Consider the following 288,358-nt stretch of genomic DNA (forward strand, 5'->3'; position numbering starts at 1 on the left):
CCAAAAAACATTTTCCCTTCAGCTGGGGGTTCCCAAATACCAAATTATTTGAGTCTTCCCCAAAGCTGAAACCACTGTAAAGCACCAGCCCTGCAACAGGTGCAATCATGACTATTTAGCTGCCACATTATGGAAATTAGTTCCATGTCACAAATGACCAATTAGGTATTATGATACAAATAAAGGTAATACTTTTAAGAGGCACAATACAATCTGTGGAAAAGTTTTTTTTATAGAAAGAAATGCAAATAAACTCCCTATTAAATAATACTACTTAAAAATGGGTTGTAATTTGTGTTCTTTTCTGGTGTCAGGAAAGATTCAAACTGCTACATGCTGTTAGTTGTGTTAAATGGCCACAATTAAAGTTTGTAAGTTTGTCTGATGTAGACAACTATACATAACAAACAGTACACTCAGGACATAGAGGTGCATAGGATAATTCCAGCATGACAATTAAATAGAACTTAACTTGGTTGTATATCAAGGTAAACATTAGATTGCCTCTAATGAAATCAGAGAACTACTATTTAGACTAAAATGACATCTAAAATACTTTAATTTTGAACTGGATAAATTAATATATTAATATCAATACATTAATAATTAATTATGGCACTATTATATAAAAATGAATGTAAATATAATCTCAGTATTTACTCATTAAAATACTAGATTTTACTTCTTAACTTGTTATTTCTTAACTAGAAATATATAAACAACATATTTGCGCCTCTCTAAGGCTATTACTACTCTCTGAGAAGCTTATTTAGTTTTCAGGAGAAAGGTCATTTGCTTTATGAATTAAAACAAAAATTTTACAAAATATTTCTTTTTTATTATTGGTATTCGTATGGATGACCTATAGTTAATTTATTGTTTTGGGTCTGGTTTGCTGCAGTTTTTCTAGATCCTTGAGATGCACTGAAAGCTCATTTATTTGGTGCCTTTCCAATTTCTTAATGTAGGCACCTACTGCTATAAACTTTCCTCTTAACACTGCTTTTGCCCTGTCCCATAAGTTTTGATATGTTGTGTTGTTATCCTCATTTACTTCCAGACAGTTTTTGATTTCTCTTTTGATTTCTTCTATGACCCAGTGTTCATTCAAGAGCATGTTGTTCAGTCTCCATGTGTTTGCATATGCTCTAGGGATTCCTGAGTTGCTAATTTCTAGCTTCATTCCACTGTGGTCTGAGAAGTTGCATCATATGATTCTAATTCTTATGAATTTATTGAGACTTGCTTTATGGCCTAGTATGTGGTCAATCCTAGAGTAGGTTCCATGTACTGCTGAGAAGAATGTAAATTCTTTAAGTGTAGGATGAAAAGTTCTGTAGATATCTGTTAGATCTGTTTGGGCTATAGTGTCTATTAAATCTGCTGTTTCCTTGCTGATCTTCTATCTGGTTGATCTGTCTATTTCTGAAAGTGGAGTATTGAAGTCCCCCAATACTACTGTATCAGAGTCTAAGTCTCCCTTTAAGGCCCTTAACATATCTTTTAAATAAACTGGTGCCCTATAACTAGGTGCATATACATTGATAATAGTTACATCTTCCTGTTGAATTGATCCCTTAATCATTATATAGTGCCCCTCTTTGTCTCTCTTAACAGTTTTTGTGTTAAAGTTTATTTTGTCTGATATTAAGATGGCTACGCCAGCTCTTTTTTGGTTTCCGTTGGCATGGAATATCTTTTTCCAACCTTTCACTTTCAGTCTTCATGCATCTTTGTTGGAAAGATGTGTTTCTTGTAAGCAGCAAATAGATGGGTTTTGTTCCTTAAGCCATCTAGGCAGTCTGTGTCTTTTAACTGGAGAGGTGAGGCCATTAACATTCAATGTGACTATTGATAAGTACTAACTTTGCCCTGCCATGTTCCCAAAGATATTTCTAATATATGCTTTGAACGTTCCATGTTCTTTTACTGGGAGGTTTTCTTCCTTTACCTTCTTTCATAGTGATGGCCGTGTTTCCGTGTGCAACACATCTTAAGCATCTTTTGCAGGACTGGACGAGTGGCGAAAAATTCTTTCAATTTCTGTTTGCTATGAAAGGTCTTTATTTCACCTTCATTCACAAAGGAGAGCTTTGCAGGATATAATATTCTGGGCTGGCAGTTTTTCTCTCTTAGTACCTGGGCTATGTCTCGCCATTCCCTCCTAGCCTGTAGGGCTTCTGATGAGAAGTCTGCTGTGAGTCTAATTGGAGATCCTCTGAGAGTAATCTGATGTTTCTCTGCACTTTTTAGAATCTTTTCTTTATGTTTCACTGTGGTGAGTTTGATTACAACGTGTCGTGGTGAGGATCTCTTTTGCTCATGTTTATTGGGGGTTCTATGAGCTTCCTGTACTTGGATGTCTCTGTCCTTCTCCCAACCCAGGAAGTTTTCTGCTAGTATCTCGCTAAAAGGCCTTCTAATCCTTTCTCTCTCTCCATGCCTTCAGGAATTCCTAGAACCCAAATGTTGGTTATTTAATAGTATCCTGTAGATTCCCAACAATATTTTTTAGATTTCTAATTTCCTCTTCTTTTCTTTGGTTTGACTGTATACTTTCCTGTGCTCTGTCTTCTAAGTCCTATATTAGGGGCCAGCATTGAGGTGCAGGGGGTTAAGCTGCTGCCTAAGCAACTCTTATCAGGTGCCAATTTCAGTCCTGGCTGCTCTACTTTGGATTCAGCTCCCTATTAATGTGAGTGGGAGAGCAGTAGAAAATTGACCATGTGCTTTGGCCCCTGCCACCCATGTGGGAGACCCTGATGTAGTTTTGGTCTCCTGGCTTCAGCTTAGCCCAGCCAGGAGCATTATGATCATTTGGGGAGTGAATCAGCAGATGGATAATCTCTATGTTTCTCTCACACTCTCTGTCTTTTTGATTTTCAAATAGATAAATAAGTCTTTTTAACAAGATGATCATTAATTTATTTTGGTCCTTTCACTTGAATTCAAACAAGCCTAAAATGTGCTTGGTGTTTGAAATAAAGAGAAACGTAAGACACAATTAAGTGATCTGAATTTCAAGAATTCATATCTAACTCTAGGTTTGTTTGTTGTCTGATGTCAGAGAATAAAATCTTAGTACAGCAAAGTCAAAGAACCCATAAATAAGAAGGATTGAACAGTTTTTGGGAATTAAATAGAGTCAGAGTCAAATCCCAAACCTAAAACTCTGAATTTTCATTTTCACATTGATTAGATATGGAATATTTCATATATACCCAATTACATACAACACATAAGTAAGTGAAAAAATTCATGTGAAAATACAATTAAAAGATAAATTTAGATGCCAAGATGGATGAACAGGGAAAAGATGTGCTAGTTTTGACTAGGGGAAGATTGCAGGAAAAAGTGGAGGAAGTGTATTCTCAGGGGAGAGCTGGAGAAAAGTTTGTAGTGGAAATTCTATAGAAAAAATATGGACAATGTGGAGAAGCACGGAACGAGTGTGCCCACAGTTGTGAGATGGGCACCTCACACAACTACTTCAGCCAGGGGCTAGAGGAGACATCAGCTTCTGAGAGTGAGGTGAAAGCAGAATGCAGCAGCCCATGTCACTGGTGATGCTGCCTGAGGGAGAACCTTGTGGACCACACTGACTTTGAGTCCAGCCTGGAGCCCCAGCAGGAGGCTGGGTACCCACATAATCCAGGAAAAGAAAAGCATATTTCTTCTTCCTCATCCCTATACAAGGGTGCCCAGCAACTGGCGGGGATAAGGGGTCATCCTGACACCAGTAGAGGCTGTGGTAACTCTTATGTGCCCAACCAGGAGATTTTACTAGAGGGAATAATCCATGTTTCCCATTGACTTTGAGTCTGGCTGGGAGGGTTGACAGAGGACTGGGCACCCACTTAGAACTCTGAGGTGTTCCCATCCTCTCAACCTATCACAGGCTCTGGGGCTCAAATTGCCAAGGCAGAGCATCTACAGGCAAATGGTTCTAGGAACATCTCTACCTTCTCTGTGGACAGGGCAGGCTGGGTAGGCTCAGGGGGTTGAGAGGGGATACTCTGCACCCTGTGACTGTAGGAAAATTGCGTTCTATGACTATGGGAATTCTAGGACTGCACAGCAGGGCATGGAGTATAGCTGGGTATCTGGGCAATCAATGTATCAGGTGTCAGAAGCTCAGAGCTCCTGATTGCCTGGGGTGGACACAGGGTTCTAGGATCACACTGAGAACTGCACAGATCCTTTGTGTAGTTCATGTGACAGGGCAGGTGACTGTTGTACCCACTGTGGTCTAACCACAGGCACTAATCACTTTGGAAGAGAGGAGGTGAGGTAGTGATTACACCAACAGGCATGATACACCCTACCCCTGCCCCACTCACAATAGAAGAGGTCTACCATGCCCAACTTGGGTATCACTCTGGATTCTCCCCCAACCCTTGAGCAGTGACTAGAGCTCCCTGGCCTCATGCAGAACATGCCTCTGGGTATTCACTGAAGAAGAAGACACTACACTAAGCCGTAGAGGCATAATTCAAAGATAAAACTTGCCAGTGGAAAAAACCAACAAGTATATCCACAAATGCCTAAAATTAACTCAGAAATATAGGAAACAACAATAAGTAAGAAAGCATGGCTCCCCAAAGGAACACAACAATACTTCAATATTAGAACGCAAAGATTAAGAGATTGTTGAAGTGCTTGAAAAGGAATTCAAAAGAATGATCACAGGTTTACTAAGAAGCAACGAGAAGCAAATTCATGAGTTAAAGAAATCCATAGATTACATGGATGAAAAATTTTCCTGTAATATAGAGATTCTGAAGAGAAATCAAACTGAAATATTAGAAATGAATATTCAATATGTTAAAAAAAATATGGCTTTGGATCGGCGCAGTGTGCCAGCCATGGCAGCCATTTGGGGGGTGAACCAACAGAAAGAAGACCTTTCTCTCTGTCTCTCTCTCATTGTCTAACTCTGCCTGTCAAACTCCACAGCTGACTGCAATAGCCAGAGCTGGGCTGGTCTGAAGCCAGGAGCCAGGAGCCAGGAACTGTGTCCTGGTGTCCCACATGGTTGGAAGAGTCCTAAAGCACTTTAGCCATCTTCCACTGCCTTCTCAGGCACATTAGCAGGGGAAGAATGTGAAGCACAGCAGCTGGGACTTGAACTAGCACTCTGATATGGCATGCAGGGGTCAAAGATGGTTGCTCAACCCTCCATGCCACAATTGCCACTGTGTGTAATTTTTTTGTAATGCATTTTCCATTAACTTATTGAATAGTGTGTGAGAGAGTGAGCCAGAGAGAGATTTCATACAGTGTTGCACCAATTAAATGAGAAAACTTACTTTAAAGCATCTAGTATGGGTCCCAGCACGCTTATAGTAAGACATGTATGTACAAACCTATCATACGACATGCCATTTTAAAATATAAATGCAATATGTATAATGGTATAGAGGGGTGCAAGTAGAAAAGTATCAAGCAAAAGATTTGCTGGGGGTTAGTCCTAGGAATATTTTGGTTGTAATTTACACATATATGGAGAACAACCAATAGAGGTAGTGATTGTTATTAGAACATTTAATCTAAGCATCTCATTCATGGGTAATAACACTGAGACACCAAAAGAAATGTGCAAAGCTAATGAGCAAGTTAGTTAGGAATATAACTCAGAATGCTTTAACTGGGAGAAATAGGTTTTACTCAGAACTAAGTGCTTCAAGAAAGTGTGCTAATACATTTTTAACAATAGTCTAAGCATTCAAAACTTTTAATCTGTTAATATCTCTTTTATTAAAATAACAATAAGCCATACTTTGCTCTACTTCCTTTTGAAGCCCTCCATAATGTCAATATTCTATCTCAGTGTCAGCAATTCTTTTGTTCATTTTTCACTAGAAATTGGTTAAAAAAAAAAAGCTAAATTCTACAGCCAAATGTATCTATTTCAGTATATCTTCAATTGCCTTTGAATTTACCTTTCCTTTTGCCTTTTGTTTCTCTGCTTTGCTCTTCTGCTACTCTTTCCCTGCTTTTGAAGAATGCAAGGCAATGACTTACCTTCTCTCTTCCCCTTGCCTCATGGCTATTTTCAGAACTGATGTTATCACATTGGTAGAACTGCCAATCTTTGACTTTCATAGCACCTAAGGGAAACAGACAAGGTATGGAGATTACTTGGAAGCCTGGTTCTGCAAGTGGAAGAGACATTTGGAAAGGCACTGAAGTAGTCAGGACCCCTAGGACTCACTAAAGTGATCAATCCATCAGTTATTTTGTTATTCACTGATCTCTGAAACAGGCTTCTGTGGAAAGTGCTTAGATTGCAGTCAGTTGAATTAGGTTCCAAACCAGGTTCCACCACTTACGAACTTTGGGCCTTTAAGTTACTTAACCTATCTAAACCTAAATATATTCATCTGTAAAATGGAGCTTAAATCTATTTACCAGGACTATGATTGTGGTAATGGGTAACTGAAATAATGAACATCGAACACCTCACTCACAGCAGGTTCTTGGCAAAATTCTTGTGATCCTGATTTTGACTCAACGGTCAGTTGCTGATTCCTATGTTCTTTTTTCTTTTTTATTCATTTAATAATAGATATTTATGATGAATATAATTTGGGCTGAAAAAGTTATTTTAGACAAATGGTTTAGTACACGGAAAGGGAATTATTTTAAATCCTTTCACATAACTTGTCATTTTGAAAAATATGCAGTTATGTATAATGGTATATAAAAGTACTAGTAACTTAACTGTTAAGTTAGAGATCTGCTCTGGGTTAGTCTCAGGAATGTTTTGGTTGTATTGTATATGCTAAGTTTTTGGTTAGTGAATTTATAAAGAGAATGCACAGAACTTAAGAGTAAAACTGGATATATTTTGGCAAATAGATACAGCGCTGTAACCACAACCAGTCAAGATGATTACCCCACAGAATTCCCTAGAGAACCTTCCCAACCAAGCCTCTCCCCACAGGTAACCACCAATTGCCATTCACTAGCTTTGCCTGACTTTAAATTTCACATGAGACTAAGCAGTATTTATTCCTTTGCATTTGGCTCCTTTTAATAACTGTAATGTTATCAATGTGTATAGCACTTTGTTTTTAAATTGCTGAATTATTCCATCCTGTGACTATGTCACAACTATTTTTGTGTGTACCCTCTATAAGCACTTATTTTGATTTGTTGTTTAGCCTTAAAAATAACATTTGATTAATAAGAATATATCTCAATTATAAATATATTAAGATTCAAGAACAGGCATTTAACATAGTGGTTAATATAGACCATGTTCCATATCAGAATGCCTGGGTTCAATTCCCAGCTCTGGCTCCTGAATTCGGCTTCCTACTAATGCAGACCCTGGAAGGCTCAAGTGAATGGGTTCCTGTTGCTCCAGTAGGGTACCTGGATTAAATTTCTGGCTCCTGGCTTTGGCCCAGTCCTGGCCTCGGCCATTGAGAGGATTTGGAGAGTGCACCAGCAGATGGAAGCCATCTCACTTACTCTGCCTCTCAAAAAAAAAAAAAAAAAAAAAAAGAAAGAAAGAAAGAATTCATGCATACATTTTAGACTCAACAAAAAAGTTACATCTTATACTTTACACTGTTTAATTATTTTTAAGTTTTAACACAAACTCAAAGTGGTCACCCAGAAGAGCAGAAATGAATAGCTTAAATTCTATTTCATTGACTTTAAAATCATTGTACTATCATTTAACTTGAGTCTTATTTAAACATAGGAATATGTAATATTACATGGGTGGGAGATATGAAATACTCCTGAAGAAAGTTCCAACAATCCTAAATCAAAGGCTGGTGAACTTTTCCAGTAAAGGACCAGAAAATAAATACTGTAGAATATGCAAGTATTGTGGTCTCTTTTGCAGTCACTCAGTTCATGTTGCTGCAGTGTGAAAGCAAACACAGACAATATATAAACAAGTAGTCATGACTGTGTTATAACAAAACTTTATGAACAGTGAAATTTGAATTTCATGTAAAATTTCCTTGTGTCAGTTTTGAGTTTTTTCAGCTATTTTAAAACATAAAAACTATCCTGAGTGCCTGAGTTCTACAAAAACATGCAGCAGGTAGATCTGGCCAGAGGACTGGTTTGCTGACACAGGACCTGGGCAAAGTTTTACTTTTTGGTAATGTTTCCTGATGTCTGTTTTGTTTTGTAGGATGGGCTTATTTCTCATTCACCATTACATTGCTGGTACAGTTATTTGGCTATAGATTTCTTTACAGTGGTGTTCTGTTTGTTAGGCTCTCAATTTTCTTTTTTGCCCTTAGAGGGAACAGGCTGTTGCATAAATCCCCAGGGTAAAAGGCAGCTTGAGGGTTACATTGATTATATTTGGTTTTGTTTTCCTCTCTGAATTTTAAAAATTTGTCAGGTCAGTTCTGCATTTTGTCTAGCATCTGTGGCCATCTTCAGTTGAGGATTGGGCAGAATATTTTGTCATGCTGTTAGAAACAGAGATCCCCTAATCACAGCGATTTATCTTCCCACTACTTAAAAGCTTTGTGTTGCTCTACCTTCTTTCCTTACCTTACAATTTTTCAAAGTTTTGGAGGTTAAAGTTCTAGAGAGAGTTTTTGATTCCTTCTTAGGAGTTATTCCTTACCTTGGGCTTCTTGCTTCCATAGCCTTGGCAGCTCATGATAAGAGCCTAGGGTGATTACTGATGCCATAAACAAGAGTGTCAATTTGTTAAGTCAACAACAGGGGTCACTGTGCACTTACTCCTCATGTAGGATCTTTGTCCTTAGTGTGCTGTACATTGAGATTTAATGCTATAACGAGTACTCAAACAGTATTTTTCACTTTATGTTTCTGTGTGGGCACAAACTGTTGAAATCTTTACTTAATGTATGCTAAACTGATCTTCTGTATATAAAGAGAAACGAAAATGAATCTTGATGTGAATGGAAGGGGAGAGGAAGTGGGAAAGGGGAGGGTTGCGGGTGGGAGGGACGTTATGGGGGGGGAAGCCATTGTAATCCATAAGCTGTACTTTGGAAATTTATATTCATTAAATAAAAGTTTAAAAAAATATTGCTAAAATGGATGCAATTGGCTACTTAAGATACTTATAAATGTAGGTAGAAGCTTTTATGATTTACTATTTAATTATAATCAAGAGTTAGATTGATTTATCTACTAACTATAAATGATGGATTTAAAATTTATTAAAACAATAAGGAATACCACATAAGAGGAAGTAACTTTTTTTTTTACTTTTTATTTTTTAAAATTTATTTGTTAGGCAGAGAGAAGGAAAGATCTCTTACTCACTGGTTCACTCTCCAAACATTTGCAACAGCCCAGGCTGGGGCAAGCAAAAGCGAGGAACCTAGAACTCAATCCAAGTTCCCTAAGTGAGTTGCGCATCCAAGTAAGTAAGCCATCATTTGCTATCTCACAGGGTCTGCTTTAGTGAAGCTGGAATCAGAAGCAGAGCTTGGACTTGAACGCAGGCACTTCAATAATAGAGTATTAACTTCTATGCCAAATGCCCATGTAGGAAATAACATTTCCAATGAATGAAGATTTGTCTACTGAATCTAATTTGTTCGATGTAGGCAAGATTTCACATGGCATCAGATTTGTACAACTCATTCAAGTTTAGTTCCGTTTATGTGTTTATTGTTAAAAAAAAGATTTATTTATTTTAAAGGCAAAGAGGGAGACACAGAAAGAGTAAGAGAGATCTTCTATCTGCTGGTTCACTCTCCAAATGCCTGCAATACCCAGGGCTGAGTAACACTGAAGCTGGGAGCCAGAACTCCATCAAGGTCTTCTACATGGGTGGCAGGGACCCAGCTACTCTGGCCATTGTTCACTGTCTTCCCAGGAGCATAAGCAGGAAGCTGGATGGGAAGTGAAGTAACCATGATTAAAACAAGCACTCAGATAGGGGATGCTTATGTTCTAGAGAGCAGCTTAACCATTTGCTACAATGTCAACCCCTGTATGTCTATTCTGTTCACACTAGCACAATTCCTGAAACAGTCTAAATGTAGTGTAATCTAATTTGTTAGTATTTCTTGATCCAAATATATTTTCTTGTATGCAAAAGCCTAACAGACTTGCTCAAATGGAAACTGATGCTGTCATCTCAATTTGTACAATTCAGACTTGTAATCTGTACATGAACTCCATGTTCTTTAGTCCTTTCTTGGTGATCACATGACTAAAGTAGACAAATGAATAAACATTCTGGACTATCAAGATAATTTATGTCTTGCACACCTTAGTTTTGGCAGGCTTTATTTTAGATGGTGTAAAGCTGTTACATAATAAAGAATGTGCCTGGCTTTTGTCCCTAGTTCCTGGGAGGTAGCCTCTAAATCCTTGGAATTTCCTCATGGTTGGTGTGTCTTTGTTTATGGTGGGCTAAAGAAAGTTTAAACCAATCCAATGACTGAGGATTCGGAAGGGACATGCTAGAAAGATCAACATGGAAAGTGGGTGAAGACTTTGAGCCAAGTGATATAGGCCTGACCTCCAAAGAGAGGATGGTGTATGGAGATTGAATTCAATGGCATGGTCAACGATTTAGTCAATCATGCATATGTGATAAAAACTCTGAACATCCCTGTTCAGGTGGATATTTCTGGTTAGCAAGTGTTACATAATAGTGTGTTGGGAAAGTGATTATGTTCTGATTCTATAGGAAAAGGATGTGGAAATGTCACATTAGGGGTCCTCCCAGATCCCACCAGATGTGTCTCTTCTTTTGGCTGGTTCTGATTTGTATAATAAAAATTTTTTTGCTATAATAAAACTGTAATCATAAATATACTGCTTTCTTGAGCTTTTAGGTATTGAAATAGGATATTGTGAAGAAACCCCACCAAGAATTTTTTAAAGAGTTATTTTATTTATTTGAAAGAGTTACAGAGAGGTAGAGATGGAGAGAGAGAGGTCTTCCATCCGCAGGTTCACTCTGCAAATGACTGCGATGGCTGGAGCTGAGCCATTCCAAAGCCAGGGGTCAGGAGCTTCTTCTAGGTCTCCCATGTGGGTGCAGGGGCCCAAGTACTTGAGCCACCTTCTGCTGCTTTCCCAGGTGTGTTAGCAGGGAGCTGGATCAGAAGTGGAGCAGACAGGACTCGAACTGGCACCTGTATGAGATGCTGGTGCTGCAGGTCGGGGCTTTAACCCGCCACGCCACAACGTCACCACTCCCTGACCATGTGTAACCAGCTTATCAGATATAAGAGTTAGTTTTGAGCTAAAGTGTCTAAAGTGAGTCCAATCTTGTGGAGCACAACATCCTTAACCTATCAAGTTTTAATTCAACTTTGGGAAGTAACCAGAACAGAATTACAAAGGCTTTACTGTATTTATTGTCACTTGTATCCTGTGCTACTTTTTCGTATCTTTGAGTTCATATAAGACTTGTGACCTTTTTAAAAGCAGATATTTTGCATTCCATAATGGAAAAGAAAACACTGCTATTGCAGATAGTAAATATTATTTCTGAAGTAAAAAAAGTATCAGACATATTTTTCATCTAACAAATTTTATTAGGCATATCCCACGGTACATTCTAGCTGTCAGGACACAAAGATAAAATATATGATTACTGCCATCAGGGAACTTATGGTCTAGAAAAGACACACCATTAAAGCAGAATCCATTAGTGCCACAAAACAAACATGTCAGAGGAAGGCTGGCAATGCCAGGAGAGTATATAAGGAAGAAAAGCAGAGGCTTGGAAGTAGGGACATCAAGATCAAAATATGAGAGGTAAGCAGGCAATAAGCCAGGAAAAAAGGGAAAGAGGGTAGCTTGGAAAGTACAGTGCTGGCTGGCGCCGTGGCTCAATAGGCTAATCCACCGCCTGCGACGCCGGCACACCGGGTTCTAGTCCCGGTCGGGGCGCCGGATTCTGTGCCGGTTGCTCCTCTTCCAGGCCAGCTCTCTGCTATGGCCCGGGAGTGCAGTGGAGGATGGCCCAAGTGCTTGGGCCCTGCACCCCATGGGAGACCAGGAGGAAGCACCTGGCTCCTGGCTTCGGATCAACGCGATGCACCAGCCACAGCACACCGGCACAGCGGCCATTGGAAGGTGAACCAACAGCAAAGGAAGACCTTTCTCTCTCTCTGTCTCTCTCTCTCTCTCTCTCTCTCTCACTGTCCACTCTGCCTGTAAAAAAAAAAAAAAAAAAGAAGAAGAAAGAAAAAAAAGAAATAAGAAAAAGAAAGTACAGTGCTTTCTGGAGAGGCAGGGATTATGGAAGGAGGAAACCACGGAGGCAAGATCATACAATGAATTACATACACCAAGTCATGCCATTTATCCTGAAGGTAATTCAAACATTTTAGGAACAGTGATGAATAGAGCAAACATTAGATAGGACTGGAATTAATCTTAGGAAGTGATGAGGCAGTTCTGGAGGAAAACAAGGTGCCAGAATCAGGAAAAAAAGGAATTAGAAGCAAGAAATACTAAGAAGGTAAAACTGGATTGCATTTCATTGAATTTGAGAGGGCGAGGACTAGAGAGGCATTGCTGGTATAGACGGTGCTTCTCTTCACTAAAGAGAAATAAGGAAGAAAATTACACACAGTGGGAAAGGAGAGTTCACTTTTGTACATCTGAGGAGCATCCAAGGACAGCAGACATGCTGTTGAACACACAGCTCAGGAAAGAAATCCCAAGTAACAGTATAAATATGAAAGTATTAACTTCAAAAGTAATTTGGAGGTATGGGAGTGAATAAGATCATTACATGGGAATTTGTAGAGTGAAGAAAGAGTAAGACCAGAAAAGAATGATGGCAATAGCATATTTGAGGCATAGACTGAATTAGAGAAGACAAATTCAAAGGAATTGCCATCAGACATATCACAGAAGGATTAATCAACAGAGGTAAGGGCTGAAGAGAGGACCCAGTAGCAGAATGTCCCATTTTAATAACATATAGAGCATTAGAAACTATGGCAAAAATCATTTCATTGTAGTAGGATGGAAATCAACTAAAATAAATGAAGAAAATAGCAGAAATGAAGAATTTGAGATCATCTCAATATTTTTTCCAAGTTGTGTGTGAAAGAAGAAGAGTTTGGGAAGATAACTGGAAGTGGTGGTGATTAGAGGAAGGTCATTGTGAATGTTTTTAAGAGGGGAGCATTCAAATATGTTGCAGGGAAGTCAGTGGTGAGGGAGTGGTTGAAATGATGGAAGAAGATAATAGATAAAAGAATGTCTCTGTGAAAGCAGAAGAAATTCAGAGAAGAAATTTTAACAAGGCATTGAGGGATCTATGTAGAATTTGAGGAAGAGTTTGGCAAGAGTTTGGCCTCAAAGTTAAGGTGCTGCTTGGGGAACCCATATCTGAAATCAGAGTGCCTGTGTTTGAATCTCCTTTGTTCCCTATTCCAGCTTCCTGCTAACATAGACCCTGAGAAGCAGCAAGCAATGACTCTGGCATAAAGTTAAGAGACTGTGGTTGAGTTCCTGGCTGCTGGTTATGACTTGGCCCAGCCCTGGCTATTCTAGATACTTGGGAAATGAATCAATAAATGGGAGATCTTTGTCTGTCTTTGCCTTTCAAACAAATAGAATTCAAAACAAAGCAAAACAATGGTGGAGGAGTGCAATACAAAGAAAACAAGTTCCTACTTACAGGGATAGGACAATGAAAATCTGATTGAGTGAGAATCTTTGAGAATGATACAACATAAGTAGATTTATGCAGATTCTTTACAGAAGAATATCATGCATTAATAACAGGACCAAAAATAATAAGTATTTCCATTTTATGTTTCCTTTTCTGTTAATTGCTTTTCATTTTAAGTCAATTAATTTTTAATTTATTTATTAAGTAAAGCTCCTATTTGTTGGTTCACCTCTCAACTGCCCACAACAGCCAGGGTTGAAGCCAGAGCCAGGTCTCCTACATGGGTGGCAGGGATCCAACAACTTGAGTCATCACTGCTGCCTCCAAGGATCTGCATTAGTGGGAAGCAGAAGTCATGAGCCAGAGCCAGAAGACTAATCTGGGTATTCTGATGTGGGACAAGGGCATGTTAACCAGCATCTAGTTAACTAGGCTAAATGCCCACTCCTCTATCAACTATTAAAATGTGCATGTAGACTGCTGTGGTGGTTTACTTGCAACATTTTAAATTAGTGATCAGGATTCATTTTTCCTTGAGTTTCATAGACAGCCCATAAGAAATTATTAAATTAATCCTATAATTGAAAATTTACATTATCACTTTGATATTTTTCATGAAAAAAAAAAAGCGACTCTGAAATGACTGTGTTAAGTAGCTGGCTAGAATCCTCTCAAGGTGAGTCACTTGTTCGCGCACAACTGATTCAAACTCCTGCCTCTGCAGACTTCAGATTACCACATGTGAGTGATGGCAACTCAAGGTTGCTTGCAACCTACGAGGTCAAATCCAGAGTACCAAGGGTCTACTCTAGTTCATTCATTCAAAAGAAATATTGTTACTATATCCCAGGTATTGCATCAGTCACAAAAATGAGAACACTGATTCTGCCTCCCAGGACAAACTGCAATGGTGAACCTGCAAATCATTCCTGCAAGAGGATATGTGGGACTAGCTATGAGAATAGGAATGGGGACATAGAAAAGGCACCGATTTATTTTCAAGGTTGCAATAAATGGCTTCTTGAACAAAGAACATTTATGCTGACTCCTGAAGATAAACAGGAATCTACCTTATAAATGGTTGTGGGAAGTCTCTGGAGCACAATGCAGCACATGCAAAATGGTGACTTCTGGAGAGCAAGTTTGTCATGGCTGTGGCAAGAGGTAAATAACACGAGAATGGAAAGCTGATTAGAAATATAAGGCAAAAATCTAAATAAGGGCCTGCATGTTATTCTATGATTTCAATTTTTATATGTTATTAGAGAAGGACTGAAAATTTAAGGAAGATTACATAATAAAATTTCATTTTTTTAGAGAAAACACTAATAGACTGTAACAGATGAGCTGGGGCTATACCTGAGTATATGAGAAATGGGGACACTAGATAGGGGGCTACTCTGTAGTGTAGGTTTGAAATAACAAAGGCTAGAACTGAAGCTTGAGTGGTGGGCATGAACTATACTGGAAAGATTCAAGAGCTATTTAGGAGACAGAACTTATAAAATATTGCAACTAATTGGGGTTAAGACAACTCTCAGCTTGACTAAAGAGTCTCTGATTTGGGTAACTAGACTTACCTTTGTGTGACTGCCTAAAAGTGGAGAATCACAGGTGAGGGATCAAGCATTGTATTAATGCACTGTAGTTCCAGATAACACACTAAGTTGAAACAAACTTTTTGAACAGGGCCCTGTAATAGCTAGAATCCTCTAATATTATTAACAAAATGGTAGTTATTCAATAGTACTAGAAAAGAATAGATGAGACCTAATTTAAAAACATCAAAACTTAAATATAGGGGTGGGTGTTTGGGCTAATGGCTACGGCATCAGTGGGAACAGCCACATCCTGTATCAGAGTGCCTGGGTTTGAGTCAAGCTCCACTCCCATTTTCAGCTTCGTGATAATCTACTGTAGAAGGTAGCAGATGGCTCAAGTATCTGGGTCACTGCCACATACCTGGGAGACCCAGATTGAATCCCTGGCTCCTGGCATCAACCTGGTTCAGTTGTGGCTGCTGTGGGCATTTGGGGAGTGACCTAGTAGACAAGAGATCTCTTTCTCTGTCTGTCTATCTCTCTATCTCTCTGTCTCTCTCTGCCTTTCAAATAATAAATAATAAAAGCAAACATTTAAAATAGAGAATACAATGAAGGGATGAGACTAGAAGAACAGAGAGATGGTTAAATATATCCACACATTCTAGTCTCCTATAGTCCCCTGGGAATAGCAACTGGCTGAGGATATAAACAAAGCTTTTTTTTTTTAAAGATTTATTTATTTGAAAGTCAGAGTAAAAGAGAGAGGGAGACAGGCACGTGCATGCACACGCATGCACACACACACACACACACACATGCACACAGATCTTCCATCTGCTTAGTCACTCCCTGGATGGCCCCAGCGGCCAGAACTGAGCCAAACACTTGGGCCATCTGCCACTGCTTCCCCCAGGCCTTTAAGATTTATTATTTATTTATTTATTTGAAAGGCAGTGTTATTGAGAGGCAGATGCAGAGAGAGAGAGAGAGACAGACAGACAGACAGACAGATTTCCATCCGCTAGGCAGAGTTATTGAGAGTCAGATGCAGAGAGAGAGAGAGAGAGAGAGAGAAACTTCCATCCACTGGCTCACTCCACAAATGTCCACAACGGCCAGAGTTGGGCTGATCTGAAGCCAGGAACCTGGAGCTTCTTGCAGTTCTCCCACATGGGTGCAGGGGTCCAAGCACTTGGGCCATCCTCTGCCTGCTATCCCAAGCACAATAGCAGGGAGCTGGATTGGAAGTGGAACAGCCAGGACTTGAACCCACATCCATATGGGATGCTGACATCACAGGCAGTGCATTTACACCAGCCCCTAACACAAAGCATTTAACAAACAGAAAGAATATTTCCCTGCATCTGAGTAATTATATCCACTTACCCCTTGGGATTTTATGTTCATCAAGTAACCTTTAAATTGGTACCTGAAAGAAGGGATGCCCCAGTTAGGAATACACAGAAGCAGAAAATCATACTATTATCCTACTGCTAAACAGCTAGTATTCTAAGTATACTGAAAAGTCAGTTAACATGTTGATAAGAATGAAGGTTATCCTTCAAAGCTTCCCCAACTGCAACAGGTTGGACACAGCAGACAACATCCCACCAACACAGTCCTTCCACACCACGACATAAATAAACTTTGCTTATCTAGTGCCCAGTCTTCTAAACCATATCAGGTATCCAGAAAGATCTTCCATGTGTTCCATATTTATGTTATTTATTTGAAAGTCAGAGTTACAGAGAGGCAGAGACAGAGAAAGAGGTCTTCCATCCACTGGTTCACTCCCCAGATGGCCGCAGTGGTCAAAACTGCGCCAATCCAAAGCCAGGAGCCAGGAGCTTCCTCCGGGTCCCCCACGCAGGTTCAGGGGCCCAAGGGCTTGGGCCATCTTTTACTGCTTTCCCAGGTCGTAGCAGAGAACTGGATTCGAAGTGGAGCAGTCAGGACTCAAACTGGTGCCCATATGGGATGCTGGCCCTGCAGGCAGCTGCTTTACCTGCTACACCACAGCACTGGCCCCCTTATGTATTATAAACAGAATAGAATTAGTTAGTGACTTGTGCTTCTCTTTTTCCTTGAGAGTTCAGAGCATACAGCCCTATGCATGACAGATACTCAGTATTTATTGGATTGAACAAAGCAAAATTAAGGCCAAATTGGTATTATACTGTTTGAAATTAGACATGGAAAGAATTAAGCTAAATCTTTGTATGTGATGAATACTTATGTATTTCTAAGAATATGCAAAAACTGTGATATTACACAAATAAGTAACTCTAGCCCTCAGGCTTTTTGGGAGAAAAGTGTAAAACTACTCCAAATGATTTGTAGAAATGAGCAATAACTGCAAGCTGTCTGGCGTGTAACAAATCTTCCCAGGCAGACGAATCAATTAATTCACAGGCTTTTATTGGGGTTCTGCTCCCGGGCAAGGTTCCCCGGTCCCAACAGAGCAACAGAGCGGGGGATCCACATGGAAGGAAGGCCTATACTTCCGGGGAACAAAAGTCCTTGTCAAGGTCCCCGCGCGTGCCTAAAGGTCAACCAGTGAGGGTCAGACCCGCCTCAACCTTTAACCCCCATGCCCTGAATCTATAAAAGGAGCCCTCCCAATCTCTGACGCGCGACTTCCCTGGCCCCCGCTCTGTTGCTCTGTTGGGACCGGGGAACCTTGCCCGGGAGCAGAACCCCACTAAAAGCCTGTGAATTAATTGATTCGTCTGCCTGGGAAGATTTGTTACGTGCCGGACACCTTGCAATAACTTCTCTAACTGCCTATTCATTTCTGTGTGATGCTGATCATAAGAGGGAAGAAAAATCAGACCACTTATTCTTGACATGTCACCATTATATAGAATTTATGTTTATACTCATCAAATGTTGTAACAGCTTAAAAAGACTAAAAGAAAGTTTTAAAAAGATCTATTTGTTTATGGGTTTAGATATCATGAATGTAGAGTACTGTTACTTTGGATCTGAAATTACTATATTATTTTTATTTTCTTAGCATTTCTCATAAACTTCTAAAAGTGAAGCAGGTTTCAGTTTGGATGACTTCTAGGTTTTAATGAATCTCTTCCCTTCCCTTCCTTTCCCTTCCCTCACCCATTTAATTATGCTCATGACCATCCACATTTATGTCTATAATCAACACATCTCAAACTATTTTGCCATAGAGTATATTCCAGACTGATTATTACCACATGTACAGATCATTGCAACACTCTTAGTTTATTAGCTTATTTTACTTGTTAAGGAGCACTTCAACAAGACAATCTAAATATTCATTTAACATCTATTAGAGCAGAGCACTGACAAAAAAATAACTGGCAATATCAACTGAATATTAAAGGAAATCAAAATAAGAAGGAAGGACAGAAATGGCAACTTAGGTGAGATGGTAAAACACCATGGATAATGGGCTTCTGAACCAAAATTCATTTTTTTAAAAAATCTATTTTTTTATTTATTTGAAAGGCTGAGAGAAAGAGAGAGAGAAAAATAGAAATAGATATTGACGGAGAGAAGGAATTCTCTCATTTTCTGATTCACTCTAAAAGTTGCAGAGCCAGGCTGAAGCCAGGAGCCAGATACTCCTCCAAGATCTCCCATGTGGGTGGCAGGGACCCAAATACTTAAGCCATCACTTGCCAGCTCCCAGGATGCACATTAGCAAGAACCTAGACTTGGGAGCACTCAGGCACTCCAATATGGACTGTGAGTGTCCCAAGATCTGTCTTAATCATTATGCCAAACACTCACCCCTCAACTAGAATTTAAATAATAAAATTACAATAGAATAGAGCTGGCGCCACAGCTCAATAGGCTAATCCTCCGCCTTGCGGCACCGGCACACTAGGTTCTAGTCCCGGTCAGGGCGCCGGATCCTGTCCCGGTTGCCCCTCTTCCTGGCCAGCTCTCTGCTATGGCCCGGGAGTACAGTGGAGGATGGCCCAAGTGCTTGGGCCCTGCACCCACATGGGAGACCAGGAGAAGCACCTGGCTCTCGGCTTCGGATCAGCATGATGCGCCGGCTGCAGCGCGCTGGCCGCGGCGGCCATTGGAGGGTGAACCAATGGCAAAAGGAAGACCTTTCTCTCTGTCTCTCTCTCTCTCACTGTCCACTCTGCAAGTCCAAAAAAAAAAAAAAAATTACAATAGAATAAAGTAGGGAAGGAGTATTTTATGTTTAGCCAGTAACACTGAGAGATGGGTGGCAATGAAAGCAAATTAACCAGAAGCAAGATACAAAGCAGATGAGATCACCACAATTAAAGAAACTGAAGACTGTAAACACGGGGCAAGGATCTTAGCAGTGCTGTTCAATGGAGACCACCAAACAGGAGCACAGCATGTGATCACCAGTATTTCAGGAGACAGATAACAAGTTGGGTCACCACACACAACTTAGTAGACTATACGTAGTTTTACATGAACGACACCTCATGAAGTTGTATGAACTACATGTTCAAAAGTGCTCAATGACCCTGCCAGTTTCAGAGAGGCCAGTGTTTACCTCTGTGGGGGTATGGCTTGGCAAAAGGAAACTCACTGATGAGGAAATGGGATAAGGTGAAAAGCTCAAGTGTTTCAGAAGACTGAAATCATTTGTAAAGTTTAATGTCATGAAATAACAAGGCAGAGACACAGATCCTGGTACAAAGCAAACAACTCTACCACTGAGAAGACAGATCACAGGAAAAGTGAGTAAAGTCTGAGTGATCCAAATACCAAGATTAGTGTGATCCTGAGTGATTTATAAATAAGATTTATTTTAAAAAAAAATTATTTATTTTGAAAGGCAGAGTTACAGAGAGAAAGAGAGGAAGAGACAGAGAAAGACCTCTTCCATCTGCTGGTTCACTGCCCGAATAGCTGTCAGGGCCGGGCCAGGCCAAAGCCAGAAGCCAGGAACTTCAGCTGGGTCTCCTACGTGGGTGGCAGGGGCCTAAGTTCTTGGACCATCTCTGCTCTTTCCCAGGAGCATTAGCAGGCAGCTGGATTGAAAGTGGAGCAGCCAGAACATTAACCAGTGCCCACATGAGAAGCCAGAGTAGCAGGTGGTGGCTTAACCTGGTACACCACAATGCTGACTCTCTACATAAGATCTTACATGTTCTCTGCTTAACAGGGTTGACGCCAGAGTCTCACATCACCACACCCCCAAGCAATCTACTGATGGGGTTTAATTGGTAATCATTGGATCACTTAATAAAATGTTTAAACTTCAAAAAATAAAAAGCATATTTTCTGAGTACCAAATGTCCTAACTGCAAATTCATTTTTCTTTTGGGGTATGTGTGGGGGAAGGGATATGGCCCAAAAGTGTGATTTTAGCTACAGCATATCCACTGACTAGAGAACATGTTTGGTAGAGATACTAGCTAATGTTGTGTACCACACTGCAGGCTCTGCGATATATACTTCACTTAAATTATCACATTTAATCATCACAAAAATGCTAAATGTAGTACATATTGAGAATGACAGCTAACATTTATTGAATGCTTACTGCTATGGTTTGGATGTGACTAATCACTGAAGGATTTATGTGCTGAAAGTTTGTTTCTCCATGTGGTACTCTTGTGGGGGTGGAAACTTCAAGGGTTGAAGCTTAGTAGGAACTGGTTAGGACACTGAGGTGTTGTTCTCAGAAGGGATTAAGGTAGCTCTTGTTGGGCCTCAGTTCTGATGAGACATTGCTTATATAACAATGATATGATAACTGATTCCTCCCTGGCTTCCTGTCTTGTCATGTAATTTCTCCCTCCTACGCATGTCCGCACCAATTGCAGAAGTACAATCATGCCAATTGCAGAAGGAGTGAAAAGGTACCTTTTTCAATGAATCAAAGCAAAGGAGTGAAAAGGTACATGATGCCATGCACCTCGCTGTGACCCAGCAGGGCAGCCTCAGAAGTAAGCACATGCTGGTGTCATAATCTTGAACCCACAGAACTGTGAGCTGAATAAGCCTCTTCACTACATGTTACTCAGCCTTAGATATTTTGTTATAGTAATAAAACATGGACTAATAACATTAAGGACAAGACACAGTGCAAAGCACTTGATATATAGTATTACCTTAATCTTTATGACAGTCCTATGAGACATGACTTCTTACTACCCAAGGGTTCAGGGACTTTCTCTCCTAAGGTCACATTCAAGTCTTATAGTCTAACCCCAAAGCCCATCAAAACCCAGGCACTTAACTACTGCTTTTCACTCCTTCTGCAATTGGCATGCATGAGCTGAAAAATATTTTTGATATGACTGATGGAATTTCATCCAGTATTATTTAATGAATTAAGAAGAGCAGCAATACCTGGAAGCAAAGATATAATTAAAAAAAATTCTATACAAGTCTTATTCCCTATAATAGGCATTATTTTTAAAAATTTTAATGGACTGATAGTATCAGGTATGAAAAATTGCTGAAAAAAAACTATGCAATTTTTACAATAGAAAATACTACTGTAAAACAAACAAATCCCAAATAAAATACAGTAAAATGGAAGTAAATATGTTAGGGTGAACCATATTCTCTGTCTGCCTATGGTTTAGAAATACAAACCAAATGTACTTCAAGAAAATTAAGTTTGTGGAAATTCTGCAACTTAATATAGACAAGTGTTTAGTTTAATTTTGGTTGAAAAAGCTTCTAGATTTATACCTAAAAAAAAAAAAATGACTCTTTGTAAGTCTTGTAAGAGACCATATTACTAAATCTGAGGAATAACTCATGATCTAGAGAGGTTATTAACATACAAATTTAATAATACCTTCCATGATCTATGGGTTCTTAATTTATATTCCATGTTAATTTTGAGATTTAAAGAATTACTGTATTGCTTACTATTTCATGTCCAAATTTATTATAGGAGGGAAAGTAGGAAAGGTAGAGGAGGACAAACAGATTTATTTTGGAGAGAAACATGAATCAAAGCAAAGGCCAGTAAGTACAAAGAGCCCACCTTGGCTGAGTCCTGGTCCAGTGGTTCTCACCATTCTGACCTACTTCTTCCACAGAAGAAAGTGACTGAATTCTATCATGTGACTTAAGAAATCACCCAACTAAAATCTTTCAATTCACTGATAGCAAAAATGGCCCAAATTCACATAGTTACTGGCAGCATAGCCAGAATGGGAAGAGGGCTTCCTGATCATAAGTAGTCTCTCAGGGAACAATTATGTTCATGAGGCAGACATATTCATTGGTGCACAAATTACTAAGACTTTTATAAAGAGAATATCTAATTTGTAAATGGATTGATTCATTTATAAGCACCAATTCTTCATTTTAATAACATTGTAGTGGCAGAAATAAATACTTTTGCTTTCAAAAACAAATATACTTAAACGAATTTCAATTAATACTAACTTTAACAGCTTTCATTCAATATGTAAAGTGATGGTTTAATTTATATTAAAAATAAGAAAATTAAAGACTAACTCAAGAAAAATAAATTATATGAGATGATTAACATTAATAATCAGGCAAATAAAAACCAAAATGAGATCATTATATGCCCACTAAAATTAAAAAGACTCACAATATCAAGTATTGGCAAGAATACAGAGTAACAGGAACTCACATCCATTACTTTGAAAAACTGTTACTAAAGTAAAACATATTATCTGATAACTCAATAATTCAACCTTGTATTTATATAACCCAACAGAAATGAGTATCCATATTCAACAAAAGTCAAGCACAACAATGTTCATAACAGGTTTACTCATAGTAGCCAAAAATATAAGCAACTTAAATGTCCATTGAAAATAAAATAAAAAGGATATAATTGTTATTTTTATCCCTTGTTTAGACTCCTACAGACCTGTGATCTTCCCACTTTTACTTGTTGAAAATTATGATTAGTGGTGAATTAAGCCTGTGAATACAGATTGGATTAAAATTATGGCTTTGCAAAAACTGATGAAGATAAGAGAGGGTGGGAGGAGAACTGGGGAGAGCAGGGAGTGAGAGAAGTGTGGTTGTTTTCTTGTACCTGTACCTACAGAATGTAAAATCTGTTCTCTTTATAGTGGTAAAATTTAAAAAAAAAAAACAGAAAATAAGATAAAGTGTGGTACCTTCATAAAATACTATACTATTTAGTAAGGAAAAAGAATAAACTGCTACACAAAACAACATGAATCAATTTCACCAAATTAAGTTTGAGCCAAAGAAGCCAGACATGAAAGAGTACCTATATGAGTACCTATAAACCTATATGTGCAGAAAAAGACAAAATATTATGGTGCTAGAAGTTACATAATGGTCATCTTGGGGAGGGGGAGTGATTTATCGGGAGAGGCAAAAGGTAGCCTTTTAGGATGTTGGAAATGTTCCATATCTTGATCTGGGTGATGGGTATAATTTATACACATACATGTAAATTTCTCAAATTGTACACTTAAGATCTGGTGGTCTTTGCTGTATTTAAGCTAACCTTACCTCCAAGGCTCTCTTCTGCTCAGCTTTATTTCTGTCAGATTCATCCATATTGTTTCATGCAGCAGTTCATTCTTTTTCATTGTTGTAGAGTGTTGTATTATATGAACGTGCCACAGTTATCCTTGAATGTCTAAAACAAATTTTAAAAAGAATTAATTTTATCTGTAGATCCCAAATGAACATTTTCTCTGCTCACTAGATTTTATTTACTAAAATACTAAGAAGCAAAATCTATTTGCATACTTGTCTTGCTCATTTTTAACGAACTGCTAGGCTGCATTTCTTAGATGCCAAAAAAGTCTACAGCACTGAAGTCAATGATAGACAGTAGTTTTTCTCAGGAAGAGCACCGCAGAGTATCAAAATATCTACTTAAAATTATTTTCCTTTATCAATAAAATAACTAGAGGACTGGTCTACAGTCATTGAGCCATGTAAACATGTTTTGTGAATGAAGAATTTTGTGAATGAAGAAAAGTGGCAGCAGGTAGGGGAATGAGGCTAACTCTCATAATCTGATGGAAATGAAGACAGCTATAAAATTAACTTCAGACTCTTCATGTATATCTGCCAACACTCTGGAGTCTTTAGTAACTGCCTGGCACCCTGCTGAGCCCTTTTCACTGTGGAGGATGGTACTATCATCTCTATCTCAAAGAGACAACTGCGGGTGAGAAAAGGAAAACACTACTGAATAGAAAAGCTTGGATTAAGAACCAAAATCCAAATTCTCAACCATTATGCAAACAACCTTCTGCCCATTTCTTACCTTCAAGGAATTTATAATTTATTACCTTTGGAAGATGTATATTCATTCATTCAACATACATTTATTGAGCAAGTATGCCAAGCACTGTTTGAGGTGTATGTTTCACACTAGTAAACAACATGGACAAAAACAATATTGCATTTATGGTGTTTATATACTACTAGGACATGCACAATAAAAATAAAAAAGCCAGTTACAGCCTTCTGTTAGAATGTGAAGAGTGCTGTGGTGGGAAATGAACAGAAAAGTGATTGGAAATACCAGCTGCAGCTTTACACATAGCATAAGTCTCGTTGGGGAAAAGAATTTTGGGCAAAGTCTTCAAGGAAGTACAGGCAGAGCCACAAAGATTTTTCTGAAAGGGTTGAGGGTAGGGAGAAAGACTGTGGATGATGAGGTCAGAGAATCTCGGGAGTGGAGTAATGAATGAGTGGGTACTGCAAGGGGGGCATTTATGGTTAACACAGAGCCTGGCAGGCCACTTTTCAGAACTTTGGTTATTGAGGGATAAAGAAAGCACTCCCCCATCCCACCAAATCCTGGCTAATTTAGATGTGGTTACCTAAATAAAACTTAAAGGGACACCATGTAGTTTTATATGCACAGAAAAGGCAAGATTGTATATCCCTGATAAGTACCTTTAAGCAACTTACTTTGGAGGAAGAACTGCCAAGTATAAGAATGGGTTAGAAACAAGTAACAGATTATACATATACATGGACACACAAACACACATACTCAGAAGTACATAAGGGAACATCCTGGGGAATTACTTTGCAAAAAACATAGGGCTCCAGGTGACTTCCTTCCACAAACTTACTCTTGTAATCTATTAGGTTAGGCTTAATGACAACAACAAAAATTTTTATTTTTTACAAAAAATAACTCCAGATTTTTAAAAATCATGTATGCATTTCCACTACTGTATAATGTAAGATGTGAAATGAGTAAATAAGAGCAATGAATATGGAAAAAGTGACTTTTTCCAAAGTACATTTTTTTTCTTTAGGAAATATAGTTCCTTTTGCTAAAGCAATGCTATCTTTAATTATCACTTCTTTGTGAATTGTTAGAAAATAATGACTATCAATCAATTCAGGGTCTCTAAATTCTATGAATATTAATAAAGATTTCCTTTAACAAAGGCAATCTCTGGGAACATTAGGTTAAAAGGCCAGCCTCACAGTAGAGATAATATTCTCTATTCATAATAAGGTCAGATGGAGTTTAGTTAGTCCCTCGATGTCTTCTCTTCAACAACTAGCTCAAATAGGAAAACTGAAGTATAACTTCTTTTACTCGTAAAGTAATTACAATTAGTCCCTAAAGCAAAGCACTCCCTCAACTATGTTGTTACCACTTCAAAATAAAAGTAGCACATGATGCGTTTATAACAAAATGGAAAATGCATTAGCACTGACTTGTGTGACCACCTGCATCTCTCTCTGATCTTTGATTACTGCCTCAAAGTGTGAGAAACAAAGAAGCACTTTTGATAGGCCACTGAAAATGAGTTATTGTCAAATGTTATAAAAACATCTTCCAGAAAATTCATAAACATCCACCCTCAGGAATGATTTGGGATTGTTCTACCTGAAGGCAATAATAAAAAGTAGAAAACCACTCAGGCCTCCTTTATCCTTGTTATTCTTTAAAAATAGCTTCTCTATCACTCCCTCCCTGCACCTGGCCATCATTATTCTTTCTAACCATCCTTTTCCTCTATTACAGGTTTCAAACTTGCTATGTCATTATAAGCAAACACACATTCTAATTGCTTTCATTATCTTAAAATAATGCTGCAATGTTTGTTAAAAACTAACCAGAAAATGTTTTAAAGTAAAAATTTCAAAGCCCCGCATATGTTAAGTGAAGAAATAACCGAATCAGCTCTATACTTAGGTACATTTGTTAATCTGCTAACTGGGGAAACAGATTATCTTTCAAGCAAAATACAGTCAGATGAGTGTGAAGTGATGTTTACAACTTTCTTGGAAATGCATCAAAAGATGAGCTGATAACTGGGTATATGGATAAATGTGTAATAAAACACATACAGCAAATTGTTAAGTTTAGAACCTAGAAAGGAGGTGGCTAAATGGATGCTTACGGTAAAATTATTTCAACTTTCCTATACTTTAAAATTTTCCTAATAAACTGTTAAAATAGCTATAATGCTTTATTTATCTACCTCTAGCAAAGTCCAAAGAATTCAAACTTCTATTATGGAATGAAGGCAGATGAAGTTCATATGTTTATTAAGAATTCAACAGCGAAAATAAGTTCTGATTTTGAAGAAAAGTGAAATTTCTTCTGTATCTAAAAACACAATGTTTCAATTCCTTGCCTACATACTTATTAGTTCATTTTCAAAATAGATTTATTGTCTGAAGGGAGATTAAGCACACTTTCCCTTGGATTACTTAATTATATCTGGCCTTCTGTATTCATGAATTCTGTGCTGATGGAGTCAACCAAGTGCAGATGCAAAATTTTAGTGAAAAAAAATTCCAGAAAATTCCAAAAAGTAAAATCTGAATTTTCCAAGTACCAAATACTACACTGAATCCATGCAAATGAAATATGTGTAGCAGGTATCATAAGTAATCTAGAGATGATTTAAAGTATACCAGAGGATGTGCATAGGTTATGTACCAGTACGGGCACTATGCCATTTTACATAAGGGACTTGAACATCTGTGGATTTTGTTACCTGAGGAGTGTCCTAGAACCAATCACCCCCAGGCAATGAGGGATGACTATAATTCTTTTTGGCAACATCTTTTCTCTCTGAACCTACTTGAAATTATTAAAAGTAAATCTGAAAACAAAAACATGTAAGTATGAAAAGCACATTGGAAAACTTATTTACCTACTCAAGAGTGTGTATACGAAGTATATGTGGTAGGCATCACAAACCCTTCAACAAAAATGACTCTCTAAAGTGGCACAAGCAAAGCATGTTTATGTTTGATATTCTATAGAAAGGAAAAAAAATACTTCACAAGTCAAAGAATTTACTCAACTACTACTGGATATGCAACATTTACAAACGAGATTCGCTGAGTACCTACCATGTGTCAAGCAAGGAGCTAAGCATCAGGGATCAGAGTACAAATAAGCCATAGTCTCAAATAACTTCATGATGTGGATGGTTTGGGGTAAAGAAATGCAAATGGACAGTTACAAAAACATGTTAAGTTGATTTTTAAGTATATGCACAGAGTATTACTGTGATAAAGAAGCAGCATCTGATTTAGTCTAGGAGGTTGAGGATCTCTGGGAAAGCTTTCTGACGTTAATCTTTTTTTTTTTTTTTTTTGACAGGCAGAGTGGACAGTGAGAGAGAGAGACAGAGAGAAAGGTCTTCCTTTTGCTGTTGGTTCACCCTCCAATGGCCACCGCGGCCAGTGCGCGCTGCGGCCGGCACACCATGCTGATCCGATGGCAGGAGCCAGGTACTTATCCTGGTCTCCCATGGGGTGCAGGGCCCAAGCACTTGGGCCATCCTCCACTGTACTCCCTGGCCACAGCAGAGAGCTGGCCAGGAAGAGGGGCAACCGGGACAGAATCCGGCGCCCCGACCGGGACTAGAACCCAGTGTGCTGGCGCCGCAAGGTGGAGGATTAGCCTAGTGAGCCGTGGCGCTGGCTTTTTTTTTTTTTTTTTTTTTCTGATGTTAATCTTAAAAGATGGGCACTTGGGGCCGGCATTGGGCTGTGGCTAGCAGCATCCCATATGGGCGCTGGTTCTAGTCCTGGCCGCACCTCTTCTGATCTGGCTCTCTGCTGTGGTCTGGAAAAGCAGTAGAAGATGGCCCAAGTCCTTGGTCCCCTGCACCTACATGGGAGATCCGTAAGACGCTCCTGGCTCCTGGCTTTGGATAGGCGCAGCTCCGGCTGTTGTGGCCATCTGGGGAGTAAGCCAGCAATGGAAGACCTCTCTCTCTGCCTCTACCTCTCTCTGTGACTCTGTCTTTCAAATGAAAGACAAACCTATTTTTTTTTTTTTAAAAAAAAAAAGGTGGCCACAGGTGATACCAGGTTGGAGAGATTGGGGGACAATATTAATATTCCAGGCTGAGGTGACGGCAGAGGCACAGAATGCTAAGCAGCTCAGTAGTTTGGGGGAGAAAGCTCAAGGGATAGAGTGGACAGTGAGGTGGCTAAGGAGGTCAGCCATGGTCATATCAAGGATGATGTGGGATTTATTTAGGAGTCTGGACTTCCTCTTGTCCTCAACTGGATTTTCAGACTGGGGGCTAACACTGGGGCCCACACTGTGGCACAATGGGTTAAGCAGCCACTTGAAATGTCAGCATCCCATATGGGCACTAGTTTGAGTCCTAGCTGCTCAACTCCTGATCTAGCTCCCTGGTAAGGCACCTAGGAAAGCAGCAGAGGATGGCCCAAGTGCTTGGGCCTCTGGCCCCATGTAGGAGACCCAGATGGAGCTCTGGGCTTCTGGCTTTGACCTGGCCTAGTTCTAACCATCACAACCATTTGAGGAGTGAACCAGTAGGTAGAAGATCTCTTTCTCCTTGTCTCTCCCTAATTCTGCCTGTCAAAAAATAATCTTAAAAGATAGAAAGAGAGGTGGGAGAGAGAGACAGAGAGAAACCCTTACATATCGTGTCTTGGCTAGAACTCCCTGACCCTTCAGAGCTGGAAGAAATGTGAGGGAAATATGACACGACAGGATTAGGACCTGAACTAAGACACTGATAATCTGGGTATGGGGGTGACTCCCAAGTGTTTGCCTTGGGTGAACTATACAAGCCACACCCCTAACCCAAAGTAGCTAATACAGAAAAAAAATAAAAAGCCAAGTAAAAAATATGATGATGGATTCAGCCTTGGATGTGTCAAACTTGATATGACTCTGGGTTATCTAGGTGATTTCCAGCTGCACATAAACATACAAGACTGAGGGGAAGAGGTCTGAATGGGAAGTGCAAATTTGGGGCAGCAAAATATCAGAGCTATCTGGAATTACGCGAGTGGACAGCCAATTTTTCTTGGGTTTTGTTTTCATTTTGATCATTTCAACAGGTGGCAGAGATAGTTCATTGTGGTTTAAATTTTTTATCCCTTAATGTTAAATCATACCTAGCATCTTTTTAAATGCTTAGTTGCTATTTGTGCATCTTCATTGGTGAAAATTTATTTAAATGCTTTGCCCATTTTTTAAAAAAAGTGCTGTTCTATTATTATTGCATTTTAAGTATTCAGCTATGCATTTCAAGTACTTTCTCTTAGTGTTATGCTTCATAGGGTCTTTCGAAGAGCTTAAATTTTTATTATCTTGAAATCTAATTTATTAATTTTTTTTCTACTGTGTGCTTCCAGTAACTTACTTCAGAAATATTTACCTGAATAAGGCCACAAACGGGTTTCTGCCAGTATAGTTTTAGGTTTTCTATTTATGTCTATGATCCACTTTGAGATGTGTTGTGCTTGAAGTTCTGTTTTGTTTTTTGCACACATGCTGTGAAGCATAGAAAGTATAATATCAGACAGAAGCAGGCAAGGAGAACGTACAGAATGAGAAGTGAAAAGGGTGGGCGAAACCAGAGAAAAAGAAAAATGTCAAAGCTTAATCAAGCAGTTTTGCAAGCGCTGAAGCCTTGTCAGAGGAACACCAGGCAAGTTCTGAATCGTCACCTCTGTGTACTCACAAGTAGTGGAAATGATCAACTCGGATGAGGTCACCAGTGACCTTAGGGCCATTTCGTGAAACAAACCTTCACGATATGGGAACTACAATCGAACCACTCACTTTAAAAACAACTGCCCCCGAAGAGACAACTTGGGGCGACGGGTGAAATCCCTGAGCGCTCTTAAAGGTCACTTATCTAGCGTTCGCACTGACGGTATGGGATTCTCGATACACCACTGAGGTGGATCCTTGGGGGCATTCCGGCCCTAGGTCTTGGGGAGAAACCCAAGCAGTCACCGTCCCGCTGGGAAATCAGAACCGCATTCACTGCCGGGTCAGCCAATCCGACGCCTCCGTCCAAATGAGAAGGCGAGGATTAAAATCTGTGCTCTAGGGAAAACCCGGGGCAAATCAGGGAAATCTCTTCTACAGCCCAGCCGCTTTCGTGTGTCTGCTAGAGCGCAGGCTCCCGGCACGGGGTCCCCACTCACCGTCCCCGACGCAAAGCAATACTGCACTTACCCAGGACCAGAACAGGGATGTTCAAGCCACTGGCTAGAGGAGTGGGAGCACATCCGGCCCTTTCCCAGAGGCCGTGCTGGGGGACCAACCGCTCTCATCCCCTCCCCAGCAGCCGGCGGGGCATTGGTAGCCGAGCCGGGCTGCGGAACACCCGCCCAGAGCCCCGCTCGCTCGGCCGTCCTCCAACTGGTCGTAAAGTGTGGTAAAGGCGCCGGCGCTTTGCGGCACCGTAGGTGAGGCCGGCGGCGTGGGTCTTCTCTCTACGGATCTGTGGCTTCGGCGGCTGCTGGTGCGAAGCGGCTGCAGTTAAAGCTTTGGGAAGACAGGGAACCGGCGAAGGTTGTTTCAGCGGGTATTTGGCTGCTCGTAGGGTTGTTTACAACACTTGTTCCAAACCGCTCTCGTGACCTGCCACTTCTCTTGTGCCCCTTTGGTTTCCATCCCTCGGTATAGCTGACGTTGTTTTTCTTGTTCACTTCATCTTACAGTTTTGGAGTTCGAAATGCTTTACCTGATCGGCTTGGGGCTGGGAGATGCCAAGGACATTACAGTCAAAGGCCTGGAAGTTGTAAGACGCTGCAGCCGAGTGTATCTGGAAGGCTACACCTCAGTCCTGACTGTAGGGAAGGAAGCCCTGGTAGGTGATCAAGGTTCCCCAGCTTTCTGGGGAGAAAGCTAGCTAAGCACACGTTAAGCCAAACAAAATGTTCCGATCTGCTTGCTTAGACCCTTCGAAACACACTCCCCTTGCATTAAGGATCTGAGGAGTAGGAGAAGGGCAGCCATACACCCAAACTAGTGACTTGGAAAATTAAAGGGTGGTCTTTGTTCTGCTTTACAAGTCTAATTACGTGGCTTCCTCGAGTGAATGGGAAAGGAAAGTTATTTTACACTCCTGGGGATAGTTATCACAATCCCTTATTTCATGAGATGGCCAAGAAATCCTTTCTGAGTTGAGAGCTAATGAGGTGCGGACACAGCCTTAATGAGTTGGTTATGTATTCAGAACCCAAGCTGAAAGCTTTGCCCTTTGAAGTATTTCCCTGGGGAATGATGATTGCCTCCATCATATCCAGAGAGATCTTACTGTTAAATAGACCTCTTCCAATATGGCTTATATTCACACATGTATACACTGAGTGAGCCTGGGACTGAGTAACCAGAGGGTTTGTTAGTGTGTTGTACATTTGACTGGCCTCATTAAGGGCTCAGTAAATTTGGGAAGAAGGATCAAGTTCGGGTTCATTGTCGAACACCAGGTAGAATGTAGATTAAGATGAAAAGATTAGTGGACATATTACAGAAGGAGAGAGCAGATTTTTAAAATTGTCTTTATGGTGTGTTCCAAATGAAATAGAGACCTAGAGAATTTCAGGTCTCTGTCCTCTCATATTTACAGCCCAAAGAATTCTGAAGGTCTTAGTTTAAAATATTGAAGACAGAATTAAGGACTCCTGCTTGAAGTGGCCACGCGAGTAAATAAAAATGTATCTAACAGCTAGGTTTGATTTGTTGGCTCCCATTTTTGCCACTCTTAGGATAGAACCAAAATATCTAACCTTAAGATGATGGAAATATGCCTTCCTAATCAGGGGTTAGAGAAAACTAGAATTTCCTTTTTTAAAAAGCTGTCTAAGAGAACAGAGACAACACATCAGCAGTTATATATAGAAAGGTGTCTACACATGGCATAAAGGGAAGTTTGGACCTAGTTTGTCTTGCCTTGCTACATGTTAATGTGACCTTAGACCCTGGACAAATGCTTCAACTTTAGTGTTATTACTTTGTAGTTGTCAACACATTTCCAAACAGCTCTGAACTTAAGTTTCTTTTGTTAAATGGACTTAAGCCACTGGACAATTACATAGGGTTTTAATAAGATAATATACAAGGATACCTCAAAAAGTTTGTGGAAAATGGAATTAATAGATGTTTATTTTGGTTTTATAACTTAAAAAAATCTATGCATGAATTTTTCATAGCGTGCATTTTCTATGAAATTTTTGAAGACACCTCAAATACAAGGATTTAAAATTTTTATTTTTTGGGGCCAGCACCGTGGCTCACTTGGTTAATCCTCCGCCTGTGACACCTGCATCCCATATGGGCACTGGGTCCTAGTCCTGGTTGCTCCTATTCCAGTCCAGCTCTCTGCTGTGGCCCGGGAGGGCAGTGGAGGATGGCCCAAGTGCTTGGGCCCTGCACCCCATGGGAGACCAGGATAAGTACTTGGCTCCTGCTATCGGATCAGTGCGGTGCACTGGCCGCGGCGGCCATTGAAGGGTGAACCATCGGCAAAAGGAAGACCTTTCTCTCTGTCTCTCTCTCTCACTGTCCTCTCTGCCTGTCAAAAAAAAAAAAAAAAAAAAAAAAAAAACCAAGGATTTAAAATTATTTTTATTTTTTGGGGCCAGCACCGTGGCTCACTTGGTTAATCCTCCGCCTGTGACACCTGCATCCCATATGGGCATCAGATTCTGTCCCGGTTGCTCCTCTTCCAGGTCAGCTCTCTGCTGTGGCCCGGGAGGGCAGTGGAGGATGGCCCAAGTGCTTGGGCCCTGCACCCGATTGGGAGACCAGGAGGAAGCACCCGGTTCCTGGCTTCGGATCAGCGCAGCACCATCCATGGCAGCCATTTGGGGGGGTGAACCAATGGAAGGAAGACCTTTCTCCCTCCCTCTCTCTCTCTCTCTCTCACTCTCACTCTCTAACTCTACCTGTCAAAAAAAAATTATTTTTGGTTTTTCATTTTATTTGAAAAGCAGAGAGAGAAGAAAGGAAAGGATTTACTGTTATTTTTGTTTTCTGTTGGTCTTGTAGTTCTTTTAGAAATTTTGTTTTGTTTTGTTTTTTCATTTTATTTGAAAGGTAGAGGGAGAGAAGAGATGAGAAGAGATCTAACATCCTCTGATGCATTTCCCAAATACCCACCTCAACCAGTGCTGGGCCAGGCCAAAGTTAAGAGCTCGAAGTTCCATCCAGGTCTCCCATGTAGGTGGCAGGGACCCAGGTACTTAATCCATCATCTGCAGCCTCGCAGTGTTTGAATTAGCCCAAAGCTGGATCAGAAACAGCATGGTCAGGACTAGGCACTCCAATATGGGGACATCTCAATTTGTAACCTAACTGCTGAGCCAAATGCCAGATTCTGATTTCCATGAACCTTTTGATGTGCTCAACTATAGGAGAATGCTTTGTAAATTTTAAATGCTAGCTAAATTTAACTTTAGTTGCTGTGATATTCAAAAGTTGATTTTCCCCACAAAAAACATACTGTAGCTCTGTTACTGCAGAGTCAAGATCTGAGGAAGCACCCAACCTCACTTATAGCTAAGGTCTATGTCCTTTGTTAAGATGCTAGAGTATCTGTTCCTCCAGAATAATAAGTACTAACATTTATAGGACATTTACTATGTACTATTTTTTCAAAGATTTATTTATTTATTTGAAAGAGTTACAGAGAGAGAGAGAGAGAGAGAGAGAGAGAGAGAGAGAGAGGTCTTCCATCTGCTGGTTCACTCCCCAATTGGCTGTTACGGCCGGAGTTGCGCGAATCCGAAGACAGGAGCCAGGAGCTTCTTCTGGGTCTCCCACATGGGTGCAGGGGCCCAAGAAGTTGGGCCATCATCCACTGCTGTCCCAGGCCATAGCAGAGAGTTGGATCGGAAGTAGAGCAGCCAGGACTAGAACCGACGCCCATATGGGATGCTGGCACTGCAGGCAGCAGTTTTACCTGCTACACCACAGCGCCGGCCCCTACTATGTACCAGTTTTTAAGTGCTATTGAAATGCTTGTGAAAGAGAAGATCACTTTAGGCTCTGGAGGACAGGAAATATTATAGACTGGATTGAATTTGAACCATGTTTTTATTTTTTTGAAAGGCAGAGTTGGGGGAGGGGGGATAAAGATATCTTCCATCAGCTGATTCACTCCTAAAGTGTCTGAAACAACTGGGACTGGACCAGGCTGAACCCATGAGTCTGGCGCTGCATCTGAGTCAACAGCTGTGACTGCAGCTGCCACTCATATGGAATGCTGGCATCGTGGGCAAAGGCTGACCATTAGTGTTTACAGGCCCTATCCTCTTATGTGTTTCTAAATACTATTTGAGCCTCTACTATGCTGTTTTATTTTTTGACTAGGTTATCCATTAAATAGTTTGAAATTCAAAAGTTCCAAAAGGTATTAAAATCAAAAGTTTTCCACCTTAATTTCCCTGCCTGGAAACAGTCCAAGAAGTATTAGCTAATACTAATTTGCTGTATAGTCTTCCAGAAATACCTGAAAATAGTTTTACATTTTAAAATTACTTGAAATATATAAGAACTACCAACTTCAAGAATAAATTTTGAATTTTTTCTTCATTTTCATGAATGGAGAAGATTAAGGCTAAGATTGTATTAAACGTGGCTAAGCAGCCTTTGGATAATGTATAAAGTAAATGTAAAATTGTCTGTTAAATGCTACTACTTTTTTTTTTTTTTCTGCTTTGATTTTCCTTCCCTTATCCCTAACTTTGCTGGATGCTACTATAGTACATAAAGTGATAGTTAACTCCTAATTAGATCAGGTTTGCTCCTTGAGGGCAGAAGCCATTTAAGTCTCTTTCTCCACCAGAAATAGAGTTCAGCATGGAAGATGTGCCCAAGATATTTTATGAGTGAGTGAGTGGGCAAATACAAGGAATTAGGTAAATTAGGAAATAATGTAACACTAGTCACTTGTTGCTTTTACTATCTCTTTCCTTTTTAAATGTTATTTTTTCAAAATGATCATCCATTTGATTTTATTAAGGTATTTGTGCATATGTGTAAACATCCTATTTTATCAGCTACACATTTAGATGGTCCTTAGGTTAAGTGATAAATTTAATAAGGAATAATAAATGATAGAAATCTTAAGAGTGGGGATTTTTGTTAAATCACTTGTAAATTTTGGGATGGGGTTGTCATTAGCATTAAATTACTATAATGTGACTTCTTGTTCTTTCAGAAATGTTAGAAATTGGGACAGGTATTTGGTACAGGGGTTAAATTGTTGCTTGAGACCTCTGAGTCCCAGCTATTCTGCTTCTGAGCCAGCTTCCTGCCAGTGTGTATCCTGGGAAGCAGCAGAAGATGGCTCAAGTACATGGATCCCTGCCACCTACATGGGAGACCCAGATTAAATCCTGGGCTTGCTTTGGCCTGGCCCAGTCCAGCCCCGACTGTTGCTGGTATTTGGGGAATGAAACAGTGAATGGAAGACTTCTCTCTGCCAGTCTCTCTCTGTCTCTCTTCTTTCAAATAAAATGAAAATAAGTAAATTAATTAATTTAAAATTAGAAATCAGAAAAGGCCATTCTCTTTAGTTCCTTTAATCATGAATGTTTTCTTAGGTATGTGAATATAAATTTTCTGGGTTGCTAAAATCAAAGTAAAACATTAAATTAAAATTAAGAAAAAAGTACACACTAAAAGTGAAAATAAAGAGCATTCTTCATGTATGAAAATGTCATTGGGGACTTGTGGCACATATCTCAGAGGTCATATAAAAAAGGAAAGGATCTGAGGCTGGCATCGTGGCCTAGCCTAGTAGGCTAAGCTTCCACCTGCAATACCAGCATCCCACCAGTCCTCCAGTTCAAGACTTGGCTGCTCCACTTCTGAACCAACTCCTTGCTAATGTGCCTGGGATAGCAATGGAAGATGGCCCAAATCCTTGGGTCCCTACACCCACATGGGAGACCTGGCAGAAGCTTCAGGCTTCTGGCTTTGGCCTAGCCTCGTCCTGGCTATTTTGGCCATTTGCGGAGTGAATCAGCGCTAGACTTCTGTCTCTCTCTCACTAACTAGACCCCTTCCCCATTTTCTCTGTAACTCTGCCTTTCAAATAAATAAAAAATAAATCTTAAAAAGAGAACATGAAAATTTTTTCACATTTTGGGAACAAATTCTAGTTAAGTATTAGGAAACAAATTATTAAAGTTAATCATTTGTTCATTTACTCAGTTGTTTGACAATTATTATTGAGATCCAGATACTCTTCCATTATAGCAATCCTTTGAATTTTTAAGGTTATCAGTATGTATGCATCACTGTAATTTATCTGCATCCATTTTTACTGCATTTGAATTATATATTACTCCACAGGAAATCAGTTATACAACTCATGATCTTGCATAATGGCCTGTAACTACTGCTGTGTGACCACTAGCTCACTTTCTCCTGGGTTTGTTCTATAGAGTGAAACTTCACAGGATTGATTCACAAAGCAGTTTGTACAGAAATTTCTTATATATTTAGAATTCAGTTTTTTCCTCCTGCAACACTGCTTTTTTAACAAGAATTAGGGAATAGAGTTTTAAATTAATCTTTCCTGCAATTATATAGGAATATTTACTTGTTCTGTAAACCCCTAATTCTTCATTTTTTATTATTTCTTGTTGATGGGGACTTTTCTTTTAGCCATGATATCATAGATTTTTCCACAGAAAAACCTAAATTACCTTGTATGTTTTTAATCATTGTTTAATGTATTTATTTTGTATTATCATGTTTCTGAAGTAGGGCTTATGCATACATATTCTCTGTTCACCCTACAGTGGTCTTCTAGGACCAAATTTAGGAATAAATTTAAAATGCAAAAAGCCTCAGATGTTAAGAGGTCTGCTTCCTCTTGGGATATTAAGATAGCCCCAAAGACAGAGTATAATTGCAACATGATATAGAGTGCTAGCTCATTGATGGGTTGTATTGAATGATCTGTGTTTGGATGGCTGCCAAGACTCACACCCGTACCAGACAAAGATTATTTTGTGTATGTGTGTTGAAATGGTTACCTGCTATCTCTAATTTTTATATTTGACTTAAACCTGTAGGAAGAATTTTATGAAAGAAAATTGATTGTTGCTGATAGAGAAGCAGTAGAACAAGAAGCTGATAATATTTTAAAGGATGCTGATATCAGTGATGTTGCATTCCTTGTGGTTGGTGATCCATTTGGGTAAGTTATGTGAAGTTTTTAACTTTTTTTATCAGAATTATTCTATTATATTTAAAATTTTTACCTGTCTGTTGCTAGTAAGAGAACCTATTTACCTGAGTAAGCTCAATCTACAATTTTATAGTTTAAAATTTCATTGCCTCTGAAATTAATGAAGAAAATCTGGTTCGTAAAGATACCATCATAGTACCACTTTGTTATCAGGTGTCAACTCTGAAGTCTGTATCAGTTGTGTCTTCTGTTTTCTGGAAAGTCATCAAATGCCTTAACTAAGATGTCATTATTAAATAGTTTATTACATTATCAAAGTCATGGCTGCCATTTGCTTCATGTAATTGTGAGCATCTTTGGTTTCCTTTATCGTGGGCTATTTTTTCCTTTTTAAAATTGTTTAAGAGTTGGCAGTATTGCATCTTCCTTACTTGTCTTGAATTTATTGTTTATCATGCCTCTGATTTCAATTTCTGATATCCATTGGGAGCTCTGTTCTTTCTCGTTACCAAGAAGATGGGCTTCCACTTGTGTAGTCAAGCATCATCAATCTCTAATGTCAAGCCAGACAGAAGAGTTCTTTGTCTACAGCTGGTGACCCAAGATTTATGTCACAGATTTAAGAAACATAAGGACAATTAAATCACTATGCACCCATCACCACGGATGTTTTTCAAGAGAATGGAGTTACATGTGAATGTGTTTGTCAAAAAGGAAAATAATTTATATCAATATGAGATCCCAGACATTATGTATCATTACTATACTTGATTGCAAATGACATTGGATAATCGCACACTGTAAAACACTTAAATAGTTTGTTTTAGCATATGAAATAGTTTTCTATAAACATACAATTTATTTGAAATTAGGAGTATTTGTTATTTTTTAAAGCCATATGATAGTAAAACCAAATGAGGATAATAAAAAATCTTAAAAGAAAATAAGAAAATGCCTTGTAAATCATAAGATTTTATTTTTTTCTTCAAAATACAAAGTTACAGAGAGAGGGAGAGACAGAAAGAGAGGTCTTCCATCCACTGTTTCACTCCCCAAATGGCCACAACAGCCAGGGTAGAGCCAGGTCAGAGCTAGGAACTTCATCCAGGTTTCCTACATGGATGTCAGGGGCCCAAGCTCTTGGGCCATCTTATGCTGTTTTTCTGGGCCATTAACAGGAGCTGGATCGGAAGTGGAACAGCTGGGACATGAACCAATGCCAATATGGAATTCCAGTATTGCACGCTGCAGCTTTACCCATTGTGCCACAACACTGGCCCCTAAATCATAGGATTTTCATATCATATTAACTCCTACATTAAAACCATTTTCTTTTTTTTTGTTTGTTTGTTTTTAAAGATTTATTTTTTATTTATTTTAAAGTCAGAGTTTCAGGGAGAGGAGGAAAGAGAGAGAGGTCTTCTATCCACTGGTTCACACCCCCAAATGGCTATAATGGCAGGGGCTGGGCCAGGCCAAAGCCAGGAGCCTGAAGCTTTTTCCAGGCTTCCCACATAGATGCAGAGGCCCAAATACTGAGTCATGTTCCGCTTCTTTCCCTGGTGCATTATCAGGGAGCTGGATAGGAAGTGGAGCAGCCAGGTCTCCCACTAGAGCACATAAGGGATTCTGGTGTCACAGACATCAGCTTAACCACTATGTCACAATGCTGGCCTGTCTCCATTTTAAAAAGTGTATTTTATATCTGCTGAATCTCAAAAATTGAGGGCTTGTATTTTGTATTATTTCATTTTATATTTTATTTTTCTAATAGTTTTTATTATGTTTTATATGAATTATTCCATAATTTAGAACATTAAAAAATTGGCCTTTCACCATAGATCGTTAGAGAAGCACTGCTGTTGACTTTTGTTTTACAAGTCTTATATATCCTTTCATTCCCTTCTACTGTGGCTGCCATTATTCTACCTAATCTAACTTCATACACCCTACTCCTTTTGCTGTCTGTGTACAAACTCAACTCTTTACCCATAATTTGTTCTAATTCATATTTGTAAAACCATAATTTGTAAACCTCACCTGTGCTTTCAATGACTAATAGCCTGGGCAAAGGAGCGGAAGATGGCCTAACTGTTTGCCCCTGCCACCCTCGTGGGAAATCAGGGAGTGAACAAGTAGATGGAGTGTTCTCTCTCTTTGTAACTCAGACTTTCAAATAAATAAACAAAATCTCTCTCTCTCTCTCCTTTTTTTTTTTAAGATAAGCTTATCTTGATAGAAACAGTTTTTAAATTATGAATAGTTTAATCATAATATATATTTTCCATGAACTTTTTGAGGACTCTTCCTATGTAGCCATAGAAGTCAAGAAGAAACTAATTCAAAGAGGAAAAAGTGGCCCATTTTGGTTGACTGAATGAGGAGATAGAAAAATATGTGAAGCTTTAAAGGCACAACTCATAGTTCGGAGGTGGTGGCTTTATGGAGAGTTTGCTATTTGAAATGCTGCCTCTGCAGAGGGTTCAACAGGTGAGACCGTAGGGTGGACCAGGGGAAGGATAGAAGTTAGAAGATAGAATTCCATGTAAATGAAAAGTCTGAGGTGAAAAGAAAGTGCCTTAATGTAGTAATCGCCTGTTCCGATTGTGTTTTGCAGTATTCTTTCCCTGTTACTGATTATGCCTAATCAGACTGTTTTTCCCAGGTTCTAATTAGTAAAATATAGACTTATTCGTACTCAACTCAGATTCTCTCTCTTTTATTTTTGTTTATGCAAGTGTAAGTGCTTTTTCTTTTTCATATATAAAGTCTCGTGGCAGTCAATTTGTGTTTCTCCGAGACTAGTCATATAAAATCATATTTACTGGACTGCAGTTATTTTCAAGATGGAGGAGTTAGTAAAGAGATGATGAGGCATATATAATTTTAATCGCATCTTGAAGAATTAGAATTTAAGTACATTAAAATAAAAGAAAGGATTGACACATTGGATGTAACAAGGCACTGAAATTCTTCAAGTGTCAAAAAATTACCTTTCTTAATTTTAAGCCACATTCTAATTATTTGAATAAAACATATAAAGAAGGGAAGATAATTCAGGATGCCAAATTTTAAATTATTTTATTTGAAGTATCTTGAAAATTGTGGTAAACTACATACAACATGAAATTTACCATTTTAACCATTTTTGATGTATAATTTAGTGACATTGCATGTGTTCACCTTGATGTACAGCTATCCTTGCTATCCATGTCCAACAATTTTAAGCCCTTTCAGAAGATAGGTAGGAGCTGTAAGTTCTCAGTTTTGCCATGTAATCCAGGTTATTGAAAGAAAATGTAGAAATTAGTCGTATTAAGTAAATGACTAAAGGAAAAAAGCTTACATGAATAAATTTGGCTTAATCATTTGAGAGATAGTAATCTCTAGCATTCTATCCCTAAACCTTCCAGTAAGGAGTTGGTGGATAGAGGTCTTCATTACACAAGCGCTTTCCAATGAAGGGTCTATTTTATTCTGTTTATATGTTATAGCTCTGCTTGGTAATTGTGAGTATATAGTAAATTAACACATAATTTTTATCCTTACTTTCTGTGCCTTTTCCTTGATAGTGCACACATGAAAAATGTACCTTTATTCACTTGTCTCCTTTGCATCCTAATGTAGGCCATTTGATCATTCCTATTCAAGTACTGCATTTGAAGAGTGCAGTAACAGTCCAAGAAATGTCAGCATTATCATTAGCTCTTTTCTCCATCATAAATAAAGCTGCTCTGTACGAATTAATGGATATGATCCCTTTCCCCTCCCACTTTTCCATCTTAGCACTCTTGAATTATTTCCTTATGATAAATTCTCTAATGTAGGTTTTTAGGGTAAAAGTATCAAATGGTATAGACATGGACATTTTCTAGCACCTAAAACTACTGGCAAATTATTTTTTAAAAAAGATAGTACCAATTTATAGTGCTTCCAATTTTCTATGAAAATATCTTTTTCACTTTATTATTGCAAACTTTAGTAAGTTTACAGATCACCAGTCACACCTATGACAGATATGGTAGTACTATATCTGAAACTGATGTTATTATAAAATAAAATTTAAAACAAACATACTAAAGTGTGAACATTGAAACTGATCACCTTTATTTACTGATTCCATTAATCAAGACATTTTTGGATCTGCTCTTTTGAAAATGCCTTTGGAACAATTCCAAGTAACAAGTACTTTATTAAGAGAAGTTTTATGTTTTGTTTTACTGTTTCTGGGCGTGTGTCTCAATCTAGTTTTGGATCCATTTGAATTGCAACACATGCCTCCAAAATGCTAAATTTGTGTGTATATGTCTGTGTGATTCTGGTCATTTTAAGTTAACTTGTGATGAAGACAATTTTAAATCAGTTTTTCTTCTCATGCATTTAAATGACTCACCAAGTAACTAATTTAGTTTTCCTTATTCTTAATGCTCAGTAGTGACATTCTGTTGAAGAGGATATTAAAAATATTCTTTTGTTTATCTCTTGAAGAACTTTAACGCTCAGTTTTCACAATACAATCAAGTTTACATTTAGTTTTCTAATTTATGTCAAAATATGCTAGTTTATGAAAAAAAAAAAGTACATTCTTCAGCTTTTTTCCACCTTCTTTTGCCTATCTTTGAAATGGAGTATTGGGTATTTTTAATGTAAGTATGTTATATATGTACACTTTAATTGCATATTTTAGAAATAAACAAAATCCATGCTATTTTGCTAACTCATAATGTATTTATAAAATGAAAAGCTCTCTACAAAATACACTTTTCACTGGGAAAATAAATAAAACAGACAAATGGATCTACGCAAAGCAAACATGAACTTTGGCAGATTTCAGGGTAGGATATTCCACAACAAGCTTATTTGCCCTTTTCCCCCCCACAGCTGCTTAGCTTCCAAAAAAATATTCTTTAAAACTGGCATTCATACTGCTTTTGAAAAGCTTACTCTCAATCAAATTAATGATTATTTTTCATCCTAATTTTTATTTTTATCTGTGTGGTTAAAAACAGACTTCCCTGGTGGGTATCTGTTAATCTGTATTTGACTGTCTCATGGGGTAAAAGCTCTTGATCTTCCTACTTGGTATGCATTGACCAGTTTGACAGGTTCTGTTTGTTGTAAGGAGTTTCTCAAACATGCTAATGTTGCTTTCCCCAGTAGGGCCTGGAATTTTTATCAAGAGGGAAAAAGGCCCTTAGTAATGCAGTTCCAAATTGATAATGGGGTTATATTTCACAATATTTATATTTATATATGTTTTCTCTATACCCCACTTACCTAGAGTGATGAGATTTATATCATAAAAGGAAAGGCAACAGGCAGAATATGCATACACACACATATATACATGCCAGCTAACTATACAGAGTAACCAGACTGAAAACATTTATAAATAAAATGACTGCTAGACAGAAGTAAGTAAATCCAAGTATGATTCTATAGATAGAATGCTTATATAAAGAATGGAAGACTGACAGGCAATAAAATGTTCTGTTGATTCTGCCTTTTGGTTCAAGATACACAGCAGGAATAAATTGGGTCTATTTGTGCTGTAATTTACTAACTATAGAGCACAGAGCAGTATTTTAGGAATGTAAAGGGGCCCTGAGACCAAAGAGTTTAAGAATTGCTGCTCAGGAGTAAAGTTGCTGAGGTTATATTTCACAGATGTCTTTTGCAAGTATTACCAGGCAAAGAATAGGTAAATGTCCCCTTTCTCAGTAGCTGCTGTAAGAGTGTTGTTGCAGTTCAGCAGTGTGAAAGGCATGTGTAGGTTTATACTCTTTTGCTAAAAAGCCTAGATAAAAGCTTTATGCAGGTGCCTGGCAGAGTTGGAGGACTCAAACATGCAGATGTTGCGTTCTCCAACAACTCAGGAAATATTAGCTTTACTGTTTTAAAAAGCCCACATCATTTATTTTTTCTCACTACAGGGCTACCACACATAGCGATCTTGTTCTGAGAGCAGCTAAGCTGGGAATCCCTTATCGAGTTATTCACAATGCTTCCATAATGAATGCTGTTGGCTGCTGTGGTTTACAGGTAAAGCTGCAAAGTAAATTTTATAATCTAGTGGAATTAAGCAAAATGTTTAGTTTTCTTAGAAATTTTCAGTAAATTTTATTGTATGCCATGAATTATAAAACACACTGTTTGATACTGTACCACTTAGTATGTGCTAAAAATTTTAATGCTAAATTTTTTATATTGTTTTCTTTTATAACTTAGATGTTTTTCCTTTCTTTATTGGAATAGACCATTTAAATAAACTGAGAATGATTTTTATATCTAACTTGTACATTCATAATAAGGAAAATATAAGCTAATTAAATTGTTTAAGTATTTTTAAAAGCTTTTTATAGTCTTCTCAATGAATTAGCATTGTCAAGTTCTGTGCATTCCACACGGTATTGTTTTCTGTGCCATCTAAAATATTGGGATGCTGTAGGTCTTAAAGAGTAATAGTATTAGATTTTTATGCCAGCTTTATAATTATTGATGTATAAAGCAGGTGGTTTTTCACTCCAACTATCTTGATTCTCAGTGGTTAAAACAATGCAATATAACTGTTTCCAAGATTTTCTTCCAAGCTGTTGACATTTGTTTTCCAAATTTGGTGTTTGTATCCTTACATTCAGACATGCATAGTCCATGACAGCTATGACTGCTGCATGAGCAAGAGTGGCTTTAAAACTTCCTTGTGGGGGCCAGCGCCCTGGTGCACTAGATTAATCCTTCGCCTGCGGTGCTGGCATCCCATATAGGCGCTGGTTCTAGTCCCAGTTGCTCCTCTTCCAGTCCAGCTCTCTGCTGTGGCCTGGGAAAGCAATAGAAGATGGCCCAATTCCTTGGGCCCCTGCACCTGCTTGGGAGACCGGGAGGAAGCACCTGGCTCCTGGCTTCAAATCAGCACAGCTCCGGCTCTTGTGGCCACTTGGGGACTGACCCAATGGAAGGATGATCTCTCTGTCTCTCTCACACTGTCTGTAACTCTGCCTGTCAAATAAATAAATCGAGTCTTTTAAAACAAACAAAAAATTCCTTGTGATTGTTAAGACACATTCCTACTTCAGATAGATGAGGGTACTTCAACAAGTTTGTGGAAAAGGATATGAAAAGTTAATTTTGGTGCAAGACTTTTGAAATCTGTGCAAACTTTTTATATAATATACATGTTTATGAACTTTTTGATGGCCACTTGTATTATAATAGGAAAATAATGTGCATTGTAAGATCGGTGAAGTAAGTTTTTTCCCAGCATGTCTTCCTGAAGTGAATCATTCAAAAATGGATATTTACAAAATACATCAGTGTCAGGTCCAGTGCTGTGTATATAGTTGTAGTGGAGAGGAGTCTCTACTTTCCATATTACCTAGCAAGAATAACTCAGGTTAGTTGACTGAGCCAGCCATTTATCTCAATATAGTGTCTTTGGTTGTAAAGACCCAGAGAATAAGTATAAATGTTTCATCTTTCAGTTTTCATCTCTTGCTCTTAGTCATCATATTTCAGTGGGCACTGGGGCAGACATTGTGGCACAGCAGGTTAAGCTGCAGCTTGGGATGCCCACATCCCTTTTGGGAGTGGCTGTTAAAGTCCAAGCTTCTCTGTGCTTCCGACTCACCTTCCTGCTTATGTGCCTGGGAAGCAGCAGATGATTACCCAAGTACTTGTGTTCCTGTCACCCATGTGGGAGACCTGGAGGGAGTTCCGAGCTCTTGGCTGTGGCCTGGCCTAGCCCTGACCATTGTAGGCATTTGGGGAATGAACCAGCAGATCAAAGGTAAGTCCTTTGAACATTTCTGTGTTGGAGTAGGTTGAATGCTGTTCATAGAAAAATAAAATGTTAGTGCTACAAAGAATGCTAGGTATGGAGAAAATGATGCCAAGCAGTGTTCCCAAGTTCATTCAGGTGGGCAGTAGCAAAGATGTGATAAACATTCTTATTTTTTTTTTCTTAAAGATTTATTTATTTATTTGAAAGGCAGAGTTACAGAGAGGCAGAGGCAGAGGCAGAGAGAGGTCTTCCATCTGCTGATTGACTGCTTAGATGGCCACAACGGCTGGAGCTACACCAATCCGAAGCCAGGAGCCAGGAGCTTCCTCTGGGTCTCCCACGTGGGAGCAGGAGCCCAAGGACTTGGGCCATCTTCTACTGCTTTCCCAGGCATAGCAGAGAGCTGGATTGGAAGTGGAGCAGCTAGGACTCAAACTGGCGCCAATAAGGGATGCTGACGCTGCAGGTCTGTGCCACAGCGCTGGTGCCGGTAAACATTCTTGATTTTGTGGCAAGCATTTAGCCTAGTGGTTAAATCTGCATCCCTTATTGGAGTACTTGGGTTTGTTGCCTGGTTCTGTCTACCTACAGCTTCCTACTAGAATAGACCCGGGGAGGTAGTGGTGAAGGCTTAGATGGTTTCGATTCCTGCAACTCATGTGAGAAACACTGATTGAGTTCTCAGCTCCAGCTTCTGTCTGCCCAGTCCCCATTGTTGGGGTCATCAGAGAGTGAGCCAGTGCATGGAGGAGCTCGTTCTTATTCTAATTTTTTCTCTTTCTCTGTCTTGTAAATAAATATATATTAAAAAGCAAAAGCAGCCTGTTAATTCTCTACTCAGTATTTTTCCTTATAGACTGCTATCTTTTAAGAATTGATCATTACTTGAAGAAAGGAAACAAAGAAGGGAGTATATTATGTAACAGATAAAGATGTGTAAATCAAAGCTAATGGAACAATTTTAATTCACATCGGTTTTAATTATATATCTGATGAGGAAAGTTAGCTAGCCATTTGTCCTATCATATTTGCTCTAAATTACATTAACTATTAACATTTAAAAAATTTTAAGCATAAGCATTAAAAAAAAATCCAATAAATTATGTTATCCAGACTGGCTTGAAGTAAAAATTGGTGACCCTGTCTGCCTTCTGATCCTCCTCACTGATAGGGAGGTAATTGTTCTCATGTTTAAAATGGGTGAAGGTATTTGGGAAGAGATTTACTGTGAGATTGACAGTCTTCACATAAGCTATTAAGGTCATACCCAATTTTAATATTCAAGACTACTTCTAAAAGTTCATTGATAATATAATATATAATATAATATATAATAATATAATACACAATAATATAATATACTAGTAAATTTATTTAAATATATTAAAATTTACTATATATGAATGAAATGGTCATTTTTCCATTCAATTATTATTTATAGCTGTTGTCTATATTCCCACTAAACTAAAGTCTTCTTTTTACTGGTTAAATGACTTATTCGGTGAAGTATTAAGCCTTTTTACTGTAACGTCATTCTTTTTTTTTTTTTTTTTAAACATGAGGCAAACTCATTCTTTTTTTTTTTTTGATGTTTTTAATTAATTAATTAATTTGACAGGTAGCGTTAGAGACAGTGAGAGAGAGAGACAGAGGGAAAGGTCTTCCTTCCATTAGTTCATCCCCCAAATGGCCGCTACGGCTGATGTGCTGCGCTGATCCAAAGCAAGGAGCCAGGTGCTTCTTTCTGGTCTTCCATGCAGGTGCAGGAGCCCAAGTACTTGGGCCTTCCTCCACTGCCCTCCCGGGCCACAGCAGAGAGCTAGACTGGAAGAGGAGCAACAGGGACTAGAACCAGCACCCATATGGGATGCTGGTGCCGCAAACAGAGGATTAACCTAGTGTGCCACTGTGCCAGCCCCCTGTAACATCATTCTAAAATATGTTATCTCAAAAACTAACAGGGGCTGGTGCTGTGGCACAGCAGGTTAAAGCCCTGGCCTGAAGTGCTGGCATCCCATATGGGCCCCAGTTCAAGTCCCAGCTGCTTCTCTCCTGATCCAGCTCTCTGCTATGGCCTGGGAAAGCAGTAGAAGATGACCCATGTCTTTGGGCCCTTGCACCCATGTGGGAGATCTGGAAGAAGCTACTGGCTTCTGATCAGTGCAGCTCTGGCCATTGCAGCCATCTGGGGAGTGAACCAGGAGATGGAAGACCTCTCTCTCTGTCTCTACCTCTCTCTGTAACTCTCTTTCAAATAAGTAAAATAAATCTTAAAATATAAAAGAAAGAAAAAATAACAAAGGGAAAAAGAAAGAGGGTGAGAGGTAGAGAAGTGGAGGGAGGAAGAGAATATTATTATGTTCTTAGAATTGTATCTATAAATCACATTGAATCCATTAAAAACTAATTAAAATTACAGTTTGTTAAAAATAAATAAAATAAAATTATTTTTTAGTTCAGCAAAAAAATAAATAAATAAAATAATTCATGGATCTCTTAAGTTGGGAGTGGTTACCAGAGGCTGGGGGATGCAGGAGAGGAAGGACTGGGAAAAGGTTGATTAATGGGTACTGCTAAATTATACTTAGATAGGAATAAGAAGTTCTGGTGTTCTTTTGTATAGTAGGATATCTATAGATAATGATAATGTACCCCCCCCCTTTTTTTAAAATAAAGCTAGAAGAAAGGATTGAATGTTTTCACCATAAAGAAATAATACATGTTTGAGGAGACAGATAAATTTATCCTGATTGGCAGAGACCATGGTAGTGGAATAGGGAGGGAGTTTATTACTCTAGCCTAGGAATGATAGTTAAAAAAACATGGAGAAAGTGCAGTCTCAGGGAAGAGATAGGGAGAAAACAGCAGAGCAAACTCTGTGCAAGTTAGAAGCACATTGTGTACCTACATGGAGGCTGTGGACGTGTACAACGTGTGTGGATGTGTGTACAACTCCAGACCCCAGCCTCAGCATCAGCTTTGGAGAATGAGATGAGACCACACTGCAGCAGCCAAAGCCACTGGCGAAAGGCTGTGTGAAGAGGCTTGTGTGAGTCCAGCTTGGAGCCTTATGGAGGACAGTATACCTGCCAACCTAGAGGGAAAAAAAGGGAGGCATGTTTCTCTCTCCCTGACCACCCAGCACCAGTGTCCTGTAACTAGCCGAGATGGGGTGGGCACCATTTAGATATATGTGACAGCTATTCCAGCTTATATCCATGCTCCCAGCAACCAGCCCAGAAGAGACACTTGAGTCTGGCTGGGAGAACTGACAGGAGGCTAGGTGCTTATGACAGTGGGAATCTTGTGTGCTGGGACTGTGAAAACACTGTGGTTGCATGTGATGGTGCAGGGTGTGGCTGGGTCTCTGGGCAGTCACTGTGGGTGGCTCCACACACTCAGGGCTCCCTGACTCCCTGGTGAGGGTCATGGATGTGGGATCCGTGCTCACACCGAGAACTGGATGGATCCTTTGTGTGGTTCTTATGGCAGCATAGATGAATATTGTACCCCCTGGGGTTAGTACCCAGGCATTGGTCTTCTTGGAGGAGAGGAGGCGAACATGAGACTATGCCAACAGAGCAGATTAAACCTCTCTTCTTATTAAAAAAATAAAAATGAAAAGAAAAAACAGATTTACCATGCCCAATCTGGGTATCACCTTGGGCCTCCCCTCATCCTGGAGCACTGAGAGCTCCCTGACCAAACCCAGCACACGTCCCAGGGTATTCACTTGAAGCAGACACTCCATGCATCCACAGAGGCATAGTCCAAAGATAAAAGTCATCACAGGGTGAAAAAAAAGTATCTCCACAAATGTCTAAAAATAAAATCAGCAGTTCAAGAAACAAGAATAAGGAAGACAACATGAAGCCCCCAAAAGAACACAGCAACACTTCAATACTATAATGTGAAAATGAAGAGATTGAAGAAATGCTGGAAACAGAATTCAAAACAACTGATTAGGATTACTTACAAGTAATCAGAAGCAAAATCATGAATTGAAGAAATCCATACATGACATCAATGAAATTTTTCCTCACAAAATTGAGATTTTAAAGAGAAATCAGAATGAAATATTAGAAATGAAGGATTCAGTTGAACAAATAAAAAATGCAATGGAAAGCCTTAAGAATAGACTCAGTAAAACAGAAGAAATTATATCCGAGTTAGAAAAACAATCTCTGGAAATTTCACAGAACAAAAAAAATTTAAAAAAGAAACTAGAAAACTATAAACAGTGTCAGAGATTTATGGGATACTATCAAATGACCCAGCATATGAGTCTTAGAAGTTCCTGAAGGCATGGAAAGAGAACCTGGATTAGAAGGCCTTTTTAGTGACATAATTGCAGGAATTTCTCCTAATTTGGAGAAAGAAAGGGACGTCCAAAAACAGAAAGCACATAGAACTCCTAATAGACATAACCAAAAATATCTTCACCGCAACTCATTGTAGTCAAACTCTCCATGGTAAAACATAAAGAAAAGATTCTAAAACGTGCTCAAGAAAAATGCCAGATTACTTTCAGAGGATTTCCAAATAGACTCACAGTTGACTTCTCATCAGAAACTCAACAGGCTAGGAGAGAATGTTGAGATATATTCCAAGACTTAAGAGAAAAAAAACTGTCAGCCCAGATTACTCTACCCTGCAAAGCTCTCATTTATGAAAGAAGGCAAAATAAAGACCTTCCATAACAAACAGAAATTTAAAGAATTTGTCACCACTTGTCCAGCCTTACAAAAGATTCATAAAGATGTGCTACACACAGAAACATGGCCATCACTGAAAGAAGGTGAAGGCAGAGAATCTCCCAATAAAAGTACAAAGGAAATCTATAGTAAACAATAGGAATATTTATGAAAAAATAGCAGGGCCAAGTCATTATTTATCAATAGTCACCTTAAATATAAATGGCCTTGGGGCCAGCGCCATGGTGCAGTAGGTTAATCCTCCACCTGCAGCGCTGGTATCCCATATGGGTACTGGTTCTAGTCCTGGCTGCTCCTCTTCCAATCCAGCTCTCTGCTATGGCCTGGGAAAGCAGTGGAAGATGGCCCTAGTCCTTGGGCCTCTGTGTCCACATGGGAATCCGGGAAGAAGCACCTGGTTCCTGGCTTCGGATCGGTGCAGCTCCGGCAGTTCCAGCCATTTGGGGAGTGAATCAATGGAGGGAAGACCTTTCTGTATCTCCCTCTCACTGTCTACATCTCTACCTCTCAATAAATAAATAAAAAAAAAAAAAAAAAAACTTAAAAAATATAAATGGCCTCAACTCTCCAGGTAAAAGATGCTGGCTGAATGGATTGAAAAACAAGACCCATTTATTTGCTGCCCACAAGAAACACATCTCACCAACAAAGATAACATGCAGACTGAAAGTGAAAGGATGGAAAAAGATATTCCATGTTAACAGAAACCAAAAAAAGAGCTGCCGTAGCCATCCGAATATCAGACAAAATAGACTTCAACACAAAAACTGTTAAAAGAGCCAAAGAAGGGCACTATGCAATGATTAAAGGATCAATTCAATGGAAAGATGTGACTATAATAAATGTATACATACCTCATTACAGGGCATCTGGCTATTTAAAAGAAATGTTAATGGAAAAAAAGAAGACAGAAACAACCTTATAATAGTACTGGGGGACTTCAGTACCCCACTTTCAGCAATGGATAGATCAACCAGACAGGAAATCAGCAAGGAAACAACAGTTAATTGACACTAGAGTCCAGATGGACCTGATATCTACAGCATTTTTTGTTCTACAGTTGTGGAATACACATTTTTCTCATCAGTGCATGGAACTTTCTCTAGGATAGACCACAAACTAGGCCATAAAGCAAGTCTCAGCAAATTCAAAAAAATCAAAATTGTGCCATGCATCTTCTCTGACCACAATAGCATGAAGCTGGAAATTAATAACTCAAGAATCTCTAGAACATGTGGAGACACATGGAGGCTGAACAACATGCTCTTGAATGAACAGTGGGTCATAGAAGAAATCAAAAGAAATAAAACTATTGGGGAGCAGTTATTTTCTCATCCTATTTATTGAATACTTAGTATAGAATTAATCTTCTGTGTATAATTAAAGTAGATCTTAGTAAAGAATAATTGAAAATAATTCTTAGTGAAAAATAAGAATGGGAATAGGAGAGGGAGGAGGAAGAAGAATGGGAGAGCAGGTGGTAGGGTGGGTAGGATGGGAAGAATCACTGTTACTAAAGTTGTATTTTTGAAATGCATGAGATTTCATACCTTAAATAAAAGGTTTCTGGGAAAAAATAAACAAAAAAATTATCCTGATTGGACTTTACACAAAGCATATATATATAGAAACATCACTTACTCTCTCTATATGTGCATATATATAAGTGATATACATAAATAATATTATATATAATATATATACAAATTTAGGAACATAGTAGATAAATGTTTTTTAAAAATTATCATTGGCTGGTATATGGAAATTTGAATTCCTGCCAGGCAGGATTGGAATAGCAGAAATTCATTAAGAAGTGGCTATTATAGTTGTTTAGAGGAGAGATGTTGATGTCTTGGACTGCATGGAGGGGGTGGGGTATAAGAGAAATTCAAAGAAGTGAACCTGAAGTCACTTTCTGTTAAGAGAGTTGGAATTTAAGGAGATTTAAAGAGGCATTTCTGCCATACTGATAGGAAACAAGATGAGCCCTCTCCCATCTGCACTACCGCAGTTACTATGGTCCTTTCCCAAAAGCCTTGTCTATGGAGCTAGAACTTTTTAATACCATTATGCAGTTGGCTTCTGATGTTTTCCTTGGTTGTCTTGTCATTGCCAAAGCAGTTGGCTTCTGTCACTAATAGCCTTGTCCAGACTTCTTGTGCTTTCAAGACCATGGTTAATTATGAAATTGATGATGTGGGTAGAGCATGATTAAGTTTGTCTTTTTCCTAGACTCTTTTTTTTTTTTTTTTTTTTTTTTTTGACAGGCAGAGTTAGAGAGAGAGAGAGAGAAAGATCTTCCTTCCGTTGGTTCACCCCCCAAATGGCCACTACAGCCGGCGCGCTGCGCCGATCCAAAGCCAGGAGCCAGGTGTTTCCTCCTGGTCTCCCATGTGGGTGCAGGGCCCAGGGACCTGGGCCATCCTCCACTGCACTCCCAGGCCACAGCAGAGAGCTGGCCTGGAAGAGGAGCAACCAGGACAGAATCCAGCACTCCAACCGGGACTAGAACCCTGGGTGCTGGTGCCGCAGGTGAAGGATTAGCCAAGTGAGCCGCGGTGCCGGCCTCTCCTAGACTCTTTATGGTATGAATGTTGCCCTGAAGTCTCTCTTAGTCTCTTTCTCAATGTCAGGGAAACCATTGTTACATAAAATGCATGTGCTGATAAAAATAATGAAACAACCTCAAGATGGATATTCTGTGTCAAAGAGAAAACTAGTCGCTCTGAGTTATATGGTTTTGTGCTGCATATTTTGAGTTCTGCTAGCCTGGATTCCTCTCACCCCTCAGATTTAAATGATTTGCTTGAGGAAACACATATGTGTAAAATACATGTGGTACTTAATAGAAGTATTTGCAAGTTACGTCTTTGAGTTTTTCCATCTACACGATAGATTTCTTAACAGATTTTTAAACTTAAAAATGACAGAAGGTTTTTATTTGTAATGCAGAATATCAAAAACCTTCAGCCTAATTATAAAGTGAAGTTTAACCAAGCTTCTGAAAGGAGACAAATTGGTGGCACCAAGCTGAGTCAGCAGACTACTAAAATCATTCAGATATATGGTTCTGAAAGCTCAAGCTAAGTTGACAGGGAAAGAAATGAGGCAGTTTCATCAACTGTTCAGCTGGAATTGACAGGAATTGGCACTTGGTCAGATGTAGAGATACTTAGAGGCAAACAAGTCAGGTATGTTAGCTATTTCTAGAGAACTGCTTCATGCCATTCTAAATATTGCCCAAGACTTCCCATCTCTGGCGATTTGTTCATACCATTGCATTCTTTTGCCACACTGCACTTCTCTACTGTAAATCTTATGTGTCCTTAAGATCTAGCTTTTATCCTCTTTTAAGAAGCCACAGATGGCCGGCGCCGCGGCTCACTAGGCTAATCCTCAGCCTGCGGTACCAGCATCCTGGGTTCTAGTCCCGGTCGGGGCACTGGATTCTGTCCGGTTGTTCCAGTCCAGCTCTCTGCTGTGGCCCGGGAGTGCAGTGGAAGATGGTCCACGTTCTTCGGCCCTGCACCCACATGGAGACCAGGAGAAGCACCTGGCTCCTGGCTTTGGATCGGCGCAATGCGCCAGCCGCAACACGCCGGCCCTAGTGGCTGCTTGCGGGGTGAACCAACGGAAAAAGGAAGACCTTTCTCTCTGTCTCTCTCTCACTGTCTAACTCTGCCTATCCAAAAAAAAAAAAAAAAAAAAAAAAAAGAAGCCACAGAGGCTATGAGTCTGAATCTCATATTTGTTAATTATTACCACTCCCTAGGCTGATTTGTCTTTCTTTTACATCTTCTCACTTAGGTGAACAGTGGCCTATATATAATGGATGGATTTGAGTTGAATACTTTTTTTATTTTTTGTTTTTGTTGTCAATAATTAGATGAAATGTAATTTAATAACAAATTAGTAAATTGCTTTTTCTACAAATTATATCTAGGTTAAAATTAGTCAGCTTACTGACTACTCTGTCTCTGCCTTCCCAATAAATAAAAATATGTTAATTAAATTTTAAAAGCCCAGGAGGGAGGGGGGTATCACAAGCATTTGGCACAGAAGTTAAGATTACTTAAGAAGCCCACATTCCATATCAGAGTGCCTGAGTTTAACTGCCAGCTCCATTTCCAATTCCAGCATCCTGCTAATGCATACTCTGCTAGGCAGCAGGTGATGGCTCCAGTACTTGGATCCCTGCTACCCTCTTGAGAGACCTGGATTGAATTCTGGGTTCCTGGCTGCAGCCTGGTCTACCTCAGCCACTGCACACATTTAGGAAGTGATTGAAGGAAAAGTTGCTTACTGTTGAAAGACAGCTTAGTAATTAGGCTTCTGCAACTTCAAGTCTTTTCACTATGATTTTGACAGTTCCTTTTTATGCTTTTCTGGTAAGTCCTTGGATGGTGAAACAGAAAGTACTGATCCTTCTGTTCTTTGACGTAGTAACATCCAAATGGTGAAACAGCTTGCATAATGTCCCTAGATTCATTGAAGAAGTTTGCACTACACCACAGGAGTGGTTACGGTTTATAAATCAGTGTCCTGGAAAGCACTGCTTGTATGGGGTTTTCCTTAATCCTCCCAAATTAGACAATTCAAAGACACTTTTACACAGAATGCTTCAGTTGTTGCCTGTATGTGACTAGCATCTCAGTTCTTTTAAAGTTCCTCATTTTCTTTTTAAATGAAGAACTTAGTTATTTCTATAACTCTTTCCATGACTTTTAATATTTAAAGTATTTAAAAATAAGTGTATGTATAAATTTTTTTAATGTAATTGTTATTCCATGAAGTTTTTTTCATGGAATAATACCAATGTTAAATTTTTTTTCCATGTACTTATTTGAAAGGCAGAGAGCAACAGATCACCTGTAAACGATTCTTTCAATGACCACAAAAGCAGAGATTAGACCTGCCAACGCCGGGAGCCTGGAACTCTGTCCAGGTCTCCAACATGGGTGGCAGGGACACAAGTTTGAGCCATCACCTGCTGCCTTCCAGGATGCTCAGTAGCAGGAAGCTGCTTCAAAAGCAAAGCCAGAACTCGAACCCACAGCCTCTGCTATGGGATGTGGGCACCCTAAGCAGTGACTTAAATACTGCCCCAAATGCCTGCAACCTAATACTTGAAAATTTGATCAGAAACAGCAATTATATATTTTAGAATGTAAATAGTTGAACTTTTCAGAATTAAATAATGTGGTTTTGCAAATATTTAGTAACATTTTTGAGCACACTATAATAAGGAAAACAGTTAAATTATAGTAAGTCCTAGTATTTTAGAACATCTACATATCATTATTACAAACATTATCTTTATTGCATCATCAAATTCCTGACATTTACTGAATCTTCAACATGTGCAAGGCTTTAGTAGACACTGCATACTTTGTTATCGTTCAACCCTCAAGCATTATTAGGTTATAGTTTCTGTACTCATTTTGCAAGAGTGTTCCTCTTTTGGGTCAGGAAAGCTATTTGACTTGATCACTCAGCTAGCAAGAACCAATGCCATGACTCCAGAGCCTAAGCCTGCCCTGCAGACTGTGTACCCTATGAAATCCTGAGCTCTGTTCTACCAGTACCCTTAAACCAACATAATACCTGGCACACAGTTCATGTGAATGTTTGTTGGGTAAACTTGCCTCTCAAGAATAGTAACAATAATAGAATTTCTCAACAGGGCCGGGGCCATACCTGGGAGATTGGCACAGGATGATGTATTCCTGGAATACCACCTTGGAACTCAAAATACATTTTTTCACAGAGAAATCTTATTACATGTGGCAGGAAGATTCATGACAATGAATACTTGAAGTTACATGAGAACTTGTGTTCTTAAAGTGTGTGTGTGTGTGTGTGTGTGTGTATGATTTATTTATTTATTGTTTGAAATGCAGAGTTACAGAGGGGCAGAGGTAGAGAGAGAGAGAGAGAGGTCTTTCATCTGTTGGTTCACTCCCCAAATGGCTGCAACAGCTGGATCTGAGCCAATCCAAAGCCAAGAGCCAGGAGCTTCCTCCAGGTCTCCCATGCAGATTCAGGGGCCCAAGGACTTGGGGCATCCTCTACTGCTTTCCCAGGCCCTAACAGAGAGCTGGATCGGTAGTGAAGCAGCCAGGACTTGAACTGGCGCTCCTATGGGATGAGCAAGGAATGTTGAGCTTTTCTAGGGGATGAGGGACAAAGACCCTTAGTATCCCACCTTCTAAGTTTCCCTCCCATCTGTCCTTCATTTCTTGCAACAGCCTGTGGTCTGAGAGCCTTCAGCTACTGGAAACAGAGAATGACCAATCTCTGCTCCAGATAAGTTTCTTATTTTCAAATGAAGAACATAAGATTTAGAAAGCTACATGAAATCACAATTTGTGGCAGAAGGCTAGATGTGATTTTCTGTGCCTAATGTTTATAGTTCTTTGATAACTTCTCTCAAGCACTGTTTAAATATTAAATCTTTATATAAAACTTTAGTATTGTATTTTATCATGCGTTAAGTCTGAAATAAATATCCTTTACACAGTGCCTACCTAAGAATTAGTATTAGCATACTGCTTCACCATTTGAGTAACTTTTCCATGCTATCTGAGGCTCACAGTGCTAGGGATGGGATGAATAGTATTTCATTTTATTTTATCATTATTACTACTTTAAGATATCTGAGAATACTTCAAAAAGTTCATGGAAAATGGACTTTAAAATGTTTTTTGTTATGCAAAAATTTTTGAAATTAATGCATAATTAATTTGTAATGCACATTTTCATGAACTTTTTGAAGTAATTATTTGAGAGAGAGAGTGCCCATCTGCTGGTTTACTCCCTAAATTCCCTTAACAGCTAGGACTAGGCCAAGCCAGGAGCAAGGAATTCAGTCCTGGTCTCCCATGTCTGTGGGAAGGACCCAACTACTTATCATGTGCTGCCTCCAGGGTTTGCATTAGCTGGAAGCTGGAGTCAGGAGCCCCTGGAGCCAGGTGTCAGAGCTGGATAGCAAACCCAAGTACTCTGATGTGGAGATGTGAGTGTCTTTAAGTGCTATGCTAAATGCATGCCCCATGACCTTTTTTTTTCTTTCTTTTTTTTTTTTTTTAAGATTAATTTATTTATTTGAAAGGCAGAGCTACAGAGAGGGAGAAAGAGAGAGAGGTCTTCTCCCCAAATGGCTTTACTCCCCAACAGCCAGGTCTGGGCTGATCCAAAGCCAGGAGCCAGGAGCCAGGAGCCTCCTCCAGGTCTCCCACATGGGTACAGGGGCCCAAGGACTTGGACCATCTTTTACTGCGTTCCCAGGTCACAGCAGAGAGCTGGACAGGAAGTGGAGCAGCCAGGACTTGCACTGGAGCTTATGTGGAACCCCAGCACTGCAGGCAGTGGTGGCTTTACCTGCTATGCCACAGTGCTAGCTAGCCCCATGAACTTTTTGAAGACACTTGTATGCTTGCATTTAATTTTTTTGGGGGGGAGCACCAAAATAAGCATTTTAAAATTCCATTTTTCCTATGAACTTTTAAAGATATCCTTCTAGGTTTAGACTAATGTCTCACAGCTAACAAGTTGCAGGGTCAGTATTCAAAACTAAATTTCCTCAGGATAAGATTTGGATTCAGGGGCTGACGTTGTGGCATAACGGGTAAACTGCCACCTGCAACACCAGCATCCCATATGGGTACCAGTTTGTGTGCTGGCTGCTCCACTTCTGATCCAGGTCCCTGCTAATGGCCTGGGAAAAGCTGCAGAAGATGATTCAAGTATTTGGGCCCCTGCCACCCACATTGGAGATCTGGAAGAAACTCCTGGCTCCTAGCATCAGCCTGGCCCCTGACCCCTGTGGCCCTCTAGGAGGTGGACCAGCAAATGGAAGATCTCTATCTGTCTCTCTCTCTCTCTCTTCCTCTAACTCTACATCTCAAATCAATCAATATTTTTTTTAAATGATTTGTAATCAGACTCAATTGGACTGGTGCAGCCAGCCTGCATCAGAAAGCAGACTTCACCGTTGTAGTCATGGCGAAATGGGGTAAGCCACTGAAGGGAGAAGGAAGATGTTAGGGGAAAGGCCTTCATCATTGAAGGTTGTAGTGAAGGAACAAATAGAATCTTGGGTATGTAAAGGGAGTGCAGGTTTTGAGCAATGACTGCAGTGAGTATACAATGGTGAATTTTATTGAAATGAGAGGGTAGAAAGGAGCATTCCCTCAGACTTAGGTTCAAGTATCTCTTTTTTTTTTATTAACAATTAGCTGTGTGACCTTGGGTAATCAATTGATCTTGGCAGTCTATAAAAAGTGAATAATAATATTAGCCTTGTGAAAACTGCTCTTACTGCTTTGATGTCTGAGGTATTTTTTTCCCTTATGGGTTCTGTGTGTTTCGATGTTTGTAGTGGCTACATAGCTGAATTACGGATTGGCTGCACATGTTCCTATCTTGAAGGCATAAAGTATGCTAGAAGCTTCCTGAGGAAAGATGCCTCAGAAGGACACCAGCTCTTTGAACCAATGTTTATTCCCTTTTCTTTCTGACAGATTAGACTCCTGAGCCATCTCCAGTCTGGTTCTCATTTTTTATTTGGTTATAAAGGGATTAAATTCTCTTCTTGTTTATGAACTAGTAGTTAGTGAATTGTTCCATCACTAATTCATGTTTTTTTTTTTTTTTTTAGTTGTATAATTTTGGAGAGACAGTGTCTATTGTTTTTTGGACAGATACCTGGAGACCCGAAAGCTTCTTTGACAAAGTAAAGAAGAACAGAGAAAATGGCATGCACACGTTATGCTTACTAGGTAAGGGTTTTGGAGTTTCCTTAGAGTTGCAATGTGAAGTTGTCATATGGTTCATATTTTGATTTTGTGTTAAGTTGAAAACTGTAACTAACTAAAAGTAATGTGCATGCTACACTGTATGCCAGACTCCCAGGGAGACAGGCATCTTCTACAATACCACATGGCTACTCCTGCATGTACATTTCATGTTACTCTCCCTTATATGACCTGATAGATCTTCTCCAACTTTCCTACTTGACATTTGTCCATCAGGTTCCTTTTTTTTTAGTGTATTCCAGTTCAACAGACTTATATTGAGCAAAAGTCTTCTCAAGCACCATGCCACATTTTCCTAGGGTTGTTCTTTGCATACTACAGTATTAATGCTATCAGAATCACAAAATGATTGATCTAGAAAACCTCAAAATTATCTTACTGAGACCTGTTTTACAGATGAAGTTGAGGGCCAGAATATTGAATCATTTCCCTAAAGTCCTCCAGCTGATTATTGGTGGCAAACTGGTAGAATCTACAAAGTCTGCTGTTTCCAGCTCTTTACATTGCACTATCCTGCCCACATCCTTTTTCTTTGTGGAAACAACTGAGATTGCTATTGTTGTGGGCAAGGCTAATGATACTGAGCTTTAGACAAGAATGGACTTTGCTTTCAAGCAGTCTCTGAAATTGAACTGGTTCACGTTCATTAGTAGGCACCTATTCTATTAGCATATGTTGTAAAAAGAAATACTGGTTTCAAAGCTTTAATCTCTGATGAACAGAGTATAGCTAACTAACATTTTTGATGACTTTGATATATTATTTACAGTTGGTATCCGAAGACATAATCCCGGTACTCATACTAATTATCTGGAGAATATTATAAACATGCCATTATCTTTGCCTTCACATTTATTAAATGGGAATAATCTCCCCGTCCTCCCAGAGCTGTTTAGAGCCAGGCCTCTAAAATTTGTGATGAAAGTCCAGGATACCTTTGTTTGTTGTTAAAAAAAAATTGTTCTATAATTTTCAATCTTTTGTATGTCAGATTACTGAAAAGTTCATAAATACTTGTACTCACTCATGTGATTACTCCATCATTTACTGGTTACAAAAACTCACATACTGACATCAGTCCTGGGCTCATGTTTCAAATTGTACTAATTTGATGATACACAATGTGAAGTCACTGAGCAGAATGCCTACCCCTAGGGAAAGAGCCAAGGATGAACCCATGATGTTGACCTCTGTGATAATACAGATACTCAAAACATTAGGAAAAGTTTCTATCTGTCAAAAACTTTCAAGTTATTTGCATAATATAGCCAGTTCTCAGCTGTTCAATAGTATATAATTTTGTACATCAATTTTGTAAGACAATCAGTATGTCTTAATAAAAGAAGTTCATAACTCACTTTTACCAATGGTTGGCATTTGTAGGAGTGCTGAACATCTGGTCTGCAGTCCATGTAAGGTCTGCGGAATCACTTGGTCTGGCCCTCCCAAGGCAACTGCAAGTGGGACTTGGAATTCTGTAAATCTATAGCAGGCTGATTTTTAAGTTAATAATTTTGTGTGGTCCACAAATGATGTTATACATAGCCAATTGGCCCTTGGCAGAAAAAAGCCTCCCCACCCCATAGAAATTGGAAATTAATATTCAGTGCCCATGAATCCATTCTGGCTTTCTGCTTGTTTTGTAAAGGTGGTTTACTGGAACACACCCACACACATTCATTTATGTATTTTAATCTGTGGCTACTTTGGAGCTACAATGATAGCAATGAGTGTTTGTGACAGAGGCCTTATGTCCCTCAACCTAAATTTTTGCTTTTAAAGAATTTGCCATGTCCTGATCTAGAGTGAAATTTTATCTAATCTCATGTACTGTGCCCTGCGCCCCCCAGTAACGCTATTTCCCATTACATTATTTTCCTTCATAGTCATATAACCCATCTGAATTATCTTACCAACTTGATTTATTTCTTCCGTACTTCATAAGAGCTAGAACTTTGTCTTGTTTATTGCTGTCTTCCTAATGTCTAGAAATCTGGCACAGTGTAGCTGTTCAATAAATATTTATGGACATTAATTGGTTGGAAGTTTTTTGTCAGACTTGGTTATTACCCCAGAAATCTTTAACTCTTGCTAGTTCATTTAATTCTAGCCAGAGTACATTCCATTTGTCCTATAAATCCCAGACCTAGATCAGGCCATAAATGCTTCTCTAACATTTTCTTTTTTGGGTTATGCCTATCTATATTGCACATATCATTAGCTGGTACAATATATTTTCCTGTTCTATTTTTTTGCCAGTGTGATTTAGTGTTTCATTAATAATAATTAATTAGCTTTATAGTTTTGTCCTTGGATTTTCCATGTGAAAAGAGAAAAGGGTCTTAACTTTTTTTAGTTTTTACTAACCAGAACACCTGAAAGCACTTCATTAATTGGTATGGACTGTACCATCAGATATACTCATCTTGTTAGCCAAGGCTTATGTCTATTGAAGCCCAGAAACAGAAGGTCAACACAGAACGGTCGGTGAAGCTATTACACAAGTATGTGTAACTGAGGGATGAAATATGGTGAATTATTGGAGCTCAGATACTAGAGTGTATGTGTGTTTTACAAGAAGATTGAGAGTTTAAAAATAGAGGAAGACTCTAAGAGGCAGGCTACCTGATAACCTTTCCATACATCCACTAACAATGGAAGGAAGGAAAGCAATCCCCATTTATTTTTTGGAAAACTTTAGGAACACAGGTAAAAAAATTATTTTTAAGTATTTATTGAGTGCTTAATCTGTACTCAACATGGAGTTAGATTCTTTTGGAATACTGAATTTTAGCCATGGATCCTTTCCTCAGAGTTTTGTAATCTAATTTGGAACCAATGTATTAATGCACATGAAAGTTTAAAGAACAATTAAGTTCTGTTGTATAGAGAGACAGGAAGGGCAAACCAGAACTTTGGCTCTTGAGTTTTCTTTCTAAGAGCTGTCTCTTTTCTTAGCTTTCCTGGGAAAAGACAAACAAGGTTAAACAATGTATCTTCCTTGCTCCTTAAACAAAAGCAGGAACAGGGTGTGAAATGTAGGATGTCATGATTCCAAATCCTCAAACCATGGATCTCATCATTTAATCATATTACATTCTCTTCACTTAAATTAGTATGGGTTTAGGTTCTCTTAAATTAGTATGCTTGTTACATTCCAAACCTTGTATTGATTACTGAGAATAAACCATGGTAGAGGACCACAAAAAATATAAAACTTACTTAGAAAGACAAGAGCAATTATCTGATGTAATCTGAGGTTAATAAAAGCATTAGTTGTATAGATATTTCTAATAACAATGAACATTTAGAAACCCAAGGTAAATGAATAATAAATGTGTTAAATTTTTTAAAATCTCATAAACATCATTTAAAAGAAATGTAAATCCTTACACCATTAAATGTAAATTATATTGAAGGTCAGATTTACAGTAACAAATATTCATTTTTTCATATAAGTACCAGACAAGTAGAAATATAAAATACTGGTATTTCAAACTTGAAAAGTACTTTTGGTGCTCATTCCAAGAACATTTAAAAAAGTATATATGAGGCCGGCGCCGTGGCTCAATAGGCTAATCCTCCACCTTGCGGCGCCGGCACACCGGGTTCTAGTCCCGGTTGGGGCGCCGGATTCTGTCCCGGTTGCCCCTCTTCCAGGCCAGCTCTCTGCTATGGCCAGGGAGTGCAGTGGAGGATGGCCCAGGTGCTTGGGCCCTGCACCCCATGGGAGACCAGGAAAAGCACCTGGCTCCTGGCTCCTGCCAGGATCAGCGCGGTGCGCCGGCTGCAGCGGCGGCCATTGGAGGGTGAACCAACGGCAAAAGGAAGACCTTTCTCTCTGTCTCTCTCTCACTGTCCACTCTGCCTGTCAAAAAAAAAAAAAAAAAAAAAAAAAAAGTATATATGAGATTAATCTCTGCTATATTTTCTAAGCAATCTTTTTAGTATACTTTAAAAGAAAAATGTTTTATAAACACTTAGGAAAGCTACAGAAGTCTATCAAATACTCTTCAGTTCTCAGTTGCACTATATTTATTTTTGCAAAAACAAACTTTGGCTGAACCATTTGTTTTTGGCATGTAAAACAGGAAGCAGCTGTTGCTGTTGCTGTTGCTGTTGTGTACGGAGTTCCTGTGAGGATGTAGAGAGATACTGCTTTTTACCTTTTACCAAGTAGTTCCACTGACCATCAGTGATTTAAAAGTATGAGGAATCGCCTATTTCGTGAGGCTTGGTCTGTCAGGCTTGATGACCGACGAGATGATGTCTGGTCAGGTCCCTTTATTACTCAAGTGCTGGCACAGTGTCCGACACACGGTTGCTGCTCTGAAGCCCTACTCAAGCTATGAAATGTTTCCCCATTTATAAGAAAGCAAGTTTCTTTTCAAAATATGGTAATAGGCTTTTTTCTATTTGTGCTACATCCATTGAAGCTTTCATTTCGGTGCTTGAAAAATTGGTAAGAACAGGAATGTAACAAGACTTTTCAGTTGGGTTTCTGCAGTTACCAGCTAGTTGAACTGAAAACAAAGATTATGATTAGCTGTTAGATAGTATATGTGCCAATACTTAATTCTTTCCTTTGTCTTCTTTCCCAACAGGAAATTAGATCCCTGCAGGATGGTAGCAGGGCCAAGCTCATGTTTGTTTCCTAACCAGTAACCTTTACACAACCACAAGTTTTCACTCTTCTATGTATTTCCTTATGAAAGTGGCAAGACACAACTGTGAAGAAAGAGAGCTTTGGGAGACGTAGGAAGAAAGTTGCCCCCAATTTTAGATAACTCTTATACATAGAATTGTGTATAATAAAGTTCTTAATTAAATTAAAAGAACAAATTTTCACTTCCTTTCAGACATCAAAGTAAAGGAACAGTCTTTGGAAAATCTAATCAAGTAAGTTCTCATTCTGAGAATGCTTCCATCTACTTTAATTCCTTAAGTAATTCAATACATTCTGCTTGAATGACCTGAGTTACAGAGATTGTTGAAAATCAGCTTTCATTAAAAGTTAAACATCAAATACTTTTATTATTATGAAGTGATACCTAGCGTGATAGAGTGGAAATAACAGTAGATTTCATAGACTCAGTGCTGAGAATAGTGGTGGGTATCTGGTAGGCAATTAGTAAATATTTTTGGAATGAATTAGTACATGGGAGCAGAAGATGAATATGATCCTGAGTCTGTCTCTAGTTGCTTGTTCATGGGCAAGTCACTTCTATTTCTGAACCTTATTTTCCTCATATATTAATGGTAGTACTAATCATTTTTGCTTATGGAGGCAGTAGTTAATATAATAGCCACTCTCCACATGTGGCTAATGAGCACTTGAAATGTGGCTAATGTGACTGAGGAGTTGAATTTTTATTTAATTTTAATTAGTTTAAGAATGATACTCCATTTAAATTGGAAAAATTTTAAGTTTGAATTAATTTCAGTTGGTAAATCTATTTTTATGCCATAAATTTTAAGAAATTTAAATATATATCAAGTAATTCCAAAAAAAATTTAACATCTAAATTAAGATGTGTGTGGGCTTGCGTTGTGGTGTCATGGGTCGCGCTGCCATTTGTGACACCAGCATCCCATATGGGCACCAGTTCAATTCCAGGCTGCTCCACTTCTATTCCAGCTCCCAGCTAACACACCTGGGAAAACAAAGAAGGATGGCCCAAGTTCTTGGGTCCCCACATACATAGGAGAGACCCAGAAGAATCTCCTGCCTCCTGCCTTTGGATTGGCCCACCTCTGGCCATTGCGGCTATTTGGGGAGTGAAACAGCAAATGGAAGATCTGTCTTTCTCTCTCTCTCTCTGTAAATCTGCCTTTCAAATAAATAAATATATCTTTGGATAAGTAAGTTAATTAAATGTGCTATAAGTGCATATCAGACTTAAATATATTTTGTTTATATTGATAATGTGTCATTAACATCAAATGTGCCATTTTTTACTTTTGCTAATGTGGCCACTAGAAAATTTTAAGTTTAAAAAATTTTAACTGTTATTTTTGTGATTTGTATTATATTATTTTGGATAGCACAGACTGAGAATTGTTTTGACAGTAAAATAATCTAGATGAATTGTTTTATAAGCTACAGGAGCTGTCTTTATTATTATGCTTACTGAGCAAAGCTGCTAGGCTTTTGAGGCATACAGAAGTAACCATTCAGGGAGATTTCAGAGTTTTACTGCTTTAGTTTAGTTTTCTTAGAGCAAGAAGCGAAAAGAGTAAAAATAGGCTAACCTTGGTAATAAAGAGAACACTAAAGAATTTCATTTAGTAAGAGTATAGAAGTTGCCATTTATTTAGAATTATTTTTGCCTAAGGCATCACTTTGAATAAAGATAACTTTGACTTTAGACATCTGTATTTGTTAGAATTTTATATCTGCCATCATTTCAGTAACATCAGAGGACATGTGAAGTAGCATGATTAAAAAGCTTAGGAAATTTAAACAAAACCATCACTGTACCCATGCTTTAGTGTATATTTAAAGTAGGCATCATGAGGAAACTTCAAACAGAATATAGACTGTGGTGCTTCAGCATACCTGGGGGAGTAATTGCTTTAATAATGTATTATGTAATTTCATGGCTAGGACAGATTGCATCTAGTATTATCATTACAGGGGAAGGAAGATCTATCAACCTCCTCGGTATATGAGTGTCAACCAGGCAGCCCAGCAGCTTTTGGAGATTGTGCAAAATCAAAGAATACGAGGGGAAGAACCAGGTATTCAAGAGTTCTCATGTTATTCCTCCACTGCTGCATTTAGAAATGTATGTGATTTAACATCTGACACATATGATTTACACCTCTGGAGCAAGACTCAGTGTGCAATGTACCGTTTCTTGTCTTATTTCCCTCTAACTTTAACTTAAATCTCACAGGCTTTAACTTGTACCAAAAGAAAAATATTAGAATTCTTTATAGTAAAATTAACACCATTCCAGAAAGTGAGGCTTTTTCACAAATTAAATATGAATCAGATTTGATGTACATATGTTAATGTATAGATATTTTGGCAAAATACAAAATCAAATTTAAGCTGTAATTAATGATACCTATTCTGCAAAAATATGTTTATTCTACTGTTTCTCATTCTCAACATTGAGATAGGAATAGTTTTCTTTAGAGTAAAAACAAAATTTATATTTCTAATATATAGACAGAGTATATGGTACATGATAAAATGTTTATTGGCAGTAAGTCTTGAGAGATTCCTAAATGAATCTGTTATTCTGTTATCAGGTGCTGACTGCCTGTCCTGTGAGAGAAAAGATATGTTAAGAGATTCTTGAGTGACCATTGTGTGTTTTCTTTATATTAGTAGGCCATTTTACATTCATAAAGCAAATTGGCTGCAATGATGTTGTACATCCATAACTTTGTACAGAGATTTTGCCCACCTGCTTGTCTTTGTCTGAACCACTTGCCCCAGTTTGATATTGTTCAAGCAGAACAACTTTCCCAACTACATAACAGAACCATTAAAGGGCCAGCCTTTCATTTATACCACTAAATTGAATAGTACTAAAGTATCATTCTTAGTATAACTAAGCTTGGTTATTTTGAACTTAAAAGCACTAGAAATATCTTACTATTCACTACCTGTTAGGTGCTCTGTGGTTTAACACTCTCACATCCAGTGTCTTAGCCCTTACAACCACCATTTAAGAGAAAGAATACTGAGCTAAAAAATGAGAGAAATTGCTGGCGCCACGGCTCACTAGGCTAATCCTCCGCCTTGCGGCACCGGCACACCGGGTTCTAGTCCTGGTCGGGGCACCGGATTCTGTCCCGGTTGCCCCTCTTCCAGGCCAGCTCTCTGCTGTGGCCCGGGAGTGCAGTGGAGGATGGCCCAAGTGCTTGGGCCCTGCACCCCACGGGAGACCAGGAGAAGCACCTGGCTCCTGCCATCGGATGCGCTGGCTGCAGCGTGGCAGCCATTGGAGGGTGAACCAACGGCAAAGGATCTTTCTCTCTGTCTCTCTCTCACTGTCCACTCTGTCAAAAAAAAAAAAAAAAAGAGAGAGAGAAATTGAAGTTTGTTGAGTATCTAATTAGGTGGCCAAGCAGAAACTGAAGCTATGTATTTACTTTGTATCCCATGGTTTTTCTAGAGTATCTTGGTGAATATGAACATATCTCAAGTTAGTTTCTTAAAAACATAAATAAAAAAACAACACAGTCTCTTCAATCTGTTTAAAAACAAATGTTATGCAGTGGTAAAGAGTATGGATGCAGCTACTTGTTTATCAGACCTAACAATTTGAACTCATATATGCCTCTGGAATTCTGAAAGGGTATAGTTGGGAAATACTTCATTACGTATTGGGTAGTGCAAATGATTCAAAAAAGTCTTGGAAAACTCAATGGATAATTGGTCCATAATGAGTACTTAAAGAAATTTAAGATAATTGTGGGTTCTTTAAATATGCTTGTGATACTAATGCCAATTTGAATGTTGGACAAGATGATGCATTTGCCGAACTGAATGGTAGTATCTTTTTTTTTTTCCTTCATAGCAATCACTGAGGAGACACTGTGTGTCGGCTTAGCCAGGGTTGGAGCAGAGGACCAGAAAATTGCAGCAGGCACTTTACAGCAAATGTGTACTGTGGACTTGGGAGAACCATTGCATTCCCTGATCATCACAGGAGGCAGCCTGCATCCGCTGGAGGTGGAGATGCTAAGTCTGTTTTCCATTCCAGAAAATAGCTCAGAATCTCAAAGCATCGATGGAGTCTGAATATAGACATATCCTATTGTCTGATATTAATTTTAGTCATCTATGGATGTATATATATATTTGTATAACAAATTAAACAAGTCTTTGGGCTTATGTACTGCATATAAAACAAGTGACCACAAAGAAAGAGCTTGACTCAACCATGTTTGTTTTCCTCCAGTGAGGTTTTTCCTGTAATATTGTCTGTCATTGCGGCTCTTTTGGCAGCTCTCCAGACTGTACACACATGGAGCAGACCAAGCTGGACTTTTCAGTAGGCGTCCATAGACAGAATCATTGAAAAATGGTTTTAATTGATGAAACCAACTTATACAAAGTGGTTGTTACAGAGTATGACGGAGAGGTAACTGGAATGTGAGTCACTTGAATCCCAGCTTTAAAGTGAAGAAATGCCAGGAATGGCAAGAAAAGCAGATAAAGTACTGGTAACACATCACATATTGTTTTTATAATTTTCCTTTTTCTTAAAAGACAGCAGTCCTGACTAGGACAAGTTGTGTGACAACAGCTGGTATCATGACCCATAAACAGAGTGGGTAAGACTAAATCTCTGCCCAGCAGTCCTACATATTTAAAGCTCAGCTGAGCACGTGCCACAAAATAACATTCTTCTAAATTGGCTGTCTTGGTTAGCTGACATCCTAATTATGTGGCTCATATTGTGCTATATTTTGAAGGTTAGGTAATTGTTTACTTATAAATGTTCAGCCAGCCATGTACAGTTGCTTTTTGGCATTAAATAGCATCTTTCATACCCAAGCAGATAAATGGAAAACTTGCTGATTATAAAATAAAATTTTAAACAACTTAAGTTTGAAGGCAACAATGGATTAGCTAAGATTCATCATATCATGTAATTCAGTTAATATGCCATTATATATTGTGTATAGTCTCAATCTAATTCTATTTATTTATTTGAAAGGCAGAGTGTCAGGGCCGGCAACGTGGCTCATTTGGTTAATCCTCCTCCTGCGGCACTAGCATCCCATATGGGCGCCGGTTCTAATCCCGGCTGCCCCTCTTTGAATCCAGCTCTCTGCTATGGCCTGGGAAAGCAGTAGAATATGGTCCAAGTCCTTGGGCCCCTGCACCCGCATGGGAGACCAGGAAGAAGCACCTGGATCCTGGCTTCGGATCGGTGCAGCCCCGGCCGTTGCGGCCATCTGGGGAGTGAACCAATGGAAGGAAGACCTTTCTCTCTGTCTCTGCCTCTCACTGTCTGTAACTCTACCTCTCAAATAAATAAATAAAATCTTTAAAAAAAAAAAAAAAAGAAAAGAAAAGAAAGGCAGAGTGTCAGAGAGAGTAGGAGAGACAGATATCTTCCATCTGCTGGTTCACTCCCAAGTATCCTCGTCTCCTGCATGGGTGGCAGGTGCCCAATACCTGGGCCACCTTCTGATACTTCTTCGGGATCATTAGCAGGAAGCTGGATCAGAAGCAGAGTAGCCAGGACTTGACCCAGCACTCCAGTATGGATATGGGCATCTTGACTCACTGCATAACAAAGCTAGACCCTTACTAATTTTCAGTAATACTCTACTTATTATCTCTCTTGACCAGAGTTTTATACTTTTTGTCAGTTCAAAATAGAAATAGCTTTGATGAATGCCAGTTAATCCAACTCTATGTATTTCTGTGACTTAATCAGTTTATCAGACCTCTTTGCTTAGTAAATTTGTTGGCTGTTAAACAACGATTTTTCTTCTACATAGGATTATCAGTTAGCTAGGGATGATTTTGACTGTTTCTGGACACTCTTTATGGTTCTGTTGGTCTGTGTATCCTTCTTCCCCACACTATCTTCACTATTTTAGTTTTAGAGATTTATTTATTTACTTGAAAGGCAGAGTTACAGAGAGGCGGGGAGAGAGTGAGAGAAAGAGATCTTCTATCCCAAATGGCTGCAAAGGCCAGAGCTGGGCCGATCCAAAGCTAAGAGCCATGAGCTTCTTCCGGGTCTCCCACGTGGGTGCAGGGGCCAAAGGACTTGGGCCATCTTCCACTGCTTTCCCAGGCCATGGCAGAGAGCTGGATTGGAAGTGGAGCAGCCAGGACTTGTACTGGTGCTTTATGGTATATCTTAAAAACAGATAGGATGATGCCTCTAACTTAATTCATTTTTCAAAGTTGTTGGAGCTATTCTAGTTTCTGTGCCTTTCATATAAATTTTGCAATGAGCTTGTTACCTGCAAAAGAGCTTGAGACTTTGATTGGAATGGTTTGATGTGGTATGAATATTTTGGATTTCATCTATTTGGGGATTAATCAGCATTTAGAATCTGGGTTTATGTCATTAAACGTTGGGAAGTTTGCAGCTATTATTTTCTCGAATTTTTTTTTTGTTTTTTGGGGTTTTTTGTTTTATTTTTACTTACTTGAATGTCAGTGAGACAGAACTCTCATCTGCTGGTTTGCTTTGCATATAGCTGGGTAGGCTAGGAGAGGGTAATACAATCCAGGTCTCCTACAAGGGTGGCAGGTACCAAATGACTTGAGACATCACTGCTGCCTTCCAGGGTCTGCTTTTGTGGGAAGCTAGAGTCAGGAGTCAGCAAATTTGGGCACTCCAGTGTGGCACTAGGCCAAACACCCACTTGTTCCTCAAATATTTTTTAGGCATGGGATACTTTATTCTCTTTTGGAACTGTGATAATATTAATGTATGACTTTTTTCCCCCCACACATTTTGAGCTCTAATCATTGTTCCTTTAAATCTATTTTTTCTGTTACTGAGGGTGCAAAATTTCTATTGATGTAGTTTAAACTTCACTGACTCATTCCCCTTTTTCTCCATTTTGCTAGTGAGTCTGTTCTATATGTTTTTAAAATTTTGCTAACTATTCCAAGATTTACAATAGGTTCATTTTATATATTCTATTTCCTATTTTAACATTTGTTGCTGTATTATTTGTTATTGCTGTTCAAACATTTCTGTAATAGCAGCCATAAGATCTTTGTTGGATAATTCTAACATTGATGTCATCTTTACTTTGACATCTGTTGACTGTTTTTCTTCAGCAAGTTAGAAATTTTTGTGGTATTCTGTCAAGTAATTTTGGATTGTAGCCTTGACATTTTGAATTTTATGTTACAGAATTCTGGGTCATGTGGTAGGTAATTCAGTGCAGAACGTTAGGCTAAATTCACAATATTCACAATATGATTATATGTCTGCCTTTTGTGGGCTCTGGTTCCAACATCAGTTTAGTTTTCAAAGACTGCATGCAGCTCTCTTTGAATGAGTCTCAGGTTTGTGCCACTCAGTCTGCGTTTTAGGAGGTCCTTTCTTGGATAATTTGGCTCTTGAGGTTGTTTGCTGTGCTAAGGAGAATCACTTCCAGGTATTAGTGATTTGTGGGTGCTCCTTGGGGTTCATAAACAACTTTGAGAATACCCTAGGATCCTACCCTCCATGATTTCTATACTACTTCCTAGTTCCATAGGTCTGCCTTTCAGTCCTTTGACTAGAAACTTGGGATTCCAGTTACTCTATTCTCCATTTTATACCTTTATGATTGGGCTTACGTCCTGATCCATGTGAAGGACTGACAAAGAAAAGAAAAAGTATCAGGGTTTTTGCTCTACCCCTTTGAAACCATGACTCTCCCAAACAGAAAAGCCATCCTGTATCAAAGTTGTAGTTCCTGTGGTTCCCAGAGCTGCTGGCCACACTACAGGATTGTATGAGCAAAGTCTTTTTGCTCCAAATAGTCTAACTACAAATGTAATAACTTTGCCTTCTTTTTTTTTTTTTTTTTTTTTTTTTGACAGGCAGAGTTAGACAGTGAGAGAGAGACAGAGAGAAAAGTCTTCCTTTTTCCGTTGGTTCACCCCCAAAATGGCCGCCACGGCCTGGCGTGCTTGTGCCGATCCGAAGCCAGGAGCCAGGTACTTCTCCTGGTCTCCCATGCGGGTGCAGGGCCCAAGCACGTGGGCCATCCTCCACTGCCATCCCAGGCCACAGCAGAGAGCTGGACTGGAAGAGGAGCAACCGGAACAGAATCCGGCGCCCCAACCGGGACTAGAACCCAGGGTGCCGGTGCTGCAGGCGGAGGATTAGCCAAGTGAGCTGGGGCACTGGCATGTTTTTTGTTTTTGTTTTTGTTTTTTTTTTTTTGATATCGAAAATGTGTTTACTGGGACTGTTTCCCACTGTGCTTTTAGTGCTTTAGTACTTCAAGGTGTTTTTAGTGCTGCTTCCTTCTGAAGGAAGATCCCTCTGTATTTTCCTCCTAAAGGCTGGCAGAGGACAATGGAGCAGGCCACACATGAAAATACCATTTGTACAAGGCTAAAAAACATGGTGATTTTGTAACATCCTGGGTATTTCACATCCAAGAAGCAGGAACTGGGGCTTTGCACCAGGTGCTGCTTCTTGTGTTTTCTCTTCTGGAGAGGGATGAAGGAGATTCTTTGTGAGAAACATGTTCGCACAGACCAGTGCCATGGCTCACTTGGTTAATCCTCCACCTGCAGTGCTGGCATCCCATATAGGCACCGGGTTCTAGTCCTGGTTGTCCTTCTTCCAGTCCAGCTCTCTGCTATGGCCTGGGAAGGCAGTGGAGGATGGCCCAAGTACTTGGGCCCCTGCACCCGCATGGGAAACCAGGAGGAAGCACCTGGCTTCAGATCGGCGCAGTGCTGGCTGTAGTGGCCATTTGGGGAGTCAATCGATGGAAGGACGACCTTTTTCTCTGTCTGTCTCTCTCTCACTGTCTATAACTCTACCTGTCAAATAAATAAAAAAAGAAAAAGAAGGGTGCTGGATTGGAAGTGGACCTGAATCGGAATTCTAATATGGAATGCTGGCATTCCAAGTTGCTGCTTATCCTGCTGTGCCATAACACTGGTCCCAGTTTGCCCACTTTGCCTTCTTCTTCTTCTTCTTTTTTTTTTTTTTTTTAAGATTTATCTATTTATTTGAAAGGCAGAGTTATAAAGATGCAGAGGCAGAAAGAGAGAGAGAGAGAGATCTTCCATCCGCTGGTTCACTCCCCAAATGGTTGCAAAGACCAGCACTGGGCCAATTTAAAGCCAGTAGCCTCGAGCTTCTTCTGATCTCCCTCGAGGGTGCAGGGGTCCAAGCACCTGGGCCTCCCTCTGCTGCTTTTCCAGGTCATAGCAGAGAGCTGGATCAGATGTGGAGCAGCCAGGACTTGAACCAGTGGGATGCCGGCACTTCAAGTGGTGGCTTTACCTGCTATGCTAGAGCACTGGTCCTGACTTTGCCTTCTTGTAAAAGCTGTTGAAACTAGTAGGACCTGTGTACAAATTATTTCTCAAGGAGTAGTATGATGCACATACAGGACATGTAACCCTTGTAAAGTTGAGTATCATGATCTAACTTACTGCCTGGGGTTGAAGACAGTCATGGCTTTATATAAATCTTAAAATGATTATGTTTTCAAAATTTCAATCCAAAATTGCTGTGAAACCATATCTGTGCATATATGTGACTCTGAGTTTCCTCTTTAATTATAAAATGTCTTTATAAAACACTGCTTTGTGCCTATATTCAGGAAATGCCTTTTCAAATGTTTTTGTTTTTATATTGTTTTGTTTTTAATCCTTTAGATCTAGCAAAAGGTGTCTTAGATTACCAGCACAAAGTTATCAGGATGCCAGAACAAGGCAAATGTTTTCTAAAAATTTTCTAAAATTCATGCAGAACTATTTATCACAGACGAGATAAACTTCCTATTAAAAATAATAATTCAGGGACCTGCATTATGGCGTAGCAAGTAAAGCCGCCACCTGTGATGCCGGCATCCTATATGGGTGCCAGTTCACGTCCGGCTGCTTCACTTCTAGCTCCCTGCTCATGCACCTGGGAAAAGCAGCAGAAAATGGCCCAAGTGATTGGGCCGCTGCACCCACATGGGAGACCTGGAAGAAGTTCCTGGTTCCTGGCTCCTGGCTAAAGATTGGCGCAGCTCCAGATGTTGGGGCCATTTGGAGTGAACCATGGAAGATCTCTCTTCTCCCTCTGTCTGCAACTCTTGACTTTCAAAGAAGTAAATAATTTAAAAAAAAAAAACATAATTCATATTTTCAAAATAAATGATTGCTTACACTGTGTCAGACTCTACACATTTGAACATTATCTTCGTATTATCATTAGTGCTCCTTTTGGTTATAGGAATTTAGAAGACAAAGCTGAATTGTACATTTAAATGTTAGAAATCTATGTGCTAAGTCTAAATTTCATATATTTTTTAAGCCCATCAGTAGAACTGAATGATCTGACAGCATGTGAATGAATCAGACTCTTACTAAAAGGACTTTTTCTTTTTTCAAGAATGAGAAATAGTGAATTGCTGTCACTCTGTGTACATCTATGGAACCTGTTTGCTGCCTCCCTGTGTTTGCCGTTTCTCCTGTTTAGGCTAATGAAAAGTCTGCTTATTGCCATGGCATAGATTGAATTAGGAAGAAAAAGAAAGCATTGTTGAGTTTCCATCATTGTTCTGAGGAATTTATACTTGTTAAGCATCAGGGAGCCACTCATCCCTATCTAGAGGTCTAAAGTGGAAACTTGGAAGCTTATTTACTATCACTGTCACCCAGGCTGCCACCAGAGGGCCAAGGTAAAGGAAGCAAAAAACTCTATAGATTCAAGAATGATTGGTCGCTTATGCCTGTGTGTCCACAAGAGAGACTGCCCTTGGTACTGATAGGCCACGGCAAACACAGGCCAGAGGTTGACTCTAGACAACACAGGAAAGGCAGGGAGTCCTTGGCAGGTGTTCTTGATCTAGCAAGTCAAAGTTCAGTGTGCAGAAGGGCCAGCACAAGGTAATCAGGAAGCCAGGACAACGCAAATATTTTCAAAGATCTGGGCAAAAGTCAGATTCAGCAAAAATCCCTTTAACTCTCTGCCAAAACCAGTATTGTTTTTTGGGTGTTGGGGAGCTGAGGAGGGATACGAGGCTGAAATGGAGATTGCTAGAGATGAGCATAGGACAGATGGGAAGCTAGACAGTTCCCAAAAGTAATTCTCCAGCAGTCACCAGTGAAATCCTGGAATGCGGAATTGCAAACATAAAAGGTGAAGTTAAATGGTTTCAAAGGGAAAGATAGGGAATTCAGAAAATGGAGGTAGCAGAGGCAATGCTTAGGTTTTTAAAAATTCTGTAAGGAATTCTGACAGAAATAGGTAGTTAAGAAATTTGAATGGGGAAGATAAATTTAGTTCCTGTTAACTCTGAGATGCTGGTAGTTTAGCCATGGAAGTGACCAAAGGTAAGCCACCAAGCGTCTTTAAAACAACTTACAGAAAATGGGCAAGCATGAAGCTGTGGTATTAGGAGCTATGGGAGAGGAAAGGAAGAAGCATTTGTTGACTAGATGAGGCACTTGACAGCAGACACGCTGAGGACAGAGTCCTTTTAGTGGCAGAGATGCACAGTAAAGAAGGAGCTGCTTTGGTAAGAAACCTTTGGAAGGTGGGATGAGTGGAGTCTGCAGTTTTGTGAAAAGAAGTTATTTTTCAACAATTAAACTTTTTTTTTTTTTATTTTCACTTTATTTGAAAGGCAGAGAGACAGAACTTCCATTCACTGGCTCACTCCCTAAATAGGACAGCAAGGGCTGGGACAGGCTGAAGCCTGGAGCCTGTAATTCCATCCAGGTCTCCCAAGTGGGTAGTAGGAATACAAGTACTTGAGCCATCATCTGCTGCCTCCCAGAGTGTGCATTAGCAGGAAGCTGGATCAGAAGTAGACAAGTTGGGACTCAACTCAGACACAGATAAAGGATGCAAATGTCCCAAACAGTGATTTAACCACTATGCCAAATGCCCTCCCCGAAATAAGTTATTTTAAAGAGGAATTGCTTCTGACTGAGTAGAAGGAAAATGGAGGTTCATGTCAGATACTTTTGGTCTTCATTTCTTATGAGGTCATCCATAGAGAGTGAGGTGAGAAGACAGCAATTTGGGTTAACAGAAATGTCTGGAAGTAAATATTTTGAGACATGTTCATGAGGAAAATTATAAATAAGAGCCACAATGGGACTCTTCACAATGTGAAGACATTCCAGCCTCCTAATTTAGTTTTTGTTCTAATGAGTTCTGCTGTTTTTTATCTCTGAAAATTATTCTTTCCCTTTCATTCCTTAAGTCTTCTAGAATCTATTCTGATAGTGGGTCAGTTCAGTTTTCTTTTCAGTCCATCAAACTGATAGACACAATTCAGGTAAAGATTTTTAAACAAATTTTATTGAAAGAATTTTGACACAATTTTTGATTCTTTTAAAATACATCTGAAGTTAAACAAAATGTGGATGTGTTCAAGTAGAAAACGTGAAATATACATTATATAGATTTCTTGTATTGCACTTAGGCAAATCATAATTGCTTGCTTTAGCATATGTAAACCAAATTACAACACAGACTTTGAAATCTGACATTCCAATCTAGCCTTGTATTCAAACATTTTTAGAAATGTTTTGATGCCACAATCTTCACCAGAGAAATCAAACCCAAATACAGTCATGGCCATGCGTTTAAAAACCATTAAAGTCAGGGAGGTAAAGTGTTTTAGGAGTGTTCAGAATATAATAAGGGATTTGGCAATTTATCATTCACAGTATTTCTAATATATATATATATAAGACCCATTTTGTTCACTTATCCACTCACAAAAGTTGGGGGAAAATACCACTTGGGAAAATGTATCTCTGAGTTTGTGGCTAACAGGGAAAACAATGGAATTGTATGGCAGACTATTGACAGGATGTATCTAGCTCAGGATAGAATCTGCACTGTAACAGGGAAAACAATGGAATTGTATGGCAGACTATTGACAGGATGTATCTAGCTCAGGATAGAATCTGCACTGAGATGAACTGATGTACATTATATGATGCATCAGATTCAAATTTAAAATTTAAAACATCTATTTTTTACTGGTAAAAGGTGGGAACTCTAGAGTGAAAGCAACAATGCAAATAAAAATAATTGAAAAAATATAAAGCTGCTAAAATTTATAGAAGGGAAAAGGAAAAAAGTAAACATTGTAGGAATATTTGAATCACTTAATGAACTCATGTTTTACTGTTTTTATAGAAGCACCTTCAAAAAATTACCTCTGAAGGAAATCTGATGACAACACATTAGAGACAAATGAAATAGAAGACCTCTACAGGATAAGTAGTGGAAATATTGCAGTTTTACAAAAGAACCAAGTAGACAGTGTGGTTCCTGGTTTGGCTACACAAATATAAAAATTCAAGTGGCCCAGGTTCTACCGTCCCTGTTCTGCCAAATTCCTATCCAGCACTATGCAAAATGCATAACATCTCTGAACTTCACTGTTTGTGTAGTAAAAACAGTTAGCAGCTCACAGGGCTACTGGGAAAAAAGAACAGCCAAAGTGAATATAAACTGATATGCTTGTGCAAAAAACGCCAAATAGTTGCTGAGATGTCCTCAGCTACAGGTTTCACCTGTCCCTAACCCTTAACTTTTATATCTACTACTGTCTATAATATTTATTCACTAGCTAACCAAGCACTTACTGAGTATGTAACTGTAAATCTATGCTAACTGTGGGGATAATGAGATGTACAAGACAAAGATCATTTAGAAACTTTCCACACCATGACCAAAATTACAAATATTAAATTTTCAAAGCTGTGGCAGGAGTTCAAAGTTAAACATTAATTTTAAGCATCAGTTATACTATCTGAAACACATTTCTTCCTTTTGAAAAGGTATGTATGAAATGTGATGTTCAAAGCCTACTCATCCCTCTCCTGCAGTGCAAAACTCTTGGGAAAAAACAGGTCCCTAATAAACTGAGGTAAGGTCTCTTGTGAGAGTTGTTTTTCTGCTCATACTGGCACAGAGGGCCTTAGCCTCTGTGTCACTTCCTTAAGCAGCTTACTCTGAGTGCCAATAAAAGGCCTGATTTTTTTTTCTAGTGGTCTTAATAAAAGTACTTAACATAGTTCTGAAGTATTTTTTTATCCAGCAGTTTTAGACCAATGCCAAAGTTAGGAATAAGCACAACAGAACACTGAAAGAAGGATTCAGTCTAAACAATGTAGAGTAAGTGTTCCCAATATCAGTTCTGTCAAAAATCAGTGTTCACTGGATTTTTAGGTGTCTATTTAGATGTGTTACAGTTTCTTGAATTTTAAAAACATACATAAAAAATAGTTGTCAGAGAAAGTACTGGCACTTCCCCAGGCAAGTCATGTATATTCTCTCAAAACAGCTTCATCATCTATAAAATGGGGATATTATGAGAATTAGAAGCGAGAACGTATATTTGACAGTGCTTGGTCAGTCATAATTAAATAATGCAAGATTATTTCTTTATAGAAATGTGGAAAATAAATGAAATAACATGAGAAAGGCCCTACTAAATGTCTGGCACATAAGTATGAATAAAGGTGATTCCATATCCTTGTTTTCTGTATAATTTGCAGATTAGGAAGTGGTTAAATATAAAATAAAGATACTTTTGTCAAAAAAGATTCCTATCCTTTGACTTTTAAGAAGTATACTCCTCTGCTCCTTTTCTGTAAATACTCTTTAATACAGAATTTTTCATTGCATTTGAGTCTGTCTTGATTCTATGATAGAGATCTGAGTCAGTAAGCCTTTGGGGATCATGTATTGAAATAAGCTCTGAATGTTTTACACAGAATAAATTTCCTGTTTTTATTTTTTTAAATCATCATCTTGTGCATTAAAATAACTTTTTTCAAAGATGATGACTTCTGTAAAATGGAAAAAAAATGTTTAACTTTTCCTAAGACCAGGCTTTAATGATAAATTGGAAGTAGTAGGTTAGCATTTGGAATTCTGATAAGACTTTAGAATTTTACCCCACTGACAAGATTTGTTCTGTACAATATTTAATGCACAATTCTGCATGACTATCAGAGTTTTTAAAATACAAAAAGCTGACAATTGAATAAAAAGCAAAGTGGCAAGACTGAAATGATATGACCCCTGAATTAGCCAGTTTTAAAAAAAAATACAAAGTTAATATAAACAAAATTTAAAAACTAAGCAACTCTTGAATTGGATTTAGCCTCCAGCATTTAACAAAAAGGTTCACTTACAAATTAGAGGTATCCATTGAGTAGATGTCATCTTTTTTTAAAAGGATAGGTTTCACATGAGTGAAAAAGTAAAAAGTAGAAAAATTAATCAGAGTGAAGAATACTATGGAAATAATATTCTAAGCCTCATAATTATATACTAAAAAATGACAAACACTATTTATAAAGTGCCTTAATGTATCAAAAGTGGAGGTCAGATATCCCTTTTTGCAAATGGCATTTAATCACATAATCTCTAGAAAGGCAGATTTTACACTAAGGGACAGTACAATATAGCACTCTCGACTTGGAGTCAGAAGGTCTGAATTCTAGTGTTGGCTTTGCCACTAATTATCTCTATGATCTTGAATAAATGACAGATCTCTGTGCTTCACTTTTCTCATCTGAAAAATCAGAGGTAGAACTAGATCGCTTCTAACAACAGTCCTTGCTTAGATGTAAAATTCTACTTAAATTCCAACATTATATAACAGGATACTACCAAATGAATAGTATTTGTAAAAACTGATTATTGTATGGTGGATAAAAACATTACAGAACTCTTATCAGCTGCATTTTGAGTTAATGATTTGGCTGCTTTACAAAGGTACACAAAAGTCACAGTACTTTGGTTACAGATAAATAAATATGTGTAGGCTTTGAAGAATGCTGAAACCTTCTAGATACAAGGGATATCATGATGCCAATGACATATGTTACCCCCCTTTCCTTATACCTCCACTGCAGAAAAATGGTATGATGAAAGCATGATGAACAATGCCCTACAGGTAAAATAGATACTGTCCTTTACAAAAATGAGCAGGTAATCAGCAAAATGAGACAGTTATGCATATATTAAGCCCTTCATCTTGAATTTTTTGGGCTGCACATATAGGCATTTAATTAAAGCATAAATGTTCATGTGAACCTATGAAATTATCATAACTTGGCAACCTCTTGGAACAAGTGCAAATTGGTTTCATATGAGTTTAACATGCTATATACTCTATGCCTTATCAGAAAAAAATACTCATGCATTGCTCTATTAAGAGCACAAATAGAGTGGGTATATTCATTTTGACAAAAACTCAGAATGAAAGGCTCAGTTAAAGGGAGAATTAGATCTTCAGATGATATACTGGTAAAAATTACAGACCAGTACAGTTATCTCCCTACATGAAATATCAATACTGTTATACATGTAATTAGCTTTAAAGGCACATATCCAAAATTGCTGCCTTCATTTAGGTCTATCATTTTCTAGAATATGCCAAACCCAAGGAAATTCTTGTTTTTTGGACTTTGTTGGTGGCATTGCAAACTTCCAGAAAAAGCAGTACCTTTATCAGGACATTTCTTTTAGTGTTTTTCATCCTAAAAGATTTCAACAATTGTTTCAGTCAGATATACCCTACTGTAGGAATTCCTACTTCTAGAACTGCCAGGCAGTAAGCAAACATGTTTTGAAAACTACTACTTTATCTGTAAAAAGATTTTTGACCAAAAGACAGTTCTTGGCAATCTGCAGCAGTTTAGAAAAGCATGAAGAAAATGGTCCAATTTTACTATTCAGTCATATGCTGTGGGCCACAACAGGGGAAAGAATAACTTCAAGAGTGACAAAATCAGCTGTGATTCCTGCCACTGCAATAAAAAAGTGCTTATTATTGATTTATACTATTAACAATCATTTCCACCCTGCAGTGTTTTTTTCCCCCAACAATTTCAATTTTTTTTAAAGTTAAAAGGGAATATACATTGTGATAAAAAGAAGTACAATGGAAAAATGTTTATCCAGATCAATATTTCTTCATAAAAACACAGAATACTTAAATAGAGTGTTCAAGCACTTGTCATCTCAAATTGTATTTTTATTTCTCAAATACACAAGAACCTAGAAAATAAACTTATTTATTATTGACTTCTAAGATACCTATGTTAGGAAGAGTTTTCTACATCACCACATTGGCTCCGTACCTTTAAGAGTTTAAACTCAATCAAATGCTGCTATAGGATTCCTGAAAGCAATTGTATTTGTGCAAAGCTTAAACAGGAAAGCAAGTCATGTAACTTGGCATCTGAAGAATGAAAAAGCAAAAGAACACTATCACAGCTATTTCTTCCTTTAGTGTACATTGCTTTTTCTTTTCATGAATAAAATACATAAAAATGGCAAGGAGAGATATAGGAAAGTTTGTCATACACACAGTAGTTTTTACAGAAATTTGGAATTTAGCAGCTGCTTTGCGTCAAAACAACTTTCTGTATAACAGATGTATTTGCAAAGTTTTGCAAACATAGTCCACAAAGCAATTTAATATGATAATTGAGTTGGTTTAAAAAGCAAAATAAAACCTTTTATTTTTTGATGAGATAAAACAAAAAGGAAACTTTTCATATATCTAAGCCTATGTTGGAAGTACACAAAAGATAATCTGTATACATTGCTAACAAGAGTCTTACTTTGTAAAGATTACAGAATGTCCATTAAAAAAAAAGATACGTGACCTTTGATGGTACAATTATATGCTGGCAAACATTTTGTGATACAAAGGCACTTTGAAAACCCAATATGGTTTGGTTCATAAGTTTGCGAGGAACAAACAATTTTACAAACATATGATTATACTGAAGAACGTCAACAACTGTGACATTACATACAAAACATTTCTTTTTTTTCTTTTGTTTTTTTTTTTCTACTAACACTGGTTTTGTGGGAATGAAAGCAGTGGTTTCCAGCAGCTTCAGTAAAGACATTCCAGATGATTGGAGGCCCACAATCTGAATTTCTTACTGACTGGGGTGAGGGAATGGGGATGAAGATATTCAACATGAAACAAAACAGCAGAAAAATTTAAAAAAAAAGGGAAAGCAAGGAAGGAATTAAAAAAAAAAAAGAAAGAAAAAAACCACTGACACAAAAACCAACACTCTGGAACAAAAGCAGAAATCAAAATGGTTTACAATGGGAGGGCACAAAAGACAAGACCAAAAGTCCGGGAAATATCCTCTTACTTGTCATCCCTTAGCTGTGAACTCCCTGTAGAACATGAACAGCTGATACTACCTGGTCTACTTGGTGCTGGGGAGCTGTAGTGATGCTTTCTCTATTTTAAGAAGCTGGGTACAATGTTTTAAATTGTACAGTACCAGAAAAATTTGGTCCAAAAGAAAAGTGTAAAATAATTTCATTCATTACATGGCTGCAAAGTCAATCTGTACATAAAGCTGTCTCACTCCAACCTGAAAAGTTAAAAAAGAAAAAAAAATTAGAAAATCAAACAAACCAGTAACAGACTACATCTTACAGACGAGTGGGGGAAAATACCTGTATTAAATTTATTTTTAATTTAAAAATTTTAATTTTCATTTTATTTGAAAGAAACATATTCCATCTACTGGTTCACTCCCCAAATGCCCACAAGAGCCAAAGTCAATCTGGGTCTCTGATGCAGATTGCAAGTACTGACTCCTAGGATGCACATTTGTAGGAAGCTGGATAACAAATGGAGAAAAGCAAGGACTAGAACAGGCACTTTGATATGGGCTGCGGGTACATCCCAAGTGTAGACTTAACCACTGTGCCAAATGCCTGCCCCAAAACTCTCTTAAAAAAAGGTTTATTTATTTGAAAAAGCAATGGGAGTGGAAGGGTGGGAAAAGATAAAAGAGACAGAAAGAGAGAATATTAATCTTCTATACTCTCCAAAAGTCCACAACAGTCATGTAGTCATGTCTGAGCCAGGCTGAAAGCAGGAGCCAGAAACTCCATCCTGGTCTCCCAAATGGGTGGCAAGGGCCCAAGAACTTGGGCCATGTTCCTGTCTTCTCAGGTGCACTAGCAGGAGCTGAACTGAAAGAAGAGTAGCCAGAATTCAACCAGCACTGGGTTATGGGACAGCAATGTCATAAACCATGGCTTAATCTGCTGTATCACAATGCTAGCTCCCAAATTCACTTAAATATATATATTTTATTTGAAAGCCAGAGTTGCAGAGACAGGGAGGCAGAGACAGAAAGAGCTTCCATCCACTGATTCACACCCCAAATGGCCACAATGGCTGGAGCTGTGCCAATCTGAAGCCAGGAGCCAGGAGTTTCTTCCAAATCTCCTATGTGGGTGCAAGGACCCAGTAGTTGGGCCATCTTCCTACTGCTTTCCCAGGCACATTAGCATGGAGCTGGATCAGAAGTGTAGCAGCTGGGACTCAAACTGGTGCCCATATGGGATGCTGGTGATGCAGGCAGCAGCTTTACCCATTACACCACAATGCCGGCCCTCAAACTCACTTTTTAAAAAAAAGAACCAACAGTTCTTCTTTCTGCCTCAGGTAAATAATTCCTTTTTAAAATCATAAATCACTAGAAAATTATTTCATAAATAAATATATTTATAAATTACAGAAGACAGTCTTAATTTATCACTACAAAAAAATGTTATGCTACTGGTCACTTCTAAGTGACATTTAGAAAAGTGGGGTGACCCATCTACCATTATTATAGAGGATACCCTAGTTTTTGAATGGTTGGGTACTAATTAACAATATAAATCAATTCCATCTAAATCCTCCCATGATAAATGATAAATGATTAGCAAATACTCCAAGAAGTGTAATCATGTATTGGTTACTTAATTATTTTACACTCTAATTCCTGTCTTCAATTTTGAATATAAACACGTTCCACAGGAATACTGCTCTCTAAATTGTCCCCATCTCTTCTATATTATCAGTTTGCCCCTCTCAAAATGGATCATTTCTATTAGCATGCAAACACACAAAGATTTTTTCTATCTGAAAAAAATCTTGGCCCTACATTCCCTTTTGGTTATAGTCCCAATCTCTTCTTTACAGAAAACGTCCTCAAAAGTGTTATCTACATTTTCTGTCTCAATGCATATTTTCTTTTCTTTTGAGCTTGTTTCCAACCTTCTGCTTCCCACCAATTTCCCCAAACCATCAGTCACCTCTCCAAGTTGCTTATACCAGTACTTAATTTTCAATCTGCACCTTACTGCTTAACCTCTTAGCAAGAATGTGGATGATTACTTCCTCCTACTAAATATCTTGTCACCTCTTAGCTTTCAGAGACTATTCAATGATTGTGCTTTTATCTCACAGCTCAATCTGACATATCCAAAGGCCCATCCTCCTGTCTTTTCCTACACTTGTTACCTAAATGACCTCATTTAGTATCATCCATATGCTTATACTTCAAATTTCTATTTCTAGGCTGGAATATACCACATACTTTACATTTCTGCTTAGATATCTGCAACCAAACTGAATTCCATCCCTCCCTCTCCAAACTGTTTATCCTATAGTCTTCTTCAACTCAATTCCATCCTTAATATTGATCCAGTTAAAGACCTTTTCTCCTGTCACCCCAGTATTCAGTCCATTTTCAAAACCTGTTGGTCTTATCTCCAAATCCAGAATCTGACCACTTCACATCATCTCTACTGTTCTCAGCCAGTCCTAGCCACTATCACTTCCTGTCTATAGATTTTCTTTTTTTTTTTTTTTTTATAATAGCTTGATCTGCCTTGTCATACCCCTGCTTTGCCTTCCACTGGTCTATTCCTAAAACAGCAATCAGACTGACATCACTTTCTCCTTCAAACCCTGTAACAGTTTTTCTTCCTTAGTCCTTACAAGCTCAGATTGCTTACAGTGGTTAACACAGACACAGCATGGTCTGGCCCCTCAATACCTTTCCCTTGGTTCACTCTGCCACACTGGCCCTTCTGCCTGAAGATGTTCATCAAGATATCCACATGACATACCACTCCCTCTGTTGTCACAATCTATTCAGACAACAGTGAGGCCTTACCCTGAGCACTCTGTAAAATGCATTCAACTCTTCCAACCAATTCCAGACAGTTCTGTTCTCTAGGAATTCAATAGTGAACAAAACAGATAAACCAAAAATCCTATCTCACCACCACCACCCCCAACTCTAGCCCCCTTTCTCTGCCTTTCAAATAAAACAAGTAAATAATTGCCCAAAAAATCCACAAAAACCAAAAAACATGCCCTCACATAGTTTATACTGCTGAAGGCTATGTGGAAGGGGAGATGATAAATAAGTAATTACAGCATGTCAGATTTTAAAATCCAAGAATAGTTTTTCATAATACCAATTTTTCATGAACTTTTTGGAGACCTTTATGTATGCATGGAAACTTTTCTGCACCAAAGCAAACTTGCATTTAATTTCATTTCTATGAACTTTTTGCCATTTTGTTGTTATATACTCTAAGACAAAAAAGCTTGGTTCAAGAGCAGGTATACACCTCCACATTCCCAATCTCCCTAGTCTGCTCTCCCTGCCCTTTCTTTCCTTATGATAGAAAACTTACTCACTAAGTTTATAATTTATCTCCCACTATAACATTCTCTCTGCAAGATAAAGGATTTTGACTGTTTTTTTTTTTCACTGCCGACTATCAGAACCACAAGTAGTAAGCAGCACACAATAAATGATCAGTGAGTATTTGTTGGATGAGCTGAAATTCTACTAATTTCCTTCTTTCAATCAAAAATGACTTTTGTAATTAAAGGAAATTCATAATAAGCCCTTCCTTGGCTGCACTTTAGAATAAAAGGTAAACTGTACTATTTAATAGGAAGGAGAAAGCTGGACTGGATGTTAAAAAATCTGTAACACTACTTTCTTATATATTTATGGACTCCTCAGAACACTGTTTTCTAGTTTGGCTTTATTCTGGCATTCAGGTAGGAGGGCTCTGCACTTAGGAATGTTGACAGGAGCTGATTGAGTGGAATGAAAAGCTGGAGAGATCTTAGAAGCTTGCCATCAGAGAGAACAAAGTGTATAGTCAGCTTTTTGCCCCACTTGGAATAACAAAAACAAAAGCCCTCCTGTACTAGGTTAAGGCTATCTTTTATCAAATTTGCAGAGACTACTACATTTAATAGTACCCTCCCCTTCCTTAAGTGGCTTGTGGCTGAAAAAGGAGATAACTTTGTATGGTCTTCAAGAGCAAATTAAAACCCAATCTCAGTTTTTCTCATTTTCAAAGTCTTGATTTATACCAACTCTATGTATCTCACAGAATTGCTATTCATTCATCCAATATTTAACAAATAGATCCTGGAGGATCATATGTGAATGTATGAGAAAAGATTTTAAATGCTATAAAAACTATCACAAATTATGACTGATTACAATTGTATGATTTGATTTACTGAATCCAGATGACCCCTGAAATAACTGTGCTGAGGAACTCTCTTGCAGAATTCTTATATATCTAACCTTAAGAGAAAATAAAACTATTGTCCAAATAGGCAGTTTTAATGCTTCTCTCAACACAACTGTTAATGAAAGTAAAATGGGTAAAATAAATTAGGCTCCTTTTTATTGTCTGCCATTTTCCCTACCCCTGGTCTTAAAAAAGGGAAGATGATAATAAGAAATGAAGTAGCCCAAGGCAATAAAAAAGAAAGAAGAAAAACAAAGAGGCTAGGTAAATTATCTTTGCATAATCATGAGTTAATTACTCAAGCTGATATCCTTCCCCTGAGGGACTACAGCTTTCCACAAAAGCTCATCTAACAGTGAAAAAAAAAAAAATATTTTGCTTCATCCATGTGTCCCAATAGCACCAACTTCCAGTTTTCCAGCTTTTCCATTTCCTTCTTTCAATTTCCTTCAAAGTAGAGAGAAACATGGACTTTTCAAAGAATTCTAGGATGAATGCCAAGGAGGTTTTCTGCAGTTGACTCATGCCCCAGTGACATGGCACCTACTCCTGCACAGCATAGTAATGCTCAACTCCTTTAAGCATTCTACCACGAGAATAAAACCTCACTGGGTGTCCTGAGAATCATGTGCAAACCACTCAGTCAACACTTTTTTAAACAAGAAAGACAGCTAGCTATTTTGAATACTTACATGTTCCTAAGAAAAGAAATGTTAACCTGATGACACAAGCTTAGACTTTTTTCCACAAATACTCAATGTTGTGGAAAAGAGAACAGATCAAAGTTAGAAAAATAAATACCAATAGAAAATTACTGATGTGTTTGTACTCTTTACCAATCAGAAACTACAGAAAATTTCTACATTTTTTTTAAAAAAGATTTATTTTATTTATTTATTTGAAAAAGTTTTATATATATATATATATATAGAGAGAGAGAGAGAGAGAGAGAAAGTCTTCCATCTCCTGGTTCACTCCCCAAAGGGCTACAACAATCAGAGCTGAGCGGATCTGAAGGGAGGAGCAAGGAGCTTCTCCCCGTGGATGCAGGGGCCCAAGGGCTTGGTTCATCCTCTGCTGCTTTCCCAGGCACATCAGCAAGGAGCTGGATTGGAAGTGGAACAGCTGGGGCTCAAACCGGCACCCATGTGAGATGCCGGTGCTACAGCCTGGGACTTCAACCCACTGAGCCACATCGCTGGCCCTTCTACATTACTTTTCGAATGAAAATACAAGTGTAATATTAACCATTATCTCTTTTAAAGTTAAGTCATCTTACTCATCAATTTGCAGCCTGAATCATAGCAAATCAAGGAATGAATGTGACTACATTTCAAGTTGAGAGTAACTTAGGTCCGAGTTTCTTTTGTCTTGTGAGGACCAACTGACTTGTTAAGTATATATCCCAGAGCCTAGCACATGGTGGGCTCTCCATAAATGCTAGCAGCTTCAGCTATTATTATTTCCATCAACATCAACCTACAAATGAACACTTAAACCATACAGATTAATTAAAAATAGCAAACCGAGGGGGTGTGTTTGCTGTCACATCCTCTGGCTATTTACTCCAACCTCCTCAGGAAGATGGGTTCTGGTGGACTTCAAGTATATACATGAATAAAGATAATGGAAAGATGGATAAAGAAAAATTAAAGAGTGGGTAAGCCAAACCAACATCTAAATAAGTTAAAGCACCCTACAAAGAAGAAAAAAATGGAAACAGTGGGGAAATGTGATTCAGCTGTAAAAGGGTAGATACTCTCTCCTACTCTCTGCCTTCACCCTTGAGCAGGGTTGGATTACAAGTCTTCCCTCAGAGACAGGAAGGGATTATGAACCCAGGAGAGTACTGGAGGTGGAAGGGCTCTGAAACTTGGAGCACTCCCATTTGGGTGTGTGAGGTTTTTGAGTTCCTTCCTGAGTACCAATATTAACTTCTATTTTAAGGCCAGAGGATAGGACACAAAGAGTTGAAGCAGGAAGCCGGGGACTTAGCACCTGAGAAGGCATACCACAGTTGTAATGCGTGTTATCCTTGACAGTCTTTTATGCTGTGTGGAACTGAGGAGGATAATCAACTTCAAGCATATTGTAGATTTTTCTTTTACTACATTCTAGATTTTTTCTTCAAACATATTCTAGAATTTCTCTTTTATGTGTTTTCTTCTAACAATATTATGTCAAACAGGAATATGAAAAATTTTACAGACAGTAATAATTTTAAAGTATGTTACAAGAATGAATTAATGGATATTGGCTAATTTACAACAAAACTAAAATGCTAAACAGCTTTTCTAATCCAATATCACACTTCCTTTTGTTACTCATATAGTACACACAAAAGAGAAACTTCATTTCATCAATTCCTAAATAATTCAGTTTCTTAAAAATTAGGACAAAGAGGGGCAGTCATTGTGGTGCAGTAAGTTAAGCCAGTGCTTGGATCAATGGTATCCCACTGAGCACCTAGGATCCAGTCCCACCTCCACTTCTGATCTGGGTCTCTGCTAAGATACACCCTGGGATGCAGTATATTCTGGCTCAAGTACTTAGGTTTTTCCATGTGGGAGACTTGGATGGAGTTCCCAGTTTCATTCTGGCTTCAGCTTTGCCTGGTCCAGCCCTGGATGTTGTAGATATTTGATAACTAAACCAGCATAGATGGAAGATCTCTGTCTTTCTCTGTGTCACTCTGCCTTTCAAAGAAATAACAGTAAATAAACATTTTAAAAAATTACAGCAAGAAGAGGATTTTTCTGGGCCAGCAGAAAACTTCATAATTTGAAAACTGGACTATCATGTAACTATTAATCCCGAGGGAATCAAGTACAACAGTGAGTTCTAGTAATTCACTTATATTAATCTATATTCATACATGGCAAGCCATTTTATTTAGCAGTTAGAGATTATCTGATAATTTGACAAAATGAGATGAAAAAGGACAATGCTTAATACACAGTTCTAAAATAGTCACAAATCTAGTTTCATAAGCAAATTAGAAAATTATAATAAACTTTTGATGATGTTGGTCTTTTCAATTTATTCTTATATAAATTTTAACAAATAGATTTTAAAGAAAAACTATGAGTTAAATTCTAATTTAAGGTGAGTTGTAAAAATGATACCTAAAAATGTAATAAACTGCGCCAGCGCCGCAGCTCACTAGGCTAATCCTCCGCCTTGTGGCGCCGGCACACCAGGCTCTAGTCCCGGTCGGGGCACCGGATTCTGTCCCGGTTGTCCCTCTTCCAGTCCAGCTCTCTGCTGTGGCCCGGGAGTGCAGTGGAGGATGGCCCAAGTGCTTGGGCCCTGCACCCTGTGGGAGACCAGGAGAAGCACCTGGCTCCTGCCTTCGGATCAGCGCGGTGCGCCGGCCACAGCGCGCCGGCCGCAGCAGCCATTGGAGGGTGAACCAACGGCAAAGGAAGACCTTTCTCTCTGTCTCTCTCTCTCTCACTGTCCACTCTGCCTGTCAAAAAAATAAAAAAATAAAAAATAAAAAAATAAAATTGGCATTACCTCAGCTGATAAAAAAAACTTAAAAATATTCTTCAGGACTTAGAATATTCAAACTTCAACTGCAGTTTGTAAAACCAAAGAAACAGTTGAACAAACTCTCAAATTCAGCCACTTTATAATACAAAATTTCAAAAGTTACCAAAAGACCCTTCTTCAACCTACTTCAGTTATAGGCAGGCACTGTGCACAGATACATGCACTGAAAATCTTGCATGCTTCATCATGGAAGTCAAAATGTCACAGACTTATAGCATCTGTTAAGAAAGAGACCTAGTTGTTATCCTAATTACATAAATTATTTTATTAATATATTTCCAAAGGAATCTATCCATATATTTTTCTTTTTTAGAGGAGACTATATAATTTACTGTTAACATCCTGAATTTAACTTAACTACATTTTATGTTCCATTGCCCATGTGTGAAGATATGATGTCATTATGGAAGACAATATGGAGATTCCTCTGAAATTGGAAAACAGATCTATGATGTGACCCATCCATCCCACGCCAGGGAATCTACTCAAAGGAAATGAAATCAACGTATGAAAGTTATCTGTATCCCCATGTTTACTACAGCTCAATTCATAATAGCTAAGATATGGAATCAACTCCAAGGTCCATCAACTGATGAATCAATAAAGAAAACATGGTTGGGGCCGGCGCTGTGGCATAGCCAGTAAAGCTGCTGCATGCAGTGCCAACATCCCATATGGATGCCGGTTTGAGTCCTGGTTGTTCCACTTCTGATCCAGATCTCTGCTATGGCCTGGGAAACTAGTAGAGGATGGCCCCTGCAACCATGTGGGAGACCTGGAAGATGCTCCTGGCTCCTGGTTTCAGATCCGCTCAGCTCCAGCTGTTGTGGCCATGTTGGGAGTGTACTAAGTGTACTAGTGGATGGAAGACCTCACTCTCTCTGCCTCTGCCTCTCTGTAACTCTGCCTTTCAAATAAATAAATCTTTTAAAAAAGAAAACATGTTATATATACAAGATGGAACACTAATCAGCTGCAAAAAAAAAAAAAGAAAAAGAAAAGAAAAGAAATTGGAGGGCCAGCACTGTGGTGTAGAAAGCTAAGCCTCTACCTGCAGTGCTGGCATTCCATTTGGGCACAGGTTCCAATCCCAGGTGCTTCATTTCCCATCCATCTCCCTGCTAATGTGTCTGGGAAAGTAGAAGACAGCCCAAGTCCGTGAGCCCTTGCACCCATGTCGGAGAACTGAGAGAAGCTCCTGGCTTTGGTCTGGCCTAGCCCTGGCTGTTGTGGCCATTTGGGGAGTGAACCAACAGATGGAAGATCTCTCTTTGTCTCTCCTTCTCTCTTGTGTGTCTGTGCCTTTGAAATAAATAAATAAATCTTAAAAAAAAAAAAAAAAAGAATGAAATCCTTTTGCAACTGGCAACCACTGTTTAATGAAAAAAGCCAGTCCCAAAAAGACAAGTATCAGATGATTTTCCTGATTTGTGGCAATATAGAGGAGAAAAAAAATAATGTATATGAGCAAAATTGACATTTTGAGATTTGATTTACAGCCCTTGTCTATACTCTTGAGGAACAGTGGTTTTTGTACTTACAACTTGTTGAATTCCTTATTTAGTAGAGGGTTAAACTTGTGATTATAAAATAAACTGAAAGCATGTCATTGTAAAAATTAAAAGAAAAAATGCGAAAGGAAGGAGGTGGGGGGGGGGGGGTTGGGAAATATCACTATGCTCCTAAATCTGTATACATGAAATACATGAAGTTTGTTCACCTTATATAAATAAAAAACCTGGCCCAGGGGTACCCCAGACCTGAAGTGAGGGAAGGGAAGCCCTGCTCCCAGCAGGTAAACCACGGGGAGGCGCAGATGCACAGCTGACATCTGAAGGGCCAGCCTCTCACCTGTGCTTGTAGGACACCGTCAGTGGTTGGGGACTTTCTCTCCCCAGGTTTAGCCCAGAACAGCCAATATTCTCCAGAGGATACAGAGTCAGAGGGAGGGGAGGGGCTGTTCCCCGAGCACACCCTGCTCCACACTTAGCTCCATGGACAAAAGCTGGGTTGAAGATTTTTGTGGGCCAAGGGACCAGCATGGCCTCTGAGCCCAGGAGGGCCACAGACAGGGGCTCACAGGGGCCCGCCCCATCCACCTGCCAGCGGCCCCATCAGTTCCTGTGTTGGGGGCTGCTGCTGACTCCACTGCCCCCTTCCAGACCCTGCCCTCTGCAGGCTCTGTCTGCCCTGTTCAGCCGCTGCCTCCTGGGTTCTGGGGATCCATGGTGTGCTCCATGGGAGTGGAGCTCAGTCCCAAAGTGTGGCTGGCTAGGCCCTAGCCGTGTGTCCTGCGGCCCCTCTGCAGCCACATCACTTGTGGAGGGGGCTTAGGCCCACAGAGAAGAGGGATATCCCCAGATGGAGGTGAGGGCAGCAGGGCTGCTGCTGGCTGGGGCGGGAGCAAGGGGGTTGAGGGTCTAAAGGTGAGAAGGTGCAGGGCTGACCCCGTTCTGTGCCACAGGATCCTCACATGAGTTAGGGAACCAGTTCACAGAACTGTCGCTAGGAAAGGAGGGATACTGAGCCCTGTGGTGTCCACACTCACTGTTGGGAGCACCAGGGCCTGGAGTTTGTGCCATGGCCCCCATTGTGGAGGACGCTGGGAGCAGAGCCTGCATTGGCACCTAGGGGTCCCTCCTGTGCCACCCAGAAGCTGCTCCAGTTGGAGGCTCCCCAAGAAAGTCACATCCCACCCCCAGGTAGAAATCTCCACATGGCCATGTCTATGTGTCTAGGACTTTATAACCTCAGTGCTCCCTAGTCTCAGGACCCCTGCTGGCCGCCTACCAAGCTCTTCCTTGGCCTCATCTGCCTGGCTATGTCCACTCACAACCGGATCACTAAGCAGGACCACAGAGGGCTACACCTGGGCCTGGATCTGGACCTGGGAGCCGGCAGCTGCCCAGAGGGCTCTCTATGTCCACTTGGGCCTGGGACCACTGGTCCCTCTAATGTGTATGGGGCCTGAGGCTTGCTCACCACCTTCTCTTCCCAGTGGGCTGGCCCCATCCTGCTCTTGGAGTGGGAAGGGCACCTCCCTTCAGGACCAGTTGTGTCCGTGGCAGTGGTGGGAAGGGCTCAAGAAGACACCCAAGGAGGTTTCGGGGAATTCCTGCGCAGGGGACAGGGGCTCTGAGTAACTGAATCCTCCCAAACCTGCTGGGGTCCCAAGCTCTCCCACGCTTGATGACGTTGCCCTTCTGTGCTCTGCCTCTTGTGGCTGGAACCTCCTTCCCTCCACAGCTGCTGTGACTACCACTGGCCCTACCGGTCTGGAGCTGTAAATCCTGGGCCTCTCTTGCCCTCCTCAGGGCCCTCTCCCACCAGAGGCCTTGGACTGGGAGCCCATGTGTATGCACGTGTACCCAGGTATCTCCCCTCCGGCCTGTCTGTATAGGCACATCACAGCTTCTCCACCCTGGGCCAGGTTTCAGGTTCTGCACTAAGGAGGTCTGTCAGATATGCAGAAACAGCAATGAAGCTGGACAGCATGAACATGTCCCATTAAACTCTTAATAAAGGAAATCACCCATACCCCTTAAACTGCAGCGGCCTAGAATCTTTATGAAGCATGTTAGGATGTAACCCAATTGAAAACTGCAGTATCAGCACATCTTATCACAATTTGAAATTATATCATCATCCTCTTTTCTTATTAAAAAGATGAAACCTTAAAAAAGTTCAAAAAATTTTCAAACAAAAAAAAGAAAGGGAGGGGAGGGAGGGAGGAGGGAGGGAAGGGAGGTAGGAGGAAGGGAGGAAGGGAGAGAGAGAGAGAAAGAAGTGTTAGTAAAATGGTGCCGTATTATCTGGGGTGCCATCTCAAGCCCCATATGCTATCATAGGTTCTGGCCCATCACCATCTTGTACAATAAGCTTTGATCCTAAGCCCAGCCTAGCTTACTAGAAGTCAGGTGTCCAAATGGCCCAAACACAGGGGCCAGCTCCACCCCCACCCTAACATGATTCACTGCTCCCACTTCTTCACCTTTGAAAAGCTATGTTAAGACCTATTCTAGTATAGGCTGCTATTCTCTTGTGCATGGGGAGGCAGCAGGTCGGGTTTCCCCTATCCGATAATAAACCTTCTCCCTTACTCCAGTGCTTGGTGTGTTTTGTGGTGGCCTTTCAGATGCCTTTTCAGACCAGGATCTCCTGTCAAAATTGCTCTCCTCTCAGGGATGTGAGCTGCTTCAGGATCCTGGACTTCTACAACCACAAAACTCACCCCTGGACCTCCTTCTTCGCCACCAAATGTTCTGCGATCTCCATCCACACAGTGGCCCTCCAAAATTCTGATATAAAAGCAGGGAACAGGGAATTCTCTCAAAGTGACCTTTACCACGGGTTGTGGTTCCACTCTACTTCGTCTCAAAGTCCTGATACCAGGCACCACAACCTCCTATAGGCTTTATGCCTCCCAGGGGCATTATGCCTTTCCACAGGCTTTGTGTCTTTTACAGGCTTTGGGCCTTGGGTAACAGTGGGTGCAGGTGATGACCTGACCTTCTGCTCTGCCCCTTACTTTCCTCATCAGACTGCTGCCATGATACTGGGGATGCCGGCTATCCGCCAGTCTGATCCCACTGGTCACTATGGGAACTTTCACATCCTGTGTTCCATCCGATTCTCCTCTTGGTTGTCTTCTAAATAATTTAGTTCCTCTCAAATTGGTCCCAGATCTCAAGCACGCATTGCCTCATCTTTCTTTGTAATCAGGCATGGCCCATGTATGATCTTGACAACCAATCCAAATGGCCGCTTAACAGCATGTTTGACCCCGACATTATTCAAGATCTTTACCACTTCTGTGAACATTCAGGAAAGTGGAAGGAAACTCCTTCTATCTAAGCCATCTCCTATCTCCATTCTAAACCTTCTCTTTATACCTCATGTTCTCCAACTTAGGTTTCCCCCACTCAACAATAAACCTTCTCCTTTACCTTGGTGTTTGGTGTGTTTCGTGGTGACCTTTCAAGAGACAGCAGAGGGGAGGAAAGAAGGGAGAGAGAGTGATGGGGGTGGGGGGCAGGCAAACATGCACAATGTGATAGGTATCATAGGACAAAGTAATTCTGCCCAGAAAAATGTTAAAGGTTCTACAGAGAAAACAACCATGGAACTGGACCTTTAAATTAGAGTAGGATTTTTGTCCTACGTAGAAAAGTGCAATGTTTGATGGGTTTGGAGTATAAAGGACATGGCAACGAAAGACTTGAGAAATTAACTGGGTCATGTCAGAAAGTTTGGACTTTATCTTGGTGACCACATCAAGTTTTAATTTTTCAACTTTTTATTTTTAAAATATTTAAAGCCAAAGGATAATACAATACCAATGTACTCATCACCTATATTCAATTATCATTAACATTTTGCCACATTTGCTTTATTCCTCCACATATTTATCTGTAATTTTTCTTTTTGCCAAAATATTTGAAAATTAGTTAGACATTCTTATTCTTTAGCATTAAATCCCTTGGGATATTAATTCATAAGAATAAGAACATTCTTCTATAATCACAATGCCATATCGCATCTAAGAAATTAACACTTACATAATTATATCCAAATTTTTTTAATTACTCATTAATTTTGTGGCTTTTTTTCTCCCAATTCAAGATCCAAACAAGGATCATATATTACATTTAATTATCAAGTTTCCTTACATTTAGAATTATCCTCCACCTATTTTTTCCTTACATGACATAGACATATTTTAAGAATCTAGGCTAACAGTCTTATAGAAGTTGTCAGGTTGTTTGCTCATGATTAGGTTCAAGCTAAACATATTTGCTAGGAACAACACACAAATTACATCCTAAACTTCCTATGGCATCTCAGAATGTCAGTTTTCAATCACAGGTTTTTAAAGCATAGAAACAGATTCTCCATTAGATCTATGTGTTAGATAATTCTGGCAGCAGTATCAATGTCTAGGTTTTTCTTTACCAAATGTTTCTGGAAAACTAGACCAATAAAAGAATTTGTGTATTTTCTTTAGATGCTATTGACATGATTTTGTTTTTCCAATATATACATAATACCATAACAATCACCTTGATTATCAGTCATACAACCCATTAACTCAGAGCCACACAAGCAGTTAACTGTTATAAAATCTGGTTGCAGACCCTACACTGACTAATTGATGATTCTAAATAAACTCAGGTTGAGTAGTCCTAACCTGAAAATCCAAAATTCGTAACACTTTAGAATTTGGATTTTTCAGATTACAAATGCTCAAGTTGTAAAGTCTACGGAAATTTGCCAGAATTTTAAAAAATTCTTAAGTTCTGGTCCTAAATATCCTTTCACTTAAAAGATATTCAACCTATATCAAGAAAAACTCAACAGCATATTAAATTATTAACATTCACAGATAATAACTATGACTTTGATAACAAAAAACTTAATAGTCTGCTTTTAGCTAATGTCCCAACAAAGTAGTATTCTTATTTCAAATGCTATTTTAGAATTCTTGGTTTCAAGGGCTGGTACTATGGCAAAGAAGGCCAAGTCTCTGCTTGTAGTGCCAGCATCCCATATGGGAGCCAGTTTGAATCTTGGCTGCTCTATTTTCCATCCAGCTCCCTGCTAATGTGCCTGGGAAAGCAGTGGAGGATGGCCCAAGAGCTTAGGCCGCTAAACCCGTGTGGGAGACCAGGAAGAAGCTCCTGACTCCTGGCTTCAGCCTGGCTCAGTCCTGGCCACTGTGGCCATTTGGGGAATGAACCAACAGATGAAAGATCTTTCTCTCTCTCTCATCTTCTCTCTCTGTTATCTCTGCCTTTCAAATAAATAAATAAATCTTTAAAAAAAATTCTTGGTTTCAAACAGCATCTAACATGTCTTATGGGAATGAGCAATAAAAGGGAATCCACTCTTTCTTGAAGGAAATCAAATCAGCACAACAAGGAGCAAATTGGAAATATCTTCCTTAAGAATATGAATTAAAATGAAAATCTCTCAAATTTTATTCTGTGTTAAAAAAAGTAGTTTTATGCTTACTTCATAGTTCAGTAGCACATGTACTTAATATTCTAAATAGCAGACACTTTGAAAACTAGTAGATATAATGAAATTTAAGACACTTAAAAAAAGTTAGCAATAAAGCCATACCTGAGTGAAAATGTTATGTGTTTGGCTTAAAATCCACCTGGCATCAGCATCAGGTGCTACTACTAATTTCAAGGTCCCAACATAGACATCAGAACATAAAGTCCAGAAGTGCTGTTCTTGTAAACTGTAAACGCCTTGTAACTGCTGCACCTGAAAAACAAATGGCAGATATTAACATCATGCTCTAGTTAAGTGCCCCTCAACACTGAAATTATTATACAATTTATCAGTAAATATGGACTCTACCAATTTCTTTGACAATAACTTACAGGGACCTGCATTTCTTATGCTTCCTCCTCCTTTTATATCCCTTTTCATCAGCTTCCTCACCTCCTTGGCATTCTTTCAAAAGCAAAGCACACTGTTCTCTCAGAATTCTTGGCTATTGTCCTCAGCCTGGAGTATTGTTCCTCCTCAGATTTCTACAGGATCCACTTTGTTTGGGTCTTTACTGAAGTCATCTTAGTAAGCCCTTCTCTTGCTACCCTATCTGAAATTACAATGCTTTCATTTCTGCATTGCCTGCTTAGTTTTATTTTTTGGCTTAAAACATATATAGTTTTAGATAACTGATATACAGTTTCTTGACTCTCTCCTGCAGAACTTAAGCTCAGTAAAGTCAGGAACTTTGTTTTGTATCTTCGGCAATTGAGACAGTCTGGCCCAAGTAAGTGCTCAGTAAATAATATATTAAATGTATAAAAATACAGTTTTGAAAATCTAGACAACATAGATACATTTAACGAAATTCAGAAAATGTTCTAAGAAAAAAGTGAAAGTGAAAGTGAAAGAACCACTAAAAATTGAAGTGACAAAAAAAGCTGTTTTTCAGAAAACCCTCAGCCCTAGGGAGCAAACTGTCAAGGAACAGACAACCTCTGTCTTAGTTTTTGGAGAAAACAGAAAAGAGCTGCTATTTTATATTGGTAAGAAAGAACTTTGACCTCCAAATTGAATAAAGTTAAGAAATCACAAACCAATTATCTTATGAATTAAAATTACATGCAATAGTGCATTAAAAAAAAGGAACAGATCATGTCTGAGGTTCAGTTTATCTCAAAATGGAAAGAAAGGTTTAACATCAGAAAGTCTGTTAATGTTATTCTTCAATTTATAAAGAAGAAAAATCACAAATCATTTTAAAAGAGGTATTAAAATTATTTAATAAAGCTCAACATCTATTTGTTACTAGATAAAAATGATTAGAAGGAAGCTTCCTTAATAAAGGCCATCACCCTGCAGTTTATTGTGAAAAAAAAAATAACATACATACATACATAGATACATATATATACATATATAGATAGATAGAGAGAGAGAGAGAAATAGAGACATGTATTTAATAAACTGTCCCTTTCTCCTGCACCATTACAGTAACTGGTTCTACCTTAAAATCATAACCACGAAGCTTGAATGGGCAACACTTTGCTTTCAATAACTCAAAAGACCTTTCTATATTTTTTCTTTTTTCCCACTAGCCTTCTAATCTCTCTGCATGATTACACAGCCTTATGAATTGAGAGAAAACAGAAATACATAGAAAATCCCTTACTGTTTCACCAAATCTACCAGTTAACTGTTAGATATGTCAGCACTTTGTGTCTTCCCTCAAGGGATATAGTATCCCTGCTCCTATCTACAATTAATCCATCCATTTTGCTTTGGGCTTTATTCTTCTTTCACCTTCTCAAGAACTTCATTCCTTAATAATCTCTTTTACTACTATATCAACAAATTCTTTCTCTATGTTGGATTGTTCCTATCAGTAATCACATGCTGTTGAACTGTGCTGTGCAATACAAAAATCACTGGATACATGTATTTATTTAAACGAATGAAAACTAGGGCAGGCTTTGTGGTGCAGTGGGTTAAGCAACATTTGGGATGCCTGCTTCCCATACAGGACCACCAGTTAGAGTCCTCCCTCCTCCACTTCCAATCCAGCTTTCTGCTAATGCATCTGAGATGACAGCAGATGGTGGCCTAAGCGCTTGGGTTCCTGCCTCCATGTGGGAGACCCAAATGAAGTTCCTGGCTCCTGGCTTTAGCATGCCTTAGCCCTGGCTAAGCCCTGGCTGTTGCAGAGATTTGGGGAGTGAACCAGTGGGTAGAAAAATCTTTCTCTTTTTCTCTATCTTTCCCTCTCTGTCATTCTACCTTTCAAATATAAGGATAACTTAAAAAAAAGGGGGGGGTGAAAACTAAAGCAAGTTTAAAAAAAATCCAGGGTTTGCCTATTCAATAGTGCAGATTTTAGTATATTTACATGCATTATCTTGGGAATGTTCAATGTGATAAAACTGTTCTAAAATATCCTATTTTAAAAGCAAATACTCTCAAAATTTCATCCAAATCCAAGCTATCAACTCATTTTTCTGCTACCTTTAACAATAATATTATTGAAAGGAGTTATTAGTAGCCACTATCTCTACTTCCCCAATTTATTTTCTCCTTTATCTACTCAAATCATGATCTTCCCGCCATTTGCCACTGAAACAGCTCTTATTAAGGACAGTAATGATGTTCATGATGCCAGTCAACAATCATTTGTTTGCTCTTACCTTACTTGACCTACACAGAATTATTCAGCACAGTTGATCAATTTCTACTTCAATTCTGTAACACTACCATCTTTTAGTTTCCAGCTCCCTTACTAATCACTCCCCTTCTTGATTTTCCCAACCATGATCCAAGTCTAGAGCTAAGAGAATAAAACTATAATCTCTCCTCTTACAGTCTTAATGTTTTATTTTATTTTTTTTTTACAGGCAGAGTGGATAGTGAGAGAGAGAGACAGAGAGAAAGGTCTTCCTTTTGCCGTTGGTTCACCCTCCAATGGCCGCCGCGGCTGGCGTGCTGCGGCCTGCACACCGCGCTGATCCGAAGGCAGGAGCCAGGTGCTTCTCCTGGTCTCCCATGGGGTGCAGAGCCCAAGCACTTGGGCCATCCTCCAGTGCACTCCCGGGCCACAGCAGAGAGCTGGCCTGGAAGAGGGGCAACCGGGACAGAATCCGGCGCCCCGACTGGGAATAGAACCCGGTGTGCCGGCGCCGCTAAGTGGAGGATTAGCCTATTGAGCCGCGGCGCTGGCCAGTCTTAATGTTTTAGATGTTACTCCTATGTCCTTTAATTTCCAGATCTTCATATCCAGCTATTTAACAAACATGTCCCCTAGAAATACAATAGGCATTTAAATTTTAACATATCAAAATAAAATTCAATTGGGGGTGCCATTTTCCATCCTCAAACCTCTACCACCCCAGCCTCAATCTACCTAGTATCTACCAAGTTGTGAGTCAATACATCTTTTTCTCTGTTAATATAATTCACCTCCACAACCATCCCAAATGTACTTTTTTTTTAAAGGGTCTGTTCCTGAACACGTGCTCGCTCGCTCTCTCTCTCTCTCTCTCTCTCTCTTTTTTTTTTTTTTTTTTTGACAGGCAGAGTGGACAGTGAGAGAGGGAGAGACAGAGAGAAAGGTATTCCTTTTTGCCGTTGGTTCACCCTTCAATGGCCGCTGCGGCCGGCGCGCTACGGCTGGCGCATCGTGCTGATCAGAAGCCAGGAGCCAGGTGCTTCTCCTGGTCCCATGCAGGTGCAGGGCCCAAGCACTAGGGCCATCCTCCACTGCACTCCCAGACCAGAGCTTGCCTGGAAGAGGGGCAACCGGGACAGAACCCGGTGCCCCGACCGGGACTAGAACCTGGTGTGCCGGCACCGCAAGGCAGAGGATTAGCCTAGTGAGCCGGGGCACCGGCCCCAAATGTACTTTTTAAAAAAGACTTATTTATTAATTTATTTGAATGGCAGAGTTACAGAGAGGCAGAGGCAGAGAGAGAAGTTTTCCATCCACTGGTTCACTCCCCCAAATGGCTGCAACAGCTGGAGCTGTGCCGATCCAAAGCCAGGAACCAGGAGCTACTTCCAGGTCTCCCACATGCGTGCAGGGGCCTAGGCACTTGGGCCATTTTCCACTGCTTTCCCAGCCCATAGCAGAGATCTGGATTGGAAATGGAGCAGCTGGGACTCGAACCAGAGCCTATACGGGTTGCCGAAACTGCAGAAGATGGATTTATCTAAGCCACAGCACTGGCTCCCCCAAAATGTACTTTTATCTCCTTCACACAATGATAGTCTAAGCCACTTTTTTTAATTTAAATGATAAAAGCCTCATGACTAGCTTTCTCAGTATTTATTTTCCCTAGAATTTGTTCTCTATATAACAAGCAGGATAATCTTTTAAAAATATAAGATTTATGATACTTTCAGTACCCTAAAATTCTCAATGTTTCCCACTGAAGTAGAGTTAAATCTCAGCTTCTTATAAGGTATACCCCTACAGGATCTGGTTACTGTCATTCTCCCCAACATTTTAAGTCACTCCTCCTTTTATTTATCATTACATTTTAGCCATAATGGCCTTTTTTCCTGTTCTTCAAACCCATTAAATTAGCTCCAGCCATAGCATTTTGTATTAGCATTTTCTATTGTCTGGAACATTCTTCTCCAGGATTTTTATATGGCTAAATGCTTCCTGTCATCAAGGTTTTAATTTCCTTGACTATGACTCCTTCAGTGAATCTAATGTAGCCATCTACAAGGCTACTGCATCACACTATTTTATTTCTATAATGGTAACTATCACTAATGTGTTCTTGCTTATCAATTTAATGTTTAGTGTCTGTGTTTTCCCACTAAATTGTAAGCTCAGTGAGAACTTGTTAGCCGGCGCCGTGGCTCAATAGGCTAATCCTCCACCTTGCGGCGCCGGCAAACCGGGTTCTAGTCCCGGTTGGGGCGCCGGATTCTGTCCCGGTTGCCCCTCTTCCAGGCCAGCTCTCTGCTATGGCCAGGGAGTGCAGTGGAGGATGGCCCAGGTGCTTGGGCCCTGCACCCCATGGGAGACCAGGAAAAGCACCTGGCTCCTGGCTCCTGCCAGGATCAGCGCGGTGTGCCGGCTGCAGCGGCGGCCATTGGAGGGTGAACCAGCGGCAAAGGAAGACCTTTCTCTCTCTGTCTCTCTCTCTCACTGTCCACTCTGCCTGTCAAAAAAAAAAAAAAAAAAAAAAAAAAAGAACTTGTTTACCACTATGTCCCTAGTGTCTTAGAAGAATATGTGGTACAATATGTGGTACAAAGTAGCAAATCAAAAACCATATTTTGGAGGTTTCAATTAACCTAGAGTTTAAGATGACTGATTGGGATGTTCCTGTCAGTGACACTGACAAGTGTCTAAGTTTGATACCCGCTTTGGCTCCTGACTCTGGCATCCTACTAATGTAGACACTGCGAGGCGGTGGTGATGGCTCAAGTCATTGGGTTCTTGCCATTCATATGGGAGAAGTGGATTGAGTCCCTAGCTTCTGGTTTCAATCTTGGCCCAGCCCTGGCTCTTGTGGGCATTGGGGGAGTGAACCAACAGATGGGAGTGCTCTCTCTCTTGGACTCTCAAATAAATATTTAAAAAGTGTATACTGAATAAATATCATCTGCTCTTCACCTTGTGTCTTTTAAAAGAATTGTCCAATTTAGGCTGGCGCCGCGGTTCAATAGGCTAATCCTCCGCCTTGCGGCGCCAGCACACCAGGTTCTAGTCCCGGTAGGGGTGCCGGATTCTGTCCCGGTTGCCCCTCTTCCAGGCCAGCTCTCTGCTGTGGCCCGGGAGTGCACTGGAGGATGGCCCAAGTGTTTGGGCCCTGCACCCCATGGGAGACCAGGATAAGCACCTGGCTCCTGCCATCGGATCAGCGCGGTGCCCTGGCCGCAGCGCACCGGCGGTGGCAGCCATTGGAGGGTGAACCAACGGCAAAAAGGAAGACCTTTCTCTCTGTCTCTCTCTCTCTCTCACTGTCCACTCTGCCTGTAAAAAAAAAAAAAAAAAAAAATTGCTCAATTTCTAGAAGAGAAAAATTTCTATCACATTTTCTTTGATAAAGCTCAATATTTTCAGATGATTTTATTCTGGTTTGCATAAATGACATTTATTGTCAACATTCAATCTTGAATGAAATACTAAGTTACACATGGATTGCACCCATATTTATGAAAACTGAAAACCTTAAACAGTTTGGAAACAACGTAAAATTCAATGGTTTGGAAGCTTTGAAACTCACCCTCTGATAGCACTGAGGCAGAGTATTTTCCAACAAAGGAGGAGTTCTCTGCATTAATACTCCAACAGATTCTTTTAAGAGAGGAATGACACTAAAAGAAGAAAACAAATTTGTTTATTATTACAATTCCATCTTTGAAGAAAGTAAAAATATACTTCCCTATTATAGAATGTCAGATTTATCAGAATAATAGAAGGAAAAAGAATCCACTATGGTCAGTGTTCCAAATTTTTCACATTATCACTTCTATCAATGTAGAAGAAACTAAACATAAAACTGAAAAATACTGGATCAATTAAAATCTAAATACAGCAAGTATTTAACTGTTATTCAAAATATTACTCCATGTGGTCAGAGTCTTCCAAGATAAATAACCTATCAGGTCAACTAGAAAATAAATATTATTAGATATTTACATGCATTTATCTTACTAGTACAGCTAAAGGAAACAAAAAAAATACTAGTATATCAGTTCAATATCTTTCAAAATTTTTTATTTATCAGTTATATTTCACCATTTAAAAAACATAGGGGTGGGAATTCAGCCAAGTAGTTAGGATACCCATATCCGAAGTTATACTGCCTCAGCTTTGCTCCCTCCTCTGCTCGAGCCCAGCTTCCTGCTGATGCACAGCCCAAGAGGCATTAGGGTCCTTGCTACCCATCTCAGAGACCTGGACCTAATTTCTGGCTCCCAGCTTTGGCTTGGCCAAAATCTCCACCCTTGTGGGCATTCAGGGAGTGAGTCGGCAGATGGGGGCTGTGTGCGTGTGTATGTACCTCTCAAATGAATAAATACAATACACACACACACATTCACACTCATACTCTCACACAGATACATACCTGGCTACAACCACAGAGGTAGTAAACTCAGTGTCCCTAAGGATGCAACCCCAAAGTCTGCATCTGTGATATAGCTAGTCCTCAACCAGTTTTTGCAACTACTGCTTTAAGATACTTGGATGATTAAATGTATATAAAACAATTAATGGTCTAATGAGAGTGACTCCAATGTAATGACTTTCTGAGAGAGATCTGCACTTGCATATTTATGGCAGCACTATTCACAATGGCCAAGAAACAGATACAACTTATGTGTTTATTAACTGAAGAATGGATAAAGAAAATGTGGTACAGAAACATAATGAAATACTATTCAGGCCAGCGCCGCAGTTCAACAGGCTAATCCTCTGCCTGTGGCGCCGGCACCCCGGGGTTCTAGTCCCAGTCGGGGCGCCGGATTCTGTCCCAGTTGCCCCTCTTCCAGGCCAGCTCTCTGCTATGGTCCGGGAGTGCAGTGGAGGATGGCCCAAGTCCTTGGGCCCTGCACCTGCACGGGAGACCAGGAAAAGCACCTGGCTCCTGGCTTCAGATCAGCGCACTGCGCCGGTCGCGGTGGCCATTGGAGGGTGAACCAACGGCAAAAAGGAAGACCTTTCTCTCAGTCTCTCTCTCACTATCCACTGTCAAAACAAAACAAAAAAACACTATTCAGCCATTATAAAGGATCAAATCTTGTGGCCAGTGCTGTGGCATAGTAGGTTAAGCATCTGCCTGCAGTGCCGGCATCCCATATAGGACGATGGTTTGTGTCTCGGCTGTTCCTCTTCCAATCCAGCTCTCTTTGCCAATGGCCTGGGAAGGCAGTAGAAGATGGCTTGGACCCCTGCACCCACTTGGATGTCCCAGAAAAATCTCCTGGCTCCTGGCTTCGGATCATCCAGCTGCGGCACTTGCAGCCAATTGTTGAATGAACCAGCGAATGAAAGATCTCTCTCTCTGTCTCTCCCTCTTCTGTAACTCTGTCTCTTGGATAAATAAATAAATTTTTAAAAAATAAAAAAAGAATCAAATATTTCATACGCAACAGCATGGATGGAACTTGAGGTCACGCAAAATAAAAAAAGCCAAGCACAGAAAGGCAAGTATTGTATGATCTGATCTCACTCATGTGGAATCTAAAAATGTTGATCTCATAGCAGGTGAGATCAGAATGGTGATTACCAGAGGCTGCAGACAATAGCACGGAAGGAAGGATGTGGAAAGCTTATTTAAGAGATACTAAGTTACAGTTAAATAGGAGTAAGATCTGTTAAGTTGTACTGCGCAGTAGTGTAACAACAGATAATTATAATGATAACAGGCTATATATTTTTCTTGAAAAAGAAGCTAGAAGACTCTCAAGGTTTTCACCATAAAGAAATGATAAATGTTGGTATGATGTACCTTTTACAATATATATAAACATATACCAAAATATCACATGGCACCCCATAAATATGAACCCTTTTTAATGTGTCAATTAAAAATTTAAATATTAGGGAAAAAATAAAGATTAAAATGCTTTCCAGGTAATCCCAATAAGTCAGAGTGGTGACTGTTCTTGCAGTAGACTGAGAGGTCAGATATAGCCAGTTCTCACTGTTTAAGCTTACGGAATCTCAAAATTCCCAAAGTAAAACTTTTCCTGATAATGGACACAGGAGGCAGAGATAAAGGAACATATGCCTTTCAAGGAAGGTCTCATAGAAAAAGAAGCTGAAGTGTACCCTAGTGGTATTTGTGACAGATGGAAAGGAATGAAATGAATCAAATGAAGACTTACAGGAAAAGAGACATGCTTATCTTGCTCAATATTATATTCCCAAGGAGGCCCATGATAATTGCTGAGTGAATAAAGGATATATATATATATATATATATATATATATACAGATATTAGGTGCTATGAATCTGGATTAAAGAAAAGGACACAGGAAAGAAATTAGGAAACTGTTCCTGATTTCCTTTAAGTGTACAGTGATAAGTATTTGGATAAGCAGGACAACAATAGAAACAGAGACAAATAGGAAAAGCAAACAAACAGAAATAACTGGTTACTGGTTTATAAATCAAAAAGACAGGGACACTGATGTTAAGGACAAAACTAGATTAGTGAAAGCATGCAGGGGATGGCAGTAATAATGATAAAAAGCTCAATGTGAACAGGAGTTTCAATCATATTCAAGTAAAAACTTCTTTAATCAATGATTTAAGAACCAAGAATAATTAATCAGATGTCATTCTTAATTTCTTCTTCTCCCTTCTGTTTCTTTTTTTTTTTTTTTTAAGATTTATTTATTTGCTTGAAAGTCAGAGTTACATAGAGAGAGAAGGAGAGGGGGGGGGAGAGAGAGAGAGAGAGAGAGAGAGGTCTTCCATCAGATGATTCATTCCCCAATTGGCTGCAATGGCCAGAGCTTGCCAATCAAAAGCCAAGAGCCAGGAGCTTCCTCTGGGTCTTCCCACAGGGGTGCAGGGGCCCAAGGACTTGGGCCATCTTCTACTGCTTTCTCAGCCCATAGCAGAGAGCTGGATGGGAAGTGAAGCCGCCAGGACTAGAACCAGCACCCATATGGGATGCCGACACTGCAGGCGGCAGCTTTACCCTCTACGGCACAGCACCGGCCCCTCTTCTCCCTTCTAACCCTCAAGCTTAAATCAAGTTCACATGATTTCACATCCTAAGTATTTTTCCACCCACATCATCCTTTCCCCTTCATTCTACTATGCATGTCTACAACAATCCCCATTATCTTTCACTTGGATTATTATAACAGCCCCCTAAGTGGTTCCTTGCCCTCTAATCTTATTTCCTCATATCTACTTGATAGGCAGCTTCAAAGATGGCTCCCAATGACTTTTGCCCTTAGTATTCATGTAATCTTGTGTAATCTCCCCTTGAGTGTGCATCTGCATAGGGAGACAGGACTTAGTGACTCACTGCTAATGAAATGAGTATAGTAAAAGTGATCACTTGCAAGAATAGCTTAAAAGACCCTACCTTACATCTTTTTACTCTCTCTTGCTCTCGTTTGCTCCCTCATTGCTGCCATGTTCCGAGTTGTCCTATAGAGAGTCCTGTGCAACAACCAAGGGGTACCTTTAAAAGGAAACTAGACCCTCAGTCCCATAGTTAAAAGGAACCAGCAACCACTAGAGTGAGATTAGAAGGGGATTCTACTCCCAAGTAAGTCTTGGAAACAATGACTGAAGTCTGGGATCCTGACTGCTACATTCCATGAGCCAGAAAGCTCAAGAAGCCATGCCCATATTTCTGGACTATAGAAACTATAAAATAATAATGTGCAGTATTTCAACTACTAGGTCTTTGTGTAATATGTCATATATCAACAGATAACTAACACAATCATTCTTTACAGAACTATTGGATTAATATATCATATGAAATAAATATCTGACCCTATCCCTTCCCCACTAAAATATGTGTCAAAAGCTCCGGGTTGCCTTTGGGGTTAAGGGCAAGCCCTTCAACATGGTATATTTTTGGTTCTGAGCCCCTCTGGCTATACCTCCTAATCAATCCTTGCTTCGTATTTTAAGCATTCCAAATATAAATACACTTAGGCTTTATCTTATGTTGTTTCTTACTTATTAACTATGTTTTATGCTGTAACTTTTGCCTAGAATATTCCTCAAATGACATCAGCCTGGCTTAAATTCCTTCTTTAAAACTCAAGTGTCATCCTTTTAGGGTATATTTCCTGATCCCAAACTGTCCTCCAAATTGTCTGACATGTCCTCTCTATGCTCCTAAAGAAAATCTGATACTTACAGCACTATTACATTGTCTGTGCATGATAACTACCAGCTTGTATTTCACCTCCCTCTGAACTGAATGTGGTTTAAGGTGGGCAATGTGTTTTGTGTTCATAGCATCTCAGAGAGTATTTAGCAAGTAAATATTTATAGAACAGAATTTATAGCTGAATCCATTAAACATAATTAATTTTTAAGTTTAAAAAGCATACTTAAGGTCAGGGTCAATACTAAATCTTGCAGAATGTATACAGTTATTAACAGTTAAGAAAAATTAACAGTGAAAGCAATAAAGGCATACTAAGTGAAGTATCAGGAAAAAAGAATGCTTTTTCAGCAGCAGTTGCTGCCACAATGAAGAAAATACAAACAGAAAAAGGCCATTAGATTAAACGATAAAAATACTGTTTGAGACCTACTATTGTGCAATTTCAGGAGGAATAAAAGCCACGTTGGGGGAAGTTAAAGGAAAAATAGGTGGAAAACAATTGTACAGTTAAAGAGCTTGACATGGAGGAAGACTGTATTAATTCACCTCAACTGAAAGGAGGTATCTTTCTATCTCTTGTACCGTTATTAAATAAATGAAGATTCCTGGGTTTACAAAAAAGTCAAAGGGAAACATGACAGACCAATACAGTACAATTCAACTGTTACAACATATTCTTTTCTTCTTTCTCCATCCTTTTACTTAGGAAAAAGAGTGAGTCTTACATTTTCACATGCCAATTTAAACATTTTTGTTTTCCTATTTCCTTTAATGTACTTTAGAGGCACAAAAATTGGTTCTTTTTGAATTACTGTTTGAAAATTTTAAAAATTATTTTTTTCTAACTATGGATATCCTAGTTTCAAATGTTTTAATACTTCTTTTCCAATCTTTATCCCAAGGAACTGCTAATAATGTCTAACTATCTGAGGTGAAGATCATGACACTGAGGTACTAATTCTGCTAATACTGCGGTGCTAATAGCATTGCACAAACTGAATAATCTTCCAGAATACAAGTTTTTTTCATCTAAAAAAGGAGGGAATGGATTAAATGAGTATTTTCTTCCACCTTCAATATATTTTTAATTCAGTAAGAAAAAGTCTTCAAATTACAAACTACTAGAGAGGAAATATATTTGCAAATTAAAGAATATAGAAATTGTTATTAGATACTAGAAAAGGAAGTAATGTCACCAAATGATATAAGATTTACTCCATTAATTAGGTAAGCCTGCAAATTCAAAAAAATAAAAAAGCAATCAAAACAAAGTAGTTATCAAATACCTACTGTATACTTAGTATCAGATTTTTTAGAACCAGATAGGATCTTACTCTGTAGGATCTTACTCTGTTGTTGTGAAAATGGAGACCAAGAGCCCCAAAGTAACTTGTCTGAGGACATCATTAGTGAGCAGGTAAAACCAGAACCAGAATAACTGCCTTTAAGCCCAGTTTTGAAAAGCTTAAGCTGGGTCTGGAGCTGTGACACAGCAGGTTAAAGCCCCAGCCTGCAGTGCCGGCATCCCATATGGGTGCCAGTTCAAGTCCCAGCTGCTCCTCTTCTGATCCAGCTCTCTGCCATGGCTTCGGATCAGCTCAGCTTTGGCCACTGCGGACATATGGGGAGTGAATGGAAGACCTTGTTATCTCTCTCTGGGTCTACTTCTCTCTGTAACTTCCCTGTCTTTCAAAATAAATAAAATAATTCTTTAAAAAAAAAAAAAGCTTAAGCTGACATTTACTATATGCCTATCACGTGCCACACGCATGTTAGACACTGAAAATAAAAGTGCAAATAATATACTATACCTAGCTTCAAAGTAATTTATAACTATTTTAAAGATTTATTTATTTATTTGAAAGACCAATTTACAGAACGACAGAGAGGAAGAAAGAGATTTTTCATCCACCGAATCACCCTTGAATAGCCACAATAGCCAAGGCTGGGTTGGGCCAGGCAGAAGTCAGGAGCTTGGAATTCCATCCAGGTCTGCCACATGGATGGCAGGGACTCAAAGCACTTGGGCCATCTTCTGCTACTTTCCCAGGTGCATTCTGGGTCAGAAGTGGAACAGCTGGGACTTGAATCATTGCTATTAGGGGATTCCAGTGTCACAGACAGAAGCTTAACCCATTGCATCATAATGCTGACCCAACAACTCTTTTTAAAAAAAAGCCTATTGAGGGCCAGCAGATTAAGCTGCCACATGTGACATTAGCATCCCACATGGTAGTGTGGGTTTGACTTCCAGTTGGCTTTGCTTCCAATCCAGCTTCCTGCTAATGAACCTGGGAAGGCAGCAGAAGATGGCCCAAGTGTTTGGGTTCTTGCCATGCACATAGGAGACCAGGATGGAGTTTCTGGCTCCTTGCTGGGGCCTGTCCCAGACCTAGCTGCTGTGGTCATTTGAGGGAATGAACCAGGAACCAGTAGATAAAAAACAAATCTCTCTCTCTCTCTCTCTCTCTCTCTCCCTCCACCTTCTTTCTCTCCTCCCCTCACCCCTTCCTCCCTCCTCCCTTTCTATCTGTCACTCTGATTTTCAAATAAATAAGCAAATAAATAAGTAAATATTTTTGAAAAGCCTATAGAAGTGGTAATGGAATTTAAGCAACACACACTTATTTAGCACCCACCATTCACTAGGCATATATGAATGCAAAACAACTACTATCCATTTTCATTTTCTATGAACTTCAAGTAAACGGTTTTCTTATGTATTAACAACTTATTTTCAAATATGCCTATAAAAATAAAGAAAAATGAAGCAATAGGACTAAACTGTAACATAAGGTATACAACAATGAATAAGTTACTTAGCAAAGCTGTGAAATATCTTTCTGTAACCAACTTTTGAAATATTGTTTTAGAACACTTAGGTTTAATCTATAACAAATCCTAACATCAGATTCGAAATATTAAGGACAGTCCTTTAGACAGTCCAGCAGTTTCTTAATAAGTCTCCAGAACAACCATCTAAGACTTATCTAAATCTTTTATATATATATATATATATATATATATTCCATGTGTGTTGCCTCCCAAAGTCTGCTACTCCCTGCCACCATCTTCATAAAAAAGAATCTAGTATTTCCCTTTTTTCCCCTAAAATTCATTTTCAGTGAGGCCCTTAGTTTCAGGATTCTACATATGGTACAGAAGTTCTATAATCATCGATATACCTTATTAGAATTAAGAGAATTTAGAAATCACTCATTTCAATTCAAGAACCACATAATATAAAGTTGTCAATATTCTAGTAATTTTGCAGTAATTTCTGAACACATTAGAAGTAGGCAATACCTATTACACCTTAATGATGTTGACTGGTTGGCTCATGCTACATATGTACAGTCTTGTTTTTAAGTGACCAGATAAAATGTCTAATGGTCCCTCTGGCAAATTTAACTAGGACTTTAACAACTTTGAACTTTCACCTCTCTGGGAACATAATCTAAAACTTTATTATTTTTTTCTAATATGGAAGAGTCTTCAGTCCATGTTATGCTGACACCTTTCACTGTAACTAAAACATTTAATCAAAAAATGAACATTTTAGTAAATTAATGCTAGAAGTAAACATGTATTTTAAAACTATAATAAGGGACCAGCGTTGTGGTGTAGTGGGTTAAGGTGCTGCCTGTGAGATATCTAAGATGGCCCAAGGGTTGGGCCCCTACCACCCATGTGGGAGACCGGAATTCACCTCCTGGTTCCTGGATTTAGCCTGTTCCAGCCCTGGCCACTGTGGCCAAATGGGATGTGAACTAGTGGGTGGGAGATTCTCTCTCTCTTTTTCCTGATCTCTCTGTAACTCTGTGTTTCAAATAAACAAACATATAATATTTTTAGTATGAAATTTAGAATTGCCTTCTTTGGTGGAATTTTAATAAAATGTTTACATCCAACAGTAGCAAGCTCTTAACCAAAGTACATGGATATGAAGCCGGCGCCGTGGCTCAATAGGCTAATCCTCCACCTTGCGGCGCCGGCACACCGGGTTCTAGTCCCGGTTGGGGCGCCGGATTCTGTCCCGGTTGCCCCTCTTCCAGGCCAGCTCTCTGCTATGGCCAGGGAGTGCAGTGGAGGATGGCCCAGGTGCTTGGGCCCTGCACCCCATGGGAGACCAGGAAAAGCACCTGGCTCCTGGCTCCTGCCAGGATCAGCGCGGTGCGCCGGCTGCAGCGGCGGCCATTGGAGGGTGAACCAACGGCAAAGGAAGACCTTTCTCTCTCTGTCTCTCTCTCTCACTGTCCACTCTGCCTGTCAAAAAAAAAAAAAAAAAAAAAGAAAAAAAAAAAAAAACAAAGTACATGGATATGCCACAGCAATTTTCTCCAATCGCAGTTTTCAAATAATGTTTCAGCTACAGATGCTCCAACTAGGTCATGAAACTGTAGTGGGAGGAAAAGGTGATTGCTAAATCATACGGTGCCATGCAATTGAGAACCAACGTCAATTTCTACGATTATTTCAAAAACCATAAAAATGTAAAAGAAACCCTAGTTTTTGCCTTTTAAAATTGGGTTTAGCTTAGGAGTCTGTGTTCATGTTTTTCTGATTAACTGTAGTAATGGGGAATCATAAAAGGGATTCTAGCATGGATCTATCTAGCCATAATGAGAGGATATGTAGAAAAAGACAAGCATAGCAAATTCCTGACTGAGCTAAGACTTAGAGCTGCATCCAAACCCAAAAAGTAAGCATTTGCAAACAATTAGAGGTTCACTTCTGGTTGACTAACCCAATTCTAGTTTTCACAATGAAACACTATTTTCCTATGATATATAAAAAGGGATGAGTCATTAGGTATCAGTTTACCAGTAAAACAGGGTAATGATTTTATTCTTCAAAAGCACAAAACAAATCAAATTTATAATCATATAATCATAAACATAAAATTAATTTGGAAGTTTTAGCCTTAAGTCTAACATTAAATGAGCAATAGTTGGTTACTACTCTTTACTGCCAGTGACTTTGCAAATGAAAATATATTAAAATCATACATAAGAAGCAGCTTTTAGTGAAACAGCCTCACCATTTCCACAGTAAATAAAATTATCCGGCAGTAATTATAAAGAAAATAAACAAAAGGGTCTACCTTATGAAAAGTTTTGACAAACAATCAGGCCAGAGACAATCATGTTTAGCAATAAATATTTCAGAGTTAAAACTTCTGCTTAAATCTGGGAATAAGCATCAGTAATAAAAATTAAAACACAACTACTGATTGAACTTTGTGAACTGGCCTATAGGCTAAGTCATGCTTCATAAAATCAGTAGTTCTGATAATCTAAAAACATACAGAAAGAAAACTACTTTTTACAATAACATAAATTTGAAGAAATGGTATGTGTCACATCTTCACACAAATCTATTAATTCACAGTAAAGGATAATTATCTATGAATCCCAAATTCATAAGCCTAATACAGAACAAATAAAATTATACTACCTGAGATTGCAGTTTATAACTTTACTGAGTTTCTGAGACCTATGGTTTAAATCACTGCATGTTTCAGAGGGCATACTTTACTCAGAGATGAGGATAATAAGATACCCTGAGACGTCCCATGAACTTGAAGCAAAAATCATGAAAAGGTCACCCTTTTCCTTAAGCTTCTGGAACTTAGTTATAACACTTAATGCATCTGGTCTCTGGACTGAAGACATCAGTATATAAAGTCAAATTAGCAAATAATTTGTAAAATCTTTGTTTAGATGGCACTTAATAGTTTCTAAGATGCTTTCCTAAAATTTTTAAAATTTAATCTTCATAACAGCCTAAGTATCCATAAGAAAATACTAGAATTACAGACTGTCAGATGAAGGCAAGACTACAAGAGATCATTTAGAGAAACTCCTTTATTTTGCATATAAGAAAACTGACTCAGGGGTTCAGATAACTTTTACTTTATTGCACAGGGATAAGAGGCCCAGTTGGGTGTGACAATGTAGAACTAAAGCTCCCTGCATACCTGCAGTATCCCATCACATTACAGTCCAGGTCATGACTTATTCATGTTATTCCCAGAGCCCAGCACAGTGCTTGGAACACAATAAGCACTTAACACATATCTGTTGAATGTATTATTTATTTAATAATGTTACTGGAAGAATGTTGGAATGTAGAATAGCTCTCATTTGACATGACTTTCAACCCCTCACAGTAATAGTTAAATAGTAAAACAGTCACTTCCAAAAAAGATAATAATAAACAGAAAGCAAAGTATAGTATCCTCTATTCAAACATATGAGAAAGAATTATACTTGGGAAGGAACAATCAGCATCCTGAATTTCTGTTGTACAATTTGTCAGCTTAATTAAAGTTTTTTTCTTCATTTTCATGAAGTTGAAATCAGTAATTGAAATCAAAAAAGTTCTTAAAATGGGAAAGGACTGGAATCACTGAGGTAAGAGGGAAAAAAACTCCACAAAATACACACAGCCTTGAGAGGTTAGGCAGGAATGACTTCATGTTACTTATAGTAAATATGGTAACACTTGGGTTGAAAAGATTATGAGAAATGGAGGAGCCTTCTTATTGTATCTGTATCTGTCACTGGCTGAAAGCAGTGGCAGTACTAGGGTAGGCACAGGAAGGAGATGAAGCTCTGTTACTAATCTGCATTTAAAAAGTACAGTAGTGGCCAAACAGGATTTTGTTCAGAAAAACAACAGAAATATTTATTAAGACTTTCAAAACTATATTAATTATCATTTAGGTAGCCTCAAACACCATAAACTTTAGCCCAGAACAAAAAATCCTCAAAGTCAGTAAAAAAAAAAAAGGAAGAAAAAAGTAAGTAAAGTTAGCAACTATAGTGCTAACTAATCTCTAGTTCCAAAAAACTATTAGAAATCTGAGCTAAACTACGTTTATCTAGTTTAAATGTCTGCTGCCTATGGGAAGGAAGGCAAGAGGGGCCGGCAGGCAATGTTCAAGACTTTCTACATGTAACCCATTTAAATCACACACTACAAATTACCATAGGTATTATTATTCCTACTTTAAAGTTGAAAAATTGAGGCATAAAGAGTTTAAGTGACTTGTTGTCCAAGGTCACACAGTAAAAGCAGCTCTTAAACACAGGCAGTTGGCTCCACTGGGAATGCTCTTCACCAGTCTGCCTCACTGCCTCCAATGAAGTCATGAAAATGGCTTTGCTGGTTATCCCCAAGCATTTTTGCCTACAGGAAAGTCCTAACGTTAGGAGATACGATCAGTCCTAATCTTTCAAAGTGTTACAGTAAGCTTGACCACAAAAAGAAATGAAAAGGCTCAGAAAACTATGAATAGCAAAAATGACCCAAGAGGACCTTGGAAAGAGGCAGTGATGGCTTACAATGTGCAAGTTTTCTGCCATCTGAGAGCTGACTGGTATGTTCAAAACATGACCAGAAATAAATCCCTGACACCTAATTTCCATTCTGGGCCTATACTTAGTGCTGACTTTCAAAGTCACATGTTTGTTAGGCGCAAACCCAACATAAGATAAAAAGCAACAGAAAAGAATCCTTATTTGTTTACCCAAAAAGAGTTTTTAAAAGCATTTCTGTGAAAACGTATGTATTTTTTATTGAGTATCCCAAGGTTGATTTCTAAGTGCCACATAACTTGGATGTTGATTTCATTAAAATATTTAGTTGCTGAGGTACAGATATGGCTGTTCAAGCGAAATGCAGAGTAATTTAAGTGTAGGTAGGCTCTATCCTTGTGCAGAGTTTGAAATTAATTACACATAAATAAGACAATGAGTATTAAAATTGAAGAATGAAAAGATTACTTTTTTCTTTTTGCAGCAAGTAAATTGTTAAAATCTTAATAATCTTTAAAGGTTTTTTGATTTTTTTTTCCAAAAGCTATTCCAAAGTCCAAAGTATATTAAAACTATATATATTTAAAGTCTCATTTCTGATTCCCTCCCCTTTCTCAGCCTGAAGGTAAATATATTTATGATACTTGCTTTTGGTTTATCCTTTTAAGTGATTCTTTTCAAAATTAAATGAAGACATCTAGATTATATGCATATTCCTTTGCCTTCTATAAAAAGTAGCAGTGCTTTTATAGAACTCGTGCCATGTGCCTATTTATTGTGTGTCACATATCAGGGGCTATTTTGTTTTAATGCTATATCTTTGAAAATCACATTAATATATAGAGATTATTCTCCCTTCTTAGGGTTGCACAGATTTAGCTTACTGATTGGCATCTGTGTTCTTCTCAATCCTATTACAAAGCCACAAAGAATGACCTTATAAATATATTCTCTTTCTGACAATTTATCTTTGGGGATATACTTCTGAAGTAAAACTGCTTAATCAAAAGGGTAAATCTTTACTTAATTTTGCTAGATATTGCCAAATTTCTTTCCATAGGACAATACCACTCTCATTTCTGTCAGCAAGGTATTAGAGTGTCTATTTCACCATAGCGTTGTCAAAACATTATGTAAACTTCTGAACATTTATCCACCTATTAGGTGAGAATTTTAACTAACAACTTCTTTTTATGAGTGGGGTAGAAGTATAGTGTTCACAGACATTTGTATTTTCATCTATGAACTAAATAAATGTACTTCTGTTCATTTTTCTCTCAGGACGTTGGCCTTAAAATAAATTTTTGCTTTTAGGAGCTCTGCTTTAGGAAGGTTAACCTTTTGTGATATAAGGGGCAAATATGTATTATAGTTTATAATGCATTTGACCTTTCCCATGTTGCCATTTTTCTGTGCCAATGCTGTTTTTTTTTTTTTTTTTCAGATAGCTTAGCTCATCAATCTTTTATTTTACTGACATAATCCAGGTTTTGAGCCATAGTTAGTCCCTAAAATTCTCATATTGTAAAGTACTTTAGCCATGCTTTCTTCTGGTACTGCATGGCTTCATGCTTTACTCTTAGAGCTCTAAACAACAGGGAATTTTTCCAAGTGGGTAGTATAAGCCACAGTCCCAAATTTATCTTTCTCCAAATGGCTATCTAGTTACTAGAAGGGCCATCTTTTCCCCACTGACTTCAGATGCTGCCTTTATCTTTACTGAATTTCTATATGCACATAATTCTGGACTTCAGCATCTGCTCCATTTGTTTGCTTTTTCAGGTCTCTCACAATTTTAACAATAAAGGATTTGTCTTTTATATCTTCTCTTTCAAGGTTTTCTTAGCTATTCCTCCTGCTTGTTTTTCCTTTTAATGTCAGTTTTACTATCTCTTCACTAGAAAAAAAAATGCCATTTTATTAGGACAGTGTAAGTTTATACATAATATGAGCTGACATGTTTATGATGATTCTTCAAAAACACCATTGTTGGGGGAAAAAGGATTATTAAAGTCTAGTTTTGTGTGTGTTAGAACACTTAAATTTGTCACCTAAATTTTTTTTTAAAGATTTATTTTTATTTATTTGAAAGACAAAGTTACAGAGAGAGTTAGAGACAGAGAGAGAGGTCTTCCATCTGCTGGTTCACTCCCGAGATGGCTGCAACGGCCAGAGTTGCACCGATCTGAAGCCAGGAGCCAGGAGCTTCTTGAGGTCTCCCACGTGTCACATCAGTTTTATGACTTTACATTGTTTAGTCAGTGCTACTGAACAGGTATCTTCTCTTTAATTGTATTGTTCAACTAGATTTTTCTGATATGTAAATGGAACTGTATAACTAATTTATTAAATTATTTACTTGTCATAGTTTTACCTAAGTTCTCATGGGTTTTTCAGATGTCTAATGATATTTCTAAGGAAACCCTCTTTGAATTTTTAAACCTCAAATACTTTCTCTTGTCTGATTTACAGGCCAATAATTACTAAAATCAGAAGCAACAGAGAGAATCACTGCCTAGATCCTGATTTTGGTGGACACGCTCTATTGTTACCCCCTATGAAGAAAGATGTGGCAGCTTTAACGCTGCGGTACATCATGCTAGGTATCCACTGTTTTCCTATTTTACTGAGTTGGCTTTTTAAATCAGATATAGGTACTGGATATTTTTCAAATGACTCTTTAGCATCTGTGACAATAATAACATGATTTTTCTTCCTTTAGTATACTGTGATGAATAATACCCATGAACTTTGTAATACTGCATCACCTTTGTACTTTTGGAATAGACATTATGTATTGTTTTGAAGACATTTTATTATTTATTTATTTGAAAGGCAGAGTGACATAGAGATGTTCCATATTTTGGTTCACTCCCCAAATCCCTGCCATTCCTGGGGCTTAGAAAGGCCCAAGTCAGGGTCTAGAACTCCATTTGGGTCTCACATGTGGATGGCAGAGAACCAAATATGCAGGCAATTATTCTCTGCCTTCCCAGGTGTATTAATAAAAGATCAGAAGCAGAACTCTGGGACTTGAACCAGAATTCCAATATAAAATGGGGGCAGGCCAAGAGGCAGCTTAATATACTGTGCCATAACACCTGCACCAAGACACTTTTTTAAAATAGTAAAATGTATTTCCTTATGTATCATTGGATAATATATAACTCTAGCAAACTGAAAGTCAAAACATTCACATTTCAAATACAGGTAGCCTGTGCTCCAGTTTTCTCAACTACTCATTCACCCATCCAACTACCTTTCCATTCTACAATGACAAACATCAACTTTTTCCAGGCACTAGGTTAGGTATTCAGAATATAGAAGAGAAATATAGGGTATGGCTAACATACAAAAAATTATCTTAGTCACCTTCATATACAATGACCTCTACGAGTAGGGAGCAGATCTTGTGACTTGCTTCTATCCAATAAAACACTGTTAAGGGAATTTATAGATGTAATTAATGCCACAAATTGGCTGAGATCAACCAATCCAACCAACAATAAATCAATGTAATCAATCAGGGTAGCTCTGACTTGATCAAATATAAATCTTCAAAGGGAAAACACACGCTTTCCTACTGACCTTAAAGAAATAAGACACTGCGGGGCCTTGTGCTGTGGCACAGTGGGTTGATCCTCTGCCTGCAGTCCCGGCATCCCATTTATGCGCCGGTTCTAGTCCCGGCTTCTCCTCTTCCAATCCAGCTCTTTGCTATGGACTGGGAAAGCAGTAGTAGATGGCCCAAGCGCTTGGGCCCCTGCACCCGAGTGGGAGACCAGCTCCCAGCTTCAAATCAGCGTGGGAGATCAGCTCCTAGTTTCAGATTGGCTCAGCTCTGGCTGTTGAAGCCATCTGGGGAGTAAAGCAGTGGATGGAAGACTTTTCTCTCTGCCTGTCCCTCTCTATATCTGTAACTCTACCTCTCAAAGAGAGGACGAGAGGAAGAGAAGAAGGAAGGAAGGAAGGAAATAAAACACTACAAGTTATATAACCAAAAGGAAATGAACTTTACCAACAGCTGTGTAAGCTTGCAAGATGGCCCAAGTCTCTGATGGGACCATAGTTCCAACCAACATCTTGGTTTCAACATTGTGAAATATTGAGCAGAAGAGCCAGCAAGTGGTAATGGGAATATGGAAATAAAAATGAGTATTGTTCTCAGCTGGTAAAACTGTGGCGCTCTGTTTTCCAACAGAAAACTAATACATTTGGTAATTCTTCTCCAGTTGACAAGAAAACATTTAAACAAATAAGCTTATGTGCAGGTTCTATAACAAAAATGCTTATAGTACTAAATTAAAACACAGCAAATTCCATGTAGTAGTATTCAAACAGGCTTCACAAAGGAAATATTAAAAGAAGTGTTCAAAAGTGGGCAATGAAATTCATTCTAGACATAGACAAATCTATCTTAACCTTATACAGAGACAGAGGGTAGAATGATGGTTGCCAGGAGCTGAAGGGCAGAGACAGGAGCCATTCTCCACTGTTCCCCTCCCATCTCATAACTACCCTTTAGCCACACGACACAAGAAAAACATATATTTTACCCATTCAAAATATTACTATAGTAAACTGTGCCAGGGTCTAGAAATCTTTTGGATAGCAAGTAAAGAAAAGAAGAAAACCTAATTTGAAATACTGATATCTAATAAGCTTTTATTAAAAGCATCATAAAATTGAGTGATATAGTTCTGTGCCTTCCCTGTCTTACATAATTCCTGTTTAGGGCAAAGAGGAGTATTAGAGACAAGCTGTCCTGACCCACACTGGGATATTCTGGCTTTAGAAATATTATGGGATGGGTGGAATGATGATAGTTTTATTAATAATTTCTCTATTCCCCTACAGTTTCCCCAATACTAACTAATAAAGAGACTGTAAAATAAAACCATTAATTTCTATACTTGACCTTAGTCAAAAGGCCGAGAAGCGATAAAACCATTAACTTCTTAAAACAGATAAGTTTGGAGGATTTGTTTAAAAAGTAAATAGCTTGAAAAATTTCAGCAAAGTTGGCTTTTAAAACCTCAGAAGTATTATAGCTCACTGAGATAGCTACAAAGCATATTTTATAGCAATATTAGCCAATGTATAGGTAAGGGCAAAACCAAATTAGTTACCAAATCTACAACCGCAACTTTATCAACTCTATTCAGACACTACTTGAGAAAATTCATAAAATTGCAGATGACATATTTTACCAAATAGTGGCAAAAAACTGCGAAAGACAAAATATACCCGACATACTGATGAATCCAGAGATATCTCCAATCATTTATGATATAATAATAATAAAGTAAATTATTTACATCAGCTATTATAGAAACAACAAAAAAATAGCATTATTGATACAGCTTTGTCATGCAAAAACTTGCCTATTAATATTCAAAGAAGACATTTTCAAAACTTAGGATTTTATTCTAGAATATGGTAAACAAAAGGAAGTTACAGTGACCTGGCATACAAATAGCCGTACAGTTCATGCCTATCCTTCAAGACTTATTTTAATTTGAAACCACTGTTTTATTGAAAAACTAAAACTAAAGTTTGGCATTTGGGGCAGTGGCTAAGATATCACTTGGGATGCCTTCATTCCATATCAGAGTGCCATAGTTTGAGGCTCAGTTCTGCTTCCAATTCTAACTTCCTGCTAATGCATACCCTGGGAGGCAAAATACAATAGCCCAACTGAGTGGGTCCCTGTCACTCTAGAGGGAGACCCAGACCTAACTTGAATTCCAGATTGGCCTCCTTTTGGCCTAGCTCCAGCTGTTGTATCTGAACCAATGGATAGATCTCTCCCTCTCTCTGCCTTTCAAACACATAAAAATAAAATAAAAAATTTAACAACTGGAGGACACTATGTTGAGTGAAATAAGCAGTACCCAGAAAGACAGGTACCACATATTCTTCCTTATTTGTGGGAGCTAAAATATAAAAAGAAAAAAGAAAGAAATGTCTGTATGTATCAGTACTGCTGCAAATAGTTTTGTAAACTTTGTATTACACTTTTGCCAAAACAGTGGCTAAGATTATTATATGACTATAGTTTTAATGATATGTGATTACTTAAAAATTTACTATATATGAGTGAAATGGTCATTTTCTAAATCAATTATTGTTTATAGCACTTGTCTATATTTCCACTAACCTAGGGTCTTTTTGCTTTTTACTTGCTAAACTTCTTATTTGGTGAGATATTAAGCCTTTTTACTGTAATGTAAATTTAAATTATATTATCTCAAAAACCAAAAAATAAAAAAGATAGGAAGGGAGAAGGAAGGAGGGTGGGAGAGCAGGAAGGTGGAAGAGAATATCATTATGTTCTCAGAATTTTATCTACAAAAATCATGTTGAATCTATTAAATTAAAAAATTTTTTAAAATATAGTAAATTGTTGTGAGCTCTAAAAAACTTTAACAAAATACAAAAAACAACTAGTTTTGTTTACAAAAGCTTAAACAAACTCATATAAAATGGTATTAAAATGCACACCTTTAAAGAGGGTTTTGTAGGGGCTGGCACTGTAGCCCAGTAGGCTAAGCATCCGCCTGCTGTGCCAGCATCCCATATGGGTGCTGGTTCCTATCTTGGCTGCTCCTCTTCCAATACAGCTCTCTGCTTATGGCCTGGGAAAGCAGTGGAAGATGGCTCAAGTGCTTAGGCTCCTGTACTCTCATGGGAGAACAAGAAGACGCTCTTGGCTCCTGGCTTTGGATTGCTCCAACTGTTGTGGCCATTTGGGGAAGTTAATGAGCGGATGGAGGACCTCTCTGTCTCTCCCTCTCTCTGTCTGTAACTCTACCTCTTAAATAAATAAATAAATAAATAATGTTTAAAAAAAAAAAAACAAAGGGAGGAGGGAGGCTTTGTGAAGAACCTGGATTTTGTTGCATTCAAAAGGAAAATGGTGGTCATCAGGAAGAGAACCCATTCACTCAGCAGGAAAATTAAGATTTTCTTTGCATAAAGTAGTTTTCTGACAGTCAATTTGACTGACCAGGATGACAACTATCTTTAATAATTAGATAATCTAAAGGATACTTCCATGAATCAAATGAGCTAAACTTACAGTATAAAGATTTTGATCAAAAAATTTTAAAGCACAAATAGTTTAAAATATGAGCTACAAATAGAAAATCTCAGCATTAGATGCTACTATAAGCATGAATTTGCAATTGAACAGCATCCTACAATGAGCATATACTTACATTCTGTAGTCAGTAACAGATTTTTATTTTCTTTTAGCATTGATTAATTTCTCCTTAGCAAGGTTGGGAAGGTCAATAAATTAACACCAGATAAAAATGTTAAATAAAAATTAGCTACATAAGCATTCATATAGTAAGTATAATCTATAAATATCCTACTGAATGAGTACTGCTTATTAGGTCCTGATAAATTCCTAATTCTACATCCTTAAAATAGACTACATTTTGTGTTTTCCTATATTCTATTATTAGCCTTAGGTGAACATGTTACAGATATCATATGTAAAACAGTCTATGAAGAGGTACTTAGGGGCTGGTGCCGTGGCCTAGCTGGTAAAGCTGACACCTACAGCACTGGCACCTCACATAGGCACTGGTTCAGGTCCTGGCTGCTACACTTCTGATCCAGCTGTCTGCTATGGCCTGGGAAAGCAGTGGAAGGTAATCCAAGTGCTTGGGTCCTGTACCCATGTGAGAGACCCAGAAAAAGCTCCTGGCTTCAGACCTGTCCAGCTCCAGTCACTGCAGCGATTTGAGGAGTGAAACAGCAGATGGAAGATCTTTCTCTGTTTCTCCCTCCCTCCATTTGTTAACTCTACCTCTCAAATAAATAAATCTTAAAAAAATAAAAAGGTACTTAATCATACAATCATGAAAATTAGAAGAGAACCCAATAAACCACACATCAGGGAACAGAGAGTACAGAAGGTTGAGTGTCACAGAGCCAGAACTATAACCAAGCCAACTGATTCCCAATCTAGCTCACCAGAATTCTACATTGTACACAAAGTACAATGATGCAAAGCTGAATGAGATTCATGCACAGAGATTCATGTACAGAGACCCACTACTATATAGAGAGCTTTAAGAAAATGGCAATTTGATCTATAAACAAATAGTTTAGAATAGAAGAAAAAGCTGTATGGAAGAATCAGCACTAGAGCTGAGCCTTAAAGAACTGTCAGGTCTGCAATGGAAAACATGAAGAAGGCCATGCTAAATAAGAATACTGTGGGCAAAGCGAGTATAGGGCACATCCATCAAAAATAAGTGAAAAAGCTAAAATAAAGGGAGACAGGTCATATGGGAACTACTATGGGAAATAGGGCCAAATGATAGATTAGGAACAGATAAGGGCACACTGATCAAAACAGATTCACTATGTAAGTACCAGTAAGGCATCAATAGTTTCTAGAACATGGGGCCTTGGATAAAGCTATCATTTATACTTTTACTGTGCCTTGCTTATTTTTACAGTCTAGCTTGGTATTCTTTTTATTTGTGTACAGGTCTAGTTCTCATCCTACTTGATGAGACTCTTGCATTACACTTCTGTGGATTCACTGCATCACACTCCCAGTAAGTTTACTTAATTCAGAAGTGAACCTACACAAAACAAGTAATTCCACACTACAACATGGTAAAGTCTGTAAATGAGAAGAGAAAAAGAAAAAAATAATTTTGATTTTTAATCAAAAAAACTGCACATGATACCACTGTCAAACTTTAAATTACTACTAAAGTATAATGCTAGTTATATTACACCATTAATTTATTATTTACTTTCTTTGTAAAAGAAATAAAAGTTGCAAATGAAAAAACAGCCATATTAAGTAGTTATTTATTGGACTAACAATTCTAAAATTTCCATGGAAAAAGGAATAATATTGTGATTTTTTTCCCTTCATTTTAGCTTTTATTCTTCAAAAAAGTCATTGATGATTACACAGTATTTCATTAGGAAAGCTACAATTTAAACATAACAAAAACCAAAAATGGTAGAGTTGGACTTAAATTAGAAATAGCACACTCTGCTTCTGATCCATAAATTTTACTTTTAACAAAAAAAGCAAATATAAATTAATGACTTTTTTTTTGAAGGCAGAGTTAGACAGTGAGAGAGACAGAGAGAAAGGTCTTCCTTCCATTGGTTCACCCCTACTACAGTCGCGCGCTGCGCCGATCCGAAGCCAGAAGCCAGGTGCTTCTCCCTGGTCTCCTATGCGGGTGCAGGGCCCAAGCACTTGGGCCATCCTCCACCGCCTTTCCGGGCCACAGCAGAGAGCTGGACTGCAAGAGGAGCAACCGGGACAGAACCTGGCGCCCCAACTGGGAATAGAACCCAGGGTGCCGGCGCCGCAGGCGGAGAATTAGCCAAGTGAGCCGCGGCACTGGCCCAAAGATTATTTTAATCATGGTTATCTATTTCACTGTAAGAATCCAAAACTATTTAAAGTCTCAGACTATACTTCAGTTTCTTTATTCAAATGCGTAAGTAGCATTTCTAACTTGACATTTTATGGAGCTTTTTGCTTTAGGATAAAAGGGGAAAAATTACATTGTTCTTGTTCAAAAGGAGATACATGATTTTAGCAATGGATTCCTGAACAACTTAGATAGGAAGATGGTATCTTAGAGGACTTCGTTTTGCATCTAAATAACCACTTCAGATTTGTGATTAGAGTAGCCCCTCAGTTATGAATCAACACTTTATATGAAGTTAAAGGGACTTCTAATCTACCCATGGATGTGTTTTAAGGTATTTTCAAGTTAACTGTTTGAAAACTATCATTTCTTATAGGAAACAATGCAAAAAGTAGTTAGGTTCTATAGTGGATGAGAATGTAATAGCATTACACTCTCATTTAAGTATGGTAATTGTACTAGTAGTGTTTTTTTAAAAGAAAAAAAAAATCAGTGAGTCTCAAATGACACCCACTTCCATTGGCCAGCAGGTAATCCCACCCTTAAAATAGGCAATTCCTAAAACTAGCTGCTGCAATCCTTTAAAACCACTGACAATTAAGGCATACTTATGAATTCTCTGTGTGTGTTTGTGTGTGTGATAATAACAGAGGAGAGGAAATGAATGGGTGTTTTGCTTAAGTAAGGGATTTTAAGATACATTTATGGGTGTTTTATGGGTGGTTGTTAAGAAGTGAATTAATGCCTGTAACTGTATCTCCAAAATCTAAGAAAGTGTAAGGGAGAAAGCAGGTGGTTCAATAAAAATCACTGAGGTGAGAAGTTAATAAAACCAGTGGAGAAAGTCTAGTCAGTATCTGCAAATGCTCTCACTACTATGGTTTACATATGATTTTAAAAATGCAACTGCTCTTCAATAATGTTTCACTATGCTCAGATTTATAATAATGGATATACATGTAAGGAACAAGTTACAATCTTGGCTATTTACCTTTATCTTAGTCCCCAAAACTATAGTTCATAAATTATAACCACTTGAAAGGCAAACCACAAAGGAAATTGTTAGGGAACACCCAAAAACATTTTTGAAAAAAAAAAAAAAATCTCTCTAAGTTCCCATATATGACTACCTGAAGATACAGTAAAGCTTCCTACATGGTAAAAAAGCAAAGCATACATTTTACTTAATAGAGTCCACAAATAATTACCTTGTTAACCATGAAATCAACAAGATTTATAAAAATCAGTAACTGGTTCAAATACTGTATTCATAAATAATGAAGATCACTTATGATTTAGAATTTCATGTTTATAATTTTTCATTACTTCCTGTTCTATCTCATATCTCTATTCATGACCATTACTTGTCATTTCTAAAGCATATACCTTAGGTTGCAACTAGAAATGGCTTGTTTTGGTCTTTAATATAGAAATGCTGAAAAATTCTTTTTGCCTAACAAGGACTATTGCCAAAGAAGCTTTTCTTTATATTTAAAAATGAGTATATAAAAAAGTACAGAATAGTAACTGGTGAAAAGTAATTAAAAGAAAATTCAGCAAGGCTTCGAAAATGTCACATTTCCATATCCTGTTTGTACCTTTTCTTTTTCTTTTTCTTGACAGGCAGCGTGGACAGTGAGAGAGAGAGACAGAAAGAAAGGTCTTCCTTTTGCTGTTGGTTCACCCTCCAATGGCCACTGCGGCCGGCGCACTGCGGCCGGAGCACCACGCTGATCCGAAGGCAGGAGCCAGGTGCTTCTCTTGGTCTCCCATGGGATGCAGGGCCCAAGCACTTGGGCCATCCTCCACTGCACTCCCTGGCCACAGCAGAGAGCTGGCCTGGAAGAGGGGCAACCAGGACAGAATCCGGCGCCCGGACCGGGACTAGAACCCGGTGTGCCGGTGCCGCAAGGTGGAGGATTAGCCTATTGAGCCGCGTTGCGGGCCGGTACCTTTTATTTTCTATCAAGCACAGGTACTCCTTTTAAGTGAATTTAGAAAAAAAAAATGGCATCCCTTTTAAGTTGTAGTGAGATTCAACACTACAGGTAATTACTCAGATTTCAGCATTGTAAGTTACAGATTGACTTTCAATTCAAATTCACCTTACCAATGGGGGAGGTGGGGCAAAACTAATCTGAAATCTCTTAGAAGACGTATATTTTCTGAAAGTAACAAATTACACTCTCGTTGTTACACTCAACCTCCCTACTATTCACTGGGAAACAAAATTTATCACAGTTCAACCCAGTTTTACTCAGAAATTTATTATCACCCTTTTCCTGTCTTGGAAAATGTTGAGAGAACAACTATCTTTTTCTATGAAATCACTTTCACTGTGAAAGTGCAAATGGAACACTGAGCAGCCTAGAAGTGACAGACATACATTTCCAAGGTACATGTTCTGTTGAGCAATATTAGAATCAGAGAATATATAAAGAATGCCATTATTTCTCTTGCTGTTGGTGAACTGGTAATGGACACATGAATTAAGAGTGGGAAAATTACTTGTTCATACTCTATTTTGTGAAGTCTTAAAGAATTTGCATCTAGTTCCTAAAATCAGTTTTGGCTGATGGGAAAAACTTAACCAACCTGAAAAAATCTCAGAGTGATTTCCTTGTAAATATTTTATTATGTGAACGTTAAAGTAAATTAAGTTTGCTTTCTTAATAGGAAAATAAACTGTACTGGAATTTTTTTGTATTTTGGAGCTACTGTTTTATTTAAATGTCACTACATTTAGAAAACTTATGTTTGCTAAAGAATAAGTCAGAAATGTAGGTTTATCTGACAGTAATTAGAAAGAAGTATAATTTAAAACTCATTCCAGATACACACACACACACATATACACATGCATATGCACATTAAATTTTTCTCTCTTATGGGTAAAAAGAAATACATGTTATACATATTGACTTTTTACAAGAATGAACCATTCTTAAGTTTTGCTGTGTACCTTTCAGTTTTTATAGCTGAATTATTCTTTTGCTACCTAAAAAATGATCTCCAAACTTTATGAAAATAATGGCCATATTATTATCTTTCATCTGGAACCTGTGAATACTGACACCCACCACTCTTAACAATCAATACATAGAGCCTTTCTCTCTGTCTCTCTCTCTCTCACTGTCCACTCTGCCTGTCAAAAATAAAAAAAAATAAATAAAAATAAAAAAAAAAGACCGGGCCGGCGCCGCGGCTCACTAGGCTAATCCTCCGCCTTGCAGTGCCAGCACACTGGGTTCTATTCCCAGTCGGGGCACCGGATTCTGTCCCGGTTGCCCCTCTTCCAGGCCAGCTCTCTGCTGTGGCCAGGGAGTGCAGTGGAGGATGGCCCAGGTGCTTGGGCCCTGCACCCCATGGGAGACCAGGATAAGTACCTGGCTCCTGCCATCAGATCAGCGCGGTGCGCCGGCCACAGCGCGCCGGCCGCAGCAGCCATTGGAGGGTGAACCAACGGCAAAAGGAAGACCTTTCTCTCTGTCTCTCTCTCTCACTGTCCACTCTGCCTGTCAAAAATAAAAAAAAAAATAAAAAATAAATAAATAAATAAAGGCTGGCGCTGTGGCTCAATAGGCTAATCCTCCACCTTGTGGCGCCAGCACACCGGGTTCTAGTCCCAGTTGGGGCGCCAGATTCTGTCCCGGTTGCCCCTCTTCCAGGCCAGCTCTCTGCTGTGGCCAGGGAGTGCAGTAGAGGATGGCCCAAGTGCTTGGGCCCTGCACCCCGTGGGAGACCAGGAGAAGCACCTGGCTCCTGGCTTCGGATCAGCGCACTGCGCCAGCCACAGCGCGCCAGCCGCGGCAGCCATTGGAGGGTGAACCAACGGCAAAAGGAAGACCTTTCTCTCTGTCTCTCTCTCACTGTCCACTCTGCCTGTCAAAAATAAATGAATAAATAAATAAAATAAAAATAAAACAATCAATACATAGAGAAGCTAAATTTATATGTATAGATTCCTAAATTGATTGTAAAGAAATACTGTTAACAGTTATTTTTTCTGCATTTTATCAGGTTTCTTTGTCAATAAAATTTTTTTAAAAACTACCCTTAAATATACAGTTCTCATGAAATCCTGTGTTTTTTCAAAATTAATATAAAAGAGAACAGGTTTCATGTATTTCATAGGCACAGTTCTAACAAGGTAACCATTCGTCCTCTCTTCCTCTCTCTCTCCCTCCTTCCTTTCTTTTTCTTTAATTTTTGCAAAAAACATGATTTCAATCTACTCTATAATCACAGACTTCATGTACCATAATATTTAACAAGTAATAAGCAGAAAGACCACAGTTTCATAGGAGTATAACAAGGACTAAAAACAATCAAATCACAAGATGTCCATTCATTCCCATACATTTTTGTATTCTATATTAACTACCACATATCAGAGAAAACATATGTTATTTATCTTTTTGGAACTGGCATATTCCACCAAGCATAATGGTTTCTACTTGTATCCATTTTGTTCCAAAAGAAAGGATTTCATTCTTTTTTATGGCTGAATAGTTTTCCATACTGTATCACATTTACTTTACCTAGCTGATGAACACAACAACGTTAGCATGTTCATGTTCTACCTAAAAACTGGCTGTCCCTCAAGGGGACCATCTTCCCAAGTACACTGTTAAGGAGTCTACTGTCTTAGTATTTCCATGTACTGCTGTGGTTTGTGGTATGACAGGTATCCTTGCTTATCACTACTACATCTAGATTACTGTTCTCACTACCTGCTGGGCAAACAGTTAGCTATCAGACTATTCCAGGGTTACAATTCTTGATGGTATTATCAGTCACCGGAGAGTTTAGCAACGAGCTTATGACCTTTCCAACCCCAGCCTTTTCATTACTCTTGATTTAAGTATCCATGTAGACCATTTATACAACTTGCCCTCCACATGATGATCGTATCTTCTGCCCCTATAATTATACCTTAGACTTTAACATCTCAACTCAGGTCATCTAACAACCCTTCCTATTTCTGGATCACTTTTCTTGATTACTTCCACTCTAATACTTCTTCCCACACAGAACTTCTTTTCCCTGACCCTATTATCTTTTTAAGGTATATATCAGTACCTTTAAATCTAAACTCTCAATCAGCATAATCCCTGCATTGCCTCTTTCTGTCAGTTCTCACCTGACATACCCCCAAACCTATTAAATCCAATTCTCTGTCAATTCCATACTTTTTACCAAGTAGCTGAACAAAACTGTAGAAAAACATGCAATTGTGTGGTTGTTTTCACTTTAAATTCATGACCACAAACCTCAAAGTGGGCTCCTGGTGCTGCCAAGCAATCACAATGCTCCTCTTTACAGCAAAAGGCTTTGAAACGGAGCTGACTGCAGTTGCTATCTTCATTTCCTCCCCTCCCTTTCTCTCTTGAAACTACTCTGATCAGATTTTCCTTCTCAGTATCTGAGTGTCTGGGCTACATTACCAATTAACAGTCCCAGAAGCACTTCACAGGGGTGATTATTCCTCTCTGAAATACCTTCTTTACATGGCTTCTATAAACATTGTGTGCTCTAGTCTCTCCTCCCAGCTCACTGGCCGCTACACTTTACTCTTCTTTGCTGCATTTGCCTCCTGTTCCTCACTTTCCACCAGTGCTCAGATCTCAGACCTCTTCTCTTTCTATTTATGAATACTTATTGTCTTGGCAAACTCATCCAACAGGATGGCTTTAAATACAGCAAGTTATATCTTCTACTCCAATCTGTCTCCAGAACTCACAAACCTACATACACCCCTCTGTCTTGCTCACTGACCTCCAGCTATATTGTCCTTTTCTTGCTTTTTCTCAAACATGTCAAACATGCCCCTGCCTCAGTATGTTTATACTTGAAACATCATCTACCAGGAATGCTCTTTTTCTGGCCTTCATTTTCACCACTGAGATGTCGGCTCAAATATCGCCATATGTAGACGACTCTCCAAGCCCTTCTACATTAGCAATCTTCTTGCTTTCCTTTTATGGCACTGGTCACCAACTGACATCACATTACATACTTGCATATTCGTCTACCTTTAAATGACTGTTTCCCCTATTGAAATGTAATCCCCAGGGGCCAGCACTGGAACACAGCTGGCAAAGTCTGCCTATAGCTCTAGCATCCCATATGGACACCGGTTCCAGTCCCAGCTGCTCCACTTCTGATCCAGCTCCCTGATAATGTGCCTGGAAGATAGCCCAAGTCCTTGTGCCCCTGCCACCCACATGGGAGACCCAGATGAAGCTCCTGCCTCCTGGCTTCCAGTTGGCCAGCCTTGGCTGTTGCGGCAATCTGGGGAGTGAACCAGTGGATGGAAGATCTCTGTCTCCCCCTCTCTCTGTAGCTCTAATTTGCAAGTAAAAATAAATAAATCTGAAATGTAATCTCCGAGGGTTGAGCATTCGTCTATTCTGTTTACTGCTTGCCAGAGAGTGGGCACTAGAGCATTTGTTAAATGACTAAGATACCTTGAAGTTTTCTATTTTCTCAAGGGATGGGATTATGAGAGCATTTCAGTAGATCAGTTACACATTTCAATTATATTAGAATTTTTGACAATCACTTTGGTTATCAGAGAAAAAGAAAAAAGAGCAAATAATAAAAAATTTAGTTTAACAGTAGTGAAAGGAAATACAATTAGCCTGAAACTATATATTTATACAAACTACTGAAAAAACTTTGAAGCTGATTGTCAGCTGGTGTGGCTTCTTGAAGATTTATTTGAAAGGGATCCCAAAGCTAAATCAGTTTCAGGAGGAAGGGTTATCATCTGAAGGATATTCTCCAAGCGAAGGGAAGAGATGAGAACACTCCATGTCTTTAAATCTTGCAATCCTTTATGTTCAGCTGACTACCTCCAAGAATACCATATCTGTATAGTCTATTTGAGATCTCCATATACAAGAGTCCCCCCAGTAGAAGAATGAAACTGTGGATAGTACCAAACCATATATATATATATATATGTGTGTGTGTGTGTGTATATATATGTGTGTATATATATATATATAATTTTTGCTCATTCTTACCTATGTATGACAAAGTTTAATTTATAAATTATGTACAGAGTTAACAACAATAATGAATAATAAAATAGAACTACTATAAGAAAATAATAAAATCGCCAGCATCATTACTCTTATGCTTTGGAGCCAATTATTAAATAAAATAAGGGTTACTTGAACTCAAGCACTGCAATACCATGACACGTGATCTGATAACTGAGACAGCTATTAAGTGACAAATGGTCAGGTAACATACACTGATGGATATGGATACACTGATCAAAGGGACAATTCTCATTCTGCTGGGATGGAGTGGGAAAACACAAAATCTCATGATGCTACTCAGAACAGCATACAATTTAAAACTTACAAATTATTTATTTCTGAAATTTTTCATATTATGTTTTTTGGACCGAGGTTGACAGAAGTACCTAAAATCATGGAATGCAAAAGCGTGCATAAGAGTAGTACTACTGTAAATGTTTAATCAGAGAGCTTAAACTTACAACTAAAACAGAACTTTTGCAGTCATTGTCTAAAATAAAAAAAATTACTCTTTATCTTCTCTATTTCTGTAATAACACCTTTCTTTCATTCATTCAGTTGCCCAGGTAAAAACTCTAGAAATTAACCTTGAGTCTCATCTTTCATTCAACCTTGACTCATATCCACAAGTGTATCTTGTTAGTTTTGTCCCTGTAGCATTTTCTAACTTTATCTGCATCTTTTCCATTTCTAAGATTAGTATTTCAGACAAAGCCTCCATGGCCACACACCTGGTCCACAGTAATAGCTCTCTAGCTGACCTGTCTGTACTTGTGCCCCCTTACAATCCATTATCCACACAGCAGCCAAAGTGACTTTTAAAAGCAAAAATAATATTTTATTATTCCTTAATGATTTCTCCTTTTCCTTGGAAAAAAATTCAAACTCCTTATCCTAGGTAATTTCCCCAGCCTATTTCTCTAATTTTATCACAAACCATTTTCTTCTTATACTCTGTATGGCAGTGGTTCTGCCATACTGACTTCCTTTGAGGTCCAAAGTTGTTTGCACCCCAGGGCTTTTATAACAGCTGGTCCCTAGACTAGAATGTTCTTCCTCTGACAAGCTCTCTTAGGACATTCAAACTTCAGCTTAAACGTCCCCTCTTCAAAAGACTTCTCTTATTACTCAATTTAAAGAAGGAACTCAGTCCTTGTATAACATTATCTTTGTACAATACAAATAATTCCTTGATATTTGAATGGTTCATTTATTGTTTTGTTGTTTCTTTCACCTATAATGAAAACAGCTGGAATCTTTGTACTACCTGGTAGGAGGATCTACTCAATAAATATCTGCTGAAGATGATTTGTGCTGTATTATATTTCAGTAAAAATCTTTCTGCATGTGTTTATTTTTACTTGTAGAATAATAGAATGAGAACAGAATTAAGTAAGAATTCATGTTAGGGATTAGAGATGGTAATGCTCTGAGGCTGAAGAAACAGGAATTTCTTTTGATTTAAATTCAACATATACCAACATTTTTGCCAGGCAGAGTCAGGGGCTGACTTCAAAACAATGGAAAAAGAGTCACAGACCTTGAAAGAAGACAATAAAATAGGCTACTTCAATACAGTAAGTTTTTTTTTTTTTTTGACAGGCAGAGTGGACGGTGAGAGAGAGAGAGACAGAGAGAAAGGTCTTCCTTTGCCGTTGGTTCACCCTCCTATGGCCGCCGCGGCCGGCGCGCTGCGGCCGGCGCACCGCGCTGATCCGATGGCAGGAGCCAGGAGCCAGGTGCTTTTCCTGGTCTCCCATGGGGTGCAGGGCCCAAGCACCTGGGCCATCCTCCACTGCACTCCCTGGCCACAGCAGAGAGCTGGCCGGGAAGAGGGGCAACCGGGACAGAATCCGGCGCCCGGACCGGGACTAGAACCCGGTGTGCCGGCGCTGCTAGGCGGAGGATTAGCCTAGTGAGCCGCGGCGCCGGGCTAATACAGTAAGTAAATACCATGAAAGCGTACTGCAATAGCTGTCACCAGTATATACTAAACCTAGCCTGGAAAGTAAAGAAACAGAAAATGCTTCTTGAAGACATCCATTTAAATTGAATCTGATCTGAAGCATGAGTAGTCATGAGACGTGTGTGTGTGTATGTGTGTGTCTGTCTGTCTTTGGGGGTAGGAAAAGGAGGAAGGCAAAAAGGCACAGTATAAGAGTTTTTTTGGATAGAAGAAATATGAGCAAATTCAGAATCCAGAGCTTGTAGCATGCAACTGAAAATAAGGTAACTGGCTCTCTCAGTTAGCATGAACAGAGAAGTACTGAGAGACTGAATGGTAAACAGGGACAATGTCCTGAAGCCCTAAGGACTTCAGACTCTCCTACAGGAAAGAAAGTCACTGAAAAAATTTAAAGCAAGATAATTTTTATATGTAACACAATTCTTATTAAAGAAAGAGTTTCAAGAGGTAGAAAGAGGTCAAGCTGGAGATTGTTAACAGTTTTCCAAGCAAGATATAAGTGAGATATATGGAAATGAGGAAAAGTGGATACAAAGATAATACTGTTAAGAAGTAACAAAGAAATTACAGTTCATAGTAACATAGCATATAGTATATAGTTTATCAACAAACAGAAGAAGCTCCAAGCCTGCAATTATAAAGTGATGTCAAAGAATGGCAAATGATGATAACCCTGTTTGGATCACTTACATTGTATACATGTGTTGAAAAGGCACACTATAGCCCCTAACAGGTACACTTGATGTTTAGACCACTTGTTTAGCAGGATTGCTTCCTTGTACATAATTTAAGTAGCACATCTTATTTTATTCAAGAATTTTAAAATAGCCACTTATGATTAATCTTAACATTGCAATTTCATTGTAATCTACTAAATTTATTCTGGTCAACAATGTACTATAAAAGTTAACATAGTCTAGCCTCAAGTATGTCTTTGGTATCATTACAAAAGTTTTATTGACAATAAAATCATATGGAAAAATAAAAACAGTCTAATTAGAACGTATAAATGTAATTAAGGTCTTTGAAGTCTGTAAAATAAAGGAACATATTCTTTTATTATTCTGATAAAAATTAAACCAATAATAAAATTGCCTCAGGAAAAAAGAACTTGAGAAACTAAAAACAGCAAACATTTATTGAAATTTTATATAACTATACACAAATACCTTTTCATGTTTATGGTTGCTATGGCTAGCAACAGAATGACAAACAGCTAAGAAGCAGATACTCTTTCAAGAATATTGTGATTTACATTTATTTTCAAATTTATTTCAGTAAAGATTTTTTTAAGACTTCTGATATGATAACGTGACTGTATAATTAAAAAGAGTTCTAGCAGAGAAAACATTGATTTTTCTTTGCATCTGAAAGTGTAATATACGGCTGTCAAAGGAATGATATTCTAACTATAATTAATACATTATATTATACTTGCAACATTTTACACTAGGGATACAGTGGTAGGTTTAAGAAAAGTATTATTGATTTGAATTATGACCAAAAAGCTTAAATGCCAGGCACCAAAAAGAATCATCAAACTGTAGACAAAAAAAAAATAAAGAGCGAACACAGAAACAATATGAAGATGACAAAATCTGCATAGGAATTTCTTAAAGACTAAGGAAAACCAATATAATAATTTGTATTTCATAGCTATAATTTAAGTAACACATCTAGCACCTAAATCTCCTTTTAACACTAAAAAGTAACAGAATAACACTTACCTTACAACTATAAGCAAAGCTATAAGGATTGAACAGATAGGATCTGCTATCATCAGACCAAAATTTTGCATCATGATGGCAGAGGCAATTACACCGATACTCCCAAGTGTATCTGCTAGAATGTGTAAAAATACACCTAGAAATACAGCATAATAAAAATCAAAATATTTCCTCATTAATTTAAAATACAAATATTTCTTGAAGCCATAATTTACATATATATAAAAAAGCAAAATATCAATTTGAACAATCAGTTACTATGCATATTCACTTTAATAACTAGGTAACAGTACAGTGTATATATAAATTGTGACTTGAAATAATCTTTATTTTTCAAATCAATGGAGGGTAAAAGATCTAGTAAATTATATTTGTTTTTAATGATATAATAGAAGAATGAGAGAAAATATTGTTTGTGAATATCTGTTTCTGACTAAAAGAGTTGAAAATTTAATTTGTTAGGGAAAGGAAACTGCATTAGGCTAAAAAAAAATTGGCCAAGAAAACATTTAACTACAAAAAATGTACACAGAGAGCCCTCTGCTGGTTATGAAAATTATTACCATTTGAGACTAGAATTTCATATAAACTACTTATCTAGATATATTTGTTATTTATCCTAAAGGTATTGTTACCTAAATTAGTTATATTCTATGCTTAATCTTAATGCAAGAAAAGGTAGCAATCTGAGTATTTTTAAATTAATATAAAATATATGTTGAACTTTCATTTATTAAAATAGAAAAATGCATGGGAAGTCATTAAAAATGTCAAGTTTCATATATAATGTTTCTAAAAAGACTTGAATGAGACAAAAAATTAGTCAACATTTATATCTTTAATAGATAAAATTTAAACTTTAACAATGACTTATTAAAACAGAACATTCTTCAACACCATCAACTACAATATTTGGAAACAACTGATGAATGAAAAGCATGTACCTACTTTAGAAAATACTTCATTTTTCCTTTTTTATTATTTACTGAGTAATAATAGGTAAACTATAATTATCTTTAGGTGTAGGAACATAGATTTACTTAAAGTAAAAAATTCTTTTAATAATTTTAAAGTTGACCATTAATATGTCCAACAGAATCTTAACATGTACCAGGAAATTATATTTCAATAAACTGCTACTGTGGAATTTTATAACTAGTTTTATACCAAATATAACTCATATCCAACTATCTACATATACTTTTTCATTTGTATAGCATTCTGACTCATAATCATTCTTCAAAAAGCTAAGGGGTCAATTAAAAAGAGAATTTTGTCAGAGAATACTTACAAAAAAATTCTAACCTATGTTATTTCAAATAGCAAGAATTAAATAGATTAATGCGTTTTGATCACTTGAACTTAAAAATTACACTGGAAAACAATCCATAGCAAAAGTTATTAGAGGATCTTCAGTTACAAACTCTTGTGTGCAATACATACTTTTAACACATTATTTTTTAAATACATTTTTAAAAATGTTTCTGAAAGGTAGATGAGATTGATTGACTACCCCATGGTCCATTTCCCAAATGCCCGTAACAGCCAAGGCTAGCTCAGGGGGAAGCCAGAAGCCTAGAACTACATCCAGGTCTCTCATGTGAGTGGCAGGGACTCAAGTACTTCAGCCATCAACTGCTGCCTCGCCAGGTGTGCATTAGCAGGAAGCTGGAGAAGCATCTTCTCAGAAGCAGAGAAGATGGTACTCAGTCAAGGCACTCTGATATGGAACTCAGGCATCCCAAGCAGCATCCTACCTGTTGCACCAAATGCCCAGGCCAAATTTTTATATTCTTTTATAAGTATTTTAAATGAGTCAGAAATTAAAATAGCTCTAAACACTAAAAAGAAAATAAAAAAGAAAAAGCTATTTGCTCTTGATTTTCCTTGGATTGGAAAGTACCTACCAGCCTCTTAATTGTTAAGCAGAACACCAGCTTTAAAGGCAAGTGTCATTAACTAAGCCTTTCTCACTTTCTAGTATCTGTTTATGAAAAAAAATCACTAAAGAAAAGAAATATAAACTGTTTAACTTACTACATAAACTTCATTCCTTAGAAGACTTTATATGATACTGACAAACAAATTCTTCCAAAAATTACTAAGTCAAGGACCACAGTCAAAATGCAGCAAATAATCTAAAAATTAGATTAACTCAAGGTTTTTCATATGTATCTGTGTGATTGTTTTACAGCCAAGTTTTAATGCCAGGCAGTTTTCTCTACTCTTCTACTATCAATTGAGATGCTTCAGTCACAATATATTGATAGATTTTTGGAAAATACAGAATCTTAAAATTTTTTTTAATTTTTTTATAAAAGACATTTTTTTTCCAAAGAGTTACAGAGAGAAGAAGGGAAAAAGGGTGAGAGAGAGAGATCTATCTGTTAGTTCAGCCCCAGGTTGCTGCAAAGAACATTTGCAATGACTAGTGCAGGGCCAGGCCAAAGCCAGGAGCAGGAGCTTCATCCGCCGTCTCCCATGTGGGTGGCAGGGACCCAAACACTTGAGCCGTTCTCCACTGCTTTTCCCAGACTATTATCAGGGAACTGTATCAGAATTGTAGTAGTTGGAACATGAACCATTGCCTATATGGGATGTCAGCACTGAAGGCAGTGATTTAACCTGCTATGCCATAATGCCGGCCCCAAGAATTTTCAGATTTTTAAAAAATTCATTTTTATTTATTTGAAAGGAAGGGAGACAAAGAAAGAGAAGCAGACACTGGTTCAATCCCAAATGCCTACAACAATTGGTGCTGGGCCAGGCAGAAGCAAGGAGCCCAGAACTTAGCTTAGTCTCCCATGTGAGTGCCAGGGTCCCATGTAATTGAGCCAACACTTGTTGCTCAGTTGCATCAGCAGAAAGCCAGAGCTGGAAGAACAGCCAGGATTTAAACGCAGATATTTTAATACAGGATGTGGGTATTCCAAATAGTGTTTTAATCACTGTTTTAATCACCCTAGAGTTTATTGTCATAAAAGCTTTTATAAAAATAATTATGAAGGCAGATCTTTCTTTCCTCCAACATATGATGATTCTCAAAACTAAAAATTAGCAAGGCTAATTTATAACACTTAATATATATGGATCAAATATGCATGAAAACAAGCTATTTAAGCAAATGCTGTTTTAAAACAATTCTAAATATTTTATATTGGAACATTAGTGACTGAAAGATATATTTAAGCCTGATAAAAATAAATTTTTCAGAATTGAGGACCACATTCACAGTGAAAATATAAAAAGTTTCATAAAGAAATAGTGGACAAACAGGTGCAATGGAAATTAGATCAGAGGCTACTGAAAAAGTCAGATTGAAATCAAATTTAATAAACATAGTGAGACAGGGAGCTTGGATTGAAGAAACCTTGACAACAAAGTCTAAGTAGAAACTCAGAACCAATGATTGGTTCATATTTCAAAAAAAAGAAAACTACAGTTTATAGACAAGACTGATTTTCTCTGACTTGTATAACTTTTAATATATCATGATCTGGAGCTTCTGTTCAGGTATCATCAGTTGACACCTACAAATATGATGAAGGTCTCATTCTGCATTACATGTTTAGCTCTGAGCTCTCTTACAGCATAACAATATTCGAGTAAATTATGCAGTAATTCCATGAAAACAAACGTACTATTTTACGCACACAGACCTGTGTTTATAGTACATTTACCTACAGTTAAGTAAGATAGTTTCTGAGTATTTTTTTAATTAAACCTAAGAAAGTGGCAAAAGAATATCTGCTAGTATACCTCATAACATATATAAAATAATCACCAAGAAGTCTGTTTAAACATAAATATTAAGTCATGTATTTTTTTTAAAGGAAAACATCAGAGAACTCAAAGCTATGAAACTACTTTTATAAAACTGAGAAACATACAAATTGCTTGTCATACCTTGCAAAATCTGTCTGCTGGGTCCTGGCGCTTCTTTTAAAGAGGGACCATCTGTAGAGAATTAAGTTAAATTATTTTAAAACATATCTTCAATTCTGACTCAAATTTTTCAATTCAAAGTCCTTTTCATTCAAACGTATCATTAAGGATGAATGAATATATAGCCACATCACACCTAAAAAATATTTTTAAAAATTTAATAAAGTAATTAAGTATAGGTAAATCCAGCAGAGGCAGTTTTAAAATATATCAATGGTACAGAGTATTTTGGAAATTGTATCAAAGAGTTAAAAGCACAGGAAATTAACAACACTGTCAATATCTTCAATATGCCTAAAATATCCTCTGCAGTCTTACAATTGAAAAATTCAGATAAAATCAAAGCTATAAGAGGTCCAAGAAATGAAACCAGGACAGAATTTAGGATACCCTAAGACAAACATCTGCTTTTCAATATATTTTATATGTGTCAAGCATTTCATACAGAAGAAATAAGATTCTTTATAAAATTTTAACCTTATGGTAAAAAAGATGAAAACATTGATATAATTTCTACTTAAATACTTTGATGATTACAGGTCAGCTTTAACATAAAAGCAGAATATAGGTAAACAAGGTAAAAGAAGAGCAACACTTGTATTAAAAGATTATCAGGAAGACTGACAAGCTTTCTGATCACCACTAAATGAGTACCAGCCTGTACTCACTGGTTCTTGACCCACAGCAGCAAGAGCCCATGTATGCTTATCACTCACTACTGCTTTGACAGAGTACCAACACAATGATCTGCAATAAGGCGACAGCAAAACACAAAAGCATAAGGCTACACAACCCTATTTTCTGACTACATATGGCGATGTAGGAAGGAAAAAGAAGCTACCCAGAATGCTTTGCTGATACTCAAAAGTGGCACTGTTTTAAAAATGAAACTACTGATCAAGGCATCAGACGGCCCTTTCTAGTAATAGGTCTAGATAAAGACATTTAAAAAAAAAGATATATTAATTTGAAAGGTGGTTATATAGAGAGAAAGAGACAAAGAGACAGAGACACACAAATGGAGAGAGTGATCTTCCATTCGTTTGTTCACTCCCCAAATAGCTACATTTAGCCTCGTCAGACCAAAGCTAGGAGCCTAGAACTTCATCTGTGTCTCCCATGTAGGTGGCAGAGACCCAGGTACTTGGGCCATCTTCCACTGCTTTCCCAGGTGCATTTGCAGGGAACTTGATTGTAAATGGAGCAGCCAGCACTCGAACTGGTGCCCATATAGGATGCCAGTGTCACAGGCAGCGGCTTAACCTACTGTATCACAATGCCTTCCCCAAAACATTTTCAAAATCACTATTTTAAAGAGTAGATTCTGCTATGCTAATGAAATAGTTAAAAAATACAAAAGGTCTTCAAAAGGTTCGTGGAAAATGTACATTATGAAAAAGCTATGCATGGATTTCAATTTTTTTAACCAAAATAAACTTATCTCTTAATCTCATTCTTCCACAAACTTTTTTAAGTACTTGTGTGCAACTTCCATCAAAATGAAATCTAGAACCCCTCCCAGATAACCAGTATGTTATCACTAGTTGCTTAGCAAACCCATTTCTTTTTCCTGTTGGGTACGCAACTAGGCTCCATTTCCTATGCTCCCTTGAGTTAGATGGTGCTCTAACACTGAGTTGCAGACAAAGAAATTTGACATGCAAACCATTGCCAGGCTCCTAAGAACATCTAACATAATCACCTATGTATTTTCTCTCCAGTTTGAGGCAAAGAATCCACTAGAACCTTCCACCAGTTAGGAATTCCATAAATGGAAGGAGTCTGGATCCCCAAACTGCTATGAGTAAGTCCTCACTTTCCCTATCCTAACAACCTAAAGGCGATTTATTGCTTATGTTACTGAAACTTAAGTGTTTTTTTTTTTTTAAATATAGCTTGCTACACTCACAGTGTAGGACTTCAGTAAATATGAAGCTCACAATATTTTCTTGTGATAGTAGAATGTCTCTTAGAAGCAAAATGAAATCATATTCCTTTTACCTTTGTACCCATACCTGGCTTACACAATATTTAGGGCAGAATGACAGATAAGAACACAAATTTTTAAAGTCAGATTCTTTGTGCTCAAATCCTAGATTTTCTATTTACTAGTACTTATGACCTCTTTGCGTGCTTCAGTTCTTTATTTAGAAAATGGGGACAACAGCTGTATCTACCACATCAGAATAAATATTTAGAGTATTTAAAAACTTAATGTATGAGAAGCACTTAGAACATGCCTGGCACATGAATGAAAATTTAAAACTCCAAGCAATAGCCAATACTCCTGTTGACAATAATGGTAACTGGAATACAAGATGAGTTTACTGTACGTATTGTATGACTCTGAACAAATGTATTTGATGAAATTTTTAAACATTTGTCTCTAGTCTACCAAAATAAGTACTGTATTAAAACCTAAAACATGCCTTTTCTAGCAATGTTTTTTCTTTTTTTTTTTTTTAGGTCTTCCTTCCATTGGTTCACCCCTCAAATGGCCGCCATGGCCGGCACGCTGCGCCGATCCGAAGCCAGGAGCCAGGTGCTTCTCCTGGTCTCCCACCCGGGTGCAGGGCCCAAGGACCTGGGCCATCCTCCACTGCACTCCCGGGCCACAGCAGAGAGCTGGACTGGAAGAGGAGAAACTGGGACAGGATCCGGTGCCCCGGCCAGGACTAGAACCTGGGATGCCAGAACCGCAGGTGGAAGATTAGCCTAGTGAGCCGCGGCGCCGGCCTTTTCTAACAATTTTTAAAAATTACATCTTGTATACCTCCTCACCAAGTAATCCTAATCTCATTTTCTAATCTAAAATGCTCCAAAATCTGGTTTAGGGATGTTCAGGAAGTAAAGGCTATGCAAATATTCTAAAAATTTGAAAAAATTCAAAATCTGAAACATTTCGGACAAACAATATGCAACTTACGTTATTTGGCTTTATGGGGTTTGGAGGTGGAAGAGAAATTAAACCTGGAGAAGGATTTTTCAGCATTTAATAAGATTTAAAAACAAATATAAATAGCACTTAAACATTCATGAACCCAGTGTTTAATAAGTTGTTCCTATATGCTAGGTCTGTGCTAGACTCTGTTAATGGATAGTTGCTCCTTTTCGTTTCAATTTTGTCTATGTTGAATCTCATAAACAGTCAGTTGAAATTCTAGGATAATTACAGGATCACATGATTATGCCATGTTATACATCATGCAAAGTAATCACTGATTACAGTGGGTAAAAGAGTGGTTCAGAGTTTAAGGCAAGGATAAAGGAAGTGCTGGAGCTGAGAAGAATAAATGCACGGGACTCTATTTGTAGATTCACAAAAATTCAAGCTTTTCTAAAACAGATCTGCCTGAGAATTCCTCAAGGCCATGCAACTTCTTGCTGATCTACTCTTCTCCTTCTTGACCAAATATACCTACATTTCACCTAAATGGAATCTAACTGCAGTGCACTGCTCATTGTATTAAAAAAAAATTCTACAGCAACAGACAAGGAGTCACTAGAAAATGTTGGTGGCAATGTAAGGGAAAAAAGGCTTTAATAATGGATTAACAAGTCCATTTATAAGCCATGTGGTTCCCAATTCTTTGCTTTGATTAAAATGTAGGGATTAGCTAATAGAACACAGAATTAATAAATTAACAAAAATTTTTGATTCTAGATCATTGTAGATTTTGGAACTTATTTATAAAAGTGTTTAAAAAATTGAAACTGTTATAGTATTGCTCTATTTAAGTTTTCTTAGCATTGTAAAGATGAAAAATGGGAACTGAATTGATATAAAATCCTGCTTTATGACATTTAATTATTTCTCTATAAAAAAACAGAAAAAAGAGCTCCAGTTATCTAATTAAGATACATATTTCAAATATGAGACAACATGGAAATGGAATTGAAAGCTAAGTACATTCTGATGCAAAAAGTTTTTGAAATCCATCCACAAAGTGAATTTTCACAACGTTGAAGATTTCATATGCATGGATTTCAAAATTTTTATTCCAAGGTAAATGTATCTTTTAATTCCAAGAATGATGAAGTTTCATTCTAAAATGTAACCTAAAATGTGTCAGAAATTACATTCTTTGCAATTGTTAGACCAAAATTTAAAAGAAATGATCTTGTAAATGTGTGAAGGATATACAGTTTTTCAAAATTATTTTGGGATGCTTAAAGCAAAGTAATTGGAAAACTAAGGTTTCAAAGCATTTTTGTAATCATTACAAAAATAAGGCAAATTTTAGAATAACCCAGGCAACAAATGCAAAAATAGACCAGTGGGATAACATCCAAACAAAAAGCTTCTGCACAGTAAAGGACATAAACAAAAGAAAAAGACAACTGATGGAATGGCACAACATATTTGTAAACTACATATCTGATAAAGAATTAATGTCTAAAATATATACACAACTCATATATCTCAGGAGCAGAAAAATAAATAACCCAACTGAAAAATGAATGGAAATCTTTCCAAAGAGGACTCCAAATGGCCAACAGGGATATGAAAAGGACAAGCTATGACATCTCACACCTGTTAATAAGTGTCGGTGAGAATGTGGAGAAAAGGGAACATCTGTACACTCTTGGTGGGAATGTAAATTAGTGTAGCCAGTATATACAACACAATGGAACTTCCTAAAAAAGTTAAAAATAAACCACTGTATGACAGCAAACCCACTCTGGAAATTTATGCAAAGAAACTCAAATTAGGATCTCAAAGAGCCATCTGTACTTCCATGTTCACTACAGCATTATTCACCATAGTCAAGACATGGAAGCAATCTAAAGTTCCATCAAAAATCAATGCATAAAGAAAATGTGGTGTGCACAAAATGCACAAATATATAATGGAATATTATTCAGCCTTAAAAGAGAAGGAAATTCTGCTACTTGAAAAAAGCATGGATTAACTTGGAGAACATTATGCTAAGCCAGATAAGAATGACAAACATTACATGATACCACTTACATGAGGAATTTAAAATAGTCAAATTTATAAGGAGTAGAATGGTGGTTGCCAGAGACAGGAGGGAGATACAAAGGGGAAAGTATTAGTAAAAATACAAAGTTTCAGTTACATCCTTTGTACCTTTCTAGATAAATCCTGTAGATCTTCACTTCATAGTGCCTACAGTTAATACCATTTGTGTGTGTGTGTGTGTGTGTGTATATATATATATTTTTTTTTTTTGACAGGCAGAGTTAGACAGTGAGAGAGAGAGACAGAGAGAAAGGTCTTCCTTCCGTTGGTTCACCCCCAAAATGGCCACTATAGCTGGCGCTACGCCGATCCGAAGCCAGGAACAAGGTGCTTTCTCCTGGTCTCCCATGTGGGTGCGTGGGTGCAGGGCCCAAGCACTTGGGCCATCCTCCACTGCCTTCCTGGGCCACAGCAGAAAGCTGGACTGGAAAAGGAGAAACCGGGACAGGATCCGGTGCCCCAACCGGGACTAGAACCCAGGGGGCTGGCGCCGCAGGCGGAGTATTAGCTTAGTGAACCACGGCGCTAGCCAATGCCATTTATATATTTAATAATTTGCCAAATGGATAGGTTTTATATTAAGTTTTATAGTCTAAACAGGTAAATAAGAATAAGTAAAGTACAAGAGAAAATTTTTGATAGTGATAGGTATGTCTATGATGTAAATAAATTGAGGTGACAGTTTTACTGGTACATTTATCTCCAAATACATCAAGTTGTATACAATAAATATGTATATCTTTTTGTGTATTAATTATATTTCATTAAGGTAGTTAACAAATTTAAAGACTAAAAAATTAAGAGCTTAGAATTTTCAGTTCCCATGGTTCCCATCATATTTTCAAATCTAAATCTTCAGGAGTCTATGCACCAAGTACAAATAATATTTAAGCACAGTCTATTTAAAGATTAATCAAGAGAATCCAAGACGGCAGAATAAGGAGGGTACTTACTGGTCCAGTCTAACGGGAAGACAGTTAAAAAAAAAAAAAGGTGGAGAGAGTGCAATCTCAGGGAAGAGTTAGGAGGATAAACTTCAGTGGAAACTCCATGCAAGTTAAAGGGACACGATGGATCTAAATGGATGGTGTGGACACGCAGCATGAATATGAACACAACACAATACCCCAACAGTCAAGAATCTCAGCACCAGCTTTGGAGAGTGAGGTGAGACCAGACTTCAGCATCCCAAGCCACTGGTAATAAAGCTGTGGGGAAGGCCAATTGTGAGTCAGACCTGGAGCCCTGTGGGGAGGGTATACCTGCTAACCTAGAAGGAAGAACGGGGTATATTTCTCTCTCTCCTACCACCCAACAACAGCATTCAGTAACTAGCTGGAGACGGCGGATGCTATTTTGGATATACGTAACATCTGCACCCGCTTGTCTGAGCTCTCGGCAACCAGCCAAGAGGAGATTCCTGAGTCTGTTGGGAGAAATGACAGGGGGTTGGGTGCCCATGTAGGACTGTGAGGTGCCCCCAGCCTCCCAGCACATCACAGGCTCTGGGGCTTAGGCTGCCTGGGCAAAGTACCCAAACACATCTGGCTCTCAGAGTGTCTCTGCCTCTCTGGACGGGACAGATTGGCAGGGAAGAGTGGATCCTCCATGCCCCGTGACTGTGGGGGCCTTGTGTGCTGGAACTGTGGAAACACTGTGGCTGCATGGGAGAACACAGGATGTGGCTGAGTTTCTGGACAGTCTCTATGGGCGGCTCCACATACTAGGGGTTCCCTGATTGCCTGGGGAGGGTCATTGCTGTAAGATTTGTGCTCACACCGAGGACTGCAGAGATCCTTCATGTGGTTCCTGTGGCAGTGCGGATGAATATTGCACCCACTGGGGCTAGCAACTGGGCATAGGTGGCCTTGGAGGAGAGGGGGTGAGCATGAGACTGCACCAACAAAGCTGATCAAATCCTTTCTGATTAAAAAAGGAGATTTACCATGCTCAACTAGGGTGTCAGCTTAGACACTTCCTTCATCCTGTAGCACTGAATAAAGCACCCTGGCCACACTCAGCACATGCCTCTGAGTATTCAGTGAAAGAAAAGACATTCCACTAAGCCTCAGAGGCACATTACAAAGATAAAAGCAATCAGAGGGAAAAAAAAAAAAAACCAACAGGTATCTCAACAAACACCTAAAAATAAACACAGAAATTCAAGAAACAAGAATAAGGAAGAAAACATGACATCCCCAAAGGAACACAACAACCCTTCAAAACCAGAATGTGATGATGAAGAGATTGATGAGATGCCAGAAAAGGAATTAATTGAAATTTTAAAGAGAAATCAAAATAAAATATTAGAAATAAGGAATTCAATAGATCAAATAAAAAATGCGGTGGAAAGCCTTAACAACAAACTTGGTGAGGCAGAAGAAAGAATATCCAAGTTAGAAGACAAATCTCTGAAAATTTAACAGACCAAAAAAAATTAGAAATTAGAAAAATAAAAACATTGTTGGAGATTTATGAGATACTATGAAACAACCCAACATAAAGGTCTTAGGAGACATAGACTCCAATATGATAGTAATGAGTGACTTCAATACCCCACTTCCAGTAACAGACAAATCAACTAGACAGAAAATCAGCAAGGAAACAACAGAGTTAATTTGCACTATAGACCAAATGGACGCAAAGGATATCTACAGAACTTTTCAACCTACAGTTTCAGAACACACATTCTTTTCACCAGTGCATTGAACTTTCTTTAGGACTGACCATATGCTAGGCCATAAAGCAAGTCTCAACAAATTCAATAAAATCAAAATCATACCATGCATCTTCTCTGACCACAACAGAATGAAGCTGGAAATCAATAACTCAAGAATTTAACCAAGGACATCAAAGATCTCGGCAATGAAAATTATAAAGCATTAAAGAAAGAAATAGAAGATGACACAAAAAAAAGGGATAAATCCTCCATGTCCATGGATTGAAAGCATCAATATCATCAAAATGTCCATACAACTGAAAGCAACGTACAGATCCAATGCAATCCCAATTAAAATACCAAGGACATTCTTCTTAGATATTAAAAAATGCTGAAATTCATACGGAAACACAGGAGACCCTGAATAGCTAAAGCAATCTTATATAACAAAAACAAACCCAGAGGCATCAATATACAAGATTTCTTTTTTTTTTTTTTTTTTTTAGATTTATTTATTTAGTTGAGAGGCAGAGTGATAGAGAAGCACAGGCAGAGAGAGAAAGGTCCTCCATCTGCTGGTTCACTCCCCAGATGGCCACGATGGCCAGAGCTGCGCTGATTCAAAGCCAGGAGCCTCTTCTAGGTTTTCCATGCAGGCGCAGGGGCCCAAGGATGTGGGCTGTCTTCCACTGCTTTCCCAGGCCATAGCAGAGAGCTGGATCAGAAGTGGAGCAGCTGGGACTCGAACCGGCACCCATATGGGATGCTGGAACTGCAGGCGGTGGCTTCACCCGCTATACCACAGCACCGGCCCCAGTATACAAGATTTCAAGACATACTACAGGGCAGTTTTAATCAAAACAGCCTGGTACTGTCATAAAAAAAAAAAAAATGGGTGGACCAATGGAACCAAGTAGAAACCTCAGAAATCAATCCACGCATCTACAACCAACTTATCTTTGACAAAGGATCTAAAATTAAGCCCTGGAGCAAGGACTGTCTCTTCAACAAATGGTGCTGGGAAAACTGGACCTCAGCATGCAGAAGTATGAAGCAAGACCCCCTACATTACACCTTATATAAAAATCAACTCAAAATGGATTAAAGACATAAATCTACAACCTGATGCAATCAAATTATTAAAGAACATTGAGAAAACCCTGGAAGACATTGGCACAGGCAAAGACTACTTGGAAAAGACCCCAGAGCATGGGCAATTAAAGACAAAATTGACAAATGGGATTATATCAAATTGAGAAGCTTCTGCACTGTGAAAGAAATACTCAGCAAAGTGAAGAGGCAACCAACAGAATGGGAGAAAATATCTGTAAACCTTGCAACTGATAAAGGATTAATATCCAGAATCCATAAAAAGCTTAAGAATTTCAACAACAAAGAAACAATCTGGTTAAGAAATGGGCAAAGGACTTGAACAGACATTTTTCAAAAAAGGAAATCCAAATGGCCAACAGACACATGAAAAAATGCTCAGGATCTCTAGCCATCAGGGAAATGCAAACCAAAACCATAATGAGGTTTCACCTCACCCTAGTTAGAAAGGCTTTCATGAAGAAATCAACAAACAACAAATGGCTAGCAAGCATGTAGGAAAAAAGGTACCCTAATCCACTGTTGGTGGGAATTATAAACTGGTACAGCCACTGGGGAAGACAGTATGAAGATACCTCAGAAATCTGAATATAGACCTACCATAGGACCCAACCATCCCATTCCTGGGAATTTACCCAAACCAAAAGAAATAAACATATTAAAAAGTTATCCATGTCCCCATGTTTATTACAGCTTAATGTGCAAGAACTAAGATGTGGAATCCACCCAGATGTCTGTCAACTGAAGAATGGATAAAGAAATTATGGGATATGTAAACCATAGAGAACTACACAGCAGTTAAAGAAAAAAGAAATCCGGTCATTTGCAACAAAGTGGATACAACTAGAAACCATTTTTACTTAGTGAAATAAGTCAGTCTCCAAAAGACAAATGTCCTATGTTCTCCCTTATCTGTGGTAACTAATAGAGTATCCAAAACATAATCTATGGAAGTGAAATTGATACTTTGAGATATGATAACTTTGGACAGCCCTTGTCTCTACTACTGAAGAACAGGTTTTTTATTTTTATTTTTTTGTAATACCATTTGTTGAACACTTTACTTTGTGTAGGGTTAGTCTTTTGTGTATAAAGTTACTTGAAAATAGATCTTAATATAAAGAAGAACGGGAATAGGAGAGGGAGGAAGACAGAGGGTGGGAATGTGAGTGGGAGAGAGGATAGGGTGGGAAGAATCACTATTCCTAAATTTATATTTATGAAATGTTTGAAGTCTGTAAATAAATATACCTTAAATAAAAGGTTTCTAGGTTAAAAAAAGATTAATTAAACTTATCGCCTATGAATCTAAACCCTGATATTTATGAGTAAACTGTTTAAACTATAATTTAAAATAAAATATTAAGTTGATATATAAGTTATAACTTAGTATATAAATGCTGTAAAAGTTAAAAGGCTAAAAAGAAATATTAGATAATAAACATCAAGAATTAAAAAAAATGTAATAGATTGAAAATCCCTATGGTATTTTTATAAGTTTATATAACACAATAGGCTTCATCATACTTAAAAAAATTATTTTCATTTGCTGAATTGCAATTGTTACTCATTCACTGACATTCATTTAAAATAGTGAAATTTTATTACAATGTTTACTGAAAAGAGTTAATTTCATGATATACTAAAAATGAACTAGGCCTAGAAACCATTTAGACTGATTACTTAGAAAATTTATGACAATACACTTTTAATAGACTACTTCAACTAGGAAAAGTAACCTACACAATTTCTATGTATTTGGAAGGTTATCAAACTGAAAATCTTTAGGCTATACTCACCATGAGAATGAAAATGTCCATGTCCATGAGCATGATCATGGCTATGTGCAGCACCAGGTTTCACTTCGTGACTATGGCAGTGATCTCCATGGCTATGTGCCGAGTCTAGAGCACCATTAAAGAGGGAATGACTGTGTCCATGGCCTAAAAAAGAGTGTTAGAACAGAAAAATACATTACATAGTTACAATAATGCTGAAACTACTAAAAAGAATCTTCTCTAAAGCCTGATTCAATTCAATGAACATTTACTTGTTAGAAGTGTTATAGATTAATTTAAATAATCCCGAGTTCCTACTATAAACTACAGGACAAAAGTGAATGCATAAAAAGAGGTGACAGACTTTCCTGGAAATGAAAATAAGTACTGACTAGAAGGACACAGAAATATTTGAAGATAGTTATTTGTATATTCAAGAAATATTTATTTGGGTTATACTATGTTAAAGACACTGGGACACAACAGTAAAAACACAGACATACTAACAGAGATTACAGAAAATATTTGCAAATGGTCACAATGAGACAAAGACAGAGAAGCTGCTGCCTTTAGTAAGAAGGTTTTGAAACATTATATTAAAACTTTCAAGCCATCAAGAAATATCTTAATGAGTCTATTGAAAAGCACACAAAAACAATGAATGTTACCCAATTTATAAGTATCACTCATGTTTGCAAAAATTTTAATTACCAGCACAAATTCAGCATTACATTTTAAGAAAAAATGCATGACTATGGGATGGTGGAAGGGATTACCTCAGTGAACCACCACTTCTCGAAAACAACAAAATTATGAAAATATACCATAAACCAACAATATTAATTCCCAGAATACTGGCAATTAATCACAACCACAAAACACACTAGAAATCATTTATCCATAAGAAACTACTGAACTATGGTAAGACAGCAAGATCTTTGACCTTTAAATTTAAAACTATTCCCATGCTACCTTCCTTCCTGGCACCTGAGCAAAGTAGCCAAAAGTCAGGCAGGATTACAGATAAGGAAATAGTGGATGTCTTTTGGTGCTTTCTTAAAAGCATCACTTTCTTCACAATCAATATTTTGTCCAAACTTTCAGTTTCCTGGGAAAATTTATTTTAACAATGTGGATCTTAAGAGACTAGCTCAGCTTGAGGAGGACAAAGTTTGGGAACAGGACATCACTAAAAACAATGGCTAATTCCTAGTAGTAAGTCAGATGCAGAAGGCTGGGATTTCTATTGTGGCAAAGAAGAGCCTGATGGAGAATTAAAAAGAAATGCCTAAGCAGACAACCCTAGGCAACTTTGAAAACCAACATATTCCTGGGGATCTAAAAGGTTATACACACACTGTATACATGTGGAAGAAAGACTTGACAAGGAAGAATTCATCATTCATCTCTCATTGACCTTGAAACCCTTCAGAAGCAGGAAGTGAAAGCAAAGGATGTCTTTTTTACACTGCCTAAAATTTAAGTCGTGCTTTCTCACAAAGATGCCGCAGGCAAAAGTAGAAGATATATAAACAAGGCATTTAAGGAAATATGCTAATCACTGGCTGACCACCAAATTATACTAGCTCAGATGTGATTCTCTAGGAAGCAAGGTAAAAATAAGAACAAAAACTTAAAATTTACAACAAACAGAAAACTCAATGATCACAAATTAAATCTACTTAATTAGCCTAGAAGGAAAATAACACAACAACAATAAAAACACACACCATGAATAACAAACCTTGGCAGTAAGATACAATGTCATAGCAGAATAGTTACAGAGGCCCGCACTGTGGTGCAGCACGTAAAGCCCTGGCCTGAAGCACCAGCATCCCATATGGGCACCAGTTTTAGTCATGGCTGTTCCTCTTCTGATCCAGCTCTCTACTATGGCCTGGAAAACAGTAGAAGATGGCCCAAGTCCTTGGGCCCCTGCACAAACATGGGAGACCTAGAAGAAGCTCCTGGCTCCTAGCTTTGGATCAGCACAATTCCAGCCATTATGGCTAACTGGGGAGTGAACCAGAAGATGGAAGACCTCTCGCTCTCCGCCTCTTCTCTCTCTCTGTGTAACTCTGACTTTCAAATAAAGAAATAAATCTTAAAATAAAAAAAAAAAAGCTTTATATAGAGACCTCAAGATCAAATCGATGGAAGTCAAATACATAGAAAAAATCTTGAAGTTCTACAAGACAAAAACACCTTATGTACATAGGAAACACAACAAAACTACTAAGTGACTTCTCAAAAGGAACTATGGCTGTCAAAAGACATTAAGATGATATCAAATTGTTAGGGGGAAAAACTAAACCAAAAATTCTATATTCAACTAAAATCTCCTTTAAAATAAGGGAGAAATTAAGACATTTCCAGATGAAAAGTTGTCCCTCAAAAACATTAGCAAGTCCTTCAGGGTGAAATGAAAGGATACTAATCAGTAACTCAAATCCACAAGAAGAAAGAACATTAGTAAAGGAACATAAGTAATATGAAAGATTAATTACACATTTTTTAAAAAAGATTTATTTATTTACTTGAAAGGCAGAGTTACAAAGAGGCACAGGTAGAGCTCACTCACAAATGGCCACAAAGGTTGGAGATAGGCCGATCTGAAGCCAGAAGCCAGCAGCTTCTTCCAGGTCTCCCACATGGGTACAGGGGCCCAGGCACTTGGGCCATCTTCCACTGCTTTCCCAGGCCATAGCAGAGAGCTGGATCAGAAGTGGAGCAGCCAGGACTCAAACCAGCACCCATATGGGATGCCAGCAATGCAGGAGGCAGCTTTACCTGCTATGCTATAGAGCCAGCCCTAAGAGTACGCACATTTTCAACACTATTATTTTCTTATGTGGTTTAAAAGACAGTTGCATAAATAAATATTTTTTTGTTTTTTTTAAAACTTTTATTTAATTAATATAAATTTCAAAAGTACAACCTTTGAATTATAGCAGTTTTCCCCCTATAATCTCACTCCCACCCACAAACCATCCCATCTCCTACTCCCTCTCCCATCCCATTCTGCATTAAGATTCATTTTTAATTATTTTTATATACAGATCAACTTAGCATATACTAAGTAAAGATTTCAGCAGTTTGCACCTACACAGAAACACAAAATATAAAGTACTGTTTGAATACTAGTTTCACCGTTAATTCGCATAGTACAACACATTAAGGACAGAGATCCTACAGGGGGAGTAAGTGCACAGTGACTCCTGTTGTTGATTTAACAACTGACACTCTTATTTATGACGTCAATAATCACCCAAGGCTCTTGCCATGAGCTGCCAAGGCTATGGAAGCCTCTTGAGTTCACAAACTCTGACCTTATTTAGACAAGGCCATAATCAAAGTGGAAGTTCTCTCCTCCCTTCAGAGAAAGGTACCTTCTTCTTTGATGGCCTATTCTTTCCACTGGGATCTCACTCGCAGAGATCTTTTATTTAGGTCATTTTTTGCCACAGTGTCTTGGCTTTCCATGCCTGAGAAACACTCATGGGCTTTTTAGCCATCTGAATGCCTTAAGGGCTTATTCTGAGGCCAGAGTGCTGTTTAGGGCATCTGCCATTGTATGAGACTGCTTTGTATCCCACTTCCCATGTCGGATAGTTGTTTCCTTTTTAATTATATCAATTAATAAATAAATATTATAAAACTGTTGATGGGAGTTATGGTTTGGATATGGTTTAAGCGTGCACCCAAGGGTCAATGGTTTGAAACAAGTATTAAACTGAACTGAATGTGGTATTTGGAGATGTGGCCTTTGAGAGATAATTAGAATTAGGTATGGTCATCAGGGTGGAGCCCTTAAGAGTTAATTAGGAGTAGCTTTGTAAGATTAGGAGGACAGGCCAAGAGACATCCCTGCCTTGAGTAATGTGATATCCTGAGCCACCTTGGGATTACGTTAGTAAGAAGGCCATTGTCAGGTATAACCCCATGGACCTCCAGAACCATGAGCCAAAATAAAAATCTGCTTTATAAAGCAGCCTGCCTTGGATATTTTGTTCTAGTAATAAAATGTGGACAGATACAATGGGCTTGTATAAACATGTATTTTGACAGTGGTACAAGGGAGGGGGCAACAGAGGTTTGGGGTAGTTTTTGTGTAATACTGAATTAAGTTACTACTGACCTAAACTAGATTGTCTTAAGTTTAGATGCTACTTGTAAACCCTAGAGCAGCTGTTAAGATAATAAGGTATATAATTGTGATAACAAAACTGGTTATTTATACTTAGGAGAAAAAAAATTAAGCCCTAATTCATCTCATCCAAAATAAATTATGTAGATGAAGAACCAAAGGTAGGTGGAAAAAAATCATCAAACCAAAATTTCTAAAGTATTAAATATAAGAGATTATATTTATGACCCTGGGATGGGAAACTATTTAAATAAAGCAGAAAACATAACAAGAAAAAGTGTAAGACAAAAACTAAACTATATCAAAATCAAGAATTCCTACATAAAGTTTAATGATAGAAACACTAGAAAAAGATGTCTGCAACACACAAAACAAAGGATCAAAGTAGAAAATATTAAAAATGAATATAAGTATATTAAAAATAACAGAAAAGCAAGCAAAAATATACACAGGAGAGGAAAAGTCTGAATGACCTAAAAACATGAGAAAGATGTTCAACTTATTGGAAAATAAATAAAATCAGACACTATTTAACAGTTTTATTCACACAATATTATGCACTTATGTAAGCAGGAGGAAATTTGTGCTTGCATTTATTCCTGGGAGTAAATATGAAGGACAGTTATTCAGGAAGAAAATGTTCAAATGTTTATTGAAACTAAAAATGTATATATACTATGTTCCAACAATTCTATCTACACCCTAGCATACTACAAAGAATTTTCCGTGTCGATGGAAATGTTCTCCATATGTACTGTCCAAAGCAGCAGTGTCATGTGACAACACTTGATGTGTCAATAGTGTGAATAAGGAACTAAATTTCTATATTGTACTTCAATTGACTACAATTCAAATTGAAATAAGACACATGTGACTAACAAGTGCTATATAAGACAACACAGCTCTGAAAACACTTTTGCACATGTTCACAAAGAAAGGCTTCATATAGATTAGTGAAAAAAACGTAAACAATTTAAAATCTATCCACAGAACACTGGTTAAATACACCAGGATTACCCACATCATAGAGCTTTATACGGCTGTTAACTAAACAAGGTAGATGATGTATACCAAATGGAAGGATTCAAAAAGCAATTATGCAATAAATTTCATATGCACACACAAATACAATTTTTAGGAAACAGATTAGTTTTGTGATTTTTCTGACACCTGTTTTATATAAATAATATCACACTACACACATGAGCTATAGGAAATCTGAGGGAATCCACACTGAACTGAGAAGACAATGAAATGGAGAAGAAGAATGGTTCAGGAAGACATTATATAGAGTTTAACTTTAAAATTATTAAATTTTCTTAAGTAAATAATTGACAGAAACTTAGTAGGAAATGAAGAAACAAAAGGTCCTAACCATCATACCAGATCCATGAGAATGTCCATGACCTCCATGCTTGAAAACAAATATTCCTATTAGGTTCACCACAAAGCCAAGAATTGAAACAAGTAGCAGTCTCTCATGGTGTACATCTGGAGGTGCTAATGCTCTCTAGAAAATACACAGTACAAACAAATAACATTGACATAACTTTTAATTGATCAATTGATAAAAATATAGTATTAAAAATGTCAAATAACTTTCAGAATTGAAAGTACTCAAAAAATATCTGTCAAATAGTTTATAGAAATAAAACCAGGCCTCACATTCTGCAAAAGAAGCAATTGTATATTTTTAAATAAATATTTTAAAGTCTGAATATTTGGCCTCAAACCTAATCCTCTTCATTATCTTAAAATACCTCCAGTTTTAAGTTCATTAATATGTACATTTTCTTGCTTTTTAAAAAAAATACCAAATATTAGAGATTCATTGGGAAAACTTTCAGGTTCTATTTTCTTTAAGAACATTCCGAATTGACCTAAATATCCGTTTAGTACCTTTATTTTTCATAGTGTCAACGCTTTATACATAGCTTGTAAAGTATGGACATTTCTTTCAATTTCAAAAAATTTCCCTTAATTTTAATAATTTCAACTGTTTTTAAACTCCTCCTGTATACAGATAATATCTTGTCTGATTCAAAACTGTTCTCATATATAATGATCATTTAAAACTGTTCAATTACATGCCTTTTTAGGTAATAAACATTTTTATTACAGAACTATCATTAAAAAATTCTAATCATTATCTACTATACCTCAACTCCTTCTGAGAAAATGAAAAAAGCAGTGAAGATCAAAAATAGGCCATTGACAAAGCCAGCCAGAACTTCAGCTCTAACATACCTAAAAAAGAGCAAAAAACTGAATTATTAAATTATTTCTTAAAAATCAAATGATAAATTTATGTGTGTTCAATGATTCTAAACCATATTTGATTATAAGTGGACAGCAAAGACCAAGTATTTATTATATAGCATATTTTATATTATATTATAGAAATGAGTAAATAAATTCCATTATTTTGAATTAATGTTTAATAGCAGAATGCCACAAAGCACACAGATTTCTACAAGCCAATCAAAATACCTTCTTAAAGTAAGTAGGTTTAGAAAGACCTTTCACAAAAAGGCAAATCTCAAGTTGCCAGTGGATATGGTAAAATAAGACCAGAGAAGCAAAGAAGAAAGGATTCAAAATAAAACATAGGAAAAAAAGGTATGAAAAAAAGTTTTCAAAATTTATTAATTCCCCCTTTTCTAAGAAAAGCTTTCTGCTTTGTACCTTTCAGATTTCAAAGCTCTGGAAAATGGAGCTTTGATTTAAGGGAGAACCAAATTATTTCTGAATTATCTCAGAGACAACTTGAGATTTATATTTTTAACAATCTTTCTATAAGATTAATAAATTTATCATAAACTTTCAATTACCTACTTTTAGAGCCAATTCTAGCTTCATGTAATTCTAATTAAACTATTTAAAAAATACCTGTCTTTTTCTCCATGGACTTCTGAAGCTTTCTGCTTCCTACCTGTATGAAGCATTGGGGAAACATTTTATTTTTCTATAATGTATATTTGGCTTAGTTAAAGTCATTAGAGACAACTTTAACTGTATGTTCAAAATAATTCAAACGATGCCAAAAGCAGTTAATCACTCTGGTCCTGAAACAATATAAGGGAACATCAAAACTACTGCATTTTCTAAGCTTCGTATGTTAACTTCCAGACAACATGGTTTTCAGTGTAAAAATACTTTTAAAGAGAACAAAACTCTTTAAATGGAATCTATCCAGTTATCCTGAAGTTTGTCCTATCAAATACATGCTAACATGGCATGTACTTTGATACTCAACAATAACACATATTTCTACTTTCTAACATATATAAATAATATATTATTTGTCAAAGATTAACTTTTTTTCTAGAGAAAATTCATTTAATTTAAATAATTTGTAACTAGCTATTTTAAATAATTTGTACCCAGTCTTCAATAACCTATACTTAGAAGTCTGTGTTTATTTTTATTTACCCATTTTTGAAGATAGTTTATTTATTTGAAAGGCAGAGTGCCAGAAAAAGGAGACAGAGATCTTCCTTGTCAGTGGCAGGGGCCCAAGCATTTGAGCCATCTTCTGTTGCTTTCCAAGCAGCATTAATAGGGAGCTGGATCACAAGCAAAGTAGCCAAGCCTTGAATTGGTGCTCGGATATAGTATGCCAGCATTGCAAGCAGAAGCTTAAAACATTATGCTATAATGCTTTCCTCTAAGCTTAGGAATTTATGTAATAAATCAGCAGAGTTACTATCTTAAAAAATAGAAAGCATTTCCTTTTAATCTACCCTTCTAGTTCTATAGTTAATATTTGATTGAAAGTGTTTTGTCCTTGAGTTCCACTAGATTTCAAGATTCCACTAGATTTCAAGATTGCAAGAATGTCTTCATGGCCCATGTCCTTGTACCTTTGCCACCCATGAAGACCACAGCAGAGTTCCTGGCTCCTGGCTAAAGTCTGACCTAGAGCTGTTTGTTGTGGCCATCTGGGGAAAGAACTAAAGGACAGAAGAAATCCCTCCCAACACCCTCTCACCCCATCTCTGTCTCTCCCTTTCTCTATCATTCTGTCTTTCAAATAAATAAATAAGTAAAGCTTATTTTTTTTTTAAGAATGTTTTTCAGGTATGTTCTTGTTCTTAATTTCTAGCCTACTGGGTATGCTCCATAAATTTTTATAAATTGTTGGACTCAAGTAATCCAGTAGTTTTAATATATTTTCACAATGTAGTTATAAGTTTAAATTGAAAAACTTGTGGAAACTAGACACTCTTGCCTTTACAAAACACTGTTTACTTGAAAAGAGTGAGTCTTGGAATTAGAACATGCAATTCATGAAGGTGTTGTTGCTGAATTAAGTATGATGCTGTTAGCAGACTTCAGACAGAGCAAAAAATGATGCTAAGATATACCGACATCTAAATAAGCATGTATGTATACATCAACCCCCTACATGGTAACTGGATAGATAATACTTTCATGCTGGCTCTTCCATTTCAAAAAAAAAGTATGACATAACACAAAGATGATTTTTATATAAAGAAATACTGAAAAGTCCTTACTTATTCCAATTTCCCTGCTAGTACTTCTTCTGACAGTCAGTCTTTTATTATGATCATCTTGAATTGGGAGTTTACAGAGCTTAGCCTATCCAGTTTCATGTTGATGTACTGACAACAGCACTTTACTACTACTGCTACTTATAACTACAACAACTATTCATAGTTTCAGATATTTACTAGCTTTTTATACCTTAACTCTTTCCCAAAAGGAAAAAAAAAGAAAAGTGGCAAAATAAAAGATTGTTGAATAAGACATTCTAATTAGATTTCTGAACATACTTGAATTGCTAATTTTCCAATTAGATTATAACTTTAGATATAATCTTTAACTGATTTGAAATAGATTTAATGATGTTTTAGTAACTATATTCCAAGATTATTTGATAGTCACCAAAATAGTATTATCACAGAAAATTTTCTTATTTGAGCTATCAAGCTGTTTGAATTTATAGATATACAGAAGCTCTTGCTCTATACTATAAAAAAAAGCATAATTAGCATTTTTGCCTTACATAAGTAAAATTAGCAAGTTCTCCTCAGAACTTCATTATCTCTCTTTTAGCAGTTGTCACAATATATAGCTACAATGGTTCTTTTTACAAAACTGTTTCCCAATGAGATCACAAGTTTTTCCAAGGCATGAGCCATATCTTATTCATCTTTGTATCATTAGAACCAGCAGAATATTCAACTCACATTGGATCTTCAATGACTATCTGTAAAGAATATAAGCCAGTAAAAGAGTGTGTGTGCTCACTAAAGAACAAACCAAAACTGGAAAGAAAGAGGAAACAATGAAGGAAAGCAAAAGAACAAGGGACATGAGAGAGAATAAGACGATGTGTGTGATCAAAAGGATACAACAGGATAACTGCACAGGAAAGGAGAAGGAGAATCAGTGAAAGAAGGAAAGAGGCTGGAGAAGAGAGAGCAAAAAGAAATGAGACAGTTAAAAAGGACCTGAAAGATACAGGGTAAGAGATGCAGTGAAAGAGCAGAAGGAAAGAAAGAATTAGAGAAAAAGTGTTAGGGGGTGGGAGGTTGGTAAAGTGAGGGAGAGATCACAAGCATAGACCAAAGTAATTAGAACGAAAGAATAAGCGAATAAAGCAGGAAGTTTAGGAAAGGTTGAGAGAGAGGAGGAGTATGAGGATAGTAACAAAGTGAGAGATGAATAGAAAATAAGACAGATGAAGCGACAACATATGAAAGAGCACCCACAAGAGAAAGGGATAACCGGGGAAAAGTATAGAGGAAAAGAAGTAACAAGTGAACAGGAAGGAGAGGAAACCAGGAAAAAGAAGGGAGAGGGGAGAGGATATTATTCCTGAGCTCTGTTTATACATGCTACAATGCAAAATAGTCTTTGGGCTCAAAAGAGGAAAGAGGCAGCATAATTGAAATAGTGGAAAACCCATTATTTCCATCAATCAGAGGTGGCAAAAAGCAAACTCTGCTTAGTCCCTTAGTATAAAAATACTTTCCAAATATTTGATTAATTGTTCAAATCAGCTAGTCTAAGGGAAGGAGTATTTGATATAAAGAAGAGCTGAATTGGATGAGTAATTTAAAATCGTATTATATAAAATCATAAATAAATACTAAAGTTTTCCTTCAAGAAGAAAAATATGGTAATTTTTATATAATGAAATTTTTGCTCTCATGAAAAAAAAAAACACACAAGGTAAAGAATTGAGAAATGTCCCTATATGGGAACAATTTCACCAAATGTTTTTTGTAAAATCAAGATGCCCACAAATTAGGCAAAAAGCAGTAGGTGCAACTAAAAGCACACACTATGCAGCCCCATTTAAACTGTTCAAGAGCCAAACAACCCCATGAAGTTACGAAGGTGGTTATCCTTGGGGAGGTGAGTGGGAAGGAACTAGAAGAGGCATGAGAGAAGTTTCAGAGTTTGAATTATACAAGCATATTCAATTTTTAAAACTTTGGTAAGCTTATTATTTGTGTTATTTTTGTGTATATCTTATACTTCAATAAAAAGATTTTTTTGAAGTCTTACCCATAAGAGAAAGCATCATTATCTCTCCATTTCGAAATAACCGAAGCTGCCAATCCAGCTAAAATGGCAGTGCTATCGAAAAACATGTGAAAAGAGTCGGAAATCAAGCCTAAGCTGGAAAAGAACAAACACATTGGCACATTATAATTAAACCTAAATAGGAATCCTTGTCTAAAATTCTAACATTCAGCCTCTGTTCATCAAGAATTATCCTTCTAGGTACCTTTCTCTGAAGGGAGGAGAGAACTTCCACTTTGACCATGGCCTTGTCTAAAAATTATCAGAGTCAGTGAACTCAGGGGGCTTCCATAGCCTTGGCAGCTCATGACAAGAGCCTAGGGTGATTACTTACACCATAAACAAGAGTGTCAATTTGTTAAGTCAACAACAGGAGTCACTGTGCACTTACTCCTCATGTAGGATCTCTGCCTTTAGCGTGCTGTACATTGAGATTTAATGCTATAACTAGTCCTCAAACAGTATTTTTCACTTTATGTTTCTGTGTGGGAGCAAACTGTTGAAATCTTTACTTAATGTATGCTAAACTGATCTTCTGTATATAAAGAGAAACGAAAATGAATCTTGATGTGAATGGAAGGGGAGAGGGAGTGGGAAAGGGGGGGGGGTTGCGGGTGGGAGGGACGTTATGGGGGGGGAAGCCATTGTAATCCATAAGCTGTACTTTGGAAATGTATATTCATTAAATAAAAGTTAAAAAAAAAGAATTATCCTTCTAGAAACAACATTTAGATATGACAAATAGAAAGATATCAAGGATAATTTTTAAGCTTTTAGAAAGGAAACCCTTGAACACTTGTAAAAAACCATCTGCTACGGGCAAAGGGTAGGCATCTGCCCAAGCTCTGCTCAATAGCAGAAGTTAGCTACCACTAAAAAAAGGTCAGAAAAAACTGCTTTTTGCTACTGGTGGCAAGGCTGAAACCTGCTTGGTCCCAGGCTCTTTTTTTTTTTTTTTTTTAAAGATTTATTTATTTGAAAGAGATACGGAGAAATAAGGTGAAACAGAGAGAGATTGATCTTCCATCCGCTGGTTCACTCCCCAAAGGGCCTCAATGGCCATTCCAGGAGCTTCTTCAGGGTCTCCCACATGAGTGGCAGGGTCCCAAGGACTTGGACCATCCTCTGCCGCTTTCCCTGGCACATTAGCAAGGGGCTGGATTAGAAACAAAGCAGCAGAGACTCGAATCTATTCGAAATGGCTCCCTATGGGATGCTAAAACTGTAGGCGGAAGCTTACCCTTCTACGGCACAACACACTGCAGACCCTGGGCTCAGGTTCTTGCACTGATACAAAACCAAAGTCTGCTATTGTTAGGTGTCCAGCTCATCCCTAGATACCAGATTGGGTGTTGAGTGAGGGTGGGAACAGGGAACAAGAAGGGGAAGAGCGAAAGGTTCGAGAACATCAAGAATACCGACCCTGACATTCAGGCATACCTAAGCCTGCCTATAACAGGAGAAATCTACAGTCTTTCTCTTAGCAGCCTTGAATAAGGTAAATGACAACAATCTACTGCTGAGAGTACAAAAAGGCAGATGATGATGGCCCAAGTACTAGGGTCCCTGCCACCCTTGTGGGAAACCCAGATGGAGTTCCTGGCTCCTGGCTTCAGTCTGGCCCAGGCCTCGCCGTTGCCACCATTTGGGGAATGAATTGTTGGATGGAAGATCTCTCTCTTCTGTTTCTACCTTTCTGTCACTCTGCCTTCCAAATAAATTCTTAGAGAATGAGAGAGAGAGAGAGAGATCCTCATGGGGTACAGGTGTGTTGGATATGCTGAAAGCTAGGAATGGAGCTAGAAGGCCTAAAAAAAACCCCTCCAGCACTCCAAATCCCACACCAGGCACAAGGAAGTAGGGAACACTAGAAAAATCTGAAGTCTATAGCTTGTTGAAAATTAATTAGCAACAACAAGACACAAGAGCACAAAACACAGCTCAAACCTAACTACTAACCAAATTGGTTGAAAACTCCTACACTAAGAAATAGACCAAAATATATATATATTCATTTCTGGACATACACATCATTTAACCTCCATCTCTATTATTCTGTTAAACATAATAGCTAACACTCAATAAATATTTATAAGACATAAGAAGATGGGAAACAGAAGAAGGCTCACTGTCAAGAGCTAAAGCAATCAACAGAATCAGAACCAGAAATAGTCCAAATACTAGAACCACCAGATAGGGACAAACAAGCAAAATAGAACACAGCATCCCAAACCTGTCAAAGAATATCAGACTAAATACGTGTATTTGGGGCCTCAAGAGTGGAGAAAAAAATTAAAGAGTAAAAAAAGTTCTCAAAAGTAAAATGTTGAGAATTTTCTAAAATTCATGAAAGAAAACCAACCACAGATCCCAAAAGCATAATTAATCCCAAGCAAGGTGAAAAAAAAAAAAAAAAAAAAAAACCACAGAAACAGAAACAGAAACATCTTGGAAAATCAAAAGTAAAAACACAAGAATTAGATAGAAAAGAACAAAGATATAAGTTATAGAGTATTTTTCATCAGAACCTATTAAAGCCAGAATGCAAGAACATCTCTGAAGTAGTGAAAGAAAAAAATAAAACGCTATCAACTTAAAATTCTATGTCCTACAAAATATCTCTCAAAGGCTTGGCCCAGCCCTGGCTATCTGTTTTTGATGTTGTTTTGGGGGGATGGAGGGAAGACTGGCAGGTAAGGACATACTCTCTCTCTCCATGTCAGCCTCTCAAATAAATTTTTAAAAATTTCAAGTGAAAATAGAATAAAGACTCCTTCAGATAACCAAGGCCGAGAGGATTAACTGCCACAGACCTGAGTTAAATAATAAAAAAGTTCTTCAAATAAGTGTAATACCATATGGAAGCTCAGGTAGTAAAAACAAATGAAGAGTACTGGAAATGATAAATATGTGGGTAAATATACAATATTTCTTACTTTTAATGCTTTTTAAAGATAACAGGATAAGAAAGCTGTAAAAAAATCAATAAACTAAAAATTGGTTCTTTGAATAGATCAACAAAATGGGTAACTTTTAGCAAAACAAACCAAACAAAGACTCAAATTACTAAAATTTAAGAATTAAAGTGGGACTATTATCCCTGACTTTACAGAAATAAAGAGATTACAAGGAAATGTTATTAAGTGTATGCCAATAAATTAGGTAATTTAGGCAAAGTAAACCAATACCTAGAAACAATCTAGCAAACTGCCCTAAAAAATAGCTGAACAGACCTGTAACAATGAAGAGGATTGAATTAGTTAAGTTTAAAACTTCCAAAAAAGAAAAAGCAGTGCTGTTTTCACTAGTAAATTCTATCAAAAAGCTAAAAAACTAAACACCAATCTTTTTCAAACTATTCCAGAAAATAGAAGATGAGGGAATATTTTCCAAGGACAAGACTAGTATTACCTTGATACCAAAACCAAAGACATCACAAGAAAATAAACTCCAGGCCAATACTTTTTATAAATATACATACAAAAATCCTCAGCAAATGGAATGCAGCATTACTGAAAAGCAGGATATATTGTAGCCAAATAGATCTTAACCAAGACAATATAATCTTCCTTATCAGTGGAATAAAAGACAAAAACCAAATAATCATGTTGAAAGATGATGAAAAACATTTGACAAACTCCAATATTCTTTCATGGTAAAGACACTCAACAACTCAGAACAGAAGGAATGTCAACCTGGCAAGCGGAGCCCACAAAAAACCCAGATAACATCACTATCATTAACATGAAAGAATGAAATGTCTTCCCCTAAAATCAGGTATAAGGATGCCCTTCCCATTTCTCCTATTGAATATTTTACTGGAGGGTGTAGCCAGGGCAATTAATCAGGAGCAGAAATAAAAGACACCCAAATTGGTAGGGGAAAAAGAACCATATCTATTTGTGAATAACATGATATGGTACAGAGTCCTTGATTTACAATGAGGTCAACCTCCTCTAAAATCCATTACACAATGAAAATATCATGTTGAAAATACATTTAATATTGTAATCTCCCAAACATAATAGCTTAGCTTAGCCTACCTTAAGCATATTCAGAACACTTATGTTAGCCCACAGTTGAGCAAAATCACCTAACAAAAAGTCTATTATTCTGTAAGAAAGTATAGAATATCTAAAATTTAAAGTACTATTTCAACTGAGTATGTATTGCTTTCCTACCATTTCAAAGCTGAAAAACTTAAGGTTGAACCATCGTAAGTCAGAAATTGTCTGTGGAAAATCTTAAGTAATCTACCAAAAAACTATTAGAAGTAGTAAACAAATTTAGTAAGTTTACAGATACAAAATCAACATACCAAAATGAATTTACTCCTACACAGTATCAAAAGGATACTATCAGGCCAGCGCCACAGCCCACTAGGCTAATCCTCCGCTATGGCGCCGGCACCCTGGGGTTCTAGTCCCGGTAGGGGCGCCAGATTCTGTCCCAGTTGCCCCTCTTCCAGTCCAGCTCTCTGCTGTGGCCCGGGAGGGCAGTGGAGGATGGCCCAGATCCTTGGGCCCTGCACCCGCATGGGAGACCAGGAGGAAGCACCTGGCTCCTGGCTTTGGATCGGCACAAGCACGCCAGGCCATGGCAGCCATTTGGGGGGTGAACCAACGGAAAAAGGAAGACTTTTCTCTCTGTCTCTCTCTCACTGTTAACTCTGCCTGTCCAAAAAAAAAAAAAAAAAATAGGATACTATCTACTATCAAGAAAATCAAAAGTAGTGCAGAGAATTAAGAGAAAATATTTGCCAATGCTACATCTGGCCAGTGACCTGTATCTTAATATATGAAGAAGTTTTAAAACTCAAGAAAAGAAAAAAAATATCAAAAATGGACATGGGGGTCGGCACTGTAGCATAGCGGGTAAAGCCACCAACTGCAGTGCAGGCATCCCTTATGGGTGCTGGTTCGAGATCTGGCTGCTCCACTTCTGATCCACCTCTCTGCTGTTGCCTGGGAAAGCAGTAGAAGATAGCCCAGGTCCTTGGGTCCCTGCACCCATATGGGAGATCTGGAAGAATCTCCCAATTGGGGAGTGAACCAGCAGATGGAAAACCTTTCTCTCTCTGCCTCTACTTCTCTCTCTGTTTAACTCTGACTTTCAAATAAATAAATAAATCTTTAAGAAAAAAACAGACATAAGATTTGAGTTGACACTTCACAAAGAAGACATATAAATGGACAATAAGTACATGGAAAGATATTCAACATCATTACAGGGAAATGTAAATGAAAACCATGATAAACAATTTCACACCTCCTAGGAAGGCTATAAAAAATAGATAGCAAGTGTTGGTGAATACAGACAACTTAACCTTCACACAGTGCTGGAATGTTAATAACAGAATTAAATGGAACATTAATTCATATGCAACATGGATGAACTTCAAAAACATTACGCTAAGTGAAAGATATCAAAGGATTACAAACTGTCCAAATTATACAGAATATCCACAATAGGCAAATTCCTAGACAGATATCAAAATCAAACAAAGCTATCATAAGAAAATAAAAGAAAATCTTGATAGAGGACTAATATAGTAAAATGCTGGTAAAATTTGCTTTGAGAAAACCATCGTTATATTCTGGTAAAACAATATAGCTGTATTGACTTTATAGAATTTTATAACTAAATTTCAAAGTCAATTTCAGGAGGTGGGCAGTAAGATGCTACTTGGGACACCTGCATCTGGTATTGCAGTGCCTTGATTCAAATCTCAACTGCACTCCCAATTCTAGCCTCCTGTTAATGTGCATACAGCAATGATGGCTCAAGTATTCGGGTCTCTGATTTCCATGTGGGAGATCTGGATTGTGTTCCTGGCTTTTGGCAGGACCGAACCCAATCCGAAGCCATGAGCTTCTTCTGGGTCTCCCACATGCGTGCAAGGGCCCAAACACTTGGGCCATCTTCGGCTTTCCCAGGACATAGCACAGAGCTGGATTGGAAGAGGAACAACCAGGACACAAACTGGCGCCCGTTTGGGATGCCCGCACTGCAGGCGGAGGTGTAGTCTACTGCACTACAGCACCGGCTCCTACTCCTAGTTTTTTGCTCACCTATCATATATTAAAATACGTAACACTCATAAGGAATTTCAATGTTATTACTCACCTTCAATATAAGTATATGTTTTTAGTATGAATGATGGAATAATATGCTATAAATTTCCTTTAAATATAGTGTAGAGAATATTTAAGGTTATGCGATTTACATATCAAATGTAACTCTGCTAAGTCACGATAAAGAAAAATTAGTAGTTAAAATCAGCATACTTGTTTTAGAGTTCTCTTTTAGCACTACTAGTTTCTCTAAAATGTATCTCTAAACTTTTTAAGAACAACCACATTCTAAAGATATTTTAGTAAGAAAAATTTCTTGAGATGTAAAGGAAAAACCTGAACATTGAAGCAAAACAGAATAGATGTGAACAGAACATATGGCAAAAGAATCTTTTAAAAAGGATTTTATTTAAAGTCTACTGGAGGGGCCGACGCCATGGCTCACTTGGTTAATCCTCTGCCTGCGGCACCGACATCCCATATGGGCACCGGGTTCTAGTTCTGGTTGCTCCTCTTCCAGTCCAGCTCTCTGCTGTGGCCCGGGAAGGCAGTGGAGGATGGCCCAAGTGCTTGGCCCTGCACCCGTATTGGAGACCAGGAGGAAGCACCTGGCTCCTGGCTTCAGATCAGCACAGCTCCAGCCATAGCGGCAATTTGGGGGGTGAACCAACAGAAGAAAGACCTTTCTGTCTGTCTCTCTCACTGTCTAACTCTGTCATATAAGTAAAGTAAAATAAAGTCTACTGGAAGCAAAAACAAAGAGGAGGAAAAATACCTATAAAAAGGCAGACCTAATAGAAAAATCAACCCAAACACTATGTATAGGTCTTACTTGGATTCTGATCTGTAAAATCAAATGTAACAATAACTTATGAGACAATGAGGAACATTTGAAAACTCATTTGACATTTGATATTAATGAATCATTAATTTTCACAGGTGATAATACATTAAGAAGGGGGCTCTGATAGTTTAGGTAATCAAATTGAAGTAGTTATGGAAGAAAGTATATCTTGTATGTGTTTTAGAACAAGCCAGTGGTAAAATAGAGATAACAGATGGAATGAAATAGGTCACATATTAATGAATATTAAAGTTGGGAGATGGGTACATGAGGTTCATTAAGCTCTACTTTTATATATGTTTAAAACTTCCCATTATAAATTATTTTTAAAGAAATCAACTGGTCTACTGGTAATGAAACTAAGAGAATATTTATTAAACATCAATTCAAAATTGAAGATAAGGGATTACTGTAATTCATAAACCCCTTACAGCTGCTTTTCATGAAGTGGAAAGGGGAAAAAGAACACTAACTATCAGCTTACTAGAAATTAGAAAGCCCTTAAAATCCAACATGAGCAAAATCAAAATAAATTGCAGTCAAATAATCCAAAACTGTACTACATTCCAGTATATAATCTCTTACTTTAAAAAAAATTCCAAAATAGAACACTTACCTTCTAAGTTTTCAAGATCAAAAATAAAACTATAAGAAAGCAAAAGGTATCACCATAATGTGGGAAATAATGCAGACTTTTGGGAGAAAAAAATACTATCATTTATAAAAAATTTAATAGAAGAATGTTATTAGTGGAAGCATTTTTCTTTACCAAAGGATTACTTTACAAACATCTGCTATGATGTTTCCTAAAGACACCAAACTATATAAATGTCTGGCATAGACTGAAACATTTCTTGAACAAACATTTGCTTTGTTCATACAATTACATTTAGAGTTACCTGAGTTATTTCTACATCTAATTGAAAAGTGAGTACAACAGCTTTGGTTCAAAATACAACTGAAATTAAAAATTTTAACAGGCCATGAGATAAAAAATAAAGAACATAGTAACAAACAAAGTATATTGAGATACTAGAAAAAAATCATAGTGTGATGGAAAATAAAAACACGGATGACAGGTGTTACAGGTTCTGCTGCTACTTTGGGAAGTAAAAAGCCATGGGACTGAAATTTCTGCCTATAAAGGCATTAGATCAGTTTATCTCTTTCTGCAGGCTACTTACTCAGCCTATAATATCTACATATTCCCTTTCTTCCTTAGGAAAGAATCCTTGACTTTCAACAGAGTGCATTACATGGCTGCCTGGAATAAAGCACACTTGCAACTAGGTACAACCATGCACAACTGTTACGTGGAAGTATTGTGTGTGGGCAGCACTGATCAAAGACAATGAGCACACCCTCTGCCTCTTCTTCCCTGCACTCAGGACATTCTGCACATCCAGGCATGGCTGAAACTTAACACCCAGTTTTGAAGTAAAGTTTATAGTGTTTATAGAACAATTATTTTGGATTTTTTATAGCTTGAAAACAAACTTAATCCCAGATGGTACAAAACAATATTTTTATATTATACTCCCATTACCTTGAGAATAAACAGTAATTCAACAATAAGTAACTGAAAGAAAAAACAGAAGGAAAATCACTCTAGAAAGAAAAACTACATATATAATATTCCTAACATTTTCCTTCTGACTTCTGAGAATGCGAGAAAGGAGTTTAATGTTATTTTGGTTTTTCCTGACAGAGGTAGCTGGCACATTCATTATAGGCCATTTAATTTCAGATTAATTTCAAGCATTCATTATTTCCTAAGTCTTTCATTCAGCAAATATGTATTAATCATCTACTATGTGTTGTGTACTAAGGTGTCTGAATAAGACAGAAAAGACCCCAATTTAATAAAGCTACATTCTAGTAGTAAAATAAAAGGTACTGGATATTTAATGGGGAAACATTCACAGAGGTTAGCTATTCTTCTACCAAAGATAACTTCTCAGCATCAAAAATATAAACTTATAAATGTTCTTTCTTTAAAATGAGGGCTTGCACAAGAACCAGAATAATTTAATATTTATTGCAGCTAAATCAATGTTTCTATGTACCTTTATTTGTTTTAACCCTTTATGGGAAAAATTTCCATTTCACATACTCAGCAACTGGAATCTTATTTTTAGAGTGAAGTTGAACACAGAAATTACCATGACAATCCAAACGTGTTTTGGTGAGAAATTTATTTAAGGAACTCTAAAGCTAATTGAATTTATAGGAACAGAGATAATGCAGTCATAAATAGAAATTATTGATCAGTCAACAAAAGGAAATAAAAATTGGGGAATCTAAAAAACATAGAAAGGCTGATCATAAAAAGAATGGAGTATTTTCTAAATCTGCCCGAACACTCATGGGAGACTAGATAGTCTTCACATCCATTGATAAAAATAGATATTGGTGATTAAGATGTTATAAATGGATATTAAAGTTAATATACCTGAGCATGAGAAGATAAAAACTTATTAAATGATCTAGGTTTAACAGACGCTATGGTTAGAATTCAAATCTAGAGGACATAACACGATGAAAAAGTAAATTGGAAGAGTACAGGAAAAAAAGAGTACTTAAGTCATTTACATTTTCATTATGCACTGATACATATATACAAAATGACTTGGAAAAGAGCCCTTCCAGTAATTTCCTCAATAGACCTCTACAGATCAAAAGAGTTACTATGTATCTGACCTTTGGTGAAAGATGTTGTTTAGGCACTTAAAATAGGAATCACTTGAACAAGTTATTTCAGGTGGTGATTTACACAATGGAAGGCCACAGTAAAATATAATATATTGCAATATAGAAAAAAACTGTAACAAAATGTACATATATGAACCATGATACAATCTTGATACAATTTAGCACATATACTAAATTAATAGCATAATTTACCAAGGATATGTAAAATGTTACAAATGCCAAGTACTTACTACAAGGAATGATTATTCAAATAGAAGTTAAGACTATTGTGCTTGTAACACCTATAGTACACTGAAGGATGTTAATATTATGGGATTAAAAAAGTTGTCATTATGGGGTATCCTTCACATATACAAGTGATCTTTAAAAAGTTCATGGAGACGCATACTATGAGAAAACTATGCATAGATTTCAAAATATTTTTCACACCAAAACAAATTTATCTTTTAATGCCAAGTTTTCATTAATTTTTTTCAAGTACTCTCAAATACATGATTCTCAGAGAATTCAAAATGGTTATTACATACAATAAGATTTCATTGTATCAGTATCTTTTATACCCAAGTGTTGCCTAAGTCAGTAACTTTTATAATCTGGGACTACAGAATATTTTTGGTAAAATTCAGTTGATGACAGAATTGAAAAGAATGTCACTTTTTCACATGAAAACATACATGTCACAAAACATGGTGATATTATCTAATATCACTGCTCAATCTCAAAGATCAAGGACAATTTTCTGTGTAAGTGGACCTTAAAGGATAGAGGCCCAGTATACTTAATTAATATGAACTAAAGTATAGAAGGCACAGGTTCATAATCAAGGGTCCAAGATCTATTTTAGGGAATCCAAGAATACCCTGAAGCTCTAAATAAAATTCAGACCTAGACATGAAATGATCTGGTAACTGAACAATTTCAGGAGACCTTAAGTGACTCAATAGTAAGTACCTGAATAACAGAAACTTCATTTCTACAGTCACACTGGATTTTCATTCTTCCCAAAGCAGTTTCAAGAAAAAAACCCCGAATGTTGACACCAAAAACTAACAAGAGCTGTACACTTTTAGAAAGCTCTATGGGATTATCTGCCACAATCAAGAATAGAGGAAAATCGTGAGACACTTTCAGCATTTGAGAGAGAAGAGAATGACTCAAATTCCTCTGGATATCCCTTTATAAACTGCTCCCTCATCCCAAAACTTAACAAATGAAGTACAGCAGAACATCTCACTTACTCCCCCTCAGAATCTCAAGGGTGTAATCCAAATGCCACTCCCCCCAAGAGAGAGGCAAGGAACAGGTTTCCGCCAATTACAGGAAGGCGGACAGAGCTAAGGTGTACAAAGTTGGAGACTTTGGCCCAAATGAGGGGTGACTCCGCGCTCTGATTTGGGAGGACAAGTGTGGGGATGGGGGGAGGCGGCTGCACGTGAAAGGCCCGGGACCTTAAGAAAAATGCCCGTCCTAGATTGGAGTGAGTACCAGGGAGCTCTCAGCAGCAGAGGTGGCGGCAAAGGTACGACCTGAACCTCCTGGTGAGGAGCTACGTGGCACTAAGCAAACAGGCTTTGGTCTCTCCCACCCCCAGCTTCCGCCCCAATCTTTTTCCCTTTTGGTTACCAGTTGCTCCAGATGCCGTAGAGGAGTTCCACAAAAGCGAAAGAGAGGTTCAGGCACAGGAAGAAAAACAGGTTCCGGGACGTCTTGTCCGACAGGATAGACCTAGATGTGACACAGTGGGGAAGAGAGAGGAGAGTCAAGGGGGTGCCGGATCCCCTAAACGGGGTCCCTCTTTCAAGACTTCTCCCCAAACCACCCCCCGCCCCAGGTCCACATGTTCCTTGCTTCACTGTGGGCAAGGAGTTGACAGGTAGTCCTTGATGCTCCCTCTCCCCTCCCAGGGCCATCCGTAGGGTCTGGGCCTTCTCCCCGACACCCGCAAAGACAGCACCCCGCACCTAAACCAGCTGGAGATCTTGCCGAACAGATTGAACTTGGGTGGTTTGTATTCATCGTCTTTGATGGACAGGGGCAACATCTTCTTTGCCTGGCGAAAGGCCAGGTCCAGTCCCCTCTGAAAGTGGCTCCGGGGGCGTGATGATGGCAGTGACAGTAGTGACGCCTCAGACTGGAATCCCCAAGCGCTCGTCGGCGACCGCGCGCCGCGGCGAGACACAGACACAGACACACACACCCAGGAACTCGCAGACTTCCGGCCCGGGCCGCGCAACGGGTCCTGGGACGGGAAAAGGAGGCGGAGCCGTGGGTGGGGCCTTGCGGCGGGGGCGGGGCTCGCGGCAGGGTGCTCTGTGCGGAGGCTGTTGGAGAGCGCAGGCTGCCAAGTATGAGGCGGTCTGAGAGGCTGACCTGCGCAGGAGTTCCGCCACCCGGACTCAAGAGGAAAATCCTGAGGTGGCCAACTTCAGGCTGGGATGCCGGGAGTCGGAGCGCCCGCTCAGGCCTCCTCACACTGCTCCCGGAAGCGCGGCCGCTGCGCGCCTGCCCTTCCGCCGTTAACCCTCTGTGGGCATGTAGGTCCTGGGGCGGCGGTGGCAGCTGCCGAGGCGGCCGGCGCCCCCGTGTTCTCGTGCAGCCAAGCCGTAGGAAGCCTGAGGGAGGGTTTTGCTTGGTGAATTCGGGGGGCACCCAAATCCTGGTAATCCACCCCACCCCGCCCTGAGAGCAGCGCCCGCAGGAGGCGGCCACGCGCGCCCTTGGCAAGCCAGACTGCTGAAGGGATTTAAATGAAGCCATTTAAAGCTAGGCCCTGGGACCCTGGGTTTGGATTACGGTTTGGCTGATGTTCTGCTTCCCCCACAACCCCCATCCGCCGACACTAGAATTCATCCTCATCTCTTTTGCCTCCCGGGTCTCGCCCGAGCTACAGCTGTTGCTGTCACTCCAGTCAGACCCTCAGGGTTGATTTCGGGGTCCTACAGCTGACTCGGGGGTGTGAGGCTAGGGAGTGCGGGCCGCTGGGCGGGCACTCGAGCGCCCGAGAAACACCCCTCCCTTGGGGCGCCTTCTCCCGGGGATGGGTTTGGGTCAGGTGGCCCGTCACGTGGAGGATTTAAACTTGATACCTTGCGGGGGCGGGGATTGGAGGACGGCAGGACCGGCTTTCCGAGGTGGGCTGGAAACTACAAAACCGAGCTTCTTGGGAATGCCTTTTGGGCGAACAGGAAGTGGAGCGTCACCGAAAGGGAGGGGTGGCAGCTCGGGGACTGTCCCCTGCTCCGGGCGCTCAGTTTGCGGGCGGCGCTTTTTCCAGGTTATCAGTCCAGAGAATGAGGCAGGGTGGATGAAGGCTGCTTGGTTTAGGAAAAAAAAAAAAAAAATGAGCCAGCGAGACGCCCCTTCCGTTTCATGATCACCAAGCTGCTAGCAAATAAATCGGCTGGCCTCACTGCAATCTTCTGCACTGAAGGTAAGGAGACAGGAAAATGCAATCGTGTTACAATTTTTCTTTTTTGCAATGAGGGGATAGGCATGTTTTGCTCTTGTTCTTGGAACTTTTGTGTCATATGAGGACAGTAATTCAGTGGTTTTATTTTTGAAAATATGTATGCACTTATGGCACAGTTTTTAAAAATGCACATTAATTAAAACAAGTGTAAATCCAGCAAGGCTCTTGAAATTAAGTTCTGAAAGAGTATTTTGTTTTTGCCTTTCTCAGTGTATGAGATTTCATTGTTTTAATTTAAACCTAGAAATATTTTCAATTAGTAGCATTTACTTTTTTTCCAAAAGCTTTTATGTTAGCGATACAATGTTACTCTACTGCACTACTGGGGAAACCTAATTTGGAGCAAACTAGGTAATTTAAAGAGTAACATTTCCATGGCAATTGTTTTCTTATCAAAGCTGCTTTATTTCAATATGATGTAACTTGGTGGGGGGGGGTGATGTAGAAATCATCAAATTTCAGCAACCGATTTCCAGCATTCTCTTATCAAGGTCGACTGCAATTTGAACCTGTATTTTGTATTCTGCCTTAGAATATAAGTTCTGTATTTTATGCTATATTGCTACAAATCAATAATTGCTCAACTGGAGAAACCTACATTACCCCTCTTCAAATAAGTTTTGAAATGTTAGAAAATTTGATGTTGAATTTCAGATATATCAGTTTCCAGAGACTCCCAAATTCCCTCCTTCTCCATCTCCCTCCTCCCCAAAGATATATGCTAGGTATTCCTGGGAGGACTTTGTCCTTTCAAAAAGTGACAGTGCTACTTAACTTCTCATCTTTTGGTCTTGGACATCATAATGACCAAATTTAATTCTGAAGGTGTTTTATTGGGGGTATAAAGTGTAGATGGACACTGTTTAAATCAGAAAAAGTACTATAAGTGGAAAATATTCCATTTTGTTTCACTTCTTTCCTCATCTTGAAACGTACATCCAAAGTATGTTAACCTGTTCCCATATTAAAGTTCATTTCATTCATTCATTCAGCAGTCATCCAATAAGCATCTACAGTGTGTCTGACTGTGAACTGAGACTAGGGGTACAAAGCCAAATAAGTCAAAGTTCTTTCCCTGGGTGAATTTTATGCAGAGGAGAAACTGATGTGAAGAGATGACTGTTAACAGTCAAATCAGAATTTTAGAACTGTCTTTTTGTCTAAAAAAGATTTATTTATTTATTTGAGAGACAGAATTACAGATAGAGAGAGGGAGAGAGAGGTCTTCCATCTGCTGGTTCACTCCCCATATGACCACAATGGCCAGAGGTGGGCTGATCCAAAACCAGGAGCCAGGAGCTTGTTCTGGGTCTGCCATGTGGGTTCAGGGGCCCAAGCACTTGGGCCATCTTCCACTACTTTCCCAGGCCATAGAAGAGAGCTGAACCAGCTCACATATGGGTTGCTGGCCCCACAGGCAAAGGCTTAACCTGCTACACCACAGTGCCGCTCCCAGTTGTGTTTAAGATGTATACAAGAGATGCCCTAGGAGCAGTGACAAGGGAGATCTATAATTTAATGAGTCTTTCTTCGAATACTAAGCCATTGCTCTTGCCCCTTCAATAAGTTGCATTGTGGAATAACATGATTTGGAAAAATTAAAAGTGATGATTAAGCTGTATTCAGCTAGCCAATATCTTGCAAGTCTCCAATCAGATACAATATGCTGGTAGTTTCCAATCAGAATTCTTAATTCCATTATGTTATAAGATTAGATAGAGCTTTAGGATTGTAAAATAGATATAATAATGAACATTTTTAAACTAAGAAATTTATTTCTAAATTTAATTTTAAAATATTTGTTTATGTCATTACCTACCAGTTAGTTGCATTAAATTAACTATGCATCCTCTTTGGGGAGAAAAAAGCTTCCCAGACATGTGATTGAAGACCTTGAGAAGTTAAAACAGAGAATGAATAGGCAGAAGCTCATCTCCAGCAATGGTTCCAGCTGGTTTCTGACAATAGTCAATAAGGAATAGGAATGATGCAATCTGTCATTTTTCATCATTAACCCTGGCATTTATGTGCAAGTCTATTTTAGACTCCATGGTTTTTAGGTGTTTTGAGTTGAATGCCCCATGGGCCATTGGTGAAAAAAGAATTTATAATAGTCAGACAGACTACAAATACGTATAATTCCAACAATTTTGCAAATGCAAATTGCTAACATGTTCAGAGGTTGTGTTCTATGACTATGGTTTCAAATACGTGACCGTTGGATAGTTGAGATACAGTGCTTTTATTCTGCTTCTGGACCTCAGAAAGCAAAAATGCAGCAGTGTTAGCAGGAAGTAACAGGAAACCATTATCTTCCTCATTGCCAAAATGTAATTTGTAGAACACAAAATAGCAAATTCTTATTTCTAAAAATAAGTCAAAGCCTATTAAAAGCATTGAAATTCTTTTTAAATTTCTTGCTGATTGCCAAAAACATTATAGAAAATTCTTTGCTTTCCCTTAATAGTGCAAAGGCCTGTTCGTATCAATCTTTGAAGCCATAAGGAATTTTAAAAACAAAAAACTGCTAACACAATGAGGTAAGTAAAAGTATTTTTTTTGCTTTTTACAAAAAAAGTGGTAATATACATATAACATAAAACTTATCATCTTCATTATTTTTAATTGTGTATTTCAGAACTGTTAAGTAGTTTCATGTTTTGTATAGCCCATCTCCAAAACTTTATCTTGTGAAACTAACATATGTATTCATTAAACAGTTGTCCATTTCTCCACACCTCTATTCCCTGACAAACCATTCTACTATGTGTCTATGAATCTGAGTATCCTGGGTACCTCATATAGGAGGAATCATACAATATTTGTCTTTTTTGTGACTGGCTTACTTAACATAGCATAACGTCCACAGGGTCTATCTGTCATATAATGTGTCATAAAGACTGAGTAATGTTTGATTTTGTGTGTGTGTGTATGTGAGTGTTTGTGATTTTCTGAATGGATATCCATTCATCCATCAGTAGATATTTGAACTGTTTCTGCCTTTTAATTATGACAAGTAATGCTGCAGTGAACATGGGTGAAGTACCAGTGTTTTTATCTGAGAAAAGCGATTTCCTATAGAAGTGTTTTTGTTACCTTGAAAATTAAGTTCTTACTTGAGCCACAGACACAGTTAGAAAATAATATAGGCTTTTTACAGGACTGATCCATCACAGTATTATAAAATGAAGTCAATATCTGTAAGTTTGAAACTTTTTGTAGACTAGAACAAAGCTGAAAAATAGAGAATATGCAGAAGATGCAGACATTGACAGGTGGCTCAAGTGAGAGTTGGAAATTTGGTTGTGACCCACCACTCTTTCTGTGACTCAGGAAATTCACTTCATTTTCTAAATCTTAACTGTCCCATCCACAAATTGGGTGCATGTATCTTTATTTCTTTTGTAAGGATTTGAAATGGTACCAATTTGAGATGTTGTGTGACATGAAGGGACAAGAGCTCTGACAACTTTCATTATTACTGCTAATCTTTGTGAGGTCAGGAACTGAGTCTTCCCAGTCATTACCATCCCTAGTGCCTGACAGTGCTTGCACACGTAGCACTTATAAATACTTGTAGATTGATGGACCACCACAAATATTATGATGTCCCCCTATAGCTTGCCTCTTAGGTTTGAAATATAAAAATATTTGTAAGTCAAAACCCATATGTATAAAATCTGTTTCTCTTAGAAAAGTGATTTTAGAATGTGAGTTTATTGTTGAAAACCAGAATTGAGTAAAAAGGATGAGGTTCCATAGAATATTCCAAGGATCTGTTGACTAGCTATCTTGCCTTTCTCCATTTTCATGTGACTAAACCAAATGGAGGTTCAAATGAAAAGCTCCAATATCCTGGAATGGTAAAAGTCATATATTTGCAAATATACTTGTTTTGTTTTTGACCCATTTCTGAAACTAATTTTGCATGGCACTGTACTGAGCTAAAAATGCCTTTCTATTTCTAGCTTTCTTCTTAGGATCCATTGACTCCTTGAATCCTTACAAGTCATTGATGTTGTTCTTAGGATGTTGTTTCTTACTCCTGTTGTGATACAGATCATTGGATTGATCATGTCCAAACATCATCATCATCCTGTCATCATCAATAGCTACAATTAATCGACAGCTCCAGGAGAGAGGTGCAGTGCTAGAAAGAACTTTCATCTACAATAATTCACACTCTGCTTTGAAACTAGAAATTCTTATTGTTTGCCTCAGTTACAAATGGCTGTAGTGAAGGAGACAGATGATGAGGGGAAAGGCTATACATTATGTTTGTATGTTTTTTCCCTTAAATCAATAATAATAAAACAACCTAGTTAATTGATAATAGCTGCCTGAAATTGTGCTGAAAAGGAATATGATCCTTTATTTAGTAAATGGGAGAGGAAAAATAGAAAATGCCTAGACTGTTGGACAGCATTTGTTGTGGATGAAGGAGTGAAATTCGATAAGAAAATAGACACAAGTACTTAGTGTCTGATAGCCCTATTTTACATGCTACCCTTGTTCTTTCTAATTTGATTTACCTGTAAAGAAATGACTCATTTAACCTGGCTGCCAGCAGGAGAACTTGCTATTTAATGTAATCAGTGAAGAAATGTATTTCTCACAGCTTTCAGTGAGAAATGACCTGTTGCAAGTGGCATCCATTTATCTATTCAGATGTGATATGACAGTACATTAAGCCATTTCTTAGTATGTTTTAGCATTTCTGTTTCAAAACTGTTTCTCATAAATATTTCAAAACTGTTTCTCATAAATATAATAAGGGCAGGAGTAGGCCTTCACAATGACAGGGTTTAAATTTGCTATCAGTGATCATGTATGTATGCAGCCAGTGATACTTTCAAGTGCAAATATGGGCTGAACATTTGTCCCAGCATTTAAGACACCACGTATGTTACCTACATCTCCTATCAGAGCACCTGAGTTCAAGGTGTAACTCTACTCTTGATTCCAGCCTCCTGCTAATATACCCCCTGGGAAGCAGCAGGTGATGGATCCTCAAGTAGTTAGGTCCTTGCTGCCCATATAGGAAACCTAGATTGAGTTCCTGGCTCCTAATTATTTGGGGAATACAGCAGCAGATAAGGTATCTTTCACAGTTTGTGTGTCTCTACTTCTCAAATTAAATAAACAAGAAAGAGAAAAAGGATCACTTTAACATTGATAACCTGTCCATAATGTAGTTAGTCCAGATTGTAGTTATCTAAATAATCTGTTTGTATACTCATATCTTTGGTCATAAACACAGTGAGATCACAAGATGCTTTTATTATTATGATAAATCTATTCCTGTCTTTCCTACTATACCTATTATACCTATTATTAACACAAAATAAATCATTTTATATATTTTTAACACAAAATAAATAATTTTTAAATATTTGTACTTGAAATAGGAAAAATATAATGGGAGTTTAGAACATTGTAAGAATTTTGTAAGGAAAAAAAGTGAGAGAAGAAACCATTGGTAGAAGATGAAAACAGCAGTATGGCATTTCTAAAATAACAGGGATAGGGTGCTATCTGCGCTGTGGCACAGAGGGTAAAGCTGCCGCCTGCAGTGCCGGCATCCCATATGGGCACCGGTTCTGGTCCCAGCTGCTCCACTTCCAATCCAGCTCTCTGCTGTAACCTGGGAAATCAGTAGAAGATGGCCCAAGTCCTCTGGCCCCTGCATCCACATGGGAGACCCAGAAGAAGCTCCTGGCTCCTGGCTTCCAATCAGCACAGCTCCGACTGCTGCAGCTGTCTGGGGAGTGAAACAACAGATGGAAGACTTCTGTCTCTCTCTCTGCCTTTCCTTCTCACTCTATGTAACTCTGACTTTCAAATAAATAAATCTTTAATAAAATAACAGGGATAAGAACAAATTTCCTGAAAAATGGGTAAAATAAACTTCCCAAATTTCTAAATAGCCCTGGGTAAGCCTTGTGAAGCAAGTGACCTTTCATGTACTATTTCTGCCATTCTATATTATACAGTGAAATGAATTCTAGTTTGTGCTGCTTAAAATTTTAAAGGAAGAGGCTATTGTGGACCCTTTTGAACTTTGTGTTTGAACTTAGTTTTCTTTTCTTATCCTCAAGTCTGTAGTTTTTGTTCCTTGTTGAATTCAAAAATAGAAAATTTTCATAGGTAAACAGACTTTGTTTAAGTCACAGATACGGCCTGCTGGATTAAGAAGTGTAATTTCTGGTTATTGTTACTTCTTAAAACCCCTCAGGGAAATTCACAAGGATGATATTTTTAACAAATAATGAAATTCCCCCAGTGAAAATCAATTCATTCACCAGTATATGCTTAGAAATAATGATCTTCAAAGATATCTTAATGCAGCATGTCTTTGAAAAGATGTGAAAAAAAAAGTCAGAGGTCTGAGACATCTTTTATTTATCAAGTAGCTTGGCCCCAGGACTGAAAGTAGAAAGGTCACCTGTGTGGTCTGGTCTTGCGGTCACGTTTCATGACCTGCTCTCCTGGTTACCAGATGGAAGATAGCCCAGGTCTTTCATGTAGGGAAAAGTTTCTTTGGTGCTGTGTAATCTTAATTGGGCCTTAATTTGCATTTAATTTGAGTTTATTCTATTAAAATTTCAAGCATCCATTGTGAAGTTTACATCAATTTAAACATAGATTGCCTTGCTCCATTCAGCTACAAAGAATTGAACACTTACTAAAAAATTGGACTAGACACTGTTGTGAATTATAAAGATTGACAGAGACTGCCCCCAAGATATATGCACACTAAAAAAGGAGCTAGAAGCACATTTGTTAGTTGTGATACCTGGAAACAAGATCTAGTTGCACTGTGTTCAGGGTTTGCAGGAGCCCTGAGGGTGGAGAACGTTGAGGGAATCATTCACAGACAAAGTGTTATTTGGAAGAGTCTTGAGGGGTGGGCAGAGGGCACAGAATTTCTCAGATAAAGGTAGGGGGTGCTTTGGAAATGAACAGATAAGCTTATGCCAATACTTGGAGTCATGGCCCAGCTCGCTGTGTATGGGTACCAATTAGGAGAAAAGTCCTTTGGAATTTCCATTCCCCTTTGCCTCAGTTTGAACAGTGTCTCTCATGTGCATACCATCAGCCTGGCCAGAAATTGCCCATCAGCTGCACAGCTGTCTTCCAGTTCTTTCCTTGTGTGTTTGTAAAAGGAAAGCCCTGGTTCTGAATCTGTGTCTGTGTTCCATCTTGGAATGATTTTATCTGTTGGCAACTAAAGCCCCTTTTCTGAGCATCTATATTCTATTACCAGGTTTTAGGCAAGTACACATTCTGGAGGATGAGCCAGAGGAGAAACAATCTGTACAGTATGAGACAAATTTCATAGAGAAATGGCAGAATAGTTACACTGTTCTACCATCTGTGCCACCAAAATGAAAATGACAGCTTTTCAGCGTACAATGCCAAGCTGCTCATTGCTTTTCTGCTTATGAGTCACAGAACACAGCTAATCTTTGTTCATGCCATGCTCTGGCATGTTTGTTTATAGCTTCTCTCTTGATAATTGTTGCTTTTCCAGTCTAAGGAAATAGCCCTAAGAATTCGACAGTGCTCCTTCTAGAGAACTTTGATAGCTGATGCAGTAAATAACTGAAAGCAGGTTTTTTTTTTTTTTTAAAAGATTTATTTTGTTTACTTGAAAGAGTTACAGAGAGAGGTAGAGACAGAGAGAGAGGTCTTCCATCTGCTGGTTCACTCCCCAAATGGCCACAAAGGCCACAGCTAAGCTAATTGGGAAGCCAGGAGCTTCTTCCAGGTCTCCCACCTGGGTGCAGGGGCTCAAGGACTTGGGCCATCCTCCTCTGCTGCTTTCCCAGGCTCATTAGCAGGAAGCTGTATCAGAAGTAGAGCAGCCGGGACTTGACCTGGCACCCGTATTGGGATGCTGTGCTGCAGGCTGGGGCTTTAACCTGTTGCACCTGAAAACAATTACCAAGTGCATTTAAAGACATACCAAAGATAATTAAATGTTGCTTTATAGACTATCATTTACTTTTTTTCCCTTATCCATTTTTAAAAAAAATTTTCATATAATTTCACATAATGCTCTTCCAAAGTTAACTCAGTTCTCAGATATTTAAACATCCTGATATAATAATCCAGCAATTCCACTCCTAGGTGTATACCCAAGAAAAATGAAAATATATGTACATTCACAAAACAACTTACGCTTGGGGCTGGGTATTTGGTCTAGCTTCTTTTTTCTTTTCTTTTTTTTTTTTTTTTTTAATTTTTTTATTTTTTTTTTTGACAAGCAGAGTGGACAGTGAGAGAGAGAGAGACAGAGAGAAAGGTCTTCCTTTGCCATTGGTTCACCCTCCAATGGCCGCCGTGGCCAGCGCGCTGCGGCCAGCGCACCGCGCTGATCCGATGGCAGGAGCCAGGTACTTATCCTGGTCTCCCATGGGGTGCAGGGCCCAAGGACTTGGGCCATCCTCCACTGCACTCCCTGGCCACAGCAGAGAGCTGGCCTGGAAGAGGGGCAAACCGGGACAGAATCCGGTGCCCTGACCGGGACTAGAACCCGGTGTGCCGGAGCCGCAAGGCAGAGGATTAGCCTAGTGAGCTGCGGCGCCGGCCTGGTCTAGCTTCTAAAACATGGGTTGGGATCCCTGCATCAGAGTGCCTGGGTTCAAATCTAAGCTCCACTCCTGACTCCAGGTTCCAACACCTGGAGGGGAAGGGCAGTAGGTCATAGCTCAAGTAACTGGGTCCCTGATGCCCCTATCTGGGAGACCTGGACTGAGTTCCCAGCCTCCAGCTTTGGCCTGGCCCACCCCAGCCATAGGAGTATAAACCAGCAAACAAAACAGACTTAGACACTCACTCTCCCTCTCTCTCTTTCTCTCTCTCTTTCTCTTTTCCTCCCCCCTCCCTCTCAAATAAATAAAAATAAAAAACAGAATAATGTGTATAATATTCACAGTAACATTATTTGAAATATCCAAAATGTAAAATCAGCTTAAAAGTCCAGAAAAATGATGAACAGAGAAATGTGACAAATCCACACAATGGAATCTTATTTTGGCAATAAAGAATAAGGTACTAATATACAGGGATATTTCAAAAAGCTCATAGAAAATGAAATTAAAAGATAAGTTGATTTTTATGCAGAAAGATTTTAAAATCCATGCATGAAAGCCATCCTCAAAAAATTTTTGAAAGGCAGGCATTTGGCCTCACAGTTAAGATGCTGCTTGGGATGCCTACATCTTGTATCAAAATGCCAGGGTTTGAGTCTCAGCTCTGCTTCCAATTCCAGCTTCTTGATAATGTGCTCATGTCCCCGTCACCCACATAGAAAACCCAAATCCAGTTACAAGTTCCTGGCTTCAGTCTAGCCCAGCTCTAGCTGTTGTAAGCATTTAGGAAATAAACCAGCAGATAGACTCTCCCTGTCCATCTTCCTCTCTCTACCTCTGTATCTCTGCCTTCCAGATGAAAACAAAAATAAATATTTTTAAAAACGAAATAAGTATTTTTAAAAATAAGTCACTGAACTCTGTACTTTAAATGGATGAGTTGTGTACTATGTGAAATCTCATTACACCTGAAAAAAAAAAATTCCAACATACCAAGTATAAATTTGTGCATTATTTTACAGATACCTTATTGAGAGTCTTGTATATGAATTATTTTTCTTTTTAAGATTTATTGGGGGGCTGTGCTGTGGCTCACTAGGCTAATCCTTTGCCTGCAGCGCAGGCACTCTGGGTTCTAGTCCCGGTTGGGGCGCCAGATTCTGTCCCAGTTGCTCCTCTTCCAGTCCATCTCTCTGCTGTGGCCTGGGAAGGCAGTAGAGGATGGCCCAAGTCCTTGGACCCTGCACCCGCATGGGAGACCAGGAGGAAGCACCTGGCTCCTGGTTTCAGATCAGCCCAGTGCTCCAGCTGTAGCGGCCATTTGGGGGGTGAACCAATGGGAGGACGAACCTTTCTCTCTCTCTCTCTCTCTCTCTCTCTTGCTGTCTAACTTTGCCTGTCAAAAAAAAAAAAAAAAAAGATTTATTGGGGCCAGTATTGTGGTATAGTGGGTAAAGCTGCTGCCTACAAAGCTGACATCCCATATGAGTGCCAGTTTGAGTCCTGACTTTCCCGTTTGCAATCCAGCACAATGGCCTGGGAAAAGCAGTGGAGGATGGCCCAAGTATTTGGGCACCTGCTACCCACCATGAGACCCAGATGAAGCTCCTTCATCCTGGCAGCTGTTGTAGCCATCTGGGGAGTGAACCAGTGGATGGAAGATCTTTCTCGTCTCTTCCCTTCTAGCACTGAGCAAAGCCAGTGTATTAAAATAACCAAAAAGAGTTTGTAGTCTACCCATGAAGAACTAATAAATTAACATAGCCACACACACACACAAAAAGTCATTAGAGGGATCTTTGATTATTCAGATGGTGAGAACAAGATGGATTTTTGTTTTGTTTTGCTGACATTTCCTGTACTATCAAAGTTATATTTATTTTGTTGTAGTCATGGGGATGGAAGAAGGACAGAAAGATTATAGACTATGAGCTATCAGATCTTCTTTGGAGTAAGACAGGGTGTCAGTACAAATATGCAGAAATAATTTTTAAAATGGAAAAACTAAGCCTAAAAGGAAAATTGAGAAATTGAGAGCAAGAGAACTAGGAGATGTTTACATCTACCTCTTAGTTCCTTTTTTTTTTTTTCTTTCTATTTATTTGAGAGGTAGAGCTACAGACAGTGAGAAAGAGAGACAGAGAGAAAGGTCTTCCATCCACTTGTTCACTCCCCACATGGCTGCAAATGAGCTGATCAGATGCCAGGCACCAGGAACCTCTTCTGGGTCTCCCATGCGGGTGCAGGGGCCCATGCATTTGGGCCATCTTCCACTGCCTTCCCAGACCGCAGCAGAGAGCTGAATCAGAAGAGGAGCAGCTGGGACAAGAACTGAATGCTGGTGCCACAGGCAGAGGAGTAACCTACTGCACCACAGTACCTGCTCCACTTTGTTCCTTTCAAATGAGACATAGATCATCCACAAGTGTTCTTTCTCATATCATCTAATCAGAGTTCAAAGCTGTAAATTAAACAGCAGAAGAAAGCCAGAAACTCTGAAATCCCTATAGTCATGAAGTCATCCTTACTTTTGCACTATACTGAAATTGATTCTGTTGGACCTAGAGTTCTAGAATTCTAGAATTCAGCTATTCTCAAAGTATAGTTAACTACTTGCCCTGTAGTCTGATATGCCCTTGCTCTCATACTTTGCCATATAAACTAAAGAAAGGATTTATGTAATTTTATTGAGCTGCATTACTTAATAAATACCACATGAAATATTTATACTATTTTTCTAAAGCATTAAGTTATGTAGATCCCCTAAGACCTTTCTGATACAGGTAAAATAGGGGATTAAAATGTATCTTGAAGAGGGAATTTCTATAATGATTACAGAGATAAACTCTTACCAAAAGTGCAGGTAACAGTGAAAAGACACTCATGAGAGTCTTCTATAGTATCTATTTATAGTAAATTATAGTATATTCTTCATTGCTTTTTTTTTTTTTGCTTTCAAACTTGTATTTAATGAATATAAATTTCCAATGTACAGCTTATGGATTACAATGGCTTCCCCCCCATAACGTCCCTCCCACCCACAACCCTCCCCTTTCCCACTCCCTCTCCCCTTCCATTCACATCAAGATTCATTTTCAATTCTCTTTATATACAGAATATCGGTTTAGCATACATTAAGTAAAGATTTCAACAGTTTGCTCCCACACAGAAACATAAAGTGAAAAATACTGTTTGAGTACTAGTTATAGCATTAAATCTCAATGTACAGCACACTAAGGACAAAGATCCTACATGAGGAGTCAGTGCGCAGTGACTCCTGTTGTTGACTTAACAAATTGACACTCTTGTTTATGGCATCAGTAATCACCCTAGGCTCTTGTCATGAGCTGCCAAGGCTATGGAAGTCTCCTGAGTTCACTGACTCTGATCATTTTTAGACAAGGCCATGGTCAAAGTGGAAGTTCTCTCCTCCCTTCAGAGAAAGGTACCTCCTTCTTTGATGGCCCCGTTCTTTCCACTGGGATCTCACTCGCAGAGATCTTTCATTAAGGTTTTTTTTCCCCCCAGAGTGTCTTGGCTTTCCATGCCTGAAATACTCTCATGGGCTTTTCAGCCGGATCTGAATGCCTTAAGGGCTGATTCTGAGGCCAGAGTGCTATTTAGGACATCTGCCATTCTATGGGTCTGCTGTGTATCTCACTTCCCATGTTGGATCGTTCTCTCCCTTTTTTATTCTATCAGCTAGTATTTGCAGACACTAGTCTTGTTTTTGTGATCCCTTTGGCTCTTAGTCCTATCATTATGATCAATTGTGAACAGAAATTGATCACTGGGACTAGTGAGATGGCATTGGTACATGCCACCTTGATCGGATTGAATTGGAATCCCCTGATATGTTTCTAACTCTACTGTTTGGGGTAAGTCAGCTTGAGCATGTCCCGAATTGCACATTTCTTCCCTCTCTTATTCCTACTCTTACATTTAACAACGATCATTTTTCAGTTTAGTTTCAGCACTTAAGAAGAATTGTGTATTGATTACAGTATTCAACCAAAAGTATTAAGTAGAACAAAAAAAAAAAAATACTAAGAGGGATAACATATCAAGTTGCTCATCAACAGTCAGGGTGAGGGCTGATCAAGTCACTGTTTCTCATAGTGTTCATTTCACTTTAACAGGTTTCCTTTTTGGTGCTCAGTTAGTCTTCATTGCTTTTTTAAGACTGCAACACACAATATTATTAGTTTCTACTTTAGAGACTAGAAATCCTTCTGTGGAAGTTTTCCAATATACTATGCCTACTCAGCTGCAGAAAAGTGAATATAAATATCTTAATCGTGGTAAGCTTTAATGCAGTTGTCAAAATGATTCTTTACTCTGAGTGCACATAAGTGGCCATTTTTATACAGAACTGAAAATGTGTTTGCTAGGACCTGTCTTTGATTCAATATTAAAGGAATTTTCAAGTCCTTTGATCAAAGCTCATGATGGCTTGCCTTTGGCTGACTATACATATTAACATTTTGTGTTGTCTTAGTAACAGGTACATAAAATGAAACCATTGTTCCCAAAAGCCTTAAATTACTGCCCTTGAAACATAATCATGGTAAATCTGAGGTTATTTCAAAAATAATTCACTTTATTCGTATCTTCCATTGAAAGCATGACAGGAGAACCACAAAATTGCTTTTCTTCATAGAATAAGCTGCAGAGAAAGTCCAGTAGAGAATATCCTTGAAAACTCCCCAGAAAGTTTGCTATAAAGGAAAAATTGCTTATCTAATTTGGATTGTTGAAATGGAGAACTGCTCAATGACAGTGACCATTCCCTTGTCCTTGTGGATAAGCTCCTTGCTTCTTTGTGCCTCAATACACGGTCACATCACAGAGTGTATGGCACTGTCCCTCTCAGAATTCTTCCGTCTCATACCCTTCAAAGGAAAACGCTAAACTCAAGGTCTATGTGGTCTCTTAATGTCCTTGAACTAGACAGAGAGAAAGCATTCTATAATTATGTAACACACCTCACCACATTAAACAAGATCACCAGAATATAACGGTCATTAAACCACCTACTGCAAAATCTCCATGAAAAAATGGAAGATTGATTGGACATCATTTGAAAGTAAAATGAGCTCTAGTTTGAAATACAGTATTTTATTAGGACAATTTAGACTACAGTCTTAGGATTGCCTATGGAATGATGTCTAACTTCAACCACAGATGTGAATATGTACACAAAATGCACTTTTTCAAGAAGGTGGTGAGAACCAAAAATACAATGTAAAATTAAAACGCAGTGTTAAACTGAGGACAGCATACCCTACCCATGAGTTTGCAGTGAGAAATCTTCTGGCTTTATTTCAGTTGTCTGTATTAAGCAGTAGATAAGTGTATTTATCTATTGTGTAGCCTAAGAAGAGAAATTTTATCAAAAAGAATAAAAAGTAATAGACTAAAATCCATAGGCATGGATCAATTACATCATCAAGGATAATATCTCATACATCTAATTCTTTTTGATTCTGAGAGTTCTACTTTTTTTTTAAAGTATTTTTTAAGATTTATTTATTTGAAAGGCAGAGTTACAGAGAGAGAGGAGGAGGGAGAGACAAAGAAAGAGATCTCCCATCCACTGGTTCTCTCCCCAAATGGCTGCAACGGCCAGAACTGTGCTGACCCAGAGTGAAGAGCCTCTTCTGGGTCTCCCATGTGGGTGCAGGGGCCCAAGCACTTGGGCCATCTTTTGCTTCTTTCCCAGGCTATTAGCAGGGAGCTGCATTGAGGGTAAAACAGCCCAGATTCAAACCAGTGCCCATATGGGATGCTGGTGCCACAAGTGGCAGATTTACCTGCTATGCTACAGCATTGACCCTCTTAAAGGTATTTTAAAAGGCATTTAAACTCCTGGTTGATTTTTGTTTCCAGTCTTTTCATAAATAAATGAGCAATCTTTTTCCTAACTTCTGGCTTTTGTACTTTAATAAAGTAGCAGAATAGATCCCAAGATGCTAAAATGGGCATGAAAACTTAGTGCTAAAAATACAAAATAAGGATATACCTAAAAAGCATTTGGAGGAGGAAGCACTTTAGACTGAGAGCAGAGATAGCAAAAGAATAAAAAACAGAAGTAATGGAAGGAAACAGTGCTACAGTAAGAGGCTACAAGCATAGAAAATAAAATTACATGGAAGCTAGTTTTATAAAACTGAGATTTAACCTTTTTTAACATATATAATTGAGAGGTTTGGTTTATAATTTTTGACAAGTGAGTATCATGGACACACTTAACAGTTATTTGGTCACTACTATCCCATGACCATCTTTATAAGATCCTTCAGGTATAGGGAAAAAGCTAGGAGAAAATATATCTTGAGTACAAAACCTTCTGATTTGTACACTCCTGACTTTAGTCAGAATTTGAATCCAGGCAGTACACCTCTGCAGTCCATAATGGTGAATGGTCTGGACTCTAGGAGCAGAATTTTTGAATGTAAATCCTAGCTCCATTAATTAGGTTGCCTAGTAATCTTGAGGAAGTTATTTAATTTCTGTAAGCATCCAAACTGTTAACTGGGAATAAGAGAAGATAAATTGTGTCATACTGCTCTCATGATCAGGACTGTTAAAGGATTTTAGAATAAAATCCATATTCTATATCTAGGCTGTCAGGGCCCCACATAATCTGGCTCTTGCTTATCACATCACTGTGATTTCATCTCTTGGTAAACATACTCTCTTCATAATTAGTGCTGTGAATTATCTGTTCAGTGTGTTTATTTTATCTGTCTCTCCTTACTACCTCCTCTGCTACTAACAGCAAACACCTTGTCTATCTTACTTATTGCCATATTTGCAGAACCTCGGACAGTACCTGGCACACAGTGCTCAGTAACTGTTTGTTTACTTTGTTGAATTACTAAGTACATGTGACAGCATGTGGCCACATAGTACAGGGCCTGATAAGTAATAAAGTCACTGTAATGGTTTGCTGCTGCTGCTATGATTTTTATCTGCTTTCATGTATTATATTCTACATATGATAAATTTGTACAAAAAGTCTGCTACCAAAATGCACATCTAAAATTCATGTATTACTAATCACATTTTAAAAATAATCTGAGTTCCAGATGTTTATTGATAAAATGAGGACAAATTTTACATTGCTTAAGTCTTCTTCTTTGGTAGTATTAAGATCTTTTGCCTGCAACTGCAAGACAGGCAGCATCAAAAGGGAGGGAATGTTACACTCTACTTTTTATCTCTTAGGCCAAATCACCTTATCAAAAAGGAAAAGAGAACTGAATTTGAATCCACTAAAATGAGATTGTCTCTCTTCTCCTTGTAAGAATGTAAATAGAAGCTCAGTGACTAGTAAGAATGCTGACATTCTATCTTTTGTTTCCTCTTCCACTCTAGGTGTTGCCATATCTGCAAACTTCCTGGGAGAGTAATGGGGATTCGAGTGCTTCGTTTCTCTTTGGTGGTCATCCTTGTGTTACTGCTGGTAGCTGGGGCTTTGACCAATTTACTTCCCAACATTAAAGAAGACAAGATGCTCACTTTACGTAGGGAAATAAAATCCCAGGGCAAGTCCACCCTGGATTCTTTCACTCTCATAATGCAGACCTACAACAGAACGGATCTCTTATTAAGACTTTTAAATCATTATCAGGCCATACCACACCTGCATAAAGTGATTGTGGTATGGAATAATGTTGGGGAGAAGGGACCAGATGAATTGTGGAATTCTTTAGGGCCTCACCCTGTCCCTGTGATCTTCAAAGTTCAGACAGCAAACAGGATGAGAAATCGACTCCAGGTCTTCCCTGAAGTGGAAACCAATGGTGAGATGCAGCTGGTTTCTCAGTCTAGAAGGGCTGCAGCCAACCAGAGCTGGGGTGGGCATGTGTGTCTCTGGAATTCTTCTTGTCTTAGCTCTGTGGAGAGAAATGGGGTAGGTTAATGATAAGAAATCCCTTTAAAAAGCTTAAAGAGTAGTTTCTAAGATACCAAAAAGCAGTTTCTTGGGAAAGAAGTCACGTCCACCTTACAACAATAACAAAGAGGTTAATATTGTTAGAAAAAGAAAGGCTTTAATTATATATTATTACATTAAAGGAGAGCCTAAGATTCTTGCCACTCCCCTTTTCCTCCCATTTGTAGCATTTTCATGAAGTTGTAATTTGCCTAATAGAGCACTGGATTTTTTTTTTTTTTTTTAGATTTTTATTTATTTGGAAGGTAGCATTAAAGAAGGGGGGCGGGGAGAGAGAAATAAATCTTCTATTTGCTGGTTCATTTCCCACATGGCCCCACAGGCTGGGATTAGGCCAGGTTGAAGCCAGGAACCTGGAACTCCATCCAGGTCTCCCATGAAGATGCAGGGGCCCAAGGATTTGGCCCATCTTCTGCTACTTTCCCAGGCACGAAGGCAGGGAAGAGGAGCAGCCAGGATCGAACAAGTGCCCAAATGGGATGCCAGCATCACAGTCGGCAGCTTAACCCACTGTGCCACAATGCTTGCCCCAGATTTATTTATTTAGTGGTTCATTCATTTCTAGGATAATGGATATTAACTACATGATTATTTTCCCTTCAGGAAGTTAGAAAATCAATTACAATTTTTTTTAAAGATTGATTTATTTTTTTGAGAGGCAGAATTACAGACAGAGAGAGGGAAAACCAAAGAGAGAGAGAGATGTTCCCTCTGCTGGTTCACTCCCCAAATGGCCACAGTGACCAGAGCTGGACAGATCCAAAGCCAGGAGCCAGGAGCTCCTTCCAGGTCTCCCACATGGGCACAGGGATCCAAGAACTTGGGCCATTTTCCACTGCTTTCCCAAGCCATTATCAGAGAGCTAGATTGGAAATGCAGCAACCGGTACTCGAACCAGTATCCATATGGGATACTGGTGCCACAGGTGGAGACTTAATCTATGCCACAGTGCCAGCCCCAATCAATTACAATTTTAAAAGAATCTACTGGACAAATCTTTCCAAGAATACTAATACTAATGGGGTCAGAAAATATTTCATTTGAATGATCTATATAGATAAGTATCTTACCAGTTTTGTTTTCATTTCTAAACTGTTCAATGTAAAATTTTTCTTTCATTTCAGCAGTGTTAATGGTAGATGATGACACACTCATTAGCGCACAGGATCTTACTTTTGCCTTCTCAGTTTGGCAGGTAATATTTCCTTTATGAAAACATCTATTTAAAGTCTTAGGTAGTGCTTAACCAGGACAGTATGGTTTAAAGTGGGGGTTGCCAAAAACAGTGTGGACAGTATTTAACTAAAAGATAGATAAAGCTGTTATAGACTAATCCAGGTTTCTTGTGCTTAACTGAGTCAGCATGAAAGTTATGGTATCTTTTGTGTTTATTTATTTTATATTTTGATGTATTGGAGAGAAGATCTAAAACTAGCTTAAAGAGAATAACGAAGAAATGATCCAAATGATAGCAAAGACACACTGGAATGTAGGGATGTTTCCCACAGGCCAAAGACTTGTGTCTCAAATGAGAAATTTGTTTCTATATTGATAGTATATGCAACTTTTTGTGAAATAAAACACTTATTGCCTTCACAAAATTTAATCCTAGTTCTGATACCATTGTTTAAAAAGTCTTCTGTATTAATCTGCACGTATCATTATGGTGGCAGATTTTTGTTTTGTTTGTTTGTTTCCTAAACCTTAGCTTGGATAAGCAAACATAGATTGCTTGCTTGCCATCCTATAAAATTACCTCTCTCTTACTGAATATGTACAAATCATAGCTGATTCTGCAAGTTGCAGCACAGTTATCTGAACTCAGAACTATGTACAAATACTCTGTAACCCTGTCAAATAGCTTAACACCTGCTTCCCAATAAATGGCCTAACTTGCATAATTGTAACTTCTTGGGCTGTAACAGCATTAGATATTAATGACGAAGTGGTCTTCAGGTAGCAGCATTCTAAAAACTTCAGTTTTTAACTTCATACCTTGTATACTGCTCAACAAATTGAATTTTTTTTATATCAGCAGGTTTTTCCAGCCCTGGAAATAAAGGTTTCTTGGGCAAAACTTTCTCATAATACTTCAGCTGTAGGATTTCTGTTGAAAGCAAAATAATAATAATAATAATAATAATAATAATTTACCAAAATGTAAGGGGAAGAGAAGGATACAAAGGCTATAGTGAATGAGAACAGTCTAAGTAATCGACACAATTAGAGATGTAGAACTATGTTTTTAGGTTTTATTCATAAAAATACTGAGAACAACTTTAGTCTGTTGACCAAGGTAATTTGATTCCTTAAACTCTGTCATGTCAGTGCCCTGCAGGTGTGATGATTTGGGGACTGCAGGCAGTTGAGATTGGAGGAGACATTCACTGTGCCTTTAGGCTTGCCCACTGCCTCCACTTCGGTGCTTTCTCTTTTCCTCTGCTAGCCATCAGTGAAACGGCTTTCATTCTCCAAGATGTATAAGTGGTGCTCCTTTAAAGCCTCCCAACCTTTATCCTCTATCCGCTGACCTTTCCCTTTGCCTCCCAGAAACACAGTTGTCATTCACTCCTCAGTGCTGCCATCAGATTTACCTGACTGCATTTACAGTTTTATCACAGTACTGTAATTCTTGTTCACGTATCTGTATCAAACTCTAGATTATGAGTTTCCTGAAGTTGAATTTCATCCAACCTAATTTCTATGTGTCTGTGTCTGTGTCTGTGTCCCTAGTTCAGTATCTGTTCCATAAATGAATGAAACTCACATTATTTACCAAGTGAACTAAACTTCTCAATCCTAAATTCTTACCTCTCTCTAATGCTGCAATGTTTGATCATTTTTCTTTTATTTATATTCATTGTCCCCAAAACAAGTATTTTGCTACTACCTATTCTTTCTTCAAAGATCCTGACATATTTCTTACACATATATCATTTATATTTGTATTTATGTATATCTAATATCTTAAAAAGGAAATGTCCAAACTGAAAAGGTATAAAATATTGTTTAAAATCAACAGTGACTTTCAAGAATAGTAAAATCAATGTGGAAAACAGTAAAATCACACATGTAGACCCATAATTGTAGTATATCCTAAGAGATTAAAACAGTTTCAAAATGATCACATTATATCTTCTCTCCTACAGTAAATAGCATTCATACAGACTTTTCTTACAGCAAACTTTGAAAGACTAGAATTTTTGGTGACTAGAAATTGTTAAGACAATATTTTAATTAGAGAACAATTGTGAGGTTAGCACATTTGGTTTTGAAGATTTTTTTTGGATGTAATGAAATCTGACCTGTAAACTTATCACAATACAGAGTTAAGAAGTTGCCTGGAGTTAGATGAAACTAAGATGTAGAAACCAGGAATAAGGAAATATTGACAAACCAGTTTTCTTTTCTTTGTAACAATGCCTTTTTCACTATATATGTTTTAAAGAAATGTGTAATTCAATTGTTCTGTTTTCTTTTCAGCAATTTCCTGATCAAATTGTAGGATTTGTTCCTAGAAAGCATGTCTCTACTTCATCAGGTATCTATAGCTATGGAGGTATGGAATTACAAACACCAGGGCTTGGAAATGGTGACCAGTACTCTATGGTGCTGATTGGAGCCTCGTTCTTCAATAGCAAATATCTTGAACTCTTTCAGAGGCAACCTGCTGCTGTCCATGCTTTGATAGATGAAACTCAAAACTGTGACGATATTGCCATGAATTTTATGATTGCCAAGCACATTGGGAAGACATCAGGGATATTTGTGAAACCTGTAAATCTGGGCAATTTGGAAAAAGAGACCAATGGAGGCTATACTGGAATGTGGCATCGAGCTGAGCATTTTCTGCAAAGGTCCTATTGTATAAATAAGCTCGTTAATATATATGATAGCATGCCTTTAAAATACTCCAACATTATGATTTCCCAGTTTGGTTTTCCATATGCCAACCATAAAAGTAAAATATGAAAGTAGAGCAAACAAGCAAGAACAAACTTGAAACCTGCTTGGTATTTGAATAGTTTTTCCATGCCCTATGCTTTTTTTTTTTTTTTTTTTTGGTTTGTTTTTGTTTTAAGCAACATTGTGAACATGTATCTACTCCAAAAGTCTCTACAATAGGAAAAATGTACAATGTTCATAGGATGTAAAACTCATATTATCTTCAAAAACCAAGAAGCTGATCTTATTCATATAGGCCTTATTGTGAAGACTTTTTATCCAGAAATGTAATTCCTTGGTCAGTAATTTTATTTTTACAGCCTGAGACTGTACACTACAATTTCTTTGACTCTTGGCATTTGCCTTAAGGACCTACAGCAAGCTGTTTCCAGGATCAGACACTCAAGAAAGGCATTTTTCAGCTTTTTCACTAAAGTTTGGTTATTTTTGTTTGAAGCCTGAAATGCCTCTTCTGCAAGAGCCTGTGATGTAGGGAAAGCCATGTAGGAAAGAATAGTCTCAATCCCATAGGAAAATAGGAAACTGTATGGCTGCCAGTGCTGTTCCTATGGCCCTTCCAGACTCTTCCAAGACAAACTCGACCCAGCATGGTTTTGATGTAACTGTCTGTGCTCTCATTTTTGTTACTATTAGTCTGTTGTGACTGAAAAGGTTAATTTTAGTAGCTGAAGGATGTCTAGTTGTTTGCTTGATTTTTGTAAATATTTACTGCATGAATCACAGAATATTGCAGCCTATGTTTCTTACATGCAACTTATATGCAGCAAGTATTAAATGTTTATTGGATTCAATAGTGCATTTTGTCACTGAATCTGATCTTAAGAATGTAGGGTAATTCTTATATTTTATACAAAGTATATGTTGTTTAAGAAATGTGTATAAAATAACTTTTAAGAGAATGATTAAGTAGGAACTGGAAGAAGTTTAATAAAAAAATAGAAACCCTAGTATCAAAAGATCTTTGTTGTTAAAGTATAGGTTGCCTGATGAATACTAAGAAGTTGTTTGTATTGCACAGGCAGTCAAACACTGAGATTAAGAACTTTTTTTTTCCCAGAAAATACCCAAGGCACTATTGATCATGATGAGATTTCAATTAACGTAGATCCAGGAAAAGTTAAAACTGAGTCATAGCAGAGGAATTCTGTAGGGAGTCTGTATCAGTTAATTATCAAGTCCCTGTATGTGAATTAGTGTCTATATTCTACCCAGGGTTTGTGTTTACTCATTGTTCACTACTGGTGGCAAGGAATACTTAATTACGCCTCTGTCTACTATTTCTCCTCATCCTTCTCCCATTGCTTTTACTCCTTCTCCTTCCATAATACAGTTATAATTTTATCATTTCAAAACCGAGAATATTAAAATAGCCATATGTTAATGTTACAATAATGAGATCTTTATGCAGTTAAGTTAGTGTGTGAGTGTGTTATTTCTTTACTTTGCAGTTTGTATGTGCCCTGGTGCAGTCAAATAAAAAAAAAAAAGAACTTGGAACCTCATTAAAGATGAATAATGTAAATTATCTTCTTTGTTCGAACTCAATCTTGGCAGTAGTTTTTTGCCTCTTGGGACAAATAAAGCAGAGTTTTCCCATCCAGGTTCAATGTTTATTAAGGAGACTCATGTTTTTTGGTGAGTGTTTTTGCAAGTTTCTGTGTATTCTAATATATGGCTAAGAATAAATGAAGGTATTATGTATATTCCTTATGAGAAAAATTCTCATTGAGAAAATATGCCCAAATTTCATTTCTCATTTTGTGTTTTTAAACTTGTGTTAAGCATCACATTAGTTAATCACGGCATGTTTTCAGGTATTATAGAGCAAATATGATACCAAAGTGAAGTTCAGTCTATATTACAAAGACTTTTGAATTATAAGAAGAATCCTACTAAAATCATTTTTCCATAAACACTTCTTTCCTCAAATGATCCAAAGAAGATATGCTCAGGCTTGAAACTGCCAAGGAGAAGCAATGTAGTGTCAGGGTCAAATATTCAGACTTTGCTGTTGTTAATTGAGCTCAAATCCTTGCTAGACCTCATGTTTACTTAAAATCACTTAGAAAATCTGAGTTTCCTCATCTGCAAAAGGAATGATACCACCTGGAGTTGGTTTTAAGGAATGAAGAAGATAGCTCACATAAATATAGCACAGTACTTTGCCCATTGTAGATATTCAATAACTGAAAGTTGTTGGTGTGATAGTGTCATTGAGAATAAGCGCAAAGTTGATTCTACAGCTCGCCACCTAGGTAGAGGAAAGTCCACATCTACCAGGTGATGAACCACAACAATTTCATATTGTTTTTATTATTTACTTCAGAAAACTTTTCTTATCATTAAATAGTAAATAATCATTCTTAGCAATTTTGGCACATCCAGAACAGTATAAAGAAGAAAGTAAAAACCCACTACCCCATTAAGAATGGCATTTTATGTGTATTCCTGTAGACTTTTCTAGGCTTATATTTTAATATCCTGATTTATCTGACATTTTATGGATTAACCATAATGTATGTAACCAATCATAATACCATTTTGTTTCATAATGTCCTACTATTATAACACCAGTTGCATAAGTGTCCTCTTGACAGACATCTTTAAGTATATCTATAATTGTTTCTTTAAACTCAAGTGCAACAGGGTTCAATACCTGGATCTGTCTAGTTGTATGCATGTGTTTAGGGGTTTTGAAATGCATTTCTAAATGCCTCCAAAAGCATTACGATGACTACACTATTCATATCACATCCATGAGTACCTGTTCCCCAACAGACTTCCCAACATTGTTCATTTTTTAAAATGTACAAAGTTGATTGCTGCAGGATTTGGAAGGCTATTCATTCATAGAACTCTGGGTGAGAGGGCTCTGGGTGACAGACAATCAGCTGTCGAAACATTAGCTGGCAGGATAAGCGTTGGGGAACTTGAAGTGCTTCTAGAAACTATTTACCTTAAGGATTAGAATATAGACAATGAATTGCTGACCCTTTCCTGGTCTCAGCAATAAACCATTTGGAAGCAGCAAAAATGCTTATGTTTGTTTCCCTTGGAAAGACTTAAGACTTTGACACCAACATCAGGAGTGGTTAAGTTTGAAGGATGGAGGAAGAAGAAAAAACATAATCCTTAAATATGCATGTAGAGAATACAGGCACTTGGGGACAGTAATGGAGGACAAGTCAGTGATGGAGGAAGACAATGGATGTGCTGAATCTTAAGGGTTGTTATAATGACTTAAATAGATTACATCTGTCCTGTGCCGGTTTTGTTCATTGTCCCACTAAGGTTTTCCCAGATTTGAGATTTATTTATTTATTTGAAAGGCAGAGTGGCAGAGAAAGAGTAGAGATACAGAGAGAACTTCATCTACTTGTTCAGTCCCCAAATGGCTGCAACAATAAGGTGTGGGCCAAGCCAAAGCCTGGGGCCAGGAACTCCATCCTGGTAACCCACATGGTTGACAGGGGCCTTGGGCCGTCTTCTGCCTTCCCATTAGCAGGGAACTGGATCGGAAGCAGGGCAGCTGAGACTCAAACTGGCATTCTGATATGGGATGCTGGAGTCGCTGCACCACAATGCCAGCCTGCAGGTTCTCCCAATATTGTTTTCTCTCCCTTCTCTCCCCTTTACACTCCCCAACCTTCTTTCCTTGCCTCCCTTCCCTTTTTCCTTTCATGAAGGCACTCCCAATATAAAACAGATATTTTTAAAAATATGCTTACATTGGATGAAATGAAAGCATTTGGTAGACAAGAAACTTCACTGAGCCCAGACATCACTTCATTTTCCTGTCTGCAGATTGGATATGAAAATACTTGCTCTAAAATTTTATAGGTTGCTTTTGTTTAAAAAAAATAGAAGTTTGCCTTATCAGAAAAATAAAAGAAATTTTTAGAACCATCACAGATAAAGATCAGCTTAGCTGCCAAGATTTAAAAAAAAAAAAAAACAACTTGATTGTGAAGTTATACCTATCTCAAAATTATTCTTTTAAATGTAAAAAGAAACAAGAATATGCAAATTCTGAAAACAATTGTAAGGAATCCACTTTAGCTCTAGCTTAGAAGGGATATTTAAATGAAGTTTGCATTTACCTAATTTAGAGATGCCTCTTTGAGTCTCACTTTTCATGTGTTCATATTTCTTTTATTTGGAAAGAAAACACTGATCCTCCTCACTCCACCCCACCCACCAGGGACATTTGGTAATGTCTGGAGACATTTTTGGTCACTACAACTTCGTGGGCTGAGGGGAGGGTCATGCTACTCTGATCGAGTGAGTGGAGCTCAGGGACACTGTTAAGTCTCCTACAAGTGTACATTAAGCATCCCAAAATGGTGGCAATGCCAAAACAGGGGGGAAAATGTCCTTGGTGTTGTATTATAGAATAGTTCACCTGGAATTATACCTATATTGCACACATTATTACAATGCAAGTTGCATTTCTAGAAGTTGTATCCTGTATAGCAATACCTATTGGAACAGAAAATGGAATATGTGCTTAACTCACTAATGTAATTGAAGCATGATTCTGAGATCCCAGCCCCGATCAAAGAACCAGAAATTTCTGCTTAAGATTTATTTCTGACTCATTTTCTCCTGATCCACATGCCTCTTTGTATTTTTACATCTGAAAAAAATAGACAATGGAACTTGATTTTCTGGGAAGGACATATGAATAAGTATATATTTCTGAAGCATCACAGAGCAGTATTACATAATATCCTATATTTTAATAACACCCTTAGAGAAAGTTGGGATAGTTGAGTTCAAATAAGCTAAATGTAAATCCTCAAATAAGCATGTTTCGTGTGTTCAAATATATTTGGCTTAAGCAGTAGACTTCCAATATACAGTTCATGAAGACAATTGATACAGAAATGAATCCTGGAGAGGGAAAATTATAGAACTTTGTTCTGATATCAGCTAGGTGATCAAGTTATTTAAATTTATCTGGGTCTCAATTCCCATAGCTACAAAAAAGAAAAGAACAAACCAAATGATCAGTAAATTTCTTTCCAGTTGTAAAATTCTGACACTAAATCAGTGTTGAGTTAGTAGGGTTTAAAGTAGACATGTTTTACTTCCTGGCAATAATAATAATAGTCATAACCCCCTCATGTTTAGTTCTGTTGGCTTGCTTCCTCCCCTACACCCTACATCTGTTTTCCCAGAACACTTTCTGAAAGTGAATGCTAACTTGAGGCTGGGGTTGTGACACAGTATGTCAAACTGCTGCTTTTGCGATGCTGGTGTTCCATATCAGAGCCCTGGTTAAAGTCTTGGCTACTCCTACTTCTGATCCAGTTCCCTGTTAATGTGCCTGAGAAAGCAGAAGATGTCCCAAGTGCTTGGGCCCCTACTACAACATGGGAGACCAAGATGGAGTTCCAAGCTTCTTGCTTTTGTTGCGGTCATTTCGGGAGTGAACCAATAGATGATTCATTCTCTCTCTCTCTCTCTCTCTCTCTTTTTCTTCTTCTTCTTTCTTCTTTCTTCTTTCTTCTTTCTTCTTCTTCGCCAGTCTGCATTTCAAATAAACAAATAAATCTTTGTTTAAAAAGTGAATGTTGGAGGCCGGCACCGCGGCTCACTAGGCTAATCCTCCGCCTGCGGCACCGGCACCCTGGGTTCTAGTCCTAGTCGGGGTGCCGGATTCTGTTCCAGTTGCCCCTCTTCCAGGCCAGCTCTCTGCTGTGGCCCGGGAGGGCAGTGGAGGATGGCCCAAGTGCTGCACCCACATGGGAGACCAGGAAAAGCACCTGGCTCCTGCCTTCGGATCAGCGCGGTGCGCCGCCCGCAGCGCACTAGCCGCAGCGGCCATTGTAGAGTGAACCAATGGTAAAGGAAGACCTCTCTGTCTCTTTCTCTGCCTGCAACTCTGGCATCCCAAGTGGGCACCAGTTCAGGTCCTGGTTGTTTCACTTCTGATCCAGCTCTCTGCTAATGGCTAACTTAATGAGCATCACTATTTGTAGTGTTTCAGAACCAAAGGACATTATGATGATGGCAGTATGATGATGGAAATAGAGTAATGAAGATAATGATGTCATCATTCAGTGGTAAAGATCAACCAGAAGTTATGAGTGAAAGATACTTTATGCATTGCCACAGTTTATGTTTACAAGCTGCCACCAGCCATTCTGAAGAAGCCAAAAAGAGTTGCCACATACTAACAAGCTGCTTGAATCAATTAAACTATGCATCAAAAATTATCATGTTCATTAGCTAATTTTGTTAAACCTAGAATGCAAATACAAATTTAAAAAATCGAATTAAACTACTTGCTTCCAATTAATATATTTTCTATGAAATTTACTCTTTTGCCAGCAGATGTCAGTGCAACCTAACATTTTTAGCAGTTTCAATAACTGCCATCAAACTGCATGAAAATATTCTTAAAACAGCAGTGTTTAAAACCTACTGTAAATGTTTTTGATTAAGAATATCTTCTGAAGTGGAGGTTAAAAAATATTAATCCCTCCAAAGTTATTAAATTGGGTTTCTTGCCTGGGTAAATCATATTACATAAGTAATAACACATTGTTATAATTTACATGACAAAAGCACTTGGCAGTGACATATAAAAGACATGACCTTAATTAAGTATGAAACGCTTATGTGTGGTAAAGTGTTAGAAATAATTCATTATTTTAAATACTCATACATCATAGACACTAAAACTTAACAAAACTCATTTGTTGCTTGATGACATTTACCCATACAACACTTTGAGGAGCACATTGATTCATAATGAGCACTAAAACATCAGTAGAGTGGTACCATTTACTTTCTAGAATGTAGCCTTTCTCTTTTAGCAAAAGTTTTAAGTCTAATGATGGTAACAGCAGCACCCATTATATGCTAAACACTCATCTCACATTAAGCCATATAATATTTGTAACAACCCTATAATGTACGTACCTGTGTTGTCTACATTTTGAGAATCCAATAACATGTTCATAAAAGGTAATTTTTCAAACAAGGGTTACACAGGAAGCCAAAATGACAGACTGGAGATGATTCTAAGGTTACATTTTTGCCCTTTTATGCAACATCACATTGGATTAAAAAGGCTATTTCATGGGGCCAGCACTGTGGCATAACAGGTAAAGCCTCTGCCTGCAGTGCCAGCCTCCTATATGGGTTCCGGTTCGAGTCCCAGCTGCTCCACTTCCAATCCAGCTCTCTGTTATAGCCTGGGAAAGCAGAAGATGGCCCAAGTCCTTGGGCCCCTGCACCCGCATAGGAGACCATCCAGAGATCGGCCCAGTTCTGGCTGTTGCAACCAACTGGGGAGTGAACCAGCGGATGGAGAGCGGAATCGGAAGATCAGCCAGGACTCGAACTGGCGCCCATATGGGATGGCAGCGCTTCAGGCCAGGGCGTTAACCCACTGTGCCACAGCGCCGGCCCCACAAAGCCACATTTTCTTATAAAGTTAAACATGCACCAAATAGCAGCAATCCTATGCCTAGGATTTTACCCAAGAGTTATGAAAAATATCTACATGAAGACCTGTCCACAGGTATTTATCGAAATTTTATTTGTGATCATTGAAAGCTGAGTATAGTCCAAATTTCCATCAACTAAAGAATGAAGGTATAAGGGATTTTCCAAAAACTAATGGAAAATGCATATATGGTAAAAACTGTGCTTGTATTTCAAAATTTTTTTACCCACAAATAATTTTATCTTCAAATTCCTTTTTCCAAACAGTTTTTGAAGTGGACTCATATGATTTGGTGTCCACATAGTAGAATGCTATTCAACAAGAAAAGGAAGAAAACTAGTGATCCATGCAAGAGCATGGGTGAATCTAAAAAATACTTAGCCAAATGAAAAGGGACACACATGTAGGGCTGAATTCCATGTACATGGAGTTCTGGAAAAGGCAGCATTATAAGAATAAGAGAACAGATCAGTGTGGAGTCAAAGGAGGAAGTAACTACAAAAGGGTGTGAGGAGACTGTGGGGAATGACAAATATTCTACATCTTGATTGTGATGATGGCTATGTGACTATGCACATTAATCAAAACTCATAACTGTACACTCAAAATTTGTGAATGTTACTTTACATAAATTTCACTTCAATAAACCAAACTTCTTTAAAAAGTGAAAGACATCAGTTAAGCCTCTTTCTGTGGCACCGGCAACCTATATGAGTGCCAGTTCAAATCTCGGCTGTTCCACTTTTGATCTAGCTCCCTGCTAATGACCTGGGAAATCAGTGGAAGACAGCCCAAGTCCTTGCGCCTGGGAAGAAGCTCCTGGCTCTTGGCTTCTGATCAGCCCAGCTCTGGCTGTTGTGGTCATTTGGTGAGTGAAACAGCAAATGGGATATCTCTTTGCCTCTTCTCTCTGTCTGTAACTCTTCCTCTCAAATAAATAAATCCAAAAAAAAAAAAAAAGCAAAGTGAAAGATCTTAAACATATATAAAGCATGAATGATGTCACCAGTAATAAAATTTCAAAATAGATGAATCAAATAACAGGAAACAGAAGAGAAGTTAACATTCTGAATCCTTGCCTAGTCTGGAAAGGCAAGAGAACAGCAGAGTTCTAGAACTCGCTGGCCAATTCACTTGTATGATCTTGAATAAGAGATAACCTCTCTCCAAGTCTTAGTTAACTTACTATTAAAAAAGCAATTGCTTTACATTTTTAAATTCCTAGGGACAAGATGTTTGGGAAAGAAGTTAAGGCATTGGTTGGGATGCCCACATCGCATCCTGGAATGTCTGTGTTTGAATACTGGCTCTGCTCCCAGTTCCAGGTTCCTGCTAATGCAGAACTTGGGAGGCAGCAGGTGATGACTGAATGGTTGAGTCCTGCCACCTACTTTGGGAACCTGAATTAAATTCCTGACTCCTGGCTTCAGCCTGGCCCAGCCCCAGCTGTTGCTGGCATTTGGTGAGTGAACCAGCAGATGGGAAATCCCACTTGCCATTTCAAATAAAATTTTTTTTAAATATATTTAAAATTCATAAATGTTTTGAGAGTGAAAAACAAAACAGAAAGAATCAGCTTCATCATTCCAAAAAAAAATCTCTTTTTTTATTGGTCACTCAAAGAAAGCTTGGGTCTCACATGGAATTTCTTTGGTAGGGAATCAGGTTAACAATATTAGCTATTATCACTCCCCATTCCTGTGGAGGACATTATACAATTTGGCCAGCAGGTGTCGTGCTCGCATTTATGAAAAGCTGACAATTTTTCATATCAAAATGCTTTTTAAATCAATATTCCCCTAATAGTTTTGTCTGTAGTGATTATGAACATGGTTTATCCTATGTAAATATTTAGGAAAGGGAAGATGTCCCAATATTCAATCTGTTCCTCAACTTTTTTTTCTCAGCTCCAATCAAGATGGGAAAGGTTCCCTTTTACTGCATTATCTTTAATGTTTCAGTGGCTTTTGGAAAATGGAGTAGTGACTTCACAAACATTATTTACCACACTGTGGCAAACTCAGTGCTTTTAAGGACATTTTCTTCATTGTCATTGTCACCTTCTGCCTGAAGCCTTCGTCTGGCATCTCATATACCATAAAACTTATATGTAAGGCTTGCGCAATGAACAGACAAGAAGTCTTAACCTTTTTCTGGCAAAACATATCTGGAAATCTAGCATCTTGGAATGCCTATGGACCCCTCCTTAGAATAATTGGAATAATGTTTTAAAACACACACACACACGCACACACACACACAGAATATGCTGGCATTGTGGTGTAAAGGGTTAAGCAGCTGCCTGCAATGCACATCCCACATGGGTATCATGGCTGCTCCCTTCTGAACCAGCTCCCTGCTAATATGCCTAGGCAAGCAGTAGAAGATGTACCCGTGGGGGACACCCAGAAGAAGCTCTGGGCTCTTGGCTTTAACCTGGCATAGCCGCAGCCTTTGTGGCCATTTGGGGAGTGAACAAGCAAATGGAAGATCTCTCTCTCTCTCTCTATCTCTCCCTCTCTCTCTGTAGCTCTGCCTTTCAATAAATAAAATAAATTTTAAAGGAAATTATTTACATTCAAATATAGTTATCAAAATATTTTTAAGTAATTTATAAGACCTAGCAGCAGGTTTAAAATAACTACTATAATTTCACAGAAGTGATGAGTATAAATGATATTTTGAGGAATCTGCGACAACTCTAATATGATATGAAAAAATATTTTTGACAGTCACAGGTACTGCTAATCTTCTGTCGTTTTTGCCTAAATTCACAATTGAAGAAAATGCTAGATTTCAGGCTTTGAAATTAGAGTTGTAATCTTTTTCTCCTTTTTAAATACATAGACTCTTTCAATTCTGCTTATGAATGACTTGAGAGGGTTTATGGATCCCAGGTTAAGAATCCCTAAGCTGAAAGGAAAACAGGATGGTAGCAAGCAGTCATGAAAGATGAAGGAGCAAGGGGATTTTTCCATCTACATGCAGAGTTTGCTTCCTCTCTCCCCTCCTTCACAAGGCTCACCATATTCATTTCCTGACTCTTGTTTATCCTTTGCCCCATTACAACAGGGATGGTATCCTTAGCATGTCATTTACCTTTTCACAAGTTGTACCTAATGTCTAGGCATTATGTAGTCCAATGGGCATGTCTTGGTGCTTCCCTTGTTCGACTTCCCTTTGGCTTTTTCCTATTGACTACTCTTTTTTAAAAAATAAAAAAAAAGATTTTATTTATTATTTAAGAGGTAGAGTTATAAACAGTGAGACACAGTTCCGTGGGTTCACTCCTGAAATGGTTGCAACAGCCAGAGCTGCACCGATGTGAAGTCATGTCTTAAACATCTCTTAAAACATCTTTCTTCCCTTGGCTTAACTCTTTTTCTCTTACCTCTTTGGAAATTCCCTTTCAGCCTCCCATCCTAACTCCTCTTCTGCCTGTGGGTTTGTTGCTGGAGTTCTATCAGTGTCCTGCTTCTCTTCTCAGTCTGCACACTTTCTCTGAACAGTGGATCAATCAAGTCTATAACTCCAGACCTCCTTCCTGAACCTGGATCCCTATCAGTGATGTGACTCTTCTGAAACATATCAAGGACCCCTCGAACTCAACACATCCAAAATTAAGCTCATCCTCTTCTCTTTCCTGATTCTTCACTTATAATCACTATTTTGCTGAGTGACATTGCCGTCCAAAAACTGCCCGAATTAAAAATCTGGAAGCTGTTTTTAATTTCCTCCACTTTCTTACCTCTGAACATAAAATCAATTGCCAATTTTTCAAGATTATCTCTTGTTAAGATCTCTCCTGTTTTCCTAGCTCTCCTGTAACTGACTTAACAGTAGACATCTTTAACCTCAATGAGCCCAAATTTCTTCATCCTCAAGGTAAATGTACTGAAAGAGACAATACTTGCAGCATTGGAGGTCTTCAGCCCAATTGGCCTGCATTCAGCCAGGTCGCTGTGGGCAAGTTATCTCATCTCTCCATGTCCTCAGTATTGTCATTTATAAAATGGAGCCTGTAATTTTATTTATCCAATTAGTTTTGGAGTGGATTGAATGATGGTACACATTATACAGTGACTAGCATGTTGTAGTTGTTTATAAATGTTAGATATTCCTGTTGAAGTGAAATGGACACTATGAGAAACGGTGACTTGATCAGCCCTTGTCCTGACTGTTGATGTACAACTTAATACTTCATCCCTTTTAGTATTTTTTGTTGTTGTTGTTCTACTTACCACTATTGGTTGAACTCTGTAATTATCACACAATTATTCTTAGGTGTTGAAATTTAACTGAAAAGTGATCCCTGTTAAATATAAGAATGGGAATAAGAGAGGGGGAAGATATACATACAGTTCAGCACATGCTCAATCAGACTTGCCCCAAACAGTAGAGTTAGAAATGTGCCAGGGCATTCCAATTCAATCCCATCAAGGTGGCATGTACCAATGCCATCTCACTAGTCCAACTGATCAATTTCTGTTCACAATTGATCATAATGATAGGTCTAAGAGTCAAAGGGATCACATAAACAAGACTAGTGTCTGCTAATACTATCTGATAGAATTAAAAAGGAGAGAATTATCCAACATGGGAAGTGGGATACACAGCAGACTCATAGAATGGCAGATGTCCTAAATAGCACTCTGGCCTCAGAATCAGCCTTTAAGGCATTCGGATCTGGCTAAAACTGGCACTTTAAAAGGTCTTCATTGCTTGTATTAGCTGCTTATATTTGTTTTTTTTAGTGACATATTACAAATAGAATGCCATCCTTAGAAGAAGAGTGATTATCAAGGATAGTCATTTATTTTAGTAACTGTACTGTTTTAAGACATCTGAGTTATCTCCAGTTCTTGGTGATTCTTCAAAATTCATTTTAAGTAGGTTAATACATATAGGCAAAAGGTCCCTGAATATATTGTAATTAAGAGCAGCTAAACCAGTGAATTTCTCTGTATTTCAAATTGATATTGTTTTACTGCCTATTGCTTTAAATATTTGGAAAATTTTTTCAAGTATCTAATTTTGCTAATATGTTTGGTGATAGAAAAATATAGATAAATTATCTTTTTTAAGATTTTATGGGCCGGCGCTGCTGCTCACTAGGCTAATCCTCCACCTTACAGCGCCAGCACCCCGGGTTCTAGTCCTGGTCGGGGCACCGGATTCTGTCCCGGTTGCCCCTCTTCCAAGCCAGCTCTCTGCTGTGGCCAGGGAGTGCAGTGGAGGATGGCCCAAGTGCTTGGGCCCTGCACCCCATGGGAGACCAGGATAAGTACCTGGATCCTGCCATCGGATCAGTGCAGTGCACCGGCCGCAGTTCACCAGCCATGGCAGCCATTGGAGGGTGAACCAACGGCAAAGGAAGACCTTTCTCTCTGTCTCTCTCTCTCTCTCACTGTCCACTCTGCCTGTCAAAAGTTAAAAAAAAAAAAAAGATTTTATAAATCTTGGGCCATCTTCCACTGCTTTCCCAGGCCATAGCAGAGAGCCAGATCTGAAGTGGAGCAGCTGGGAGTTGAACCGGCCCCTATATGGGATGCCAGCACTGAAGGTGGTGAATTTATCCTCTTTTTTTTTTTTTTTTTTTTTTCTGACAGGCAGAGTTAGACAGTGAGAAAGAAAGAAAGAGAGAAAGGTCTTCCTTCCATTGGTTCACCCCCCAAATGGCCTCCATGGCTTATGCACTATGCCAGTCCGAAGCCAGGAGCCAGGTGCTTCCTCCTGGTCTCCCATGCAGGTGCAGAGCCCAAGGACTTGGGCCATCCTCTACTGCCTTCCCGGGCCACAGCAGAGAGCTGGACTGGAAGAGGAGCAACTGGGACAGAATCTGGCACCCCAACCGGGACTATAACCAGGAGTGCTGGCGCCGCAGGTGGAGGATTAGCCTAGTGAGCTGCGGTGCCAGCCAAATTTACCCTCTTATGCCACAGCGGAGGCCCCTGTAAATTATCGTAACCACTTCTTTTGATTAACATGATTCTTTTTATATAATCAAATTGAATAGGTTAAAAAATAAATACAGTGGATTTCAGTTGCTATAAATGATCTATTCAGTCTTGTGTCAGAATATACCCTAGCCTTCTCTTAAGAACAATATCAAAATGGTCTTGGGTAATCAAAATAATGGAATTTCAAACATCAGAATAATCACATACATTTGCATTTTAAAGGTAAACTAAACCAATATAGTTTATTTTATAAGCTGAGGCAAAGAATATATCTTGGGGCCGGCACTATGGCACAGTGGGTTAAAGCTCTGGCCTGAAGCGTGGCATTCCATGTGGGTGCCTTTTCTAGTCCCAGCTGCTCCTCTTCTGATCCAGCTCTCTGCTGTGGCCTGGGAAAGCAGTATAAGATGGCCCATGTCTTTGGGCCCCTGCACCCACATGGGAGACCCAGAGGAAGCTCCTGGCTCCTGGCTCCTGGCTTTGGATTGGCGCAGCTCTGGCAGTTGCGGCCATCTGGGGAGTGAACCAGCAGATGGAAGACCTCTCTCTCTCTGCCTCTCCTTCTCTCTCTGTGTAACTCTGACTTTCAAATAAATAAATCCTTTTTTTAAAAAATATGAATACATCTTGTGCTTTTCTGTGATCCTCAGAGTGTCTAATGAAGGTCTATAAAAATAATAGATACTTCTTAATAGGTGAAGAGTTTAAGGGGGTGAGGGCATCAGTACTGCCACATAGATGCCCGAGTCAGTTGCCTGGGTCCACATTCTGGTTCTGTTAAACAGTCAGAGCTCTGTGTGCAAATGGTTGTAACAACCAGATCTGGGCCAGGCAGAAGTTAGTAGTCAGGAATTCCATCCTGTTCTATATGGGTGTCAGGGCCCCAAGTACTTGGGCCATCACCCAGGGCTTCCCAGGCACTTTAGCAGGGAGCTGGATTGGAAGCAGGACAGCTGGGTATTCAAACCATCACTTTAATACTGGACACCAATGTCACAAGCACCCACTGTGCCACAAAGTGGTCCCTGGAGCACTTATTTTTTAAAATTATTACTCCAAAGTGATCTGCCTAGAATGATTGTTCCATGGAGCTTCCTACTTCTCTTTGAGTTAAAGGAATGTTCAAGTTCTAATTCAGTCTTGACACGAGTAGTCACCAGTAAGTGCTAGTTTTCCTTCTTCCTTTTTTCCCTTACCCCATGTCTCTGCCTGACAACTGTTATTCTTACTACTATTTTATAAATACATTTTTGGTATTGTTAACTCCATACTTTTAATCACACATATTTATTATTATTTACATCTTTCACCTTCGTTTTCAGAAAAGACCTTGATTTGCTGTAATCAAACCTGAAAATAAATGTTGGCTATGTCATGTAACCCTCAGCCTTTATTTGCTCATCTGTAAAGGTAATAAAGAAATCTGCTTTACAGGTTTGTTGAGAAGATCAGAGTAATTATACTTTATGTTTCTATCACAGTGCCTGACATATAGTGAGTGATCAAAATACTAGCTCCTTCTGTACAGGAACTGATTTTCCACGTTTTTCATTTTTTGGCATTCATTCATTTCTTTAAAGGATTGAGATAAAATTCTTAGTTGACTTCCATGCGCATTTTTTTAGCAGTACTCAAAATTTTCATTTTCCAAAAGAACTTTTGTGTTCAGCCAATAAATATAGAACAGGTGAACTGATGGAAGGGACTTAGTCCTCCTCTTTCCTCAACAATCAGATTTCGTGTAATAGTATTTCAGATTATCTGTTATTCCCCCCCCCCCAAAGTTTATGGCTCCCTAAGAGAGAGTGGCACACTCCATGACTTCCAGGTATTTACTTCTGTGACAGTAGCTAGTATTTGGTTCATGGTAGCCCTTTAGCTGGAGTGCAAGGTTATGCAGAACAGTCTAGTTCTTATCAAATCTCCAGTGCCTGGCTCATAGCAAAAGGACAAAAAAACAAACGTCTTGGATAAATAAATGAACAGATTCATTGGTACTATGCACACCTTTGCCCACCTGCCCTTGATATAGGAGAGGAAGAGAACAAACATAAAAAGTGTTGTGTTAGTCCAATCACTGACTCAAAGTAGGAACCCTATATATAGAATCCTTACAGTCAAGCCTTTGATAAAATATTTCCAGGAGAGGAATGCTCTTAGCTTTTTCCATTTATGGATAGTTCACATTTTTAGAAAGTGCTTTGTATTACTGAATCATAATTTGCCTCCTTGACTCTCTCTTGCCCTTTGGACTTTTGTAGATTTCCATTTCTATAGTATAATCATCCTAGTTTGTTTAAAAAAGACACAAAATCAAAATGATTTAAGGATGATTTGTCCTGCATACAAATCACCATCCACTGGAATGTCACCCTTCAGCCTCCAATAAAATACACAGGCCTTACTTTCGAACTCAAGTATTCACAGAACTGTCAGAAATGGAAAGAGACAGGAATGCTGATGAACTGGGCCAGTACATTCAAGGAGGGAAAGTTGCCTTGACCTTTAGCCTTATCCTCTATGTGAGAGCACCGCTGTTTAGATACTTCATGGTGTTCTAGTTGCCACTTAGATCCATTACTGTTTGGTTGTTTTTAATCACAACATAAAGGAGGATAATTGCTTTCTTGTTTGCTGTAACGAGATGGCTCCTGTCTATTCTCCCAAAGCTGACATTAGACCATTGAGGAGTATATTAAAAAAAAAAAGAGGAAACACTCTTAGGTCATATAGCATCACCTTGGGATTCTTTGTTGGTTGTGATATTTTACATTTGAAGATGCTGGTCCAAATTTCTCTAGGTGGCTTTGCTCTGTCCCCATACTGTTACTGCCTAGGTGTCATTGTCATTTCAGATTCTACATTTGAAAGTCCAAAATCGCCTTGGCTTTGTAACTTATTATTTCTACCAGTGACTGTATCAGTGGCACCATTAAGGCATTGTAAAAAAAAAAAATAGGGTTTCCTATCCTGCTCATCATCCTGTCAGGTACCTGATGATGACCAATTTCTCCTCTTAGTGTTTCTCACATTTGCTTCCTCTCCAGTAACATTGAGAGAAGGCCGTCATTGCTGCATGATTCAGTCTCTGATTCTCTTTCTTGTTTAACTTCCATCTTGTTTTCATTCAAATAGTATACCATAGCCATCCTCATTTTTCTTTTTTTTTAATTATTTATTTATTTATTTGAAAGTCAGAGTTACACAGAAAGAGGAGAGGCAAAGAGAGAGAGAGAGAGTCTTCCATCCGCTGATTCACTCCCCAGATGGCCACAACAGCCGGAGCTGTGCCGATCTGAACCCAGGAGCCAGGAGCTTCTTCTGGGTCTCCCACATGGGTGCAGGGGCTCAAGGACTTGAGCCATCTTCTACTGCTTTCCCAGGCCATAGCAGAGAGCTGGATTGCAAGTGGAGCAGCCAGGCCCCGAACCGGGGTCCATGTGGGATGCCGGCACTTCAGGCCAGGGAGTTAACCTGCTGCGCCACAGTGTCGGCCCCAAACCATACTCATTTTTCTTAAGCTCCACCATCCTCAGCTTAATACCTAATATAAAACTTAAAATGTATTGATGTGCTATTGCATCAGTCTCAGATGTTCTGTCCACCTCCATCTCGTGGTCTTCCTTCAACTTCCTCAACCTCCAACTTTAAAAATGCCCAGCTTTGTTTTAACAGCTTAACCTCACCATCCAATGTCCCGAAATGCCAAGTCCACTGGTCAGCGTTCTCTCTCCCTGTAACCTGTCTGCACCTAGACTCACCCACAACAATGCTATGTTTGCCTTTCTCGATCTGCTGTCTTTTCTGTGCCAATTTTAAGGACAAACTTAAGTTTTATTTCCTCCACAAGATTTTGTCCCACTTATTCCAGGCCTTATTCATCTCCTTTTTTTTTCTCCCCATACATTCCTATTGTGAATTTTAACATAAACAGAAGTGAGTAATCCTTGGGTATACTGTTTAACAACTGATTGTAAGACTACTCATGTAACCACCACTCAGATAGGAAATAGAATATTAGTGAATCTGGAATCCTGGAAGTGCACCCCCACCCCCACATTTCCCTTCCCAATCAATTTTTTAGTCTACACTTCCTAATTTAGCGCTTACAAGTAATTAAGTACCACTTTGCCTTGTCTTGTGGCTTAAGTCTATGGATTTTCTCCCTTGTACTCAATGGTAGGCCAGTGACTCTCACTTTGTTCTTTAGAATATCCTGCAATGTCTCAAGCAGGGCTAAGTGAATGCTATGCATTCAATAGAAACTCATTCATTGATTATAGACTAGAAAAAAAGCAATACCAAGGATGATTAACAAGTATGTTTATCTCTAGGAGCTAACATTGTTATATTTTCAAACATGTTATACTTTAGAAAATGGCACAATTCTATTTTTTTAGATTATTTTGCTACTTCTTGTGCTACTGCTTTCAGTTTCCTTTTCCTCTTTATGGCATTCAGCTTTCTTGGGTATTTCTCAGGGAATTTCCAGTTTTGCAAAACAGAATATACAAGGATGCCTTGTTAATGAATAAAACTCTATAACAAATGAGAGAAACACCAAACATTGCCTCCTCTGCTTTCATTAAGGAACTACTGTAAACACAAATCTGCCTTCTCTCCTCCGTTGCACAGCTCTCTCATGAAAAAAACTCTGCATTGCCTCCCAATGTCTTTAGTATTCAGTGGTTTAACAAATGTTAGTAACACTCCATATCTTGGAAAATTTTTCACATAGAACTTCCAGCAAAGCTTCTGTGATACAATGAAGACTATATATATATATATATATATACACACACATACATATTTATACTAAATACAGAATATGAGGAAAAGTAAACATAAGAAATACATCTTTAGAAAGCTAATATCTCTAGTTCCCAGTGTAAGTAAAACATTTAATTCAAGGAAAAGATTTATTAAATTGCATTAAAAAATGTACCAAGTAGGCCAAGGATGATATAAAAAAGAATGTAGATATTATAAGACAACAGTAATTATAACGTTTGCTCAGGCCTATGCATCACTGAACTAAACAAGTCTTTACATAAGAGAAGATAAAATCTAGCAGCAGAAAAAAATCTAAACTTGTGCTTTATCCTTGCTGTTCTATGACTGGGGCAAAAGTTCACTATATTAAATAATTATTTCTGGCTTGGGTTAATTAAAATTAAATAGTGGAGAGAAGCAGGAAGAAAATTCACATTTGTTAAAATGGGATTATTTACCATAGCTTCCTTCATGTATAGACCAGTAAAAAAAAAGCTATATTAGAGTCAGAAGCTATCTAAAACGACAGTGATAAATAAAGGAGGCAACTCAGCCTAACGACCAAGCTCTGCATCCCAGGAGAAGAACAAAATTATTTAGAAGATGTAAATCTTCATTCTTTCAGCTGACAAAAATATGTTGAGCTCCTATCACGTGCCACACCTTTTTGTAGTCATTTGAGATACATCAGTGAACAAAATAGACAAAAATCCTGGTTTGGAACTTGCATTCTTTTAAGGATATGCTGATGGACATGGATGTTGGGTGAGATGCCATTTTTAAGAATTTTGAAAACAAAAAACACATTGTTGAATTTGTGGGAAAACCATAGAAAGACTATAAGTGAACACAAACCTTAAGATGTGAGTTAACTCTAGGAAGAAAGAGAGCAACAGACTCAGGAAGGAAGAAACAGGTGGCTTCAACAGTGTCAGTGATATTACATTCCTGAGGTTGATGGGGCCAGCGCTGTGGCATAGTAGGTAAGCTTCTGCCTGCAGTGCCGGCCTCCCATGTGGGTGCTGGTTCGTGTCCCAGCTACTCCCCTTCAGATCCAGTTCTCTGCTCGTGGCCTGGGAAGTCAGTGAAAGATGGCCCAAGGGCTTGGGCGCCTGTGCCCTCATGAGAAACCCAGAAGAAGCTCCTGGCTCCTGGATTCCTATTGGCTCACCTCTTTGTGGCTATTTGGGGAGTGAACCAGTGGATGGAAGGCTTTTCTCTCCTTCTTTCCCTCTCTCTGTCTGTAACTCTGTCTCTCAAATAAACAATTTTTTTAAAAGTATGAGGTTGAGTGTTAGATTAACAAGTGTGTGTTTTATTATTTTTCCCTACAAGGTAAACACAAGTTACACAATTTCTTTCATATGTGTGAAATATTGCACCATGAAAAAATGTTTTGAACTAAAAGGATCCTGTTAAAAATTATTAAGAGGGCAGAGTGTGATCCAAGGAGGTTAGTCCCTGTAATTCAAAGTGGCTAAGAAGAACTTTTATTGTCCCTTTCGATTTCAGATAAGATATAATTGGGTTACTTTTATGGCTTTTAATGGTTTATTCTGTTTAGAAATGCCAGACTTACATGGTCAAATGCACATTCCTTAGTAGGGTTCATCTAGAAGCTGACGCTCTGTTAGTGACTCCGTTCCACCGTAATCAAGTACCATATGCCAAGGGGGCTCACATCATGGGTTTTATTCTAATCTTCAGCTCTGGAGCCTGGATGTCTGCACTCGGTGCCATCACAGCTGGGTTCTGGTGAAGGCTTCTTTTTCTGGTTTTCATGTGACCACCTTCTCACCGTGTCCCCACACGGCAGGGAGAGGAGAGAAGGAGAAAGAAAGCACACATTATGTATCTTCTCACAGGTACAATAACCCCAATATGGGGCTCCACCCCCAGAACCTCATCCAAGCCTAATCACTTCCCAAAGTCTCTGTCTCTAATACCACCACACTGAGGGTTAGGGGTATGAGTCTTATGGACACATAACCTTCAGTCTGTAAGAGACACTATGCAGTATAGTAACGAGCGTTCTCAGGTGACAGTTTTACAAGGAAGGGAAGAGTCAGGATGGCACAAGAGAAACTGGTCAGGAACAGGTTTGAAATGTAAGCTTCAGGTAAAGGTATGAGTAGCTGCGGAGCTAGGACAATCCTTCAGAGAGGCGGTGAATCAAGACAAGGAGGCTGTCATCATTGGTTATTGGCCTCTTGCTGAGGAGCCTAATTCTGGGCAAGGCAGTACCCAGAGAGAGAACCAGGCATGAACCAGCATCCCAGTAGCTGGTGAATGGCTGCACAGGCCCTGAAGAGAAAATCTGGAAAAGAACCTCTGTGTCTCTCACTTACACTATCATAGCGATTAAAACAGACTGGAATTAAAATCTGAACTCCGTGTGACCTTAAGAAACTTAATTTCCATTAAAAATATCTCATCTTCTTAAAAATGGTTATAATAAGCTTATTACAAGGATTATATAAATTAAAAATACATAGAGAAATGTGTAATATGTGACACATCAATTTAATAAATGGTGGGGCCAGGGCCAGTGCTGTAGCACAGCGGGTTAACGCCCAGGTCTGAAGCGCCGGCATCCCATATGGGCGCCGGTTCTAGTCCCATATGGGCACCGGTTCTAGTCTCGGCTTCTCCTCTTCCAATCCAGCTCCCTGCTATGGCCTGGGAAAGCAGTAGATGATGGCCCAAGTCCTTGGGCCCCTGCACCCACATGGGAGACCCGGAAGAAGTTCCTGGCTCCTGGCTTCAGATCAGCGGATCTGCACAGCTCCGGCTGTTGCGGCCATCTGGGTATTGAACCAGCGGATGGAAGACCTCTCTCTCTCTCTCTCTCCGCCTCTCTCTGTAACTCTGTCTTTCAAATAAATAAAAATAAATCTTCTAAAAAATAAATGATGGGTAGTATTACTACATTATTATATTCTATTCTTTCTAAAATAGGATTGAATGTATACAAATTTTAAACATTGGATGTCTCAGATACTACGTAATTAGTTCATAGGACTGAACACATATTTGAGAAGTCTTCAATATCTGTTGATCACAGTGCCTTAGAAATGTTCTGAGCTGCAGTCACAATCCTCAGACAAGTATCTGGCCTGGCAAACGGGTTTAATCTCAAATGCCAACCAAGTACACTGTGTAGTAGCTGCACAGAGTGCAATGTTACAAAACATCCTGAAGAGGCTTCCACCTCCTATTAGGATATAGCTAGAAGTGAGAAAACTTTGCTCCTGTAATAACAACTCAAGCAAAAAAAACATTGCAATTTTCCGTGGAGCCTGACAGCACAGGGAACACAAAATGCCCCCAGGAAATAAACCACAGAAGGAAAGGGACTAGGTCCACACTAGAGTGGAAGGGGAATGGCCTGTACTGTGGAAGAAGGAGCTGTACTGTCAGAGATGTTGACTTTTCATAAATAAATATAAGGCAGCTAAGCATTAGCTTTCGATGACAAGATGCACTGATGAAGCCAAATGGCGTCTGGAAGAGCCCCAAATGCTAAACAAATTGCTAGGCCTGACAATTCTCCAGTCCCACTGTGAATTTTTCCTGAAAATGAAGTAAAGATTCAGGGGATTAAGAGTATATTCTTTATAATTCTTGGGGTAGTTGGATTCCTGGTTCAGTCCAAAAAGTGAATACAAAACATATCTTAAATTGCAGAATAATTGCCTCCCAGATCAACTATTGATAACATTAAAAAGGTAGAGGCATGAGGACCTATGAGTAATCACAAGTGAACGCACGAACAAAAGCAAACTCTTGGAATTTCTAGAACTGGAAATTGTAATATTTTCAATAAAAATTTCACTGAACATGTTTAACAGCAGATTGGTCATTGTAGAAAAAATGAATAAACAAGAATAGGTCAAAAAATTTTAGTTTTCTTTTTTAATTTTAAATTAGTTTTTAATAAATTCAATGTGATTTGTAGACACAATTCTCAGAACATAATGATATTCCCTTCTTCCCTCCCTCTGCCTCTCTCCCTCCCAAGTTCTTTCCTTTTCCCTTTCTTTCTCTTTTTTTTTTGTTTTTGAGATATTTCAAAATAGAATTACATTTAAAATGTTAATACTTCATCAAATAAGTCTGATCTCAAAGAATTTCTCTTGAATGTGGACTTTTTTAGTACTGCAAATTTTTAAAAATAACTAAAAGTAGGGTCTATTAAAATAAATACCTGTATATCAACCACACAGAATGATCATTGGACTTCACTGCCTTCGGCCACTGTTAGACTACTTTCACAAATAATTTTTGCATCCTCTGTTCTCTTTCCTTTCTTTTGGGAATCCAATTATATGTATGTTATATGATTTGATATTATTCCTCAATTCATGATTTGTTAATTTTTCTTTTTTATTAAAGATTTATATATTTATTTGAAAGTCAGAGTTACACAAGAGAGAGAGAGAGAGAGAGAGAGAGGTCTTCCAACCACTGGATCACTCCCCAGTTGGCCGCAACAGCTGGAGTTGCACCCGTCGGAAGCCAGGAGCCAGGAGCTTCTTCTGAGTCTCTCACACAGGTGGAGAGGCCCCAGGACTTGAGCCGTCTTCTACTGCTCTCCCAGGCCGTCACCTACAAACATGGATAATTTGACTTCCTCTTTTCCAATTTTGCTATCCTTTATTTAAAAAAAAAAGATTTATTATTTATTTAAGAAGCAGAGTTGCAGATAGAGAGGGAGAGACAGCGAGAGAAATTTTCCAACTGCTGGTTCACTCCCCAAATGGCTGCAACTTTCAGTGCTTGGTCCATCCAAATCCAGGAGCCAGGACCTTGTTTTTGCTGAGTGTACAGCCTAGTGATGAAACAATAACAAAACAATACTGCAGATTTATAGAATAGTTGCTATCAATTGTGTAAGATCAAGTCCTTGCAATAAATGTAAATAAAAAGCCTCCAATGGGTCTGTCTCTGATTGAAACCTTAGTGATGTAAGCTTTGAGCAAATGTCCATAGGTGTCCCAACCTCAATGCCTCACAGAAGCTACAGGCAAAGAAGGAAGTGAGAGGCACACAAGGAAACACTTCGGGTTGCTCCTGTACAAAACTGACCAAAGCAAGCACTGGACAGACAACTGCAGTGATAACTAAAATAAAAGGTGAAGCTGAAAGAATCTGAAGTGGTGTACAATAGAAGTCTCACGCAGCATTTTATAATGAAAGTATGTGGATGACACCAGGAAAATGCCCAATTTAACTGGACATCAAGGGAAGGATTTATAGTTCTCTATCCCTTCAGAACTGTGTCTTTACATAAATGTCATCATATTTGTTACAATAATTCTAACATTTCCTTTATATGTTATATCTTGTTACTTATCTTAGTCTTGAATTATTACAGCTTTAGTTAAGTAGCTATATTCAGTAACGAGATGTAAAAATTTCAGCATGCTGACATAAAGTTGGCATTAAAGTGTTCTCAATTTGGTAGTGTGAAACACTAAATCCGTACAATCAACAGTATAGAATCCTTTCGAATCTCTAAAAATAATACTATTTTAATTCACTTTTTTTTGGGAGGGGGGCTAGTGGACAAGTTATTAATACTTTCAGAAATGCAGATTTTAACTCTTTTTCAATCTTCATTTTATAACATTCATCTTCTCTCTTTTTTCTCTTCTTTTTCAAAGTTTTCTTTATTCATTTGAGAGGCAGAGAGAAAGAGAGACACACACAGAGAGAGAGAGAGAGAGGGAGGGAGATCCCATCTGCTGGTTTGCTACTTTCAATGCTTGCAATGGCAGGGGATTGTCTGGGCCAAATCTTGAATTGGGAACTCAATCCACATCTCCCATATGGGTGGCTGAAATCCAGTTATCTGAGCCATTACCACTGCTTCTCAGAGTCTGCATTAGCAGGAAGGTACAATCAGGAACCAGAGTAGAAACTGAACCCAGGTAGTCCAGTGTCTTAACTAGTAGGCTAAATGCTCACTCCTCCTGCTTTCTTTCTTAATTTATCTTTAGCAGTAGGAGAGGGTTTTGTGGCTGTAAAAAGTAATGACCAAAAAAGTAGAGATTAATAGCTGGTCATAATACATGTACAATGTTCACAAAATTCTTGCTTATATTTTGTCTAAATATCAATATTTATGAGATAAATCAATACCAATTAAAAGAGCTGTTTTTATTCTAAAAAACTGAAACTACTATGAATCAGATTTTTCATTAACTGGTTTTGTGTCTGCTAGCTAATGGTTTGTTTGTGTCCCTCATCTCCCAAAGTGGTATTTTGAAATCCTAACCCCCCAGGCAATGGTATTAGTTGGTAGCACTTTGCGGAGTTGATTAGATCATGAGGTGGAGACCTCATGGATGGAATTAGTATCCTTTTTAAAAAGATCCCAGAGGTCAGTGTTTAGCCTTGCAACTAAGACACTGGTTAGGATATTTGTGTTTCATATTGAAGTGTTTGGGTTTGGTACCTGGCTCTGGCTTACGTGATGGCTCAAATAAAACTGAGAGAGCTGATCTGAGTTCCCAGCTGCCAGCTTTTGCTCTGGCCCATCCATAGCCATTGGGAAGAAGTTGGGAGTGAAGCAGTGAATGGGAGCTGGGGCTTTTCTTCTGTGTTTCTCTTCCTGTCCCTCTGCTCCTCGAAATGTGTATGTGTGTGTAAAGACCCCAGGGATTGCTCTTCTCTCTGCCTCATGAGGACACCTACAGAAGGCAGCAGTTTATGAACCAGGAAGTGAGCCCTCAGTATACACTGAGTCATCTGATCTTGGATCTCCAGAACTGTGAATAACAAATATTCATTGTATTTAGTTGTCCAATCTATGGTGTCTTTATGAGAGCATTCCAAATGGATGAAGATGGTGTCTGAGTCAATAATGTAAACTCTGGGCCTCAGCTTTTTAATATATATGTATAAGGTGTTTTGGTTAAATAAATTTTTTGCCAATTCAAAAATTCTATTATTTAGGCTTTTATTTTACAATAAAATTTCCAGAAAATGTCAGGAAAAGTAACATTATATCAATTATTACTGTTACATAGTGTCAGATTTGTTTGATTTAATAGCATTTTGTGAATGGTGTTGTTTATTCTCTTAGCAGGGAAAAAAGTAACACCCAAATGCTTATTATACTAGGACCTATTGTCTGTAGATTTTTATCACTTAAAAGCAACATTAAAAACATTCCCTTTGATTTTGTCTAAAGGAAATAAAACAATTCACTTTGAATAGCAATACATCAGTGAATGTATTAAAGTACTTTTAGAGGTCAAAACTGTTTAAAAACTCCTTGTAGTATCAAAAGTTTTCATTTTCCTTGGGAAATTCCCATGATTCATGAAACTCAAAAAGTCTAAGGATTCAGATCTGATGCAAACTGAAGGAGAATTAACAGAAGTGTTTATTGATATTTTAAGATTGTAACTCGAAATTTTAGTGGGTGACTAGGGCAGGATGTAAGCCATTCTGAGACAGTCTTTTAGATTTGATTTCTCTCAGATATAAAAATAAATCCAGGCCAGTGGCGAGGAAAGGCTGCACCCTTCTACAGAACTATGAAAGTCAACCGAACTCTCTGATAATAGTGAACCAGCACAATAAAACATTGGGAAGATTGGAAGAGGCAAAGGAAGTATTGTGAGAAACAATGTGAGAAACAAGAAAAAAGAATTTACCGTGCAAGCTTCAGGAGGCTGCCTTCCCCACCAGCAGCACATTTATGGGACTTGTATTTCTCAGTGGGGCACTGGGTGCCTTCCATCCATGCTTGAGTAGATAGTTCAGCTGGAGGCTAAGTGCACCCACTTGAGGTGTGTTTAAGGTGTGTCTGGATAGGTCCCCGCGGCGAATCCACTGTCACGGAGGTGCTGTGGAAATACTGCTGGAAAATAACTCGCCCTGAGGGAACAGTCCGGCATCATGCACCTTAACCAACACCAAAGCCCTAGTCATCAGAAGAGAGGAGAGATCCCAGTTTACTCAGTCCTCCATAATCCTGTGTCGCTTGGATTTATACCCTTTCCCATGGGCACTGTCTGGATCAGGGAGACTGAGAAAAAGCAAGAATGAGAAAGAACATGCACTAAAAAACATTTCCAGTTCATCTCAGTCAGGTATTGGTGCTGGCAACACTACTTTAGTAGTCTTCTAATTAAGTATAGCACAAAATGGGGAAAACAAGCATGCTCCCGTTTATCATAACCAATACAATACAGTAAAAAATAGTTTTCCCAGCTTCAAGGAGATGGTAGAAATAGATATATCCAGCATGGGACTATTGCCTTCAGGTAGGAGGTAAAAGATGCTTTAGAAATAGCATTGGGAATTTGCTGTATGTCCTTTGGTAACTGACTGGATATATTCATTGACACTTCTAGAAATTCACTATTCTTTCTAGAAAGTTAATAGGCAAGGAAATGGGTATGTTAGTCAAGAGAAGCAGGTTGTCGTAACCAACAAGTTCCTTTTGCGCACAACTCAATGATCAGAAGTCACGTGGCTGGGCCAGATTGTAGCCAGGCTACATAATATGCAGATGGCATTCTGGGTAAGCAGCACTGTCTGTCCTCAAGGGTAGATGCTGTAAGGATCAAGCAAGTGCAAAGTGGGGTGGGCACGGGAAGCTGATGAAATATATCAGTACTCTAAATGTCACTGCATTAATTCCCACACACTGATGAGACAAGGGGAGACTATTACATACATAGTATTGCCATTTAGTTCTCAGGACAGTTGAAGGAAACACATTCAGAGAAGGTAAGTAACTTGCCAGAAATCACACAGCTGTTTAGATTTCCTGGACTCCAAAGCTGCTCACTTTTTACTAGTCCATGCTTGCCAAAACTATATATCCTTTAAAATAATCCAGAATATTTACAGAGTTCCTAATCTATTCTTTAGGATAACATTTAGCTCTTTTTTTAGATTAGGAAATTGCTATAATCTCAACAGGCTCAGAGAGCTCAAATAACTAACTTGATCAAAGTTATAAAGCCAGCAAGAAGAAAAAATAATATTTGAGATCAGGTACTCTGCCTTCAACTATAGAGCTATTTCCATTCAGTTTCAAACTACTTCACCCAGAAAGATTAAGAATTTGCCCAATGCTGCACCGAGTGAAAGAATTCTAATTTCTAAAGGTCACATATGTTATAATTCCATTTATGCAACATTCTTAAAATGAAAAAAGCACAGAGTTGAAAAACAAATGAGTGTTTGCCTTGTGTTGAATGATGAGAGAGGTAGAGGAAATGATATAACTATAAAGGGGTGGCATAAGAAAGATCTTTGAGGTAATGGAATAACTCTCTCCTTGACTAGGGAGGAGTCTGTACATGTGATAAAATAACTTAGAATGATACACACACTGTACGCCAGTACCAACCTCCTGATTTTCATAGTTGTACCATATTTAGGTCAATTAGAACTATTAGGGAAAGCTGGACAGAGAATACACAAGACCCCTCATCATCATTGCAACTTTCTGCAAATCTATAATTGTTCTAAAATAAAATATTTTTTAAAATAACTATTCTTAAATAATTATGATTAATTATATTAATGATTATTATATTAAGTAGACACCGCATACATAAGTCAACTGCTTAATTTGTTTGATGTTTTTGAGGTAGAATCTATAAGAAAACTTTGAAAAATATGAATTAACATATATTAAGAAGGAAAGCAAGAAAAAGGTTACCAAGAAAAAAATTTAATTTAAAGGGGAATGTATGTCATGGAAAACAGTAGGGAAACTGATTCTTTAATAAGAATTTATCAAGATATAGGTAAAGAGAAGCAAACCAGGGAAAAGAAAGGCATACTGTGCTAGAGAAAGCCAATAGGGTTGTTATAATATTGACTTTCATATGTAAAATTCAGCTCATTTGCAGATATGGGAGCACTTCAAAAAGATATAATGGAAAAATGTTTATTTTGATACAAAAATCTGAAATTCATGTCATTTACATGATATGATTCAATAAAGCAGCATTTATAACTAAGTACCAAATTATGACATCCACACAATTTTTTATAATCTTTATATTATCTTTCACAAATAAAAGAAAATATGTGATACTTGTGTTTCTGGGTCTGGTTTATTTCATTTAGCATATCTCTCCATTTTACAAATGCCAGGATTGTGTATATATACCACATTTTCTTTATTTCATCGTTAGTTGATGGACACCTAAGTTGATTCCATATCTTTGCTATTGTGAGTTGAGCTGCTATAAAATAGGAGTGCAGGGATTCCTTTCATATGCTGATTCCATTTGCTTTGGTTATATTCCCAGGAGTAGGATAGCTAGGTATATGGTGGATTTATTTTTAGTTTTTTGACGACTCTCAAAACAATTGTTTTCCATAATGGCTGTATCAATTTGCATCCCCAGCAATGATTTATTAGGGTACCTTTTCCCTATAGCCTGTCAACATTTGTTATTTTTTGATGTTTGGAGAACAGCCATTCTAACTCGAGTGAGGTAATAACTCATTGTGCTTTTTATTTGCATTTCCCTGATGGTAGTGTCCTGAGCATTTTTTCATGGGTGTGTTGGCCATTTGAATTTCATCCTTTGAAAAATGCCTGTTTATGTCCTTTGCCCATTTCTTTACTGGGTTGTTTGTTTTGTTGTTGAGTTTCTTATGTTATGTATTATAGATATTAAAACTTTATCAGATGCATAGTTTCCAAATTTTTGTTATTCTGTTGATTGTCTCTTCACCGAAGTAAACTTTTTCACCCTGTTTTCTACAGACTTTTTGAAGCATACTCCTAAAGTTTGAGACTTGTCTCAAATGAGTTAAACATTATCTGCCAATAGACTGATATCCTCATTTGCGTTCTTAAGTATATAATTTTTTTTTTTTTTTGACAGGCAGAGTGGACAGTGAGAGAGACAGACAGAGAGAAAGGTCTTCCTTTTGCCATTGGTTCACCCCACAATGGCCGCTGCGCAGCGCGCTGATCCGAAGCCAGGAGCCAGGTGCTCATCCTGGTCTCCCATGGGGTGCAGGGCACAAGCACTTGGGCCATCCTCCACTGCACTCCCAGGCCATAGCAGAGAACAGGACTGGAAGAGGGGCAACCGGGACAGAATCCGGCGCCCCGACCGGGACTAGAACCCCGCGTGCTGGCGCCACAGGCAGAGGATTAGCCTATTGAGCTGTGGCGCCAGCCTATAATGGGTTTTTAAAAAAGCCTTTATAATAAGGACATATTTGTAATAAGGCTAAAAGCAATTGCTCTAACTTCAAATTATTGTGAAAACAGAGGATGTCAACTTTAGTTTCCACTACTGTCCTAGCTCTGAGGAGACCAACTTCAGAATGATTGCATTTAAATCTAACATCGATACGGAGGTCTACACTAGGGCCTCAACTCTGGCTGCTGATTAGAATCACCCAAAGAACTGTCAATAAATAAAAACTATCAACTTCCTGTGCAGCCATAAAGACTCTAAGTATAGCAGTGTCAGTGAGGTGTGTGTGTGTGTGTGTGTGTGTAAGGATAGAGGTGGCAAACAATTCTATTTATTTATATATTTATTTATTTATTTATTAAATATTTATCTTTATTTATTTGAAAGACAGAGTTATAGAGAGAGAGTCAGAGAGAGAGGTCTTCCATCTGCTGGTTCACTCCCCAAATAGCCGCAACGGCAGGAGCTGAGCTGATCTGAAGTCAGGAGACAGGAGCTTCCGCCGGGTCTCCCACGTGGGTGCAGGGGTCCAAGGACTCAGGCCATCCTCTGCTGCTTTTCCAGGCCACAGCAGAGAGCTGGAATGGAAGTGGAGCAGTTGAGACTAGAACCGGCACCCATATGGGATGCCGGTACTGCAGGCCAGGGCTTTAACCCACTGCACCACAGCACTGGCCCCACAACTATATTTAAAAAGTTCTTTCCAGATAACATTTCAGCTACAGCCTTCCATAGTCAAGCCTACAACAGCCAGCGCACCCAAGCAAATACAACAAACAAAACTCTTATCTTTTGGGAAATTAGTCATGCATGGTGTGATCAATGTCAGTTATTAGTATTTTTTTCTTTTTTTGGAAGATTTATTTGAAAGGCAGAACTCCAGAGAGAGAGATTGGAAGAGACAGAGAATCTTCCACCTGCTGGTTCACTTCCCAGGGGGCCACAATGACCAGGGCTGGGCCAGGCCAAAGCCAGGAGCCAGGAACTTCTTCCGGGTCTCCCACTTGGGTGGCAGGAGCACAAGCACCTGGGTTATCTTCTGCTATTTTCCCAGGTGCATAATCAGGGAGCTGGTTCAGAAGTTGAGCAGCCAGGACTCGAAGCAGCACCCATATGGGATGCTGGTGCCACTGGTGGCGGCTTTACCTGCCATGCCACAGTGCCAACTCTGTTTTTCCTTAAGTTTAGCTTAATTATTAAAATATTACTAACAAATGCATAACATGCATGACAATGAGTTACAGTTTTTTAAGATTTTATTTATTTATTTGAGAGGCAGAGTTACAGGCAGTGAGAGGGAGAGAGAGAGAGAAAGGTCTTCCGTCCACTGGTTCACTACCCAGATGGTCACAATGGCCAGAGCTGCGCCAATCTGAAGCCTGAAGCCAGGAGCCAGGAGCTTCTTCCGGGTGTCCCACACGGATGCAGGGGCCCAAAGAGTTAGGCCATCTTGTACTGCTTTCTCAGGCCATAGTAGAGAGCTGGATGGGAAGAGGAGCAGCTGGGCCTAGAAACGACGCCCATATGGAATGCCGGTGCTGCAGGCAGAGGATTAACCTACTGCACCATTGCACTGGCCCCTATGAGTCACATTTCTAATGGGAAAATACAAGTTAGTGTTAAGCCTCTCACCTTCATGAATATGATTAAAAAACTTTTCCATATCATATTATGTAATTTTAAGTTTTATTGTTAGCAATTCTCTGGATTCAACATCTGTGCCCCTTTCTGTGTGTGATATGACGGTGCTCAGTGTGTCTACTGTCTTTGTTCTTAGACTCATCTATTCCTTTGTAATATGGTAATTATTTTAAGATAAAAGCTTATCGAACTGTGAGATTGCTATTATTACTGCTGGCTAATGTACCACTAGAAGATTCAGCACAGTAAGACAGAAAAAAGAATTTTCTTGTGTTCGCTCATTGGTTTGTTATTACAATTAGGGAACAATGTAAAATTGATCTCTTAGCATAAATGAGAGTAGAGATGGAAGAATGCAAAGAGAATTATTCAAATTAAGAACAATGAGTTTTCAGAGGGCAATGTGCTGAAGTCACTTTATGTCCTGGAAGAGTAGGTGGTCAGCATTCAAACCCCGACCCACTGGGGAAGGGAGTGTCTTCAGAGTGCCATGTATCTGCTGAAAAGGCAAGCAAAGGAACGTGTGTGTATGTGTGCAGTTTCTGGGGGAAGAGCTGCATGTGATCTTTACCAAAGGCTTATGAGTGAGATATCTGCAAATTGATATGAACAAGTAGTAACTCCTCAAATATTCTCTTTCTTAGAGAACACCAATACTGACCTTTCAGACTAATCTTTTAGGCTCCTTTTGTTGGTACAAACTCTAAGTACTTGATGAATTTATTCAGTGTGTCCTTACAAGAACTCCTAATTAGCAAATAAGTATTGGACTCATACTTGCCTCTCATATACAAAAGGCCACTGGTGTTAGGATCTTGATTTCCTGAACAAAAATTACTGAGTCTTCTCTTCCTTTTATGCTAATACTGCCTCTGAAGATCAGATCCTGTTTTCATCCTCTTTTCCATGACTTTTGCATGTCTGCTTGTTGGATCAACCAGTCAACTGGGTGCCATTGAGGTTTAGCAGCAACTGAGACCTATACTCATCTCCCTTGCTCTATGGACAGGCAGGTTAGCATAGGACAGGACCTCAAGTCTCCTGAGCAAGTGAATGAGGTAGAAGACAGAGACTCCATTGTATTCTTAACACTGAGTCAAGATACATGCATCCCCATCCATGATGCTGCTTTCTTAAACATTCCAGTTCTATTGGAATGCATTTCATTAAAAAAATCTGATGAATCTAGCAGTAGGAATGAGCTTATACAACTCTTTGCCAATAATTAGGACTCAAGACCAGATCAGTTACACAGAGCACTGGTATCTAAAGCATACGGTGTGATTATCAAGGGCATGAACCATCAGCTATGGCAATAATAATTGCTCATAATTATTTAGACTTACTTTATACTAAGCATGTAATTTGTATTAGCTCATGTAATCTCTATAACAATTCTCTTAGGTTGGTTCAATTATTATTCCCAGATTATTATTTACATATAGTGAAACAATGCTTTATTTTAGCTAAGTAATTTTGCAAGGTCATTAGCTAGTAAATAATTGAGTTGGGATTTAAAGAGAGATCTGCCTGTCTTAAAAGCCTCAATGCTAAACTATATTAACTCCATGTTTCCTGCAAAGATTCAATCTGCAAGGTATGTTGAGTTAGTGTCAGGGAAAGGATAGTCACTGTGAATTTGAAACTATGGGAATATAGTATTAGTTAGATTTTGCTCATAGATGCTTAATAGAACTTACCTGTGTCAAGATAATGGAAAGTACTAAGTTTTGGTGGAGCTATGAGATCACCCAAAACATCAACAACATCCAAGAATCACTACAGATCTTGGAAGTAATTAGATATCCTCTATAGAATTTCCACAAGTCTTTGATAACTGTATTTATAGTGACCTTATTCAAGGAATAGCTTGATAATTTTTAAATAAATTAAATTATTTTGATAGGCAGAGTAGGTGAGAGGGAGAGAAAGGTCTCCCTTCCGTTGGTTCACCCCCAAAATGGCCGCCACAGCTGGTGCACTGTGTCAATCCGAAGCCAGGAGCCAGGTGCTTCCTCCCTGTCTCCCTTGTGGGTGCAAGGACCCATGCACTTCGGCCATCCTTCACTGCCTTCCCTGGCCACAGCAGAGAGCTGGACTGCAAGAGGAGCAACTGGGACAGAATCCAGAGCCCCAACAGGGACTAGAACCCGGGGTGCCAGCGCCACATGCAGAGGATTAGCCAAGTGAGCCAAGGACCTGACACCATCAAATTATTAGAGAACATTGGAGAAACCCTGCAAGACATAGGCACAGGCAAAGATTTCTTGGAAAAGACCCCAAAAGCACAGGCCGTAAAAGCCAAAATTAACAATTGGGATTACATCAAATTGAGAAGTTTCTGTACTGCAAAAGAAACAGTCAGGAAACTGAAGAGGCAACTGACAGAATGGGAAAAAATATTTGCAAACTATGCAACAGATAAAGAATTAATAACCAGAATCTACAAAGAGATCAAGAAACTCCATGACAACAAAATAAACAACCCACTTAAGAGATGGGCCAAAGACCTCAATAGACATTTTTCAAAAGAGGAAATCCAAATGACCAACAGGCACATGAAAAATTGTTCAGGATCACTAGCCATCAGAGAAATGCAAATCAAAACCATAATGTGCTTTCACCTCACCCCGGTTAGAATGGCTCACATACAGAAATCTACCAACAACAGATGCTGGTGACAATGTGGGGAAAAAGGCACACTAACTCACTGTTGGTGGGAATGTAAACTGGTAAAGCCACTACGGAAGTCAGTCTGGAGATTCCTCAGAAACCTGAATATAACCCTACCATACAACCCAGCCATCCCACTCCTTGGAATTTACCCAAAGGAAATAAATCGGCAAACAAACAAGCTGTCTGCACCTTAATGTTTATTGCAGCTCAATTCACAATAGCTAAGACCTGGAACCAACCCAAATGCCCATCAACAGTAGACTGGATAAAGACATTATGGGACATGTACTCTATAGAATACTATACAGCAGTCAAAAAACAATGAAAATGAAATCTGGTCATTTGCAACAAGATGGAGGAATCTGGAAAACATCAGGCTGAGTGAATTAAGCCAGTCCCAAAGGGACAAATATCATATGTTCTCCCTGATCGGTGACAACTAACCGATCAACAAAAAGGTAACCTGTTGAAGTGAAATGGACACTATGAGAAACAATGACTTGATCAGCCCTTGTCCTGACTGTTGATAAACAACTTAATACTTTATCCCTTTTAGTATTATTTTTGTCCTACTTACTACTATTGGTTGAACTCTGTAATTAACACACAGTTATTCTTAAGTGTAGAAATTTAACTGAAAAGTGATCTCTGTTAAATATAAGTGTGGGAATAAGAGAGGGAGGAGATGTACAATTTGGGACATGCTCAAGCTGACATGCCCCAAATGGTAGAATTAGAAACGTGCCAGGGGATTCCAATTCAATCTCATCAAGGTGGCATATACCAATGCCATCTCACTAGTCCAAGTGATCAATAAGTTCACAATTGACCATAATGATAGGACTAAGAGTCAAAGGGATCACATAAACAAGACTAGTGTCTGCTAATACTAACTCATAGAATTAAAATGGAGGGAACAATCCAACACACATATAGAAGCAAGATGCACAGCAGACTCATATAATGGCAGATGTCCTAAACAACACTCTGGCCTCAGAATCAGCCCTTAAGGCATTCAGATCTGGCTGAAGAGCCCATCTTTTGTGTCTGTCCCATGGCATTTTAGGTCTGGAAAGCCAAGACATTCTGGCAAAAAAAAAAACAAAAAAAAAAAACAAAAAAAAACTAAATGAAAGATCTCTGAGTGAGATCCTAGTAGAAAGAACAGGGCCATCAAAGAAGGAGGTACCTTTCTCTGAAGGGAGGAGAGAACTTCCACTTTGACTATGACCTTGTCTAAATAATATCAGACTTGGAGAACTCAAAAGGCTTCCATAGTCTTGGCAACTCATGACAAGAGCCTAGGGTGATTACTGACGCCATAAACAAGAGTGTCCATTGTTAAATCAACAACAGGAGTCACTGTGCACTTACTCCTCATGTAGGATCTCTGTCCTTAATGTGTTGTCCAATGTGAATTAATGCTATAACTAGTACTCAAACAGTACTTTACACTTTGTGTTTCTGTGTGGGTGCAAACTGTTGAAATCTTTACTTAATATATACTAAATTGATCTTCTGTATATAAAGATAATTGAAAATGAATCTTGATATGAATGGAATAGGAGAGGGAGCGGGAGATGGGAGGTTTGCGGGTGGGAGGGAAGTTATGGTGGGGAAAAGCAACTGTAATCCAAAAGCTGAACTTGGAGATTTATATTTATTAAATAAAAGTTAAAAAAGAAATAAAAAAATTTAATAATTTATCACTTTTTTAATTATTAATATCAGAAAAGGTTTGGAAACTATTATATGTCTATAAAAATTTTTGAATTAAATTTGATTATTCACCTTTTTGCCATCAAGAAATTTTTGCAATCTGTTACATGTTGGTATTTAACTAATTCTATTTTAATATGGATGGATACAGTTTATGACATATTTTGAAAGTATAAAGTGCTCAGGTGGGACTCTTTTTAAGGTAGGTGGAAAGGAATAAACAGATCCACTGGAAAAATTTGCTGGGGTCAGGTTGTAAAGGCCTTATGTGTCATTTATCCTTTAAATTATGTGGTACTGCAGCATATTTTAGAGGAATGACACTGATTTCATGAGAATGTATACACTTGAAAAGTTATTTTTCAGTTGTATTTTATGTGTCTATAACATTTTTTCAATGTTAATCATTTTAGAGAATATGCTCATTTAGTACAGAGATTACATTAACTAAGACTCTTTGGTTTTAAGTAGCTCTATCAATCAAACCAAAAAAAAAAAAAAAAGAAAAGTAGTAAGACTCACATAATAAAACTACTTAAGAGGACAGATATACCCAGGCTATGGATCACTTCTTTCTAACTTTGATCTCTGCTTCTCTATAAACTTCAGACTTAATTCTGTCCAAGCAGCCCATACCTTGGCAGGAATTATGGTGTTTGGCATGCTACAATGCAATAGCAAATATGTTACCAGAGAGAAGTGGAAAAGAGATCCTTGTTTTTGAACAAGAAAGAATTCAGATGTGAGACAGAGTAGTGGTAAGTGAGATAACAAGGGTTAATGAGATAGTGCACCCATTGGAATGGCTGGTCACCTCTCCAGGTGGATCTGAAGGGTGTCTAGTTGTTCAGACTGAGATAAATAAAGTTGCAAAGTTTAGTAGAGAGAATACACCTAACAGCCCGGGCAGGCATGTAGAAAAGAACTGAGTGTGGAAATCCCAGCCTGCATTCAGACTGGGGCTTATAAGGGAATGAGGGCCAGATCTTGCCGCCATTCCTCCTTCCCCCCCCCCCCACCATCTTCTCCTGAACAAAGAGTTTGCTGGGTGTGAAATAGGTAAAATTCCTCCCAAGGTTTTATTATTCAATGTTATTACAGTGGGTGACCCACTTAGCTCTGGGAAAAGAGGATTCTACTGGAGTGCCTTCCTTGGAGGAAGACTGGGGCTACCTCTAAAATCACTGGGATATGGGCAGGATTTTATAGTGTAAAATACTAGGCTGTTTCCAAGACATGCTTCCAAGACTGTTACCTTCCTTTCTGCAGGTGCTTTGTTTTCTTTAGGCGCCTTTCACACATGCAGGCTAATTGCTGTCTGTTTCCTACCTAGCAGTTCCCGTTTCCATAATCTTAGGAGGTTAGAATGTGCGATGGTTTGACTTCTGTATTTTCTTCAAGCTGGAATTTGAGCATAGAGCCAGTTGTGACTATTCATCTTTTGTGTCTGTCCCGTGGCTTGAGAGTGGCCTTGGAGAAGATTGTGCTGCATGGTCCAGAGTGCTGGTCATGTCATCCAATGGGATAGCTGGAAGCTCTGCCTCATAACCACCTGGAGGTGACAGCTTTTGTTTTGTTAGACACAAAATGAGAGCATTAAAGACACAAGGATATAGAGAAGCAGTAAGAGTATGGAAGGCAGAGAGTCAAGAAGGGGCAATAGACAGGATTTCCATGACCAGATGTTAGGCCAAAAATTCCAGCCTTGTTCAGCCTGCTCCTAGGCTTGTATGGCTTTACCCAAGAAATGGTGAATATGGTTTTGTACCTGTCTAGTTTGACCAATAAACAACATTCCTCTTGGAGCATGGCACAAATAGCCCTTTGGGAGGCAGTTAGCATGTCTAATACCTGCCTGATTTGAAGGACTGGTTTTAGCAATCCCAGTGCAGGGGCCCTAGTCATGGCAGCCTTCCACTGGGCAAAATCTGTGTTTCATTTTCTTTCCCCAACAAAGTGGCCCTGTTCTGGCTTGATCTTGAGAGTCCAATGTAGGAGCTTCACTTTTTTCCATATCTAAGGATCCATAATCTATTAGTGTGAGAAATGCCAGATCTGACTTAAAGTTGTGGTAATAAGGATTTGTTGCATGATCTGTATCCCCTCTGGGACCAGTCCCTGTTCCTTAAGTGAGAAAGAGCTTAATAGTTTAATTCTCAACAGCCATGTTCTGTTAAGAATTTAAGGGTGGCCGGTGCCGCGGCTCACTAGGCTAATCCTCCACTTAGCGGCGCCGGCACACCAGGTTCTAGTCCCAGTCAGGGTGCCGGATTCTGTCCAAGTTTCCCCTCTTCCAGGCCAGCTCTCTGCAGTGGCCAGGGAGTGCAGTGGAGGATGGCCCAAGTGCTTGGGCCCTGCACCCCATGGGAGACCAGGAGAAGCACCTGGCTCCTGCCTTCAGATCAGTGCGGTGCGCCGGCCGCAGCGCGCCAGCCGCGGCGGCCATTGGAGGGTGAACCAACGGCAAAGGAAGACCTTTCTCTCTGTCTCTCTCTCTCTCACTATCCACTCTGCCTGTCAAAAAAAAAAAAAAAAAAAAAAAAAAAGAATTTAAGGGTGCCAGTCAAATGCCCAAAACTTGAGTCTCTGGTTGGGGAATAGAATAGCAAAATCATCTACATTTTAGATCCCCTCTCTAGCTCTTTCAAGAGATTTAGTCTTTTAAGTCCTCTGCAAGATCCTGTCGAAATAGATGGGGGCTAGCTATAAAATTTTGTTGCAATACTCTAGGCTAGCTGTAACTTTATGCCCTGTTTGCTAACCCATTCAAAGGCAAATAGAAACTGACAGGAGAGACTAAGGAAGGTTTTAAGGCCTGGCCAGTTATGTGTGAGGCCCAGAACTGTGAGTTGACCTGTAGATCTATCTCTTCACATAAAGTAGTGGAAGAGACATTTTGAGGAAGGTGTGAATCTCTTTAGGGAAGGCAGCCTCACTGTCTCCCATTACCTGGCTGAACAGGGAGGACAGTTGGCCTAAATAGCAAGTTAGCAGGGTAATCAGCTACTGTATCAAAAAGAAAATTTATGGTCTCACTGGCTGTGTGAACAATGACCCAGGCTCTACACACTCAATAGTGGTGTTCTTTTTTCTTCTTTTTTTTGACAGGCAGAGTGGACAGTGAGAGAGAGAGAGACAGAGAGAAAGGTCTTCCTTTGCCGTTGGTTCACCCTCCAATGGCCGCCGCGGCTGGCGCGCTGCGGCCGGCGACCGCACTGATCTGAAGGCAGGAGCCAGGTGCTTCTCCTGGTCTCCCATGGGGTGCAGGGCCCAAGCACTTGGGCCATCCTCCACTGCACTCCCTGGCCATGGCAGAGAGCTGGCCTGGAAGAGGGGAAACCTGGACAGAATTCGGTGCCCTCACTGGGACTAGAACCCGGTGTGCCGGCGCTGCAAGGTGGAGGATTAGCCTAGTGAGCCACGGCAACGGCCAATAGTGGTGTTCTGACTTGGGGACCAGGTAGAACAAAGGGCTTCAGTAGATCTGCAGTTCTGACCTGGGAGTCCTTTGACCACTGGAGAGTTGCATTTCTAGTGACCCAGCTTTTGGAAGAGTTGGCAGGGCTTTCTCAAGGGCTGGCTTCTGTCACAGAAGCTGCTTGTCCATTGTCCTGTCTTTCCATGTTGATAACTGGTGCTATTTGGGGGTGGGCTGGCCTGACCTTGTTGGGTCCTTTTGACAGCAGATCACTGCATAACACAGCCATCAGCTGGGCTTGCCATGCATCCATGCCTTGTTCCTTCTGCCTAGCTCACTCTCCTTCTACCTGGACTCTCTTAAAGTGGTCCATGGAGGCAGCCTTTAGGATGTCAGCTATGGGGGTGCTTGGTCCGAACCCTAATTTTTAAAGCTTCCTTCTAATATCAGAGGTTGCCTGAGCTAAAAATCTGTCCTCATGGGCATGTTCTGACACCATCTGTCCTTCCCCACGAGTTAAGAAGATGCTCATGAAGAGAACAACGTCCTTTAGGTAAGATCCTCAGCAAAACTTCCCATCTCCCCCTTATATTGTTTTGAAAAGGGAGCCTTTTGTCCATTTAATGTGTGCACAAAGGAATAGATCTGGCTGTAAAATGGTGTTAAAATTGGAGCTTTCATTTCCTGTCCATGATTTTTGGTCCTTAGTTTATATTGTGGTCAAGAAGTATTACAGGCTGGCACCGTGGCTCAATAGGCTAATTCTCCACCTGTTGCGCTGGCACACCAGGTTCTAGTCCTGGTCGGAGTGCCGGATTCTGTCCTGGTTGTTCCTCTTCCAGTCCAATTCTCTACTGTGGCCCGGGAAGGCAGTGGAGGATGGCCTAGGTCCTTGGGCCCTGCACCTGCATGGGAGACCAGGAGGAAGCACCTGGCTCCTGGCTTCGGATCAGCGCAGTGTGCCGGCCGCTGCGTGCTGGCCACAGTGGCCATTGGGGGGTGAACCAACGGAAAAAAAGGAAGACCTTTCTCTCTGTCTCTCTCTCATTTTCCACTCTGCCTGTCAAAAAGAAAAAAAAGAAATATTACAAAAAATATTAGTTGTCCCCCTCTTCAAGGTCTGGGGATCAAACCATGATCAACTTTTGAGAATACGTCCTAGCAGCATTGTGCGGGATGTAGTAGATTGCCCATCTGGAAGAGAATAGAGAAGAAATGGCCAACATGTCAGGCCTCCCTGATTGTTTTTCTGCTTGGGAACAAATCAATGGCTTTTCCCCCACTGGGTTTTCAGACTTAGCTGGCACTCACCATGCAGCCTGAGCTCAATCATCTCTAAGTCTCTTCCCATAGACTTCCCTTGTGGGCAGTGGGGAAGGTCAGCTCTGGTACCTGGTTCCCAAAGCAGTGGTTGACCCAAGCACCTCTTTAATGACAGGGGGCCAAGTTGTGAGCCAATTTCTGAGTGGTGAGTCAGTAAATTAGATCAGTTCTCTATCTGAAAGAGAACAGAGGAGAAGTTGAGCTGGCATCCCTGCCAGCAAAGGGGAGAGTAGGCGTCCCTGTTTTTCACCTCACTGCTCAGAAGAACGAATCCACTGGCACTCTTTCCTGGGCTTCTGGACTTTCACTGCGTAGCTCCTGGGTTCTGGGCCATGGATTTCTGTGCTCATCAGTATTTAACCAGTTTTTACCATGTAACCCATGAATCTATACCACAGTTCACAGTGTGAATTTTGGCTTATTTGGACTTATTTTGGTAAATTTGGACTTATAAGTTTTGGAAGGAATTAAGATGTCTGGCATAATACAGTGCAATAGCAAATAGACTTGGCAGATTAGGGGGAAAAAGACAAAATAATCCCATGGGAAAGACTTTGGCTTCTGGCACGTTAGGAGCTTGGAAGCCATCACTCCATTAACAAGTTAAAAGCTGAACAAATGGAAAAATCTATAACTGTTCTTAGATCTGCCTGAGAAGTAGGTCACAGGGAAAACTACTGCCCCCCAAATTAGAAAGACTGACAGATGAATACAGAGAATCAGAATTTACTGGAGCAGAAACCTCTGTGGGAACCAGTACAGGGATAGGAAAACCTAAAATGTCATTGATGAATTGCTGGAGGGTCAGTGCAGGGAAGTCTGAGAGTTAAAAACCTCAGAGGACACAGTCACGGAGGGATCCCCACACTTTGGTGAGTTTTGACTCCAGGAACTCAACCAGTTTCTCATAACAAATGTCGGAGAAAAGAAATCCCCTCAGGGTTCTGATGGGGAGAGGGGAAAAGAAACCATTTGAAATGTTCCAGAGCATTCTGTTCTGCAAACGTTTGCTTTAACATTTCACCAGAGCCTAAACTAGTGAGGATTTTGGAGAGTCTGCCTGACATAGGAAAGGGAAATACTCAACTGCAGCCCGCTTTATCCATCCTACTACTCCCACCCCAAGGGGACAAGAGAAACACTCATGGATTTCACAGTCTGGCAGTACAGGCTCACTATAAGCCTGCAACCTCACCACAAGCCTACAGCATGCATCCATTGCCCCATGCCTCACACCCCTTGAATAAAGGCCTGTCTACCATATACACCCATCTAGCTATCAAGGAAATGCTACAAGGCATACTGTAAAAAACACAGTCTGAAGAGACAGAACAAGCATCAGAATCAGACTCAGACTCCCCTGGGATTTTGGAATAGTAAGTCAGTAATTTAACCAACTGTGATTCAGATATCAGAGCAGGCATTTGGACTAGTGGTTAACATGCCGGTTAGGACACCCACGTCCACATTAGGGTACCTGGTTTCAATTCCCAATTCCAGCTTCTGGCTCCAGCTTCTTGGTAGTGCTGACCTTGTGAAGTAGTGGTGATGGCTCAAGTAGCTGAGTTCCTTCCACCCCCATGGAATATTGGATTGATTTACTTTCTCCTGGCATGGTCCTAGCCGGACCTGGTGAAGAGGATGGGGGCTCTCTCTCTCTTTCTCTTCCCTCCTTATCTCTCAGTTTCTCTGCCTCTCAAATAAATACTTTTTTAAAAAGATGTTAAGGGCTCTACTGGGTAAAGTAGACAACATGCAAAAATAGAGAGTGTAAGAAGAGCGATGGAAATTCTAAGAACAAAAAACAATGAAAGTGATGAGAAACACAAATTGAAGAATGCCTTTGATTGACTTACTGGAAAACTAAACACTGCTATGGAAAGAATCTTTGAGCCTGACAATATGTCATTTAAAATGGGAAAGCAGAGAAAAAAAGACTGTGAAAAAAGAACAATATCTGAGAAATTTAGGACACTAAAAATTGTTCTATTAACATAAATGAGAATATTGGAAGTAAAATAGAGAAAGGAAGAAAAGAAATATTTCAAACCATAATGAGTGAGAATTTTGCCAATTTAGTATTAGACAATCCACAGATCCAGGAAGCCCAGAGATCACTACAGAGAATAAATTACAAAAAATTGCACTTATGTATTATATTCAAAATGCAGAAAATCAAAGATAAATTAAAAAATCTGAAACAAGTCAGAGTAGGGGGTGGAATGTATGTGCAGAGGAACAAAGTTAGAAATCACACTTGACTTCTCATACACCACACAAGCAAGAAGGTGGAGTAACATAAAGTGCAAGAGAAAAAAATCCACTATCTTAGAATTATGTACCCTTGGGGCCATGCCGTGATGCAGTGGATAAAGCCGCAGCCTGCAATGCCGGCACCCCTGTGGGCTCAGGTTCAAGTCCCACTGCTCCATTTCAATCCAAGTCTCTGCTATGGCCTGAGAAAGCAGTAAAAGATGGCCCAAGTCCTTGGGCCCCTGCACCCACATGGGAGACCAAGAAGAAGCACCTAGCTCCTGGCTTTGGATTGGTGCAGCTTTGGCCATTGCAGTCATTTGGAGAGTGATCCAGTAGATGTAAGACTTTTCTCTCTGTCTGCCTCTGCCTCTCTGTACACAATTATGTACCCTGTGAAATTTTTCTCAAAAATAAAGAGGAAATGTTTTCCCAGCCAAACAGGAATTGAGAGAATTTGCTTCTAGAAGGCCCATATTGCAAAAATGTTAAGAGAAGTTTTTCAGAGAGAAGTAGAATGCTTTAAGTCAGAAATCCAAATATACATAAATGAAGACAATCAAAAAAAGAATAAGTAAAGGTAAAATAAAAATTTTACTTTTCTAATTTTTATATAAGATAACTGACATAATAACAATGTTTCAATTATGTATGCTTATAGAGTTCGTAAGCTATATGCTTATTTATAAGTGAATTTATTGATAGCAATAATACAATATATCCTACACTCACCCCTCATTTTATTTATGTTCATTTGCTCCTCTGCAGTGTTATTGCCACCCTTTAGTTCATAGCTCTTTCATCCTGAATTGCTCTTTCCTGGCTGCTCTGCTTCTGGTCATTTCCCCTTCCAATCCATTCATTTTCTTGCATTTCATTCACAAATACAGATCTGAGCAGGAGGCTCTGCTTCAAAATCCAGTGGTAACTAAATGCATAGTATTCCTTCCAGAACAGGCCTTTGGGGATTTGTTAAGTACTCAACTGTATGCTACAGTTTTTACCCATTTTAGGTTAGAATATAAAATAAAAATTAAAGAATATTTTCTTACTTTGTTACTCAAAAACTATAACCTGTATCTTTAGGATTTGATCTCCAGGGGCAGGCATTGTGGCATCGTGGGTTAAGCAGCTGCCTGTGATGCCAACATTACATATGAGCAAAGGTTTGAGTCCTGGCTGTTGCTCTGTCCAGATCCCTGCTAATGAGCCTGGGAAAGTAGCAGTAGAAGATGGCCCAGGTGCTTGGGCCCCTGCACCCACATGGGAGACCTGGAAGAAGCTCCTGACTCCTGGCTTTGGGCCAGGCCAGCCCTAGCCATTTTGGCTACTTGGGGAATGAACCAGCAGATGGAAGATTTCTCTCTCTGTGTCTTCCCCTCTTTCTCTGTAACTCTACCTTTGAAATAAATAAGAATTTTTTTAAAATGATGTGATCTTAAGTAATGGGCAGCTAATAGATGCTACAATAATTATAATAGTGATTTAAATATTTTGTAATAATAAATATCACTAAATTTTATGGTCTTTCAATAGTTTTCTATTTCATTCTTTTTTATTTTTTTGTTCCACCACTGTAGAAGATGAAATATAGAAATTTTACAGTTTTTCTTGATGCAATCAATGACAGCATTTTGATATTGCTGAATATTTCCCAAAGATATATAATATCTTAGTAGGATTTGTTATGGAACCATGATATTACTGATCAAAATAAGACATCTAATTATGTAATGAACATTATAATATTTAGTAAATCCACACCTCTATTGTCTGTAATTGAAGAGGAGAAAAGAATGTAATGTCTTAGTGACATGAAAGTCTACCGAGCAGTCTCTTGAGAAATCAAATGGCTCGCCTTATAAAGCATGGATATACTGATATTTTATTTTTAAAGCTTTGTTTCTTTATTTTTGTTTATTTGAAAGGCAGAATGACAGAAAAAGAGACGGGCAGGGAGAAAGAGAAAGAGAGCTCTTCCATCTACTGGTTCACTCTCCAAATGACTGCAATGGCTGGGACTGGGTCAGGCCGAAGCCAGGAGCCTGGAACTCCATCTGGGTCTCCCACATAGGTTACAAGGACCTAAGTATTTGAACCATCATCTGCTGCCTCCCATGGTAGCATTAGCAGGGAGCTGGACTGGAAGTGGAAGAGCCAGGACTTGAACCAAGACACTATGATATGGGATGCAGACATCCCAAGCAACTTAACCCATTGCACTACAGGGCTCAACCTCATAGTGATATTTAATGCCAAATGTTTATTTATTTCTATTTATTTGTTTATTTTTTTTCTTTAAATAAATACTATGTATTTTTTTTCTTAATCTAACCCATGTATGGGGAAATTAGCACAAAACAGCAAAAAGTCACGTAGTCAGCCTAGAACAAGAAATGCTTTTTTTTGCTCTGATTTTTAAACTCTTCCATATTTCTTTTTTTTTAAGATTGCTTTTTTAAAATTTATTTGAAGGGCAGAGTTGCCTAGAGACACACACAAACACACACACACAGAGAGAGAGAGAGAGAGAGCTAGTTCATTCCCCAAATGGCTGCAATGGCCAGAGCTGGACCAGGACAGGAGTCAAGAGGCTTCATCCAGATCTCTCACATGGGTGTAGGTGTCCAAGCACTTGGCCCATTCTCCTCTGCTTTCCTAGGCACATTAGCAGGAAGCTGGATTGGAAGTGGAGTGGCCAGGACTTGAACCTGTGTTCATTTGAGATACCAGCACTGCAGGTGGTGGCTTAACCTTTTATGCCACAGCGTTGGCCCCAAACTCTTCTATGTTTCTGCATTTCTAGAAAAGTCATCTTTTTTTTCTGAAGCAAACATAGTGAGATCCCTTCTTTCATCTTGTCCTGTTAGAATCCTTGAACAGCACTTAGGAAGATCCTAAGATCCATGAATAGAGATCAATCAACATTAAATCACTGGAATTCTTCACATTGTATAAAATAACTCTGGAATTATAAACCTAAAATGGAGTCAAAGGTACTCAACCCTTAGTGACAGAGAGATTAGTGACTGCATATTTCTGGAATAAACTCATAGCCTATATTGCTACAAATACTAAACAATTTACATAATTAACTCTATGAATTATTTTTTGAAAGTCTGCTCTTTAATTCCTTCACATACATATCAACAATATTAAAAAGCTGTGGTTTATAGTACTTGCTCTGTTGTTATAGCAACCATCAGACCATAGACATACAGAAAGAAAAGAATACCATTAACTTGTAACATCAAATTTTCATGTCAATTGCTATGTTAAATACAAAATGACAAATCGGTTTGTAACTTCTAGAGCACAAAATCAGGATGAAAACATATCTTCCAATCACTTTTTGCAAATATATATATATATATATATATATACAAAATTATGTCAGTGGTAGGTAGTGGTAGATTGATAGGATAAAAAAGAGGAAAACAGAAAAGATTAGAGAATATATACCAGGTGGCACCTATGTAATATTAATCCAGTATGCAAAAGTTAAAATTCAGTGTAAAATATAAAATCCAGGCATTGAAATATTGGTCGAGTTTCCCTTATCTGAATTGAAAGAACCACAAGTGTTTTGGATTTCTTTTTTCAGAGTTTGGGATATTTGCTTAAACATAACAAAATACCTTAGGGATTAAACCCAAGTCTGAGGACAAAATTCATTTATGTTCCATATGTTCCACACACACACACACAGTAATCTCAAACAATATTTTTAGAAATTTTGTGCATAAAACAAAGTTTCATGGTATGGAATTTTCCATTGTGGCCTCATGTAGGAACCCCAAAATTTCAATTTTGGAACATTTCAAATTTTGAATTTTCAGATTAGGGATGTCCAACATTTTCTACTAACCATAAAGTGGTGAGCTCTTATGGCAGGATGAAATAGGAGATTCATGATTTGACCACCAATTTGATAAAAAAAAAAAAAAAAAAAAAAAAAAAGCTTACCACCTACATACACACTTTGGTTTGAAAGACATTTTCATAAAATAGTCTTTAAGGTTATTCTGGTTGGTTACTCCACTAAATAACCATTATGTAGAATTTTAGGGCAGGATCATGCTACCCACTTCTTGTAAGTAGAGTTCTAGCAGATCCACACAGTCATAAGTTTAGGTGAGTCCAGCAACAATTCATTGTAAGGTGGAAATGGAATGAACACAGAGCAAAGAATGCAAGCAGCTGCATGCACACCAGGGTCCCAGATGCACACACCACCAGGCACTGTGGCACAGACCCTCACTGTCAGCTTACATTTAAATCACAAGGATGAGGGTCCCTTCATAGCAAGTTAGTGGGAAAAAAATGTCAGTTTTGGTTTATGGATAGTTTGGCTGAATGGGTGAATGTAAGCCAAAAATGTACTGTGGCTACACTCCAGTCCCATTGAGGGGTAGCCCTTAAGCTCAACAGTGAGTGAAAATCTTCCCAATGTGCACACAGCATGCTTCTTTCTTGTTAGAAAAAGTGGCCCCAGATAAGAAAGTTCACACATTCAAGTATAATAGTGAATGGCTTGGCTACAGAGTTTTAGACCTGGAAAGAGAAGTTCAAGGATAAGAAAGTCCAAGGAAGAGACGTATGGCTAACTTAACTTCCATTTTGGTAGCCAGATGTTAGAGACATCCATTTAATATTACCTGTTAAAATCAATCTTTAGCTTGTCAATCTATAACAAATAAAATGCAATAAAATGGATTGTTGCTCTCTAAGATAGAAACAGATCCAATCTTAAATCAATCATCAATCAGTCCTTTGTATGACTAATATATTTTGGTTAGATTTGGATAGTAATAGACTGAAGTGGAAGTTATTGACCTTTTACAAAAATTTCATTTTCAGAAGGCACATTTTATTTTTAGGGTTGTTCTGTAGAGGGAACTATTGGGTAGAGACCTCTCATAGCTGCTTATCATTCCAATCCCTACTCAAATTGGTAAAATGGGTCAAAATTGCTTTTGAAATTCCTCCTTCCTCCATACCAAAATTAATGGAGCTCCTTAATGTTTTTTCCTTGGTGACCTATATTTCTGATGTTGAATTTAAACTGATTCAGTGACTACTACCCATAAGTTTAGCCAACGGATACCAGTGTGGAGTGATGGAATCATGCTTTATTCCTGTTGGACACTCAAGAGGTACATGTTGAATTAATTAATCTGAATATAAGCGAAGAATTTGATAAATCACAAGTCTACATTGTAGGAGCTTCAGAAGATATTTAAAATTCATCTATATTCCTAGCTTCAAAGTCCTGTCAACTATTCTTTTGTGTCTTAAATACATTTAATCTATTTTTTTGACAGGCAGTTAGACAGAGAGAGAGAGAGTTATGGACAGTGAGAGAGAGACAGAGAGAAAGGTCTTTCTTCCTTTGCTTCACTCCCCTAATGGCCGCCACGGCTGGCGCTGCACCGATCCGAAGCCAGGAGCCAGGTGCTTCCTCCTGGTCTCCTATGTGGGTGCAGGGCCCACAGCAGAGAGCTGGACTGGAATAGGAGCAACCAGGACTAGAATCTGGTGTCCCAACTGGGACTAGAACCCCGGGGTACTGGCGCCGCAGGAGGAGGATTAGCCAAGTGAGCCACAGTGCCGGCCCATTTAATCTATTTATCTCAGCTCTACAACCACAACTTTATCTACATTATTATCATCTCTTGTTTGCAGAAATGGTCATCGGAATTATGCCCCTTCTAATGTGTTTTCTACACAGAAGCTAACATTTTTTCAAAGTACAACCCTGATCACTTCATATCACTGCTTAACACTTTAAAGGCTTCTCAGTGCCATTACAATAGAAACTGAAATACTTGCAGAGCCTTTGATATCCTTTAGTTCTGCCTACATCTTGGGCCATGGTTTTCCTAAAATTATGTCAGGGGTAGTCATCTGGAAAGGGAGTCCAAGAGTCCTCCTCAGAAGCAGAGTTTAAGCAGAAAACACACAGGCTTACCAAGCAGTGATGTTTCTGTGTAGCTTTGGGAGCTAAAAGCACCATCAGGGAGGGTCACTGCTTTCCAGCCTCCCATTCCCCCTGCTCTTCTTCCTCACTGTGCTTATTCAAGACATTGGTGTAGGTGATGACTTCTTGGATAAACGCCCCAAAGCACAGCCAACAAAAGCAAAGTGACACAAATATGATTATGTCAAACTCAGAAGCCTCTGCACAGCAAAACAATCAGTAGTGTCAAGCTCTGCAGGTTCAGACATGTGGTTCATGTGCTTGGCTGAGGGGACAAAGACACAACAGAGTGAAGTGACTTCCAACAGACTGCAGAAAAGTATCCGCAAGCTACTTACCTGACAAAGGATTAATATCCGGAATATTTCAGGAACTCAAAAAGTTCAAGAACAAAAACCAATCCACTGAAGAGATGGGCAAAGGACATCAACAGGCAGTTCTCAACAGAAGAAATACAAATGGCTAACAAATGTGTGGAAAAGTACTCAATATCACTATTCACTAGGGAAATGTAAATCAAAACTACAATGAGATGCCCATTCACCCCTGTCAGAATGGCTTAAATCCAAAACACAGAAGCTGACTAGGATATGGAGAAAGGGGAATTCTAATACACTGCTGGTGGGAGTTCAAATTAGTGCAACCACTGTGGAAAACAGTATGAAGATATCTTTAAAAACTAGAAATAGACTTGCCATCTGATCCAGCACTCCCACCACTGGGTATATACCAAAAAGGCATGAAAATATTCTATCAAAGAGGTACCCGCACCACCACGTTTATAACAGCACTGTTCATAATATCCAAAATATGAAATCAGGCAAAGTGTCCATCATCAGATGAATAAAGATAATGTGGCATATGGGCTGGTGTTGCGATGTATTGGTGCTGGTTTGAGTCCTGGTTGCTTTGCTTCTGTTCCAGATCTTTGTTAATGCAACTGAGAAAGCATCAGAAGATGACACAAGTAGTTGGGCCCTTGCCACCTACATGGGAGATCTGGACAAAGCTCCTGGATCCTGACTTCAGCCTGGCCCGGCCTTGGCCGTTGGGGTCATTTGAGGAGTTAACTAGCAGATAGAAGATCTCTCTGTCTCTGACTCTGTCTTTCCCTTTCTCATTGTAACTTCCTTCCAAATAAATAAAGAAATCTTGGGCCCAGTGCTGTGGCAAAGCAGGTAAAGCTGCCTCCTGCAGTGCCAGCATCCTATATGAGTGCCGATTCGAGTCCAGGCTGCTCCACTTATCCAGCTCTCTGCTATGGCCTGGGAAAGCAGTGGAAGATGGCCCAAGTTCTTGGGTCCCTGTACCCTCATGGGAGACCTGGAAGACACTCCTGGCTCCTGGCTTCTGATCAGACCAGCTCCAGCCATTGTGGCCAATTGGGGAGTGAACCAGCGGATGGAAGACCTCTCTCGCTCGCTCTCTCTCTCTCTCTCTGCCTCTTCTTCTTTCTGTGTAACTCTAACTTTCAAATAAATCTTTAAAAAAAAGAAATCTTTAAAAAAGGTGGTGTATGTGTGTGTGTGTGTGTGTGGAGAGAGAGAGAGAAATTTTCAGCTATAAAAATGAATGAAATTCTACCATTTGCATCAAAGTGGGTATAACTGAAGGATATAATTTTGAGTGAAATAAACCAGATACAGAAGGACAAATACTGCATGTTCTCCCTTATTATGTAGAAGCTAAAATTTTTTAAAAAATTAAAAAGGGAAGAAATGCCTATGTGTATCAGTATTGCTGCAAATAGTTTTGCCAAATTTGTTTTATAGTCTTTGTCCAACCAATGGTTAACAATGATATACTACTATAGTTTTAATGATCTGTGATTATTTAAAAATTTTCTGTGTCTGAGGGAAATGGGCATCTTTTCTTTTGATTATTGTTTATAGCCCTTTTTGTATTCCTGCTGAATTATGCTTTTTTGCTTTATATTTGTTGAACTCTTCATTTAGTGGAGTAATGAGCCTTTGACTATATTGTAAACTAAAATGTTGTTATCTCAAAATTTAAAAAGAAAGAGAGAAAGAGAGAGAAGAAGGGAAGTATCATTATGTTCTTAGATCATTATGTATCTATAGACTACATTGAATCTGTTCTCTTGTATTACTAACACTTTAACATGAGATTAATGAGAATTAATGTTGTAGTAGCTATCATATATTTGCTGTGAAACTCAGAATCTAATTTATTAATAAATTCCTTTTAAAAAGATTAAATAAGACAAAAGCTGTATATAAATATAAAAATAAAAATTTCTCCATTTAAATTGTATTGGTTACTTTTAATAGAATGGTTACAATAAATAAAGTCTGAAATTGTATTTTTTTGAAATTAGCCTGGTCCCTAATGTTGTATTTATGAGCTATATACAAAGAAAAAAATAAACTAGCCTAGTGGCGTCAAAATTTGTCTCAATACTTTCTCCTTATATTTTAAATTTTCATAATAATAAACTGCATATTTGAAATCAGTTTGTCTATTTGTCAGTTTGTTTTGTGTTGGCCTTATTTAGTCAAGTATCTCACTGATTTTGCTTATTTAACTTGTTTTCAACATGTTTCAAAACAGCATATTATCCAACAAAGTCAGCTATTACTATGGTTTTTACTTCTGTATTGATTCTATGTTATAAACAAATTCATTCCAATCCACATAATCAATTTACTTAAAATTGATTTAGCAAATGTCAGCTGGTTTGTCTTAAAACTATTTATACGAGCAGAACTAGTCTAACCTTATTTTCCATAGATATTAGTAAGTTCCTTATAGTTGTTTTCTTTATGTCAATTACAGATATCTTCAATCTTAGATACAAAGGGTCAAATTTTCTTATTTCTATATTCAGTTAATTTCATTGTAACAATGGTTATTACTTTTTTGAGCATATTTCCTTCCTTTTGTTTCTTTTCTTTCAGTTTATCTTCCAGCATGGTCTATTTTTTTTTCTTCCCCCATTCATTTGAAGTTTATAAGACCTTGAACTTGGTTATATACACCACTCATATACATACTTTCAATCCAGAAAAGGACACAACTTTCCAAAGACTGCATATGTTCCTATCTTTGTATCCAGTCCTGTTACAACTTTAATATAATTTTTAACAGGAATTAACTTATTATCATTAGTCATATAATTCTCACCAGTATCAATTTGATCTTTATGATACTAAGCACCTAAAGTAATTCTCAGGAAAAAAAAATAAGTGGAATTTACAAATATATTTAGATAAAAATATAGTCATGCAAATCAATTCATATGTAGTATATTGTATTAGTTCCTACATAATGTTCTATGGCACATAACTGTAATTTGAGGCACTGACAAATACTGAAATTCCATAACAGAGCTGGATCTGCAGAGTCTCTCTCACATCTCCAGCAATTCAGCTATCATTCAAATCTTCATAGTTGGAACGTGGGAAATTGTGCAGCATCTTGTTGAGGTGTCACCTCAGCATGGAGCCCAAGGTTTGAGGGACAGGTCTTCCCACATTTCTTGCCATCTTCCTGCTGTGGTAGTCAAGTGTATAATCATGACCTAGCTTCAGAATCAGATTCATTTCCAAGTGTTGTTGGATTGACTAGCCTGTCTTCTTGAATTTCAGAAAATTTGACTGCCAAAACTCCTGATATCTGTCCATTCTCAACATGCGTGTGTATGTGTATGTGTGTGAGTATTGTGTATATGTGTTAATGTTATATGCCAGAATGCTAGTTCTGATCTTAACAAACTTTTCTTGAGTCCTTCCTTTGGTCATGTGACCTTCTGAATGTGCTGTCAACTGCATATTCTCTATGAGTTACCTGATTCTCTAGGAACTTGGAAATCTGTTTTCTATTTCTTAATAAACATGACTTCTCTTTTTTTAACTTTTATTTAATAAATATAAATTTCCAAAGTACAGTTTATGGATTACAATGGCTTTTCCCTCCCCCAATAACTTCCCTCCCACCCACAACCATCCCATCTCCCACTCCCTCTCCCATCCCATTCACATCAAGATTCATTTTCAATTATCCTTATATACAGAAGATCAATTAGTATATACTAAGTAAAGATTTCAACAGTCAGCACCCACAGAGACACAAAGTTTAGAGTGCTGTTTGAGTAGTAGTTTTACCGTTAATTCGCATAGTACAACTCATTAAGGACAGAGATCCTGCATGGGGAGTAGGTGCACAGTAACTCCCGTTGTTGATTTAACAATCGACACTCTTATTTATGACGTCAGTAATCTCCCAAGGCTCTTGTCATGAGCTGCCAAGGATAAGCAAGCCTCTTGAGTTCACCAACTCCGATCTTATTTAGACAAGGCCATAGTCAAAGTGGAAGTTCTCTCCTCCCTTCAGAGAAAGGTACCTCCTTCTTTGATGGCCTGTTCTTTCCACTGGGATCTCATTTGCAGAGATCTTTCATTTTTTTTTTTGCCACAGAGTCTTGGCTTTTCATGCCTACGAAACTCTCATGGGCTTTTTAGCCAGAGCTGAATGCCTTAAGGGCTGATTCTGAGGTCAGAGTGCTGTTTAGGACATCTGCCATTGTATGAGTCTGCTGTGTTTCCCGCTTCCCATGTTGGATTGTTCTCTCCTTTTTAATTCTATCATTTAGTATTAGCAGACACTAGTCTTGTTTATGTGATCCCTTTGACTCTTAGACCTATCATTATGATCAATTGTGAACTGAAATTGATCACTTGGACTAGTGAGATGGCATTGGTACATGCAACCCTGATGGGATTGAATTGGAATCCTCTGGCACATTTCTAACTCTACCATTTGGGGCAAGTCCGATTGAGCATATCCCAAATTGTACATCTCTTCCCTCTCTTATTCCCACTGTTATATTTAACAAAGATCACTTTTCAGTTAAATTTCAACACCTAAGAATAATTGTGTGTTAATTACAGAGTTCAACCAATAGTAGTAAGTAGGAAAAAAAATACTAAAAGGGATAAAGTATTAAGTTGTTCATCAACAGTCAGGACAAGGGCTGATCAAGTCATTGTTTCTCATAGTGTCCATTTCACTTCAACAGGTTTCCTTTTTGGTACTCATGACCTTATCTTGATACTTTATTTTTAATGAATCACACAGATAGGAGAAGTCATTTGGGATATGGAGGTAAAATTGTGCAGTTCATGTTCACTTGGACTTACCTCTAATGGTAGAGCTAGAAACATGCCAGGGGATTCCAATTCAATGCCATCAAGGTGGCAGGTACCAATGCCATCTCACTAGTCCAAGTGATCAATTTCAGTTCACAATTGATCATAATGATAGGTCTAAGAGTCAAAGGGATCACATAAACAAGACTAGTGTCTGCTAATACTAAATGATAGAATTAAAAAGGAGAGAACAATCCAACATGGGAAGCGGGAAACACAGCAGACTCATACAATGGCAGATGTCCTAAACAGCACTCTGACCTCAGAATCAGCCCTTAAGGCATTCAGCTCTGGCTAAAAAGCCCATGAGAGTTTCGTAGGCATGAAAAGCCAAGACTCTGTGGCAAAAAAAAAATGAAAGATCTCTGCAAATGAGATCCCAGTGGAAAGAACAGGCCATCAAAGAAGGAGGTACCTTTCTCTGAAGGGAGGAGAGAACTTCCACTTTGACTATGGCCTTGTCTAAATAAGATCGGAGTTGGTGAACTCAAGAGGCTTGCTTATCCTTGGCAGCTCATGACAAGAGCCTTGGGAGATTACTGACGTCATAAATAAGAGTGTCGATTGTTAAATCAACAACGGGAGTTACTGTGCACCTACTCCCCATGCAGGATCTCTGTCCTTAATGAGTTGTACTATGCGAATTAACGGTAAAACTACTACTCAAACAGCACTCTAAACTTTGTGTCTCTGTGGGTGCTGACTGTTGAAATCTTTACTTAGTATATACTAATTGATCTTCTGTATATAAGGATAATTGAAAATGAATCTTGATGTGAATGGGATGGGAGAGGGAGTGGGAGATGGGATGGTTGTGGGTAGGAGGGAGGTTAATGGGGGGGGAAGCCACTGTGATTCAAAAGTTGTACCTTTCTCTGAAGGGAGGAGAGAACTTCCACTTTGACTATGGCCTTGTCTAAATAAGATCGGATGGGATGGTTGTGGGTGGGAGGTAGGTTGTGGGGGGAAAAGCCGCTGTAATCCAAAAATTTACTTTGGAAATTTATAGGTATTATTTATTAAATAAATTTATTTATTAAATTTATTATTAACTTTATTAACAATAAATTTAATATTAAATAATAAAATTAATTTAATAATAATAAATAAATTTAATATTGATTAAATTAAATTTATGGTTAAGTATGTTGATTTATTAAATAAACATTGAAAAAAGGAAAGAAACTTATTTGGCAAATTAAAAAATTGTGCAGTTTGCTAGCTTTCCCCCTTCTTTTTCGGTTGATTCTTGTTCATGCAACCAGTCCTAGTCTGACTGGCTTTGTGTCTTATCATAGTTCCGTTTCAATGGCTAGCGTCAAGTGAATCATGTTGAGAACAAGAGCTGAGTTTTCACACTCCTGTAGCAGGCAGTCTTTGGCTACAGACTTCTGGGCACTTTCTGCTCTCTGGGAAACTGGGCCAGGGCAGTTCTCTAGAGAAGGCTGCATGTGCCAGCTTTTAGGAGTAACAGATGCAGAGTGTAGGAGATGAAGCTGGGGCTTCCCCCTCACAGTTTTCTCTTTTTTTAAGTCTGATTACTTAATCAAGGTAAGAAACACAGAATCAAACCCACTAGCTGAAGAAAGAAGTTTGTCACAAGTGGTAAAATTCAGTTTTTCATGATTCCAAGACAATGAATCCTATCTCTGGCTCAATATCATTATTTGCCAAATAGTCCCATTTCTACCCCATTGTGCACCCATGGAAGGCTTACACTTCCATGTACCCTTATAGTTAGGATAGGAGTGTTTTGCTACTTCTGCTCACTGAGCTAAAAGCAAAATACAACATGTCAGGTTTTGGGTAAAACTGTTTTTCAGGCAAGACACCCGCATCCCATCCCTTCAAATCTTTCTTTTTTGCTCTGTATGGTGACTGATCAGTTTAGAATAATGGCTGTTTCACAAATGTTGGATCTCTTTGATCCAGCTGAGCATCACTACCCTGACTAATCTGTCACTAAATGTGTAAAACAGTATGTGTAACGGGAACAAGGAATAACCCTTTGCTGTTTTAAGCTACTGAGGTTTCTAAGTCATTCTAATCGACCTTGACTAATGTCTATGCTCACGGAGAAGTAAAGCTGTAAAGCATGCTTGCTGGATATAAGAGAAGAAAAATACGTAGGGGTGGCACATATCCAACCATGGAAATTGTTGGACATCTTACTCCAAGTTCATGATCTTTGCTTGGCTCAAACTCCCATTAAAATTCCTTTCGTGGTGGCATACTTCAGCACTAAGTGTGCTGCTAATAACATGCTTCTAAGATAACACCCCAGTAGAATTTTGTGTGCAAGATAACATAGAAAGCCCTAAAAATAATGTACATAAAGTGCAGTGATGCCTTGAAGTGAACTGCAATTTCTGTATTTAATTGTGCTTTTCACACTGAGCCCAATAGTGGAGACACAAATCACATACCATGCATCTTCATTCAAAGGAACTCAATGAGTGAAAAAGTCACTTATTTTTTCTAAGTATGTTGTGCTATGAGTTTAAATACATTTCCTCAGTGTATCCTTAAAGATGAATTTATTTAAAAGTAGAGCAACAGAGAGAAAGAGCAAGAAAGAGATCTTCCTAATTGAAAATGAATCTTGATGTGAACGGAATGGGAGAGGGAGCAGGAGATGGGAGGGGTGCGAGTGGGAGGGAAATTATGGAGGGGAAAAGCCATTGTAATCTATAAACTGTACTTTGGAAATTTATATTTACTAAATAAAAGTTAAAAAAAAAAAAAAGAAAACCATGTGTCTGCTCTAGCCAAAAAAAAAAAAAAAAAAAAAAAAAAAACAAGGACCTAAATGAAAGATCTCTGTGAGTGAGAGATCTCTGTGAGTGAGATCCCAGTGGAAAGAACGGGCCATCAAAGAAGGAGGTACCTTTCTCTGACGGGAGGAGAGAACTTCCACTTTGACTATGGCCTTGTCAAAATAAGATCAAAGTCGGCGAGATCAGGGGGCTTCCATGGCCTTGGCAACTCATGACTAGAGCCTGGGGAGATTGCTGACGCCTTAAACAAGAGTGTCAATTTGTTAAGTCAACAACAGGAGTCACTGTGTACTTACTCCCCATGTAGGATCTCTGTCCTTAATGTATAGTTCAATGTGAATTAATGATATGACTACTCAAACAGTATTTGGCAATTTGTGTTCTGTGTGGGGGCAAACTGATGAAATCTTTACTTAATATATACTAAATTGATCTTCTGTATATAAAGATAATCGAAAATGAATCTTGATGTGAATGGAATGGGAGAGGGAGCAGGAGATGGGAGGTTTGCGGGTGGGTGGGAAGTTATGGGGGGGAAAAGCCATTGTAATCCATAAACTGTACTTTGGAAATTTGTATCTACTAAATAAAAGTTAAAAAAAAAAAAGAGAGAGAAAGAGATCTTTCATATCTTTCATCTGCTGGTTCACTCCCCAAATGGCCACAACTGCCAGGGCTGGGTCAGGCTGAAACTAGGAGCCAGGAACTCCATCCAGTTCTACTTCATGGATGGTAGGGGCCCAAGTACTTGGTAATACTTCACTGCCTTCTAAGGCACACCAGCAGGAAGCTGGAATAGAAGCAGAGTCGCTGGGACTTGAACCATCACTGTAACATGAAATCCTAGCATCTCCAGCAGAGGCCTAACCCACTGTGACACATCACCAACCCCTCACCGAATCCTTAAAACCCAGTGGGGAGGTACTCTGGTCTCCATGAAATTGTGGTGTTGACAATTTGTTGTTTTCACATGCAAGGCATTCTGCTTGGTGCTTTACCCGCCTTGACTATTCATTGATTACAGTAAGTCCACAAAAAGTTAAGTTGAGACTCAGAGAGTTTGTTTTTCAAAGACACACACTCATGTTAGATCTAGGATTAATAGCAAGGTCAAGTCTAATTTCAAAGTCTGTCATTGCTCAGTACTGAAGTGGGTGCTATGGAGAGCATTATGCTCCTTGGGAATTTAGCATATATTGGGAAGATGACTAAATAATGCAGATACTTCGTGATTTAAAACCAAGAATACTTTGGCAGAGCTGAGTAAACCTAAGCAGTAAGTTTCTGTTTCACAAACTGAATCTTCTGATACTTTTCCCCATCATCCATCTTTATAACCCATAACATCTCACCAGTGGGTAGCCACTAATTTTAACAAGCAATTATCACATATTATCTAAGGGCTCATTGCCTACATCCTTCTTCCTGTGCTGTGGATCTCAGCTGCTCTTGCATTTGCCCATGAGTATCCTTAAATTCAGTGTGTTTGAATTGTTCCATCTGATTTATTGGACTTGCAATTGAGGCTAAGAATGCAGTCATAGGGGAACTTTTTTTTTTTTTTTTTTTTTTTTTTTTGTATAACAGAAAGGGTATCACTTCATCTTTACTTTCAGGTAACTGTGTATCCTAACTAAATTTAGACCATATAATGTAAGCAGGCAATTATAACTCAGTTCCTCTGAAACTTAATTTAGAACATATGCTTGAGAGATGCTAGGGTTATAAAGATAAAAGAATTAATTATTGGGGCCGGCAATGTGGCGCAGTAAGTTAATTCTCCGCCTGTGGCGCCAGCATCCCACATGGGCGCAGGTTCTAGTCCTGGCTGCTTCTCTTCCAATCCAGCTCTCCGCTGTGGCCTGGGAAAGCAGTGGAAGATGGCCTGGGTGCTTGGGCCGCTGCACCTACATGGGAGACCAGGAAGAATCACCTGGCTCCTGGCTTCGGATCAGCACAGCTCCAGCTGTTGTGGCCATTTGGGGAGTGAACCAGTGGAAGGAAGGCCTTTCTCTCTGCCTCTCCCTCTCATTGCCTGTAACTACACCTCTCAAATAAATAAATAAAATCTTTTAAAAAAATTTTAAAAATTAAAATAAAAAAGTGAATTCTTGACAAAATCTTTTCCATTTATTTAATTCAGTACGCCTAATTGAGCTTTTGGCAACCTGTTTTCCAAATATATTTATTCCTGTAGGTACACTGTTCCACGACAACTTGTACCAACTCTTTTTCAAGTTTAGTGCTTTCTCTATCCTTAGCACCACTTGTTTTCTTTCAGTCCTCAAGGTCCTAAAGGGGTCAGAATCCCTCCCTCTTAGTTAATTTTAGCATTGTGTTTTAATTTGCAACCTAAAACTTAAACCTAATCATGCCTCTTTCATTCATATTAATGTTTGTTATTATAAAGCTACCCACAGGGAGAGAATAACCCAGAATTACAGCCTGGTATCCAAGACCCCTTGCACTACAGTCCCAGTGTTCTTGATCCTCCTTCTCTAACACTCTCTCCCACAGTCCTTTCCTTCCCCACCCACCCACCCGGTGCCTCAGCAAATTAATTACACAACATCTCTCTTTTCTCGGAATAGCTCATTATTTTGCAAGTCCCTATGATACGGAACATGGCTAGACTGTCTTCCCATCGACTTACAAAAGCACTTTATTAAAGTGCGATTGGTATGAAGTTGTTTATTTTAATGAATACCACTTGATGAATTTACAAAAATGTAAAGCCGTGAAAGTATCACAAGCTGTGCCATAAATAAAACCATCGCCTCCAGTTCTTGACTTTTCCATCTAGAAAACTCTACTTATTTTTCAAACCCACTACAAATGTTAGCTCTTCTGTAAGGTCTTTCCCAGCTGCCCCAGGCGAAATCCCTCAGCCTCTTTATGGGACCAGCAAGGCACTTTGCTCCCACTCGTAGCCTGAACTTCATTGTGTTATAACTGATCTGTTCATATATCTCTTTTCTACTAGACTGGGGGCATGACCTATAATATTGTACTCGTCTTTGTGTTTCCTGTGACTTGTATAGTCCTTGCCATATGGAAAATGCTACAAAACGTTTGCTGTTTACAAGGAGTCATTTTACTTTACTATATAACCATGTAAAAGTCTAGTCTAAAGTGATAACTCAATCAAAAGAAACAGACACAGTGGTCCCATCAAAACAATTTGTGCCTCTGATAGCTGAATTTTTGGAAGGGTTCCATTGAAACAAAACAGGCAGTTCTCCAACAGGATTTTGACACAAATACTTAGGTAAGCAGCACTGCTATTTTGGGCATGCTGTCATCTCCCACTTGTCTCCAGAACAGCTGTAGAATGAACTCTGTGCTGGCACTGATGACTTAGGAATTTAAGCTTTGTGAGCTGCCACTGCTGTGCGTCTTCCACCACAGCCCCCTGAGAAGGCCCTCTGCCTTGTGTGAGGCATCCTGATTCACAGCGAACCAAGACAGATGGCACAGTCCTCGGGTAGGATTCTGGTAAGTAAGCTTATAGCTCCAGGTTAACAGAAGCCTTTCCTTCCTGGTGCATGAATATTCATCAACAGCAACACACACAACACACGCTCTGCTCAGAACCAGAAATACACAGCAAAAATGAGAAAATACACACATATAGAGTCATTTATTTTGGACACATTCCTAGAAATTTTTGCTTCGGTTTATCATCCTTTTCGCATCCACAAAGGCCCAATTTAAAATCTCTCTGGTCTAGGAGGCTTTCTTCAATGTTCAACCACAGTTGGAATATGAGATAGACTCAGAATCACCCTTTCCAAGGGTTTGAAATTTGCCATTGTCAATATTTTCCCCAGTTATTGCCAATTTTGATCATATGCCACTTCCAAAATTCATTTATCAGTCATCTGTGAGTTTTCCCCCTTGGAGACAAGTCTGTTTACATACTCATATTCCAGTGACAGAGAACATATGGATTGACTCATTTTGTTGTAGCCAGTTCAGAATCAACAGTTTGCCTTAACTCAGCTAATTAAACCTTCAAATTAGTTAGCTGATTGTATTCTTAGCTGGAATATTTGGGAACAAAGTATTATCACTATCCTAACAGAGATTATGGTTTATTTTATGTTTATAGCTCTTCATTCCTATATTCACAGTTTTAGATAGCAGGCATGCTTTGCAGGGCATTTAATCAGCACAGCAAATAAAAACACGTCCCCACTCTGTCCTGACTCATCAGTGTTTTTCTGTTACAGCACACATAAGCACGTAATAACAGTTTGAGATCCCTGTTAAAATTAGAAGATGAGATTATGCACTTTTTTAAAAAAAGATTCACTTATTTATCTGAAAGGCAGAGTTGCAGAGAGAGAGAGAGAAACTTCTACCCACTGCTTCACTTCCCAAATGGCCGCAATGCTCAGGGCTGGGCCAGGCCAAAGCCAGGAGCCACGAACTCTATCCAGGTCTCCCTTGGGGGTGGCAAGGACCCAGGTACTTGGGTTATCTTCTGCTGCTTTGCCAAGTATATTAGGAGGGAGCTGGGTCAGAAGTGGAGCAGCCAGGACTCTGGCTTCATATCAGATGCCAACGTCACAGGCAGCAGCTTAATCAACTATACCACAACACTGGCCCAGACATTATTCACTTTTAAAGTTCTCTTGCACATAGTGAAAAAGATGGAAGAATTGGTTTGTTTCTTTTGTTGTCTCATAAAAATTTGCATTCTATTTTACTATGTAATCTGGGTTACCCAGATACCATTGCTGAAACCAATTTTATATCAAAATGATATAGCGGATGATTGGGAGTCAGAATGCCTACACTCTAGGTCCAGCAAAATGAGATGTTGAGGTTCTGGCATCTTCAGTTTTCTTAAATTCCACAGGTTTAAAATGAGGTGATTGACCCTAAAATAGTGTTTAAGTGTCATTATTTTGTCACTGAACCCTTTGAGAGATGGTAAAATCATCCACATACACATGTGACTATAAGAACAGAATTCTTCTGCTTAGCCTGCCCTAATGGTGGTGAATATACAGAGGTCATGAATACAAAGTCTCTGTCCTCAGATCAGAGAGAAGAATGGGAATACACCCTACCTTGAATTGATAGTTGGCCAACAGTAGTCAAAACACATAACTACGGGGCCGGTGCTGTGGCGCAGCAGGTTAACGCCCTGGCCTGAAGCACCGGTTCGAGACCCGGCTGCTCCATTTCCAATCCAGCTCTCTGCTATGGCCTGGGAAAGCAGCAGAAGATAGACCAAGTCCTTGGGCCCTTACACCCATGTGTGAGACCTGGAAGAAGCTCCTGGCTTTGGATCGGCACAGCTCTGCCGTTATGGCCAATTGGGGAGTGAACGAACAGATGGAAGACTGTGCTCTCTTTCTCTCTCTCTCTCTCTCTGTAACTCTGACTTTCAAATAAATAAATAAATAAATAAATAAATAAATAAATAAAACAAACACATAACTTCAAAGTTTCTGTTTTTGATAAGTGGATGCATTTTGAAATGGGCAACCACTTTCTTTTCAGATTAATCCCTAGGCCAGCCTCGGTGTTAATCATAAACAAAATGATGAGCAAGTGGATATGATTAACACCTTTGCAATACTATAAAAATTGTTTGTTCCTTTTGTAGGTATGGATCTATACAGATTCTGTTGTCTGTAAGGGGAGCTTTTCTGCACTAATATTTGCAACTAATTGACACTGCTTCCAAGTATGAATATGTGTCTCTGAAAGGTGCTTATGTCCGTGTGTGTATTTGACTTGTTGTCTTAGACTGTGCAATCAACAAGGCTTGTTTCTCTTTGCCTCTCACACCGTGGGGGAGATTTCAAAGGTGATCACACTCACAAAGCCTTAGCCCTTCCAGATCATTTTTAAAAAATGTTCCAGCAATGGATCCAGATGAACTTAATAAACCAAACTTTATAAATTACATTGTAGGGGATTTTATATGCCACAAGTTGTCTGTAGTGAAACGAGATGAATTCTGATGTAACTGTTTCTGTCTCTAAATCTTCATGCAGCTGGAGTGGCAGGCACATTAACCTTATTACTTGCCACATCTCTTCCTCAGAAACTCCATAATCTCAGATTTGTGGAATATTACCACGTCTAGAGAGGATATGAGCAGAGGAGCCCATTTGGCGCCTGGTCCTTTTCCCACTCAACTGTTGGATGAATGTTCATCATCATTTACACTACAGTCCCTTTGGATCTTTCTGGATTCCATGCTTTCATTTTAGGAAATAAAACATTCTGTTGAGCTAAATATGCACCCAGTTTACTCTATGGAGTCTTACAGCTTTCTCCTTAGCACTACTAGAAATCAAGATGTAGGTCCTCATGTCCTAGGCACACACAGCTCTCTCACTTGTGCTTTCTCCTTCTCTCCTTTCCCTCTTCCTCCTGCTTCCCACACCTCTTTTCTTCCTCCTTTTCTCTTCCCTTTCTCTCTGGTCCAAGGGAATCTTTTAGTGTGACTGAACTCATTTGATAGCTTCACTCAGAGAGTTACCAGACACCTCCAACATCACACAGCAAAACAAGGGTTCTGAGTTTACTTCCCCAAACTGCTACTTCTTCAATGCTCCCCAGCACAGAAAATAATACTTTATAACACATACAAGCCCCCAAACGTGGAATCATCCTCGATTCCTCATAGGGTAGGTCCATATTCAAATTTCTGAGGTATCTCCATACTGTCTTCTGCAGTGGCTGCACCAATTTACATTCCCGCCAACAGTGGATTACAGTACCAAAGGATGTCTTGAGTGAGCCTCGGTAGTAACTGAATTTCTAGCCATGATCATTGGCTTCCGTATGACCCTGGATCCTGGTCTCTGAAAGATGGCCTCTATCCTCTGTTTCTGCTTTACTGACCTCTGGGACGTCTTACCACCCTCTGTGACTTCTTGGCTCTTCTATCTATTATGTCATTATGACTCCTTAACTCCCCTCTCTTTAATCTTATTGGTCAGAGTGATATCAAATGCTCATACTGAACCGTATCCCTGAAAGAGGAATGGAGTGAACACGATTGGCTTACAGTCGATCACATGCTCTGGGGTTGTGGAATTGCTCTTAAAGCTCTTGATTGTTTCTTAGTCTGCATGTTTGTGTCTCCTTCAAATTCATAGGTTAAAGTCTTAACCCACAAGGTGATGGCAATAAGAAGTGAAGCTGCCTGAACCCTTATAGAGAGGCCTGCCCCTTCCACCGGGTGAGGATGCATTGAGAAGGATTCATCTGTGAATCAGAAAATGGACATTCTCTAGACACTGAATCTGAGCTGTCCGACCCTGCAGACTTGCCAGGCTGCACAGCTATGAGGAACAGATTGCTGTTGTTTGCAAACCCCACCGTCCAGGCAATTTTGTTGTAGCAGCACACATGGGCTATGACGACTACCTCCCATTCATTTCCCCACTTCACTTCTTTACCACCCTCCACAGATTTTTCCACCATTTCTTAATTGAAAGGGGAAAATAGAAAGATATCCACTGAAATTCATGTCTCCACAAGTTTGGAGGTATTAGTACTCATTCTGAGTACTTGTTCTATTTGCTGAAAGATTTTTTTGAGATGGGAGTGAGATTAGAAATTGAGACTTGCTGTGCATTTGTATTTTGCTAAAGGATTTTATGTTTCCTTTGATTTTCATTTTCTGAAATAAATGTATTATATTAGATTCTGCCTTCATTTGATTGTTGTGAGTAAAATAAACTATCTTTGTATAAGGAGAGAGAAATGTTGTGAGGAAGTTTCTATTAATTCTTTAAATGTAGAAGCCAAGTGATATTTATATAAAATTTAATAATAAGTGAATGAAACTATGTTGTATAGGGAGACATTGTGAAGAAAATGAAGGCACTGACTACTATAAATGGGAGAATGGCAGTTACTGGTGGAGGAGAGAAGTGGTTTTTCTCTGGAAGGAACAGGTTCTTGTGGTACTTCTGGGGATTGCTGATGTTTTACTTCTTGGTTAAGTGGTAAATAGATGATATTGGCTTTAAAATTATCACTAAACTCTTTATATATGCCTCATATGTTTCTTTCTGAATGCATAATATTTCACAATTGAGGAAGGTTTAAAAATCAACAATAGCTATAATCTATTAGATATTATTCCTTAAAAGAAAATCATATGATGCTACTCACAGCCTATATTGAATGATTTTCCAGTGCAATTAGAATCAGATCTAAACTTCTGTGGATCCAACACTTTACAATATCTGGTGCTCATCTGTCTCCCTATCTTCTCTCTATCTAAGCCCCACCCACACTAGCCTTAGGTTCCTTGAAGATATCAAACTAATAATCATGACAAGGTTCTTGTACTTTTTTTTTAAAAGATTTATTTATTTATTTGAAAGTCAGAATTACACAGAGAGAGGAGAGGCAGTGAGAGGGAGAGGGAGAGAGAGAGATCATCCATCTGCTAATTCACTCCCCAGATGGCCGCGACGGCCAGAGCTGCACTGATCCAAAGCCAGGAGCCAGGATCTTCTTCCGGGTCTCTCATGTGGGTGCAGGGGCCCAAGGACTTGGGCCATCTTCTACTGCTTTCCTAGGCCACAGCAGAGAGCTAATCAGAAGTGGAGCAGCCGGGACTTGAACAGTTGCCCATATGGGATGCTGGCGCTTCAGGCCAGGGTGTTAACCCTCTGTACCACAGTGCCAGCCCATCTTGTACTTGCTATGTCCTCTACTCGGTACCTTCATTTCCAAGGTCTTCACAAAGCTGGTGTTACCTCAAATGTCACATCTAGTTCCCAGTTTGCCATCACTTTGACACCTATTGATATCCAATATTGATTAATGCCTCTGAGCCCAACAACCACCGTATCTTCTCCCCATCTCTGCACTCTATCCCATAACCTTGCTTTGCCTCTTTCATATGCTTATCACTAAATGAAGTTATTATTTAAAAAATAACATCTCATATATTTATCACTATTTAGAATTATTTGGTTCTTGTATTTACTTGTCTGTTAGAACATAAACTCCTCTATTAGAACATAAACTCTTCAAGAGCAGGACACATTTCTGTCTTGTTTATTGTTTTAATCTCCAGCACCAAAATGTGTGCCTGCAAAGAGTAGGTGTTCATTTGTTGAATACTTGCTGAATATGTGATATTTATTTTTAAGCAAAAATTTATGTATTTAAAATTTAGAGAGAGAGAGACATACACAGAGCGACGGGGGGGAGGGGGGAGGGGAGATGTCTTCTATTTGCTGGTTCACTCCCTATGTGGTTACAACAGCTGGGCTAAAGCCAGGAGCCAGAAACTCCATCTGGGTCTCTCACATGGGTGGCAGGGGCCCAGGCACTTGGGCCATCCTCTGCTGCTTTCCCAGGTACATCAACAAGGAGCTGGATTGAAAGTGGAGCATCCAGGACTTTAACAGGCACTCATATGGAATGCTGGCATTGCAGGCAGAGGCTTAACCTGCTGCGTTACAATTCTGGCCCCAATGATATTTTTCATAATCTTCTCTGTCTGTGAATGTAAATGATCTTTTTGAAACTGTCTCCCTCTGATGGACCTGAGTGATGTCAGCCAGGGGATCAAAGGATGCCAAGAGGGGGCAAGGCAAATAACAGTGAGTGCAGGAAAGCAGAGTGGTGGGAGCACAGCAGAACCAAATTAACAACAACAGAGGTAAAGGAAACTACGGGAATGGGAGATAAAAAGCAAGAGAAGCCAGATAGGAGGGATTGTTTGCAGGAGCAGGAAAATGCTTGAGCCCAGGTCTGGGACGATCTCATAAATTCTGCAGAGAGACACAGGGTTGGAGAGCAAGAGGTGACTCTGCAGAATGTGTGGCTAGCTGCTTTTCCCATCCTCCAGTGCTCATCCCTGAGTTCTGCTCCCAATAGCTAACAGTTTGTGTTAGTAAGAGACTAAGAAGCGATTTCCAGTCATAGAGCTGGGTGCCCTGAGTGAAAGTTTTCTGAGTGCAGCTTTGACAAGTTAGAGTTCTTTTCCCAAAGGGATCCTGATTTGTGTGACAAAGGACTTTCTGAGACTGCCCATAAGATAGCATCTTGCACTGGGGAACAGTGGCCCCTCCCAGCACCCTGGTACTGTCTGGCCACTGGAATACAACCAAAACCCATCCATTATAATCACAAATGTCCACTTGTTAAAACCTTTCTGGTTTCATCCTGTGTTTCTAACAGAACTTTAAATGTATTGTTTGACAGATCCCAGATTTTTTTAAATTACATTTTAAATCTTTATAGGGCACAGAGTTTATCATAGTACCACAGATATATCCTAAAAATCTGATCAGTCCATAGTGAAAGCTTACATGCAATGCAAGAAATCACAAATAAAAATAAAAAGATGACAAAAAAGAATTTTGCATATAAAAAGTTTAAAAAGACAGCACAAAGCTAGGAGGAAGATATGTCTTAAATTACAACATACTTCACAGCTGTCAAGTTAATAAATACTAATTGTAAAAAAATCTGAGTGATAACAAAAATACATACAGAAAAGTGAAAGTGGCCTCTCTTCCCCGACCATGACCTGCACTTGAGACTGCCCATTATTCTGTGCCTACAGAGAGGTTTTTCCTATTCGTGGTGAACACACATAGCACAAACACCCCCAATGGCTCCACATCTCTCCCTTCGCTAAAGGTTGGCCTCTTCCCAGCAACGTAGGGGAAGAAGAGATTTTCCTTAATGGAAGTTTCCTTAGAGAAATATCCAGTCAGTAGAGAACCTTAGCATGTTGTGCATCTCTTTAGATTACATGTTATGTGGCCACTGAACATCCTGTGGAAACTCAGGTAACCTTCAGCAGGATGCTGTGTGTTCTCCACAGATGAGCCATGGAGAACACGAGAAGGCTGTATTTAATCTCACCATCCCCTCCCTCCACAATACTGCAGTCACAGCTGCAGATTTCACTGAAGCGACAAAGTTATGCCTTAGACTAAATATGATCTCTGCGACGTTTAGGGGAAACACCAACCAAGGAATTAAAAGCATCAGAGGGACTCTGTCTACATGCAAGACTCCATTCCTAATCTGGTCCCCTTGAGTTCATATGTTAACTGTCTTGGAAACACCTTCTAACCTCCAGCTTGAATCTTTGTCTCTTCCTTCTAGAAAAATACCACAGTCATATAACTGAATTATTCTTCACAGGGTAATGCTTCCCAGGACTTCAACATACAAAGTCCCACACAACAAGCCTGGTGAAGAAGATCATGTGAATGCTCCAAATCTAGCCCTCTTCAAGACTGAGAATTGAAGATGTCTGTTTATTCCTATGAATTTTCACAAATAAGTCGCTACATGGTCATTGATTTAAATAAGTTGATTACAACTTCATATGGGAAGACCTCACACTGAACATTTAACCAAGCACAAACACACACACAAGGAGGCATGCATCCATTCAAAATAAACTACTAATTCTGAGAATCAACCATGTGAATCATTCAGGAGATATATATTTTTAAAGGATTTTCTCTTTTTTTAAAAAAATATTTTATTTATTTGAAAGACAGAGTTCAGAAGGAGGGAGTTAAAGAAAGATTTTCCACCCACTGGTTCATTACCCAAATGGCTACAAAGGTCAGGGCTGGGCCAGGCCAAAGCCAGGAGCCAGTAACTACATCCGGGTCTCTCACATGGATAGCAGAGGCCCAAAAACTTGGATCATCTTCTGCTACTTTCCCAGGCACATTTTCAGGGAACTGGATTGTAAGTGGAGCAGCCAGGACACGAACTAGTTCCCACTTGGGGTGCTGGTGTCCTGAGCATCAGCTTAATCTGTTAAGTAACAACATTCGCCCCAGGAGATACATTTTGCCTCAAAATTTGCTTTTTTTGTCTTTCCCTTTGGAGTTAGAACTTCACAGCAAAAACAGAGTTCATCACTTCCTTTTATTCCCTATTCTCTTTCTCTATTATTTATTCTCAAATCCCCACAATTCTCAAACTTTTAAGTTGAATTCCTTTATACCTATGGGGAGAAGAAAGGGATGAACAGATGCCCAAAATCTCACTTACAGGCTGTACCTCTAGTTACATAAATAAAATTAAGAGTGAGTATTTGGTACAATATTGGGCAAAAGATTAATATTATGTACAAAAGAAAATTGAATAACAGAATAATGTTTATTTTTTTAAAATAAGTAATCAGCATAACAATGAAGCATCATTGATATGCATCACATAGTTTTCTTAGAGGTAGTCCTGGGGATACTGCATGGAGATGACCCCTCTTACCAAATCCTGCTAGAAGAATGCTTCAAGCTGATCTGGGAAGCAGTTTGGAAGTCTGAAACAAGATGTTTTCTGCCAGGACGTCCAGCTTGTTCATCTCCTCCTAGTAAACAATCAGAGCCTTTAATAAATATTTATGCATAAAAGACTATTTTGAATATCATTTAGAATATTGAAAACTTAGGAAAATCAACTGTCAAACATCAGAAGATTGCATAGGAATATTATAGTACTTTCCTGCCATGGAGTATAGGTAGCCTTTAATAATGTTGACAAAATTTCCTTTCACTAATACAGGAAATGTGACTTGAATACTTATTTGCTCTAGAAAAACAACAACAGTTTTCACCTGTAGGCCCAGTGAAAAATCTTGGAAGAAAAAAATATAAGTCCAATTGCCTATGCTAAGAAAAAGAGTACCCATTTGTATTTATTTTAATTTACTCAGAAAAAATATTATTAGTTCAAAAGTTACAATGAATTAGGCTCTTTTATTTAAAATATTATTGCGGCCGGCGCCGTGGCTCACTAGGCTAATCCTCTGCCTTGCGGCACCGGCACACGGGGTTCTAGTCCCGGTCAGGGCGCCGGATTCTGTCCCGGTTGCCCCTCTTCCAGGCCAGCTCTCTGCTGTGGCCCAGGAGTGCGGTGGAGGATGGCCCAAGTGCTTGGGCCCTGCACCCCATGGGAGACCAGGAGAAGCACCTGGCTCCCGCCATCGGATCAGCGCAGTGCGCTGGCCGCAGCGCGCTGGCCGCGGCGGCCATCGAAGAGTGAACCAACGGCAAAGGAAGACCTTTCTCTCTGTCTCTCTCTCTCACTGTCCACTCTGCCTGTCAAAAAAATATATATATATTATTGCACTATGATTATAAAAAATCTAATACTTACTTTACTAATGCTGACATCAAAAAGTATTTTAACAAGCACATTAACAGTGATTAGAATCTTTGGTTTTTAAGTAACTTAAATTCTAAATTATGTAAATGAAATAAATTATATATTCCCTAAAAAAGGGTCACATAAAGATTCACATTTATATAAATTGATTATGGACTCATATGTGAACCTTTTACACTGAGTAGACTGCATAAAATGCTAGAAGTCCAGTGATTAGGCAGCTAACCTAGTAATGCTTTATTGTACAGATTTCAGGATGAATTCAGTGTTCTGAAAACAAGAAGTACAATATAAACTGAGAAAGCAGAAAAATCTCTATATCCTTTTAATTTGAAGGGCAAAGAGCCAATAAGAAGTTAATGGGAGCTGAACTTGACAATAGCATTCTCCACAGAAGACAAAAAAGAATTCACATATTTATTCCTTAGGTTAAATGGGTTCATTCTTCCAGATGTTTTCCAACACTGTTTGATAGTTGAGTATATAAAATACAACAAAACTTTATTTGGTAAAAATGAAGATACTTAAAGCTCTTCTACTTTCTATTTTCCTATTTTAATCTATTAGAAAGTAATTAGATCAAACAGTGGGGAAACTGTGTCTATTTATAGTCACACAAACAACAATTAATTGAGCACTTATTCCAGGATCTAGACAGATAACAATAACATAATTCAGCATTCCTTTTCTCAAGGAGCTGACATTCTAGCAGGGAAGCACATAAGTAAATAAGAAATTCATATAAAAATTTTAGAGTCATAAATGCTGTGCAGAAAAATGAACCAGGAAAAGGGTTAAAACAATACATGGCTGTGTTCTGACCTACTGCAGATAATGTGCATTGGAGAGACCTCTCAGAGTAGGTGCAGTTAAGCATAGGAATTCTACTTTACTGATTTCTGAAGGAAGCATGAAAAAGAAAACCACATTTTCCAAATGAAGAGTATTTCAGGTAGAGGGAACAGTCAGTGCAAAATTTCAATGCCATCCCGAAGAAGAAGAATGACCGAAGGAGAGAGATCAGGGGACAGGATGAAAGAAAAGGCGGGAGAGCCAGGCAAGGGCCGGACTCCTTGGAGCCTGAAAGGCATGATTTGGATTTCATTCCAAATGCATTGGGAAGCCATTGGAAGGCTTTGAGAGAGGGACTCATGTGATCCAATTTACACTGGGAGGAGAAAAGATTTTATGTGAACAAGTGTAGAAGTAGGGACACTATTCAAGGCGCTATTAATGTAGTAGTTGAGATGTGAGGTGATGGTGACTTGAGCTAGAGTGATAGGGATGGAAGTGGTGATGAATGATGAGACCTGAGTTAATACAGAGGGACTGCAAACATCAGTAAGAATGGCAACACAGACAAGCTTATTTTACTGCAAAACATTTAAAATCCATGCATATACTGAGTCTATGAAAACATGTCTTATGAAAAAAACGTGCATGGATTTCAACATATTTTTCCCTCAAAAAGATATCTTTTGTTAATACTTTCCATATAAACTTTTGAAGAACCTTCATATAATAAGACTGGAGCCAATATGCTGTGCTAATGAATTGGATGTATCATATCAGATAAGGAGAAGGGTCAAGGGTTATTCCCAAGGTTCCTGTGTCATTCACCTAGATGTGGAGTGCTAAGGGAGGCATAGGCTTCAGGGCAAAGGGGAAGAGGAATGAGGGAAGTGGTCAGGAAACTTGGGAGTCAGCAGAATAGAGATGGGTTATAAAGCCATTGACGGAGATCACTTAGGAAGTGAGTGTATCTAGAGAAGCTGGCTGAGGAAGTTGAATAGAAGATGAGGAATCACTGGGAGTAACAATGAGGAAGCAGAGGGAGTCCCCACGGGGTAAAAGGCAAATCGGTAGAGGGTGGTATCTAGGAAGCTAAGTGAGAACCTGTCTCTGTAACTCTGATTTTCAGATAAATAAATAGGTCTTAAAAAATAAGAAATAAAACACTACAGTTCTAAAATATTTAAGATCATGGCAAAAATAAAAAAGAAAAGGAAAAGGGGAGTTATAAGTAACAGGTATTGTCACATTAGATAAATGGCTTACCAAAGTTGTCTGAACTACTCCTTGGATAGGTAGTATTGTCATTTTTACTACAATAAAAAGCTGAGATATACTAAGTTGTTTGTCAAAAGTAAAGAAAGAACAAGATTCAAAAATAGGCCTGTTTTCCTCTAAAGCTCAAATTCCTTGTCAAAAATCTCCTTCTCTAATTTTTTAAATGTTTATTCATTTATTTTCATCTACCGAAAGGCAGAGTGACAGAGAAAAAAGAGATCAGTCTTCATCTGCAGGTTCACTTCCCAAACGCCTGCAATAGCTGGGGCTGTGATAGGCAGAAGCCATGATCCATGAACTCCACCTTGGTCTCCCAAATTGGTGGCAGGGACCCAAGTACTTGAGTCATCATCTGCTATCTCCCCAATGCATTATCAGGAAATTGGATCTGAAGCAGAAGTGCCAGGCCTCAAACTGGCACTCTGATGTGGGGTGCAGATATCCCAAGTGCCAGTTCAACTGCTGTGCCAAAGCATTAACCTCTAGTGCTTGAATTCCTAACCATCAGGGGCAGCTGGTCCAAAAGATACTGCTCAGACGTACTTATCAGTGATCTGCATCTACCTAAGGAGGAGACCTTTCATTAATATAAAAAATAAGAATCAACACAAAAAGCCAAACTCAGCTGGAGTTTTGACTCTGGTAATGGCAAGACAGCTTAAGGTCAACACTTGTGCAGACAACACTCTTTGCACTTGGGACAAAATACAAAGAACAACTGAGTGAAGGCATTGCAGAGGAACCAAAAGCAGGCAGATGTTGAACATTTGACCCTTACAAGAAAGGAAAAGGATTAGGTCATATACACATTTGTGCAGCTTTCTTTTGGGGGTTATTCCCTAAGCCCATAAAATACGGAGTGGTTAGAACTCAAGCACAAAAACTGAAGTCTTAACAGTCTGAGGACTCAGAGTAGGAGTTTGGGACCCCCAAAGTAAGTAAAATTGAGAGAAAGGTGAACTCCAGGAAAAAAAAAGTGTGTGTTGGGGGTGAGTCACAAAGGTGTAGCTTCAAAATTTGCTTAGAAAATTAAGTCACTGGCTGTATTCTGATGACACAAGCATAACAATATTCCAGTAATAGCATGAAGGCTATGAGAACAGAATACATATTTCATTACCCCTCCAAACACTATTTGGAATTCAAGCCCCATCAAATTAGAAGACCTTAGTAAACATTTTGGGCTTTCAAATGAAACCTCATGAGGGCCATGCCTTAGAATAAGACTATATCCCAGGACAAAGGGATCTGCTCTAAGCCTAAAGGCTAAACTTTAGTACATTTCCCCTCCAAAATTGTACAGTAAATCTTCTATGAGTTAAAGCAATTAACTGCACACTAAACACCTTGCAGAAGAACATAACAGAATCTTTACACTGCTATTCACAAGGTACAATAAACAATCAAAATTAATGGAATGCAAAACTAAAATTGGACAAGAGAAAAGTCATAAACAAAAATGACCCACATGTTGAAACTAATAGAAAAGTTGCTCAAAATAATCGTAATAAATATATTAGTATGTAAATAAAGATGAGTATAGTGGGCAAAGAAATGAAGAATTTCGGAAGAGATTAGGAACTGCAATAAAGAGCACAATCAAAATGTAAGACATTAAAATACAAATACTAAAATAAAAAAATTGGATGATATTAATAAGATCAATATATATTGAATATCAATACCTTGAATATAGCAGGAGAAACGATAAGTGAATTTGAAGACAGGATAACAGAGAGCATATAAGCTGAAGCAAATTAAGAAAAAATTTAGAGCTGGCACCATGGCTCACTTGGTTAATCCTCTGCCTGCAGCACTGGCATCCCATATGGGCATCAGGTTCTAATCCTGGTTGCTCCTCTTCCAGTCCAGCTCTCTGCTGTGGCCCAGGAAGGTAGTTGAAGATGGCCCAAGTGCTTGGGCGCCTGCACCCTCATGGGAGACCAGGAAGAAGCACCTGGCTTTGGGCTTCAGATCGGCATAGTTCTAGCTGTAGCGGCCATTTGGGGGAACCAATGGAAGGAAGACCTCTCTCTGTCTCTCTCTCACTGTCTAACTCTATCTGTCAAAAAAAAAAAAAAAAGGAAAAGTTTAAATAAAAATGAACAAATACTAAAAGAGCAAACAATAAAATAGTAAAAGTAGCAAACAATAAAATATTTATGTAATAGGATACTGGAGAAGAACTAGAGGGAGCACACAGGGCATACAAAAGGCAGAAAGAAATATTAGCTCAATTTTTTTCTAAATTTACTCAAGTGAAGCAACCTACACACCGAGAATCTCTGTAAACCCAACCAAATGAAAAGCGAAGAAAAACACATGTAGGCATATCATAGCCAGACTGCAGAAAATTGGAGAAGTTAAAAAGTATCTAGAAGAATGAAATATATGCTAAATATGTCAGAATAACAGTAAGAAAATTGGTTGAAACGTTGGAGGTTAGAAGATAATGGACATACATGATTAAAGTGCTAAAGGAAAAAAAACCTTAGAATTCTATATTTAGGAAATTACTCTAAATATTGAAAATGAAAGCAACACATTCAATACAATTCCTGTCAAAATCTTATCAGCATTTTTTCTAAAAAAAGTGGAAAAGTTGATTTTCAAATTCATATGGAGGCATTAACATTGTGGCATAGTGGGTTAATCCACCACTGAGATGCTGATATCCCATATCAGAGTGTTGGTTTGAATTCCAGCTACTCTACTTCTATCTAGTTTTACAGCAGGCTTCTGGTACCCATGTGGGAGACCAAAATGGAATTCCTGGCTCCTGGCTCCTAACTATGCCCTGGTCCAGACCCAGATATTGCAGCCATCTTGGGAATGAAACAGTAGGTGGAAAATCTCTCTCTTTCTCTGTTGTTCTGCCTTAAAAGAGTTACAGAGACAAATGGATTCAACAGCCAGGGGTTGGCCAGATTTTTAAAAATTAATATGGAATTGCAATGGTGCCTTGAATAGCAAAAAATAAAAATAAAAACCTTAAAAATTAGAGCAGAAAACAGAACAAACTCGGGTGATTGACACTTTATGATTTTAAAAATTACTACAAAGCTCTAGTAATCAAAGTAGGGTGCTGGTATAAGGATAGACTTGTAGACCAATGGGATATTAATACACTGATACATCTATAGCCGGTTGATTGTCCAAAGGGTGGCAAGTCCATTCACCAACCAGTAGTCTCCTCAATCAATGGTTCTGGGATGTGGAGCATGAAAATGAAGTTACCTCACACCATATATAAAAATTAACTCAGAATGCATCATTGATCTAAATACAAGAGGTAAACCATAAAACTCAGAAGAAAACGGAAAAATTAGGGACAAATCTTCATGACTTATATTTGGCAATGGATTCTTTTTTTTTTAATATAAGTTTTTTTTTAACTTTTATTTAATTAATGAATATAAATTTCCAAAGTACGACTTATGGATTACAATGGCTTCCCCCACATACCGTCCCTCCCACCCACAACCCTCCCCTTTCCCATTTCCTCTCCCCTTCCATTCACATCAAGATTCATTTTCAATTATCTTAATATACAGAAGATCAGCTTAGTATACATTAAGTAAGGATTTCAACAGTTTGCTCCCACACAGAAACATAAAGTGAAAAATAATAGATGATTTTTTTTAAATGATGATGAAATCAGAGCAGACCTATTGTCATGTTTAATCCCAGTGAGAGTCAAGTTGGGAATTGATAATTTCTTTTTTTTTTTTTTTTTTACAGAAGATCAGATTAGTATGCATTAAGTAAAGATTTCAACAGTTTGCACCCCCATAGAAACACAAAGTGAAACATACTGTTTGAGTACTCGTTATAGCATTAAATCTCAATGCACAGCACATTAAGGACAGAGATCCTACATGAGGAGTAAGTGCACAGTGACTCCTGTTGTTGACTTTACCAATTGACACTCCTGTCTATGGCATCAGTAATCTCCCTATGCTCCAGTCATGAGTTTCCAAGGCTATGGAAGCCCTCTGAGTTCTCCGACTCTTATCTTGTTTAGACAAGTTCATAGTCAAAGTGGAGGTTCTCTCCTCCCTTCAGAGAAAGGTACCTCCTTCTTTGATGACCTGTTCTTTCCACTGGGATCTCACTCACAGAGATCTCTTGCCAGAGTGTCTTGGCTTTCCATGCCTGAAATACTCTCATGGGCTTTTCAGCCAGATCTGAATGCCTTTAGGGCTGATTCTGAGGCCAGAGTGCTATTTAGGGCATCTGCCATTCTATGAGTCTGCTGAGTATCTCACTTCCCATGTTGGATCACTCTCCCCTTTATTTATTCTATCGGTTAGTGTTAGCAGGTACTAGACTTGTTTATGTGCTCCCTTTGACTCTTAGTCCTTTCATTATGATCAATTGTGAACTGAAATTGATCACTTGGAATAGTGAGATGGCATTGGTACATGCCACCTTGATGGGATTGAATTGGAATCCCCTGGTATGTTTCTAACTCTACCATTTGGGGCAAGTCAGCTTGAGCATGTCCCAAATTGTACATCTCTTCCCTCTCTTATTCCCACCCTTATGTTTAACAGGGATCACATTTCAGTTAATTTTCAACACTTAAGAATAACTGTGTATTAATTACAGAATTAAACCAGTCATATTAAGTAGAACAGACAAAAAAACTACTAAGAGGGATAATGTATTAAGTTGTTCATTAACAGTCAGGGCTATGCTGATCAAGTCACCGTTTCCCATAGTGTCCATTTCACTTCAACAGGTTTCCTTTTTGGTGTTCAGTCAGTTGTCACCAATCAGGGAGAACATATGGTATTTATCCCTTTGGGACTGGCTTATTTCACTCAGCATGATGTGTTCCAGATTCCTCCATTTTGTTGCAAATGACTGGATTTCGTTGTTTCTTACTGCGGTATAGTATTCTAAAGAGTACATATCCCATAATTTCTTTATCCAGTCTACCGTTGATGGGCATTTAGGTTGGTTCCAGGTCTTGGCTATTGTGAATTGTGCTGCAATAAACATTAGGGTGCAGACCCCTTTATTGTTTGCCAATTTCATTTCCTTTGGGTAAATTCCAAGGAGTGGGATGGCTGGGTCGAACGGTAGGGTTATCTTCAGGTTTCTGAGGAATCTCCAGACTGACTTCCATAGTGGCTTGACCAGTTTGCATTCCCACCAACCGTGGGTTAGTGTCCCTTTTTCCCCACATCCTCGCCAGCATCTGTTGTTGGTAGATTTCTGCATGTGAGCCATTCTAACTGGGGTGAGGTGAAACCTCATTGTGGTTTTGATTTGCATTTCCCTGATTGCTAATGACCTTGAACATTTTTTCATGTGCCTGTTGGCCATTTGGATTTCCTCTTTTGAAAAATGTCTATTGAGGTCCTGGGCCCATCTCTTAAGTGGGTTGTTGGTTTTGTTTTTGTGGAGTTTCTTGATCTCTTTGTAGATTCTGGTTATCAATCCTTTATCTGTTGCATAGTTTGCAAATATTTTTTCCCATTCTGTCGGTTGTCTCTTCACTCTCCTGACTGTTTCTTTTGCAGTACAGAAACTTCTCAATTTGATGCAATCCCAATACTTGATTTTGGCTTTGACTGCCTGTGCCTCCCGGGTCTTTTCCAGAAATTCTTTGCCTGTGCCAATATCTTGAAGGGTTTCTCCAATGTTCTCTAGTAACTTGATGGTGTCAGGTCATAGATTTAGGTCTTTAATCCATGTTGAGTGGATTTTTGTGTAAGGTGTAAGGTAGGGATCTTGCTTCATGATTCTGCACGTGGAAATCCAATTTTCCCAGCACCATTTATTGAATAGACTGTCCTTGCTCCAGGAATTAGTTTTAGATCCTTGATCAAATATAAGTTGGCTGTAGATGTTTGGGTTGATTTCTGGTGTTTCAATTCTGTTCCATTGGTCTATCCATCTGTTTCTGTACCAGTACCATGCTGTTTTGATTACAACTGCCCTGTAGTATGTCCTGAAATCTGGTATTGTGATGCCTCTGGCTTTGTTTTTGTTGTACAAGATTGCTTTAGCTATTTGAGGTCTCTTGTGCCTCCATATGAATTTCAGCACCATTTTTTCCAGATCTGAGAAGAAGGTCTTTGGTATCTTGATTGGTATTGCGTTGAATCTATAAATTGCTTTTGGGAGAATGGACATTTTGATGATATTGATTCTTCCAATCCATGAGCATGGAAGATTTTTCCATTTCTTGGTATCCTCTTCTATTTCTTTCTTTAAGGTTTTGTAATTTTCATCGTAGAGAACTTTAACGTCCTTAGTTAAGTTTATTCCAAGGTATTTGATTATTTTTGTAGCTATTGTGAATGGGATTGATCTTAGAAGTTCTTCCTCAGCCATGGCATTGTCTGTGTATACAAAGGCTGTTGATTTTTGTGCATTGATTTTATACCCTGCTACTTTGCCAAAGACTTCTATGCGTTCCAATAGTCTCTTAGTAGAGTTCTTTGGGTCCCCTAAATAAAGAATCATGTCATCTGCAAAGAGGGATAGTTTGAGTTCTTCCTTCCCAATTTGTATCCCTTTAATTTCTTTTTCTTGCCTAATAGCTCTGGCTAGAACCTCCAGAACTATATTGAATAGCAGTGGTGAGAGTGGGCATCCCTGTCTGGTCCCAGATCTCAGTGGAAATGCTTCCAACTTTTCCCCATTCAATAGGATGTTGGCTGTGGGTTTTTCATAGATTGCTTTGATTGTATTGAGGAATGTTCCTTCCAAACCCAGTTTGCTTAGAGTTTTCATCATGAACGGGTGTTGTATTTTATCAAATGCTTTCTCGGCATCTATTGAGATAATCATATGGTTTTTCTTCTGCAGTCTGTTAATGTGGTGTATCACATTGATTGTCTTGCGCACATTAAACCATCCCTGCATACCAGGGATAAATCCCACTTGGTCTGGGTGGATGATCTTTCTGATGTGTTGTTGCATTCTATTGGCGAGAATTTTATTGAGAATTTTTGCATCTATGTTCATCAGGGATATTGGTCTGTAATTCTCTTTCAGTGCTGCATCTTTTTCCGGCTTAGGAATTAAGGTGATGCTGGCTTCATAGAACGAATTTGGGAGGATTCCCTCTTCTTCGATTGTTCTGAATAGTTTGAGAAGAATTGGAGTTAGTTCTTCTTTAAATGTCTGGTAGAATTCAGCAGTGAATCCATCTGGTCCTGGGCTTTTCTTTGTTGGGAGGGCCTTTATTACTGTTTCAATTTCTGTCTCAGTTATGGGTCTGTTTAGGTTTTTGATGTCTTCCTGGTTCAATTTAGGCATGTTGCATGTGTCCAGGAATCTATCCATTTCTGATAGGTTTCCCTGTTTGCTGGCATACAAGTCCTTGTAGTAATTTCTGATGATTCTTTTTATTTCTGTGGTGTCTGTTGTTACGTTTCCTTTTTCATCTCTGATTTTATGGATTTGGGTCTTTTCTCTTCTTTTTTTAGTTAGTTGGGCCAATGGGGTGTCAATTTTGTTTATTTTTTCAAAAAACCAGCTCCTCGTTTGGCTGATTTTTTGTAATGTTTTTCTTGATGCAATCCTGTTGATTTCTTCTCTGATTTTAATTATTTCCCTTCTCCTACTAGATTTGGGTCTGGTTTGCTGTAGGTTTTCTAGATCCTTGAGGTGAATTGACAGCTCATCTATTTGGTGCCTTTCCAATTTCTTGATGTAGGCACCTATTGATATAAACTTTCCTCTTAACACTGCTTTTGCTGCGTCCCATAAGTTTTGGTATGTTGTGCTGTTATCCTCATTTACTTCCAGAAAGTTTTTGATTTCTCTTTTGATTTCTTCTATGACCCATTGTTCATTCAGGAGCATGTTGTTCAATCTCCATGTGTTTGCGTATGCTCTAGGGATTCCTGAGTTGCTAATTTCCAACTTCATTCCTTTATGGTCTAAGAAGCTGCATGGTATGATTCTAATTCTTTTGAATTTGCTGAGACTTGTTTTATGGCCTAGTATGTGGTCAATCCTAGAGAAGGTTCCATGTACTGCTGAGAAGAATGTAAAATCTTTAGCTGTAGGATTAAAAGTTCTGTATATATCTGTTAGATCCATTTGGGCTATAGTGTCGTTTAAATCTACTGTATCCTTGTTGATCTTCTGTCCTATTGATCTGTCTATTTCTGAGAGTGGAGTATTGAAGTCCCCCAGTACTATTGTATTGGGGTCTAAGTCTCCCTTTAAGTCCATTAATAAATCTTTTAGATAAACTGGTGCCCTGTAGTTAGGTGCATATACATTGATAATTGTTATATCTTCTTGTTGTATTGATCCCTTAATCATGATATAGTGTCCCTCTTTATCTCTCTTAACGGTTTTTGTGGTAAAGTTTATGTTGTCTGATATTAAGATGGCTACGCCCGCTCTTTTTTCATTTCTGTTGGCATGGTATATCTTTTTCCAGCCTTTCACTTTCAGTCTGTATGGATCTTTGTTGGAAAGATGTTTTTCTTGTAAGCAGCAAATAGATGGGTTTTGTTCCTTAACCCAATCAGCCAATCGGTGTCTTTTAACTGGACAGTTCAGGCCATTCACGTTCAATGTGACTAATGATAAGTGGTAACTTTGCCCTGCCATTTGCCAAAGATAAGTTCTAATATATGCTTTGAATTCCCTGTGATCTTTTGCTGTGAGGTTTCCTTCCTTGGTTTCCTTCCTTTACCTTCTTTCATATTGATGACCGTGTTTCTTTGTTTCTGTGTGTAACACATCTTTAAGCATCTTTTGCAGGGCTGGACGAGTGGCAACAAATTCTTTCAATTTCTGTTTGCTATGAAAAGTCTTTATTTCACCTTCATTCACAAATGATAGCTTTGCAGGATATAATATTCTGGGCTGGCAGTTTTTCTCTCTTAGTACCTGGGCTATATCTCGCCATTCCCTCCTAGCTTGTAGAGTTTCTGATGAGAAGTCAGCTGTGAGTCTGATTGGAGATCCTCTGAGAGTAATCTGACATTTCTCTCTTGCACATTTTAGGATCTTTTCTTTATGATTCACTGTGGAGAGTTTAATTACAACGTGTCGTGGTGAGGATCTCTTTTGGTCGTGTTTATTAGGGGTTCTGTGAGCTTCCTGTACTAGGATGTCTCTGTCCTTCTCCAAACCTGGGAAATTTTCTGCTAATATCTCACTAAAAAGGCCTTCTAATCCTTTCTCCCTCTCCATGCCTTCAGGAACTCCCAGAACCCGAATGTTGGGTTTTTTAATAGTATCCTGTAGATTCCCGACAATATTTTTTAAATTTCTAATTTCCTCTTCTTTTCTTTGGTCTGACTGTATCCTTTCCTGTTCTCTGTCTTCTAAGTTCGATATTCTCTCTTCTGCTTCACCCATTCTGTTTGTAAGGCTCTCTATTGTGTTTTTCATTTGATCTATTGAATTCTTCACTTCAGTCACTATCCCAGTTTCCTGTTGTACTAGTTGTTTCGTTTCATTTTGATTCCTCCTTATTTCATTTTCACGAGAGAGATTTTCTATCTTGTCCATTAAGGATTTCTGTAGTTCAAGAATTTGTTTTTGAGAACTTCTTAATGTTCTTATCAATTTTTTGAGATCTGCTTCTTGCATTTCTTCTATGTCATCATCTTCATAATCTTAAATTGGGGTGTCTTTTTCATTTGAGGGCGTCATGGTGACTTCCTTGTTTTTATTACCTCGTTTTTTGCGTTTGTTATTTGGCATATTGGAGATATTTGGTTTCTTCAGTGTGGTGTTTTTTCTTGTTATACTATGACTCTAGATTAAGTGGACTATCTGTTTTTGATGGAGCCTTAGGGCTTGAGATGGGTGTGGCCTGAGAGCTCTGTTTGGTGTGCCAAAGGTGACACTCCCAGGTTAGGCGTGGTAAATCTCTCTCTCTCTCTCTCTCTTTTTTTTTGATTCAAAAGGGAAGTAATTCCGCACAGCTGAATGAAGTTGGAGGTAGTTAGCAGGCAAATGATATACCCACAGGAGCCAGAGATCGGAAGCTCTTTCCCAAGGACCACACAGGCAATCTGTTCAGCCCTCAGAGTGGGCTCAAATTCTCCTTCAGTCTCCCACTGGGTTGCCAAAGTTATGGAATTGTAGCGTCTCTGGAGAGTGCTCACGTGAATTCCGTGAGTTCTCTCCCCCACCGTCTCTTTTTTCACAGTCTCAGTTCAGTAGCACCACAAATTTACTAGGTCCTAATCTCCTGTTAATTCGCCCTGCCCAGAGTCAGGTTTTTCTGCTAGGCTCAGGGCCTGTGCAGACCTGAGGTCGCTCTGCTTATGACGTATGTCCAAGATGGCGCCTGCTCTTTGTCTTGCTCGCCCTTGAGAGGTGAGCGGAGAGAGAGAAACCCGTGTCCGTACCAGTCACCTTTTTTTTCTTTTTTTTTTTTTTTCTCTCTCTCTCTTCCAGTTAGCCTGGTGAACTTTTCCCCCCGCTGGGGGTCGTTCCCTCTAGTCTCCTCTCTCCGCTTTGGCAATGGATTCTTAACTATAACACCAAAAGATAAAAAGCAAATGCAACAAAAGACAAATTTCATTTCATCAAAACTGAAAGATACTGGATATTATCAAGAAAGTGGAAAGGCAACCAATAGAATGGACAGAAATATTTTCAAATCATATACCCATTTCAGGTTAATGCCAAAAATACATCTGAGTGTGTATTTATTTATAGATTAAGAAAATGTCAACTCAATAATTAAATGATGAGCAGCCCAGGTTTAAAATAGGCAAAGGACCTGACATTTTTCTGAAGAAGACACACAGATGGCTGGTGAGCACATGAAAGGTGCTCCATATCATTAATCATTAGGGAAATTTAAATCAAAATCACAATGAAATATCCCTTCACATCCTAGGATATCTGTAACAAACAAACAAAAATTAGGAGGAAAATAAGTGCTGGCAAGAATGAGAGGGGGCCAGCATCATGGCGTAACAGGTAAAGCTGCTGCCTACAGTGCTAGCATCTGGCATTGGCGCCAGTTCCAGTCCCAGCTGCTCTACGTCTGATCCAGCTCTCTGCTATGGCCTGGGAAAGAAGCAGAATATGGCCCAAGTGCTTGGGCACCTGCACCCACTTTGGAGACCAGGAGGAAGCTCCTCGCTTCTGGCTTCGGATTAGCCCAGCTCCAGCCATTGCAGCTTTTTGGGGAGTGAACTAGCGGATGGAAGACCTATCTCTCTCTCTCTCTCTCTCTCTCTCTCTCTCCCTCTCCCTCTGCCTCTCTGTAACTCTGCCTTTCAAATAAATAAATCAATCTTTTAAAAAAGAGAGAGAGAGAATGTGGAGAAACTAAAGTCCTCTTACATTGCTGGGGAAAATAAAATGGGGCAGCTGCTGTGCAGAACAGCTTAGTCATTCCTCAAAAGCTAAACATGGAATTACTGTATGCTCTAGCAATTTCACTCCTAGGTATATATAAAAAATATTGAAAACTAGACTTAAACAGTTACTTTTACACCAGCATTATTTAACTCTACTTAAAATAGCTGAAAGATGGCACCAACCCTAGTGTCTACCAAAAAATAAATGGCTAAACAAAATGTTGAATATTCAAAGGATCTTTAAAAAGTTTATGGAAAATTCATACTATGAAAAAAAACTATGAATGGATTTCAAACTTTTTGGTACTGAAATAAACATATTTCTGTTTCATTTTTTCATTAACTTTTTGAGGTGTCCTGTACACATTGAGCAATGGAATATTGCTCAATCATAAAAAAGAATGAAACTCTAATGCATATTGCAACATGAATGAATCTTGCAAGATTTATGCTAAATAAAATTAGCCAGATAATGAAAATCTCTGTCTCTCTGTTCTCTCACTCTGCCTTTGAAGTAGATGAAAGTAATAAATTAACATATTTTGAAAGTTTTTGTGAGAGATACAAAAATAGATATGTGGATTATTAACAGTCTTCCATAAATTAATGTACAGATCCTAGAGGATATCATTTAAATTCTAAATAGACTTTTTTTAATTTGATAGAAGTCCTAAATATTTATGAAAATGTGCAAGGCCTGAGAGAGAGACTTAAAATTGCTTTACACTAAGTGACTCCAAAACTTTATATGACTTGTTTTGAAGTCACATAAAGTACTTAAAAAACAGCAATACTGGGACCAGCTCTGTGGCATAGTGGGTAAAGCCGCTGCCTGGGATGCTGGTATCTCATATGGGCGCTGGTTTGAGTCCTGGCTCCTCTGATTCCAATCTAGCTCCCTGCTAATGCACTTGGGAAAGCAGCAGAAGACAGCCAAAGTCCTTGGGCCCCTGCAACCATGTGAGACACCTGGAACAGGCTCCTGGCTCCTGGCTTTGGATTGGCCCAGCTCTGGCAGTTGCAGCCATTTGGGGAGTGAAGATTTCTGACTATTTCTCTCTCTCTTTCTGCCTCTGCCTCTGCCTCTGCCTCTCTGTAATTCTGCCTTTCAAATAAATAAATAAATCTTAAAAAAAATACTTTTAAAAATCAACTCAGTTATTTTAAATGGCAAGAAGATTTAAAGAGACAATTTCAAAAGGAGTATGACCAATAAACAGAAAGGGTTTCAACATTACCAGTTTTCAGGGAAATTAAAGGTGCATGATTTAAGAATACCAGAAAAAAATCCATGGACAAATAGATCTAAAGTTTACTTTGGGACAAAAATTTGATACTTGTGTATTTTTTCCATTACACATTTTCATGAGCTTTCTGAAGATCCCTCATGTGCATGCACTGTAAAATTTTTTGTACTAAACAAATTTATCTTTTAATTCTATTTTCTATAAGCTGTTTGAAGTACCTCCTATGACATTCCCCGTATACTAGAATGTTTAGAATTAGAAGGACCATCAACACCAAGGGCTGAGAAAGATGTAGAGCAAGGGGACTCTTATACTTTGGTGATGGCTATGTGAAATGGCATGAAAATTTAGGAAGACAGGTTGTTAATTTCCTATAAAATTCTTACCCCATTTACCAGCAATTTTATTCCTAGTTTTTTATGTTATCTAAGAGAAATGAAAATACAATTGTGGTGCTCTTTCTGATTTAAGAAGCATTTCATTTTTTTTTTTTTCCTGGAGTTTTTTTTTTTTTTTTATCTTTTATTTAATGAATATAAATTTCCAAAGTACGTCTCATGGGTTACAATGGCTTTCCCCCCCATACCGTCCCTCCCACCCACCACCCTCCCCTTTCCCACTCCCTCTCCCCTTCCATTCACATCAAGATTCATTTTCGATTATCTTAGTATACAGAAGATCAGCTTAGTATACCTTAAGTAAGGATTTCAACAGTTTGTTCCCACACAGAAACATAAAGTGAAAAATAATAGATGATTTTTTTTTTAATGATGATGAAATCAGATCAGACCTATTGTCATGTTTAATCCCAGTGAGAGTCAAGTTGGGAATTGATAATTTCTTCCTTTTTTTTTTTTTAACAGAACATCAGTTTAGTATACATTAAGTAAAGATTTCAACAGTTCGCACCCCCATAGAAACACAAAGTGAAATATACTGTTTGAGTACTCGTTATAGCATTAAGCCTCAGTGTACAGCACATTAAGGACAGAGATCCTACATGAGGAGTAAGTGCACAGTGACTCCTGTTGTTGACTTTACAAATTGACACTCCTGTTTATGGCATCAGTAATCTCCCTATGCACCAGTCATGAGTTTCCAAGGCTATGGAAGCCCCTTGAGTTCTCCGACTCTTATCTTGTTTAGACAAGGTCATAGTCAAAGTGGAGGTTCTCTCCTCCCTTCAGAGAAAGGCACCTCCCTCTTTGAAGACCTGTTCTTTCCACTGGGATCTCACTCACAGAGATCTTTTTGCCAAGGAAGCATTTCATTTTAAAAACACTTTCTAAAAGATTACGTGTATTTGCTATCACCACTTCCATACCTCTTACCTACTCCTCATATAACTGTTGTTAAACAGCATTGTCATAATTCCCCTGAAGTTGCTTTGGCAAAACTCACCAACAATGTCTTGGTCATCAAGTGTGATGACCACTCTTCAATCTTTGTTTTGCTCAATTTCACTGCAGCACATGGCATCACTAGCCAGTTTCACCACTTGAAATCTTCTTCCCTTTGTTCACTGTTGATATCATTACCTCTGGTTTCCAGGCTACTTCTTTTTATTCTTTGCAGGATTCATCTGCTCCCCAATCCGTCCTCAATAAACAGTGTTCTTAGGGTGTCACTGTTTTCCCTTCTTGCTTTGTGTGCATTATCTTGGTGATCTCACATATTTCTCTAACTCCCCACCACCTTTGTGCCAATGACTCCAGTTTCCATCTCCAGCTCTATTCTTTTCCTGATTCTGATCTGAAAATGCATCTTTGTAGTTGACATCTTTATTTATATAATTCCTGATCAGCTGAATAAATCGTATTTATTTCCTCTTTTGATGACTATTTTGTCTGTCTTTCCTTTTTAAAGGACCCTTGGATATTTCCTTTAATTTCTTTTTTGATGAAATCATTTTCTGCTTTTTAAAAAAATTTATATAAGGTGAACAAATTTCATGAGTTTCATATATATAGATTTAGAAGCATAGTGATACTTTGCTCCTAAAATATGGTGATACTGTATTTCAATTTCTTACCCATTTATTACACTATATCTTATAACCAAGTTATATTTTATACTTATATACCTAAGTTCTATTTTTTAAATTGTCTCATATCTATCCTTTTGTTTCTGTCTGAACTACCACTGTCTTAGTTCATGCCATCACTGTTTTTACTGAATTTGTACAACAACTTCTTTACTAGAATATCCACTCTCAGTCTTCCCTAAGATCTGGTCACAATGGATCACCTATACTTCCCTGAATGTGCCATTGGAACAGAAAGAGGCAGAGATGTTGGTCATGATGCTTTCAGGGACCAGTAACATTTCCCACCATAGCTATGCATCACATAAAAAAAGGACCCTGTTTCCTGATTTAGGATACTACTAAGGGAAGGATTAATCTGAATTAATCTGAATTAATCAGATTCCTTTCTCAGGAATTTTCAAACTAATGGTCAAGGAAGAGAATGTCTTTTTAGATCAAAAACCACTCAGCTAAGAGCTTCCATCAACCAAGCCCCTTCTCCCATCTCATGGAGAATCTTCTCAGAGAATAAAAATACGGCCCATAGACAGAAACAAAGATGAAAGAAGGAACAAAGGAGTTTGGAGTTTGTGATTCCAATGATCTACATTTATCTATGGTTTAGATATGTAGGTTCAATAAATTCTTCTTTTACCAGAATCAATTGGTTGTCTACCAGCAGCAAAGAAAGAGACCCCACTAGTATAACCACACTTTTACCTTCCAGTTCTTTTACCTTGAAACTCCTGTTTTGAGGGTTCTTTTAAGCCCCTTTCACCTGAGTAACACTTAGCCTTCTTTCAGGACCCAACTGAGATATTGGAACCTCTGGGACATTTTCTCTGGAATCCTTGGCAGGCATTGAGTGATCTGATAAAATGGAATATTTCAATCTTCAGTATCAGACGCAATTTATTGAACGAATACAAGGGGGAATGAGTCTCCCTTTGTTATTTTCATTAAGAATGTGTCAGGGGCCAACATTTTATTAAATCAGTTGTTATCACTGTACTCATCCAAATAGTCTCCATAATCTCTTCCACCTATAGATCTGCAGGTGCAAGTATCTACTCAGAGATGTATCTTCTTGGCAAGATTTTCTTCACTATTAGTTAAGTTTACCTGCCCTATCAAGTAGTTTATAACAATATTTTAAAATATCCTTCCTTTATTATAATCTTGTATTGAATACTATCTGTCCAATCTTCATAACAATTACAAGAATCCACTTAGCATCACATGTTAAAAGTTCACATAGTTTCTGGCCGGCGCCGCGGCTCACTAGGCTAATCCTCCGCCTAGCGGTGCCGGCACACCGGGTTCTAGTCCCGGTCGGGGCGCCGGATTCTGTCCCGGTTGCCCCTCTTCCAGGCCAGCCCTCTGCTGTGGCCAGGGAGTGCAGTGGAGGATGGCCCAAGTGCTTGGGCCCTGCACCCCATGGGAGACCAGGAAAAGCACCTGGCTCCTGGCTCCTGCCATCGGATCAGCGCAGTGCGCCGGCCGCGGCGGCCATTGGAGGGTGAACCAACGGCAAAGGAAGACCTTTCTCTCTGTCTCTCTCTCTCACTGTCCACTCTGCCTGTCAAAAAATAAATAAAAATAAAAAAAAAAGTTCACATAGTTTCCTATGATCTTGCCATTAATATACAAATCTGTAGGCCATATGCCTTTATTTTAAATTCTTGGCCATTTTTCAATCCTTGGATTATTAACTCTGCAGCATCTGAAAGTGTGGAACATTCCATCCTTGAAACTCCCTCTTTCACTTTCTGTGAAAACAATTTAACCCTTTATTTAACACTCTGTCTCTCTATTGATAATTCCTCATCAGCTAAGGTTCAAGCAGAATTTTTAAAATTTTATTTTTGTATCTATTTTTAGTTTTTTATATTGATTTTCAGTTATTTGGAAAAGGCAGAGAAACAGATACAGATACATAGAGAGACCCCTCATCAGTTGTTTCACTCCTTAAATGTGTGTTACACCCAGGGTTGGACCAGGATAAACCAGGAGCCAGGAACTCTCTCCAGTCTCCCACATGGGTGGTAGGGAGCCAGGTACCTGAGCCATTACTTGCTGCCTTCCAGCGTGCACATTAGCAGGAAACAGACATCCCAATCAGCTTCTTAACCACTCTGCAAAATGTCTGTTCCTACAAGCAGAATTTTAAATTTAACTTTATTCTATCATGCACATGAATAATGAGAGAAGCCATGAAAGGAACTAAAATTTTACATTTCAATTGCTTGAAATTTCAGTTACTGAAGATTTACCTTTGGTTTGAGATAAGCTGGACTGAATAATGTTTAAAGATTTATTTATTTTTACTTGAAAGTCAGAGTCACACATAGAGAGAAAGAGCGGCAGAGAGAGTCTTCCAACTGCTGGTTCACTCCCCAATTGGCTGCAACAGCCAGAGCTGTGCTGATTGGAAGCCAGAAGTTTCTTTCAGGTCTCCCACGTGGGTGCAGGACTCCAAGGACTTGGGCCATCTTCCACTGCTTTCCCAGGCCACAGCAGAGAGCTGGATGGGGAGTGGAGCAGCCAGGACTTGAACCAGTGCAGATATGGGATTGCCGGCGCAGCACTGGGCCCCCAGGGACTGAGCAGTGTTTAATGGGTTTGTTGTTCTCAACCTGCTCTGTCCTATTCAGGATATGTAGTGATATATGTTTTTTGCTCTAGGTACTCCATGATTCAGTTAGGCAATGCACCCTTAGTTGCCACTCTTGTATTGCTTCTCATATTTCCCTCTCCTTACCCAACACCCTCATTAAGGCTACCATTACTTCCTTTTTGTTTTTACAAGAAGCCTCACTTAATGGCTTTGCATCTTCTAAGACCCATGAAGCCCTCACCTTGCTGAGTAAGCAGTGTTCCTAAGGCATAGCCCAGTTCAAATAGTTTTGTGTGCTCTCTTTTGTCAGTAGAATAACTTCCATACTCTTAGGGTGGCATTCGAGGCCTTCCACGATGCGGTTCTGACTTGGCATGTCCTGGTCATTTTGTATATGTGATTCTAACTCAGTTGCCAACAATAATACATCATGTTTATTGAGTGTTTACTCTCTGCTGAGCAAAAATCCTCCTTAAAAGAATAGCCACAAGCTTTGACCTGAAGTAAGCTTTGTTCTAATCTGACTTTTGTTTTGTCATTCTGTCACCCCAATCACCAGCTTCATTATTTCACTTCCCTCAGCAGCAGTCCCTCCCGTTGTGGCATCCGATTTTTTACCTGCCCTAATTGTCTCTGCCGCCTTATTTTTTGGAGCTCTGTCTTCATCCTTGTGGCGTTTGGCCAGTTTTCCTGTTTGCTAACTAGCCCTTGGCTTGGCCTCTGGATGCCCTCCTCAGAGTTACCACTACAGGAAGGCCTGCTGACAATGGTCCCAGCCTTTGGGGTTTTATTTTTTGGCTTTGATACCAAAAGAATGGGCCCTGGGCATTCCAAATGCATCTGATTTATTATAAAATCATACTGTTCATTTCCTAGAATTTCAAGTATAAAAGGAACCCTAAACCCTAAACAGTCCAATTCCTACCTCAGTAACAAGCCATATGTTACTGAGAAGTAACTTTGCCATTCTTATACTGGTCCCTCATATATTTAAAGACAGATTTCATGTCCCTAAATCTTCTCTATCTAATCTTAGCATCCAAGTTCCTTCAATCACTATCTCTAGCCTGATTGATTTCCTCTAGATTAGCTTCATTTAATTACTCCCCCTTTTACAATGGTTAATTAACGGAATTCTAAAATAATGCCCCAACTATGTTCTGACTGGTTTGGACTAGAATAGGGTTTATATTATTTGGAATTAACTTTTGCCTACTCCTATTCATGACACTGATTGGAATCTTTTAAAATCCTTGTTCTGGAATCAATGTATTAGGTATATCTAGCTTTAGCCTCATCTCTGATTCACATCGTGAGGTTGGGAGCAAAGAAAAGGGTCCTGGTTAGAAGACAGCAGTTTTCAGTAGTTTCTCTGCAGCCAGGTACGACATATAACATATTGCTGGCCAGCGCCGTGGCTCACTAGGCTAATCCTCTGCCTGCGGTGCCGGCACTCTGGGTTCTAGTCCTGGTTGGGGAGCCGGATTCTGTACCAGTTGCTCCTCTTCCAGGCCAGCTCTCTGCGGTGGCCCGGGAGTGCAGTGGAGGATGGCCCAAGTGCTTGGGCCCCAGCACCGCATGGGAGACCAGGAGGAAGCACCTGGTTCCTGGCTTCGGATTGGCGCAGCGTGCCGGCTGTAGTGGCCATTTTGGGGGGTGAACCAATGGAAGGAAGACCTTTCTCTCTGTCTTTCTCTCTCACTGTCTAACTCTGCCTGTCAAAAAAAAAAAAAAATAATAACATATTGCTGGACTACAGCTGGGTGCTTTAAGAGCATTTGTGGGTTCCATACGTTTCTTACTGCTAATTGTAACTCCCTTTCCATCTCCCCCATTCACCTAAACTATCTGATTGCCAATGAGCAAGACATTTATTGCAGGGGAAACTTCAAATTCGTGTTAATTTGCTGGGAACAGATTCCTTATTGTGTATAACTGATTGACACACCTCCACATGCCTGCCTGCTCCAGCTGAGATTCTCCCACACTGAAATTTCCTTTGGGGTAAATGGCCCTTTCCCCCCGTGCATGCTGTGCAGTCATGTAACCAGTTGTTATAAGTACCCCACATTAACTCAAGATTCTGACTTCAGCGTGTCTATCTCTTACCCTTATTTAGAGGCTTCATGAAAAATGAAAGTTTATTGAGCAAGGTATATTAGTCAGCTTTGCATTATTTTTAAACACCCAAGAGGAACTTCCTGGGAAGGAAAAGGCTTATCTTGGCTTACAGTTGGCAAGTTCACAGTCCAGGACTGGTGGCCCGTTAGTCTGGCATCTGGCAGAGGCTGGCCATGGGGGAGCAAGTGCAGAGAAATAATCACATCATGAGTCAGGAAGCAGAGCAAGTGCTTGGCCAAACTCGGTTTATATAACCAGCATTTTCACAAGAACTGCCTTCTGATGTCAAACCCACAGTGACCTAGAGACCACCCACAGGCTCACCTTCTAGCGCCCATGATTAGATCAAGTTTATAGCATAACCCACCAACCATTAGCACTAACTGTTAATCCATTAACTGTTAACACAGGACTTCAGGAGTTAAACATCACATGAGCTGGGTCAGTCAAATCCTGTTCAATCCATAGCTCTTAGCACAACTTTCCTCCCCTTTCCAGTCCTAGTTTTACAGTCCCATTGCTACTCCAAAATTTAAAACTCGCATGTTAAGCCCCCTGTTTTATGGTATTTGGCAGTTCCTCTACCTCCATTCTCCAGGATTACACGGGATCTGGGTTTTTGTTTGTTTGCTTTAATAATTAGGATGTGATTCTATTCTCTGGTGTGATCACCTCCCAACCCAGAGCACTCAGCCTTTTCTTGCCCCTCACCTTTGCTTCTTTGGGTCTTCTGTCTTGAATCAGTATTATTGTGTCTCAATGCCTGACTCCTTGGCTACAAGAGTTCTCTGCAGGTGGGAGCCCTTTATTATAGGTGATAGTATCTAGCCCAGAACAAAGCACCTAGCACAAGTTCAGTAAAAATACTTTCTGAAGTACACTGAATTTTTTTTTTAGCTTTTTCCACTATGAATATTGTAAAGAATATCTTAGCATATATGCCCTATGTATTTGTACTTTTATTTCTATGGTAAAAAAAATCCTTAGAAAGAAATCATTTATATTTTAAATAGCAGAGGTTGCTAGATTCTTTTCCCAAAGGATTCTAGGGCACGTTTCTCCCAGTCATATATGAGAACACTGCTTTTCTCATTTATCTTCAAGTCTCTTTCTAACCTTTGACATGCTTATATATTTTAAAAAAATACCTCATCATTACATTTTCTGTTGTCTTTGCTACTGATTTTGCACAAATATTAATCTTTTTTACTTTTACTTCTGTGAATTTGTTTGTGTGATTTGTCACATATTTTGTTAATTTTTCTGTTCACTTCTTTGTCTTTTCTTAACAGTTTGTAAACTAACTGTTTGTGTATTAATGAGATTTATTCTCTATCAGGCCTTAGCATTGCAAAGTTTTTCAAAATACACTGGAAATCCAAAACACTTTAAATCTTAGGTGTTTTGGATGTGGGATACTCAACTTTTTTTTTTTAATTTTTTTTTTTTTTTGACAGGCAGAGTGGACAGTGAGAGAAAGAGACAGAGAGAAAGGTCTTCCCTTTGCCGTTGGTTCACCCTCCAATGGCCGACGCGGCCAGCGCACTGCGGCCGGTGCACGGCGCTGATCCAATGGCAGGAGCCAGGTGCTTCTCCTGGTCTCCCATGGGGTGCAGGGCCCAAGCACTTGGGCCATCCTCCACTGCACTCCCTAGCCATAGCAGAGAGCTGGACTGGAAGAGGGGCAACCGGGACAGAATCTGGCGCCCCGACTGGGACTAGAACCTGATGTGCCGGCGCCGCAAGGCAGAGGATTAGCCTAGTGAGCGCGGCGCCAGCCAATACTCAACTTTTGTTTTAATAGTCCTTTGTGTATATTATACATATCATGATACTTTGTTATCATGAGGACACTTTCCAGTTCATTTGGTATTTGATTACAACCTTCTTGATAATTCTCCTCAAATGATTTAATTACTGGTGTGATTTCTGAAGTACTGCTTATCCAATAATGACTTACTTTTGCCTGAAGGAAAATGGCATCTTAGTGGGGCATAGGCATTTGGTATTGTGGTATATTTCTAGAATTCTATAAATGTGTTCAGTCATTTTCTAGCTTCCTAAGTTGTAAGTGAAAACTTTATTACCAGTCTATGATTTTGCCTTAAAATCGTTTTGTTATCTGGAAGCTTATGTGATTTATCTCTGTTTGTGTATTTTCAGCAATTTTATTAAGATACACCTCAATATGTCTCTTCCTTTTTACCAATCCTTTCAGGAACAGGGTGTGCCTTGTCCACCTTCAGAGTCAGGTCCTCCTTCACATTAGATACATTATGGATTGAACAGATTTTGGCTCCCCAAGCTCCTGCAGATGTTTAAACTCTGAAATCGTATATTGCTGATTAATGTATTAAGGGTGGTGACTTGTTCTAAATATAGCGTCTAAGAGGTGGTCTTGTGGGAAGTCTTTAAGTCTTTGGGAGCTTGCCCTCAGACGGTAGTTCTTGCAAGATTAGTGATTATAAGCTGAGTTTGACATAGCTTTGCTCATTGCTTTCTGGCTCACCACATCATCATTGCTCTGCACCTGCTTCATTACCATTCTCCACCAAATGCCCAATCCATGGGACCACCTGATCCTGAACTCTGAACCTCCAAAATGTAAGCAAAATTAAACCTTTTCCTTCCCAAGTAATTCCTCTCAGGTACTTTAGCTAAAATAACCGTAAGATGATGAATACAGAGAATTCTTACCAGAAGTGAGGTTATAACTATAATTATAAAGATGAGGAATAGTCTATAGAATTAGTTTTTTGGGGAAAGTTTGGAAGAATTTGGAGAAACCAACTAGAGAAAGCCTGGAATACTATGAGCACAGAGTTATGAGTGATTCTGATGAGGACTCAGAACAGGATGCTGGAAAAAATGTGGAAAGTACAGATGGAAATGAGAACTCTATTGAGAGTTGGACAATAAGCCACCCCTGTTACATGGTGGCAAAGAACATGACTTTTTCCTGAATCTTTACTTGAAGGTGAACTTAAAGATGGTGTGCTGATTGGCACCAAATCATTCAGGCTGCAGCACAGGTGTTACTGGCTGCTGAAAGCAAGTTTTACAGTGAGAATCAGGAGCAAAATGGAACAGAACAGAAATATTTGGGAAATTCACAGCTTATCAAGAGAAGAGATGAAAAAAAGGCTTGTTTGGGCTCAGAAAGTGAGCTGGAAAAGCCACTTGCTGAAGAGATTAGTGCAAATAAATGGAGCCATGTGTTAATGGGCAAAACAATGGAAGAAAGACCTTGAAGGCATTTCAGAGACCTAGGTAGACCCTCCCATCACTGACCCATCCAAAGCCTAGAAATACACATTTGTTTCAAAGATCTTCAGGACAGAATCTGTTCAGGAAAGAGTTCCAGGGCACCCAGCTCAGGTCCCCAGGTAGGCTTTCCAGGTCTAAATGTGACCCTCGCTGGTAGCAGGCCTTTGTGTTGGCCACATACTGCTGACTTTGGAGATGTGAAGAATACAAGGGTTATTGGCCCATGGCAGCTTCCAACCCAATTACAAAGGAAAGCCTAGGAGGCCAGGCAGAACTCTGAGACTGCTGTGAGACTAAGGAATCCCTGAATGCCATAATGCATAGTACAGCTGTGAGAGTGGAGCTATAGAGGAGACATCAGAAAAGTTGATGTGCCAGCAACATGAAATACCTACATATAAAGCTGTAAGCAGTATCCCAGGTCAGCCTGGGAAAGCCACAGACGTCAGTGTACATCTTCAGAGAGCAACCACATGGGCAATGACCAATGGAGCTGTGGAGGCATGGAGGCTTCCAACTTAATTTCCAAGAGTGTTTTGGACAAATTGGGGACTTATATATAGAGATTAGTTGTAGGTGTAGAGGCACAGAGAGGACACTAGTAGAGCAATACCAAGTGGAAATATGGGAGA

At 38.7% G+C, this 288,358-nt stretch overlaps 3 protein-coding genes across 20 annotated transcripts; 2 read left to right on the forward strand and 1 right to left on the reverse strand.

Moving 5' to 3' along the window:
- The first annotated feature begins 30,179 nt into the window (after positions 1–30,179).
- Positions 30,180–68,427, forward strand: DPH5 (diphthamide biosynthesis 5). 6 transcript variants are annotated; one of them, XM_070077978.1, is made up of 8 exons: positions 30,180–30,263; positions 31,060–31,208; positions 37,432–37,556; positions 43,481–43,589; positions 58,699–58,819; positions 63,715–63,754; positions 65,493–65,596; positions 67,393–68,427. In XM_070077978.1, exons 2-8 carry the CDS (start codon positions 31,074–31,076, stop codon positions 67,614–67,616), a joined length of 858 nt encoding a protein of 285 aa, XP_069934079.1. In that variant the 5' UTR covers positions 30,180–30,263; positions 31,060–31,073; the 3' UTR covers positions 67,617–68,427. The 6 variants fall into 6 exon arrangements, with proteins under 6 accessions (XP_069934079.1, XP_008263033.2, XP_008263032.2 ...); XM_008264811.4 differs by lacking the exon at positions 30,180–30,263 and adding an exon at positions 30,667–30,804; XM_008264810.4 differs by lacking the exon at positions 30,180–30,263 and adding an exon at positions 30,729–30,923.
- Positions 68,428–75,815: 7,388 nt separating this feature from the next.
- SLC30A7 (solute carrier family 30 member 7) lies at positions 75,816–171,909 on the reverse strand. Of its 3 annotated transcripts, XR_011390547.1 has the most exons (12): positions 171,548–171,909; positions 171,210–171,311; positions 159,939–160,052; positions 155,558–155,645; positions 154,782–154,908; positions 149,273–149,416; positions 138,682–138,732; positions 134,776–134,911; positions 102,693–102,783; positions 96,577–96,726; positions 89,581–89,672; positions 81,313–81,917 (listed from the first exon to the last, which is right to left on the reverse strand). XR_011390547.1 is itself a non-coding variant. In XM_008264812.4 (11 exons), the coding sequence occupies exons 1-11, from the start codon at positions 171,625–171,627 to the stop codon at positions 81,870–81,872; spliced, it is 1,131 nt and encodes a 376-aa protein (XP_008263034.1). In that variant the 5' UTR covers positions 171,628–171,909; the 3' UTR covers positions 75,816–81,869. The 3 variants fall into 3 exon arrangements, 2 of the variants coding, with proteins under 2 accessions (XP_008263034.1, XP_069934070.1); XM_008264812.4 differs by lacking the exon at positions 89,581–89,672 and having other exon boundaries at positions 75,816–81,917; XM_070077969.1 differs by lacking the exons at positions 89,581–89,672; positions 159,939–160,052 and having other exon boundaries at positions 75,816–81,917.
- Positions 171,864–195,174, forward strand: EXTL2 (exostosin like glycosyltransferase 2). Of its 11 annotated transcripts, none has more exons than XM_070077976.1 (7): positions 171,864–172,001; positions 172,861–173,016; positions 175,523–175,595; positions 189,033–189,460; positions 190,737–190,807; positions 193,096–193,153; positions 193,273–195,174. In XM_070077976.1, the coding sequence occupies exons 3-7, from the start codon at positions 175,591–175,593 to the stop codon at positions 193,305–193,307; spliced, it is 597 nt and encodes a 198-aa protein (XP_069934077.1). In that variant the 5' UTR covers positions 171,864–172,001; positions 172,861–173,016; positions 175,523–175,590; the 3' UTR covers positions 193,308–195,174. The 11 variants fall into 11 exon arrangements, with proteins under 11 accessions (XP_069934077.1, XP_017201539.2, XP_017201540.2 ...); XM_070077972.1 differs by adding an exon at positions 177,024–177,197 and having other exon boundaries at positions 171,878–172,120; positions 193,096–195,174; XM_070077974.1 differs by having other exon boundaries at positions 171,878–172,120.
- Positions 195,175–288,358: the final 93,184 nt, after the last annotated feature.

The sequence above is a fragment of the Oryctolagus cuniculus genome, chromosome 7 (genome assembly GCF_964237555.1).
Source record: "Oryctolagus cuniculus chromosome 7, mOryCun1.1, whole genome shotgun sequence".
In the NCBI taxonomy this organism is placed as follows: domain Eukaryota; kingdom Metazoa; phylum Chordata; class Mammalia; order Lagomorpha; family Leporidae; genus Oryctolagus; species Oryctolagus cuniculus.

Coding starts and splice junctions, on each gene's coding strand:
- DPH5 (XM_070077978.1), top strand. CDS start 31,074: ATGCTTTACCTGATCGGCTTGGGGCTGGGAGATGCCAAGGACATTACA. Junction 37,557..43,480: donor GTGGTTGGTGATCCATTTGG/GTAAGTTATGTG, acceptor TTCTCACTACAG/GGCTACCACACATAGCGATC. Junction 58,820..63,714: donor GCACACGTTATGCTTACTAG/GTAAGGGTTTTG, acceptor ACTTCCTTTCAG/ACATCAAAGTAAAGGAACAG.
- SLC30A7 (XM_008264812.4), bottom strand. CDS start 171,627: ATGTTGCCCCTGTCCATCAAAGACGATGAATACAAACCACCCAAGTTC. Junction 138,733..149,272: donor TGGACATTTTCATTCTCATG/GTGAGTATAGCC, acceptor AATTCTCTACAG/ATGGTCCCTCTTTAAAAGAA. Junction 96,727..102,692: donor TGCCTCAGTGCTATCAGAGG/GTGAGTTTCAAA, acceptor TTTGTTTTTCAG/GTGCAGCAGTTACAAGGCGT.
- EXTL2 (XM_017346050.3), top strand. Junction 189,461..190,736: donor CCCTGAAGTGGAAACCAATG/GTGAGATGCAGC, acceptor CTTTCATTTCAG/CAGTGTTAATGGTAGATGAT. Junction 190,808..193,095: donor TTGCCTTCTCAGTTTGGCAG/GTAATATTTCCT, acceptor TTTTCTTTTCAG/CAATTTCCTGATCAAATTGT.